Source organism: Schistocerca cancellata, chromosome 5, assembly GCF_023864275.1.
Source record: "Schistocerca cancellata isolate TAMUIC-IGC-003103 chromosome 5, iqSchCanc2.1, whole genome shotgun sequence".
Taxonomy (NCBI): Eukaryota; Metazoa; Arthropoda; class Insecta; order Orthoptera; family Acrididae; genus Schistocerca; species Schistocerca cancellata.
Genome location: NC_064630.1, coordinates 816,851,137 through 817,139,494, shown reverse-complemented (window position 1 = coordinate 817,139,494; position 288,358 = coordinate 816,851,137).

The following is a 288,358-nucleotide window of genomic DNA, read 5'->3' as shown; positions in this document are numbered from 1 at the left end:
TGAGGAAGTAGTGATGAGGCCGGAACAGGATAGAAGACCAAGACCTGTGAATTACCATGGGTAGAGGCTATACTCAACAGCCATACAAAAAAAAATAACTGGCTCCTTCTACCGTACCCCCCCCCCCTCTCACTCGCCCCCTCCCCCCCCCCCCCCCCCCAACTCAAATGATATAATAGCTGAATGATTCAAAGAAACCTTGAATCTCATTACAAATTTGTTGGCAGAAATACATCTTCAAAGCCAGTGGTAGAAAGAAAACATCTTCCAAAATTGTACTTAATGCTTTCTCTGAGAATTACTTTGAGCAATTAGTTCATGAGCCCACACAAATTGTAAATGGTTGCGAAAACACACTTGACCTTCTAGCCACAAATAATCCTGATACAAACAGAGCGCATCATGAGAGATACCGGGATTAGTGAACACAAGGTCATTGTAGTGAGGCTCAAAACCATATCAACCAATATGACTACAAATAAACACAATATATATATATATATATATATATATATATATATATATATATATATATATATATATTTATAACAGCAGATAAAAATTTGCTTAATGCCTTACACAATTGGCTTGGAAGGAATGGAGACGCTCTCTTAGTAAGTGTAGACCAGATATGTCTCAAATTCAAATGTACAGTACTGACAGCAGTAGATAGATTCATACTGCATAAGTTAATAAGAGATGGGACTGATCCACCATGGTACACAAAACACATCAGAACAGTGTTGCAGAAGCAACGGAAAAAGCATGCCACATTCAGAAGTACGCAAAATCCCCAAGACCAACAAATTTTCTGGTAAGCTCGAAATTTAGTGTGGACATCTATGCGAGATGCCTTTAATAGTTTCCACAATGAAACATTGTCTCAGAATATGGTAGAAAACCCAAAGAGATTCTGGTTGTATGTAAAGTACACCAGTGGCAAAAACCAGTCAATGCTGTCACTGCGCAATAGTGGTGGAAATGTTACCGACGATGGTGCCACTAAAGCTGAGTTACTAAATACAGTTTTCCATAATTCCTTCACGAAAGAAGACAAATTAAATATTCCAGAATTCTAAACCAGAACAGCTGTTAGCATGAGTAACATAAAAGTAGATATCTTAGGTGTTGCGGAACAACTCAAATAACTTAAGAAAGGCAAGTTTTCCAGTCCAAATACGAAATGATCTAGAGAGAATTTCTGTATGGTGCAAAAGGTGAAATTGGCACTAAACAAAGAAAAGTGCAAGGTCATCCACATGGGTACTAAATGAAATCTGATAGATTTGTGCGATTTATCGTATACCCAAAATTTAAGGGCTGTCAATTCAGCTAAATACCTAGGGATTACAATTACGAGTAACTTAAATTGGAAAGACCACATAGATAATATTGTGGGGAAGGCGAAACAAAGACTGCGCATTGTTGCCAGAACACTTTTAAGATGCGACAAACCCACTAAGGAGACAGCCTACATTACATTTGTCCTTCCTATGCTGGAATATTCCTGCACAGTGTGGAATCTTTCGACGAGTCACTGGTAGAATGGGAGTCCTACGAAACCAGACTCCGCGAACATTTCCAAGCGTTTCAGGTATGTGATGCCAAGTTAATGAAATCTCTTTTCCTGTCTTGGTCCAAACCTACAGTATACCGGCTCTTGTGCAAGTTAGCTCTGCTCACGTCTTCTTCGGAACTCTCCTTCAAGAACATGAGAATGATGTTGATAAAACTGCGTTAGCAAGTCACACATGTCATTACGTCCTGCGTTCAGTTTTACCAATGCAAGAAGCAGCCCAAACAGTCTTATAGGGAGTGGGCAGAGGAACTACAGGGCCTCAGTCCGAAATGTCATTTCGTTGCCCCCCCAGAACAAGGAGTCCTATGCCGAGGAAATGATTCGAGATATGATTATACGTGGTGCCCGTGATAAGGAATCCCGAAACAATGCTTTACAACTGGAAAACCCAACACTCGATAAGGTCCTAGAATTAGCCCAAAGCCCAAAGCCCAAACGGTTAGAAACTTGGGCTGATATTGCCGCAGTACATACTCCCGTTTGCGGCCGCGAGACCGAGGCATTGCAACGCCATTTCCACATGGAAGACACGATAGGTGTTGATGCTGTTCAGAAAGGCCGACCTCCTCCACGATCTTGTCGCACGGTACAAAAAACTTTCTATAAGTGGCCGCCCCGGAAACTGCCTTCCTGCCCTGACTGTTTCAAATGACATGACAGAGAAGACTGACCTGACAGGTGGGCCTCCTGTACAAACTGTTCACTAAATGGCCATCTCGCCACCGTCTGTTGGGCAGCAAATAAGCGGCAAAACCGATGGACGTGAACGTGGTAGCTTCCATTGAATTCCAAGACCCAGCAAACAACCTGTACATAGACGTCATCATTAGTAATCATCCGATAAAATTACAAGTGGATACGGGGACTGCTGTTAGTCTGTTGAATTCAAAAACGTATGCACACCTCGGCTCCCCACCTCTCCAGGAACCCACCAGGCGGCTCGTAGCTTATAATAAGATGAACATTCCACTTATAGGCCAAGTCGACTTGCAAACTACTTATCTTGGTGTGATGCGCACCCTAATTTTCTCATTGTACACAGCGATTCCACTGCCAACCTGTTTGATGGAGAATCCAAAAGCTCTGAATGCATCCAGTCCAAAGACTCGGTTAACTTGATTTCTGATGAAGCACCTTACACAGAATTGGATGACCTATGCACAGAATTTCAGGAATTATTCAAGCCAGAATTGGGAACAGTGAAGAACTTTGCAGCTCACATCACTTTGAAAACTAACGCAGGGCCCCGATTTTTTCACGCTCGCCCAGGGCCTTTGGCACTACGCACTGCAATGCAGGAAGAACTTGACCGTCTCACTTCCATGGGCGTTTTGGAACCAATTTCATACAGTTCCTGAGCAACGCCCATAGTCGTCGTCAAAAAGCCTTCTGGGAAAATCAGATTGTGTGGTGATTTCAAAGTGACCATAAATGCTCAGGCAGAGATCGACAAGCATCCCCTGCCTTGCCCAGAAGAATTGCTAACCAAACTCCAAGGTGATAAATATTTTTCCAAAATTGTCTTGACAGAAGCATATCTACAATTGCCTTTGGATTCAGCATCACAGGATTTTATGGTCATTAACACGGCTCATGGGCTGCATTGACTTAAACGCCTCATGTATGGTATCGCCAGCACCCCAGCTATTTACCAGCGGTTCCTTGAACAACTGGTCACTGGCATTGATGGCTGTGTCAACTATCTGGACGATATCATTGTGATGGGACGCACACCGGCAGACCACCTACGCAACCTCTGCCACCTGTTTCAAGTAGTATACGATGCTGGTCTTCGCTGCTGTAAAGAGATACGCTGTTTTTTCCAGCGAGAACTTGAATACCTCGGACACCGTATCTCCCAGGGCGACATCCAACCTTTGGACAAATACATCAAGGTTATCCTTCAGCTTCCAAGACCGTCAACGCTCACTCAACTCCGCTCATTTTTAGGGAAAATTGCGTACTACAGGAAGTTTATACCTGATGCAACAACCAAAACTGCACCTCTATCTCATCTATGCAAAAAGAACGTCCCATTTATCTGGTCACCCACTTGTGAGCAGTCTCTAAAAAGTCACCTTCTCACGGCTCCTTGTCTGGCACGGTTTGAGCCAGGCAGACAGGTAGTGTTAGCACCAATGCCAAAGTCTGATGCATCTGTTGCTGTCTCGGCTCACAAATATCCTGATTGTTCCAAGTGTCCTGTCACCTATGCTTTGAAAACTCTCACAGACGCTCAACGCGGATATTCACAAATTGAATAAGAGGCATTGGCAATTATTTTCGCCCTCAAGAAGTTTCACGCATTCTTGTACGAAATCAAGTTCCACCTAATTACCGACCACAAACCCTTAATAGCCCTTTTCAATCTGGCGTCTAGAGTTCTGGACAGGACTGCGCATCGCCTGCAACGGTGGGCACTGTTTCTAGCTCACTACAATTATTCAATCCACTACCACAAAACCTCAGAACATCCCAACGCTGAATGCCCTGTCGCGACTTTCTTGTGGCCCAGAGCAGGATTTCGACTCTGAAGAACTACTTTGCTTTCAGATTGATGAGGAGGCACAGGCTGTGGTGGATGGTTGCAACGGCCACAGGCACCGATGAGGACCTTCAACTAGTCCGCAGCTTGATCATCAGAGGTTGCCAGAGTGGCCACCTCCACACTCTTCTCCTGCTTTCCGCCAATTTTTCTCTGTGAAACATCAGCTGCTCCTAAATGATGGAGTGGTTCTGCTGGCATCGGACGATAGTAATCCTTGGGTTGTGGTTCCCAAATCCATCCACCTGCAGGTGTTGAAGTTACTTCATGTTGGCCACTGGGGCATAACAAGAACCAAACTCCTTGCTCGTCGTTTTGTCTACTGGCCGGGACTAACCACCGCCATCGAAGATTTGGTATGCACCTGCCCCGCCTGCCAGGACCAGCAGGTGGCGCCACAGCAGACGTTCACCTCTTCGCCACCCTGCTCCCAGCCTTGAGAATGCATGCACGCCATTTTTGTGGGACCTTTTTCCAATGAAATGTTTTTGGTACTCATCGATGATTACTACAAGTTTCCGTTTGTGGTCCGATGCAGCTCCACATCCACCTCTGTCACTCTCGCGGCGATGGATAAGATTTTCGCCATTGAAGGCCTGCTGGAAATACTTGTGATAGACAATGGCCCACAATTCCGCAGCCATGAGTTCTCTGACTTTTGCCTCAATCATGGTATCCACCGTGTCCCGACACCACCCTTTCCCCCTCAATCTAACGGGGAGGCGGAACGCATGGTGCGAACCTTTAAGCAACAGATGAAGAAGTATGTGACAGAGCATAATACCGCTAATGCACTAACGCTGTTTCTTAGTTCTTATAGATCCACACCCGTGGATGACAAGAGCCCAGTGGGTATGCTCCACGGCCGGCAGCCTCGGACACTGCTGAATCTCCTGCTGCCTGCCCTGAAGCCTGTGCCACCACCACAGATGCCACGCTTCCACCCCGGCACACCTGTCTGGACCTGGGGGTTCTGCAACCGACCTAACTGGGTGCCGGGCCACGTCTTACAACAACATGGAAGGAAAGTCTTCCAGGTTCAGCTCCAGGACCGGGAGGTGATGCAATACTCTAATAAACTCCATCTCCGGTCCATGCACTCACAGACCGCGGACATCAAACAGTGGGAACTCCACACAGCTGTGTCCCAGCCACCTTGCCCGCCTCCACGTATATCTGATCTCTTAGTTCCAGTGGGCAGCCTTCAGGCAACCTCGGAAAGTGCATTACTGTCGCGGACATCCATTGTGCAGCCCCCTGCCTCTCTGCCACTCCACACGTCTCCATGGCAAACATCCAACACCATTGACGGGCTCGTTTTGGCAGCGCCTGAGTGGTCTTGAACGCATCCAGCACAGCCTCACGGCGACAGGGGAAGCCGAGGCCGGCCAGCCACCACAACCCCCAGCAGTTGACCCGGCTCCTACACCGCCCCTCGCCAGACCTGCCCGCGTACAGCAGGAAGATCCTCCACATAAGTTTCATCCTCTGATGAGGAAATGCCATTACACCCACCTTGTGTTTGTTGGGAAGTAAGGAAGGAAGGAACGAGTCCCTCGACACAAAAAGGTCATTTCTGACCCTATTCCACAACCCGCCCACATAGCTCTGATGAGGAACCAATGGATGTGTCATTCATACATTCTCGCTGTTTTACAGCTTCTCAAGAGGGGAGGAGTGTTGTATGTGTCGCCACACAGCAGCCGTCAATTCGGCGCGGCGTGCTACAACACGCGTGGCACACAGCGAGTACCGCTGGTGCCGTACACTATGTCAACAACTGGCGCAAGTGAACGCGTCGGCACGGGATTAGCGGCAGCGTACACACCACTATTGATACGGATTACCCTGGTGGCGCTGCCCTTGCCACCAGAGTGAGCAACCACATAAGGGCGCCATCTACCAACACTCTGATTGGCTGGACATGCGGATTTAAGCGAGCTCCCTGAGCCCGTTTAACCAGTTCGATCTTCGCTGATGACTGTGTTACTACCCCGCTGCTGGATTCATGACGACCGAACAGTACTGTGGCCTCCCTGGCTGGAAACTAGCAACGTGTCGGTATCGACTGGTTGGCAGTGGTTTGGACTTGTATTCTCTACTAGTGACTCTGATTTCTCCTTGGCGCTACAGCCAGCGAAGTGTTGTGTAGTCGAACTTAAGTTTTGTTTTGAGTGACAGAAGGTCAAATAAAATTGGTTATAACAGAATATTTGTTGTGTTATAGTGTGGACATAAGATTTCTGTTGCTTTGACTGAGAGGAGGCACTGCTCCCAGCCTATTGAATGCAAATGTCACTGTTGATCACACATCTGTTACTTAGACTTCCTGATTGTGGAACTGAGAGCAAACAATATATCACAAACATTAGATCTTTCTCCACTTTTCACAATTCAAACAACTTTCACAAGACTCAGGCCGACATGCGAAATCCATCACACAACCTTATAACAGTCACTAAGAAGTTCAAAGAAGGAAATGACACATTTTGTAAAAACTCATAACAACCTAAGCATGTTGTTCACTCACTAGGTTGAAGTTATTTCATGTATTTTATGTTGTTTATCTATCTGTGGATCATTTCTCACAAGGATATTGGACACTCCATGTTTACATAAAGCTCACATATACATAGAGTCGGACTATAAATGCAGTCGTACACAAATTGATATATAACACTGTATTTTTTCACTAACATATATTTGCTCATTACAAAAAGATAGTAAATATACATATATTTTATAGAATTTTCACAAAAAATTTCATCAAAAGTACATTATAGAAGGCACCAATGATAATATTTTGTGTCATAACACCGCTGCTGCTTTTTTCTCTCCTTTTTGACTTTTTTTCCTTGGTAGTGCAGAGTGAAGAAAGATTTACAGACAGATGAACTATATTATTTTGTACATCAGATATACTTGAAGTGATTCTGTTTTACATTTGTTGCAGTTTCCCTTTGCAATGTATACTGACACACTATTTAATTTTTTATTTCAAGGTATTCCTTTACACTGTAAGGGCAAATATTGATTAGATGGTTTTTTCATTTTCTTTTAATAAGAGAGAAAGTTTCTGTCATCTTTATACACTGTGGTAAACTGTTGTACAGTATGCATCCAGAATTTACAGGTTCTTTATCATATAGAAGGAAGTAGGCTAAAATTAACAGAGTCATTTTTTATTCTTGTATTATGTTCCTGATATTCTCTGTTTAGCAATGCAGTGCATGTAGTTTTTATGTAAATAATTGTTTCATATACAGAGGGTTATTCTAGTTAAAGTTAAACTTTCATGCCACTGTAGAAATAACACCACTAGTCAGAATGACAGCAAATTGCAATGGAATATCATCGAAGAAGAAAATAAATACTTATAAAATGTAGCAATAGATGGCACTGTAAACATCATAATTTAATAGTGGTCAACAGCAAATCACAAATGCATCATACAACAATGCCTAAAGTGTACATCTGACATTAAACAAACGATACTGCTCAGTGTGCATGGGTGTACAGGTATGATGCTGTTAGTTGTCCATTATAATTATCCGGGCTGTTATGCTGTGGTCGGTTGATGAATTCTGTGTCAATTCCTTACATTTTGTCCCCGTCTGAGGGAGACATCTTCAAGGGGTTCTTCAGCTCAATGGATCATTCCGTTTCTCCTCTTCTACAATTGCCCTTGTGCTCTTCCAAGCGTTTTGAAACAGTTCTTTTAGTGGTACCCACATAAACATCTCCACAGCTGCATGGGATCCTATACACTCCAGCTTTTCCAATGGTATGCCAGCGTTTCAAAATGGTTGGAAGAGCACGAGGGCAATTTTAGAAGAGGAGAAATGGAATGATCAGCTGTTGTGGAGCATGCTTTCCAGCCAGGGAATCACCATATTCGTTTCGAGGAGACGCAAGTACTAGCGGCCACAAGCGGATAGTACGAGAGGCTCTACAGGGAGGCAATCGAAATCGCTAAACATCCTAATAATTTCAGTCGAAAGGAGGAGGGCGTGAAATGTAACGGTATATGGATGCTGGTGTTAAAGATGATGTGTACCACCCATCCACTACTGGGTGATGGCAACGATGACCAATGGCAACGATGACCGACGGCAACGGACAGCAGCCAATTGCACTGACGTTTTCAAAACGTGACATCACGCCGTGGCATGGGAGTGCACGGGCACGGAATTTAGCAGCAGACAGTAGCAAGCCAGTGGGTGTGTTGGACCTTCCATCGAGCTACAGACCCCCTTGAAGATGTCTCCCGCAGATGGGGACGAAATGTTGGGAATTGACACAGAATTCATCAACCGACCACGGCATAACAGCCCAGATAATTATAATGGACAAGACATATCCGGGTGTGGAAGTCTACATTTTAGATGCTGTTAGTTAGGTGATAGGGAAATAAAGCACTCCATCTGCAGGCCAAAAGTCGCCCATCGGGACCTTCCGACCGCCGTGTCATCTTCAGATGAGGATGCGGATAGGAGGGGCATGTGGTCGGCACACTGCTCTCCCGGTCATTATGATGGTTTTCTTTGACCAGAGCCGCTACTATTCGGTCGAGTAGCTCCTCAGTTGGCATCACAAGGCTGAGTGTACCCCGAAAAATTGCAACAGCACATGGCGGCCTGGATGGTCACCCATCCAAGTGCCGGCCACACCCGACAGCGCTTAATTGCAGTGATCTGACGGGAACCGGTGTATCCACTGCAGCAAGGCCATTGCCACTGATAGGGAAATGGCAGCTGATAATTCTAGTATTTCCGAAATGGTGTTTCAGCAGCTGCTTAACTGGATTTGCAATGTGCGGAGGTGCAACATCTTGCATAAAAATTATCCCATCTACACTGTTGGGGAGCTGGAATGACATGGTTGGGCAAAAGAGACTCATAGCACTTACCAGTGATGGTACAGCTAACAGGACTGGAAGCATCTGTCTCTTTAAAAAAAATACGGCCCTATGATAAATGATGCCATAAACCAGCACCACAAAGTTACCTTTTCAGGGTGAAGTAGTATTGGTTGACATGCCTGTGGATTTTCTATTGCCCATATTTGACAATTCTGTGTGTTGACATTTCCTGTCAGATGGAAGTGGGCTTTGGCCGTGAAAGATTTTGTGGACAGCCGATCTTTGTCTTAGAGACCTTTGTCCACTTCCATGCAAGCAATAAATTCTCTTACTGGCAGGTCAACAGGAAGCAACTCGAGCACATGGGTGATTTTGAATGGACAGCAAAGAAGGATGTTTCATTGGATTTTATGCACCATGCTCATGGGTATGTCCAATGTCCAGGCAATTCTGCATGCACTACATGTTTGTGCACCACCAGTCATCTCCTGCATTGCTGTGGCCACTGCTTCCTCTACCTGGTTGCACACCAAAAGAACCTGTCTTTTTGAATTTCCAAGTCATTTTCTCCACACCCATGGCAGTCATTGGTCCAATGCCTTTTTTCAAACCCTTCAGTGTCCAGAACTACTGCAGAGCAACATGTGCACAGTCATCATTCTTGTAATACAGCTTTAAAAGCAGGGCGTGATCCTGCATTGAGATAGGCATGGACAATGTCAAAGATGCAAATGGAGGAAAGGCCATCTACCCAGCATGTTTATACCAACTTCAGTGGGTCATGTGCATGACATGTTTTCATTTACGTATTCTGGCACATGCAGTACCATTTATTGATCAATTTTCACACTCTTTTTTTCTTGTGCCATATGTTTTCCCCCTTCTTATCAAATTGCAATGGAATAATATCACTCATTCTCACCAGTGATCTTATTTCTACAGCGTTTTGAAAGTTTAGCTTTAATTATGATCACCCTGTATATACTGATGCTACTGTTAAAATTTTTAGCTCCCTGAATTTATTTCTGCAGGATTCTCTAGGTGACACTTTTGCAATGCATCATACTGCACTCTTCTGTAATCTTAATACCCTTTGTGTGTGCACATTTGCATCAATTCTTGAAACCAGGATGTCATATTTGAGGTGCAAATGGAGTAGTCCATAGTACATTGCTTGAAGAGTTGGTCTATTTACCAACTTTGACATTCTTCTCATCAGAAATATGCTTGAACCTATTTTGCTGCAAATATTATTTATGTGATTCACCCACATCATATACCTATCCACTGTAACAACTAGAAATTTATTGCTGTCTGTCTCTTTTAGTTGTAGATCTCCAAACCTGACAGTGATCTTGTCCAAAGTGTGTTTTTTGTTTGCATGTATCTGCATATATGTTGTTTTGTTTCCATTTATAGAGAGACTGTTTTCCCTGAAACAATTGTTTCCACTTTTCATTATTAGTGAAGCCTTCTCTTACAGGTCATCTGTTTTAGAACTCGTAATAACAAATGAATGTCACCTGCATGCATGACTACACTATCAGGTTCCGATTTGGTCATATCATTGACATACAGAATGAAAAATAGTGGACCAAGGACAGATTCTGAAGGAATTCCATATTTCACAGTTTCAAAATTTGAAAAGACACTTGTAATTTTATTTTTTACTTTTTGCTTTATTTTTACACATTGCTTTCTATTTTCCAAAAGTGAATTAATGTTGTCTACTACTTTTTGCCTTATACCATAACAATGTAGCTTTTCTAATAGGTTGTCATTGTGTACACAGTCAGACGCTTTGCAGTATGTTCCTGGACCTATGTAGACTCTTTTCTATTCACCAAATGCTTTAGTTACAGGTGTTACGAATTCAGCTACTGCTGTTTTGATAGATTTGCCCTTTTTGAATCCATGTTGTTCATCATTAAGAATACTGCATGTTTGTATAAAATTTAATATTCTATCTTCTATTATGGTTTCTAGTATTTTAGATAGTACAGGTGTAATAGTGATAGGTCTGCAATTTCCTCGATTGTTTGTGCAGCCTCCTTTATGTATAGGGATTACCTTACTCTTTTTCAGTCACATTGGAAACATTCCTTTTTCTATGGGTACGTTTATCAGACAGGCTAATGACTTTACACCCACTGTAAACAACATTTAATTAGTTTAGTGGGTATACCATCTAGTCCCTCAATGTTTTTTTGTTTTCAAACGGTGTATTATTTATACTATTTCTGATTCGTTTGTGAGGGTCAGGAATAAGCATTTTGTCTTGTATGGAATGTTTATTGTGTTTATTTTGGAAGTATTATTTTGAGTCAACCGTAGACAATGGGATACTTCTCCAAGGTCCTTTAGTTTAAGTTGTTCCTTTAGTTGTTGCTTAAATGCAATTTTCTGTTGTATATTGTTACAAAATACATAAACAGCTGCAATTAATAGATCACTTCCTTTGTTTCTGTGATAAACACATGGATCAGCTGAAACCTAGTCAAAAGATAGCTTATGGTTTTTGACATAGCCACAAGCTTCATAATTGTAATGAATACCCAAATGTTCAAAGATACCTTTTACTTTCCAAGTATTTACCTTTTCTTCAGCAGACATTTTAACAACTACTTTAATATGACTTCAGTATGACTTTGTGTACAGCACTAAATTCAAATTTTGAATTGTAGACTTCAATGCGAAAGTTGTCCAAAGAAGGAAATATGGTGTAGATTTAGTCACTGTTAGAATGTTTTGGACTTAATATCTTAAAATAACATACGCAGTTATATCAGATCAGCATTTTCATCTTGGACATAAATCACTACTTGCAAACTACCTCAAAAGTCTTTGGACCCATCAAGTGTGATGGAAAATGCAGTGTAGTCCTGCAATTTACTTATTAATTGCTGGTAATTGATGTACAGTCTGCCAAGAAGGACTGATTATTCCAAATCAATTTGCATTCAGTGGACGCAGAACATCTGCAGCATCATTAATGCATTCTTTTATCAACTCGCCATTAGAAAATGATTTTCCAGCTCTTGCAGTGTCAAGTGCAACTTTATAACTTGCAAGCACCACTGGGCTGTCATTCATAAAAGTTGAAATCTGTGCTCCTAAAGTACTACATCACTTAGATGAGAGATGTATTAAAAGAAAACTGTAAACCTCTTATGATGCTAGCAAAACACCAGATTCATCAGGTGTCGTCAGACTGCTCTTTTGACTCAATTAATTTTGCCACCCATTTAGAGTTCAAAAGTAAGCAGTACTCATCCATGAGAAATATGTTCCAATTTCATTCTGTATCAAACTTTGTTACTGTGCACAAAGAAAAACTGGCACTCCTATTATTTTTTAAATGTTGTCACATTTCCAGTTGTGTATCACTTTGATTGATCAGAGGCTAGGCGCAATTTCAATTTCTTACTTTTGCCTGAGAGAGAGAGAGAGAGAGAGAGAGAGAGAGAGAGAGAGAGAGAGAGAGAGAGCATGAGCAAGCATGGGTGTGCTAAGGGAGGGGGGACGGGTGGGGGGTGGGGGGTGGGGTGGGAGACTGGACTGAGATGTTCTACTGATTAAGGGTCATGAGAATTGAGTAGAATGAAGTCCAGGCAGGGGCAAGCTAGGAGGTCTGTGTCTACTACTCAGAACATAAGTAGCCATTTTGTTCAGAATATCAGGAGACAGTTTTGAAAACAGCTCACGGTGCATATTTATGTGTTTGGGCATCAGTCTACTTGGAACATTTCTCAGAAGTTGTCTTCACTGGATAGCCTGAAGATATTGTCTTCTGGATGTACCATAGGCCTTCTAGCATATATGCATTCCAGTTCTTTCTTTAAATAGATAAATTTCAGAGATCAGTGTTAAAAACAATGAAGATAATGCATAACCTTAAACTAAACAAATTTCTTTATTGCTTTAAACAATGTAGCAAGCAGCCACTTTGAGTGACCTTTTATTTGTACCAACATACATTTCAGAATTTAACCCATCCTCAACTGGTGTGATACATACTTAAATCCTCAGTTGGCACAGCATTACAGAAATTGACTATCTGCTTTTGGTAACGTGTGTTATACGGTCTTTCAGGTGACCGATTATGGGCCGTTAACGGCCACTACAATACTTTAACGTCTGAAGGGACTACCGATTGCATTATGGAATTGAGAATAAACAGAGCATGAATTTCCATTTGATATCTCTTGTGTGTTACTGTGTTCATTGCCATTCTGAACTCTGAATTATTTTTAGATGGCGAATATTTTCTTGTACTACTATAAGGAAATGGATGACTGTTTAGTTTGGGGAATCTGTCACCATTCTTGTAATGGCCTCAACGCGACTTTCAGCATTTAGTAAGATTTATTCAGGAAAGTATATTTAGAATAAGCATTATAATACAGACAGCATACCATTATTCAACAGAACTGGGTGTCTTATTCTATATTAATAAAAACGTTTCCATCTAACGTCTGTAATTTGTTGTTCATTCATCTTTCATTTAGTATTTTTTGGCATTTTATTAATTCGCAGTTGTAGCCAGTGGATGGCCTGTTTGACTGTAGGATCGCAGCTAAAGGCAAGTATTTGCAGCAAGTTAGTTGCTGGACATAAAAGCAGATGTGTGCGGCTCGAACCGTACATTATAGGGCATTTCTTTTGTAAAGAGAGCCGTGCATAGCCCACTTACCTAAGATACGAGTAACCACAGGCAAAATCACAATTGATTTGCTTGTACGGGATGCTGGTTCGAGAAGCTGTTCAGCAAGAACACCAGTGAGAGGTAACGTCGCAGCCATGAGAGAAGTATGTAAGCTGCCAAATTCGCTACTTCGGTGCGCAGCTGGAATAGGCCAGAAAACTGATAAAATTTAGAGAACCGGAGTTCCAGAACCACAGTGTGATAATTCTGGTGTCATCGCCGCGAGTCTCCCATAGGGGCAATGAAGGTAGCTTGCAAGAGATGCGACCGCTTTCAGATAGATATAGGTGTACTGTTGACCACTTTATGTGGTTTTCTATTCGTGAACAGGGCGGGGGGAACACCACAGTCTGTTTCTAAGTCCACACTCCACCAATCACTGTGAAGTGCATGGCAAAGGGTACTTCCTGTTGTAGCAGCTATTAGGTCCTCTTCCCTTTCCACGCACGCAAGGAGTGCAGGAGAATGATCACCTGAGCACCTGTGTGCGCACTTTAATAAGTCACATGCTCACGATCGCTACTGGAGCGATACGTAGGATGTTGTAGTATGTTCCTTTAAGATGTTTTCTGAGACATTGTAAATAGGCTTTCCTGCACGGGTTTGTGTCTCTCTTCAAGCGCCGACCAGTTCATTTCTATTAGCAGCTCCGTGACGCTCTCCCATTCCTGCTGTCCCTCACTGTATACGTTCAATATCCCCTGTTAGTCATATCTGGCACAGCTCCCATACACTTGGCAAATATATAAGGATGGCTTGCAAGAGTGATTTGTAAGCAACCTCCTGTTGCGTTCCTTGGTATTCGATCATTAAGCCAAAGTGTGCTATCTGCTGTACATATGAATGAGCCTGTCTGATAAGTCGATTTGATAATCCTGCAAATTGTTACACCCAGTTGATCAATTACAATTATAATTAGCTGATGCTGTACTCACAGGATACTTGGTTTTTTCGTATTGTGAAGAGCACAATTTAGCATTTCTTAACATTTACAGTAAGTTGTCAATCTTTGTATCAGTTTGAAAACTTATCATGATCTGACTCAATATTTGTGTAGCTTTCTTCAGGCTGTGATTGGTTATAGACTGAAGAACCAAAGAAACCGGTACACTTGCCTAATATCGTGTAGGGTCTGCGGGAGCACGCAGAAGTGCCGCAGCATGACATGGCTGTCCATAAATCCATAAGGTACGAGGAGCTGGACAAATCTTCTGAGCAGCACGTTTCAAGGCATCCCAGATATGCTCAATAATGTTCATGTCTGGGCAGTTTGGTGGCCAGCGGAAGTGTTTAAACTCAAAACAATCTTCCTGAAGCCACTCTGTAGAAATTCTGGACATGTGGGGCATCGCATTCTCCTGCTGGGATTGCCGAAGTCCTTGGGAATGCACAATGGACATAATGGATGCAGGTGAGCAGACAGTAAGCTTACGCACGAGTCACATGTCAATCATATCTAGACATGTCAGGGGTCCCATATTACTCGAACTGCATGCGCTCCACACCATTACAGAGCCTCCACCAGCTCGAACAGTCCATCCACTTAATACAATTTGAAATGAGACTCGACTGACCAAGCAACATGTTTCCAGTCATCAACATCCAGTGTCGATGTTGACAGGCCCGGGTGAGGCATAAAGCTTTTGTGTCGTGAAGTCGTTGAGGGTACACGAGTGGACCTTCGGCTCCGAAAGCCCATATCGGTGACGTTTCGTCGAATGGTTTGCACACTGATTCTTGTTGATGGCCCAGCACTGAAATCTGCAGCAATTTGCGAAAGGGTTGCACTTCTGTCATCATCTATTCAGTCGTCGTCGGCCCCGTTCTTGTAGGATCTTCCTCCGACTGCAGCCAGATTCCCGATATTCACAGTACACTCACAAAATGGTCGTATGGGAAAATGCCCACTTCATTGCTACCTCTGAGCTGCTGTGTCCCATCGGTCATGCGGCAACTATAACACCACTTTCAAACTCCCTTAAAACTTGATAACCTGCCATTGTAGCATCAGTAACTGATCTAACAACTGCACCAGACACTTGTTGTCCTATATAAGCATTGCCGACCGCAGCACCATATTGTGCCTGTTTACATATCTCTGTATTTGAATAGGCATGCCTACACCAGTTTCTTTGGTGCTTCAGTGTAGAGAACTACATCGTCCGTGAAGTGTATGAAGTTACTATTAATATTGTCCTTAATGTTATCGATATGCAACTTGCACCAACTCGAACTGTAAGGGCACATTTTGCTAGAAAATGTGTTGTGTCCTCCTTACCAAAAAATTCTCAATCCAGTCACAAATTTCACTCGAGATCCGATACGACTGTACTTACGATAATAATCGTTGCATCAAATGCTTTTCGGAAGTAAAGTAATACTCCATCTTCGTGACTGCCTCGATACATGACTTTCAGGATGTCACGTCATAAAAGAGCAAGTTAGTAGTTTTTTTGTTCAGTGGTGGTCTATTACTATTAAAATGAGAGGCAGCTCAGCTCCAAATTCTGCGTAGAGTCTGACAGAGATGGTATTCCTCAGACGAAGAATTTTCAGCTGTTTCTCAACGCCACCGACACTAATGGCAATACGTCTACTCCACGCATGACTGCGAAGATGAAAGTTTAAATGGAGGCAGCACATTTGTATCTCGGTACATTTGGAAAAGGAGTCCAGTAGTTGAGCTTTAGGTTTGCTACCTTATTTTCATTTCTTGTGTCAATCGTGAGTGAACAGAGAGAAATATGGAGCCAGTGGCAGCCTTAACGTGTGGCCAGAATTTCTCAGCATTTTGTGAGAGATTTTTCGATAATATTCTGCAGAACGCATTACCCTCTTGACAGCCATTAGTGCATCACTTGTCTGTCTACAGCCCCTCGCTTTGCTTTGCAGTTATTGCTACGCAGGGGCTGCTGTTAGTGTAGAAGTTTGTTCACAGTGACTGTGTACCACAGAGTGTCCCTGCCGCCGTGTGTCGAGAGCACAGTGTCGGCCGTGAGCCACAGCCGTGGTCCTCTGCTTTCACGGCCCCTGCTCGCTGAGGCACTGTCATGTTTTCACTGCTCCGTGTGGTTGCAGCGAAAGTCGTCGCTCTCGCAGGCTTCCGCCTGAGCTCGGTGAATCTGCGCGTGTTTTGCAGGAAGGAAAGCACAGAACCTACCCTCTGCACCCACCCACCTATCTCGCCCAGCTGTGAGCAGTACTGTCACCTGTCTAGTTGGCGGCAGTGACACCTCGAGCACCGAGGGTTTAACATTAGTAGAGATGCAAATGCTGTGGCGCACAGTCTGAACGTCCATTGTGCCGTGTCCGAGACACAGGGTGCTCGTAATTAGTGTCACAACTTGCCGCCCGGCGCCGGTGCGTCGTATTTGTATAGCTGAGGACGAGATGGAAATTGTGAGGGAATGAATGTTACGAGTGTTCTTACTGCGTATAAACATTCCTCAGATTCCAGTAACAGGGTCTATTCCATTTTGGTGTATTTTAGCACGAAAGATTCAACTTACACTAATGGGCACTCCAGGAAACTATTTAATGTGCCTCGGCATACGGTATTAGAAGACTTCCGTACTGTCTTTTAGTGTGCCTTGGCAGACATTGGAATAGCTGATTAATCCTTCATTCTATGAGTTGATGTTGCACTAGATTTGATTAGTTGTGGTTTACAAATTTCCTTCCGTGCAGTGAAAGAACGGAATCTCGGTCCTCGAGTTATACTAGGTATGGATCTTTCGATACCTTACTGCTCTCTCCTTTGTATTTGATACAGAATGTACTGTTGTTCAATTGTGGCTTTGTGTGTGTGTGCTGACAATTTGATCTGTGTGTCACATCTCGTGCAAACGTGGTGCATATTTTTAACTACTGCCTTTAACTGAGGATGTTTTCTTTTAGAGCCTCCAAATAATATTGTCAAACTTGGTAAACGTAGATACAGAAGCAGTTGATCGAGAAGGTGTAACTACAGTTGGGAATTTGTTAATGACCTTGTAAATATATGATTGTCATTACTTTTTGAATTTAATTTATTCATACAAGACTTACTTTAACATAATTTAGACACACAGAGGAAGTAGTGGAAAGTTATATTTACTTTCTGTTAGGTAACCTTTGTATACAGGCAATTACTATGTTTTGCCTTGGTTAAATTGTCATCTGCTCACATTTATACAGCTATCACAGTGTTTTCCTACAAAATGTCTCTATCAGTTGAAACACACTAATTCCAATATCTCTCAGCTTTGCCATTATGTAGAAAAGCATAATACAACAAATAAAAAATTAAAAAATGCATTTGTAACAGAAGGTAGGAGTGGCATTCAATAAGAAATGCAGCATATTTCTTTTCTCGACCAATGTCAGTTCAGAAAAATGCGCACGAAACACTTGGGAACATGATGAAACTATAGGGGCTGAAGTAGGAATATTCCACCAAGTCCCAATAAGTGGCAGCACTATATGTGACTTCAAAATGGCGTTTGTAACAGAGGTACATTCTAGGGAGGGACCTATCGAGTTTTCGGTGCAAAACCAGACCGTTGCAGATGCTCGTAGGCACTTCTAGAATATCTACGGATGCCTAGTAGTGGAAAAAAGAAGCATGCCAGACGAACACATTTGTGACATCTGCAATGTTGGAACATGGAGGTCCGTTGATCGTGACAGATGAAACACCTGGCTGCTCAGCTGGATGTGTCTGTTGTTAGTGCTGACACACTTGTCCACCAGTTGGGGTACTCAAAGCCGTGCCCCACTGTATTCCTCGCCGCCTAAGTGAAGACCGTAAAGAGCAACGAAGGAACATCTGTGTCAAACTGTCTGCATGTTATGATGCCGACAGTGATAACTTTTTGTAGTACTTTGTCATTTTGCTTCTGGTTCGAAGTGACAAACCCACGTTTCATCTTCTTACAATCTGTGGAGTGGCATCGTAACACCACCTCCAAAGAAAGAGTTCAAAGCCAGATCCTCAACCAGTAAAGTCATATTGGTGGTCTTCTGGGACTGTGAAGGTGTTACTGTTTTTGATTACCACCATCATGGTGCAACTGTCAACTCTGAAGCGTATTGCGCTACCGTCAGGAAATTGGAGAAGAAAAGGTTCATGCAATTTTTTGTGACAATGAACACGCTGAAGTCGTTTCTTCACGACATCGCATGACCTCGTACGAGTCTGAACAATCGAGAGGAGCATACAAAACTTCAGATTGAAGCCAGAAGGTGCAAGATCCCGGCTGTCAGGTGGATGAGGAAGAACGGTCCAGTGAAGGATGCACTCTGCAGTCAGCAGTGCGTGGATGGCAGGTAGTTTATTGATGCAACAAGGAGTTAGTGCTGATGTCGACTAGTAGAATGGTATCGTGTGAGCGTAAAAGCCCTCCCGGTAAGGTGGTATAAGGCCATTACATTGAACAGAAATTATGTTGAAAAGTAGGGTTTTGTAACAAAAATCATAGGGAATGTTATGGTGCATTGGAATGCTAAATAAAACCAACCTGCTTTCAGAAAAATTGTCACATTACTTGTTGGATGCCCCTCATAAATTTCAGTCAACACTTTACTAAATTGGAACATTCAGTTGTGTAATGTGGAATATATTATTTTGTGTATTACAATCAGATCAAACAACCTGCATAGTTACTTCAAGTGTAATAGACATAATGAAATTTCTTTTGACAATTAGAGTTTAATGTTAGCTGAGGTTTAACCTGTAGGGACTACAGAGGCTTCTTAGATGTTTTGTAAAAATTAATTTTCAAATATTTGATAAATGTAACAGCACTTTATGCACTACTATATGCTGTTAGATATTCCATCCAAGTAACTGGTACCTTGCAGATATTCAATTTTGTAATGTTGCACTTTGGTATATGTACCCATTGTTGAATTGTGTCATGACCAAAGAATGTACTTCTAATGTTAGAGAACATGGTATTGTGTCAACATGTTGGCTCAGCATAAACATGCAAATCTCATGGTATTAAATTTGATATGATCTTTGTTATGCTTAGGTCAAATAGTGACACACGTATGACTGTTTTTAAATATGGCCAAACACTATCAGTGTTCTAGAAATGTCTGACATTGCTTCGACTTACTTGTGTCAGATGTATTGTGTATTCTTTCCTGTCTTTTGTGTCTTGACCAACTATTCATTTTTTCGATCTCAACGATATTAGGTTGCGAGGCCAGAGGGTGTCTTTCATTTCCTTTACTTAATCTTCTCTCTGATAGGGAGGAGGAACTCCTCAGCCATTGAATAACAAGAACAAGAGGAGGTAGTGTCTCCAGATACATTACGGAGATACAAAATAGTATCACTACTATCAGCAGTGCTTGTATCTGAACAGAGTGACAACTTTTTTGTGGTTGAGCATCATTAAATTTCCGTGAAGTTGTGCAGGAGGCTGGACATTCCTGACAGATGTAAAAGTAATTTGAAGGTTCCATGTGTTTGGAGAAGATTGAAGTGAAAATTAGGACAGGACACTCTGTGGAGGATTGTTGAAAGTATATGAGGTACTGCTGTACCTCCTTCCACATTAGTTTCTTCTTAGTAAACAGTCTCCCAGATGCTTCTGTGTTCAGAGTTTTGTCTTTCATCACAGATCACATTGATGTCTGCCTTAATTCTGTTATTTGTATTTTGGTGTCCTATCCTGCCAGAAAGATCATTGTCATTGTGGAAGAATGTTCTGCAAGTCCACTAACAGGAAGATGACATGAGGTCTAGCCAGCATTGCAAGATGGCTGAAGTACCTTTACCTGCAACTTGTCATTTGGGAAGGCACAAAACTGTCTCACATCAGAAGCCCTCCTTGTGGAGCAACACACTTCTTTCAGCCATGTACGTGCCTCACCATCCCAAAAATGTGCATCAGCATTATGGAAGCCAGGGAACAAATGTTTGAAGGGTAGTTCATGAGTGTCATCGACTAAAAATTGTGGATTTTCCATCACACATTGACATTGTTGCTACCCGCAACTCATCGTGGTATCAGATTAGTATTGGGCTGAATGCAATGTTAAGTAGTAGTGGATATCACTTTTGTCTGGTGTGCAAATAGCCGGCTTAGAGGAAATAAAGTGCAAGATGCCAGCCTTAGCCCAGCACCTCAGATGCGGAATTCCCTTCCTCATGTTTTAAGACACAGCCAGTGAGACCTGTTTGAGTTAGTTATGTGTACATGTTATGTGTACATGTGTACATGTGAAATAATTCTGGGTTTAGTTTCACTTTAGATGTACTTCACATGGTATTTAAATTTGTTCCTTTTCTGTTGTCTAATTTTTTTCTCCTCATGAGCTGTTGTATGTTTAACCAAAGAATACTACTTATGTAAGTAGTTGTGATTTGAGCATCATTTCCTGCTTCTATTTTGCATCACTATTGCTTCAGAGAAACTGTGGATTTCCAACTGATGCAGGTGGTCCAATGTATTTTAAATCAATATGAAAACAATATAGGTACCATCTGAAGTAACGTAACTTGATTGAATGTAATGTGCCAGTTGAGGTAAATGATGTGGATAAGTGATGCAGTTATTTCTTATATTATAGCTGCAAATTAACTATGAATATTTCACCAATAACAGATAGGTAGCATACCATGGCTTCAGAATGTAATGTTTTTAAAAAGAACATTAATGTCACTATTTTTACCATGTATTTATTTAGTCACAGATACCACACCATCCAAGCTCTTGCTTATTTTCAGTGGTGCTGCATACATTTAATATAAATTATGTAGTCTGTTGTAAAATTGCCACACCAAGCTGTTAAGTTTTTTATATAAATATGCTGTTAGCCTGGTGTGGTAATTTTGCAACAACATATATCCATGCAAGATGAGATGCAATTTTTAATATGGTTTTAATATAGATTAATTAAGATAGTTACTGTGGTGTTCCCTATCATCATTTTTTTGGGTTCCAAACATTGCATTACTCTATGATAAATTGCTAGTTGAATTACGTCACTTCTCTAATCAGTAATTGGCAAAAGATGATTATATGACTGCACAGATGCTATGGTAATGCTTCCTTATAATGCTGGAATCTAGGCACATAATCATGGAAACTCTGTAAAGCCTAGCTTTGTACGCGATTTTTTTAAATCGCTAAAATTTTTTTGGAATACGAACCTTACCTACTCTATTGCTCCTTTTGTTTGTAGCACTGCACTTACATTATTCACTTCAAGATGAATGACTAGCTATGCACAAATATGGGAAGATACTTGTAATAGTAGATCCATAAATCATTTCAGGGTTCATCAAAGTGTACTGAGCATCTATGAAATTTTTGAAGAAAAGCCCATTTGGCAGTTTTATCAGGTCATTAAGGATTTCTTATTTTTGTTCACTGTTTGAAACCACTTGAGATACTGTGATTGAAATTTCAGTCTGCTCAACACCACAAGCAAAATGTAAAGTGTACTGGTTTCTCTTGCTGTACACAGGGCATGTCACGATTCCCATTACAAACATGTAGGGGATGTAGAAGAAACATTGTACATTTCCAGACATGGGTTCATTAACGGAACCTAGTGGATAAAATTTGCTCTAGAACCTCTCTGTAATAAGAATTGAGAGACACTCTGGCTTCTTTAGTGACCAGGTGAATGGCATGTGTTGAGTGTAGACTATTGAACCTCAGAAAGTCTGTTGTTGTTGTTGTTGTTGTGGTCTCCAGTCCTCAGACTGGTTTGATGCAGCTCTCCATGCTACTCTATCCTGTTCAAGCTTCTTCATCTCCCAGTACCTACTGCAACCTACATCCTTCTGAATCTGCTTAGTGTATTGATTTCTTGGTCTCCCTCTACGATTTTTACCCTCCACGCTGCCCTCCAATGCTAAATTTGTGATCCCTCGATGCCTCAGAACATGCCCTACCAACCGATCCCTTCTTCTAGTCAAGTTGTGCCACAAACTTCTCTTCTCCCCAATCCTATTCAATACCTCCTCATTAGTTACGTGATCTACCCACCTTATCTTCAGCATTCTTCTGTAGCACCACATTTCGAAAGCTTCTATTCTCTTCTTGTCCAAACTAGTTATCGTCCATGTCTCACTTCCATACATGGCTACACTCCATACAAATACTTTCAGAAACGACTTCCTAACACCTAAATCTATATTCGATGTTAACAAATTTCTCTTCTTGAGAAACGCTTTCCTTGCCATTGCCAGTCTACATTTTATATCCTCTCTACTTCAACCATCATCAGTTATTTTACTCTCTAAATAGCAAAACTCCTTTACTACTTTAAGTGTCTCATTTCCTAATCTGATTCCCTCAGCATCACCCGACTTAATTTGACTACATTCCATTATCCTCATTTTGCTTTTGTTGATGTTCATCTTATATCCTCCTTTCAAGACACTGCCCATTCCGTTCAACTGCTCTTCCAAGTCCTTTGCTGTCTCTGACTGAGGTTCGCCGATGGCATTGTAATTCTAAGTTTTTACTGCTTCTCCATGCATTTTAATACCTACTCCGAATTTTTCTTTTGTTTCCTTTACTGCTTGCTCAATATACAGATTGAATAACATCGGGGAGAGGCTACAACCCTGTCTCACTCCTTTCCCAATCACTGCTTCCCTTTCATGTCCCTCAACCCTTATAACTGCTACCTGGTTTCTGTACAAATTGTAAATAGCCTTTCGCTCCCTGTATTTTACCCCTGCCACCTTCAGAATTTGAAAGAGAGTATTCCAGTCAACATTGTCAAAACTTTCTCTAAGTCTACAAATGCTAGAAATGTAGGTTTGCCTTTTCTTAATCTTTCTTCCAAGATAAGTCGTAAGGTCAGTATTGCTTCACGTGTTCCAACATTTCTACGGAATCCAAACTGATCTTCCCCGAGATCGGCTTCTACCAGTTTTTCCATTCGTCTGTAAAGAATTCGCGTTAGTATTTTGCAGCTGTGATTTATTAAACTGATAGTTCGGTAACTTTCACATATGTCAACACCTGCTTTCTTTGGGATTGGAATTATTATATTCTTCTTGAAGTCTGAGGGTATTTCGCCTGTCTCATACATCGTGCTCACCAGATGGTGGAGTTTTGTCATGACTGGCTCTCCTGAGGCCATCAGTAGTTCTAATGGAATGTTGTCTACTCCCGGGGCCTTGTTTTGACTCAGGTCTTTCAGTGCTCTGTCAAACTCTTCACGCAGTATCTTATCTCCCATTTCATCTTCATATACATCCTCTTCCATTTCCATAATATTGTCCTCAAGTACATCGCCCTTGTATAAACCCTCTATATACTCCTTCCACCTTTCTGCTTTCCCTTCTTTGCTTAGAACTGGGTTGCCATCTGAGCTCTTGATATTCATACAAGTGGTTCTCTTCTCTCCAAAGGTCTCTTTAATTTTCCTGTAGGCAGTATTTATCTTACCCCTAGTGAGACAAGCTTCTATATCCTTACATTTGTCCTCTAGCCATCCCTGCTTAGCCATTTTGCACTTCCTGTTGATTTCATTTTTGGGACGTTTATATTCCTTTTTGCCTGCTTCATTTACTGCATTTTTATATTTTCTCCTTTCATCAATTAAATTCAATATTTCTTCTGTTACCCAAGGATTTCTATTAGCCCGCGTCTTTTTACCTACTTGATCGTCTGCTGCCTTCACCACTTCATCCCTCAGAGCTACCCATTCTTCTTCTACTGTATTTCTTTCCCCCATTCCTGTCAATTGTTCCCTAATGCTCTCCCTGAAACTCTCTACAACCTCTGGTTCTTTCAGTTTATCCAGGTCCCATCTCCTTAAATTCCCACCTTTTTGCAGTTTCTTCAGTTTCAATCTGCAGTTCATAACCAATAGATTGTGGTCAGAATCTACATCTGCCCCAGGAAATGTCTTACAATTTAAAACCTGGTTCCTAAATCTCTGTCTTACCATTATATAACCTATCTGAAACCTGTCAGTATCTCCAGGCTTCTTCCATGTATACAGCCTCCTTTCATGATTCTTGAACCAAGTGTTAGCTATGATTAAGTTATGCTCTGTGCAAAATTCTACAAGGCGGCTTCCTCTTTCATTCCTTCCCCCCAATCCATACTCACCTACTATGTTTCCTTCTCTCCCTTTTCCTACTGACGAATTCCAGTCACCCATCACTATTAAATTTTTGTCTCCCTTCACTACCTGAATAATTTCTTTTATCTCGTCATACATTTCATCTATTTCTTCATCATCTGCAGAGCTAGTTGGCATATAAACTTGTACTACTGTAGTAGGCATGGGCTTTGTGTCTATCTTGGCCACAATAATGCGTTCACTATGCTGTTTGTAGTAGCTAACTGCACTCCTATTTTTTTATTCATTATTAAACCTACTCCTGCATTACCCCTATTTGATTTTGTATTTATAACCCTGTAATCACCTGACCAAAAGTCTTGTTCCTCCTGCCACCGAACTTCACTAATTCCCACTATATCTAACTTTAACCTATCCATCTGTAGAGCTGCATGTCCTCGGGAAAAATTACGGCTGTAGTTTCCCCTTGCTTTCAGCCGTTCGCAGTACCAGCACAGCAAGGCCGTTTTGGTTAATGTTACAAGGCCAGATCAGTCAATCATCCAGACTATTGCCCCTGCAACTACTGAAAAGGCTGCTGCCCCTCTTCAGGAACCACATGTTTGTCTGGCCTCTCAACAGATACCCCTCCGTTGTGGTTGCACCTACGGTACAGCCATCTGTATCGCTGAGGCACGCAAGCCTCCCCACCAACGGCAAGGTCCATGGTTCATGGGGGGTCAGAAAGTCTACGTCCTTTATATCTAGTATGCACATCATTCCACTTGTTACAAAGCAACATATGTCACCAGTATTATTACACAGAAAGAAACTGTATATTAATTTTGTGTGCGAGTTTGTTTCTTGTTATGATGCCAACTGATCACTTTTATTCTTTAGAAGCTTGTTGTTTGCAGTAAAGCTTATTTTGATGCCAATATGGGGAACTAAGTTTTTGTAAAGGCTTTGTAAATTACTGAAACTTTGTTTTGCGAGTAGTTTGTTACCTGGGGGTGAAAAGAAAACTGCTTGCTCTTAAGAAGCTTTGCCTTAGTCTTACTTCATGTATGTAAATACATAATAATATAAATAAGTTGTTATTCTGAGATGACGATACTATTGTCTGTTTAGAAATATTTGTAGAAATATTACCCCCAGTCTGGAGTTGTTGGTCATGTTTCCTTTATAAATTCGATTTTGCAGTGATGAAGAATGTGAGTGAAACACATTAGGTAATAGTACAATAGTTTGTTCATAAATATTTTCAGAGTCCTTGTGCCGTTAGTAACAAATCATATATGTTATCCTTGTTCTGTCACAAAAGACATATTTTGTTGTTCACTGTTACTATAATGGATGTATATATGATTATCATGATGGCTTTGATATTGTAAATACTAAGACAATATTGCAGTGATATTTCCATGTTCCTGTTGTTCAATACTGTATCATCAATATCTTATAGCTGTACCAGTAAATTGCTGATATTTTACAGCTTCTAACTCGGGTGCATAAAACGGCATCAAAATTCTGACTGCTTTGCAAATGAGCTAATGCGATAAATATTTCATGCAAGGCATAATTTCAAACTTCTGTTTAACCATGTAAGGAAGAAAATGTTAAAGTTCATCAAAAGTTTGATCACAGATGCAAATATCCAAACGTTATTCATTGAGTATTTCAACAAGAAACAACTTCGTTTTGGTTCTCCCCTATTTCGCAGCAGCCTTTCTTTGAACCTATTGTTGTCCTCCATCAATCCTATCTGATGCGGATCCCACACCACATAGTAATACTTCAGAAGAGGTCAGACAAGCTTGATGTAAGCTGTCTCTCTTTTCGACCTGTGGCACTCTCTAAGTGTTCTGCCAAATAATCACAGTCGTAGGTTTCATTTTGTCTATATGATTGTTCCAGTTTAATTTGTCCATAATTGTAATTCCAAGGTATTAAGCTGAACTGACAACATTTAGATTCATGTATTGTGAAACAGAAATTTAGCGGGTATCTCTTCGTATTCATGTGGATGATCTCACATCTCTTTATTGAGAGACGATCACCACACTTCGCACCATACAGATATCTTGCCTAAATGATTTTGCAGTTAGTTTTGATTTTCTGTCAACTTTACACAATGTTAAATGATGGCATCATCTGCTAACAATCTAAGAGGAATGCTGAGATTGCCTCCTAAATTGTTTGTGTAGATCAGAATCAGCAGAGGGCCTATAACACTCCCTAGGAGATCACCGGATATTGCTTCTGTTTTAGTTGATTACCTTCTGTAAATTATAATGATCTATGACCTCTCTGATAGAAAATCATGAATCCAGTGCACAACTAGGATGATAATACATGTTGTTGTTGTTGTTGTTGTGGTCTTCAGTCCTGAGACTGGTTTGATGCAGCTCTCCATGCTACTCTATCCTGTGCAAGCTTCTTCATCTCCCAGTACTTACTGCAACCTACATCCTTCTGAATCTGCTTAGTGTATTCATCTCTTGGTCTCCCTCTACGATTTTTACCCTCCACGCTGCCCTCCAATGCTAAATTTGTGATTCCTTGATGCCTCAAAACATGTCCTACCAACCGATCCCTTCTTCAAGTCAAGTTGTGCCACAAACTTCTCTTCTCCCCAATCCTATTCAATACCTCCTCATTAGTTACGTGATCTACCCACCTTATGTTCAGCATTCTTCTGTAGCACCACATTTCGAAAGCTTCTATTATCTTCTTGTCCAAACTAGTTATCGTCCATGTTTCACTTCCATACATGGCTACACTCCATACAAATACTTTCAGAAACGACTTCCTGACACTTAAATCTATACTCGATGTTAACAAATTTCTCTTCTTCAGAAATGATTTCCTTGCCATTGCCAGTCTACATTTTATATCCTCTCTACTTCGACCATCATCAGTTGTTTTACTCCCTAAATAGCAAAACTCCTTTACTACTTTAAGTGTCTCATTTCCTAATCTAATTCCCTCAGCATCACCCGATTTAATTTGACTACATTCCATTATCCTCGTTTTGCTTTTGTTGATTTTCATCTTATACCCTCCTTTCAAGGCACTGTCCATTCCGTTCAACTGCTCTTCCAAGTCCTTTGCTGTCTCTGACAGAATTACAATGTCATCGGCGAACCTCAAAGTTTTTATTTCTTCTCCGTGGATTTTAATACCTACTCTGAACTTTTCTTTTGTTTCCTTTACTGCTTGCTCAATATACAGATTGAATAACATCGGGGAGAGGCTACAACCCTGTCTCACTCCTTTCCCAACCACTGCTTCCCTTTCGTGTCCCTCGACTATTATAACTGCCATCTGGTTTCTGTACAAATTGTAAAGAGCCTTTCGCTCCCTGTATTTTACCCCTGCCACCTTCAGAATTTGAAAGAGAGTATTCTAATCATACAGCAAAGCTGCATGTCCTTGGGAAAAAATACGGCTGTAGTTTCCCCTTGCTTTCAGCCATTCGCAGTACCAGCACAGCAAGGCCGTTTTGGTTAATATTACAAGGCCAGATCAGTCAATCATCCAGACTGTTGCCCCTGCAACTACTGAAAGGCTGCTGCCCCTCTTCAGGAACCACATGTTTGTCTGGCCTCTCAACAGATACCCCTCCGTTGTGGTTGCACCTACGGTATGGCCATCTGTATCGCTGAGGCACGCAAGCCTTCCCACCAACGGCAAGGTCCATGGTTCATGGGAGCGATCCATGGTTCATAATACATAGCCATGCAAATTTATTAGAAGTGGCATCTGATGAATAGTGTTGAAAGCTTACTGCAAATCTAAAAATATCAAATCGGTTTGAGGTCCCCCTATTGATAGCACTCATTATTTCGTTAAACTAAAGCACTAGTTGTGTGGTGTTGTTTCATGAGAAAGATGTTTTCTGAATCTGTGCTGACTGGGCATTAACAGATAATTTTTCTTGAGGTAACTCATGATGTACGAACACATTTTGAGTTCCAAAATACCACTGCAACTCTGATTAGTGATATGGGTCTGTAATTGAGGAAATTACTCCTGTTCCCTTTTTCTGGGTATTGATGTGACTTGTGCAACTTTGCTCTTCGAAAGATCCACACCAAAAGACTGTAAACAGTTGTATATGATTGCTAAATATGGAGTTATTGTATCAGCAAATTCTGAAACGAACCTGACTGGTATATAGTCTTGACCGAAGGCCTTTCTTTTATTAAGTAATGTAAGCTGCTTCTAAACATGGAGGATACCTACTACTACATTAGTCATGTTGGCAGTCATTCTTGATTTGAGTACAGGAATATCTACTTAGTTACCAAACATGGTTTTTCGAAATTCTTTCAGCAAAGAAATCTAAGCTTTAGTGGTACTTTGCCACTGTTAACGTGCAGTGAAGGTATTGATTACATCTTGGCACTGTGGTATTTTACATATGACCAGAATCTCTTGGGATTCTGTCATATTTCAGAACAGTTTCACTGTGGAAAGTATTGCAAACCTCTCACACTGAAGTTGGCGCTATATTTCCAACTTTTTTTTGCAAATGTTGGGATTTTACGTTCTTTTACATTTGGCATGTGTTTCTTCATAGCTTCTGTAATAGTCTTGTGACCTGTTTTGTGTACCATAGGGAATCTATTACTAATTTATTTGGTATATATCACTCAACTGCCATCGATTTTATGTATATATGAATTCAAAAGACATCTGGTCTAGTCTTACATAGTCAGACTGGAACGAGTTGAGGCTGTCTCAAGTGCTTTTTATCTGTGCCCACCCCCCCCCCCCCCCACCCCCCTCCACACAGACACTCTCTCTCTCTCTGGGTGTGGATCTTACAATATTTAGACTTGCTACAATGAGCATGTGGACAGTCCATCATGATGCCCCCTGTTTGCTCAGGATTATTTGTTGATACGATGTCAATTATGTTTTTGCAACAATTTATGCTTAATATGGGCCCCTGAACTAGTAATTATTGTTGGAAATAATTCTCTGAGAATGCTTTCGGTATGATTTCGGATGACATCTTATGCTACAATTGACTTTGAATACATATTTTAGCCAACATGTGGAGGGTAGATTGAAGGAATCTCCATCTGTTATTGCAGGAGGGAGGTACCTACTTGAAAGACTAAGCTCATCTTTGAGCTGTTCAGCAGCTTGTTCACGTGGCTGGTAAAATGAACCAATTATTAATTTCTTCCAGTTGTCAAATATAACCTATCCATACTAACTCACAGGAACTATCTACATAAATTTCACAAGGTAATTACTACCAACAGCAATAAACGTTCCACCACCAACTGTATTTAATCTATCCTTTATGAACACTGTTTGGTCCTCAGTAAAAGTTTCAGCTGAATTTATTTATGGCTTTAGCCAACTTTCCATACCTGCAATGATTTGAGCTTCAGTGCTTCCTATTAGTGATTGGAGCTCAGGTTCTTTCCCATCACAGCTTTGACAACTTGGAGGTACAATAGCAACTGCAGCTAGAACTACCTTTGTTCTGTTTTTGCCCTTCACCCTTTTAGACTGATGCCCTTCCTGTAGCTTACTGAGACCCCGTAACCTAAGAAGACGGCCAGTCACCTCCGCGCAGTTCCCATTGCCAAAGTAGTCACCTCCTGGGTGTAGTGGACCACTAGTAAGCATAACCCAGGAAAACCCCACCCAATCTTTACCACTTCATCTAGCCACCCAAAACTGGACACACACCAATCTGATCGAAAGCAACACACAGTGTTTGTACTGACATGAGCCATCATCTGCAGTTGGCTGCAACCTCTGCACACCATAGTATCCAGAAGCACCTGTTCCACATCTGGAACAACTACTCCTGGTATGCAAACATACTTCCCCTCCTTCACAGCCAAATCCCTAAGGGACCCCATAACACACCTACTGTTGGAGCTCCCAACTGCCAGCAATCCCACCGTTGGTGATTCCCAGACCTTGGCAAGTTAAGGGACTTCCTATAAAACAGTGCAAGTGACAGCATCTGACTCAGGATCTTTGTCAGCCACAGATAATGCCCGAAACCTGTTCATCAATGAACTGGGTTCCCCTCCAATTGGTCCCTTGGAAAGTTTTTCTCAGTCTGCCACACCTCAGAATCACTGCCCAAGAAACAGGGATCTCCACTTCCAGCTCCCTGAAATAATATCTATTGACAACAGCATCAAGCTGTGTGACTGAAGCCAACACCTTCTGGATTCTGTGAGGGAAGAAACACGAACTCGGCTCACATCTGGGCACAGCAATTACAGTTCCTATCTATACTGAAGAAGGTGGACATATATTCCAGACAGTTAATACAAGGTGGACCTGTTCCTAATAAATAAACACACACACACACACACACACACACACAAACCAAATATAGGAGATTTAAGGGGAGTTCGTTTGTTAAGTCATATCATCTTTGTTGATATATATATTTAAACAAAAGTGCTGGCAGGTCGATTGACACACAAACAAACACAAATATACACACAAAATTAAAGCTTTCGCAACCAATGGTTGCTTCATCAGGAAAGAGGGAAAGAGGGAAAGATGAAAGGATATGGGTTTTAAGGGAGCGGGTAAGGAGTCATTCCAATCCCGGGAGCGGAAAGACTTACCTTAGGGGGAAAAAAGGACAGGTATACACTCACTCACACACACACACACACACACACACACACACACACACATATCCATCCGCACATACACAGACACAAGCAGACATTTGTAAAGGCAAAGCGTTTGGGCACAGATGTCAGTTGAGGTGGACGTACAGAGGCAAAGATGTTGTTGAAAGACAGGTGAGGTATGAGCGGCGGCAACTTGAAATTAGCGGAGGTTGAGGCCTGGCGGATAACGAGAAGAGAGGATATACTGAAGGGCAAGTTCCCATCTCCGGAGTTCTGACAGGTTGGTGTTAGTGGGAAGTATCCAGATAACCCGGACGGTGTAACACTGTGCCAAGACGTGCTGGCCTTGCCCCAGTCCGAAACCTCTGTCTTATCCAAAGGCCTCACCTTCAGCCCCACTCCCAGATTCAACCATACAGCTTTTGTCAAAGATTTACTGTCCTACACTCGTACAAAGAAAAATGATCCTAATCCTACTCCTAATGATCCAATTCCCCAAGACACTATCCAAATTGAACCCTGCCTGGAACAGTTTCATCCTCCGTCACAGTGGGACCCACCTCCTCTTCCTCAAAATCACCCTCTCCAAACCTTCCAGGAATTTCTGACTTCCAGCCTTGCTTCTCAATCCTTCTTAAAAAACCTTAATCCTACCCCCAACATCACCACTGCTGAAGCCCAAGCTATCTGTGATCTGAAGGCTGACCGATCCATCATCAATGATCCAACTCTCCAAGACACTATCCAAATTGAACCCTGCCTGGAACAGTTCTGTCCTCCGTCACAGTGGGACCCACCTCCTCTTCCTCAAAATCACCTTCTCCAAACCTTCCAGGAATTTCTGACTTCCAGCCTTGCTTCTCAATCCTTCTTAAAAAACCTTAATCCTACCCCCAACATCACCACTGCTGAAGCCCAAGCTATCCGTGATCTGAAGGCTGACCGATCCATCGTCATTCTTCCGGCGGACAAGGGTTCCACGACCGTGGTACTTGATCGTCGGGAGTATGTGGCTGAGGGACTGCGTCAGCTTTCAGACAACACCACATACAAAGTTTGCCAAGGTAGTTCCATTCCTGATGTCTAGGTGGAGCTTCAAGGAATCCTCAGAACCTTAGGCCCCCTACAAAACCTTTCACCTGACTCCATCAACCTCTTGACCCCAACGACACCCAGCACCCCTACCTTCTACCTTCGTCCTAAAATTCACAAACCCAATCATCCCGGCCGCCCCATTGTAGCTGGTTACCAAGCCCCCACAGAACGTATCTCTGCCTACGTATATCAACACCTTCAACCCATTACATGCAGTCTCCCATCCTTCATCAAAGACACCAACCACTTTCTCGAATGCCTGAAATACTTACCCAATCTGTTACCCCCGGAAACCATACTTGTAACCATTGATGCCACTTCCTTATACACAAATATTCCGCATGTCCAGGGCTCGCTGCGATGGAGCACTTCCTTTCACACCGATCACCTGCCACCCTACCTAAAACCTCTTTCCTCATTACCTCAGCCGGCTTCATCCTGACCCACAACTTCTTCACTTTTGAAGGCCAGACATACCAACAATTAAAGGGAACAGCCAGGATGTGGCTCTCCAGCAGGGATATAACTTCCTCAAATCCTGCCCTGAAATGAGATCCATCCTTCACGAAATCCTCTCCACTCCACCAAGAGTGTCTTTACGCCATCCACCTAACCTTCGTAACCTCTTAGCTCATCCCTATGAAATCCCCAAACCACCTTCCTTACCCTCTGGCTCCTACCCTTGTAACCGCCCCTGGTGTAAAACCTGTCCAATGCACCCTCCCACCACTACCTACTCCAGTCCTGTAACCCGGGAGGTGTATACGATCAAAGGCAGAGCCACGTGTGAAAGCACCCACGTGATTTACCAACTGACCTGCCTACACTGTGAAGCTTTCTATGTGGGAATGACCAGCAACAAATTGCCCATTCGCATGAATGGACACAGGCAGACAGTGTTTGTTGGTAATGAGGATCACCCTGTGGCTAAACATGCCTTGGTGCATGGCCAGCACATCTTGGCACAGTGTTACACCATCCGGGTTATCTGGATACTTCCCACTAACACCAACCTGTCAGAACTCCGGAGATGGGAACTTGCCCTTCAGTATATCCTCTCTTCTTGTTATCCGCCAGGCCTCAACCTCCGCTTATTTGTAGTTGCCACCGCTCATACCTCACCTGTCTTTCAACAACATCTTTGCCTCTGTACGTCCGCCTCAACTGACATCTGTGCCCAAACGCTTTGCCTTTACAAATGTCTGCTTGTGTCTGTGTATGTGCGGATGGATATGTGTGTGTGTGTGTGTGTGTGTGTGTGTGTGTGTGTGTGTGTGTGTGTGTGTGTGTGTGTGTGTGTGAGTGTATACCTGTCCTTTTTTCCCCCTAAGGTAAGTCTTTCTGTTCCCGGGATTGGAATGACTCCTTACCCTGTCCCTTAAAACCCACATCCTTTCGTCTTTCCCTCTTTCCCTCTTTCCTGACGAAGCAACCATTGGTTGCGAAAGATAGAATTTTGTGTGTTTGTATGTGTTTGTTTGTGTTTCTATCGACCTGCCAGCGCTTTCGTATGGTAACTCACATCATCTCTGTTTTTAAATATATTTTTCCCACGTGGAATTCACTTATAAACTCACATGGAAAGAATTTTATTTTATTTTTAAATGTTATCTACACTGGTTGAAATTGTTAAATTTTTCCGTGCCTTATTTCAGGGTCTAATAAAAAAAGTAATTTTTTGTATGGAAGGCTGTGGATTGCTGTGTTATAAAGGTTAAATTATGTGTTTGTGTTGGTTATGTCCAGAAGAGGATGGGCACTAGGTTGAGGAAGCTGAAACAAAGTTTGAGAGACAAGAAACTTTCTGATGGTAATACCATAAGAAGCAGGCTGACAGACTAAATGATTGATGACCTACAGCAGTATTATGGGATGACCATTAGAAATAATACTGAGGATTTGTTGAAAATGAAGCAGACAGTATGGGCTACCTTCTTCCACAGACTGCCAACTGAAAAAACAGTACACCACCTTTTTGCCCTCTTGGACCTGATTCATGGTGCAATTACCGCAATGCCCAGTACTCAAACAGTTCATACAGCCTTATCCATGACTGCTGCTGGGATGGAATGTTTATCATAAAAACAATTCACAGAGACCTGGAAGATCCTGAATTTCTGAAGAAGTGTCTGCATGGTCAGACTCAAAATCCAAATGACTCATTCTGTAATCTTATATAGACTCACACATTTCATTGGTAGGATGAAAGTGCAACAGCGTATGGGAATTAATCCTGGAGAAAACTGTTTTATCATGCAAACCTTGTCCATCTGTTCCAGTTTTCTGATGCAGAGTATGCATCACAGTTGGCCACTAAAGAGTCTGGAAAGAAGAAAAGAAGAAAAAACTTGGAAAAAGATCAAGATGATATACAGTATGGTGCAGGGTGCTTCTGAGTAACTAAAAATTTAAAAAAAAATGAAGTATATATTAAGTGAGTTACAGTCTTTTGAAACTATAGAAGCTGTTCCTGAAATTTTATATTTTCTGTTGTATTTTTCCCTAAATCTTGGAAACCACTTCGAGCAGATTATCCAAATTTTCAGGTAGTAATAACACACACATTCTGAGTCTACTGAACTAAAAGAAGAACATAATGTTATGTATAATTACAATTATTTAGGATAACATCCAAAAAAAGTACACAAAATTTTAACCATGTAATTAAAAATTTATATTTCCGAAAGAAATGGCTGAAATGCAATTATTGTAGTTCAGTAGACTCAGAACATACAGTTTAATGTCCTATAAAAGTTTTGTGTCAGTGGCTACAGTGGTTCCTGAAATACAGGGAAGCCAATTCGCTAAATTTAACACTGTTGGGATAGGTGTTCCAACTCCCCTTAACTAAAGAGCACAGAGGATATTTAGAGTGATGCTGCATCAGCTCAGAGAATGAAATGGTATACTTTAGTGCTCTGCAGCAGTAATGAAAGCTTCCTCATGATACTGAAACATAACAGTCCAATCAAAACTAATAAAAATGTGTAAATTTTAACCATAAAAAGCAGTTTCTGACATAGAGGTGTATGGAAATAAGTACTTGAGAAAGAGTTACAAAGAAAATAATTATGGAGTCTTAATTACACTAATGTGTAGAAGTCTGTTAATTGGTAGTAACATTTTATATTATGTGAATCTTCTGTAATTAGTAAATATAACAAGTGTATTGTTAACATTTGATACCTAAATGTTTATACTTGCTTCAACTTATATAGAGATAAGAATTCACTCATGTGTTTAATATATAAGACTCTAGGTATCCACTAAAATATGTCATTTGCTTTAGGATGAGAGTTTTCACTGTTAATTAATGAAATAATAATTTTAAACAATGCTGAGGATTGTTCACGATTGTTAAGAAAGTATAAATATTAACAGCCATGTTGGCAAGGGGTCTCAGACTGGTTTTGGCTTTTGAGCAGTGAGCATGTAGCTGCTCCTTTTTGTATTGTAAGTATTGTTTGCCTTTGTAATCATACTTTAATTTTGTTTTGAAAGTATAATAAAAAACTATGAAACTTAATGCAAGCTTAAACTAAATCAACTGCCCAGTAGTTGTTTTACAGTGATGGTAAATGTTTTCAGGACCATGACTGCAGTGATAAAGAGTAACTATGATCAACGCCAATATTATGAGTAGTTAGAGAAATGTTATAATTTTGTGGAGGATCTGGGATGCAGTGTAAAATCTGTAAACTAATCTTGTATTTTGTTTCAGAGTTAATCCACATGTTAAAATAATATTCCATTTTTCTGAGAACAGGACAGAGATGAAAGTGAGTAACACTACAAAGCGTACTTACGTGAAAATGCAACTTGGAGAACCAACTGTCTGCAAGTACAATATAATTATTTGAAGTTTCACTTTTTGAAAGTGTTTTTCATCTGCATTGTCATTATGGGGGATAATAGAGAGGTTAACAACAATAGGGAAGTTAATGATAATGGGGAGGTTAATGGAAACAGGGAAAACAGTGTAGATATTACTGATAGTAATGTTGTTAATCAGGACAATGAAATCGGTGAGGACAATGCCCACAGTAGTGTACTTACTCTTTCGTGGATATGAACCTGATGTATCAGCCTTGAATAGATTAGTTCAGGTGATGGAAGAACAGAAAAAGGAAATTGAAAAATCATTTGATGAACATAAAACTTTTCTTGACTAGAAGCTTGATTCTATCGATAAAAAGTTAGACAACCATGGAACCCAGATTCGCAAGACAAAAGAGGATTTAGAGAAGTGTTGGGAAAAAGTAGATGAGAATACCAAAAATGTGTTGGCTATAGAAGGGGAAATTGTTACCTTAAAACAGGAAAATCAAAAATTCGAAGAGAGAGTAGATTCCGTAAAAAATTTCGAAAAAGTTGCTACTGTTGAAGTGTTACAATTAAAAAAGCTCAACAAAAATTTTGTAAAAAAAAATCACAGAAACAGACAAAAATATACAAAATTTCACTAAAATTGCAAATGATAAATTCGCGGAGTTAAAAGAAGTTGTAGGCACTTGTTTAGGTGAAATTTCGAACTTCAAATCTAAATTTCAAGAAATCAAAGTTTCCGTTGCTGTGAAATCTTTCTGTAGTTACAGTCCATTATGGAGTAATCTAAACTTAAAAACATTTTCAGGGGAGGGAAATTTGATTTCATGTACCAGATTAAAGACAACTTGACTGATAAAATGAGTGATAATTTGAAAATTAATTTTTTTTTAAAGTTCTTAGATGGGGAGGCTTTGTCATGGGCGAACCAAGCAATCAAACCCAAAATGTCCTTTAATGAGGTAGAACGAGCTTTCAAGAACAAATTCTGGTCAGAACTAAACAAGCTAGAATTAAGTCAGAATTTTTGAATGGGCCAAATTTAAAACCGGGTAGTGGATGCATGAAAACTTTTTGTGAACAACAGTTGAGAACTTTAGTAGATCTTGATAAATCACATGATGAAATGATCCAAATAGATGCTCTAAAATGTAGGTTGTTGAATAGGGAACATTGGAGTCTTGTCTATGGACCTGATGATTCAATTGAACAATTTCTTAGACATATAGATAAATTGGATTTAACATGGGAGAGAAATGACAGATGTAATGACAGACCTGATGATACAGAAATAACAGTAACAGAGCTTTCAATGATCATTTCAATAGCAGATTTAGAAATGATGACAGAAGAAATGGGGAGAGGAATGATAGGCAGAGACCTGAGAATAGGAATTTCGAACCAAGAAATAGGCAGTGAGGGCAAAATCAGGGAAACAATAGTAAAAATTTTGAAAACAGAAGAAATGGGCCAGTAAACTAAGACCTGCCTCTTTCAGAACCTGGCAAAATGGGGCAAATAGACACGGGAATTTCAATCAGGTACATTGTAGTAATTTCAGAATGGGAAGAACAAATAGAACATACCAGAATTTTGTACCCAGAATACAACCGGACGTGAATAGAGTGAAGTTTGATAGGGAATTTTGGGAAAATTTTTTATCTGAAAACAAAGATGAACAAAAAGTAAAAAATCTGAATTTGAATTAGAAGAAAACACTTTGACAAATTTCTTTAACAGTAGTAATGCAGTAGTAGCTTTTGATAGTGATGAGAACAAATCTGGTCAGTATGGTGTAGTGAGAACGTTGAGTAACTGTGAAATGAGTGAAACTGCTGATACTCATGCTGTATGTGTGGAAGCTGATGTTCATGTGCTAGGCAATGGAAGTAAGAATGACAGAGTAATTCCAGATGAAATTATAGTAGATAATAAACAGGAAAATGAGAATGTGGTAGAACAGAGTAGTCACTGTGTTGAGGTTGTTGAAGAAGTGTGTGAAGAGAGAAATGAGTTTGGTGTTGGAAGTAATATTAAATGTGATGATAATGTTTCTAATGAGAATGATTCAGATGACAATGATGATGATGATGATGATGATGATGATGATAATGACATTGATAATGATAATGATGTTGTTGATGATGATGATGATAATGACATTGATAATGATAATGATGTTGTTGATGATGATGATGACGATGATGACGACGACGACGACGACGATGATGATGATGATGATGATGATGATGATGATATGTTACTTGCAGAAGTAGATGGATGGTATATGTAGAAGTTAAAGTTGATGATTTGATGCTGAATGATTCTGGAATTTCTGGTGAGTGTTTGAGTAATGAGTTAGAAACCAGTAGAGTAGTGCCTGATAGATTAATGTTACCAGTTGATGTTAGTGATGATGTGTCTGCATGAGTTTGTGAAATGGAAAAGAAGATCTAATTAGTGATAGAGTACTAAGTGTAGTCAATGACTATAGTAGCAAATGTCAGTATGGTGATCAAAAGTGTAAGGTCTTAAGTGAAAATTGTCAAAGTGTGCACTCAGATGATAAAATTGCCATAAAAAATGTGGAACAGTCTCCTGGTGGTAGTATGATTAGTAAATCTGTAGAACCTGTAATAAAAGGTATTGATTGTGATAAAGGGGTGAATTTTCGGAACATAGAAGAGGATTTGTTATTTGAAAATGAGATCAATGAAATGGGTAAAGAATTTGGAAGTCCATATATTGTAGTACAGATTAATGATTGGATAGGAAACTGTCTTCTTGATACAGGCAGCCCAATTACAGGAATATCGAGAAAGCTAAGAGACAGGATAAAAAATAATAATAATAATTTCACAGAATTTCCAGTAACAGGGATAAGGATAAAAGGGGCAAAAAAAAACAGTAAGTAGATTACCAGACAAGTCTTACTTGAATTTAAGATTAATAATGTAAAATTTATACAGGGATGCTTAGTAATTGATGATGTAAATGAAAACTGTTATGACTTGGCAAGACAGCCAAGCCACTAGGAGAGGAAGCCGAAAGGCACGCGTTTAAGCTCACGCAGGCTGGCGTGAGGTCTGGAACAGTTAAAGGATTTGAGTCTAGCAAATAAAGTATGTAGCTGTTGGAATACTTAACTTTAATCCATAAGTGGTGAACATAGCTCTTGACGGTACATGCATCACAAGATAAATAGCAAATGATAATGGTGCCTTGCTAGGTCGTAGCAAATGATGTAGCTGAAGGCTATGCTAACTATCGTCTCGGCAAATGAGAGCGTAATTTGTCAGTGAACCATTGCTAGCAAAGTCGGCTGTACAACTGGGGACGAGTGCTAGGAAGTCTCTCTAGACCTGCCGTGTGGCGGCGCTCGGTCTGCAATCACTGACAGTGGCGAGACGCGGGTCCGACGTATACTAACGGACCGCGGCCAATTTAAAGGCTACCACCTAGCAAGTTTGGTGTCTGGCAGTGACACCACAAAAACTTGATACTAGATATGAACTGGATTGTTAAGGCTAAAGTAAATTTCATCTGGGGTGACATGAAAATAACATTTGTTGAACCAAAAAGTGGAATTCATGGGGAAATGAGTATTGTAATGGAAGATCATGGTCTACTGATGAGGGTAGTACTAATTATTATAGTAAACTAGCTTCTAAAAAAGTATCTGAAAGTGAAAGCCTTAATGCACAGAAAACAGAAGAGAGCTTGAAAATTTTTTGTGGGATTATAATGACATATTTGATGTAAAACCAGGGAGAGTAAAAGAGTATTAATGTAGTCTAAAGTTGAAAGTTGATGATCCGTTTTTCATAAAACCGTATGCTATCCTTATCTGTAACAGAAAGGAGGTAGAAAGAGAACGTCAGAAAATGGAAAGGTGGAAAATAATAGAAAGAAGTTGTAGTTCTTACAATAACCAATTAGTGGTAGTTTCAAAACGAGATTGAGGTATTAGTTTAGTGCTCGACTCTAGACACCTGAATAAATATTTGGAGAGAGAAACTGACCACCCTGAAAGTATACATGAACTACTAAATAAGTCTGAAAATGTAAAATATATGACTAGCCTTGACTTGACTTCTGAATTTTATCAGATTGAATTAGAGAGAGATTCTAGAAAATACACTGCATTTTTGTTTAATGGGAATTGTTTTCAATATTGCGATGTACCATTTGGTTTAAATGTATCTGTAGCAGAATTTGTTAGGGGATTGGACTTTGTTTTGGGTAGAGAACTCGAAAAGTTAATTATTTATGTGTATGACATTTTGGTATCAAGTAAGACCTGGTAGGAACATATTCAAGTTTTAAAGGAAATTGGAGAGAAAATGAGACAGGGGGGTATGACTTTGAAATTAGGAAAACGTAAATTTGCCATGAAAGAATTAAAATTTCTTGGCCACTGCATGAACAAAAAAGGAACTTTGCCTGATTGAGAAAAGTTTGAGGCCATTGCAAAGTTCCCAAAAACTAGAAATAAAATGATTTAAAATCTTCTTTTCGATTAGTAAACTTCTATCAAAAATATGTGAAGACACAGTCACTTAATGCACCATGCTTGAACAACTTGTCAAGAAAAAATGCAGTGTAGGATTGGTCTGATGAATGGCAGATAGCTTTTGACAGAATTAAGAAAGGATTGGCAGAAAGTGAAATCCTCCATAGACCTGATTTATCTTTACCATTTTGTTTGATGACAGACAGTTGTGATTATGGACTGGGGGTAGCCAGCTGCAGTGGCCGAGCAGTTCAAGGCACTTCAGTCCGGAACCGTGCGACTGCTATGGTCGCAGGTTCAAATCCTGCCTTGGGCATGGTTGCGTGTGATGTCCTGTGGTTAGTTAGCTTTAAGTAGTTCTAAGTTCTAGGGGACTGATGACCTCAAATGTTAAGTCCCATAGTGCTCAGAGCCATTTAAACCATTTGACTGGGGGCACATTTATTCTGAGAGAAAGAAATTAATGGGAAAATTGAACATCATTCTATAGCATTTGCAAGCAGAACCTTACAAAAACATGAGAGAAACTACATGATAAATGAAAAGGAACTTTTGGCATTTGTATGGGGATTCAAAAAATTTAAAAATTATTTGTTTCGGCATGAAGTCAAAGTTTATACAGATCATAAAGCATTAACTTACCTACAAGAGTGTAAACTGTATCATGGGAGAATTACCAGTTGGTCAATGTTCTTACAGCAGTTTAAATACACAGTTCATTTTATAAAGGGCAAGGAAAATGTCATTGCTGATGCCCTGTCAAGAATGCCAGTGGGGAATGGAAATGATAATCAAACTAATAGTCAGGAGGGAAAGTTTAAAATAATGTATTTTAAAGACGTCAAAGAGGGAAGTGAAATTAGAAAAATCTGTAATCAATTGAGAAGATATGAAAATGGTGATGATCAATGGAAGCTTGTTAAAAGTTATTTAGAGAAGAAAGGTCATGAGGAAGTACAAATGTTATATCAGGTTTTCAAAGGTATTCTATTTTATAGACACAGCACAGATAGTGATGTCTGGAAAGTTTGCTGGCCAGATTCTCACATAAATACTTTGATAAAGTACACACATGAAAGCTTTAGACACTGTGGTGCATCGAAATGTATTCAAAAAATACAAGAGTGTATATATTTTCATAATGTATCCAGGAGAGTTAGGACCTTATTTGCCTGCTGTGATACATGTCAAAGAGCAAAAGTTAGTAACAAAACAAGGGATTTTTACAATTTGGTACCACATAAACAGTTGGATTTGGTAGGGATAGATTTGTATGGTTAACTTCCAAGAGCTAAAGGGGGATTTCAGTATACTTTCATCATTGTAGATTTGTTTTCTAAGTATGTGAAATTTTATCCTTTAAAGAAAGCAACTAGTAAGAAAATAGCTTCTACATTTATGAAGGATAACTTTATTAAAGTGGGTACACCTAAGGCCATTTTATGTGACAATGGGAGCCAATTTACTTCTAAATTTTGGAAGGAATTTGTAAAAGAACATAACATCAGACATATCTTAATATCTTCCTATTCACCTAAATGCAACCCAACTGAACAGTACATGAGGTACATTGTGTAGAACTTACTGTCAGAAAGATCACAGAAATTGGTTATGTTATGTTAAAGAATTTGAAGACATCATGAATAGCCTACAACATACTACCACATCATGTTTGACCAAAAACAACCTTACTCAAGCAAAGAACTTCTACTTTTACAAGCTGGAGACTCTATAACAGCAGCTGAAAGAGAGGAGATAGAAGAACTATGAAAGATTATTATGAAAAAAGAAAGAAATGGCATGACAAACAGATAAAAATCACAGAATTCAAAGTTGGGGGATCTAGTTTTGACAAAAAGTTACACCAAATCAAAAGCACTAAATAGAGAAGTAAAGAAATTTTTTTATATTTACATAGGTCCATTTGAAATTGTTGAAAACCCACACCCAAATACTTATAGACTTGTTTATCCTAAGTCCAAAAGATTATTTGGACTCAGGAATGTTATGCAGCTGAAATTATAAAAACAGCCTTCATCATTCATATAACATCATAAGAACTGTCTTTCCTCAGGAGGTTGCAAGCTCTTTTTGCAATTTGGGGGTGGCAAACCCAAGGCTCTGAGCTGGTGTGACTCTTTCCTTTTCAAGTCACATCCTCTTACTTATCTGTACAAACTCATCCCCTTCCACTTTCTGGTTCAGACAAATAGAGACTGGATGACAAAAGGGACTGGTGCACGTATTTTATATTGGGCAAGCTGCCTTTTTCTGGTTATCTGAATACGAGTACAAACTTCAGACAGCTTTAGTAATCTGTGGTTTAATAATACAGCCAGAGTATGAATTTTGAGGAGAGTTGGTGTAATATTTACTTATGTCTGTATAGTCATTATCACTATGCTGATAAAGTTATAATCTCATTGTGGTGATGACTTTACGAAAAGTTGAGAAAATATTTAAAGTTGATGTGAAGTTTACTTAAGATATCTGTGCTGCTATAGCAACAATTTATTACTTTGCAACTGAGATGTGATTACAATTAGGTTAGACTGTTTGTAGCCTTATATATGTGTTTTCATTTGGTTTCACCTGTTACTATATCTATTATGTGAAAGTTACTGGATAGATGTCGATTTACTATCAAGTATGAAATACTTTATTTCATGATCTTGTCCTTAACATGTGTTAGATGTACTGTGTAACTGTAAAAGGAACAATTATCAGAAAAGAAATTATTATGTTTAAATTACTAGAATAGCTCCATCTGTGGAGCATAATAAAAATGGAATTTTATGTTGGAGATAGTTATTGGGACAGAAGTATTCTGATTCCCAGGATTTAAGACTCACACAGTTTTATTTTCATGTAATTTTCTACCACTTAAATGACTAAATATGACAACCAATGGTTTGATTATTCTTTTGCCATCCTAGTACAATAAAATAGGGATGATGTTTGCTACATGTCTGGTACCTGTACAAGTCATGCTTTCTCGTTAGTATAGATACAACGTGTTCTTTGTCACAATGTCTACACAAATCTGAACTGTCCAATACTGCTGAATGCTACAACAAGTCAATGCTTTTAATATATACAAATTTTAGCTTACAATCTGATTCTTATTGGAGAAATTTAACCAGTTTTCATTATCTTATTGAAAATATTCTGATGACCACTAAGAATTCATGTGTAATGAGTAGCAAAGGAAAAACTAAAGATTGAGGATTCATAATCATGATATAGTTCTAGGTCTTGCAGACATCTTCTTTCAATTGAAGACTAGTTGAGTCATTAATATGTAACTGACGAGGGAATATATATTTATCATACTTTTAGAGTGGATGATCTAACCATTTTACTCGTAGTATTAACCCATTCATATTTAAGCACTATAACTTTGCCCTTTGCTTTAACCTATGTTGGAAGTTGCCTTATCTGTGCCCAGTTTTAATTACTGTCTGATCTGATGTTGCTACCTCATGTATAATGTGTTGATGACCAACAAGCAATCTGTCAACTAGTTGTTGAGCAGTATGTGTTCTGGAAGTAACTTGCTCGTACTTAATTTGCCAATCTAAATCTAATTCTACAGTAGTATGTGGCCATGGTTGCTCTCAGTCTCTACAAGAAGATGATGAAAAATTTGGGATTATGACTTTTAAGCTACAAGAACAATGTGCCTTTGACAGTTATTGGGGGCAAATCCCTTTATCTGTCCTTGTGGTTTCCTGACCTGAAATGTACATGTTGGCTCAGTTGTTCTAAAATCGGAGTTTGACTTGTAGGACCAAACATCCTCATCTCTTTACAAGTGGTACAGTCTACGTGCATTTCAACAGTTGAAAACTGACATAATTTTTCCATGAAAATATGTGTCAGAAAGGCTAACTGTGGTGTCACCGCCAGACACCACACTTGCTAGGTGGTAGCCTTTAAATCGGCCGCGGTCCGTTAGTATACGTCGGACCCACGTGTCGCCACTGTCAGCGATTGCAGACAGAGCGCCGCCACACGGCAGGTCTAGAGACACTTCCTAGCACTCGACCCCAGTTGTACAGCCGACTTTGCTAGCGATGGTTCACTGACAAATTACGCTCTCATTTGCTGAGACGATAGTTAGCATAGCCTTCAGCTATGTCATTTGCTACGACCTAGCAAGGCGCCATTATCATTTGCTATTTATCTTGTGGTGCATGTACCGTCAGACCGATGTTACCAATTATGGATTAAAGTTAAGTATTCCAGAAGCTACGTACTTTTTTTACTAGACTCAACTCCTTTAACTGTTCCAGACCTCACGCCAGCCTGCGTGAGCTTAAACGCGTGCCTTTCGGCTACATATACAGACACAAGCAGACATATTTAAATGTAATTTAAATATGTCTGCTTGTGTCTGTATATGTGTGGATGGATATGTGTGTGTGTGCGAGTGTATACCCGTCCTTTTTTCCCCATAAGGTAAGTCTTTCCGCTCCCGGGACTGGAATGACTCCTTACCCTCTCCCTTAAAACCCACATCCTTTCGTCTTTCCCTCTCCTTCCCTCTTTCCTGATGAGGCAACAGTTTGTTGCGAAAGCTTGAATTTTGTGTGTATGTTTGTGTTCGTTTGTGTATCTGTCGACCTGCCAGCACTTTCATTTGGTAAGTCACATCATCTTTGTTTTTATGTATATTTTTCCTTCATGGAATGTTTCCTTCTATTATAACCATATATATATATATATATATATATATATATATATATATATATATATATATATATATATATATAATAGAGGGAAACATTCCACGTGGGAAAAATATATCTAAAAAGAAAGATGATGAAACTTACCAAACAAAAGCGCTGGCAGGTCGATTGACACACAAACAAACACAAACATACACACAAAATTCTAGCTTTCGCAACCAATGGTTGCCTCGTCAGGAAAGAGGGAAGGAGAAGGAAAGACAAAAGGATATATATATATATATATATATATATATATATATATATATATATATATATATATATATATATATATATATATATATAATGCTCAACCATATAACTGTCCTGATGTATCTGTCACTTATGTACCAATTTAACAATACATTATGCTCAAACCGACTTTCCAATGTATAAAACCTATTCATATAATCTCATGACGTATCTGACACTTATAAACCAATTACCAGTATATTAAGTTCAACCACATAATTGTCATGATATACCAATTATTTATGATTCATTTATTGTGTATTCACACCTAAGTGGTGAGAATTTACCATTGTATGTTGCCTAACCATGTTTTGTCATGATGTACCAATCATTTATGAATCATTTATTATGTATTCACACTCAAGTTGTGAACACATACCTGTATATAAGGCCCAACCACATAATTATTGGTGCTGTTTCAATTACTTATAAAACAAAACCAATATGATATATTAATCACTTACATTGCCACTCAGAGTTATATGTAACTGCACTCTTGTGTATCGTTCTGTTACTTAATGTCTGAATGCTTGTAAAGGTGGGAAAGTGGCATTGGAAGTGTCTCAACAAATGAAAAAATGGAAAGATTGGACATCGGTCAGACATTTTATGCTGCATATGTAGACTGAATTATTTTAACTGCTGAGGAACTATGCTCTAAGAATTTACTTGTACTATATTATAATAATATATTTGCTATTCAATACTATCTGTAAATGTCAACATAAACTGCAGAGACCTGTGCTGTAGCACTTTAAAGTCATATTAGTACAAAAAATTTTTAGTGATATGTTATCAAAGAACAAGTTGAAACTACAATATGAGTTTTAAGGCAGGAAATGTTTAAGTATGAACAGTTGGAATTTTACTGAATTGAACTATTCTATTCAAAACAATAAATTACACAATATATATGATGGTCATAAGGAATGGAGTATGAGCCACATTTCAGGTTTTTGCAATGACGAACTTCTGACGAGCAGAGATCTACAGTGTACGTCACATTGCTCTTCATTGCACATAGAGGAGACTGAACACTTTGTATCTAACCACATCCTATCTGTGGCAAGTACACCACATATTTGACCATAATATAACAAAGTAATATGGATTTTGAGTATTGTAGTATCCGATACTAACGCTCGTTCCACAATGTATCATCAGTATTGAGAAAGAGTTATAAACACCAGTGTCTCCATTGCACTCAGGAGAACCTAGAGGACCTAATGACAGACATAAATATACAGAAACAAGACCAATTCAGCAATCTTCCAATATATAATTTTCTGATTGAGATAGATCATCATTTTCATGTTGTAATACATGCTGCAGACAAATTCTGTGGATTAACTTGTTCTTTCTTTGTGCTATTACTTAATATAGTTGAATCTGATACAAAATAATCTATGACAATGTTACATTTTTGGTTGTACTAATTTTTCACAAATCGCTTGTTCATCCAATTGATTGTAAAATGAGGACTGTTACGTAGATTTGTCAGAAAAGGTTTTGTTCAACTTTCAGTTACACAAATCCTTTTGGCAGTTGTTGAAACGTAACAGTCCAATCAAAACTAGTAAAAACACGTAAATTTTAACCATAAACAGTAGTTTCTAACATAGAAATGTATGGAAATATGTACTTGTGAAAAAGTTGCAAAGAAAATAATTACGGAATCTTAATTACGCTAATGTGTAGAAGTCTGTTAATTGGTAGTAACATTTTACATGACATGAATCTTCTGTAATTAGTAAATATAACAAGTGTATTGTTAACATTTGATACCTAAATGTTTATACTTGCTTCAACTTACATAGGGATTAGAATTCACTCATGTATTTAATATATAAAAATCTAGGTAATCATTAAAATATGTCATTTGTTTTAGGATGAGAGCTTTAATTGTTAATTAATGAAATAATAATTTTAAACAATGCTGAGGATTGTTCACGATTGTTAAGAAAGTATAAATATTAACAGCCATGTTGGCAAGGGGTCTCAGTCTGGTTTTGGTTTTTGAGCAGAGATCATGTAGCTGCTCCTTTTTGTATTGTAAGTATTGTTTACCTTTGTAATTATACTTTAATTTTGTTTTGAAAGTATAATAAAAAAACTATGAAAATTAATGCAAGCTTAAACTAAATGAACTGTCCAGTAGTTGTTTTACAGTTACAGTAAATGTTCTCAGGACCATGACTGCAGCAGATAAAGAATAACTATGATCACCCCCATTATTACAAGTAGTTAGAGAAATGTTATAATACATGTCAGTTAAGTTCCTATTCTATTTCATATTGCATTGCAATACTATGCCTAGTGCTTAAGTAAACTAATAAAGAATAGAAATGTCTGATTTGGGTTCATTTGAAGAATTTTAGGAAATGTAGTTCATCAATAAAGGAGATTGCGTGTAGAATATTCTTGACTGCTGTTAGCATTTGGGATCCTGATCAGCACAGGTTAAAGAAAGACTATGAAGCAATTTAGAAGCATACTGATGGATTTGTTACATATCAACATGCAAGACAACAGATGCTTCAGTAAGCTGACAGCGGAATCAATCTGCTACAGCCAACGTAGACCTATGTTTCACATAATCAGTGTGAAGAAATGATAAGAGAAATTAGGGCTCTTGCAGAGGCATACAGATGCTCTTCTCTTTCTCACTCCATTTGCCACTGGAACAGGAAAGGAAATGATTACTAGGGGTTTAGTGTATTCCTGGCATGAATCATGTGGTTGCTTGTGGAATACGTATGAGGTAGTACCTGAGTGAGATCACTTGTTTTGGATTGTCAAGAAGTGATCCAGTCCACGTACACTCCTGGAAATTGAAATAAGAACACCGTGAATTCATTGTCCCAGGAAGGGGAAACTTTATTGACACATTCCTGGGGTCAGATACATCACATGATCACACTGACAGAACCACAGGCACATAGACACAGGCAACAGAGCATGCACAGTGTCGGCACTAGTACAGTGTATATCCACCTTTCGCAGCAATGCAGGCTGCTATTCTCCCATGGAGACGATCGTAGAGATGCTGGATGTAGTCCTGTGGAACGGCTTGCCATGCCATTTCCACTTGGCGCCTCAGTTGGACCAGCGTTCGTGCTGGACGTGCAGACCGCGTGAGACGACGCTTCATCCAGTCCCAAACATGCTCAATGGGGGACAGATCCAGAGATCTTGCTGGCCAGGGTAGTTGACTTACACCTTCTAGAGCACGTTGGGTGGCACGGGATACATGCGGACGTGCATTGTCCTGTTGGAACAGCAAGTTCCCTTGCCGGTCTAGGAATGGTAGAACGATGGGTTCGATGACGGTTTGGATGTACCGTGCACTATTCAGTGTCCCCTCGACGATCACCAGTGGTGTACGGCCAGTGTAGGAGATCGCTCCCCACACCATGATGCCGGGTGTTGGCCCTGTGTGGCTCGGTCGTATGCAGTCCTGATTGTGGCGCTCACCTGCACGGCGCCAAACACGCATACGACCATCATTGGCACCAAGGCAGAAGCGACTCTCATCGCTGAAGACGACACGTCTCCATTCGTCCCTCCATTCACGCCTGTCGCGACACCACTGGAGGCGGGCTGCACGATGTTGGGGCGTGAGCGGAAGACGGCCTAACGGTGTGCGGGACCGTAGCCCAGCTTCATGGAGACGGTTGCGAATGGTCCTCGCCGATACCCCAGGAGCAACAGTGTCCCTAATTTGCTGGGAAGTGGCGTTGCGGTCCCCTACGGCACTGCGTAGGATCCTATGGTCTTGGCGTGCATCCGTGCGTCGCTGCGGTCCGGTCCCAGGTCGACGGGCACGTGCACCTTCCGCCGACCACTGGCGACAACATCGATGTACTGTGGAGACCTCACGCCCCACGTGTTGAGCAATTCGGCGGTACGTCCACCCGGCCTCCCGCATGCCCACTATACGCCCTCGCTCAAAGTCCGTCAACTGCACATACGGTTCACGTCCACGCTGTCGCGGCATGCTACCAGTGTTAAAGACTGCGATGGAGCTCCGTATGCCACGGCAAACTGGCTGACACTGACGGCGGCGGTGCACAAATGCTGCGCAGCTAGCGCCATTCGACGGCCAACACCGCGGTTCCTGGTGTGTCCGCTGTGCCGTGCGTGTGATCACTGCTTGTACAGCCCTCTCGCAGTGTCCGGAGCAAGTATGGTGGGTCTGATACACCGGTGTCAATGTGTTCTTTTTTCCATTTCCAGGAGTGTATTTGAACACTATGGCAGATGCATTTTGAACTGTGAGAAATGCTTGTGTAAAATATGTCTGTTGTTAATTGTTAATTACCATTCACATTTAATGAACAATTAAAGCATGATGGAGTCAGAAAGGTGAAATCAACATAGAAAGTTAAGTGTAAATGATATGGGAAATTTTCCCAACTTCAGTAAATTTGAAACCAATTTATAGAAAATTACGTGCAGGGGAAACGAGGCAATTATGGAAAATTTTAGTTTCATGGATATAACTCTGCATATATTAATAAATGAGGGTTTTAACATAATTTATTTTAAATTTGTTTGTTTCAATCACTTCACAAATTTACTTACTTGTTTTCATTCTGCTATAAATCATTTCTAGAAAACTGAAAAATGACAATTGCTTTATGAGACCAAAAAATATCAGATTTTGTGATATTTATGACAACCAGAGCTTTCCCCATGGGTTCACATTTGGCGCTGTACCCAGGAAAATTTTGCGCCACAAAACAAGCATTCTGTGTCTCCACTTTTTATTTCAGAATGCATTCTGACCACCTCATCAGTGGAATTTGCCAAACTACTGACTCCCTCCATTCAAGCTCCTTTGAGATCTTCTTTGTCTTGATCATTTCTGGTACAGATTGATGCAATTCGACACCTTCTTACTGTGTGTTATAGGTGATATGTCTAGGGACTCCAACTAACCAGGACAGCAGACCAACCTGGCAGAAAGAAAATACTTTGTGTTTATTTATGAAGTGCATGTTGTTTTGAGCCTTGTCGAAAAGCAAACCAAAGCCTTGTTGTAATAGAGAATTAACAAAATTCTACTAACCTACTTTAGTTCAACCCTCATCTAGCTGCTCCTGATTTTCCTGCTCAAAAGGACATTGGGTAGGTCTATTCCCAAGACTTTCATCATTTGCAGCAATGAAGTCAAGATTGCTGAAAATATTTCTGTTGGACAGGAAAATGACTGTAACTCTGAACACATTGACGGCAATTTCACCAGTGAGAAATTTTCATATAGGATCGACCAAAGAAATGTGCAATGTTAGTTGGTCCTAGTGTTCTGTTGTGTGCTCAAAGTTGTTGCCAGATCTCTTCACGATAGTAGGTCTTTGGCAGTCTCATAAACATTTGATCTTATCGGTGCAGTGAGAAAGGAGGCTAACTAAATATACATGATGAATCCCAGCCACTTCAGCTACCTGAGTGTTCTAGGTGTGACTGTAATGGCCATCTGAGGTGAGAAATGCAGGAGACTCCATGCTTGGATGTTGTTGTTGTTGTTGTTGTTGTTGTTGCGGTCTTCATTCCTGAGACTGGTTTGATGTAGCTCTCCATGCTACTCTATCCTGTGCAAGCTTCTTAATCTCCAAGTACCTACTGCAGTCTACATCCTTCTGAATCTGCTTAGTGAATTCATCTTTTGGTCTCCCTCTACAATTTTTACCCTCCACGCTACCCTCCAATACCAAATTGGTGATCCCTCAATGTCTCAGAACATGTCCTACCAACCGATCCCTTCTTCTAGTCAAGTTGTGCCACAAGCTCCTCTTCTCCCCAATTCTATTCAATATCTCCTCATTAGTTATGTGATCTCCCCATCTAATCTTCAGCATTCTTCTGTAGCACCACATTTTGAAAGCTTCTATTCTCTTCCTGTCTAAACTATTTATCATCCATGTTTCACTTCCATACATGGCTACACTCCAAACAAATACTTTCAGAAACCACTTCCTGACATTTAAATCTATACTCGATGTTAACAAATTTTTCTTCTTCAGAAATGCTTTCCTTGCCATTTCCATTCTACATTTTATATCCTCTTTACTTCGACCATCATCAGTTATTTTGCTCCCCAAATAGCAAAACTCCTTTACTACTATAAGTGTCTCATTTCCTAATCTAATTCCCCCAGCATCACCCGACTTCTTTCGACTACATTCCATTATCCTTGTTTTGCTTTTGTTTGTGTTCATCATATACCCACCTTTCAAGACACTGTCCATTCCGTTCAGCTGCTCTTCCAAGTCCTTTGCTGTCTCTGACAGAATTACAATGTCATCGGCGAACCTCAAAGTTTTTATTTCTTCTCCGTGGATTTTAATACCTACTCTGAACTTTTCTTTTGTTTCCTTTACTGCTTGCTCAATATACGGATTGGATAACATAGGGGAGAGGCTACAACCCTGTCTCACTCCCTTTCCAACCACTGCTTCACTTTCATACCCTTTGACTCTTATAACTGCCATCTGGTTTCTGTACAAATTGTTAATAGCCTTTCGCTCCCTGTATTTTACCCCTGCCACCTACAGAATTTGAGAGTATTCAAATCAACATTGCCAAAAGCTTTCTCTAAGTCTACAAATGCTAGAAACGTAGATTTGCCTTTCCTTAATCTTTCTTCTAAGATAAGTCATAGGGTCAGTATAGCCTCATGTGTTCCAACATTTCTACGGAATCCAAACTGACCTTCCCTGAGGTTGGCTTCTATCAGTTTTTCCATTCGTCTGTAAAGAATTTGTGGTAGTATTTTGCAGCTGTGACTTATTAAACTGATAGTTCGGTAATTTTCACATCTATCGACACCTGCTTTCTTTGGGATTGGAATTATTATATTCTTCTTGAAGTCTGATGGTATTTCACCTGTCTCAAACATCTTGCTCACCAGATGATTGCCCTTGTATAGAACCTCTATATACTCCTTCCACCTTTCTGCTTTCCCTTCTTTACTTGGAACTGGGTTTCCATCAAAGCTCTTGATATTCATGCAAGTGGTTCTCCTTTCTCCAAAGGTAGTAGGCAGTATCTATCTTGCCCCTAGTGAGATAAGCCTCTACATCCTTACATTTGCCCTCTAGCCATCCTTGCTTAGCCATTTTGCACTACCTGTCGATATCATTTTTGAGACGTTTGTATTCCTTTTTGCTTTGTTCATTTACTGCATTTTTATATTTCCTCCTTTCATCAATTAAATTCAATATTTCTTCTGTTACCCAAGGGTTTCTACTAGCCTTCGTCTTTATACCTATTTGGTCCTATGCTGCCTTCACTATTTCATCCCTCAAAGCTACCCATTCTTCTTCTACTGTATTGTATTCCCCCATTCCTGTCAATTGTTCCCTTATGCTCTCCCTGAAACTCTGTACAACCTCTGGTTCTTTCAGTTTATCCAGGTCCCATCTCCTTAAATTCCCACCTTTTTGCAGTTTCTTCAGTTTTAATCTACAGTTCATAACCAATAGATTGTGGTCAGAGTCCACATCTGCCCCTGGAAATGTCTTACAATTTAAAACCTGGTTCCTAAATCTCTGTCTTGCCATTATATAATCTATCTGATACCTTTTAGTATCTCCAGGGCTCTTCCACGTACACAACCTTCTTTCATGATTCTTAAACCAAGTGTTAGCTATGATTAAGTTATGCTCTACCAGGCGGCTTCCTCTTTCATTTCTTAGCTCCAATCCATATTCACCTACTATATTTCCTTCTCTCCCATTTTCCTACTCTCGAATTCCAGTCACCCATGACTATTAAATTTTTGTCTCCTTTCACAACCTGAATAATTTCTTTTATCTCATCATACATTTCATCAATTTCTTCATCATCTGCAGAGCTAGTTAGCATACAAACTTGTGCTACTGTAGTAGGCGTGGGCTTCGTGTCTATCTTGGCCACAATAATGCGTTCACTATGCTGTTTGTAGTAGCTTAACCGTACACCTACTTTCTTACTCATTATTAAACCTACTCCTGCATTACCCCTATTTGAGTTTGTATTTATTGCCCTTTATTCACCTGACCAGAAGTCTTGTTCCTCCTGCCACCAAACTTCACTAATTCTCACTATATCTAACTTTAACCTATCCATTTCCCTTTTTAAATTTTCTAACCTACCTGCTCAATTAAGGGATCTGACATTCCACACTCCGATCTGTAGAATGCCAGTTTTCTTCCTCCTGATAACAATGTCCTCTTGAGTCGTCCCCACCCGGAGATCCGAATGGGGGACTATTTTACCTCCGGAATATTTTACCCAAGAGGACGCCATCATCATTTAATCATACAGTAAAACTGCATGCCCTCAGGAAAAATTACAGCTGTAGTTTCCCCTTGCTTTCAGCCGTTCACAGTACCAGCACAGCAAGGCCATTTTGGTTAGTGTTACAAGGCCAGATCAGTCAATCATGCATACTGTTGCCCCTGCAACTACTGAAAAGGCTGCTGCCCCTCTTAAGGAACCACACGTTTGTCTGGCCTCTCAACAGATACCCCTCCATCATGGTTGCACCTATGGTGAGGCTTTCTGTATTGTTGAGGCACGCAAGCCTCCCCTCCAATGGCAAGATCCATGGTTCATGGGGGGGAATAGGTTTTGAAAAAGAGGTGTTCAAACCACTGCTTCAAGATTGCTCTGTACCCAACAAGAGGGATAGCATGCAGGTAAATATCCACATGTTGCTCCTTTCATTTATTGCTTTTTCATGTTGTTCTTCAGGAAGCTACATGATTGGAGGAATGAAGGAACATCCAGTGCTCAAGCACAGAATGACTGTTATGAATGAGCCTCCTTGTATCACTGTGAGAGCTCCTATTTGTCTTTCCCATGCAACTTATGAGGCAGAGATTTTGTTATGAATGACCGATAAACTGATTCCACGTACACTGAAGAATTTTCACACCATTTTTCAGTTGAATCTAGAGACTCTAGCCTGTGATGTGCCAATTGGATTCCGCTACGATAAAATTTTTTTGTGTCTCCTAAAATATAGTCTCAGTCAGACGTTTTGTGCAATCCCAGTCCTACCAAACCGATTATTGATACTGTTCCTAATAGACAGCTGATAGCTAATATCTCTTCTTGTTCACTCACAGAAAAGAGACTCCATCCTTAGGCAGTAGGTAATTAGCACCTCTTGAAAATTCTCTGGTAACACAGTTCTCCATGCCAATTTTGTTGTAACTGCATCCTTCTCATCAGAAGTTTCAGACTTCACCAGCAAAAACAGTGTCATCCAAGGGATATGACACTGTGGGGGCTTTCAAATATCTCTTTCTCTTCTGTACTAATGTAACAGCTTTTGACATTTGCTCCAAATCCAGTTTCTTATAATGTTGTTTGTCTTGTGACAAAATTTTCTTGTGACTGGGTATTACTGAGCTATCAAAAAACTTGGGACTTTATTAGCAGACTATAGTTTGCAGTAATTGTTTAAAATAAATGAAACAGTTTGAACACCAGATTTAAGATTTAAACAACCATGTAAACATTGAAGGGTTGAGGAATACTATCAAGCCAGACTGGTCCAAAACCCCCTCTCAAATATAACCTGACTTTGCCCATTCAGTGAATGAATAACTTCTAGGGCCTTCATGTGGAGTCACAGAATAGATGTACTGTGTTAAATTTTCTGACACCATCCTGCACCTGAAAGAGCTTGTACCTATACTTTGCACCTGCAGTAGCACCCTTAAGGACTGCACACAGTTTTATGTAGTCTCATGAATCTTCTAAATACCCCAACCAAGTTTACAAACGTAAATAGATTTATAGTAGAAGATGCCTATATAGAATCTATGAAGAAAGCTGTAGAAGAAGCAGTAAAAGAAAACAGTGGTAATGGAGACTTGACTGTAGAAATCTGTGGTATCTGGGATAAACAGGGACACACATCTCTTCACCCTGGAGTATCTGCCACCAGTATGTATACAAGAGAGAGCTTTACATGTTGCAGTAATATCTAAAAATTGTAGATGCCCACAAAAAATAGTTGTACACATGAAATAATTGCACAGATAAATGTAGTGACAGTTGTGGAAGAATGGAAGTGGCTGATGTTGCTAGTCTATTTCAATGTTCTGTTGTGTGTGATATGTGAATTACCTTGGTGGCAGTGATGCCAAGAGTTTCAGACATATTCAAGGAGTAGATTCCTATGTGATGATGTCGTAGTGCAGAAATTTGAGTGTATTGGACAGATACGGAAACAAATGGGATCAAGACTTTGGTGACTGAAAGCTTCATACAAAAAACAAAAACTCAGTGAAGGTAAAGGATTGGATGGGAAGGGAAGGTTAACTGACAGTGTAATTGTAAAATACAAAACTATTATGGAAGGGCTATTAGGCAAAACACACGCAGTGTTCATGAAATGAAGGACACTGTTTGGGCTCTTTCCTTTCATACTTTTGCAAAGCAATGAAAGTCCCCATCATTACTTGTATCTCAAAGGAGAAAGCAGCTAGTGCAAGTACAACAATGGATTGTTGGCAAAGAGTACACCTATAAACATAGTCTGCCTGATGTGGTATTGGAGGTATTGAAACCAATTTTCAGAGACTTAGGAGCACCTCAACTGTTGAAAAAATGTGTTCATGGAGAAACCCTAATGAAATTGTAAATAGTGTTACATGGTCAAGAATCCCCAGGACTGTGTTTGTTGGAATAGAAAAACTTCATTTTGGCTTGTATGATGCTGTTGCTACTTTCAATGATGGCAATGTTGTAAGGTACAAAGTATTTCTAGGTATGGGAATGAAGATAAATTTCAACAGGGTATGTATGATGCTTGCTTTAGAAAGGGAACATCTTTGGGCTGCTGAAAGGCTTGTTTATAGCATAGAAATACAAGTAAACAGGAAGAGGACAAAGAGAAAGCTTCTGGAGAAGTTTGCAGAAGATGAAGATAATCCAGATTGTGGACATGGAATTCACTAAAAAAGTAATCCAAACTTTGTCGCCCAATTCCAAAAAGTTTTATTTTTTCATATAAATTACATGTTTTCTCAGGATCTACAAAACAATTTCAGTTCAAATTTTCAGGAAATTCTGCATGGTCCACTATGTGTAAATTAACAAAGCCTTTTTCCAAAACTCTGTACATTGTTAAATTTATAAACAAAAAATGGCATAAAAAGAGTGAATTTTTGTTACTGTACAATAGAAAAAATTAATCTCCAACAACTGCATTGAAATTTTTAAAAGTCCCTTTCTCCTCTTAGTACCACTGGGGTATATGACCCCATAAGCACATTTCAAACACACATCTCCCTTGTTTTCAAAATGATTATTTTCAAAATTTATGACTTTTTTACTCTAAGTTGCTTGCATGCAATTACATATTGTTCAGTTTTACATTTACAACACATTAAAATTTATTCATGGGCTCTGCACAGAGTACCACTGGGGTCAGCATGACCACAGTCTAAATTTTTCTGTTGTTTCTTGAATGTAACATTATGAAAACAGAATGATGCATGTTATGTTGAATACATGCTATACAAAACACCTGCAACAATGAAACTAACATTTCCCACTTAATATTTATATTGAGACAATATGGTGCCGAGTGAGGATCACGAGTGTGTAAAGTCCAGAAAAAGGTGTAAAAATAGCGAAGAAAAGTGTTTATCATGCAATATAGTCAGTGTGTATTGTGAAAACTTATGCATGCCATGCTACATAATGAAAAAAGTCACTGAAAAAAACTGTGGAACTACAAAAAGTAAGAAGGAGAATTACACATGTGGAGCATCTACATTGTCTTTTGGGGAAACAAGTGTAACATTAGGTTTGGATCCCTGCCACTGCAAAAAATGTGCGGTTAAAGGTGTAATGTGCACAATATGTAAAACTGTTTCATTATTCATGTGTTAACATAGATCCTAAACGTAAGATATGGTTCTGTGCAAAATGTAGCAGAGATGAACCTGTGCAAAAACTTAATAAGATGGATTACACAAACAATATCATTGCAGTGTTAGTGGAAGAGATAAGCGTTTTACAACACGATTGCAACAAATCCCTGCAGCTGAACACAATGGGCATAAATAAATTGCTCAGTGAATTTCACTCAGGAATCATAAACTATAGTAGCAAAAATACAAGCCATAACGTGGGTAAAAAGTATGGGAGAGTAGGCGGTAATGGCATATGCAAAACAAAGTTCCGTTCTTGGTGTGAAAAAGTTGATCCATTGCCGAAAACACATGAAAAATCATTGGCAGAATGGAAATATGATACTAATGTTGACAGGGTCAGACTAAACCCACCTATTCAACTACAAAAAAGGTACAAAGTGATAAGCGAAATAAGTGTATTTTCAAAAATATTTTCTGAAGCACTATCATCACAGGTACATGTTTCAGCCATTGCTGCTGCCCTGAGTAGGCCTACGTGCAATCCATGTCAACATAAGCCTAGGTCACAGCAAAAAATACATAATCACATGGGAAAACTGCACATTTTAGCTGATAGCTATGGACGCAGAATAGCCTCTCTTGTTGATGAGTCATCACTTGTGAAATCCACGAGTTATGTCCAGCCTGGGGCTTCCCTTATGGAGATAATTAAGAATGTTTACACTGATGAAATTATCAAGTTGACTTCAAAAGACTTTGTGGCTTTGTTTGGTGGTTCTAACGATGTATATGAAAATGAAACCTCTACAGCCTGCTCAGAATTGAGAAATCATCTGGCTTATTTGTCACATACAGACATTCTCTTTGTCAACATTCCACATCACTATGATCTGCCATCCTGGTATTGTGTGAACAAAGATATTAGTACTGCTAATGAGAGTTTTTCCAGTATATGCAGTCAGTTCGAAAATGTTTGTGGTGTTGATATTAGTGGCATAGGTTGGAGATTCCATACTTCTCATGGCCTTCATTTGAATGGCCTACAGAAGAAAATTGTAGCTCAAAAAGTATTAGACGAAATAAAAAGGAACCAGCAAACATCTACAGCACCATCAACAACAGTAACAGTAACATCACAAAAATCAATAAAAGCAGGTTCATCATAAGTAGCAACAACAACAGAAGCAACAGCAACATCAAAATCATCACCAGTAGCAGCAGTAAAATTATCACAAATGGTCAAACCACCACTAGTAACAGCAACAAAACCATCGGCAGAAACAACAGCAAAACCAACAGATACTACTACAACAGATCCACCATCAACAGAAATAGTGCCAATAAAAGAAACAAAGGCAGCAACTGGACAAAGAATCCTGTCAGTACCTCCACCACAACCACTACCACCACCACCGGCCACAGAAACAGCAGCAGCAGCAGCAGCAGCAACAGTAGCAGCAACACAACACTGCTTAAGGAGGAGTCAAAGACAAGGTACGTCATTAAATAAGGATTTTTTGTGACTTCAAACAAAGAAAAGGAAAAGATTGTGACAAACCAGCAAGAAAATTTGCAGATAATAGACAACTACTATGGAAAAAGCAGCACAGTACCAGGTAATGACAAAAGAAAAAATACTTGCAAACCAGTCAGAATAATGTGTCAGAATATTCAGTGCCTCAAAAACAAAGTGCTAGATCCAAAAGTAGCTTTAAACAATATTAATGATGTCTCTTGTATTTGTTTACCTGGACACTGGTGAAAGGCTAGTGAATTAAGTCTCATAAATATAAGCAACTTTAATTTAGCATCACATTATTGCTGAAGTGTTTTAAAAATGGTGGGGTATACATTTACTCGAGAGTAGGACTGCAGTTCAAAGTGAAAATAGAATTGAACCATCTAAATACAGAAACACATCTTGAATCATGTGCCATAGAGTTAAAAACTGAGTAGAAGAGTGAAAAACTAGTTGTCATAACAATATATAGATCACCACTGGGTGACAAAAACATATCCTTCAAAAAAGTAGAAGCAGCATTAAACACTTTTTATAGTAATGAAGTGAAATTATTGTTATGTGGGGATTTTAATATTACCCTGTTAATTGAAAGTGATGAAAAAGACAGCTTTTTAGTATACTAAGCAGCTTTCACTTGAAACCACTCTTTACAGATGCCACCAGAATAACAGAACTGTCATCATCTCTTTTAGACAATATTTTCACAAATATGGATAATGGTATCACTGAGGCACTAAACGTAAACTTAGGTCTTTCTGATTACAATACACTATTATCATAGATGAATTCCTCTGTACCCAAGGCAGTAAAATATAAGTGGGAATACAAAAGGCACATCTATACAGAAAAAGTGAATACTTTCATCCAGTTGTTAGCTAATGAAACCTGGGAAGATGTCTTTGCACAAACAACAACCGAGGAATCTTTTAGTGCTTTTCTAGTACATTCATGTACCTATTTGAGATGTGTTTTGCAAAAAAGCTCACAAATATCCACTAGCTTGTGTTCTTAGGCATGACATTGATAACACCTGCTATTAGAGTATCTAGTCAAACACTAAAACATTTCAGTCAACTCAAAAAAGACAACAAAGATGAACACTTCACAGATTCTGTTAAGACATATAAGACAATTTACAGGAAGGTGATCAAAAAAGCCAAGACAATGCACAATGACAGTGTAATTGCTGGGTCAGCAAAAAAATCGAAAGCTATATGGAATGTAGTAAAAAAAAAATAGGCCCAAGCAAAAATGTTAGAAATCTAGATGACTTTGTTTTAAAAGATGATCAAGGTGTTCTTGTCAGAAATCTTACTTTAGCAAATTATGTTAATGACTACTTCATAAATAGTCCAATCAATCTGAGTAAAAATTGTTCTAGGATTAGTAGAACATCAATCCCAGGAGAACAAAGTGTTAATTCAATATTGCTACCTCCCACGAACAAATTGGAAGTTAATCGAATAATAAAAAGAATGAAAAATGAAATGCCCTCAGGGATTGACTAGGTACCTCGTTCAGTCATGATGAGATGTGCTAGTGTCAGATCAGAACCACTCTCACACATCATAAGCATATCATTGTCAGGAGGAGTCTTTCCACAACGATTAAAAATTGCAAAAATAAAACCATTGTATAAAAAGGGCAATATACATCAAGTGGGAAACTATAGACCAATAGCTTTATTATCAGTGTTTATGAAAGTAATAGAGACAGTCATAAAAACAGAATTACAAATTACCTTGGAGAAATTCAATCTATTGTCTGTAAACCGACACGGCTTTCACAAAGGAATGAGTACAGAGTCAGCCATCACCCAATTCATTGAAAATATTGTAATGGGGATAGATAGGAACAACAGTAGAATAGGAATAAACTTGGACTTATCAAAGGCATTTGATACTTTTCTACATGATATACTGCTAGACAAATTAGAATATGTTGGTGTAGGAGGAGTGGCAAAAAAGTGGTTTCTGTCATATTGCCAAAATAGGAAACAGGTAGTAGAAATTGCAACAACAAACAGTAAAATCCAAAGTACTGTTTACAGATCGGATATTCAGACTATGCCAATTGGGGTACCACAGGGGAGTGCTCTAGGACCTCTCCTATTTCTTCTTTACATAAATGATATCAAGATTACAATAAATGGTACTCACATATCCCTGTTTGCAGATGACACAAACATTGTAGTAACTGACATAAACCGGGTATTGCCAACATCTGCAACCAGAGTTATAGAATATTTGCAAAATTGGTTTGAAATGAACAAATTTACCATAAATATCTCTAAAACTAATTATATCCATTACAGGAAAACAGTCACACTCTGATCTGGATCTCAGAATACAAAATAAAGAAATTGTGAGAGTTGCTACCACAAAATTCTTAGGTGTACCGTATTTACTCGAATCTAAGCCGCACTTTTTTTCCGGTTTTTGTAATCCAGAAAACCGCCTGCGGCTTAGAATCGAGTGCAAAGCAAGCGGAAGTTCTGAAAAATGTTGGTAGGTGCCGCCACAACTAACTTCTGCCGTCGAATATATGTAGCGCCACACCAAGCATGCTTTGTGGGCACAAAGATAAATACTGGCGCCAAAACCTTTTTTTTTTCTCCGTCCCGAGTTTCGACCACTGCATTTTCATACATTGTCCAAAGAAGTAAATACAAATTCCGTATTGTTCATCTTCGAATGTAGCAGAATTTCAATGTACTACGAAAATCCGACTGGCAAGACTGTTAGGGATGTTTGTCAATATGGCCAACTCTACCTTCCGAGTTTTTTCCTACCCGTGAGAAGAGATGGTTGCTAATAGGAACCTGATGAAATGTGAATCACATGCAGTATTCTCTTCACCATAAGAATAATACGAAAATATACATTTTGCCATGTATTCTTACGTGTTTGCTGCTCTCATTTAAATCCTGTCTGCCTAATAAACTACGAAACTAGAGTGAAACAACAGCAAACGCGGAAGAATATACGTATCGTGTCATGTTTACATTCGTATTATTCTTATGCCTAATAGTGATATAGTCAGAAATGAAGCACGACAACTGACTAGATTTTAAATGTAAGATGACTAATTTCTGTGCAGAATTTGACGTACTAAAGAAGCGGCCGCAAAGATTTTCAAACTGAGAAAAATTTGCGCCTAACTCTCGTTCAGAACATGTTCTATCATACGCAGTCTATTATTTGGTTCTTGTTGATCAAAGAAAGCAGCAGTGTAAGTAACAACAAACTGCAGTCTCTTGCCATTGTTTCGCTAATGAGACGATTCCTCTTTTTTTCCTTTTTTTTTTTTTTTTTTAAGCGGTGGTAGCGCGCACAAAAGCAAGTCATGCCGCGAGTGGCGACAGGCCGTACACACGCACTATCAGAATGCGACAAACAATGCATGACACAGTATAGTAATGCATTTTCAGCTTAGAGTGACGTAAACACCTATAACAAAGAAAACGGCACTTATCAGATCAAAGCAAAATAAGCAATCGATTCAAACCAGGCGAAGCACGTGAAAAAGGAAGGGTACCCGTATAAATACGGACGGAGCGCCTGACGCATAGCAATGGCCACCTGGTGAAGATTAACTGCTAAGCTTACGACTCGAACCAAACTACTGTAGCTGTATCGTCTCTCATTCGACCTAAATTGTGTCTCTATTACAATGGACCAACTTTGTTTCGATTTGGAGGTGCGGCCTAAAACTTTCCTCTCCCCTTGAATTTAGAGTCTCAAATTTCAGGTGCGGCTTAGATTCGGGAAATATTTTTTTCCTTTATTTCGAGTCTCATTTTTCAGGTGCGGCTTAGATTCGAGTGCGGCTTAGATTCGAGTAAATACGGTACACGTAGACGAAAATTTAGACTGGAAATCCCACATCCTGTAGCTCTCTCATAAGTTAAGCTCTGCTTGCTTTTCATTACATGTTATTAGCTTTGTATGTAGTAGGGAATGTAGCAGAACTGTTTACTTGGCTTATATACATTCTGCTATTACCTATGGCCCCAAGTTCTGGGGTCATAGTAAGAAAAATCTCAAAACCATCTTCACTCTACAAAAACAAGCTGTTAGAATAATTACCAACAGTTCAAGGCTAACTCCTTCAAAGCAATTATTTCAACAGCTAAATATTCTACCCCTACTGTGCCTCTAATAAAAAAGCATAATTAATGTAAAATGAAATATTGACAATTTCTAATCCAATTCTGATCTACATACTTAAAACACCAGAAAGTGCAATGACATTCATATTAAAAGAGTTAACAAGGCTTTGGTACAGAAACAAACAAACATACAAGGAAGTAGATTGTATAACAAACTACTGGTAAAGATAAAAGAAATAAAAAATTGTCTTCATTTAAAGAAGCAGTATTCAAATTTTTAATGACCGACTGCTATTATAGTGTAAATGAGTACCTGGAATAACTTCATACAGAACAATTAGATTTATGTACTCTGTGCCAATAGCAATTTTTATCTTACTGCTGCTATGATGTAAATAAATAATATATACAAAAGTGTTAGAATTATTAGGTGTTATATCTAAATATCAACTGCGTATTCCAAGTAAAGAGTCTTTCTCATACATTAATGTAATTAATCAAAGTTTTACATGCTATTTCAATGTGGTCTGGTGTTGTGTAGTCTACTATGCACATCTGTGTTGTGTAGAGTATTGTTCACCCTTTTTATATATACAGGGTGAGTCACCTAACGTTACGGCTGGATATATTTCGTAAACCACATCAAATACTGATGAACCGATTCCACAGACCAAACGTGAGGAGAGGGGCTAGTGTAATTGTTTAATACAAACCATAAAAAATGCACGGAAGTACGTTTTTTAACACAAACCTAAGTTTTTTTTTTTAAATGGAACCCCATCAGCTTTGTTAGCACATCTGAACATATAAACAAATACGTAATCAGTGCCCTTTGTTGCATTGTAAAATGTTAATTATATCCGGAGATATTGTAACCTAAAGTTGACGCTTTAGTACAAATCCACCACGGTCTGTAGAATCGGTTCATCAGTATTTGATGTGGTTTATGAAATATATCCATCAGTAACGTTATATATATATAAAGAAAGATGATGATACTTACCAAACAAAACCGCTGACAGGTCGATAGACACACAAACAAACACAAACATACACACAAAATTCTAGCTTTCGCAACCAACGGTTGCCTCGTCAGGAAAGAGGGAAGGAGAAGGAAAGACAAAAGGATATGGGTTTTAAGGGAGAGGGTAAGGAGTCATTCCAATCCCGGGAGCGGAAAGACTTACCTTAGGGGGAAAAAAGGATAGGTATACACTCGCTCACACACACATATCCATCCGCATATACACAGACACAAGCCTTTTATAAGTATTTCCAGCAGAGAGTACGGGTGTAGGACAGTAAATCTTTGACAAGGGCTGTTTGGTTAAATCTGGGAGTGGGGCTGAAGGTGAGGCCTTTGGATAGGACAGAGGTTTCGGATTGGGAGAGAGGTTTGGAGGAGAGGTTAACTACTGAATTGGGGTGTTGTGGTTCCAGATTGTGTTGATTGGAATTTTGAGGTTTTGGAGGGAGTGGAGCTGGAAGTGGGAGATTGAGTAGATGGGAGAGACTGGGTTTGTGTGCAATGAGAGGAGGTTGAGGTTTGCTGGAAAGGTTGTGAAGGGTGAGTGAGTTGCCTTTCCGGAGGTGGGAAACCAGGAGATTGGATAGTTTTTTAAGGTGGAGGGTGGCATGCTGTTCTAATTTGCGGTTGGCCTGTAGGAGGATGCTCTGAACAACCGGTGTGGATGTGGGAGAGGAAAGATTGAGGACTTTTATTAGGGACAGGAGTTGATGGGTGTGTTGATTGGCTGAGTGGATGTGTAGGTGAAGGATTAGGTGGGTGAGGGCAATGGATTGTTCGGTTTGGAACTGGTATAGGGACTGATGGAAAGAAGGGTTGCAGCCAGAGATGGGAACTTTAAGTGTGAGGCCTTTGGGGGTGATGCCAAATGTCAGACAAGCCTGAGAAAATAAAATATGGGAGTGTAATCTGGCTAGGGCGAAGGCACGTTTGCGGAGGGAATGTAAATAAAACTTAATGGGGTCGTTGTGGAGGTGTTGTGAGGGTGACATGGTACTAGAAGGTGGAAAGTGGAACACAAGGCTGAAATGAAAATGAAAATAAATATAAAAATATATGAGGAGAGATAAAGGTAAAACTAGAAAGCAAATGGAGATCTGGTGTGAAAAAAGGCGAAAAAGGGTTGGTTAGAGCTGGGCTATGTTGATCCTGTGGTGAACTTGTGTAGGTAGATAATGATGTGCATAAAGGTTAGGTGGTTGTGTTGCCGCCAAAACGCGTTAAAGGGTGGAGAAATACGGGAAAATTTCGAAAAAACTACGTGAGGGTGTATTAAAAGGGTGGTTTGGTGGTGGCAGATTATGGAAATGAAGCTAACAATTGTCTGATGAAGAAATAATGACTAGGCTTGTGTCTGTGTATATGCGGATGGATATGTGTGTGTGTGCGAGTGTATACCTACCCTTTCTTCCCCCTAAGGTAAGTCTTTCCGCTCCCAGGATTGGAATGACTCCTTACCCTCTCCCTTAAAACCCATATCCTTTTGTCTTTCCTTCTCCTTCCCTCTTTCCTGATGAGGCAACCGTTGGTTGCGAAAGCTAGAATTTTGTGTGTATGTTTGTGTTTGTTTGTGTGTTTATCGATCTGCCAGCGGTTTTGTTTGGTAAGTCTCATCATCTTTCTTTTTAAATATATTTTTCCCACGTGGAATGTTTCCCTCTATTATATATATATATATAATAGAGGGAAACATTCCACGTGGGAAAAATATATTTAAAAAGAAAGATGATGAGACTTACCAAACAAAAGCACTGGCAGGTCGATAGACACACAAACAAACACAAACATACACACAAAATTCTAGCTTTCGCAACCAACGGTTGCCTCGTCAGGAAAGAGGGAAGGAGAAGGAAAGACAAAAGGATATGGGTTTTAAGGGAGAGGGTAAGGAGTCATTCCAATCCCGGGAGCGGAAAGACTTACCTTAGGGGGAAAAAAGGACAGGTATACACTTGCACACACACACATATCCAGCCACACATACACAGACACAAGCAGACATTTGTAAAGGCAAAGAGTTTGGGCAGATATGTCAGTCGGGACGGAAGTAGAGAGGCAAAGATGATGTTGAAAGACAGGTGAGGTATGAGCGGCGGCAGATTGAAATTAGAAATTAGCGGAGATTGAGGCCTGGCGGATAGCGAGAAGAGAGGATATGCTGAAGGGCAAGTTCCCATCTCCGGAGTTCTGACAGGTTGGTGTTAGTGGGAAGTATCCAGATAACCCGGACGGTGTAACACTGTGCCAAGATGTGCTGGCCGTGCACCAAGGCATGTTTAGCCACAGGGTGATCCTCATTACCAACAAACACTGTCTGCCTGTGTCCATTCATGCGAATGGACAGTTTGTTGCTGGTCATTCCCACATAGAACGCTTCACAGTGTAGGCAGGTCAGTTGGTAAATCACGTGGGTGCTTTCACACGTGGCTCTGCCTTTGATCGTGTACACCTTCCGGGTTACCTATTCATGGGTCGCTTAGAGGAAGCCTTCTTGGTTACCCAGGCCTGCCAACCCAAAGTTTGGTACAGATTTATTGATGACATTTTCATGATCTGGACTCACAGTGAAGAAGAACTCCAGAATTTCCTCTCAAACCTCAACTCCTTTGGTTCCATCAGATTCACCTGGTCCTACTCTAAATCCCATGCCACTTTCCTTGACGTTGACCTCCACCTGTCCAATGGCCAGCTTCACACGTCCGTCCACATCAAACCCACCAACAAGCAACAGTACCTCCATTATGACAGCTGCCACCCATTCCACATCAAACGGTCCCTTCCCTACAGCCTAGGTCTTCGTGGCAAACGAATCTGCTCCAGTCCGGAATCCTTGAACCATTACACCAACAACCTGAAAACAGCTTTTGCATCCCGTAACTACCCTCCCGACCTGGTACAGAAGCAAATAACCAGAGCCACTTCCTCATCTCCTCAAACCCGGAACCTTCCACAGAAGAACCCCAAAAGTGCCCCACTTGTGACAGGATACTTTCCGGGACTGGATCAGATTCTGAATGTGGCTCTCCAGCAGGGATATGACTTCCTCAAATCCTGCCCTGAAATGAGATCCATCCTTCATGAAATCCTCCCCACTCCACCAAGAGTGTCTTTCCGCCGTCCACCTAACCTACGTAACCTCTTAGTTCATCCCTATGAAATCCCCAAACCACCTTCCCTACCCTCTGGCTCCTACCCCTGTAACCGCCCCCGGTGTAAAACCTGTCCCATGCACCCTCCCACCACCACCTATTCCAGTCCTGTAACCCGGAAGGTGTACACGATCAAAGGCAGAGCCACGTGTGAAAGCACCCACGTGATTTACCAACTGACCTGCCTACACTGTGAAGCGTTCTATGTGGGAATGACCAGCAACAAACTGTCCATTCGCATGAATGGACACAGGCAGACAGTGTTTGTTGGTAATGAGGATCACCCTGTGGCTAAACATGCCTTGGTGCACGGCCAGCACATCTTGGCACTGTGTTACACCGTCCGGGTTATCTGGATACTTCCCACTAACACCAACCTGTCAGAACTCCGGAGATGGGAACTTGCCCTTCAGCATATCCTCTCTTCTCGCTATCCGCCAGGCCTCAATCTCCGCTAATTTCTAATTTCAATCTGCCGCCGCTCATACCTCACCTGTCTTTCAACATCATCTTTGCCTCTGTACTTCCGTCCCGACTGACATATCTGCCCAAACTCTTTGCCTTTACAAATGTCTGCTTGTGTCTGTGTATGTGTGGATGGATATGTGTGTGTGTGCAAGTGTATACCTGTCCTTTTTTCCCCCTAAGGTAAGTCTTTCCGCTCCCGGGATTGGAATGACTCCTTACCCTCTCCCTTAAAACCCATATCCTTTTGTCTTTCCTTCTCCTTCCCTCTTTCCTGACGAGGCAACCGTTGGTTGCGAAAGCTAGAATTTTGTGTGTATGTTTGTGTTTGTTTGTGTGTCTATCGACCTGCCAGCGCTTTTGTTTGGTAAGTCTCATCATCTTTCTTTTTATATATATATATATATATATATATATATATATATATATATATATATATATATATATATAAAAACAAAGATGATGTGACTTACCAAATGAAAGTGCTGGCAGGTCGACAGACACACAAACGAACACAAACATACACACAAAATTCAAGCTTTCGCAACAAACTGTTGCCTCATCAGGAAAAAGGGAAGGAGAGGGAAAGACGAAAGGATGTGGGTTTTAAGGGAGAGGGTAAGGAGTCATTCCAGTCCCGGGAGCGGAAAGACTTACCTTATGGGGAAAAAAGGACGGGTATACACTCGCACACACACACATATCCATCTACACATATACAGACACAAGCAGACATATTTAAAGACCATATATATATATATATATATATATGGTTATAATAGAAGGAAACATTCCACGAAGGAAAAATATATCTAAAAACAAAGTAGATGTGACTTACCAAATGAAAGTGCTGGCAGGTCGACAGACACACAAACGAACACAAACATACACACAAAATTCAAGCTTTCGCAACAAACTGTTGCCTCATCAGGAAAGAGGGAAGGAGAGGGAAAGACGAAAGGATGTGAGTTTTAAGGGAGAGGGTAAGGAGTCATTCCAGTCCCGGGAGCGGAAAGACTTACCTTTGGGGGAAAAAAGGACGGATATACACTCGCGCACACACACACACATATCCATACACACATATACAGACACAAGCAGACATATTTAAAGACAAAGAGGTTGGGCAGAGATGTCAGTCGAGGCGGAAGTGCAGAGGCAAAGATGATGTTGAATGACAGGTGAGGTGTGAGTGGCGACAACTTGAAATTAGCGGAGATTGAGGCCTGGTGAGTAACAGGAAGAGAGGATAGGTTGGTGTTGGTGGGAAGTATCCAGATAACCCGGACGGTGTAACACTGTGCCAAGATGTGCTGGCCGTGCACCAAGGCATGTTTAGCCACAGGGTGACTTACCGAACGAAAGTGCTGGCAGGTCGATAGACACACAAACAAACACAAACACACATAAAAAATTCAAGCTTTCGCAACAAACTGTTGCCTCATCATCTTTGTTTTTATATATATATATATAAAACAAAGATGATGTGACTTACCGAATATATATATATATATATATATATATATATATATATATATATATATATATATATATAAAACAAAGATGATGTGACTTACCAAATGAAAGTGCTAGCAGGTCGACAGACACACAAACATACATGTTTGTGTTCGTTTGTGTGTCTGTCGACCTGCCAGCACTTTCATTTGGTAAGTCACATCATCTTTGTTTTTAGATATATTTTTCCTTCGTGGAATGTTTCCTTCTATTATAACTATATATATATATATATATATATATATATAAACAAAGATGATGTGACTTACCAAATGAAAGTGCTGGCAGGTCGACCTGCACACACACATATATAAATATAGTGTGTGTGTGTGTGTGGTGTGTGTGTGTGTGTGTGTGTGTGTGTCTGCTATGTGCGGATGGATGTGTGTGTGTGTGTGTGTGTGTGTGTGTGTGTGTGTGTGTGTGTGTGTGTGTGAGAGAGAGAGAGAGTGTATATCTGTCCCTTTTTCATTGGAATGACTCCTTATCCTCTCTCTTAAAACCCACATCCTTTTGTCTTTCCCTCTTCTTTCCTATTTGCTGATGAAGCAACTGTGGGTTGCGAAAGCTTGAAATTTGTGTGTGTGTTTGTTATTTTTATTGTTATTGTTTCTATCTACTTACCAATGCTTTCATTTGGTAGGTTACAGAATCCTTGTTTTTTTATATATGTATTTTTTGACGAAATCCATGCAATGTACATTGTCTGTGGATGAATAAACTACTACTACTACCACTACCACCACCACCACCACCACCACCACCACACTTTGTTTCCATTTCTTGCCTCAGATGTTGATGTATATTGCCTCAGCGTGTGTAGGAACTACATTATGACTAGGAAAACATTTGAATAGTGCTGAAATACAAGAAATTTTGAATGAAGAAGAGGAAATAGGAGATACACCATCTGATGATGATGAGATTGATGCTATTATTTCTGGAGGTAATGAATCAACTGAAGATTGTGATGAAGATGGAGATTTGGAAACTCTGCTTACCGAAGCTGTGACATCTAAAATCAGATTGTTTGCAAGTAAGTATAGATAATCTACCATATGTTTTCAAAAACTTCAGTGATATTGCTAATAATAATAATAATAATAATAATATGTAAATACATATGTAAAATAATAACCCATTGTTTTTCAGGTTGAGAAATGGAAACGAAACATGGGGAAAAAATCCTGTTAGATTACATGGGAGACAGCCAGTACAAAATGTATGAAGACAGTTCCAGGTCCCACGAGGCACACTGTAAGGAATGTAAATACTTTGCAGTCAGCATTCGAATTATTTATGAAGCCCAGCATTTTCCAGATTATTTTGAAGTGGACCAACAAAGAAGGTAACATTACTTTCGGTACCAAATGGACAGATATTGATAGAGAAGACTTCGTACATTCCTGCAAGAATAGGCAGGCCAAGAAAGCATTTAAAGGTCACAATGAGTGCATAGTGAATTCATGGAATGAAGAGCAAGGCCAACCTATTTTCAATAGTTATATGGCTAGGAACCACGTTACAGAAATATCACACTGTATTCAGTTTGATGATTCTCAGCACTGGCAACAGAATCGTAGCCCTGATAAATTGGCTTCTATTAGGGATTTATTGAACACCGGCTAAGCCGATTACAAGGTGCATACAAGAGAATATTACAGCTGATGAACAACTGGTAACTTTTAGGAGTAGGTGTCCATTCCACCAGTACATCCCCTCAAAAAATGGAAAGTATGGTATAAAGATATGGGCTGCATGTGACAGCACTAATAATTCTTTCACACACCTGCAGATGTTCACAGGAAAGGGCAAAGGCTAGCTTAGAGAAATAAATTGGGGAAAAAGAGTAGTGTCAGAACTGACAGATCATTTAGCCAGGAGTGGTAAAAATATCACAATAGATAATTTCTTTACAAGTTTGGAGTTGGCAAAGGAATTAGAACAAAAACAAATGACTCTGCTAGGAATGCTAAGAAAAAGTTGTCATGAGCTATCTGCAGAATTTATTGAAGCAAGGGGAAGAACTGCAGCTTCATGTCTCTTTGGATACCAGGAATCATCTACAATAGTCTCCTATTGCCCAAGAAATGGTAAGATAATGGCATTTCAGAGAGGAAATAGGTGACAGTGAATCAGCAAAACCTATTTTAATCCTAGACTATAATGCAACTAAATCAGGCGTAGACACAATGGACAAGTTAGTCAGGACCTACACCACTAAACTTATGACAAGAAATTGGCCTATGGTTATTTTTTGTAATATTTTGGATATTAGTGCCCTAAATACTTTCATAATTTGGCTGGAATAAAAACAAAAACTGCAAAAGAAGAGAACTTATTCTGGAACTGGGAACACATCTAGTACAGAAAAACAGAAGTCAGCACAGCAAAGCTCTCTTCCTCATCCTCGTCCTTCAGCAGAAGTAAATATGGGTGCAAAACATGGGTGGTGCTCTCTATGTGAACATTCAGTGGATAGACAACAGTCAGAAACATGTAGAAGATGCTTTTCATTCATCTGTAACCAACATTCAAAGATTATGTTAAATGGAGAGTGTTTGTTTGTTTTAAATGTAAGGATCTATAAGACCAAGGATTAAGACAAGATCTGTAAGTGCTTATATACATTATTTACCTGGTTTCAGTCAGTAATGCATGCTTTTATGTCAATTCATTGAAATAGGTAAAATACTGCCAATACATGCTGTGTTAATTACTTTGGGTCATATTGACCCCAGCGGTACTCAGTGTAACAAAAAAATTCTGGCAGTAGGAGGGTTGAGTTGTAGCCAATACTTCAATAAATAACCTGTAAAAATTTCAAGTTCCAAGCTCAAATACTTCCTGAAAAAACATTTAATTTATAAGCACCATTCTAACATTGGAAAGATAGGGCTTTTCAGAGCCCCTTAACCTGGTTGTGACATTGGTAACTCGGTTGATTCCTGATATCATTACTGGTAGCTGCGCCAAAGCCTGCAAATATTTAAATGAAAATGTACAGTGATGTATGAAATAAAAAAGTACATAGATCAAGCCTTTAACACTTAGGAAAAATCGTAATTTGGTGCAAAATATGAACTTAAATTCAGCCCGGTGTAACACCATAAATATCAGATTGCTGCAGATGGCAGCAATCGAAGTCACGAAAATTATAGACTTTTACCAATAACTATTAAGGTGAACTATTGGGTTGAGCAATAAGTCACAAAAGAGACCACTAACACCTATGTTGGAGGCAACTGTGGGTGGAGAATGCTGCCTTTATTATAATTTATCCCTTATGTGAGCAAATATACACTTGACAGATGATCAGCGATAGTCAGAAAGCTTGCTTTCTGCCCATCTCTCTTCTTCTTCTTCTTCTTCTTCCTCTTCTTCTTCTTTTTCAGGTGGCGAGTGGGTTTGGTGGGTTGGGAGGGAGGGGAGGGGGGAAATGTCTATGGAAGAGGTGCCTACATCATGGCAGACACCTGCCCCCCTCCCCCAGGTATGCCACTGACTGAATCATCTGCTAATTAAAACTCTGCTTATTGTAAACAGGGAAATTATTTACCAAATGGGTGCCCAACATTATAGGGATAACATTAAGACCATGCTCCATAGGATTTCTATTGTTGGTAGTGTATCATGACGTGCTGTTAGGCATGGTACTGCTGCAATGATATACGGATGGAACACGAGCATCAGTGTTCATCACAGGTGCAGACAGTAAACATAAGTCTGGACAAGGTGAAGAGGGCTTTGCTTGATGTTTCATCAAAACATTTCTGAATTGCTCGTGGAAGAGGCCAAGTTTAAAGGTCACATTGTGGTTTCAACATATTCGAGAAAATGTATAGTTTCTACCAAACACAATTCCCAGTACACAATTAATATACATTGAATACCCCACAATAATGTACTCCCTTGGAACTACTACTTTTTAAATTTAAGGCGTTGGAAAAATTGCAAATAATTGAAAATAACATTTCAGAAGTATAAAATTGGTAACTATTAAATGATGTGGTTTAGGAACAAATATTAAATATGCATACCAGTGCAGTGAAGTCATATTCAGGGAAAAACTGTGTTGTGTGGGTGTAACAGGGTGAAGTGACAGTGTTAGAATGTAGTAGTGAGAGGGGAAGTATGTTGCCATATTGGGGGTGTGCAGTTCCCTCTTCCACATGTGGACAAAATCTATACAAATCTCTGCACTGCCAGAGGAAAATCTATTATCGGTCATCCTGTATGGCACCTGTAATGTTCTTCCAGGAAATGCAACTTCCCCCATTAAAAGTGTTGCTCTTTTATGTCTATAGACAGACCATACCTCCCAAGAATTTGCTCTCGATTTCTCATTTGCAGTTGCTAAGTGAGCTTTCATGTAAAAAAGCTCAACAGCTGATGCTGTCAACTGTCTACCACAATGAAGAACCTCCACCCAGTGTAACATGCCATCTCTACCTGTTACACAGTGTCACTTTTGCGCCTCCTACCACTGCCTGGAGTATTTTTTGCTGTGTGAGGGGGTTAAATGCATCACACCAGCTTTAACTCTCCCAACAAATGAGGAGATCCAGAAGCTCAGATTCTCCCCCTCTACATTAGGTTGCCTAGATGGTATAAAACTTCATGTATTTTGACATAATTCTAACAACACATTACAGCAGATTCCTGTTCTCAACTCATTCTGTGAGTGCCAGCAATTCCTGAATGGAAGAAATTTGTGCATAAGAGAACTGTAGAGGAAGTGCTGGGAAGGTATATCTGCCTGTAAACTGAAAAGAGCAGCTCTTGCCATACAGGATGATGAAGAATCAATTTCCCTCATGGCAGTGCAGAACAGTGTGCAGAGATGTATGTAGATGCTGCCCATAGTGTTTATTGTTTTGCTATTAACAAAATCAGTCCCAAATGCCATGTAGTGTCAATGTACTATGTGGGAAACAGATAACTCCAGACACCTCTGCATACAGTGTCACTGGTGATTTGTAAGTTGGGCTGTGGAGTGTAGATACAGCTTTCTGAAATGACCTGTAGTTGCTTCTTGTGATGTAGTGAGGCACCTAGATTGGGGAATCATCTGCTTGGCCTTAAATATGAAGGCTTGCGAATGAGCAAACTGCACACCCACAATCTGGTAGTGTACCTCTTCTGACACTACCACCTTCACACTTTTCCATGTCCACCCTGATACACGCTGGAACACAATACATTTCCCTTAACCCTTTCACTGCTGTGGGCACGTATACACATCCTGCTATGCCATTTCCTAGTTTCTGTGGAATCATGTACTTGCACACTCAGGTTCTCCTACTGTGCTGTGGATCACTGAACATGCCCTAAGCTGCTGTCATCTCACTGCTGTGGATGAGTTACTTCTGTACCTTGCTACAATATATCGAATCATTTAGGATAAGATAACTGTTAGGACCACACAGTTTGTGATGTACAAGGATATGAATGGGCATGTCGCATGTGAAGATCTTCCAGATATAAAACTTAATAACTAGAGAACAAAATGAGATACAATTCTCCCCTGAATTTTAAATAAAATCTCAGTATCTTAGCCCATCCACTGTAGTAAATGAAATGTTGATAAGATCAACCATACACTTGATTATGCGGTGCAATTCTACTTCTGTTAACTCTTTAAAATTTCATGCAATGTTTTACTTACTTAATTTGTTGCAGCACAGAATGATGAATAATGAAAAGGAACACAGTTCTTTTTGGAGGGAAGATATCAGACTGTAAGATGTACAAAAGTCAATTTTTTCACCTAATATTTTTCAAAAGGTTGGAAAGTATTTCATATCAGCCAGAATGCTGTCTCTCAGTACAGACACCAGCATTTGGTGAGCAGTGCAGCCAAAACAAAAGCTGTCTCATCACAGAATACAAAGAGTACATCTCTAGCAGTGAAAGGATTAATAATGCTCCACTGCACTTAGATGGCATATGGCATATACGCATTAAATATTTGTTCCTAAATGCACTTCATTTAATGTTAAACATTAATGTTTCACCCTTAGAACACTATACTAAGTTTACAAGTAAATTAAGTGAAAATAAATGCACATGTTTCAGGTCTTCATTTAAGCTTTTCTGTCCTCCTTTGTAGCATTTTTTATGATTGTATCATAAAGTGATGGATTATTAATTTTAGTAAGGTATTTTTTTATTTTTGACACAATGTGGAAGCTGCTAATCCTAGAGAAAAATGAATAGGACCTTTTTGTAGAAAATTTAATGTAGTTTTTTTGTACTGGACAGCATGTGCACTAGAAGTAGAGTTATTGATGGAAAATATAGCAAAGTAATCATGGTATCCCCACAAAAACCCTGCCATCAGACGCTCACCACCACTGGTGGGGATTTTAAGTCTATGCGCTGTTTATAACACTCCAGTACAGTACAAAATTTTGTGAGTATACTAATTTTTCCCTTAATTTTTCTTTGTCGACTGCACTATACACTCAAATACCATTTCTGTGCAATCCTTTAATGTATGTGTGCTAACTTCATTGCCACTATTGTCATTGGCGTATGAGCAGAATTTGTGTCTTCATAAGAAATCATTAAGTATATTCTGCTACAGTGGTCACTGAAGGCCCCACACGTCATGAACCATGGTCCTTGTCTAGGTGATGTGGCATAGGTACCTCAGCAACAGAAAGAGGTCAGATTAATCCATGGTTGCTGAAGAAGGAGAGTGCCCTTTCAAGTAGTTGCAGGGGCAACACTCTACATGGCCAGATCATTCAATCATACGAAGTCAGCCTGCATGCCCTTGATGTTATGATACTGCAAGTGTGTGAAAGTGAAGGAAAATTAGAGCCAATACTTCTCCTGTAAGAATGCAGGTCTATTGCATGACTTAATCACAGGGCAACTTATTGATAAAATATTCTGCAGGTAAAATAGCCCCCCCCCCCCCTTTCCCTCAAAAAAATTGCATTTTTAGGTAGGGACTGCTAATGAGAATGTCATGTTGAGGAAAAAGGGAGCTGTCACTCTAATAGTTAGTGTATGGATTGTTTGGGCCTTAATTCAGGCTGTGACATTACAGAATTTAAAAATGTAAATAAGGGGTATATTAAAGCTAGAAGTAATGGGACTTCATGAAGTGCTATGGCAAGGAGGACATGACTAACTTTTGGTCAGGTTGGTTCAGAGTTTATGAACACACAATTAAATAAGGATAGTCCAAAAGCAGGCTTAAAGCCTTCTCCACTAGCAGAAAAATAACTTTATTCATCTTCAGTAATATATTTGTTATTTTGAATCAGTTGACCAACAATGTTAATGAAATGTTATTTTAAAAAATTAATGGCTAGATTTGTGAAAAGAATGTTGTAAGTGGTACAGCGCCATCTGAGGCACCACATGATAAAAATGGAAGTTTATGATGCACAGGTTTTATATTTTGTAAACTAGTAATGAAAAGGAAACTGGTACAGTATTTAACTACAGCATGGTACAAGGAAAAGTTGTTATACTTTCATATAGTGGATGATGTGTTCTCTTTAGGATAATGAAGACATCTTAATAGGTATTCTAAAAAATACATGTAATTTTTCAGCTGTGGTGTTTAATGAGTTCGCTGTATGTATGAATGGCATCTTCTTCATACAGATAGAGATGAGTTCAGACATCTGTGTGCTGATGTATTTTAAGAATTACTGGTGTGGCTAATTGAGTCCTCACCACCTGCTCTATCTGTTAAAGAAGCACATGGGAAAGAAGGAACAAACACATCTGTATAAGAGGAAGGAGTAAGTAATTGAAGTAATTGTGGATCCATCACATCTGAGTCATCATCAGTTGAGAAAACTACAGATCGTGGTTAGGTAGATGGGACAAAAGCCTCATCATCCTTTGGCGTTTCATCATGTTGATGGTTCTATGAGGTTGATTCAAATGAAAACCTTAAAAGCCTTATAATATTTTTAATTGGAACAGTGAACAAAACATTTATGTCTATTTTTTTATGTAGGCTCCCTGCTGTTGAAAGCATGTATTCCACAAATGTGGAAGTGTATAAATATTATGATGAAATAATTATTTTGGCCATATGTGTAGCCAGTTGTGCACTATGGTTTTGATCTCTTCGTCATTTCTGAAATACTTTCCTGCCATTGCATGTGAGAGTGCATCAAACAGATGAGTCTCTAGGAGTGATGTCTGGTGAATGAGGAGCATGTATCGGACATTCAAATTCTGTTTCCCTAATAGTCTCAACTTTACTATGGGCTGTATGCAAATGGGCATTGTCATGCTGTAGCAGTATTCCTGAAGACAAAAATCAAAAATCCTCATCATTTACTATTAATTTCAGAGTGAAGTTCATTTTTCAGCATGTCTGAATAAGTAGTTCTGGTTAACGTCACTCCACTATCCACATAATGCTCTAAAATTACTCCATTTTCATTCCAGAAGAGAATGAGCATGATTTTTCCAGCAGACAGCTGAGTATGGATTTCTTTGAGTTTTGGCAATGAGCTGTGACACCGTTCTTTGTTTGAATTTTTTTGTTTCTGATTTGCAAAAGTGGACCCAAGTGTCATTGCCTGTCACATTTTTTTCCCAGAAATGAGTCACCTACAATGTATAAATGATGCAAAAGTTCTTCATAGGCACTGATGTGATACTCTTTTGATTCAGCAGTCAGATGCCATGGCATCCATCTTGAAAACATCTTATCAAAGCGCAGTACATTGCGAACAACATTCTGTGCTGAACCAATATTAATCTTCAAACTTGCAGCTATTTTTTTCAGAGTTAGGAGTCCATTATACTTAGCAAGCTCCTCCTCTAATGAAATGTTCCTGCCCATTACTACGTGGTAAGTGAGCACTGATCTGGGGCATCTTCAACAGAAATTAGACCACTGTAAAACATCCTACATCATTCGTACATGTACACAAACACAAACACAAACCACTGTAATTCAGTGTCATTGTGCATGAATTTCAATTGATTTAATACCTTCCCTACAGAAAATGTGCATTACGGATTGCTGCTCATTTGCAGTGCATGTTGACAGAGTGGTGGCCATCTTGTTGTGGATGGTGCTGCCTTCTGTCAGTCTTTCTGAACCCCAAGGAACACTACTGCCCCCTACCAACCCCGTCACACACCTTCCCAAAATTTTGTTGAACTTCTAAGGTTTCCCTTTCAATCAACCTCATATTTTGTATCCCTAAAGATTGTTACGACCGTTTATCTGTACATATTCCAACTGTCACTCATTGATACTGTAGTCAGAGGATGCTACATATTTTAATTTTGTGAAGTGCATAATTTTTACATTGCAAAAATTTAAAACAAGTTGCCAAGCTATATACTGCTTTTAGATATTTTAAAGGTCCAACTGAATATTTGAGCAGCTTCTTGTAGACAATACTTCATTACAGATAACTGCATCATCCACAAGAAGCCTGAGGTTACTAATGTCAATGAGGCCATTAATGTACATTATGAACAACGAGGGTCCCAAAACATTTTCCTAGCTCACACCTGAATTCACTTCTACGTATTTCAATAACTCTGCATCAGAGTAACTTGCTGTGTGCTTCCTATCAAAGAATCCTCAATCCAGTCATAAATTTTGCCTTATTCTCCAATGGTCGTACTTTTGATACTAAGTGTCGATGTGGTACCGAGACTTACAGGTTTCTGAAATGGAGAAGTACTGCATCTACATGTATTGATTGACTTGTGGCTTTCAGTATGTTAAGTAAGAAACATGTGAGTTGGATATCATTTAATCAATGCTACTGATTTTGATGGAGGAAGTAATTATGTTACTGATACTTCCTTACATTTGAGATCAGAATATGTTCTAAGATTCTACAACAAAAAGATAAAAGTCGAGCAAGCTGCGATGGAGACTGAGGAGAAAATTGGAAAGGGGATTGAAGTTCAGGGTGAATACATACAAACTTTAAGTTTTCCAGGTGACATTACAGTCATCAGATGGCAATGCACTTGGGGGGTGCAATTGAGTGCAGTGAACAGTATCTTGAGAAGATGAACATCAACAAAAGCAAAACAAGGTAGTGGAATACAGGCAAATAAAATCAGGGGATTATGTTAGGAGATGACACTAAAAGTATTGTGAGTTTTGCTATTTGGGCAGTGAAATGGTTTTCAAAGTAGCGAGGTGATCAAATGCAGACTGGTAATAGCAGGAATAATGTTTATGAAAGAGGGGGACAGGTTAACATCCAGTATAAGTTTAAATGCCAGGCACTTTCCTTAATGTATTTTTCTGTAGTATGTGAAATGTGGATGATTAGCAGTTTACAAAGAGAAGATAATAAAACATTTTGAAATGTGGTACTATATAAGAAAGGGGTAGATCAAATTACAAGTTATCAGATACTGAATTGAACTGGGTAAAAAGAAAATATATGGCATAACTTGATTAAAAGAAGTGTTCAGTTGATAGGACACAATGAGAGACATCAAGGAGCAGTCAGTTTGGTAATGGAGGGCAATGCGAGGGACAACTGGTGGAGATGAAGTCTTCAGTAAAGAAAGAGGTTCAGATACATGTATGTGGTAGTTTTGCAGAGATGAAGAGGCTTGCACTGGTTGGATTCACAAGGAGAGCTGCATGAGACTAGTCTTGAAGACAAGAACAACTACAATGGTAACAGTCACCCAAGGTTTCATGTTTTGACCTCTTGAGAATCAAACATAATTCCTTCAGTATTTCTCTAAGTACTATGCAGCAGTACATGTTTCCATCAAAGTTGCTGTACAGTGGCTGTGTATGCTGGAGGATCCATCCCATCACAAACTCTTCTTCTAGGATTTGAAGAACAAATATCTTGAGCTGGAAAGAGAATTTGCAAAGAAAAAGTGAAATATCAGGCAATGAAAACTCATAACTACATTTTGTTAAATTTTGCAGTTTAAGCAAAAATGGATTCTTAAAAATACTATAAAGTGATACAGAAAGTTGCTATATGTGTAACTATATAGTAGAAGTCTAGTTATTGATGGAGGAGAGAAATCCGTGCAGATTTAAATCTCTCTTTGATTATGGAGTTACTGGTTACTGGAATTAAGAGTTTTCACAGACAGATGGAGTTAAGAGGTTTTCATTGCCTAACATTGATACATGAAATGTTACTTGGACTTTGATTACATGAAAAAGTGCCAAATATAGGCTCTGTTGCCCTGGGAACACTAAAAACGGCAGGTGAAAGAGTTTGATTGCAAGGAAGCTGTTTGCACTATGCTGAATCAATTGAATCCTTCACTTTTGGATGTTCATAAAAGTGCAGTTGCAATAAAAAACAGAAGGCAAAGAAAACAGCTAACAGTGATGTAACGATAACTCCTGTGAAGTTTGGGAGGTAGGAGATGAGGTACTACTGGAAATAAAGCTGTGAGGGCAAGTCATAAGATTAGTTTGGATCCCTCAATCAGTGGCACTTGTCTGTGAAAAGTGAAGCTCCCATCTTTGAGTCCTGATCTGGCACACAGTTCTGAACTGCCGGGAAGTTTTGAATTTATAATTTGTACAAATACAGTGATGAGTTTGAAAATCATTGCATAATTTGTACTGTGATAGTGATTAAGTGTCTCTCATTAGACATTGCTTTGTGTGATGTTCATATTGAAACTGAGGTCACTGACAGTGAGGCACTTATGCCAATAATCATTACCAAAAGTCTAAGGGCAACAGAAACTACACACATGCTCATAAATTAAGAATAATGCTGTGAAACAATGCTCTGATGTGTGGTTTGCCAGTTTAAATTACCTCAGGGTATGACCGTGTGGTGCATTTGACCTGCGGTCGTCAAACGGTGGTACTGGCAGCAGTCCACATATGCAGAGGTGTGCTGGTGCATGTCAGAGTATGGTGCAGTGAGTAAGTGTGCAGACATTTTCAAACGTGCTAATGGTGACTGTGTGGAAAATGGCTCAAAGAACACATATTGAGGACATTATGAGGGGTAGAATACTAGGGCGACTGGAGGCTGGTCAAACACAACATGTCATAGCATGGGCCCTCCGTGTGCCACAAAGGCTGATCTCAAGATTATGGCAAAGATTCCAGTATACAGGAAATGCGTCCAGGCATTACAGTGCAGTGTTCAACACCACAAGAAGACCGATATGTCACCATCAGTTCCCACAGACAGCCACGAAGTACTTCAGGCATCCTTGCTTGCGTCTCCAGACACACAGTCTACAGACGACTAAATAGACACGGTTTATTCGCCTGCAGATCTGCAAGGCGCATTCCACTGACCCCTGGTCACAGCAGAGCCCATAAAGCCTGGTGTCAAGAACACAGTACATAGTCATTGGAACAGTGGTCCCAGATTATGTTCACGGATGAGTCCAGGTATAGTCTGAACAGTGATTCTTGCCGGGTTTTCATCTAGCGCAAACCAGGAACCAGATAAAAAAAAATGGTTCAAATGGCTCTGAGCACTATGGGACTTAACATCTATGGTTGTCAGTCCACTAGAACTTAGAACTACTTAAATCTAACTAACGTAAGGACATCACACAATACCCAGTCATCACGAGGCAGAGAAAATCCTTGACCCCACCGGGAATCGAACCCGGGAACCCGGGCGTGGAAAGCGAGAGCGCTACCGCACGACCACAAGCTGCGGACAGGAACCAGATACCAAACTCTTAATGTCCCTGAAAGCGACGTGTATGGAGGTCGTGGTTTGATGGTGTAGGGTGGGATTATGATTGGTGCATGTACACCTCTGCATGTCTTTGACAGACGAACTGTAACACGCAGGTGTATTGGTATGTCATTTTGCACCAGTATGTCTGCCTTTTCAGGGGTGCAGTGAGTCCCACCTTCCTCCTGATGGATGATAACACACGGCCCCACTGAGCTGCCATCGTGGAGGAGTACCTCGAAACAGAAAATATCACGCGAATGGAGTGGCCTGCCTGTTCTCCATACCTAAACCCCATCGAGCACGTTTGGGATGCTCTCGGTCGACGTATCACTGGACGTCTTCACACTCCTAGGACACCTCTGGAGCTCCGACAGGCACAGAGGCAGATGTTTCCCATTTCTGGAATAGGACAACCAGAGGAATGGGAATAATGAAGGACCATAGCTCGTCACGCTATCAACAGCGTTGTTGCGGTGGTAACACCAGTCACCGTCAACTCACGGAAGTGTAGCACTGTCAGCCTTGGCTAGCACTTGGGTGGGAGACCATTCGTGTCTATTGAGCGATGTTGGCAAATGAGATGCATTCAGCCCTTGTGAGACCAGTTGAGGAGCTACTTCACTCAAAAGTTCTGGCGTGGGTCAAGAAAACTGACGACAGCTGAGAGGGTGGTGTGCTGATCACATGCCCATCAAAATATGCTTCCAATGACTCCTGTCGGCCCAGGATGACACGGCGGTCGGTCGGTACGACTGGACCTTCCGAGACTTGTTTTTATGGAGTAGCTTACAATAGATTTATACCAGTAGATTTAATGTCACTGACACGAAATGATTGGAATTGATGCAAACCGATAGAATGAAATGCAGTGACATGAAAGGCTAACAGAGAAATATGTGCAGCAAATGATGAAATTGAATGTGATGAATATTTAGTGATTATTTAAAAATTAGTGCCAAGCTGATATACGAACCCAGATTCCCTCCTCACTTTTTGCACTTCCTTGAGTTCACCAAAATGTGCCTTCATAGACTTGGCTTCGTACCCATTGTCTATTTTGATGCTTGCTCTTTGCATTGATAGGAGAAAAATACAATAAAGGAACCTTTCCTTGGTTTTCTCTATTTTTTAACTCTCGCAAAATAAGAACGCGAGAATCAATATTATGTTTCGAAATTTATTTTCGTTGTCTTTCAAGATAACCACCGCCTTTCCTTGAGAACGGAAGAGATTCTTTGCAAGGCAGTTGTGCGGTTTAAGCAGGAAAATGGTTGAAATTTCTAGATCAGTGTCTAGCTTCACTGATGGTGAACATCAAAGGTTCACAAGGAAAAACATTTCAAATACATCAGATACTAGTTTAATTGACGATACAGAGTAAAAATCGGCACTAAGTGACATGACAGGCAACAGGTAAATTATATGAACCGATTCAAACAGTAAGTATTGTTGTAGGGGTGGACTGGTGGCCCGATGGCAGGACATACCGTGAGTCTGTACAGCTAGAACCTGGTGTCTGGAGCATAGCTGCAGGCAGCGCTGGTTGCCTCCGATGGCGATGACGGCGCCCCGTGGTGGTCGCGAGCTGGAGGGACGCTCCCCGGCCACATGCTGGCGCAGCGGGTTCGACTTCTGCCACAGACATCAGCACCTATCACAACTGTGCCCCAGGTGTTCCAGTGCAGCCCTACTCACTCTAGATGCCAGATGAGAGAGGGGGACAGAGTGGCTTCCAAATGATGCACTTATCGATGTGCCACTGATTCTGATTGTATTTCACAAATAGTTTCATCTGAGGGCTGGGATGTTAACTGAACAAGGACTCTGCTGAATGCATTTGTTTTCAATTTTTGTTGACTCAAAAGAAGGAAATGTACAACGAGAAAACGTAGACACTATGAATCAAAAAAACGAAGACCAGAACTTGGAAAGTGCACTGACCATAGCATGACCCAGTCCTCTCCATGTTGCATGAGACTGGGCATAGTATGCACCACTAGAAGGAGCTAGAGTTGAGCCCCACATTCACAGAACATAGACACCACAGTGACAAACCATCTCTGGTCTTAATTGTTGGCTCTTGTCATACAAGAATGGACACAGCTCAGTGACTTCCAGGTAGTCCATTCTCCTTCTGTTTGGTCACAAGGTCATCTTGTGGTGTAGGATTTGGGCAAAAATATGGAAACACCACGAGGAATGCATGCCTGAACATATATGCAGATGCCAGCCAAACCTGTACCGAGCGAGGTGGCGCAGTGGTCAGCACACTGGACTCGCAGTCGGCGGGAGGACGACGGTTAAAACCCATGTTCAGCCATACTGATTTAGGTTTTCTGTGATTTCCCTAAATTGCTTCAGGCAAATGCTGGGATGGGTCTTTTGAAAGGGCATGGCCGACTTCCTTTTCCACCCCTTCCCTAATCCAATGGGACCAACGACCTCAATGTTTAGTCCCCCACGCCTCCCCCCCCCCCCCCAAATTAACTCACTAACAAGCTAAACCTGTAGATTGTGCTTTTGGGTTGGAGACAAATGGCACATATGTAATGTCCTTAATACTTCGCAAGTGGCCAGAACTGTGTACCGTGTAGTTGTGAACGCATTTTATCAGAGCTATGTGAATTAGAAGAAATTGTTCGTGCTCGTACGGTGAGTGCTTCTGTAATTAAGATGGATGAAGTGTTTGGTGTTCCAAGAGGCACCATCTCGAAGATTTATACCACTTACAGGGAAAAGCGGTAAACCACCATCTACTAAAGTATAATGGAGGCGAAAGTGTGTGTTGAGTGATGTTGACAAATGGTCATTGGAGAGAATTGTGACGAAGAATAGAAGATGAGAACTGCATAAGTCACTGCAGGACAGAATTCGCACTCATGAACACTGCGAGCACCAAAAAGACCCAAAGGAAGCTCCTTATGCATGGAATTACCGGCGAACTGGAATACCAAAACGAATCACCAGTGATGCAAGTATCCACAACAGGACAAAGTGTTGCTGAAACCGTAAAAGCTTGGCTTTGGAACAATGGAAGAAAGCCATTTGGTCGGATACTTTTTGTTTCACGCTGCTTCCAACTTTCCAAGGCGTTTATGTTCCAAGGCTGAAGCAAGGTAGGGGTTCTGTGATGATTCAGCCAGCCATACCATACTGTTTCTGGAGGGGGGAGGGGCATGTTACTCTGTGAGGCCCCATTAGTGCCAAGAACTATATGACGATTTAGGCTGATCAGGTCTATTTCATGGTACAATGTTTATTCCCCAATGGTGACACTGTGTTCCAAGATGACACGGCTCCTTTTTACACAGCTCTCATCGTCAAAGATTGGTTTTGTGAGCACGAGGATAGAATGTCGCATCTCTGCTGACCACCACAGTAACCAAATCACAGCATCATCGAGCGTTTCGAGAGAAGGTTGCGTGAACGCCACTCACCTCCATCATCTAAACCTGAGCTTGAAGTGTTCTGCAGGAAGAATGTTATGAGATCCACCAGAGGAGCACACAGGACCGTACTTATCCATTTTGAGACGACTGGAAGCTGTTCCGAATGCTAACGATTTGCCTACACCGTTTTGTGCAAGGTAATGTGTTGTGTTTTTTGGAGTTTCTTAATTTTTGTCCATTCCCTCTGTCACCAGTAAACCGAGATACTTTGTCATAGAAAGCCACGTCTTTGATCTCTTCTGCTGTGGCGTAGCTGTGAATGCCTCGATTGCCTTAAAGAAACTCGTTCTCAGTTTCAGTCGTAAACTTGTTTGCTGTTAACTAAACTGAGTCTCTCTTTCCTAAGCATTAATCCCGACTTGTGGGGTCTGCTGGTTAATCGGATGTGGCATGTTAATTTGAAGGGGTGGCCGGATGGCCTTCCTGCCGCCACCCCCTACCCTCTGGAAGGAATTAGTGTACCCCAACTGTCTGCATCTAGTGTATTCCGTGGAATAGTGCGAATGTGTTCGTGTGTCTGCGAGCCGTGTAACTGATGCGGAAACGTGGGGACCAGCCCAGTATTCACCTAGCAGGATGTGGAAAACAGCCTAAAAAACACATCCTGGCTGGCCGGCACACTGGCCCTCGTCGTTAGTCCGCCGGGCGGATTCGATCCGGGGCTGGCGCGCCTACCCGAGTCCAGGAAGCAGCGTGTTAGCGCTCTCTGCTACCCTGGCGGGTAGTTAACTAAACTGAGAGTCAATTTCAGAATTTACTTCTCTTCGAATGACAGGAATTTTAGCAAGACAGCATAGCTTTTCTGGATGAATGAGCCTTACACACATTCTCTAATGACACAGCCGTCTCAATGATAACTTCTTACAAGTTTGGAAGGTAGGAGACGAGATACTGGCAGAAGTAAAGCTGTGAGGACCGGCCGTGAGTCGTGCTTCGGTAGCTCAGATGGTAGAGCACTTGCCCGCGAAAGGCAAAGGTCCCGAGTTCGAGTCTCGGTCGGGCACACAGTTTTAATCTGCCAGGAACTTTCAACTTCTTACAATGTTTTTTTGAGGTGGGTTCTGTACGATACAGCACGTGCCTGTTCAGCTGTATAATAAAGCGTGTTCTAAAGTTCTCCCTTTTATGATTGTGCTCAAGGATCGTAACTTTCAATTTATGTGCAACATTATTTTTGCAACAACTTTTTAGCTTGATTATACTAATTAGAAGACAAGGCGTGGATGTCGGAGTTCGACAGAATTCCATTTAATGCACCATCGAAAAACGAATTACATCTTTTGTCCTACGGTAACATAAGGTAATAATGTTTATTATTATGATGGTGGTAGGATTAAGAGAGTATGATAGCAGAGTTTTCGCAACCTTAAGCCCGTTTTACACGAGCGACTTTCTGGTCAAAATCGACTGCTCGAAGTGCGTGCGCTTTTCTTGCCTGCATTTAAATAAGCAAAAAACAAAAAAAAAAGAAAGAAAAAAAGAAACGACGTCTTGAGTGTTTCTATGGTATCACTGATCTGTAGGTCGGGCTGAGTCTGTTTTAAATTGACGTGTATGCCGTGCCGCACACTACGCATGTGCAGATACAGAGGAATATGGCGGCGTCTGGTAACATCGGAAGTTAACCTATTCTGGCAGAGTTCACGCCGGTTACATATTTTTTTTATTCTTTCGTGTCTTATTAATATTTCTTATGTTGTTAGCTTTGTCTTCGTGACATATTGTTAAGTTACACAACGTCGTGGTACTTTTTTCCTATTAGTGTTCCTCTTGAAGAACCATGAAATATTTGAGAGCAAAAAGACATCTGCGTGTTACAGCGAAAATACCTAGACTATGCGTAAATTAGAGCGTAAATCCATAAACGTGTATGACCAAAAATTATTTTGACAGTGAAAACGTCAGAATTATTTGACGAGAAGAAAATGTTCGACGTTATTTGGCATTAGCAAGAAAATAATACACACAAGATACAAAAATTTTCCAAAGAATTACCAGTTTGTGTATATGTTCTGAAATGTTTGGATTATGCTTCTCCTATTTTACAGTTCTCATGGTGTAACGAAATTACCGCACGACATATGAGAGGAACTGCATGACATGTATTTGGGGTTGTGAATATGGACAACCAATAGCATCATAATGTAATGATGACACTGAAAATTTGTTCCGAACCGGACTCGAACCCGAATTTCCCGCTTATCGCTAGCTGTCGCATTAACCTTTAGCTATCCGGCTCATGGCCAGATCGAAACTTCCATATCTCGTCATTCATGCGTCTACGACTTGTTCTTGTGCACCCATTATGTATACTCCAGTATATGGGAGACACATTACTTTCTCTGCCTCGTGATGACTGGGTGTTGTTTGCTGTCCTTAGGTTAGTTAGGTTTAAGTAGTTCTAAGTTCTATGGGACTGATGACCTTAGATGTTAAGTCCCATAGTGCTCAGAGCCATTTGAACCATTTGAACACATTACTTAGAAGTCGCACGCCCGGTGTCGACGGATAAATACGATATTGCAATGCCAGTGTTATTTCGAATTACGACGCAAAGATCGTTCGGACATGCATGCATTGCGTCTGGCAGGGAGTCATCCTCGGATATCCATATGGCAAGGCGGCCGCTCGCTATGAGCTGCAAATCATGGCGTCGTAACTGACGTCTGCGTCACTTCTGCTGTGCAGCGAGCTACGTTAATTTAACTATTAACTGTATTTTTATTACTTGTCACTTCTTCTTCCGTGTGTTTTTGCTTTTAGGAAGCTTTACTTTTCGAGTGCTAGTAATAGTGTTCCATAGATTTCGTGTTTGTTTTGAATACAGTCAGAGAGAGTCCCTTTAGTCAGCTGTAGTGCCAGTAGTGCTAGTGTTTGTTTTGAATACAGTCCAGAGACAGGTAGTGCTATTTTCATTGTTTCCAACAAGAAGTGTCTAGTAACCACAGTTTAGTCAGCTATCAGCCGCCTTTAATGAATTAGCTGGCTAGTTAAAAGTTAACTGTCTCTCTACAGTAAATTGATTTCTTAGGATGGATAGGATGTGTGACCGCTGTGTACGGACGCAGGAGGAGCTGGCCACTGTTCGCGAACAGCTGAGCGTGTTGATGGCCGCGGTCAGCCGTCTTCAGGCTGCTGCCTCGGAGTGTAGCGGCAGTGGGGAGTCTGGTGTGTCGCATGGTACAACCCAGGTGTTACATGCTTCACCCACTGTCCCTGCTGTCGAGACATCTTCGCGGGTACCGGGCCCGGTTGGGCCACCCTCTCCCCAAGGGGACTGGCGGGTTCAGCGGCGTTCGCGGCGCACGAGGCGGAGGGTCAATGTGGAGGCTGGCCGTGTGGCATCGCCCGCTCTGCCTGTGGGTGGACATGTGGCCGCTCCTTCAGCAGAGTCCGAGCAGGCACACTGGGGGAGGGGTTTATTAGTGATTGGGAGCTCCAACGTTAGGCGGGTGATGGAGCCCCTTAGGGAAATAGCGGAAAGGTTGGAGAAGAAGGCCAGTGTTCACTCTGTCTGCTTGCCGGGGGGTCTCATCCGAGATGTGGAGGAGGCCCTGCCGCTGGCGATTGAGAGCACTGGGTGCACCCGACTGCAAATTGCTGCTCATGTCGGCACCAATGACTCCTGCCGTCTGGGTTCAGAGGTCATCCTAAGTTCATACAGGCGGTTGGCAGTTGGTGAAGGCGGAAAGCTTCGCTCGCGGGGTGGAATCTGAGCTAACTATTTGTAGTATCGTTCGCAGAACCGATCGCGGTCCTCTGGTTTGGAGCCGAGTGGAAGGCTTAAACCAGATGCTCAGACGATTCTGCGGAGATCTGGGGTGCAAATTTCTCGACCTCCGCTATCGGGTGGAGAAATGTAGGGTCCCCCTGAATAGGTCAGGCGTGCACTACATGCAGGAAGCAGCTACAAGGGTAGCGGAGTACGTGTGGAGTGCACATGTGGGTTTTTTAGGTTAGAGAATTCCCTCCATAGGCCCGACAAGACGCCTCCTGAGACGCGGCAAGGTAGTAGTAGGCAAAATGCAACAGGGAATAACAATATTAATGTGGTAATAGTAAACTGCAGGAGCGTCTATAGAAAGGTCTTAGAACTGCTCTCATTAATAAAACGTCACAATGCCCACATAGTACTCGGGACCACATAGTACTGGGGACAGAAAGTTGCCTGAAACCAGATGTAAACAGTAACGAAATTCTAAACTCAGATTGGAATGTATACCGCAGAGAGAGGCTGGATAGTGAAGGGGAAGGCGTGCTTATAGCGATAAAAAGTGCAATAGTTTCGAAGGAAATTGACGGAGATCTGAAATGTGAAATAATTTGGGTGAAGGTCACGGTTAAAGCAGGCTTAAAAATGCTAATTGGATGCATATGTAGGCCCCCTGGCTCAGCAGCTGTTGTGGTAGAGCACCTGAAGGAAAATTTGGAAAATATTTCCAGTAGCTTTCCCCACCATGTTATAGTTCTGGCTGGAGATTTTAATTTGCCGGATATAGACTGGGAGACTCAAACGTTTATAACGGGTGGCAGGGACAAAGAATCCAGTGAAATTTTTTTAAGGGCATTATTTGAAAACTACCTTGAACAGTTAAACAGAGAACCGACTCGTGGCGATAACATATTAGACCTTCTGGTGACAAACAGACCCGAACTATTTGAAACAGTTAACGCAGAACAGGGAATCAGCGATCACAAAGCGTTTACTGCATCGACGATTTCAGCCGTAAATAGAAATATTAAAAAAGGTAGGAAGATTTTTCTGTTTAGCAAACGTGACAAAAAGCAAATAAAAGTTTTGTCTCAACTACAGATAGTGTTGAGGATCAGTGGACAAAGTTCAAAACCATCGTACAATATGCATTAGATAAGTATGTGCCAAGCAAGATCATAAGAGATGGAAAAGAGCTACAGTGGTACAACAACCGAGTTAGTAAACTGCTGCGGAAGCAAAGGGAACTTCATAGCAAACATAAATATAGATAAAGCCTTGCAGACCAACAAAAATTACGCTAAGCCACATGTAGTGTGAGGAGGGCTATGCGAGAAGCGTTCGATGAATTCGAAAGTAAAGTTCTATGTACTGACTTGGCAGAAAATCCTAAGAAATTTTGGTCTTAGCTGCTTCACAGAGGAAGACTGCACTGTAGTTCCTTCTCTAGATTGTCGCACAGATGACAAAATGGTAGATATCGAAATAGATGACAGAGGGATAGAGAAAGAATTAAAATCACTCGAAAGAGGAAAGGCCGCTGGACCTGATGGGATACCAGTTCGATTCTATACAGAGTACGCGAATGAACTTGCCCCCCTTCTTGCTGCGGTGTACCGTAGGTCTCTAGAAGAGCGTAGCGTTCCAAAGGATTGGAAAAGGGCACAGGTTATCCCCGTTTCCAAGAAGGGACGTCGAACAGATGTGCAGAACTATAGACCTATATATCTAACGTCGATCAGTTGTAGGATTTTGGAACACGTATTATGTTCGAGTATAATGACTTTTCTGGAGACTAGAAATCTACTCTGTAGGAATCAGCATGGGTTTCGAAAAAGACGATCGTGTGAAACCCAGCTCGCGCTATTCATCCACGAGACTCAGAGGGCCATAGACACGGGTTCCCATGTAGATGCCGTGTTTCTTGACTTGCGCAAGGCGTTCGATACAGTTCCCCACAGTCGTTTAAAGAACAAAGTAAGAGCAAATGGACTATCAGACCAATTGTGTGATTGGATTGAAGAGTTCCTAGGTAACAGAACGCAGCATTTCATTCTCAATGGAGAGAAGTCTTCCGAAGTAAGAGTGATTTCAGGTGTGCCGTAGGACCGTTGCTATTCACAATATACATAAATGACCTTCTGGATAACATCGGAAGTTCGCTGAGGCTTTTGCGGATGATGCTGTGGTATATCGAGAGGTTGTAACAATGGAAAATTGTACTGAAATGCAGGATGATCTGCAGCGAATTGACGCATGGTGCAGGGAACGGCAATTGAATCTCAATGTAGACAAGTATAATGTGCTGCAAATACATAGAAAGAAAGATCCCTTATCCTTTAGCTACAATATAGCAGGTCAGCAACTGGAAGCAGTTAATTCCATAAATTATCTGGAAGTACACATTAAGAGTGATTTAAAATTGAATGATCAAGTTGATTGTCGGTAAAGCAGATGCCAGACTGAGATTAATTGGAAGAATCCCAAGGAAATGCAATCCGAAAACAAAGGAAGTAGGTTAGAGTACACTTGTTTGCTCACTGCTTGAATACTGCTCAGCAGTGTGGGATCCGTACCAGATAGGGTTGATGGAAGAGATAGACAAGATCCAACGGAGAGCAGCGCGCTTCGTTACAGGATCATTTAGTAATCGCGAAAGCGTTACGGAGATGGTAGATAGACTGCAGTGGAAGACTCTGCAGGAGAGACGCTCAGTAGCTCGGTACGGGCTTTTGTTGAAGTTTCGATAACACACCTTCACCGAGGAGTCAAGCAGCATATTGCTCCCTCCTACGTATATCTCGCGAAGAGACCATGAGGATAAAATCAAAGAGATTTGATCCCACACAGAGGCATACCGACAATCTTTCTTTCCACGAACAATACGAGACAGGAATAGATGGGAGAACCGATAGAGGTACTCAAGGTACCCTCCGCCACACACCGTCAGGTGGCTTGCGGAGTATGGAAGTAGATGTAGATATAGATGTAGAAATCCGGGTTCGAGTCCCGATCCGGTACAAATTTTCGTTGTCGTTCTCCATTAAACAGCCGATGGCTATAGTCGCCGCAGTGCCTGTTCCTTATCAGAGGAACACTGCTGGTGTTTTCCTTAATACGTTTTAGGGAAACGGTAAAGAATGTTTAATGACCAGGCGCGGGTCCGAACTGCTGTCCTACGTAATGTGAGTCCAGTGTCTTAGTGGCGGCGGCTATCACTTTGTTCGAAGTTAGGAGTGATATTACATTTAATTCTTAGCCAGTGCTGTCATTCCAAATTTAACCAAACGTATACAATTCTAGCTAAAAATCATATTTTTGCTTCTATTAGTACTGTTGCTATCACTGTTTATAACAGTTTAATAATGTACACAGGTATGAGGCATTCCGAAACTTGCCTCACAGGCCCTCACATCAAAAGACAGCCAGCGGGATTTGCTCGTTGAATTCACAGGTTCGCATAAGATCACCAAAGTTAAGCAACTCTGGGTGTGGCCAACACGTGGATGGATAACCGCCCAGTCATTGTTGACAAGTGGAGGAGGGGCGGTGGCGTGGTAGCATAACGCTCCTGGACACCACACTGCGCCACTGACCTCTGTTAAACTGCAAACCTCTTCGCAGTGCCTTACGGAACGAGAGAATGGTATACTGCTGGCAGTGGTTCTTCCATCCTATGTGGACGTTAACCACGTGGCCCCGTGCTGATATTCGAGAGGAGTATGTCATGTGTCAGCCTGGCCTTCACCACGCTATGCGCACACCCACTCTCTCACTCACTCTCTCTCTCTCTCTCTCTCTCTCTCTCTCTCTCTCTCTCTCACACACACACACACACACACACACACACACACACACACACACACTCAAATCTCGCGGTTCATAAGGGCAATGTGCGCGTGTTCGCAAAGGCCAGAAAATGTTTCTAATTAGACGACTGAACCTGCCCTTCGGGCTCACCCGGCCACTCATGTCATATGACTTTATTTTTTACTTTATGAGACGCTGCAGGGGGACATGGAATTTGATACAGCACAGTGGCACAGCGCCTGGTGTCCAGTAACTTTACGCCATCATCCTTTCTCCCCTCCACCGTAAAACAAAGAGAAAACAGCCAACGGTTTGTGGGCTATCTGGGCAATTACCCATCCAAGTGCGCCCCACACCTAGCGTTGCTTGACGTTGGTGGTCTGACGGGAGCCGCAGTATAAGTGCGGGGAGGTAACTGGCATATATGAACTGGTCAATGAGAATCTTGCAAAATTAATACAAACCAACTGTATTAAGACCAAATCAGTTGTTTGTTTGCGTATTGTTTTATGCATTATATGAGTTGCCTTTAAGAGAAAAAAAAGTCAAATTCTGCTTTTGATGATTTATTGCAGCCAGGTGACGTAATATTCTGGAAACGACTCCAAAGCGCCCCTAAAACCGCCACGTATATTTCTCGTAGAACCCAAAACTTTTAAGACTGTAAAACAAACTTTACAGCTTTACACTCAGCTGACAAAAGTACCGGGATACTTCCTAATAACTTGTTGGACCTCCTTTTGCCCGAAACAGTGCATCAAATGCAGAACTATTGAGCCACGATATCCCTACAGCCGTCCATAATTGCGAAAGCGTTGCCGGTCGAGGATTTTGTGGACGAACTGGCCTCTCTGTTACGTCCCATAAAGGTTCGATGGGACTCATGTCGGGCCCTCTGGGTGGCCTAATCATTCGCTCGAATTGTTCAGAATATTCTCCAAACGAATCGTGCAAGAGTTGTGCCCGGTGACGTGGCGCATTGTCGTCCATAAAAGTTCTATCGTTGTTTAGGAACATTAAATCCACGAATGCCTGCAAATGTTCTCCGAGTACTGAATGATGGGTGCAGTTGGACCGGAGGACCCAGCCCATCCCGCGTTAACGCAGCCCACGTGACCGTGGAGCCACAGTCAGCCTGCACAGTGCCTTCTGACAACTTTGGCCCACGGCTGCGTGGGGTCAGCGCCACACCCGAACACTACTATCGGCTCTCACCAACTGCAGTCGGGACTCACGTGACCTGGTCGCTGGTCGCAGGTTCCCAGTAGTCTAGGACCCAAGAGACACGGTCACGAGGGCAGGAGAGGCACTGCAGACGATATCGTGGTGTTACCGTGAGGGAGAGATTTAACAGTGGCAGCAGAGGAGAACACTTCCCAGTTTGCCTTGCTGAATGCCCATCTGGGCAAGCGTTCGGGGGAGCGACGCTGGGGTAGTGAAAGGAAGATGGGAAAATGGTCACTACCACACAAGTCGTCATGGACTCTCCAGTGGACCGGTGGTACAAGCCCTGGGCTGCACAACGACAGATCTATGGCCGAGAACGTGCCACGCGCCACACTGAAATGTGTGACAGCGCCAGTGTTCAAGAGGCAGAGGTCGAGTTGGGAGATGAGATTCTCGACATCTCTGCCTCGGCCAGTAATCATCGTTCCACCCCACATGGGATTGTGGGCGTTAAAATCCCCCAGGAGAAGAAAAGGCGTGGGGAGTTGGATGACAAGTGCAGCTAGTTCGGTCAGGGGGACTGTACCATCTAGAGGGAGATAGACACTGCAGACGGTTATGTCCTGGGTGGTCCTTACTCTGACAGCCACAGCTTCCAATGATGTTTGAAGGGGCACAGGAGCACTTCTTGTAAGCGCTACGCTTACAGTAATAGCCCCCTGTATCCACGAAGGACAAGGGTCCGCATTGCTGGGAACCATGTTTCCTGGAGGGCAATGCAGAAAGCAGCTTAGAAGCTGACGTAGCTCAGGTAGATGGCTAAAATAACCGCCGCAGTTCCACTGGAGGATTGTACAAAGTATGTCCTGTAGGGGCATGAAGGCGCTGAAAAGGCAAATTACTTCGGACGGTCACATGCTGCCACCGACTGAGTGTCTGACGTTTCAACATCCATCGTTTCTGAGGAGACGGCGAGATCCAGGTCATCAGGGGAGCTCGACCTCATCCTCAGAGGCTGAGCCGATCGGAAGCGGTGGTGTGGAAACCACCGGGTCCTTATTCTTCTTAGAGAGCTTCCTCTTCTCTCTCTTGTCTTTGGGAGGAGGGTTCGCATGCTGGGAGGGCTTTCCTGGCGTATTGTCAGGAACAGAGGAAGAGCGTGAAGCCCTTCGACCAGCAGCTGGTGGCTTCTTCAGCCACTGGCTAGTGTCTTGTGAGACATCTGTAAAGTCCTTGGAAGGGACTCCCACAAGGGACCCCTTCAAAACGAGCGAGGCCAGAGGAGGCTGTTGCTTCTCCGGCTGAGTAGCCGGAGAAGGCTGTGGCTTATTTGCCATGTCGATTTACAAGAAATGTTGGCCATAAATGTGTACGAAGTTGTGAATTTGGTAAATTTACTCCATATCCGTAGTATCGATATAACCATGTTCTTTGTAAGTCTGTTCTTGAGACAGTAGATGTTGGTCACAGAGGATACTTCTTTTGAAGAGAGTAGGAGGCACAGTGTGTTAGACCGACTCGTGATGGACTTGATTTGAAAAGGATGGTAGCTGGCCTGCCGGATAGTGGAAGCAACATTAGCTAAAGAGGATTTTGTAATAATATACTCTGATGAAAAAATTTTGTGGAATTGAGATGATGTGAATGCAAGAATGTCAGAAGGGATATTTTCAAAGGTAGTCTAGATTCTTTTATATATTCGTAATTGTCTAGTTTCTTATTGTTAGAACGTTGTGTATGATTAAAGTTCACTATAGAAATTTTATAGTGGAGCACATGGATTTGTCTTATAATTGAAACAAGTGTCAAGGAAAGTAATAACACACAAGAAAGTTATTAAGAAATTTTTTCCTAACATGTCTAGTTGTGAGAATTTTATGAAAGGGTGTATTGTTGTTACGATTTAATGAAGCATAGTTATACTTGGAGTCTTTGGTCTCATTTTTCAGCCGTTATGTTTAGTTCCTCATCTTTCATTCTTTACCTTTATGAATGTGTTTTTATAAGTGTGGGAGTGAGTGAAGGGGGCAGGGTTCGTAAAAGTTGTAGAGGGAGGCCAAGGCATAAATACAGCAAGCTGGTCCAGATCGATTAGATTGAGCTGGTATGAAGAGAGGAAGAGAATTACACAATATAGAGTAGCATGCAAAGGTGCGTGAAATCAGTTTTCGAAGAGAAGATTACAACAATAACAACTACAACAACGACAACAAGAACAACAGAGATTGCTTTATATTCCCTGCCACTAATGGTTAATTCGTTACTGTATTCTACGTTATCAGTAAGAAATAGAATTATTTATGCTCCCACCCAAGGCAACATAGTAAAATTTAATTGCATACACAACGTTATAATACTTTCAGACTTATGAAAATGTGTTTGCATGCGAATTCTGAACTTCTTTTAACTCAACATTCGTGACTATACTCTTACTATACGAATATAAATTAACACTGAAATCAAAAGAAAACTCCTTTAGCTTCCATAGCTGCATTGGCTTCTTTCCTTGGAAACATGGTGTATGTTAGACACAGTTTCCGCCTGTTTATTCCTTTATTGATGTCAACATGAGTTTACAACGAAGTAAAAGTTATCCATTTCATTATCTTGTATACGTTTAGGTTCAAAATATGAAACAACACATAGCTCGAAATGAGGACGTGCGCGGACTTTCATTGCAGATGGGGCAAAATATTTCCCCATAAATGTTACTTAGTAAATTTGAGGACGTTGATATTCTCTCCTGTTGGTTAGTACCTGGTCAGTTTTATAAACATAAACAAGCTAACAGTATAATAATAGTAAAAACTGTTTTTACATTTCTTGATATTACGTTTTCCCACCATCTACGTTAATTTCATTTAGTCTTGTCTTAAGTGCTTTTGAAACACTCCCTCTAAGTTGAACATCAACTTTCAAATTGATTCACATGAAAATTACCTCGTGTCCCCTCTCACACTGAAGCTGAAGGTTAACCGATAACATATAATGAGGTAAAAGTCATGGGTTAGCGATACGTGGTATATACAGATGGCGGTAGTATTCAATATTCCGAGACCCATAGTGCCGAGAGTGTGCCGAGGATACTTAATTTCAGGCATTACCTCTCACCACGGGCAACACAGTGGCTGGCGGCCTTCACTCAGAGAGCAGCGGCGTTTGTGAAGAGTTGTCAGTGCCAACAGAAGATGTAGGACGTTCGACCAACGTTTCCGTTACGAGAGAGCGCCGAAATCTGGCGTCACTGGGCTATGGCAGCAGACCGCCGAGGCACATCGATGTGGCGGTTGAGACACTGACTACAGCGATTGCTTCCGCTGCAGAACGTAACATTCCTCGTTCGTTAGGGTGCAGCCGGCGAAAGTCAGTGCCTTGGTGGTCGCCAGAGTTCGCTGAAGCCATTAAAGAGCGTCGGCGGGCTCTTCAGCGACATAAGCGGCACCCGTCTTTAGAGAACCTTATTTTATTGAAACGTATCCGTGCTCAGGTCCGGAGGCTCATCAAAAGGCGGAAACAGGAGTGCTGGATGAGGTACGTTTCCACCATTGGTTCCCGTAATTCGCCCCCCCCCCCCCCCCCCGGTGTCGATGAAGATTCGGCGCGTCTTCGGATTGCAGCACTCTACAGGTGTCCCAGGGCTTTCCATCAACGAGGACTGATGCAATCGCCGAGCATTTCGCTCAGCACTATGTTCAGGCCAAGGCGACGCGGAATTACCCGCCCGCATTTCGTGCGCTAAAACGCCGGGAGGAGGGCAAACGACTTTCTTTTGCTGGCGAGAAAGTACCATCGTTCTGGTGCTGAAGCCTGGTAAGGACCCGCTTAATGTGGATAGCTATCGGCCCATCAGCTTAACAAACGCTCTGTGCACGCTACTGGAACGTATGATGAGTCGACGGCTGTGTTGGCTGCTCGAGTCTCGGTGTCTCCTGGCTCCGTGCCAGAGCAGCTTCCGTCCAGGCCGTTCCACCGCCGATACTTTGGTCTTCCTTGAGTCTGCGATCCGCACTGCTTTTTCCAGGAGCCAACACCTCGTCTCCGTCTTCTTCGACCTCGCTAGAGCATATGACACGACGTGGCGGCACCATATTCTCGCCACGTTGCACGGGAGGGGTCTCCGGGGCTCTCTCCCCATTTTTATTCAGAATTTTTTAATCTGTTCGGACATTCCGTGTTTTACTTGGCTCATCCCATAGTTCCCTTCATGTCCAGGAAAATGGCGTTCCACATGGCTCTGTATTGAGTGTGCCACTTTCCCTTGTGGCCATTAATGGCCTTGCAGCGGCAGTAGGGTCGTCTGTCTCACCCACGTTATATGCTGACGATTTCTGGATCTTTTTCAGCTCCTCCACCATTAGTGTTGCAGAACGTAGGTTGCAGGGAGCCATACACAAGGCGCAGGCGTGGGGTCTCGCCCATGGGTTTCACTTTTCTCCTGCAAAGACTTGTGTTATGCACTTTTGTCCATCCCCATCCTGAGCTCTATCTTCAGAATGCCATGCTCAGGGTTGTTGACACTTACCGTTTTCTGGAATTGCTGTTCGATGCCTGGCTTACATGGCTTCCACATATTTGTCAGCTCAAGCGTCAGTGATGGTAGCATCTGAATGCCCTTGGGGTGCAGATCGCAATACGCTGCTGCGGCTCTACAAATCCCTCTTGCTGTCCCGACTCGATTATGGGAGTGTGGCGTATGGCTCAGCGTTGCCCTCAGCGTTGCAACTGCTGGACCCCGTTCACCACTGTGGGGTTCGACAGGCGACAGGAGCATTCCCCACCAGCCCTGTTAATAGCCTACTTGCTGAGGCTGGGGTTCCTCCACTTCGCGTCCGGCGTCAACAACTCTTAGCTAACTATGCTGCACACATCCATTGTTCGCCCCATCACCCTAACTACCGTCTCCTTTTCGCTAATGCGGCAGTCCATATCCCACACCGGCGGCCGCGATCAGGACACTCAATTGGGATCCGTGCTTGGTCACTCCTTAGTGACCTCGAGTCCTTGCCTCTTCCATCTGCTTTCCAGGTCCACCCACATACACCACCTTGGTGTATTCGTCGGCCGCAGCTTCAGCTGGACCTCTCACTATGACAAAAATATTCAGTTCCTCCTGCAGTCTTGCGCTGCCAATTTCTTGGTCTCCTACACGCATCCCGTGACTCGGAGGTTATCTATACCGATGGCTCGATCGTTGATGGCCATGTGGGGTACGTTTATGCTCATGTGGACTATGTAGACCAGCGCTCCTTGCCGGAAGGCTGCAGTGTTTACACCGCAGAGCTAACAGCCATTTTTCGTGCCCTTGAGCGTATTCTTACCAGTACTGGAGAGTCCTTAGTATTTTCAGTGAACGTCTTAGTAGTCTGCAGGCTCTTGACCAGTGCTACCCACGTCATCCCATTGTTGTTGCCATCCAGGAGTCCGTTCACGCTCTTGAACAGCGTGGACGTTCGGTGGTGTTCATATGGACCAAGGGACACGTTGGGATAGCACGAAAGGAACTCACCAACAAGTTCGCAAAAGAGGCTACCCGCAAACTGACACTGGAGATCAGCCTACTGGCAACTGATCTCCGAAAGGTGTTGCGCCGTCGGGTCTTTGGGATGTGGGGCGACGAATGGCGCACTCTGCACCCAACAAGCTGCGGCGAGTAAAGGAGACCACGACTGTGTGGGGGTCCTCCATGCGAGCGCCTCAAAGGGATTCTGTTGTTCTCTGTAGGCTCCGCATTGGTCACTCTTGGCTGACGCATGGTCATCTGCTGCGTCGAGAGGACCCCCCTCATTGTCGCTTGTCGCTGTGGTGCAAACATGACGGTGGCCCATATGTTGTTGGAATGTCCTCTTTTAACCGCCCTCAGGAGAACTTTTAATCTCCTAGGTGATTTATCTTCTCTTTTAGGTGACAATGTCTCTATGGCAGATCGGGTTTTAAGTTTTATTCGCGAAAGCGGCTTTTATATGTCCATCTAATTTTATTGCGTCGCCCTCTTTTGTGCTGTATATCTTACTTAGTTTTGTGTTGTAATTCGACTCCACCCTAATCTTTTAGGCTGGAGGTTTTAACGTGTTGCAGAGTGGCTGGCTCATCCTTTTATTTTCGTGATCAACCAGCCACGGTTCTCTACCTTCTTCTACATGTTGTTTTTGTTGCTGTGCTCCATTTTCCATGTCCCCTTACCATTGCCCTTGGGGCTTTTTCCCCCCGGAATTTTCATTTTAGTGCCCAGCCTGACTGGTGGATGGTTTAAATCTGATCTGTGTGTTTATGAAACAAGGGACCGATGACCTTTGCATTTCAGTCCCTTTAATCTTTAAACCAACCAACCAACCAACCAGAACAGAACCGCAAACGAAATTCAGACTTGTTCATTACCTCAAAAGCGTGAAAGGTGGCAGCCACGAAAACTGCTACCTTAAGCATGGTACTTGCAAAACGTTCAAAAAGCCATCATTCATATCAAATTTACCATCTATGGGCCATGATGACATCAGAATATAAACGGTGAAGCTTGTAATTGGTCCATCACTGCCCACTATAAAAATGTCTTCAGCATCTCCTTATCCACATGAGATTCCCCTGAGGCCTGGAAACTGGAAGCCATCAAGCCGCTATCTACAATTGACATTGCCACAGCACCCTGACCTCTTTGCATTCTTTCCGCACTGCAGAAGGGTAAGAATATATTGCATTGTTTAAGTGTTCCGTCAGTTGTTGATACAAGATTTTATACGTTATGAATGAAAGCACACACAACACCAATGTAGTATTCTCCAATATTTGTTATTTATTTCAAAACCTGTTTTCGGCTGTTACGCAATCCTCAGGTATAAAGGTAAGTTTATGGTGCAGTGATATTTTGTTAGATCAAAGATTTCAAACAAGTGCATCTACAGAGTATCTGCATTTCCAGAAATGAAAAATGACAATGTTAGATTTAGGAATAAAACAAGAGGGATTACTTCAGTGCATACGCGATGTAAGATTATTGAAGCAGGAAAAAATACATGACATATTTGCTAATGAACTACACTCCTGGAAATGGAAAAAAGAACACATTGACACCGGTGTGTCAGACCCACCATACTTGCTCCGGACACTGCGAGAGGGCTGTACAAGCAATGATCACACGCACGGCACAGCGGACACACCAGGAACTGCGGTGTTGGCCGTCGAATGGCGCTAGCTGCGCAGCATTTGTGCACCGCCGCCGTCAGTGTCAGCCAGTTTGCCGTGGCATACGGAGCACCATCGCAGTCTTTAACACTGGTAGCATGCCGCGACAGCGTGGACGTGAACCGTATGTGCAGTTGACGGACTTTGAGCGAGGGCGTATAGTGGGCATGCGGGAGGCCGGGGGACATACCGCCGAATTGCTCAACACGTGGGGCGTGAGGTCTCCACAGTACATCGATGTTGTCACCAGTGGTCGGCGGAAGGTGCACGTGCCCGTCGACCTGGGACCGGACCGCAGCGACGCACGGATGCACGCCAAGACCGTAGGATCCTACGCAGTGCCGTAGGGGACCGCACCGCCACTTCCCAGCAAATTATGGACACTGTTGCTCCTGGGGTATCGGCGAGGACCATTCGCAACCGTCTCCATGAAGCTGGGCTACGGTCCCGCACACCGTTAGGCCGTCTTCCGCTCACGCCCCAACATCGTGCAGCCCGCCTCCAGTGGTGTCGCGACAGGCGTGAATGGAGGGACGAATGGAGACGTGTCGTCTTCAGCGATGAGAGTCGCTTCTGCCTTGGTGCCAATGATGGTCGTATGCGTGTTTGGCGCCGTGCAGGTGAGCGCCACAATCAGGACTGCATACGACCGAGGCACACAGGGCCAACACCCGGCATCATGGTGTGGGGAGCGATCTCCTACACAGGCCGTACACTACTGGTGATCGTCGAGGGGACACTGAATAGTGCACGGTACATCCAAACCGTCATCGAACCCATCGTTCTACCATTCCTAGACCGGCAAGGGAACTTGCTGTTCCAACAGGACAATGCACGTCCGCATGTATCCCGTGCCACCCAACGTGCTCTAGAAGGTGTAAGTCAACTACCCTGGTCAGCAAGATCTCCGGATCTGTCCCCCATTGAGCATCTTTGGGACTGGATGAAGCGTCATCTCACGCGGTCTGCACGTCCAGCACGAACGCTGGTCCAACTGAGGCGCCAGGTGGAAATGGCATGGCAAGCCGTTCCACAGGACTGCATCCAGCATCTCTACGATCGTCTCCATGGGAGAATAGCAGCCTGCATTGCTGCGAAAGGTGGATATACACTGTACTAGTGCCGACATTGTGCATGCTCTGTTGCCTGTGTCTATGTGCCTGTGGTTCTGTCAGTGTGATCATGTGATGTATCTGACCCAGGAATGTGTCAATAAAGTTTCCCCTTCCTGGGACAATGAATTCACGGTGTTCTTATTTCAATTTCCAGGAGTGTTTGTACAAACTACAACAGTCGTTCATAGAAGAAAATGAACTGAACAACAAACTTTGGTGAGATCTTCCAGATGTGTGGCTGAACAAATTAACATTGTCTTTAATAGGTCTTCATCAGGTGTTCCCTGAGACTGGTTGACGAGCTGACCTTGCCCCATATTTATGCGTGGGCGGTGTGTGGCGCTCCCTATGCCGTCCGCGCCCACTGCGGCCATTCCTGGCGGCGTTATCAGTCTCTAGGCGCTCCATCTTCGGTCCGCGCCCGTTGCGGCTCTCTTCTGAGGTAGCGGACATCCCGAGGCGTTCCGTATTGGGTCCGCGCCCGACAGGCGCGATCCTAGCACTGTCGTGGCTCTGTTGAAGTTCCTTATGCTGTCCGCGACGACGGCGAGTTTCTCTCGTGGCCGAGCCATTCTCCTGGCCCTCTGAACCCGGTAAGCGCCTGTGAGGTGCGCTTCCTGCTCCATACGGCTGCTGTTGGAGCTGCATATTATGATGGCCGTCCTCCAAGGAGCTTGCTGCCGTCTGGTATCGCGTATACCTTCCTGTTCCGTTGCTTACGCCCTCGGACGTCTGTAGGAGGGAACTTTCTTCAGTTGTTTCTGTAGTAGTTCCAAAGCAGGATTCCACTAAGCGGATATTCTGCTTCCCAGTTGATCAAGTTCTCCGCCATCTTGATTTCAATCGATTCATTAATGACATTAGCCCAGAATCGGGGAGTCTGAGCCAGGATCCTGGTTTTGTCATAACCCGTGGTGTGCTCAAAGTCCAGGCAATGTTCTACTGTTCCAGATTTAGTTACCTGTCGTAGTCTGGTATGTCTCTGGTGCACTAGTAGTTTGACTGATGTACGACATCCCACATTCACATGGTACATGGTAGACACCAGGTTTCCTTAACCCCATATCATCCTTGATAGTCCCAAGGAGGGTCCTTATCTTGTTAGGAGTCTAGAACACACTCTTTGTGGTGTCACCGCCAGACACCACACTTGCTAGGTGGTAGCCTCTAAATCGGCCGCGGTCCGTTAGTATACGTCGGACACGCGTGTCGCCACTATCAGTGATTGCAGACCGAGCGCCGCCACACGGCAGGTCTGGAGAGACTTCCTAGCACTCGCCCCAGTTGTTCAACCGACTTTGCTAGCGATGGTTCACTGACAAAATACGCTCTCATTTGCCGAGACGGTAGTTAGCATAGCCTTCAGCTATGTCATTTGCTACGACCTAGCAAGGCGCCATTACCAGTTACTATTGATACTGAATCATGTACCGTCAAGAGCGACGTTCACCATTAATGGATTAAAGTTAAGTATTCCTCCAGCTACGTCCGTTTTTTCTAAAGTCTAATTTCCTTGTCCTGTTCCAGACCTCACGCCAGCTTGCGTGAGCTAAAACGCGTGCCTTTCAGCTTCCTCTAGTAACCCGGTGTTGGCTCTCCTGCCAACCCACAACACTCTTGATATTGTGTTTCTTTAAGACTCTGCCGATCTTGGCATATATAGGCCCAGCATACGCAAGAAAGGCTAGTCTCCTGGTCTCTTCTTCCTGCTCCTCTCCGGTTGCCTCAGGTCGTCTGGTGGGATAGAGCGCTTTGCGGATATCCCTGGTGGAGTATCCGTTGTCTGTGAACACTATATGGAGATGTTCTAATTCCGCTGTCAGGTTGTCTGGGTCAGAGAGTGTTTTGGCTCGGTGTACGAGTGTTCTCAGCACTTCATGCTTCTGTGCTGGGTGATGGCAACTGTAAGCCTGTAGATATGAGGCAGTGTGTGTTGGTTTCCTGTACACACTGTCGCATAAGGTGCTGTCTGCCTTCCTCTTTACCAGGACATCGAGCATTGGGAGCTGACCATCACTCTCTAGTTCCATGGTTAACTTGATGTTGGGGTATCTTGTGTTCAGATGGTCCAGGAACTCATCCAGTCTTCTCTTGCCTCGTGGGCAGATGACGAACGTGTCATCAACGTATCTGAAGAAACACGTCGGCTGGTAGGCAGCAGTTGTAAGTGCCTCATCCTCAAATTTCTTCATAAACAGATTCGCCACTACTGGAGATAAGGGGCTACCCATGGCCACTCCTTCAGTCTGCTCGTAGAATTGGTCTCCACAAAGGAAGTACGCCGATGTCAAAATATGCTTGAAAAGATCTAGCAAGGCTCCGTCAAATTTCTCATTAAGTGTATCGAGTATGTCCTGAAGTGGTACCCTGGTGAATAGAGACACCACATCAAAACTGACCGTGATGTCTGTGTCTGAGATCCGTAGGTTGTTGAGAAGTTCCACAAAGTCTGAGGAGTGGTGGATGTGGTGGACACTCTTTCCCACATTTGGTGCCAACATCTTCTTAAGGTAGGAGGCTGTAGGGTAGGTGGCTGCGCCGATATTACTGTCGATCGGGCGAAGTGGTACACCCTGTTTATGGGTCTTGTGTAAGCCATACAGCCTGGATGATACTGGTGCCTTAGCTTTTAGTTGTTTGACAACATTCTCAGGCTATCCTGTTCCCGTAAGAAGAAAGCGGGTTTTCCTGTCCACTCTTCTACCTGAACAGCTGCTTCCTTTGTGTAGTGTAGCCCTGACCTATCAAGGGACGTCCTACGAATCCCATCCCATAACGCAGGTCCAGAAATCTGCCGTCAACAATGTTGCAGAGTCGACGAAGCTCTTGCTAGAGACCGTCAAGTCGGTTCCAAACCAAAGGACTGAGTGTATCACGTACAAAGCCAACAGCTTTCCTCACCTCCGCCAACCGATTGTATGAATTGAGGATGGCCTCCAATCCCATGGAACAGGTGTCATTGGTGGCGACGTGAGTGACAACTTTCAGACAACTGTACCCTGCACGCTCGGCAGCCGCAGACAGGGCTGCCTCCACACCTTGAATGAGGTCCCCAGCAGACATTTCAGAGTGTCCATAACGCTGGAGCGCCTGATAACTAATTAACCAGAGGTCACAGAACGAATAGGTGAGGCAAGACGCCACGCTCCTCACTGGCCCTTCGCCTCGGGTGACGGGAACGCGTTAGTACCCGCCACTCACCCTGCTGTGAGGGCAGATCCTTCACACTAGGAGGTGGCTCGGCAGCAGAGCCCATGACCAAACAAGTGACACCTGGCTTGTCAGCTATTCGCGAGCTGCAGCACAAAGCACGCACATATCTACCCATGCTAAGCAAGACTAACTGAAGAAGTGAACTATGAAAGCGGCAGAAACCTAGATACGCAACTACCCTTCTGATGAGTCATCAATGTTCGCTGACGCCTTAGCGTTAGGCAGACCGGCATTAGCAAACCACGTAGAAGGAACGTAACAGGTCATTTTGACCAGTGAAGATTTTCTTTTTTGTTATCAGATTTACTTCTTAAGTTGCTTCAGTGCGGTGTCTTTTTAGGTCATTAGTGCATCATGCCTATCGTAAAATGCGTTATGCTTAAAAATTTCTAAAGAAAATATATTTAATTAAATAAAAAAGATCGAAGTAAGGAATATATTGTAAATACAAAATCAAGATAAACTAAACTTACAACTGCAAATAAACATATAATTATACAACAACATTTTTATCAGTATGACTCGTACTCAGCCAGAGCCCCAAACAGGTCTCAAACATATATTTCGTTCGAAAAATAAGGAAAATGGACACAATATACTGTAGAAATAACTAGAATATAACATTTTTCCTCTGAATGACATCTTTCCAGTCCTAGCCACCGTCTTTGTCAAAACGCTTTGCCCACACTTGCTGAACACTTCCAGCACATGGACCACATACGAATTTCTTGCACTGCACATACAGATTTTTAGTTTTATTCGAACTTTTGCATTATTCTATCTGTCAGGTCTTCAGTACCGGTGCCTTACGTGTTTCAGTGGTTGCAATGAATGAAGAGGTCCTTTCCTTGATTGTAAATATGATTGTACATATGTTCTTTTGCAAATTTGAAAAGAAACATTCGCCGGCTAACTTTTTCGCCCGTTGTCTCTCTGTGAAAGACCCAGGCGTTGTTTTCAACAAGGTATAGGACGTCGAAAAAGACGTGCGTAGACCATCTGCGGCAGTCACACTTGACAGTATGCAGGCGAGACATCTGGTCCAGAATATCAGCTCCGAATTTAGTGGAACTGTAGCAGCTCACGGTTTCAGGGAGTTTCTTCTCTGTTTGATCGTCCACTGCAACTGCCTGGCGCATTGTTCTCAATGCAGGAACGCGTTTCTTGGTCTTCCCCTCGATAGGGAGTAATTGCTGTGTCGCCAGATTTGTATAAAATAGTATCATACAAAGATCCGGCAGTAGACTTAGCTGGTGGAGGAACTTCTCTTCGGACTTTCTTCAGTATACCTACCATGGTTGTGTTCTCCGTCTTCAGCTGTTCTGCAAGATGTTTGGCTTGAAGAAATTGTCACATGTTACACTTCTTCCTTTCGAAGTGTAAGGTTGAATGAGACACGCAGCAACACGCTCAGCAACAGGTATGTTATTGGGATTTTCGCTTTTTTTACCCAACTAAGGATCGATTCATTGTATATTCACTACTGACATCTGCTGAAAACCGGAGGTTCAAATTTGTCTGTTTTATGACTCATGCATTGCATACACAGGCACTCTGCATTGAATCGATAGAACTAGGGCTATAAACGCACCTGGTTTATAGCTGTGGATACAGTTACCTACAAATGAAGTCGAGACTTGGGTAACTGCTGCGGAGCCATCGGTCTTGAGTCTTTAGGCACAAATCTGCTTTTTATCACATCCTAAAACTCACATGGCTTCTGTTAACTTAATTCTTTCCATAGCGCGAGAAAAAAATGTTGGCCCCCACACTTGAGACCACAGAAGTTTCAGGGCAAATTCTTTGTTCCATATGCTCCACATGCACACAATATAGCTATGGCAGATTCTAAATGGGCAATATATGTACCCCAGTGTCATCCTGGAGAAGTTCTCGGGCTCTAATTTCTGTACAGTTTTTTTTATGTTATGTAGAATATTATTGTCTGTTACCACTCGCTATGCACTCAAATAACTGCTTGCGGCTATAAGTTTCCTAGCATTACCGTTGGCCCAGGAGTTTCTACCAAAACGTTGGTACGCCCAAACCTTCCAGGTGCTTGCTCTAGTGCAATTCGAGCGCACACTGTTCTACTCTGGATTATTCGTATGTTGTACAGAGTTGTCATCTTCCGACTCTAACGATCCTCCTTGTACTGTTTCGTGAGGCTGATATTCCATATCAGCTTTATAACCTTTGTCATCGTTAACATCCAACACATTCCTGAATTTTCTTCTGGTAAACTGTTTATGTAAGTCAGTAATTCTTCATCTGAACGAAAACAGTGGCGCAGCATAATAATGAAGAGAAACGCTTAACTTCTGCAGAGCATAACAGTGTATTGACAGAGAACGGCAGCTAAAGTATGTCCATTCTTCCACTAAATAAAATTAAACGTAGAGAGAGAGGGGGCGGGAAAGAGATCACGATAACGAAATAAAATAAGCCAAGGCGATTAAAATATCCACTGGTGCGCCCTTACAGATATGAAACGTAGAAATATCTCACCGGTAAGAATGACGAGGTGCAGTCTTTTAAGGTAAATATGTGTATAATTCGTTTGGTTTTTGTAATAGACGTTTGTCATTTATAGAAGTTATAAACCACCAAGGTACATTAAAAGTGATGAAAAATATGGCCCACGAATTAAAATGCACGCTATTTATTAAATGCGAAATGACGCCCAGCGGTCAGATTGACTGTTACAGTTTTCCTACTGTAAATCAGCTAGATAGCTGGCTGTTCAGAAGAAATGAAAACTGCGCTACAGACTAATTTACACTTACAATTACGAACGGGAGATGTATCCTCTTAAATAGAAAAACATCCACGAACTTTAAGAAATATACATCGAGAAAAGCCCAGGAAAAGCTAAATACGTAAATTGCCCCTCTAGAGATGTGTATCAGGGGACAGCTGGGGCTTCAAAAGAAAACAAATGAGCAACTATTGCGCTACAGGCTGAATTAATTGAATGACTGACTGAAATAGAATGAAAATCTCTGAGAAATAATCGTACATAAACCAGAATGGCTCTGCAAGGTAGAACAAAAGGATAGGGTCTTAGCTGTCTCGACATGTAATAGTGTACCTAGGTCACACTCAGCAGAATTTCCCTCAGTGACAACACAAGACTGTAGGTTACCACATGGAAAAGTTACAGAAAGCACTTCAGCCATGTTGTTTTGCGAACTGCACGAAAGGATTACACCCTGAGGTCACAACAGCCGTGGGACATCTCCTAATGTCGTGTCAGACCTCGTCTTGCGCGGCCTAGTGCAGCGACTCGACCTTGCTCGGATTTAACAGGTCGCTGAAAGTCCCCTGCACAAACATTGAGCCAGGCTGCCTCTATAGCCGTCCACAATTGAGAAAGCGTTGCCGTTGCAAAATTCGTGCACGATCTGACCACTCGGTAAGTCCCACAAATGTTCTGTGTGATTCGTGTCGGACGATGAAATTGTCCAATCGCAAACAATTGTGGCCCGGTGACGTGGCACCTTGTCATTCATCAAAATTCCATCGTTGTTTGGGAACATGAATTCCACAGATGGATTCAAATGGTGTCCAAGTAGTCGAACATAACCATTTCAGTGATCGGTTCAGTTGTACCAGAGAACCCAGTCCATTCCATGTAAACACAGCCCACACCATTACGGAGTCCACGGCTTCGTGGGATCTGCGCCACACTTGAACCTTACCGTCGTCTGCTGCCAACTGACATCGGGACTCATCTGACCAGAACACGGTTTTCCAGTCGTTCAGGGCCCAACCGACATGGTTAGGAGCCCACGAGAGGCGCTTTAGGCGATGTCGTGATGTTAGCAAAGGCACTCACGTCAGTCGTTTGCTGCCATAGGCCACTGAGGCCAAATTTGGACGCACTGTCGTAACGGATACGTCCGTGGTTCACTGACTTTTGCTGCTATTTCAAGGAGAGTTGCTTTTCTGATGACTCTAAAACGCCGCAGTTCTCCGTCGTTAAGAGCTGGCTGTCTCGTGACGCTGTGGACCTCGGAATATAGAATTCCCTAACGGTTTCTGAAGTGGAATACCCTATTCGTCTAGCTCCAACTACTATCCGGGTTCAAAATCTGTTAATTCCAGAATTCCATTCGAATGGAAACAATGAAAAACGAACAGAAGTATAAGTCAACCAGTTATGATGTTATCAGGTTTGAGCAACCAAGTGACTGCTCTGGAAAAGAGAAAGAAATAATACAGAAAAGTTAGTAGATGAGTTGGTAGGGAGTAATGAAAGAAATTGGGAGGGTCAAGGAAAACTGGGATAGTGTCGACTATTAGACGGAAATATCAGTTTCCTGTTGGACAGAAGACCGTGGGGACATAGCTAGAAGGAAGCTGTGATGACGGTAACACGTTAACCTTTAATGGTTAACGTGGTTTTGGATAAGATGCTGTTTAGTGGGTGGTTTTCTCCAGAGCCGTACAGTAGAAATTGACGAAAAGATAGGAGACGTTACGCAGAGGTAACCTGGTCGTAACCTATGTTACATTTCAGTTATGGAACTGGGATACGTAGTTGATGTCAGGGGAGAGGTGCTGAGGACATCGGTGACTGAGTAAATGACAACAGCGTGCGTGGAAATCACCGACTCCCTCTGGTCGGAACTATCCTGACGGAGTGGAGGGACTGACGTCATCAAACACACCAATATTACACAAAAACCTTATTCAGATATTCGTGCAAAGCTCGACATGTGCAGAGGGTTCGCTGTTGAACTGCATTATAACACTAAAGACTCGTCAGGACTATGACTAGGGAAGTTTTTTGTTTAGTTGATTAATTGAAGATGATCAGATTAGAGCATTAATGATCTTTCTGAAACCGGATCAGGGTTTCACACGTTCGATACTTTAAAAAAAAATTGGTTAAGAAAGACGATAACTTTAATATGAGGAATAGTAATAAAATCAATATAATTAAAAATGATTTGAGCGTATGTAGAGACAATGTGAATAAATAGTATAGTATTAGCTTAGAGGTAATAACTTTAATACTAGCAGTCCTACTACTATTACTACTACCACTGCTCCTGCTGCTGCTGCCCCTTTAATAGTAGTAGTAGTAATAATAATAATAGTAATAGACCATTCTTGCATAGACTGCCAAATAACCCACAAGTCGAAACAACAATAAAAACTATCAACACAATCATACACAACAAAATAAACGAAAACACAACTATGGAAGAGTTACAACTACTGGTTTATATAGGAGCACTCACTACACTAAATATACACACTAGGCAGAGATCAGAACAAACCAACACACAGAAGAAACCCACAAAACCAGCATGGCAACACAGGCTACAGATCAGAATAGAAAAACTGAGAAAAGACATCGGACAGCTAACACAATTTATAAGAACTGAAATGTTAGAAAAAAAAACGAAAAAGGTTAGGTAAAATCTCACAACAAGAAGTGATAGAGCAATTAGATGAAAATAAGCAGAAATTACAACCATTGGCCAAAAAAGATACAAGAAAAGTGATAATAGAAGGAAACAAAACCAAACATTCAACACAAACCAAAAGAAATTTTACCAGACAATAGATAACACACACATTAAAATAGACAATCCACCAAACATAACAGACATGGAACACTTCTGGAGCAACATATGGTCAAACCCGGTACAACATAACAGGCATGCACGGTGGATACAAGCAGAAACAGATACATACAAGATGATACCACAAATGCCTGAAGTGATAATTTTGCAACATGAAGTCACCCAAGCAATTAATTCTACTCACAATTGGAAAACCCCTAGAAAAGATAAAATAGCAAATTTCTGGCTAAAGAAATTCACCTCAACACATTCACATCCAACTAAATTATTTAATAGTTACATTGCAGACCCATGCACATTCCCTGATACACTTACACATGGAATAACTTATCTGAAACCTAAAGATCAAGCAGACACAGCAAACCCAGCTAAATATCGCCCCATAACATGCCTACCAACAATATACAAAATATTAACTTCAGTCATTGCACAGAAATTGATGACACATACAACACAGAACAAAATTATAAATGAAGAACAAAAAGGTGGTTGCAAAGGAGCATGAGGATGTAAAGAGCAACTGATAATAGATGCAGAGGTGACATATCAAGCTAAAACTAAACAAAGGTCGCTACACTATGCATACATCGATTACTAAAAAGCTTTTGATAGTGTACCCCACTCATGGTTACTACTAATATTGGAAATGTACAAAGTAGATCCTAAATTGATACAGTTCCTAAACATAGTAATGAAAAATTGGAAAACCACACTTAATATCCAAACAAATTCAAATAATATCACATCACAGCCAATACAGATTAAGCGTGGAATATACCAAGGAGACTCATTAAGTCCTTTCTGGTTCTGCCTTGCTCTGAACCCACTATCCAACATGCTAAATAATACAAATTATGGATACAATATTACTGGAACATACCCACACAAAATCACACATCTGCTATACATGGATGATCTAAAACTACTGGCAGCAACAAATCAACAACTCAACCAATTACTAAAGATAACAGAAGTATTCAGCAATGATATAAATATGGCTTTTGGAACAGACAAATGCAAGAAAAATAGCATAGCCAAGGGAAAACACACTAAACAAGAAGATTACATATTGGATAACGACAGCGACTGCATAGAAGCGATGGAAAAAACAGAGGCCTATAAATATCTAGGATACAGACAAAAATAGGAATAGATAATACAAATATTAAAGGAGAAGTAAAAGAAAAATATAGACAAAGACTAACAAAAATACTGAAAACAGAATTGACAGCAAGAAACAAGACAAAAGCTATAAATACTTATGCTATACCAATATTGACCTACTCATTTGGAGTAGTGAAATGGAGTAACACAGACCTAGAAGCACTCAATACACTACACGATCACAGTGCCACAAATACAGAATACATCACACACATTCAGCAACTGAAAGATTCACATTAAGCAGAAAGAAAGGAGGAAGGGGATTTATCGACATAAAAAACCTACATTATGGACAGGTAGACAATTTAAGAAAATTCTTTCTAGAACGAGCAGAAACTAGCAAAATACACAAAGCAATCACTCATATAAATACATCGGCTACACCACTGCAATTTCATAACCACTTCTACAACCCTTTAGATCACATAACATCAACAGATACGAAGAAAGTAAATTGGAAAAAGAAAGCACTACATGGCAAGCACCCGTATCATCTAACACAGCCACAAATCGATCAAGACGCATCCAACACATGGCTAAGAAAATCCAATATATACAGTGACACGGAAGGATTCATGATTGCAATACAGTATCAAACAATAAACACCAGATATTACAGCAAGCATCTTATTAAAGATCCCAATACCACAACAGATAAATGCAGACTTTGCAAACAACAAATAGAAACAGTAGATCACATCCCAAGCGGATGTACAATACTAGCAAATACAGAATACCCCAGAAGACATGACAATGTAGCAAAAATAATACATCAACAGCTTGCCTTATAACATAAACTTATAAAACAACATGTTCCCACATACAAGTATGCACCACAAAATGTACTGGAGAACGATGAATTTAAATTATACTGGAACAGAACAATTATAACAGATAAAACAACACCACATAACAAACCTGACATCATACTCACCAATAAAAAGAAGAAATTAACACAACTAATCGAAATATGCATACCCAATACAACAAATATACAAAAGAGAAAAATACATCCAACTCGCTGAGAAAGTAAAAGACATGTGGCATCAGGATGAAGTTGACATCATACCAATTATACTATCAACTACAGGAGTCATACCACACAATATCTACCAGTGCATCAATGCAATACAGCTACATCCAAACTTATATATACAACTACAGAAATCTGTAATTATTGACACTTGTTCAATTACCCGAGAGTTCCTAAATGCAGTGTAACATATACCATACAGTTAAAAGGAAACCACGCTAGATCAAGGTCCGCGTCACCTTCCATTTTTAACCAGACATAACGTCTGAGACAAGAAAGAAATAATAATAGTAATAATAATAACAATAACAGTGAAAGCTGCAGACACAATGTGTATTTATACATGTACACTCCTGGAAATTGAAATAAGAACACCGTGAATTCATTGTCCCAGGAAGGGGAAACTTTATTGACACATTCCTGGGGTCAGATACATCACATGATCACACTGACAGAACCACAGGCACATAGACACAGGCAACAGAGCATGCACAATGTCGGCACTAGTACAGTGTATATCCACCTTTCGCAGCAATGCAGGCTGATATTCTCCCATGGAGACGATCGTAGAGATGCTGGATGTAGTTCTGTGGAACGGCTTGCCATGCCATTTCCACCTGGCGCCTCAGTTGGACCAGCGTTCGTGCTGGACGTGTAGACCGCGTGAGACGACGCTTCATCCAGTCCCAAACATGCTCAATGGGGGACAGATCCGGAGATATTGCTGGCCAGGGTACTTGACTTACACCTTCTAGAGCACGTTGGGTGGCACGGGATACATGCGGACGTGCATTGTCCTGTTGGAACAGCAAGTTCCCTTGCCGGTCTAGGAATGGTAGAACGATGGGTTCGATGACGGTTTGGATGTACCGTGCACTATTCAGTGTCCCCTCGACGATCACCAGTGGTGTACGGCCAGTGTAGGAGATCGCTCCCCACACCATGATGCCGGGTGTTGGCCCTGTGTGCCTCGGTCGTATGCAGTCCTGATTGTGGCGCTCACCTGTACGGCGCCAAACACGCATACGACCATCATTGGCACCAAGGCAGAAGCGACTCTCATCGCTGAAGACGACACGTCTCCATTCGTCCCTCCATTCACGCCTGTCGCGACACCACTGGAGGCGGGCTGCACGATGTTGGGGCGTGAGCGGAAGACGGCCTAACGGTGTGCGGGACCGTAGCCCAGCTTCATGGAGACGGTTGCGAATGGTCCTCGCCGATACCCCAGGAGCAACAGTGTCCCTAATTTGCTGGGAAGTGGCGGTGCGGTCCCCTACGGCACTGCGTAGGATCCTACGGTCTTGGCGTGCATCCGTGCGTCGCTGCGGTCCGGTCCCAGGTCGACGGCCACGTGCACCTTCCGCCGACCACTGGCGACAACATCGATGTACTGTGGAGACCTCACGCCCCACGTGTTGAGCAATTCGGCGGTACGTCCACCCGGCCTCCCGTATGCCCACTATACGCCCTCGCTCAAAGTCCGTCAACTGCACATACGGTTCACGTCCACGCTGTCGCGGCATGCTACCAGTGTTAAAGACTGCGATGGAGCTCCGTATGCCACGGCAAACTGGCTGACACTGACGGCGGCGGTGCACAAATGCTGCGCAGCTTGCGCCATTCGACGGCCAACACCGCGGTTCCTGGTGTGTCCGCTGTGCCGTGCGTGTGATCATTGCTTGTACAGCCCTCTCGCAGTGTCCGGAGCAAGTATGGTGGTTTTGACACACCGGTGTCAATGTGTTCTTTTTTCCATTTCCAGGAGTGTATAAAACTGACATTCGCTAACACTAAGAGCTCTGAGGGAGAGAAATTTGGGTAGTCCGCACCAACTAAGAGCATTGCCAAAGGAGACAGATCTGGCAGGAAAGTAGGACGAAATGGGATAACGAATGTGTATAGGGACAAAGGCATACACTATTGTTGATTCAGCAGGTGGGTTATTCAGTTACCTGTTATAATGAGGGATGACATTCCAGTGTACGATTCCTGCCACTGAACGGGATTTCGAGCGAGTGGATGAATGATGGAGTTGGACAGAAAGGAATTTGCCCTAATGGGAACGAGCTTTTAAGCTATGGTTTTCAAACAGCAACGTTGAGGTTGAGGACATTATATGTAGATAAGGTGGTTGAGGGGGCAGAGTATATGGAAATCTGTATTCTTGTCTGCACGTAACAAGCTTATCTGTACATAACGCGGTGAAATATGTTCAAAGAGTCGGACGCAGCCATTCATCACCGTGAGCTTTCCCGAGTAAGACTTTGCAGGATAAAATCGCTGTATTGAACGATTCGATGTATTAGCATTTGTGCAACTTTTTTAGTTCCTTACAGGCCAAAAGCGAAGAGTATTTTATATTTTTGTAAGGCGTGGAGAGATGATGATGCATTCTTGCACTTGCAGCTTTGTGATTATCCAAAGTTAGTTTTTCATCTGTTGTTACTCCTAGACTCTTTTTGTGACGGAGAGGCGATGTTATTTGTCCCAATTAAGATTATACATCGTAAGTCTATCTGGTATTTCGGGCTAATGAGCCTGTAATGACCAAACAGGCTTGTTTGTTTTTTTGTTGGTTGAGCGTCAATCTCATATTTCCTGCCCATTTTCATATTTCACAGAGGCCACATCTGAAATCTCTGTCTTCAAGTTTATTGGTTTTTCATGAGGTACAAGTGGAGGTCATCAGTATACACCTGGTATTTGCAGTAAGACAGAACTGACTACACACTGAAGTAAAATGAAAAGGGTATAGTCCTAATACTGAACTTTGCAAAAACAGACACAATGTCTGGAGGGATACCGCAATCACTAACCAGTGATAATCCGTCTTGATTGCAAAAATGTGTATTCATATGACCGCTTTCGGTTCCCCTAGAACCACCTTCGGATCTGAAATGATAAAGATACTAATTTACTATTTCACAACTGCAAACCTATTTCATCCTATCCGATCAACATCAAATGTACCAGAACTTATCTGCAATTTCAGTTACCGGGGATACCCGTCTACACACGGCAACCTTCACATGCTCCGTCACATTAAATTTGTTGCAGATTGCACGTCATTTATATCAATTATAAAACTCTTACCGACAGGTGGCGTCTGGTACATTTGTTTCATTACATATGCACATACTGTATTAAGTAGATTTTTCTAATTTGCTTTAATCGCTAAAAATACTTAGTTAAGATCTGCAGTTGTCAAGGTTAAAATCTGTACTTGTCAAAATTATAATACACAATAAAATTATCGGTTTTGTACGATCGAAAACAAAGGGCGATTTCTATATCCATGGCGCTGGTGTAGACTTGTTTTCCTCCATGGTCTGCTTACGTGGTTCCCGCTATTTGGGTGTTGTGCCGCGAGCCGTTCAGTCGTCTGATGTCCACCGCCGTGGGTAAGAGGGCCGTGCAGGAGGGCCCCGTCAACGACACCAGGCGCTGCACGCATCTTCCAGCTGTTTCACCGTGCACCATCTCTCTCGTCCTTCGGCTTGGACATCTGTACGCAACACTGATCATTTCAGTAAGTCGTCATAAATACTAACATAGGCATTATGATTAAACTCGCTTTGCTCGTTGAGGACTAAATCCGGGTCTTTCTTTTTGTGGGTGTATATTTCAACGTCTTCTAAAAATATGTAATAGTAGGAATAAATTTCAATATACAAGTGTATATAAGATTAAATGTGATGACTGCTGTAAACAATACGTAGGGCAGACTGATAGGGACTTTGAAACTAGATTTAGGGAGCACACCTACTCTCAAACCAAAACAGCGTTCGGGGGTGCATATGGCTGCCTTAAAGCACTCAGTCACGAACATTGAGCAAGACTTAGACATCCTATATAGAGATCATAAGGGACGGTTTCTTAACATTTTAGAAGAAGTTGAAATATACACCCACAAAAAGAAAGACCCGGATTTAATCCTCAACGAGGAAAGCGAGTAATGCCTATTTTAGTATTTATGACGACTTACTGAAATGATCACTGTTGCGTATAGAAGCCCAAGCCGAAGGATGAGATTTCGATCGATTCATTAATGACACTAGCCCAGAATCGGGGGGTCTCAGCCAGGATCCTTGTTTTGTCGTAATCCATGGTGTGCTCAAGGTCCAGGCAAGTGCGCAGAAACGCAGAAGTGCACACGAGGATTTTCCGGGCTAGGCGGTAGTTCGAGGTACTCTGATGAACACTTCTCAGTCGATACGCAGAAAGGAAACTCAGTCCGCATTCAGAGTAAAGATACTTTGGCTGCCAAAAATTTTATCAGTAAATTTTCGAAGTATTCTTCGTATGACAGTAATGTATGACAGTACATTCAGGAACTTTGTTAAATATTCTTAAGAAAGTTCCCGAATGTACTGCCCTCCAGGAAATTTCTCGCACTGAAATTATTCTTGGGAAGAAGATCTGACTAAACCCGAAGTGGAAAGCTCTGAGATACTTGGCGACTCGTTGAAAGTTTATCGGAAAGGCAGATAAGATGCCATAGATGGGAAGGTGTTCATTGCAGTCGACAAAATTACCATCCCTATCTGAGGTCGAAGCTGAGTGTGACAGTGAAATTATCTGGTCCGGTTTAGCATGTCTGTGTGAAACCAAGTTAATTGCTGAATGTTTCTAGCAGCCACCCGTTTCTGCTGTGACAGTTCTAGAGTCATTCAAAGAAAGTCTATGGTCAGCAGCGTGTAAATACCCAGATCTTGCAATACTAATTGGTGACGACTTTAACCTCCAGAGTATAGACCGGAACTTCTATGGATTCAATGCGGAGAGTACGAACAGACACTCACGTGAAGTAGTTTTGAACAAGTTTTCTGAAAACTGTATCGACTACACAGTTCGGCACCCACACGCAACGGAAATATCTTAGACCTTGCAGCTACAAACAGGCCGGACCTTATCTTCAGCGTCAGTGTAGAGAAGAGGATTAATGATCATGATGTTATCATAGCAACTATGGTTACGGAAGTTATTAAATCAGTCAAGAAGGCAAGGAGATATTTCTGCTTCGAAGAGAAGATAAGCAGTTGTTAGCATCTCAGTTAATGAACTGACATCACTTGTTTCCAGAAAGACGGACTAAAAGGTTTTATGGCCAAAGTTTAGGCACGCTGTAAATCGTACTCTGGAGAACTATGAACCTAGTAATGGATGAAGGACGGAAAAGACCAACCATTGTTCAACAACGAAATTCTAAAAATACTGATGAAGCTAGTCCCAGCGGAGGTTCGAGTCCTCCCTAGGGCATGGGTGTGTGTGTTTGTCCTTAGGATAATTTAGGTTAAGTAGTGTGTAAGCTTAGGAACTAATGACCTTAGCAGTTAAGTCCCATAAGATTTCATACAAATTTGAACAACACTGATGAAGCAGAGGCTATAGCATTCTGGGTTCAAAAGACAGGTACAGCTTAGTAGAGATTCGTGCGTCTGTCAGAAAACCTATGCTCGAGGCATACAGCAGCAACCACCGTCATACCTTAGCAAAGAACCCAAGAATATTCTGGTCCTATGCAAAATCGCTAAGCGGGTCTGAAGCTTCCACCCAGTCACTCATTGACCAGTCTAGTGAGGCAGATGAAAGATTAAAGGGAGGCATCGGAGACATCGAAGCAATTCAGAGGCAGGCTCCTAGATTTGTTACCGGTGGGTTCAATCAACAAGTTAATGTTACGAGGTGCTTCGGGAAATCAAATGGGAATTCATGGAGGGAAGACGACTTTCTTTTCAAGCAACACTACTGAGGAAATTTAGAGAACCGGCATTTGAAGCCGTCTGCAGACCCATCCTACTTCCGCTTAGATACATTTCATGTAGGGACCACGAAGGTAAGATACGGGAAATTAGGGTTCATACGGAGGCATAGTTTGGACAAGAAGAGAATAGAAGCTTTCGAAATGTGGTGCTACAGAAGAATGCTGAAGATTAGATGGGTACATCACATAACTAATGAGCAGGTATTGAATAGAATTGGGGAGAAGAGGAGTTTGTGGCAAAACCTAACTAGAACAAGGGATCGGTTGCTAGGACATGTTCTGAGGCATCAAGGGATCACCAATTTAGTATTGGAGGGCAGCGTGGAGGATAAAAATCGTAGAGGGAGACCAAGAGATGAATACACCAAGCAGATTCAGAAGGATGTAGACTGCAGTACGTACTGGGAGATGAAGCAGCTTGCACGGGATAGAGTAGCATGGAGAGCTGTATCAAACCAGTCTCAGGACTGAATACCACAACAACAACAACGGAGGCATATAGATAGCCGTTTTTGTATTTTTCTATTTGCGACTGGGACAGGAAAGATCATGACTAGTGGTGGTAAAGGGTACCCTCCGCCACGCACCGTACTGTGCTTTACGGCGTATGTATGTAGATGCAGGTGTACGTCTCTTTGTCATACTCGTTGTCTGCTAATGTGTGTCATACAGACAAATAAGCTTTCCAGACGTAATCTTTGAGTAGTCGTAAGTTGCGCTCCACTCTCATTTTTCTTCCTGACTCCCATACCACCGAAATATAAGCTAGAAACGACACAGTTGTATTTGGTGTGGGATCACAGAGCCGCAGAATTTTTTCAGTGGCTTCATGTTCGCCAGCACTGCATTATTCATTACAAGTTCAAACTTCGGTCGTTTTCTTGTGGTTACATTTACTCAAAACAAAGCAGTTGTCAACGTTAATGAAATGAACATAGGCTCACTTCCTTTTTATTTATTTTATTAGTATTGACAGTTGCTATGGTTTTAGCACATTTAACCACTTTAAAATGACAGGAGGTCGAAATTACTATCGTGGAAATTGTAATAAGTGGTACAGTCTATGGCGAGTATGATATTAAAAAAAAGCGAGAGAGAAGTTATTTTGTAACTATTAAGATAACAATTTCTTTAATGTTTCCTAGAGCAACCTGCACGAGTAGCGAGGAGCTGTCAAAATTGTACCACTTTTCAGAATTTTTACTAAATTGTTCCACTTTTGAGATTTTTCTGTAGTGTAAACAGTAAGTTACAAAATTGTTTAAGCAGTGGCTTTCTCATCTACAGGAAGTTGTTCTCGGTGTCTGATTTAAAGAACTGAAAATCTTATAATACTAAACCCATCACACTTAGTTTTCTAAGCATCTGCAAGTGGTACAAATTAGGAACCTGGTTTTCTAATTGGGACAAGCAAGTGCATAAATTGTAAAACCCTTGTAACCTACGCCGGGTGCATTAATTGTAACACCCTTCTAAAATATGTGCCTAACCTTAAAGATACGTGTTAGTCTAAGATTAAGGAAATGTCCCATGTTTTAGTTCTTACAACAGTATCTGCAGGGATCGCGATACAACTTTTTTCCTTCTATCGCCATCCCTGCACACTATCGTTGAGCCCATATTCTCTTATTTCACGTGTCTGGTCACTTTTTCCATTCGCTCTTCCTCAGACGACTCACTACACCATTCTTGTGTTTTAGAAATGAGTTTCTGTGGTGTCTTTCCGACAGTGTCTCCAAAACACTTCCTTTCCACATGTCGAGCTATAGTTTTAGATTTCTTCTCTTTTGCTTTTTCCGTTGTATTCGTCATTATTTTGTGGATCTTCAGCCCACTTTTTGTCTGCCATTACTTCTTTTGCATTGAAACTGTTGGGCAAGCCGTATCGTTTACCAAAGTCTAACGCAAATTTTCTTACGTTGAAAAAGCTTAAACCGAACATTATGTCTTAAAATGTAAGAATATGTCCTTCCAAATCATTTACAGCTCAGTTGGAAAACTTTGTACTGTCGCCGTTAGCATTTTTCTTTTCATTTTCAGTCTGCCTCTTAATAGTTAGCTTAGGAAAATTTTTTATCGGTCGATGACCGCCATTTAGATATAGTGTTACATGTACGTCCAAGTCATAACAATTTTCCGTTACTTATTCTATTAATAACTTAGCATAAAGAACGCATGATAAAATTCACCTCATCACTTCTATACATTATGTGCACCAATAATGCTAAACACATTTTTTGGAGTTCAGAATACGGGCAAGTTACGAACACGGTGTCGTGAAAAGTTTCATGTATATTAACCAAAAACAAAACATTATGTTGCCATTTATCTCGTAACGTTGATTACTACAATAAGAAGAGCGCTGTCTTCAGACAATCTGTTCCTCGAGACACAGCCGACAATATGGCTCTAAGAAGCACGTATTTTATGTTGACGTCACAAAATGTCAGACTGTGAAAGGGGTACGTAGTCTGTAGTAGTGGTACGAATTAGGAGCCCGTACAATAAAGGCAGTTTTCCCATATATTTGTCTGCTGTAGACTAGAAATTATAATTGTCAACTAATTTAATTTTTAACGTGAAATCTGTGGAGAGAATTTAGCAAAATATGTTCAAAAAGTTTCAGACATTCCTCGGTAATACATACGAGTCAGAAACGGGCTTAGTAATGATATTTTTATCGAGAGACTGTACTATGTATCTAAACAGGAACAAAAATCGCGAGCAGACGTGCCCTATTCCAAATACCAACTGTATTCCACTAGAGGGTCGCACGTAGCAACAGACAATACCGCAGCAAAATATTCTTAGAAGATCAGCGAGATGAATCAGTACACACCAGCGAGGAAAGAAAAAGATACACTAAAGCTTCAGTTGACCTTACACAATAATTGGTATAAGAAACAAAACACTTAGATATGCAAAAAATGAGAGAATGGTAGCTTGTTGGACCACAGCTCAGCTCGACTGAAACATAAAATGAAATGAACTGCAATGTCACATCAAAGCTTCGTAAAATAATATAGTACTAAAGATATATCAAGCAATTAGATATTAATCGATACGAGATAAACGGCTTTCAATGCTCACTGAAAAACTGTAAGGTAATAGACAACAATGTTAAATCAAAATAAAGTCCAAAATCCGATTAGGCTACAAGTTTATTTAATAGCTTATAGTTGCACCACCTTCCACGCCAATGGTAAACTTCTTGAAAGAAACTGCTTTCTTGCATTGGTTGGTTTTTGTATCAGTTTTATTTTTGCATTGTATACCACTATGTTTCCTCTTCGTAGCCATTCCCAAATTAATTTTAAACTCGTAAAACGCATATGCTTTGGGATAAAATCTTAATTTCGTGAGTAGTCTGACTGGTTGGGCTTGAGAGCTGTAGCCATGACGACAGATTCGGTACGAACAACACCACACACACACACACACAAGTAATTTACTACCGTGAGCTGGCTCTGAACTGCGTGCAGCTTTACAAACGACTTTTTCGTCACGAGATGTCGCTGTACACACTTCACTGCACCCTGGTGTTAGTAAATGCCATGGCTGTGCGCTGCTGTTTGTACATCACCAGATACGCTTACACCTCTCAAGCCCAGCCAACTACGTGCTGTTCAAGAAGTTATCTGACTGCAACTAAAAATTTCTATCGGCTAGTTTGTCCATATTTCAAATGTCGTCACATACCCAAATCGCTCGCGCTTTTACTACTGAGCACTGAATGATATTAACGTGAAGGCCACTGACTGAAAATATGAGAATAATAACAATAATTTTGCACTCGCAGATAGTAACAAAGAAAAAGGGTGCTAGACGTACGAGTACATGTTTAAATGTTACCTTTAGGTCTACAACTTTCCTATGTTTTTTCTCGAAGTTCGAGACTTTACTATAGAAAGCTTACAAAAATTGACGATTCGAGGTACTGGCCATCCGGGCATTTTTTGAGGAGATCCAGGAATCGATCTGATTTTGCACTCGCTGATCTGACCGGAAGTCCTGGTCAGTCAGGCCGTGAGCAAATGATCGAGAAAGGTGGTAGAGGGAGCAATGTCCGGCAAATACAGTGAGTGGTATAGGACTCCCCATTTCAACGTTTCCAAGTCTGTTTTGACGGGTTTCGCGACAGTGGGTCGAGAACAGACATGCTGCAAAATCACGTTTTCATGTCTATCGCTGTACTGTGGCCGTTTGCTTTCCAGTGTTCGGCTCAAGCGTACCAAGCTTTCGACAAGTATCTTTTGTGATTGTTTCCGTCGGTGTCAGTCGCTTCGAAAAGCTTCCCACTTCCACCGCCATGCCGGTCTTCGACGTTAAAATCACCGTTCTTGAATCGTTGTAATCATTCTCTACAAGTTCTTCCATTAATAGGTACATCACCATAGATCTTACTTACTTACTCCTTGGCGTTACAGCCCCTGTAGGGCCTTGGCCTCTTGGACAACATCCATCCACTCTTCTCTGCTGGCTGCCTCGGCCCTCCATCTTCTGACTACCATTCTTCTCAAGTTCTCCTCCACGTTGTAAAGCGATCTGGTCCTTGGTCTGCCCCTTACACGGCGTACACCTGGTTTTCCTTTGAAAACTTTGTTGACTGTGCTGTTCTCCACCATTCTTTTTACACGTCCCAACCAACATAGCCTATTACTCTTTATTTCCGTCGCTATATCTGGTTTGTTACACAACTCTCTGATCTCTTTGTTATTTCTGATTCGCCAAAGCCCCCTATCATTCTGTGGCCCGTAGATGTTCGTAAGTATCTCCCTTTCTCGTCACTGGAACAATTCTTCCTCATTTTGCGTCATTGTCATCGCCAGAGGTCTCACTACTGCACGACACGCTGTCAGCTTAAGATTCATACTAAGGATTATTGCTTTAAATAATCAGTGCAAAGTAACTCGGCCCACCAGCTGCAATCCTTGTATGTATATCTTCTTTCATATCATTATTCTTGGTTATCAGTAACCCAAGATATTTAAAGCTCTCACTGTGTTCATATTGATTCCCGTTCAAAGTCATGCTTCTTTCTCCTTCTCCATACCTTTTCCTAGATGTTATAAAGGCTCCTTTGAAAAAAAAGAAAAATTTTTTTGTTTACCACTTCTACTACTAGGCTAATTACTGTTTAGCTCTACAGGATCTTTATACTGAAATGTTTCCCACACCACCTTGTATTGTCTTTCTATGTGTGTGAGTAACTGTATGTTCACTGTTGTGGGTAAATACATACAGCGTACACAGGGCGATGTGTGAAACTGATAGCGATTACACGCTTCTGCTGTTGTAGAAATCTGCTCCAGATGCTGCAGATACCGTGTTGAGCTGAAAGTGGTAACCAAAGTGCGGAGAAATATTCTTCGGGGCTCTGTTGCTTAGCAATCAGATTGCTTTCAGTTCTGAGAAATGTCCAGGTACTATTGTGGATTTGAATGATCCATGAAGTGACTTCTTTTCGGAAGAAAACATCGAACTATTTCACTAGAACTGAACGCTCCCGTCGGAACTGTTCTCAAGCTGGTATTTATTATTAAATCACAATAGAAGTATACGCTGGGTGTATAATAACACGTACCTTCTTGAAATGAACAATTTTTATTGTTCTATTAACTGATTTCCTTCCATATACACATATATTTTACAATGTGAATCAAAAACTCGCAATGGCGTCGATTTTTACATCACAAGACTGGCTCTCTTCTAGTCACATTTTCTCTTAAGAAGAACAAAAGCTCAATGTCCTAAGAATAATTATGTGAGCGCTGACTGCCACAGAGTAATAAACAATATCTTTTGTCTCTCTCTCTCTCTCTCTCTCCCTCTCTCTTTCTCTCTCGCACTGTCACAGCAAGTTACGCTGCATGATACATCATAATGTTAACATACACTTGGTCTTTGACTGATTGTCAGCCCCACCTCCGCCCCATACTCTTCTAATTTTTCAAGCTTTTCTCCCATGTCCTGTTTCCTCCTGCATAACAACTCAATAAATCTGCATATGCAAGATCGTGCGTTACTCTAGTAAACAGTGTTCCCACAGGGTTGCCGCTTTGTGTCTTTCGGATTTTCCTCTCCAAGGTGACATTAAACAGAATATTGGACAGCACATCACCATGCTTCAATCCTCGGTTAACTTCAAATGCCTTTAGCAATGTGCCCTCACCCTTCGCTTTGGATACTTTCTTCTCAAGTCATATGAACCAGCCTTATTAGTTTGTTGCGTACTACTGCCTCTAGCATTGCCTTCTGGAGTTGATTCCTTTCGATATTATCATAAGCTGGTTTGAAATCAATGAGCAGCTGGTGGATATCGACGCTTTTACATAAGTTCTAAGTCGGCCAGCAATGATTTTTCCTAATACTTCATGTACTGTGCAGAGCAGTGCAATTCCTCTACAATTCGCGCAGTCAGCTTTTTCATGTTTCTTATGCGTAGGGCAGAGTGTTAGTGTATTCCATCATTCCGCCATATTTTCATTCCACCGTATTCCCACTATAATCTCATGTAAAACCCTTATTAGTTTTTCTACGCCACATTTTATCATTTCTGCTGTAATATTGTCTTCTCCCGGAGCTTTACTGTTTTTAAGAGTCTTGATACTAACTTTAACTTCTTCCATTGTAGGTTCTCGACTGATTTCTGATGCTTCTCTTCTCTGTTTAACTCTTGCTCCACCTCTTCCACGATACCAGCACCAACATCACCCTCGTTTTCCGTTTCTGTATTCAGTAGTTCACTGAAATACTTCACCCATATGATTAAAATCTGATCTTTTCCTCTAATCAGGTTTCCCTCTTTATCGTTACGGGAAACTGCTCTGAGTTGGAATCCTTTCTTTATATCTTTCACCCTCATACACATTTCCTTGTTTCGTGAGCAGTCTTTCCCTCTTCTAACACATCATTCCACCGTTTTTCAAATTCTCTCTTTTTCCTTCTGCATTACTTACATGCTTCCCTTCTTTTGTCCTGGTGTTCTTTTACAGTAATTCTTGTTCTTCTCTCCAGCATCCTTTTTATTGCCTCATCCCTTCCTTCTGTCTTCCTCCTCCAATCTTCATGAAATCACACCTGGATCTCCACTGTTTCTTTCTACCCTGTACAGTTCCAGTTGTCTCATGTATTATACTTTTGACCATTTCCCACCTTTCTACAATACCCTCCCTTGCCTGATCTTATACTTCCTTAAATCTATTTGTCAAAATAGTTTTATACTATTGTTCTCTATTTTCATCATTTCTGAACTTGTCATCATAAAACCTTGGCACAGTGAAGATGCAAAATACCTTTCGATGACTGTCGCTGTATTGTGACCATTCCAGGGTTGGGCTCAAACGCATCAATTGCTTTCTGTAACTATCTCCTGTGAGTGTTCCGTCGATTCCAGTAGCTACGGAAAGCTTCTCTCTTCCATCGCCGCCCCGGTATTCGAAGTCAAAATCACCGTTTCTGAATCGCTGAAACCATTCTCTGCAAGTTTTTTCACTAATAGGTAACTCACCAAAGGTCTTACCCAGCATTTGATGAGTCTCAGCCGCAAGTTTCTTCATATTAACGCTGAAAATAAAACTTGTAACAGATAACGAGAACTGGGCTCGTAAGATGTCGTATTCAATCGAGATTAACTTCATGACGCAATCACAAACCGAAACATGTTTTAATGGCACTATGTTCACAAAAGCATAAGCTTATTTTATGACACTTACGACCTGCTCTTGCACAGCCACTTGCCGCTACTGTCATCTATTACAAATGGCAAAGACAAAGTTGAAGACCTAATAGATTAGATTATGAACAACGAAGAGGAGCATGAGCTATAAAGTTAGACTAGACTAATCCTAAGCATGGAGCTTAACCGGCGTGTTTCACATATGTCATTATTCGAGGGAACGTTGAGTATTTCACTTTATGCATAACTGATACGTTAACCATCAAACGATAAAAATTTCAAAGTGAGGGCAGGAGGAGGTAATCCAACAGACTTTTAGTTCGTTTGATAACTAAACACAATATTGACGAAAAAGTAATCGATGCTAAACGTTTAGCCGGCAGAGGTGGCCGAGCGGTTCTAGGCGCTACAGTCTGGATCTGCGCGACCGCTACGGTCGCAGGTTCGACTCCTGCCTCGGGCATGGATGTGTGTGATGTCCTTAGGTCAGTTAGGTTTAAGTAGTTCTAAGTTCTAGGGGACTGATGGCCTCAGAAGTTAAGTCTGATAGTGCTCAGAGCCATTCGAGCCTAAACGTTTATCACACGATGGAAAGCGCGTCAAGTGACCACGAACATTGGCCATGTGTCACAGAAACAAATCTTCATTCTTTATTGTCCCTTTTTGCTTTCTGTACAGGTTTATACACCGAATTGAGCTTTTATTTTCACGTCTAAGAAAGTACGTATTATCCTTCCATAATCCGTACGTTTTAACGTAAGAAGGACTATGCACAGTTTATATACCTTATTCTTATAACATAGAAGTACGTCCTTTACCATCATTAGCAGGCACCCGGTGTCCACCAGTTGACAAAAATACTACGATGTATTGCAGCGACGCTTCTTCTAAATGCGGCGAGAACAGCTCGGTTGACCAGTTCAGAAGAACGTTGCCCAGCAACGGACGAGAGCTGCGTAACAATGACAGCAGCTGGCTTGGAACACTGCAGCGTGGTGGGACGAAGTCAGAAAGAATAGTTGTAGGTAGGTGAGTACGAACGAGACACCAATTCAAGAATAACTGCTGTAAAAGAACATTATGAATCACCTTGAAGAAAATGACTTATTGATACATAACCAACACGGATTCAGAAAATATCGTTCTTGAGCAACGCTTCATTCCCATGAAGCAATTAGTGCTGTCAACAGGGGATCTCAGATCGATTCTGTGTTCCTGGATTTCGGGAGGGCTTTTGATACCGTTCCTCACAACCGACTATTAATCAAATTGGATGCATATGGAGTATCGTCTCAGTTGTGTGACTAGATTCGTGATTTCCTCTCAGAGAGGTCACAGTTCGTAGTGATAGACGGTAAATCATTGAGTAGAACAGAAGTGATATCTGGCATTCTGCACGGTAGTATCGTGGGCCCTCTGCTGTTGCTGATTTACATAAATGATCTAGGTGATAATCTGAGCCGCCTCCTTAGATTGTTTGCAGAGGACGCTGTAATTTACCGTCTAGTAAAATCATCAGACGATCAATTCCAATTACAATATGATCTAGAGAGAATTTCTGTACGGTGCGAAAAGTGGCTAATTGGCATTAAACTAAGTAAAATGCGAGGTCATCCACATGGATACTAAAAGAAATCTGATAAATTTTGGATATACGATAAATCACACAAATCTAAGGGCTGTCAATTCCTACTTTGTAGGAATTACAATTACGAGCAACTTAAATTGGAAAGACCACATAGATAATATTGTGGGGAAGGCGAAACAAAGACTGCGCTTTGGGGTCAGAACACTTAGAAGATGCGACAAACCCACTAAAGAGACAGCCTACATTACACTTGTCCGTCCTCTGCTACAATATGGCTGTGCGGTACGGGATCCTTATCAAGTAGGATTGACGGAGGACATCGAAAAAGTGCAAAGAAGGCAGCTCGTTTCGTGTTATCGTGGAATAGGGGTGAGAGTGTCACTGATATGATACATGAGTTGGGGTGGCAGTCACTGAAACAAAGGCGGTTTTCTTAGCGGCGAGATCTATTTACGAAATTTCAATCACCAACTTTTTCTTCCTAATGCGAAAATATTTTGTTGGCACCCACCTGCGTAGGGAGAAATGATCATCATAATAAAATAAGGGAAATGAGAGCTCGAATGGAAAGATTTAGGTTTTCCTTTTCCCACGTGCCATTCGAGAGTGTAATGGTAGTGAAGTAGTATGAAAATGGTTCGATGAACCCTCTGCCAGGCACTTAAGTGTGAATTGCGGAGTAACCATGTAGATGTAGATGTAGTTGTAGGTTCCATGGAAAGATTTATTTATTAATTGATGACTAGTTTCCGACCCTTGTCCATCATCAAATCATCCATGTACCTAAGCCACGGATTACAACCAGACGAGCTTCTGAGTTGCTGGGTACAAAACATATAAACATGACAATATGCGTCCACACGTGAGCACCGCTGCACACTTCCTCCAAACAGGGGAGGGCAAGAGGTATCGCTGTGCAGCGGAGAACCAGTGTGGCTGGAGGTGGCAGAAGCAAACGCAAGAACGTGTAAGTGGGTTTATTTTACAAGCATAGTCGTGCAAAACATACGATTGGTCGAACACAGTAGCTTCACTGTTGAGAACACGTTAACAGATCTTTAGATTAATAGCAGACACAGTAGCACACCACTAATAATGAGTTCGACATTTGACAAACTACATGCTATTTCACTGCCACTATTTCCATGCATAATGAACATTTAGAAAATACTCCACTATACGTTTCACGTCCACTGGCAGTGTCAGCTGATTCACTTTCATCTTAAATTGCGGAGTCAGTATTGCTTACATCATTATAACTATCACTGTTCTAATCTGTACCACTTCCCATATTTCTGATCATCTCTAGCGCTTGGTCCAGCAAGAATTCACTTCAAATACACTCCTGGAAATGGAAAAAAGAACACATTGACACCGGTGTGTCAGACCCGCCATACTTGCTCCGGACACTGCGAGAGGGCTGTACAAGCAATGATCACACGCACGGCACAGCGGACACACCAGGAACCGCGGTGTTGGCCGTCGAATGGCGCTAGCTGCGCAGCATTTGTGCACCGCCGCCGTCAGTGTCAGCCAGTTTGCCGTGGCATATGGAGCTCCATCGCAGTCTTTAACACTGGTAGCATGCCGCGACAGCGTGGACGTGAACCGTATGTGCAGTTGACGGACTTTGAGCGAGGGCGTATAGTGGGCATGCGGGAGGCCGGGTGGACGTACCGCCGAATTGCTCAACACGTGGGGCGTGAGGTCTCCACAGTACATCGATGTTGTCGCCAGTGGTCGGCGGAAGGTGCACGTGGCCGTCGACCTGGGACCGGACCGCAGCGACGCACGGATGCACGCCAAGACCGTAGGATCCTACGCAGTGCCGTAGGGGACCACAGCGCCACTTCCCAGCAAATTAGGGACACTGTTGCTCCTGGGGTATCGGCGAGGACCATTCGCAACCGTCTCCATGAAGCTGGGCTACGGTCCCGCACACCGTTAGGCCGTCTTCCGCTCACGCCCCAACATCGTGCAGCCCGCCTCCAGTGGTGTCGCGACAGGCGTGAATGGAGGGACGAATGGAGACGTGTCGTCTTCAGCGATGAGAGTCGCTTCTGCCTTGGTGCCAATGATGGTCGTATGCGTGTTTGGCGCCGTGCAGGTGAGCGCCACAATCAGGACTGCATACGACCGAGGCACACAGGGCCAACACCCGGCATCATGGTGTGGGGAGCGATCTCCGTACACCACTGGTGATCGTCGAGGGGACACTGAATAGTGCACGGTACATCCAAACCGTCATCGAACCCATCGTTCTACCATTCCTAGACCGGCAAGGGAACTTGCTGTTCCAACAGGACAATGCACGTCCGCATGTATCCCGTGCCACCCAACGTGCTCTAGAAGGTGTAAGTCAACTACCCTGGCCGGCAAGATCTCCGGATCTGTCCCCCATTGAGCATGTTTGGGACTGGATGAAGCGTCGTCTCACGCGGTCTGCACGTCCAGCACGAACGCTGGTCCAACTGAGGCGCCAGGTGGAAATGGCATGGCAAGCCGTTCCACAGGACTACATCCAGCATCTCTACGATCGTCTCCATGGGAGAATAGCAGCCTGCATTGCTGCGAAAGGTGGATATACACTGTACTAGTGCCGACATTGTGCATGCTCTGTTGCCTGTGTCTATGTGCCTGTGGTTCTGTCAGTGTGATCATGTGATGTATCTGACCCCAGGAATGTGTCAATAAAGTTTCCCCTTCCTGGGACAATGAATTCACGGTGTTCTTATTTCAATTTCCAGGAGTGTATATTGCTCTCCAATTTTGTTTTCATGCTGACAGAGTTTCTTCCAGTCTTCCTCTGTTACGGAAGCAATTATTTCGTTGATCTGTAAGAATAACGTGTCCATTCTGAATGCAATATTACGCTATTAAACGCCGTTCTTGACTCTTCTCCACATATGCGCTATAAGATTCAATTATGGATCGTATGAATGAAGTCGTACATCAATAAGACTATGTTCGGCTAAAATACTGCCTGTTGTATAATTGATGTGGCCTGGTTTCTTCGTTTCACCTGTGGATAAAACTGCGGTCTAAATCTGACTTTTTTGAAAGGAATTCGCTTCAAGACATAATTTATCTCCTGGTGGAGTATGACGTTGTAGCACGAGTCAGGCGCTTATTCTAATACGGGGCGTTGTCTATAACAAGGACACTGTGAGGAAGCAGATTAAGAAGTAATCCCTTTGACCCACTTTTTTCCCGCGCCCGGGTTCCCGGGTTCGATTCCCGGCGGGGTCAGGGATTTTCTCTGCCTCGTGATGACTGGGTATTGTGTGATGTACATAGGTTAGTTAGGTTTAAGTAGTTCTAAGTTCTAGGGGACTGATGACCATAGATGTTAAGTCCCATAGTGCTCAGAGCCATTTTGAACCCACTTTTCGTGATTTGAGACGTCCGTCTCGTTCTGGTAAGCCCTGTTTTCTGGCCAAATGTTTACCTTACTAGGGCATTCGATACAGAATCGTTCTCTCCGCCAACACGGATGATTGTAATTCTGCTTCCTTCCGAAACATTTTTCAACACATCATGTAGTGAATTGTCCGTCTATCCGTACGATGCTCTGTGACAAGTTTAAACATGTGTCTCGTCCATTTAGACAGTCAGGTTGCTATCCAACCATTGTTGGGGGTGTCTCCAGACGCGTCCCCGCTGGTCCTCGGGTCTCAGTTCGAAGCGGGACTCATCACTGGAGACAGGTCTGCTCCAGCCAAAGAGGTTCCAGGCCTAAGAAGCGTCTGGAGATGACCCGCACGCCAGTGGGATACCAGCCCGCCTCTCGCCCTCCGTGTGGCCCGACAAGCTGGACTGATGGTCTGGGCAGGTCGACGACATTCTACGTCCCAGTTTGTTGCCCTTAATGGGAAGACATGCTGGGTTTACATTTCAACAAGATGACGCCCGCCGACACGTGGCGAGAATTTCTAAAGCTTGCCTTCTTGCTTGCCAAACACTACCTCGGCCTGCCAGGTCGCAATATCTCTCCCCATCTGATAACGTCTGGAGCGTTATGGGCAGGTCCTCCAGCCATCTCGGGCTCTTTTTGAACGTATAGTGCACCAACTGGACAGAATTTTGGACTATTTCCCTCAGGAGGGCACCAAATAACTCTCTCAATCAGTGCCGAGCCGAATAACTGCTTGCATAATGGCCAGAGGTGAACCGACGGGTTATTGGCATGCTCAATCTGTGACGCTCTTTCTCCTGAATAAGTCATCCAGTTTTTCTGAAATTGTAATTGTGTGTTTGCCTATACATGTATATCACATCTACGAATTTTTGTCTCATTCGGATAATTCCTTCGTCGTGCCCCCTTTTTTTGTATTAGTGTTTATACAGGACGACTCATTCAAAACTTGCATCCCATCACCACAAACATTACGGAATTGGACAGTTCTATTGATGTGCGGTTTTCACATAATGAGTGGTAACCCATATTATCAGCCAATAAATAGATCGTAAAAATACTTAGGAAGTGTATTTTTTGTGTAAAAATACACTGTTTCAAATGCAACAGTGCCTATTGACACTAACAGACTGAAAGTAGGGTAAATTAGAATGCCAGTGGTTTTTGTTGCAGTATTCTTGTGCGAGATGTTTTGGAGATATTGTATTTTAAACATTTCCCTCATCGACACTTACAGAATATCTGATAGCACACACTAAAGAACAACACAGGTGCATGCAATAGTTATATGGATTCTGACCAGGAATGAGACAATGACCATATCACAGGTTGTGTTCGAAGTTACCGCCAGAAGTGGAAATACACGCTTCCAGTTTGATATGGCAGCACTGCTGCACACGTGCTAGCATTTCAGTGGAGGTGTCCGAGTAGGCTGCAATAATACGTCGCCGCATATCATTGTGTGTAGTTGTTATGTCCCTGTAGAGAGTATCTTTCAGTTTCTCCCACAGAAAAATGTCCACGGGCGTCAATTCCTGGGAACGAGCCGCCAAAGGTACAGGTCCTTTACGTCCAGCGACCTAGAAACAATTCACGGTGACGTGCTGCAGCAGTTGTTGCACTACTGTCTGGACAGCTGTCTGTCACTCTCCTATCACGGGTTGCTCCTGGCCTGCAGAGAAACGTCCTCTCGCATCCGCGGAAGATCATCTGTTAGGAGGCTCCGATACTTGTGTGCGTTCAGTGTTCCGTCTACGAAAAACGAACCTGAGGGCTGATGGTCCACTGTCCCGCACCACACGTTTATTCTTGACGGATGCTATCGTTCTACCTCAAGAAGCCGATGGGCATTGCCAACAGACCAATAGTGCATGTCTCGGAGCTTTACCTGAGTGTGATCGGTAAATGCGGCTTCATCACTAAACAAGGTACATGATACACCTAGAGTATCCTGTCTTAATGCACATGTACTGAAGTTAACACTGTTCTCGTTTCCATGCAGCTCTTGACGGAGAGAGATGTGACAGGGATGGAGCCTATGACGACTGAGAATGTGTGGGACACGTGACTCATTCGCGCCACATCCGTGTGCGACTGACCGGGATCGACTGCAAGAGCAGCAGGAACATTAATTTCTACCTCTTCTGTCGTCACTTGGTTCCTTCTGTTACGTTGCTTAGGTGTCGCACTACCACATTCGTATAACTGGTTGAAGAGGTCGATACGTAACTGCCGAGATGGCTGACATCTATCTGCGTTCTTCCTAGGCTCTCCATTCACCAACAGCATGTCGGTTTTTTCTACACTGATAAATCTCATCGTCCACTCACGACCCACTGCTTGGACTGTCAGATACTGACAGACTATCACGTCGCGGTGCACTCGAGGAACACACGAGCATACTCGAAGCAAATATAACAACATAGTGCCTAGCAACTACGCAAGTTAAGTGGCAAAGACAAGTATCGTTGTGGAAACTTTTCAAGATACATCTCGTAAGGGATTCGCCCTAGACTCCTACAAGAAACACCACTGACATTCTTATGTTATTCTGTTAAAGCCAATAGGCATTGTTCCATTTTCTAAGCTGTGTTTGCACAAAAATACACTTTCTCAATGTTATCATCAGTTTATTGACTAATAGTACGAGCCCCTGGCTACCAATCCGTTCTGCGAAACCGCACATCAATAGCACTTATATTTCCGCAATATTTACGCTGCAAGTTTTAGGTGATTCACCCTGCATTTAAAATCAAAAATTAACTTCTTGGTACACGCCCCTTTATACTGCCAAACGCCTTCCCAGTGGCTAGCTCCCATCTTTGAAGAGTGATTCTGAGTATGCACAGTATCTCGCTATAGTTGCCGTCACGTCTTTATTGAATTCTAAAAAGAATTCATCCACGACATTTATTAATACGTGGGAACGGGTAAAGGGCAGAATGTGTTAAAGCGGCGTTATGGATGTTCCAACGACTCACAGTTCAAACGGCTTTTACCACAGCCAGAGCACCTCTTTGTCCAGGTGCGCCGGCCGTTGTGGCCGAGCGGTTCTAGGTGCTACAGTCTGGAACCGCGCGACCGCGATGGTCGTAGGTTCGAATCCTGCATCTTGCATGGATGTGTGTGGTATCCTTAGGATAGTTAGGTTTAAGTAGTTCTAAGTTCTAGGGAGCTGATGACTTCAGCTGTTAAGTCCCATAGTGTTCAGAGCCATTTGAACCATTTTTAGTTATTTTCTGTCTTGCTTCGCCTAAGATTACTCTTCCATAGATCTTTTATTGATCTTCATTTATAGTCTGGCTTGCGTGTCTTGAAATATTCTCATTTTCTCCGTTTCGTTTTTTAAGTCATCTACTGTAATTTGGCGTTCTCTTATATCTTCCTTAATTTCTGTGATCATTCAACGTTGTTCTTATTGTCCCACAACTTTTTTTATAATTCCCTTACTAATTCTGTTTGCTCTTGTTCTCATCAGATTTCCAAAGAACGAGACACGCTTCTTCCTGATTATGCTCGATACTGGTTCTGTTTTCTTGTACCCTCTTTCATTTGCAAAAAATGGTTCAAATGGTTCTGAGCACTATGGGACTCAACTGCTGAGGTCATTAGTCCCCTAGAACTTAGAACTAGTTAAACCTAACTAACCTAAGGACATCACAAACATCCATGCCCGAGGCAGGATTCGAACCTGCGACCGTAGCGGTCTTGCGGTGCCAGGCTGCAGCGCCTTTAACCGCACGGCCACTTCGGCCGGCTCTTTCATTTGAAGCTATTCTCCAATTCCCATGTAGTTGATAGTGTTTATGTATGAATGGCCTGATTATTCTTCTTCCTGTCTATATTATTTTATCATTTACACTGTATTAATTGTTTTGAAGGTGGTTTCAGCTGCGTAAGTTATTTCTGGTTGAGTAAATATTTTATAATGTTTTAATTTAGCGTCAATGGACTGGCTTCTTTTGTCGTGCATATTTTTGGTTATGTAATTTTCTCGTTTCAAGGTTTTTTATTCTGTTTTGCGGCGATGGGTTCTGATTTAGACTGTAAATTAGAATTTCATCAAAATATATAAATTTAATCAACAATTTAGATTTATTGTTCTCCTATTGTAATTCTGTTTGCAGGTGGGATGTCGGTTAGCATGAACTCTGTTTTTCCAATGATGTCCTGGGGCGATTTCTGTGTATTATTTCTAGTAGTGATTTAACTTGTTGCCTGGTTTCTTGAACTTTGTTGGCTAGGAGAGCAAGATCATCAGCAAATCCCAAGCACTTCAAACTTATATTATTTTTAACACTTCCAGTTCTTATATTCTTTGGGTTGTCCTTGTACCACTCTCTCATTATACATTAAAGCGTACAGCTGAACAGCAATGGTGACAGACAGTCACCTTGACTTCAGTATATTTCTATAAGAAATGGTTCAGATATTTCCCCTCTGACTTAACTTTCGATTTGGCGCTGGTTAGAGTAAGTCCTATTAATTTAAATAGTTTCGGAGGGAGTCCCATTTTGCGTAAAATTTTTGATGCTGAAGATCTATAGAGACTGTCATATACCTTCTTAAAATATACAAATGTTACTGTGAGAGGTCTGTTCCGTTTCATATAGTATGCCATAATTAATTATAAACTAATGATCTTCTTTGCTCAGCTTCTATGTGGCCTAAAACCTCCCTAGTATTCCCCTATCTCCTGCTCTAGATGTTCCTTGATTCTTCCGTATAGAATCGTGCATATAATCTTGTATGTGGTATCTAGGGTAGAGTTGTCTGTAGTTGTCCGGATTGTTCTTAACCTCCTTCTAAAATAGTGGGTGTAGGATGGCCGTGGTCTAATGTTCAGGGAATTTTATGTTATTCAAATTTTTGTTAGAGCCTTGGGTAAGGAGGTCTTCACTGTGTTATTTGAATATTTCCATATTTCACCTAAAACCTGATCTTCTCCACATGCCTTATATTTTTTTTGTCCTTTTGGAATTTTTCTACTTCTTGGATAGCTGGGGAGGGGGGGGGGCTGTCTAATTTGTTAGGTTCGGCTTTAATTGGGATGGTTACGTCGATTTGTAACAGTTCTTTCGGTTCTTCACAATTCGAAAGTTTATTAAATGCTTTTGCCATGATTTCAGCATTTTCTTTGCAACTGTGTTCCATTTTTCCATCTTCATCTTTCAGTAATAGCGTTGGGGCCTCATACAGTTTTTGTTGTTTCCCAAAGATTTTGTAGTTGTGATAAATACTTTGTTTTGTTCCGTTGGAGTCCGCAGCTCGTGGTCGTGAGGTAGCGTTCTCGCTTCCCGCGCCAGGGTTCCCCGGTTCGATTCCCGGCGGGGTCAGGGATTTTCTCTGCCTCGTGATGACTGGGTGTTGTGTGATGTCCTTAGACTAGTTAGGTTTAAGTAGTTCTAAGGTCTAGGGGACTGATGACCATGGATGTTAAGTCCCATAGTGCTCAGAGCCATTTGAACCATTTTGTTCCGTTGGACTTTCGGGTAAACAGGTTTCGTTCCCGAAGGTCGTATTTCCCGTCAAAGTTGTCCGTCCGGTTGAACCAGATGCTACGCAGTACGACAACCTGCAGTACGTGTAAAAAGTAGGACGAACGGCTGCTGCACACGGACTCTACTGGCTGCCAAACCCGCCCCCCAGGCATCCCTGCGAGCGCATAGGAAACCTTTGCGCAGATTAAAGCGGCCGTGGCTGCCCTGGTCACCCGCTTGTGGGTGTCGGCGCCCCAGAGAGAAGCAGGAGGGACAGAGCCAGAGGCAGAGGGGGAGAACACCTGTCCCCACCCCTCAACGTCCTGGCTACGTCCACCCCAACAGCCACCCCCCACATCGACTCTAACGTTGGTGTCTGTCCTCAAGCCGCCTGCGTTCTTCGCCTCCTTCTTTGCCGCTTCGCAAAACTAAAAGCACATTGCGTCCTATAAGGGCCTTCTGCAGAACTTGTAATATTAGTAATTTTCGCCTCACAAACATTAATATACGCTCAATAGTAAACGCCTGATGGCCTAAAGTTATCGAACAATTGTAAAATAAAAGAAATGAACCATCGCATAGCAGCGACAGGATCTATTATTCTTTATCTTTGCCGTTCTTGCGCGGTGCCAGTAAATCTCTATGTACATGTATCGATTAATGGTATAAAAAAGAATTCTGTTGTTTCAAGACAAATGAGGCTTTTGGCGCCTCACCTTTTACTGTTTGTATTCCATGAGAGGCGGACGCGGACTTGCTGCGTTCCGCAACTGTATTTTATATTCTATGTGAAAATATTGAGTGAAAATGCTAAATGTTATTTTTTTTCAATCAGAAAGCATGTAGTTTCTGGTAACTGATATCGAACAGACAGCGTCAAGAGCACATTTTGACTGTTATGCAAAAAGTATTTAACCACAATGGTCATCTATTGTAATTTAATATGAAAAGGTACGTAGCATTAAAAAAAAAAGGTGTGTTAAAGATAAGTGTGCTTATTTTCGTAAATTAACCTTGATGATTCCATCTCCTTATTTATCTGAATGATAATTATTTTTGTGTTACTTCATCATCAGAAATTACGACCACGCTGATGGGCCGAACGCAGCATGAGGCAGAAGGAACATTATCGTTTTCCTATTATTTCTGAACCAACTTTTTTGTGTAGTGTTGCATTTCTTTTAAAGTCTATAAATCTTCTGGTCCCTTAGTGTTGATCCGGGTATGACTACATCGCGACTATAAAAATGCACAGAAATGATAATGTTTCTTCCGAACGATCTCAAATATATATATCAATATGCTGCTTTTATTCAGGTATTTAATGCTCAACGTATGTTATTGTAATAGTGTAATCAATCCCTGATTCTGTTGCCAAGTGGCCCACCAAAAATATTCACTTTTTCGACATTAAAAAAAAGTAACAATTCTTTTTATTTTCGTCCCCCAAGAGCAACGGTACACTTGGCGCCCGAACAGGGACTTGATCAAAAAATCATTTCATGTATGTGTTTAACAATTTTTCAGTGCTTGTTCTAATAATTGTTTCATTTTTTCATGTGGATGCAATTCAACCGAGAAAGAGAAGTGGGAAAACCTTTTAATTAATTCAGAAGAACGATTGATGAAATTACCAAAAATTGCCACTAACTACCTCTGTGGTAGTACAAGAAAATTGAATCATGCATCCCACAAATGTAATTGGTCCTTGTAGGAACTCTTGTTGTCCAGTTTCATTTGGAGTTATTGAAAACGTATCAACAGTCTTGTAGACAGGCATTCTGCTCCTTCTTCTGTAGGTTCTCCTCCTGTACGGCATGGCTGTGTGTATCGTGCGGCTGCCTCGAGTCGAATGAGCCTGCAGCTGCCTCTGTAGCGGATGCTGTTACTGATAAGAACTGGGCGCGGCAGGAAATACACACATACGCAGTAGCCAAGCTTTCGTAGTGACGTTGCATCTTTCCAGTTGATCAGAACGTAAACCTGTCTTTCCTTGCCTTGAAACAGCTTTATTTCAATTTGTCCATAGTCCATTCTTATGTAGTTAAATTCAGTGAAAGTGTAACATTGTTGTCAGTGCATAAAAAAATTACGATATGGCGGATAACTACGCTCAAAACTGGTAAAACGTGTGATATTTCATTTGTTTGTAATTAGTAGGAACCATCTTGTCTTCTTGGCGTACATGAACGTCAGTTGTTACCCAGAGTTAAAATTTCATCTTAGATCCCAGTAAGCCATAGCACTACGTCACAGACAAACGACTGACGGCAGTGAAAAACAATATCTGTAGCATTTTGACGTTTGACAAATAATTCATGAACATGGCTGACGGTAAACAGCGGACACAAACAAAACCAGACGACAGCGGTGATGCGAATGGACCTCACTATCCATTACGATCACACGCGATAGGTATACGAGCGGAGGCAGAAGCAGCCTCGACCGAAGTTTTAGAAGCTGGTCCTAGTGTGCAAACTATTCCCGTTTATGAAAAAAATGACTTGGCTGCAATGATCGAAGCAATAATGGAACGCAAGTTCGAAAGCCAAAAACAGGAAAGATTAGATGAAAAAGCCCGCGAAGAAAAAGAGAAGGCCGAAAGACGGCATAATAAAAATCAGGTCCTTACAAATCGGTGCAACTCAGTAAAAGCAGACATAAATTCAGTAAAAACAGAAATAAATTCGCTAAAAACAGACATAAATTCAGTAAAAGCAGACATAAATTCAGTAAAAACAGATCTGCAAACGGAGATAAATGACCTAAATACACGGTTAAATTCGGTAAAGGCCGAACTAAAGGCAGGCATAACAGCTGATTTAAATACCCTGTTGGGTAATGTCCAAAGCCAAATCAGTAGTCAGATCACGACCATGAGGCTAGAAATTGACACACAAGTAGAGTCAAAAATAGAGGATATTTCAAAACGGTTAGATAAAAAAATCGAAGCAGCCAAGGGAGAGATAAATCCAAAAGTGATGGAATATCAAAAACAAGCTGCGACCTTAAAAGAAGATTATACTGCAATCTCTGATGAGGTCAAAGGAGTTAAAACCGCAGTAGACACGATCGAGAATGTTATTGATGATCTTTCCAAACAGATTGAGACTCTTAATGTAGAGGATCAAATAAAGAATACTGTTAAGGCACATGCTGAAGCATTGTCCGACCACTACCAAGAGTGGATTAAAAACAATGACGGATTCATAGAAAACAAGGTCAAGAACGAACTCAGGGAAACTGTCAAAAACGTGACCTTTGAAATATCGGCAGCCCCTGGAAAAACAGGAGACACGGTCATGTCAGAATTAGGCCAGATAAGACGAACGTTAGCTCAAGATTTACCTGAATGGCGTCAACAGATAGTTGATGAAGTTCGTACACTAAAATGTCAAGTTGAAAAATCCCCACCTCCCGTGTCAAGAGAGTGGAATGATTCACCACGATGTAATGAACAACAGCAGGTACATTACCGTTCACCATTTGATAACGCTCAAACTCATAGTTCTATAGAAGCACAATTTAACCAGAGTACCAGCCCACCCACTTTTGTCAGTTTGATACAGGAGGAAAGCGTGATCAAACATCGTATTTTTCCGACCTTTCACCCACAGAAAAGAGAAATTCATCCTATAGTGTTCCTCCGAAATTTTTCGGGAATTTTCCCGAATAGCTGGAGTGACCGCCAGCGAATTCAATTGGATTTATCGTAGGCGATGCTGCCTTACGGGGAACCGAAATGGTCGACTCTTGTAAAAGTTACAAAGAGTTTGAACAGATGTTTTTAGCTAAATTCTGGAGTTCTGGTGTGCAGCAGCGCCTGAGAAAAGAGGTTTACAACGCCGAAGTGTTTAACAGTAAGCGCGGTAGTTTGAGAAGATATTTTGAAAAGTATTTAGCGAAAATCAAGTTCTGTGATTCGCCGATCACCGCCAAAGACGTTATTATGATTCTAAAAACTAAGCTACCGATTGCGATCAAAGAAAAGTTAGTAAACGTGTCTGAGGACGATACAGACACCTTCCTATCTGTGTTAGACTCGTTAGATCTGATTTACGAGGACGCTAGAGTTGATGTTGGCAACGCTCACTTCAGTGCAGGCGGCCAGCACAATACAGAATACGCAGGCAACAATGGTGGCCGAGTGAAAGCGCGTCACAGCGACAGCCAGTACCAGGCCCACAACGGTTTCAAAAATAAAGACACTAAGTACTCCAACAGCAAATACAAAAATAAGTACAATAACGGCCAGAGATACAATCCAATATATAATTCGTCACCACCTCAGTACGAAAATGCACATTATAACACACAGCCCCAGCAATATGGAAACACGCAACCGATCAACGGTAATTATCAAAACGATCAGTCTTACGATTCAAATCGTCAGTGGAAAGGAAATAAATGGCATAATCAAGGTGGAGACCAACGTACACCTTTCAGTAACGGTTACAATCAACACAAGCCACAGCAAAATACCTTTCACCCACAAAATATACACTTCACGCAACAAGCGAACGGACCTTTGGGAAGTCTGAAGCCTAAACGCCCGCATAATACGCAATTTTATTATGCGCAAGCGAATACGCCAGGACAACAAGATCCATTGCCAATCTAGTTCGTACCACAAAACCAACACCAGTTCCAGACGGAAGAAACTTTAAGAAATATAAATCAGCAGGAAAGTAAGCGTCGAGCGGAAAATTAAAAGCAGCACCTTTGAGCCTCCTAGAGGATGCTGCAGGTTTGAATGGGGGCACCCTGTCCCTTAGTCCACACGAAATTAAAGCAATTAGGTATGACAAAGAGACAAACTTACGGGATGATCTAGTAGCAGACACTGAGACGAAAGACAATGATGACGTATGGGACGAACAAGTTCAAGCTTCCATAAGAATATCAACTGCCAACATACTAGTAACAGCCATTGCAGATACAGGAGCTAATATAAATGTCTTATCTTTATGTTTATTTAAGCAAATATCCTCTGTATGCAAAGTTTTATCACTTCCAATTCAAGGTTGCACCGTAATCGGGAGCAACTGGTCCACTAACACAACGTGTAAATCTTCAAACTCAGCTTCAAATCCAGATAGAGTCTATTTCAGTAACGTGCGTTGTTCTTATTGTTAAAAACCTATCAGTGCCATGTATCCTGAGTATGGAATTCTTGAGGCAGATGAAATCTAAAATTGACATCGAGTATGGAATCTGTACTCTAGTAGCGAGCCAGCAACAAGTAACTGTAAATTTGTTAAGAAGTAACGTGAAGACAAAATTTGGGGTGCTTCAAATAGCAGTACGGCCATGGACTAAAAAACAACAGTACAGTCAGACAGAAGACATGACAGATCCTGAAGTGTTAATGACGATGAGTATAAAGACCTAATTCCCGGTCAGAATGAATTATACGGTAAAGCTAGTGAGTCCACTGAATTATCCAAACAACAGAAGAATGAGCTTTACAATTTGTTAACAGATTACGTTCAAGTATTTTCTAAGAAACCTGGACTAATAAAATGCTTTGAAAATCGAATGGATGTCCTGCCCCATTCAACCTACTGTAGAACAAGCTATTCCATTCCATATGCGAGACGCGAAGCTGTCAAGTACGAGATCAGGAAAATGTTACGCTGGAATGTGATAGAAGGATCTCATTCACCTTATTCGAGTCCTTTATTGTCTGTACTAAAATGAGATGGTAGCGTAAGGCTAGTCTTAGATGCCGCAAGATTATCTCATATCATTGACAACGTATACTAACCTCTGAAAAAAGGCATTTGATAAGAAGGTAAACAGAGTTATCGATTTCAAAGAAGGAGAAAAGGTATTAGTCTGGACTCACTTTAAACCATCCCTGTTGTTAAAGAAGAATCGTAAGTGGCAACACATTTATGAAGGTCCCTTTGTGATAATGAGGAAACCACACATTGGTAGCTATTTGTTCTCTGACCCTGCCACGAATAAAATCCAAGGATTGTTCCACCATCATGATTTAAGAAAATTTTATAACGCCAGGAATTAAGTTAATTTAAGCTGTGAGAAAATTCTAAGGTATTGGAGATCAGGATAAACCAATGAGTAACAAGAACGGAACTGAACTGACTACGGACGTTAACCGGTGCTAAAAGGAAACCTTATGTATTAAAACAACGCGTCTGGAAAATAAAATACAGAATAAGTTGTAGACAAGTATTTACATGAATAATTTTTATGTAAACAGGAGGACATGTCCTAGAGGCGATTTTCAATTTTAGTTATAAGTTAGTATGTAAGAAAAATGATGTACTCGAGAGGTATTAATTAGCCCCGAGATACTAAAATGAGGAAAGAGGAAGGAGCGAATAATGCACTTCTCTCGCTAAGTAGTAATTTGAGAATGAGCAGGAAGGAGCGAATAATGCACTTCTCTCGCTAAATAGTAATATGAAAATGATGATTATATGTGCTTAGTATTAGTAAGTGAAATTTAATCGAGGACAAATTAATGACAAGTTTTAAAAGGAAATACTTAAACGTCCAGACAAAAGAGGAAAGTTGTGTGAAAAGATTCGATTCCATGAGGTTATTCCCTATTTTCAAATGTGACGTAAGTAAGGCACCACCTGTTAGCGCAAAACAGTCGGTAGATTTAACTCGTAAATTCCCGCACAGTGCTGTGCCAGTGATAAAATAACATCTCTTTGAAGGAACAGATACCTAGGATTAAGCATGAACAGATTGATAACGCAGTGCAATTGTTCTAAAAAGACCTGACGTTAACCTTAAGTAAAAGCGTGACGGAACAAAAAGGAAGTTATTATACACTCCTGGAAATTGAAATAAGAACACCGTGAATTCATTGTCCCAGGAAGGGGAAACTTTATTGACACATTCCTGGGGTCAGATACATCACATGATCACACTGACAGAACCACAGGCACATAGACACAGGCAACAGAGCATGCACAATGTCGGCACTAGTACAGTGTATATCCACCTTTCGCAGCAATGCAGGCTGCTATTCTCCCATGGAGACGATCGTAGAGATGCTGGATGTAGTCCTGTGGAACGGCTTGCCATGCCATTTCCACCTGGCGCCTCAGTTGGATCAGCGTTCGTGCTGGACGTGCAGACCGCGTGAGACGACGCTTCATCCAGTCCCAAACATGCTCAATGGGGGACAGATCCGGAGATCTTGCTGGCCAGGGTAGTTGACTTACACCTTCTAGAGCACGTTGGGTGGCACGGGATACATGCGGACGTGCATTGTCCTGTTGGAACAGCAAGTTCCCTTGCCGGTCTAGGAATGGTAGAACGATGGGTTCGATGACGGTTTGGATGTACCGTGCACTATTCAGTGTCCCCTCGACGATCACCAGTGGTGTACGGAGATCGCTCCCCACACTATGATGCCGGGTGTTGGCCCTGTGTGCCTCGGTCGTATGCAGTCCTGATTGTGGCGCTCACCTGCACGGCGCCAAACACGCATACGACCATCATTGGCACCAAGGCAGAAGCGACTCTCATCGCTGAAGACGACACGTCTCCATTCGTCCCTCCATTTACGCCTGTCGCGACACCACTGGAGGCGGGCTGCACGATGTTGGGGCGTGAGCGGAAGACGGCCTAACGGTGTGCGGGACCGTAGCCCAGCTTCATGGAGACGGTTGCGAATGGTCCTCGCCGATACCCCAGGAGCAACAGTGTCCCTAATTTGCTGGGAAGTGGCGGTGCGGTCCCCTACGGCACTGCGTAGGATCCTACGGTCTTGGCGTGCATCCGTGCGTCGCTGCGGTCCGGTCCCAGGTCGACGGGCACGTGCACCTTCCGCCGACCACTGGCGACAACATCGATGTACTGTGGAGACCTCACGCCCCACGTGTTGAGCAATTCGGCGGTACGTCCACCCGGCCTCCCGTATGCCCACTATACGCCCTCGCTCAAAGTCCGTCAGCTGCACATACGGTTCACGTCCACGCTGTCGCGGCATGCTACCAGTGTTACGGACTGCGATGGAGCTCCGTATGCCACGGCAAACTGGCTGACACTGACGGCGGCGGTGCACAAATGCTGCGCAGCTAGCGCCATTCGACGGCCAACACCACGGTTCCTGGTGTGTCCGCTGTGCCGTGCGTGTGATCATTGCTTGTACAGCCCTCTCGCAGTGTCCGGAGCAAGTATGGTGGGTCTGACACACCGGTGTCAATGTGTTCTTTTTTCCCATTTCCAGGAGTGTATAACGCAAGGTGAGACGAGTCCTGACTGTAAACAAGCTGAGTAAAGGAACATATGAGTAACATGGTTTATTATGGCAACTTCACGGTACTATTGAGCATTAGCGATACTGCAAATTCACAAGCTAGCAGCAAATAGAATAAGAATCTCGTCCAAGCTTCACAGGTCGCGACAGCAGCAAACAACAACACTCCAGTGAGAGGCTTATATATACAAATGATAATTAATACCCAAATGCGTAATGCATAAACTTGACTTAGTCTAAGAAATGAACAAAGAGCAGTAAGCAAGCTGCAGCAAGATACATATTAGATATACATGCTTGAAGTGATAGATTTTATTTTAAGTGCGTACTGCAATATTTATTGTTTTCTCTGTGATTATGTGATTATTGAGCCCCTTTAAGATCCTTGATCCTATCCACTCCTCAGGATCAACTTGTAAAGATGCACGTGTGCTTAGGAAGTGAGGCACTACATGTAAAAATGAGTAGGTTCGCGACGCGCAAATTGCTTTTGTAATGCGTAATGTAAATCAAATTTTCGACCTGGTTGAGGAGTAAGTTAAATTCTGTCGACGATCTGCGAGTAGGCCCGCTTTGCCCACTTTTCTTTTTCGACTGTTTGTATCTCTACACGAAATCCCGAGGCGGAATTGCTATTTTCAACTCTGTCCTCGAACTTTCTTTAAAGACAAGCACATACGAGAGAAACTTTGACATAAATAAAGCTCCCCTCAGAAGTCACTAAATAAGACGAGCACTAAAAAAAAAATGTATTGGGCCTACAAAATGAATAAGCAAGCGTGATAAAGATTACTATGAATGAAATTAATTTGTAAAGGAGATTGGAATGAATTTGGTCAGAGAAAAAGGACTTATAATAGCTTACCTGTGACCGTAGGCATAAATAAAAAATACTAATTAAGAAACAATTGTTCTGATTCAAAGTGGTCAATTAGATTATTTCTCGATTTAAATGAACTCTTGTAAATATTAGTATGTAAATCAACTTGTAAACACCGTGTGATGTTATGAAGCGAGAATTTCTTTTAATACACCGTTCACGCAGACGCTCACCACAGTGCAAGTGAAGTTGTAAAGATCGACGATTTTCAGTGGCAGTATTCTACTGCACCATATGTGTGAAAAATTCATTGATGAGTGCAGTGTGTAATAATCAGTGTCATTCCACACATGCAGTTGCAGCAGTAGCTACCACTTACCTGCGAATCCGTAATTGGATAGTGGACAGGAAGTGATGTGAGGCAGTTTCGGTGGCAGAAGCTCCCTCCAGCAATCTAAAAAGCACAAAGCCACGATCCGCCGAACAAAAGCGACGCGCGGCATCTCAAACGCGAAATCAACGCTCTGCAAGAAAGCTCCGGTCACGTGCACGCGCAGACTGAATTTCAAGATTGCTCGCAACAGTGGAGGCGGACAGCCACCACGTGACGAAATAATGTAAACGTTCAACCGCCAACACAGTTGCTGTGCGCTACATTCTGTAGCAAAAACATTGACACCCAGTACTGAAAACATTTTTGTATGTATCATAAACCTTCTGAGAGACCCTAAGATAGAGAAGTTAGCGTAATTATTATAATGACTGATTGTACACAGAGACAAGTCACAAGGTCACCTCTGAACACTGTTGAAATGTAAACTTTAACGAGAGGTCACGATACGAATGAAAATAAGCACACGAAAATACATCAAAGGATCCCATCCTCCTATATCCCATCCCACATGTATATAAAATTAGTTTTGTAAGCTATTCTAATATAAGATATTTTATCTGTTTCATATGTGAAATAATTCGGAGAGCCACACTCGAGCCCTGAAAGTGAAAGATATGGACTTCCTTGTCGAAGCCATCACCAGTGGCCGCTCTACAATCCAAGTCTATCATAAATAGTGTATGTGCGACGAAAATAAATGTATAATTAAGTGCGACAACGGACAAGGCAATCAATCGACAAGACGATGACAATATAATGAATACAGTCAAAACAGAAAGTTGTGTACCAGTTGTGATAGTCAAATTACTTTTGCAACGATGAAAAATGAAGTGTGACTATTTCCCTATAAATTTTGTAAATATATGTACTTATAGCCTTAATTTTAAGAATCATCAAGAAAGACTGAATATATACAAACACTGATAGAAACACAGAACAAATTCACAATGATCCACCGTCAATAATTACAAATTGAAACGTTAATTCTTTTATTATGGAATGAATATGAAATGAAACTTTTAATAATCTGTATGTTACACCCGAAAATTACAAATATTCCTTCCCTCCTCATGGGAGGCAATGTAATATTAGTAATTTTCGCCTCACAAACATTAATATACGCTCAATAGTAAACGCCTGATGACCTAAAGTTATCGAACAATTGTAAAGTAAAAGAAATTAACCATCGCATAGCAGCGACAGAATCTATTATTCTTTATCTTTGCCGTTCTTGCGCGGTGCCAGTAAATCTCTGTGTACATGTATCGATTAATGGTATAAAAAAGAATTCTGTTGTTTCAAGACAAATGAGGCTTTTGGCGCCTCACCTTTTACTGTTTGTATTCCATGAGAGGCGGACGCGGGCTTGCTACGTTCCGCAACTGTATTTTATATTCTATGTGAAAATATTGAGTGAAAATGCTAAATGTTATTTCTTTTCAATCAGAAAGCATGTAGTTTCTGGTAACTGATATCGAACAGACAGCGTCAAGAGCACATTTTGACTGTTATGTATAAAGTATTTAACCACAATGGTCATCTATTGTAATTTAATATGAAAAGGTACGTAGCATTAAAAAAAACGTGTGTTAAAGATAAGTGTGCTTATTTTCGTAAATTAACCTTGATGATTCCATCTCCTTATTTATCTGAATGATAATTATTTTTGTGTTACTTCATCATCAGAAATTACGACCACGCTGATGGGCCGAACACAGCATGAGGCAGAAGGAACATTATCGTTTTCCTATTATTTCTGAACCAACTTTTTTGTGTAGTGTTGCATTTCTTTTAAAGTCTATAAATCTTCTGGTCCCTTAGTGTTGATCCGGGTATGACTACATCGCGACTATAAAAATGCACAGAAATGATAATGTTTCTTCCGAACGATCTCAAATATATATATATATATCAATATGCTGCTCTTATTCAGGTATTTAATGCTCAACGTATGTTATTATAATAGTGTAATCAATCCCTGATTCTGTTGCCAAGTGGCCCACCAAAAATATTCACTTTTTCGACATTAAAAAAAGTAACAATTCTTTTTATTTTCGTCCCCCAAGAGCAACGCTACAAACTCTAAAAACGATCAGCTTAAAAAATGTGAAAGATCTTGCATTTTTCCTCTCTTGTCTGCTAATCAATTTTTACAGTTTTGTGTCAGCACTCTTGCCGAGAACGTGTAACTACGAAATTACTACTACATACTAAATTCCGTAAAATTTTTTTCCGTATGACCACTGATTACCTACGATCACAGATGTTGCACTTATCGAGTTACCTTTCGTTCTTTATTACATGCTTTAAGCTTCATTAACGAGGCTGGACTGACAGTGGTCAACTTTACATTCCTCAGGTAACTAAATTGAGAATACAATGATTGATACAAAAAACTCCAAACAGATAAGTTACTTCTATTTATGTTAAGCTTGACAAAGTGAAACGAGGAATGCTGTGGGATATATTTCAAATTATGGGGTTTCTAGAACACTTGATGCAAGTTTTTGGATTGAGGTGATAAAATATATGGATCATCTCCTCATACAGTGCCGGCCGCGGTGGTCTCGCGGTTCTAGGCGCGCAGTCCGGAACCGTGCGACTGTTACGGTCGTAGGTTCGAATCTTGCCTCGGGCATGGATGTTTGTGATGTCCTTAGGTTAGTTATGCTTAAGTAGTTCTAAGATCTAGGGGACTGATGACCACAGCAGTTGAGTCCCATAGTGCTGAGAGCCATTTTTGAACCTCATACAGTGGCAGACCTCCTTTCGCTCGGCGAAAAACAGCAGCTCGACATGGCATGAGCTCAACAGGTCGCTGGAACCCCCGTGTAGCAATATTGAACCACGATGCCGCTATAACTGTCCGTGACTGCGAAATTGTTGCTGGTGCAGGATTTTGTGCACGAACTGGCCTCTCAGTTATGTCGCACAAATGTTCGACGGGTGTATGTCGGGCGATATTCGCTCGAATTGTCCACAATGTTCTTCAAAGCAGTCGTGAACATTTGTGGCCTGGTGGAAAGGCGCATTGTCATCCATAAGAATTCCGCCCTTGTTTGGGAACGTGAACACCATAATGGCTGCAAATGGTCTTCGGGTAGCTGAACATAACCATTTGCAGTCAATTATAGGTTCAGTTGAACCAGAGAATCCAGTCTATTCCATGTAAATGTGGCCCACACCATTACAGAACCACCACCAGCTTGCACACCGCCTTGTTGACAACCGGAGTCTATGGTCTTGTGCATTTGCGCCACAATCGAATCCTACCATCAGCTCTTACCAACTGAAATCGGGACTCACATGAAAAGGCCACGGTTTTTCAGTCGTCTAGAGTAGAACCAATACGGTCACGAGACCAGGGGAGGCATTGCAGCCGATGTCTCGCTGTTAGCGAACGGATTCGCATCAATCGCCTGCTGCCACAGCAGATTAACGATACATCTGGGCCGGCCGAAGTGGCCGCGCGGTTCTGGCGCTGCAGTCTGGAACCGCGAGACCGCTACGGTCGCAGGTTCGAATCCTGCCTCGGGCATGGATGTGTGTGATGTCCTTAGGTTAGTTAGGTTTAACTAGTTCTAAGTTCTAGGGGACTAATGACCTCAGCAGTTGAGTCCCATAGTGCTCAGAGCCATTTGAACCATTTTGATTCATCTGGTCCCACTATTACAACATGTGCTTAGACTAATCGTCCGCTCTTGTGCATCCCTTTATTCCTCTCGAATATCTCATTTGTGTTGCCTGTATGTGAGTTTCTTGACATTTATGTACAATCTAAGCTTCATTTCTGTAAACTAGCATTGGAATCACCATTGCCTTATAAAATTTCAGTTCTGTTTCCTTCCTCGTTTTATTTTTTTGGACATCTGTTTATTGTTTCACATATATTGCCAGTCTTTGCTTATTTCTTATACCCATATGTGTCGTCAAAACCTAAATAGTTGGAGAGGTTTGAAGATAACTTGCAGAAAGTAGAGAATGGAAGATATTTTGTATCTAAAAGCGAGGAACGGAAAGAACGTGGTGAGGAGCTGACGCGCGACGTTGCACCATAAAGAAAATAAAGAGAAAAGAAGAAGTCGAGAGTGGGAACGCTTAGACTTAAAGAATATTGGAGAAAATCTGTTGCAGGAAAAAGGTAGTAAGAGTGATATGTTATGATGAGGTGCATGGCTACCAAGGAAGATAGCATTGCTACCTAGATGAAGCGCACACTGTCTGATCCAGCCGTTATACAAAGTGGTCTCGGTACCGGACACCACCTGTGGTGTAGGAGGACTTCATACTCAGTGGCGAGGAGAGGTGGGCTGCAGAGTGGTGTGGCAACTGTCACTGCACGAAAGCTGCGCCGGAGCAGAAATATTCAGTGAAGAAGACAACACAACAAATAGAAGATTTACTTAAGGGGCTCCGGAAAGGCTCAAAATCATGAAAAGTTCAATTTTTACTTTTTTGCGTTTTCTGATCCTGCAGACCTTTTAATAGATATATAATTTATTCAATTCCGAAGATTACAACTATTTTTAAATTTTTTTTGAAATGTGTTCTACATGGGCGTGACCCACTGTGGCGCTGTTAAACTGCTGTCAAATGGTGTTATTAACGTCCGTGTTCATCAGGTACACTTTAGGGATGTGAGATAAAGTATGTGTTGAGGCTAACCTGTGATGGTTCAATATATATCGCTGGTGTGATTGTCGATTGTTTCATGTTTATTTACTCTGTCGTTATCTCGAAAATATTCGTAATTAATTCTGTTTCTTGAGTCTCTGTTTTGTTGAAGTATAATAATGAGTAAAAGTAAAGTTATTAGAAATCCTCTGAAGGCTTTTAAGAAAAGGAGAAATGTTGGAAAGCCAAAGGTATGTCTTATTACTGTAAATAATAACATTCTAACATGGTACGAGCGATGCTTGCTTTAGACAAGGAACGCCTTCGGGCTGCAGACAGGGCTGTAAAGAGTCTAGAAAAACAAGCAAGAGTAAACAGGAGGAGGAACAAGAGGAAGCTGGAGGAGGAGTTTGCAGAGGATGAAGATAATCCATCCTATGGACCTTGAATGCACTAAAAAGTTAATCCAATCTTTGTCGCTCGATTCCTAAAACTTTTATTTTCTCATACTAATTACATGTTTTCTAAGGATCTTCCAAACATATTTGTTTCAAACTTTCAGTAAATGTTACACAGTACCTTCTGCATAATTTAACACAGCCTTTTTCCAAAAAACTGTATATTTTTGAATATATAAATAAAAAATCGCAAAAAAAGTTGTGAATTTTCATTACAAATGAAAAAAATCATCTTTAATAACTGAACTAAAATTTTGTAAAATCCCTGTGTTAAGTTGTAGCCCATATTCCAATAAATAATCTGTAAAAAGTTCAACTTCCTACCTCAAATACTTTGTGAGGAAAGATGTAATTTATAAGCGTTATTTTAACATTGCAAGTATAGGGCGTTCCGGAGCCCCTTAACTTGTTTGTTTACAAACGTGTGAAGACTCGTTACAAATAATGCGACAATAAACAGAGTCCAGCTATCACAGTGTCCACAAGGCAAAGTTTCTCTGTACTAAAGCGCGAACGGTGGAGTTAGAACCCATGGCAGGCGGCGTCTGTACAGCACAATGGCTGCTGCTGGCGGCAGAGGGCACCACAAATACAGGTGTGCGCTACTGGGTCCTCCAGATCCTGCACGACCGGTTTTAGCGTCGGGAGGCAGTTTCATCGTGTGACGCCCGTGTGGTAGTATCAGTAGTAAGACTACGTCATATTACACCAACTTCAACGACCAGAGGTCTAGGTAAATGACGAGTACACATGAGCCACACCAGACAAATGCAATTCCAGACCTTCCTCGATTGCACAAATAGATGTGAACGTCATGCGTTAGCATGTGACGGGGAAGAATAAAATCCATACCACTGAGTTCACATTAAATTGCAGTATTCTCAACTTATCATAGTGAGGGAGTGTTATTAGAGACAGAGCAGAAGGGTGTATTTGGCCAGGTTAGGTAGTGAAATCCACCTAGTTAGGGGAACCGTTCTGGAGTTCACGACAAGTAATTTAAGGAAACCTGACTTATTATGGCTGTGTGGGTAACTGTTTCCCGTAGGTTTCGAATACACAAGTTTTGGGAATAGTAGCGAGTCTATGTTTACACCTGCACCTCTCCTGACACACACTGCCTCAAAATATCGTGCAGATCTTGCTCCTTGTGGGTTTCCATCAGTGTCTTCTACTCTACTCTCTACATCAGAGAGGCTGAATAATGCATGTGTTATCATCACCCCAGTAGATGTCCGGTTGAGATTAGATTAGATTAAAGTTAGATGATGTAGAAAGCTGAAAATTGAGCTGAATGTATCGAACAAACGAGGCAAATAGCATCATATACTCATACACAGACGAAGAAACAACCATTGCAAATCAGAACTCACTTTTCAACATAATATGACAGAACTACTTCCTCATCCTGACAACTGTGGAATCCTACAGGTGTAATAGAAACTTTTGAAGAATATAAATATCCACAACGTGTCAGATCGTGCCTGCACAAATCTTCCATAAAGACTGGTTTCTGTCAAAGAAGAATGTCACGCATTCAAGGAAATATCAAGTAAAATACCAAGTAAAGCCATAAATCCTCCTACATATCATTCACAGCATGTACTGAACCTCACAACATAAAAGCCGGCCGAAGTGGTTGAGCGGTTCTAGGTGCTACAGCCTGGAACCGCGCGACCGCTACGGTCGCAGGTTCGAATCCCTGCCTCGAGCATGGATGTGTGTGATGTCCTTAGGTTAGTTAGGTTTAAGTAGTTCTAAGTTCTAGGGGCTGATGACCTCAGAAGTTGAGTCCCATAGTGCTCAGAGCCATTTGAACCATTTTGAACAACATAGAAAATATCCACTCATAATCACATTTCACTGTTTCAGACTCACAACAAACCCAAGTTCTTACCTTGTATCTTCTCTCTAGACCATAGGTTATTCAGATAAATCCAGTATCACTACATCAAAACACTCACGAAAATCATATGATGAAGTTAGACAATCATCAAATATCATCAAATTAGACCTAACACAAAGGAGCTACACAATGCATGTAGAAAACTAATACAACAGACATTTTTTCCTGAAAACTAACATTTATCTAATTTCGTTACTAAATGACCACCTCTAATGACCTCAATATCAATGACGAGTTATTTTGGTCTTAGACCAGATAGAATTTAGTCAGGGTTCATGCAGACGTCAGTGTATGATACTTTGGAGGTTCCTTATTTCCTGATGTTCGGGTGTCTAGTGCAACATATCTAGTGTTTGTGCTTATGTTCTAGTTAAGTTTCTTTGTGTAACCAGGCTGTTCTCTTTTGAGTATATTTTAACGTTTTAAAGTTTTCTTTGCATGAGTGAGGTATTAGTCAAGTGAATAGATGGTTTCTTCCATATGAGTGTCAATATATCCAACCGTCTTGCCACATTGGATCTCACACAACCAACAAAGTTCAGCAATGTCAGGTCTGGTTAGTACTTGGGTGGGTTATCTTCTGGATATTCCACGTGCTATTGGATTTGAAAGACTGGTACTTGGTTGTTGCACAATATGACTATTATTACTGTACTTGCAATATGTGATGAAGAATTTGGTACTCTTCAGTAATACTATTGATGAGTGTACAGTGATTTTCTTAATTATGAGGATGAGTCAGACAGTTTGCTGTGTTCTTACACATGATTTGATCGTAGATGTTGTTATCATATACACGGTGGTCCATTGATCGTGACCGGGCCAAATATCTCACGAAATAAGCGTCAAACGAAAAAACTATAAAGAACGAAACTCGTCTAGCTTGAAGGGGGAAACCAGATGGCGCTATGGTTGGCCCGCTAGATGGCGCTGCCATAGGGCAAACGGATATCAGCTGCGTTTTCTAAAGTAGGAACCCCCATTTTTACTACATATTCGTGTAGTACGTAAAGATATATGAATGTTTTAGTTGGACCACTTTTTTCGCTTTGTGATAGATGGCGCTGTAATAGTCACAAACGTATAAGTACTTGGTATCACGTAACATTCCGCCGGTGCGAACGATATTTGCTTCATGATACATTACCCGTGTTAAAATGGACCGTTTACCAATTGCGGTAAAGATCGATATCGTGTTGATGTATGGCTATTTTGATCAAAATGCCCAACGGGCGTGTGCTACGTATGCTGCTCGGTATCCTGGACGTCATCATCCAAGTGTCCGTACGGTTCGTCGGATAGTTACGTTATTTAAGGAAACAGGAAGTGTTCAACCACATGTGTAACGTCAACCAGAACCTGCAATAAATGATGATGCCCAAGTAGGTGATTTAGCTGCTGTCGCGGCTAATCCGCACATCAGCAGCAGACAAACTGCACGAGAATCGGGAATCTCAAAAACGTCTGTGTTGAGAATGCTACATCAACATCGATTGCACCCATATCATATTTCTATGAAGCAGGAATTGCATGGCGACGACTTTGAACGTCGTGTGCAGTTCTGCCACTGGGCACAAGAGAAATTACGGGACGATGAAGATTTTTTGCACGCGTTCTATTTAGCGACGAAGCGTCATTCACCAACAGCGGTAACGTAAACCGGCATAATACGCACTACTGGGCAACGGAAAATCCACGATTGCTGCGACAAGTGGAACATTAGCGACCTTGGCGGGTTAATGTATGGTGCAGCATTATGGGAGGAAGGATAATTGGCTCCCATTTTATCGATGGCAGTCTAAATGGTGCAATGTATGCTGATTTCCTACACAATGTTCTACCGATGTTACTACAAGATGTTTCACTGCATGACAGAACGGCGATGTACTTCCAACATGATGGATGTCCGGCATATAGCTCGCGTGCGGTTGAAGCAGTATTGAATAGCATATTTCATGACAGGTGGATTGGTCGTCGAAGCACCATACCATGGCCCGCACTTTCACCGGATCTGACGTCCCCGGATTTCTTTCTGTGGGGAAAGTTGAAGGATATTTGCTATCGTGATCCACCGACAACTCCTGACAACATGCGTCAGCGCTGTGTCAATGCATGTGAGAACATTACGGAAAGCGAACTGCTCGCTGTTGAGAGGAATGTCGTTACACGTATTGCCAAATGCATTGAGGTTGACGGACATAATTTTGAGCATTTATTGCATTAATGTGGTATTTACAGGTAATCACACTGTAACAGCATGCGTTCTCACAAAAAGATAAGTTCACAAAGATACATGTATCACATTGGAACAACCGAAATATAATGCTGAAACGTACCTACGTTCTGTATTTTAATTTAAAAAACCTAGCTGTTACCAACTGTTCGTCTAAAATTGTGAGCCACGTGTTTGTGACTATTACAGCGCCATCTATGACAAAGCAAAAATGTGGTCCAACTAAAACATTCATATTTCTTTACGTACTACACGAATATGTAATAAAAATGGGGGTTCCTATTTAAAAAAATAAAAAAGTTTGATATCCGATTGACCTATGGCAGCGCCATCTAGCGCGCCAACCATAGCGCCATCTGGTTTCCCCCTTCAAGCTAGACGAGTTTCGTTCTTTGTAGTTTTTTTGTTTGATGCTTATTTCGTGAGATATTTGGCCCGTTCACTATCAATGGACCACGCTGTATATCTGAGCTCCGCTTACAACTAGCAGCCAGTTTGGCTGCAGCAGTAGAAAGTTCATCAAAATTCTCTGTTTCTTGAAATTCTGTTTTCTGTATTGACCTTCAATACATCAACTTCATGTTCAAGCTATTACAAAGCTGTTACATGACTACTTGTTTGTTGACCTCACTCGCTATAGTCTGACTTGGAGCAGCTCCTAGCCTATCATGTAACTCAGATTGTTCCCTTCTTCCACAAACATTGTCCTCCTGCTCTTGCAATTCTTTTCGACTAGTTATTGACAGTTATAATTGTCTAAGATTTCCCTCCTCAAGTGCTATGAATCTTTTTAGTTTTATCATTTCTTTGTAGTCCAGTGCAGTCTGTTGTTGTAACATGGAACTTTCATACCATAAAAATTTCCAAACGAACTTCTGAAGAGGGATAACTCAGGGAGTGGAGTAACATAAACTATACTAAGCTGAATCCAGTCCACCTACCCAAAACAAAATAATATTAGTTTCTCCGCAGGTGCGCGGTAAAAGGAAGAGTAATAAAATAGCATGACGGTAATATCAGACACAGGTAGGATGCAATAAGTATTAGTAGTCTGAGACGCTTTGGATTTCTAACATTAACCTGCTCATTTGACAACACTTACAAAGTTCAGAATACAATTCCTCTGGAGAACTAAATTTAGTGATGTCATTAAATCCATGTATCACAATGTGCGCATTTAGCATTTTTAAAAATTTGAAAATTATGAACTCAACTCTTCAATATCACAGTTAATATCATCGTGAGGGTGGGGAGGCGGAAGGGCCAAAGGATTGAAGGGTGGGGACTGGTCGAAATCTCCACTCTGCTATGCTGAAACTTCCACCACTGCAAAGTAAAACGATGAAATTGGCAGTCATACTTACTCCTACTGCTCAATTCTAATTAAACTGGTGTGTTACAACGGCCAACAGAAAGCTAGTAAAAAGTTTCGTTACGTGTACTACAACCACCAACAGGCAACAGATGAACTGCAGGTCGGTAAGAATGCTCAGTGGCACAGACACAGTTCCAATAAATTAGTGTGGAGACTTTTTAGGATAGGATCCCATACAGTTGGGTACATTTCAAAGACAGCAATACTTCATACAATTTCCAGAAACAATCTTTGTACTCAGGACATCAATATACACTCCTGGAAATGGAAAAAAAAACACATTGACACCGGTGTGTCAGACCCACCATACTTGCTCCGGACACTGCGAGAGGGCTGTACAAGCAATGATCACACGCACGGCACAGCGGACACACCAGGAACCGCGGTGTTGGCCGTCGAATGCGCTAGCTGCGCAGCATTTGTGCACCGCCGCCGTCAGTGTCAGCCAGTTTGCCGTGGCATACGGAGCTCCATCGCAGTCTTTAACACTGGTAGCATGCCGCGACAGCGTGGACGTGAACCGTATGTGCAGTTGACGGACTTTGAGCGAGGGCGTATAGTGGGCATGCGGGAGGCCGGGTGGACGTACCGCCGAATTGCTCAACACGTGGGGCGTGAGGTCTCCACAGTACATCGATGTTGTCGCCAGTGGTCGGCGGAAGGTGCACGTGCCCGTCGACCTGGGACCGGACCGCAGCGACGCACGGATGCACGCCAAGACCGTAGGATCCTACGCAGTGCCGTAGGGGACCGCACCGCCACTTCCCAGCAAATTAGGGACACTGTTGCTCCTGGGGTATCGGCGAGGACCGTTCGCAACCGTCTCCATGAAGCTGGGCTACGGTCCCGCACACCGTTAGGCCGTCTTCCGCTCACGCCCCAACATCGTGCAGCCCGCCTCCAGTGGTGTCGCGACAGGCGTGAATGGAGGGACGAATGGAGACGTGTCGTCTTCAGCGATGAGAGTCGCTTCTGCCTTGGTGCCAATGATGGTCGTATGCGTGTTTGGCGCCGTGCAGGTGAGCGCCACAATCAGGACTGCATACGACCGAGGCACACAGGGCCAACACCCGGCATCATGGTGTGGGGAGCGATCTCCTACACTGGCCGTACACCACTGGTGATCGTCGAGGGGACACTGAATAGTGCACGGTACATCCAAACCGTCATCGAACCCATCGTTCTACCATTCCTAGACCGGCAAGGGAACTTGCTGTTCCAACAGGACAATGCACGTCCGCATGTATCCCGTGCCACCCAACGTGCTCTAGAAGGTGTAAGTCAACTACCCTGGCCAGCAAGATCTCCGGATCTGTCCCCCATTGAGCATGTTTGGGACTGGATGAAGCGTCGTCTCACGCGGTCTGCACGTCCAGCACGAACGCTGGTCCAACTGAGGCGCCAGGTGGAAATGGCATGGCAAGCCGTTCCACAGGACTACATCCAGCATCTCTACGATCGTCTCCATGGGAGAATAGCAGCCTGCATTGCTGCGAAAGGTGGATATACACTGTACTAGTGCCGACATTGTGCATGCTCTGTTGCCTGTGTCTATGTGCCTGTGGTTCTGTCAGTGTGATCATGTGATGTATCTGACCCCAGGAATGTGTCAATAAAGTTTCCCCTTCCTGGGACAATGAATTCACGGTGTTCTTATTTCAATTTCCAGGAGTGTATATAACATTTTGACTATCACATACTATACTGCTTTGGAACATCGGCTGCCTTAAGTGCTGGCTTATTACGTCTCAAAAAATTGTAGAATTCTTGTCCGTATGCTCCACTAGAACTTCAAAGCAGCGCAGTACGTTGTCCTTTACGTGTAAATAAGTGCTTATCAGACGAAACGTCTCTCCAGATTCAGGAACTGGAATTGGCCACACAGGATACCGAGAAGTCCTGGATGGAAATTAGCGGCTGAAGGTTGTCGCTCCTCCCAGCAGTGGCATCGGCGTCCAGACGCCACACGCGCCAACACGGAGGCAGCAGCCCCACAGACCAGGGCACATGCCGCCTCCTCGGCCACTCGCAGCGTCGGCTCCCAAGTCCCTCGCTGCCTCTGCTCTTCACGGTGTGGCGCCCTCTCTGTACCCCGTGGCCTCACTCGTTGCCGACGTACCACTCACACCCTCTCTCGCACTTCTCTCGTACAATCAGTCAGCCGGTTTTGCATGCAAGGATAGCGAACCGGCCCTCTAGCGATATATCGATATATCGAATCGAGAGCCGCGGCTCATCCTTCCCCACCACAACCTCATCACAGCCCATCCGCCAATTTATCTCGAACAGAAAATTTAGCTTCCTCCCTTGATCGTGGAGACATGTACTCCAGAAAACTTCCCAGTAGCAATGTTACGTACCAATAGGGTGACTGGGTTAAGAACTTGGATAACGTCACGAGGTCCTACAAAGTAAGCTGTCAATTTATCAGAAATTTGGGCCTTACCTTGAGCCCTGGGAGCAAGGTTTTAGGCGAAACCTTATCACTAACAATCACTTTAAACTCGCTTTCCCCAAGGTTGTAATGGGAAGCCTGCATCTTGTGTGTGACTCTAGTATTTCGTCGCCTTAATCAGGCTAGCTGTCATTTCCTCAAGGAGCAGGTCATTAACAGATCACAGGTTGGGCAAGGGGAACATGAGACGACGATCAAACATCAAGGAAGTGGAGGTAGCTTCAAGGGCTACATGTTTGGCGGAATTAAATGCCAAATATGCCACGTACTGAATAATCGCACTTGTGGCGTGAATGAGAATGGAAAATAATTGAGGCTGCCTTCAGATTGCAATTCAGTCTCTCCATAAATGAAGCTTGCAGACAGTTCAGCATAGTCGTGGAGTGAGTTATCACATTGTCGTAGCAAAAGCTTTTAAACTGTTGTGAGAGGAAGGGAGGACCGTAGTCAGTGACAGCTTTACGGGAAGGACCAAATATGAAAAATATCCCAAACAAATGACGAATAATGAACCCAGCGATCACCCTGCCACTGGATACGAACCAGACAAATCTGGAAGAGGCATCAACCACGACCAGGATATAATGACTTTCGTCACGAGTGCATGGCTGGGGCTCGAAATAATTTACAGAAGATAGTAAAAATCCCCTACGAGTCTTGAAATTGGATTTAGGAATTTTACAGTTACAGCACTTCCCCCTCCAAACGCCATTTATCCTGTAAAAGATGGACCAATTAAGAAATTCCCTAACCTTGCTAAGGATTCTACCGATTCCAAAATGGCCTCCAACCACAGTCTTAAGAAAGTAATGGAAAATGACGGGAACCATGCTTCCCAGAAGACAAATCTTGGCCAGATTATCCTGCTTGCCCTGATAACACAATACATCCTGTTGTGGGTTATATCCCGGCACTGATTTGCCGTTTAACAATGCTTCCTTATTCTTACACAGAGCAAGGTCTTGGTCTTGAACAAACGAATGGACTCTGGTGGCCATTGTACCTGTCAAAGAGAACTGCAACTGTAATCATTCACTTATCTGTCAATAGTGTATATATCTGCAAAGTGGCATTGACATCCGACCATGTCTTCTCGCTGCTACACTTCATTTTTTCTCAAGGGATATATTTTCAGTAAGATACAATTTCTCATTTGAAATTGATCTCCAGAGATTTGATATGATCAATTGCAGGCCTGTTCAACTATCAACTGAATTTTGTCTCACATCGTTGCATTTTAGCCTTTATCAAATTGCTTGTCATTACTGAAAATCCTCATTTAAAAATGATGATTTGAAGTATTTTGGAAGTTATTCACTTTTAATTGAAGAACAGGAATGGATCCAATACCAAGGCTTGTGGTATTCCGTATTTCACACTCCCCCAATTTAAATGTAATAATACTCCTGTGATGCAGGTTGTCGCAAAAAATAACAATAGTATAATCTGTGTTGTTTGCTCTTCCAGGATTTAATTTCTGAGGTCATATAATGCTTTGTCAGCACAAACTGCGCTACAAAAGAAAACTAAGAGGACATTAGCAAGACGTTCTCAGTAAAGTGGGGCAGTACTTCATTATAGAACACATTCTCAATAATAGGACAAGTTAGGACTGTAAAAGATGTAATTAGAGGTCATTAGCTTATCACAATTTTTATCAATGGCTACTGCTTCAACATATTTATCTTTCTCAGGATACAGAATTAACGACCCAAGTTAACAGATCAGCATAACCAAAAAGTGCCTCTTCTAGCAAGCTAATGGTTTTTGTAGCCTTGTGATTACATTTCTGAAACTAATATCTGCTCAAAAGGTTCAAGTGGCTCTGAGCTCTTTGGGACTTAACATCTGAGGTCATCAGTCCCCTAGAACTTAGAACTACTCAAACCTAACTAACCTAAGGACATCACACACATCCATGCCCGAGGCAGGATTCAAACCTGCGACCGTAGCGGTCGCGCGGTTGCAGACTGAAGCGCCTAGAACTGCTCGGCCACACGGGTCGGCTAGTATCTGTCTGTGACATATTTGCTTGTTGCTGCAACTGAATTGGTGAATTGGAAAAAGGGTCATGTCCCGGGAGGATAAATTTTCCAGGAGACACAAAAAATTGTTTACTCCACAGATTGTTTAAGTATGATGTCATTGAGTTGCTGTGTAGCAGTTAGCCCCACGGTGAAGCAAAATATGCCATTACAACATACTTTAGCCGCCAAGTGTGGTCAGTCATCCAGTATGAATGTACTGGAGGTGAGCTTTTTCCAGACGATGGTGATGAGGCAGCCAGCATTCTGCTTACAGTGGAAGGATTGCATTATGAAAGCTGATATTATTCATACCCATTGCAGCAATAAAAGAGAGTGTTATGAACATTATGAATAATGTACCCAAAATACAGCCACAATCAAAACAGAGCAAAGCAAACTATGGTGGATATGCTTCATCTTTAGCTTGTCCATTCTTTGCTGGCTACTATCAGCTACCGTTGCAGGATGCTTTCTACTTATCAGTTATGTGTTGTAGAATGTTCTATACATTGTCTAGTTTCTTCTTTTTTATTGGAACAGGTCCACTATTTGAACAGGTGTGCCATACACTTGTTTACCTGGACATAACCCCTTCTCTAACTCAGTACCCATCTAACAAGCACTTCTGTTGCTGAGATATGACCCCTTATTGTCCCAAAGAATCCATACAGATATGAAGATCAGTTACTGTCGGCAAATGTACATGGACATGATCCCTTTTCCAACCCACTGACTCAGTTGTAATTTATCTGTATTCACTCGTTTATTGACAGTTCTACATATTTTTACACTGTTGGAAAATTATTTTGGTGACCAACAGTTTTGATGTTTACATCTTCAATTGTTGAATATGCCACCAAATTACTCTTGTTTCATTCTGTGTGGATTTTTTCACCAAAATGTGTCTGCTCTACTGTTATTGAAATTCAGCACTTTGCAATATGTTTGTAAATGCAGTTTACACTCTTTTTTCCAATCTGCCCTCTACCAATTTTCTCTAGCACAATATACTTTAATCCCGGTGACAGAACACCACGTTAGGAGGGTGGGAAGGATCTTGGATAGGATGTCCCTCATTTCAGGGCATGATAATACATAATCGAAGATCTTAGAAGAATGTAGTTCAGTTGTTCCAGTTCATAGCAGTATTAGGTAATAAAGTGATAAAGTGGGTACTCCTTTGTAGCTGGTTTTTGGGGGTGTTAGGAGGTATTGGGGGGGGGGGGGGGGTATGGAGATATGGCACAGAAAATCTGGGGGATAGTGCGTGTCTGTGAAGGCCTTTGTGAGATCTTCAACATACTGGACAAGAGAGTTCTTGTCATTGCAGATACACCATTCCCAGGTGACCAGGCTGTATGGGAGGTATTTTTTAGTGTGTAAGGGATGGCAGCTATGGAAATGCAGGTACTGTTGGTCGTCAGTGGTTTGATGTGGAGAGAGGTGTGAATGGAGCCGTCAGAGAGGAAGAAGTCAACACCTAGGATGTTCACCCAACCTCCACAACATCCTAGTCCATCAATACGCCACTCCTAAACTCTGCGCCTCGCCATGGAGATCATATCCCTGTGGAAGACCCGGGTGAAAGACCTACCCAATCCACCCACCCAGCATGTCCTATTCCAGTCCTGTCACAGGTTTGTCCTACACCATCAGAAGCAGCCATGTTATTTACCAGCTCTGCTGCTATCATTGCATAGCTTTTTATATTGGTATGTTACCAACCAGCTGACTACCAGGAATAATGGCCACTGCCAAACTGTGGTCAAGAATAAAATGTGCCACCCTGTGGCATATGCAGTTGAATGTAATATTCATGATTTCTATGGCTGCCTCACAACCTGGACCACCTGGATCTCCACCCCCCCCTTTCCCTCTGCCTCCCTCACTTTCAGCTTCTATGAACTTCTCAGATGGGGGTTATCCATGCAAGACATTCTCTGCTCCTGAAATAATCACAGCCTCAGCAGAAGGTAACCTACTGTCCTCACAAATTCCTCCCAACAGTTTTCACCCTCTCTGTCCTGTCACCTCCTCCCGATTCATGTCTCCCACGCTCACTGTGCTCCACTGTATGTCATTGCCACCAGTCTTTTCCCTCTCTGCTGATCTCCTTTTCCTCTTCCCATCCTCCCCTGCCCTCCCCCACAATCTCCCAATAACACACCAGGTAACCTTGCCTGGACACCATCTAGTCCCTGCATGCTCCGTCAGGTAGCACTCGCTGGGTCCTCACACCCACCAGGATCCTGCTAACCCTCCCCCTTCCCTTCCCCATTCCATATTGCTTATTCTGCCTGACATTACGCCTTTGCATTCCAGCTGCAGCGTTCAGAGAGAGTGGTCACGTATGCATGAGGTGCAGTTACTTGTGTGAATGTGTGTGTGTTTTAGTTTCCTTTCTGAAGAAGCCTTTGGCTGAAACCTAAGTGTCTAACAATCTTTTTGTTGCATCTGTCTGCATCTCAACATGTAATCTTTATGATGAGTAGCAATCTTTTCATAATATTGTTGATATTCTAACCAAGACTTTCCATTGTTTCGTATTAGAAGTTTGTTACTTTTCTTTATAGGGTGTTTTATAATTTGGTAGAATGTATTAACTGAAAGTTTTTTCATAACCTGCAAAAAGCAAGATTGTGTACCAGAATTGGTGCCTTTGAAGCCCTTGACACTGAACTCCTGTCAGAAATTGCTTCTGCTTCTTGGCTGGTACTCCTGTTGGCTACTGTGATGTCCCTACAACACATGGGGTGCAGGTATGTGGGGTTGGCCTTGACATTCCATTGGGCAGCTGGCTGGGCACCACCCTCCAGTTTGAAAAATTCCTGGCATTCCAGAAGCTTTGCGCAGCCATGAACATCGGTGGGCTGGGAGAGGTACAGCAGAAAGTGATGTTTTGGATAGTCATCCCATATGAGAATGCCACCTCCTCAAGAGACAAACTACCCATTTATTATATAAATTGATTTTGTAACTACTTTGTCTATGTACGTGTCTATACGTGTATTATTATACTGAGAAATAAAATGGTTTAACAGAATTAAGGTAGGTCACAGAAATTAGCACCATACCCCCAAAACTCAGTTACCATCATTTTAACAATTTTGATAATGATGAAAATAATGCGAGATTTGTGTGCAGTGGCATGTCACACACTGTATGCAATCATCATTAATGTTACAAGTAGGAACTGCTGATGTCATTTGAATTTTATGTAGTTATACAATAAACACTTGTCATTGTGAATTCACCATATTGTGATGCTGAACTACTGACATTAATAAGACGTGCAATTAATAAGAAGCTGTTTCTACGTTCATGAGAGATTTGTGTGCAGTGGCAGGTCACACACTGTATGTAATCATCAATAATGTTACAAGTAGGAAGTGCTAATGTCATTTGACTTTTATGTAGTTATACAATAACCTCTTGTCATTGTGACTTCACTATATTGTGACACTGAACTGCTGACGTTAATAAGAAATGATATTAATAAGAAGCTGCTACTACATTCATAATCAAAAATTAGCTAGAGAGCAGTAATAACAATGTGATATGCTTGAGAGAATTGTGGGAAAAATTCTTCAACTGAGACATTGATTTTTACCATGAGTCAGCTGTTATTCTTCCAAAGAATGTAGTTGGTTTTAGGAATAATGATAGCATGCATAATGAAACAAAATTTATTGCCTTGTTAACTTTAGTATAGAAGATACTAAAGGAGTCAAATTGGCAGTTTCATGTTTTCAGTTCAGTGGTGATTGTTTAATGCATAAAGAATTGTTAATCTTATTTACAAATATTATCACAGTCTATCTTGATTAAAACTAAATCATGACTGTAATATAGGCCATGTAACTTCTCACATGGAGCACTTTATTTTAGAATTATTTTTTAATTTATTTATCTAGCAACCTTTTTTCTACAGTTTTTTTTTTCCATTTTTGTGGGTCCATACAGTTCAGTGACATTATTAGTACGTGAATAGTAAAATCCAAATATTAAGATTCCATAATAACAACCATTCAGAGTCTGGACCAGGTTACGTTCTTCCAGCATGTTACAGTTCACATCAATATTACTTTATTGTTTATTTTTCTTCTATGTACAACACACAATTGAGCTGATGCACTTTTCTTACCTTTCCTCACGTTATACACACAGTGAATATGTCGAGTTAACTGTTTCGAATTTGGGTAGGAACATAATTTAAATAGTATTAACCAGCCGATGTCCCCTGGCCGTGATGGGCCAACAGAGGTTGAATATACATTTTTGTTGTCCATTTATCACATCAAATAACTGCCAGAAAACAACAACATAATTGTACATCAAAGTATAGAATGAGAGAGTTCGCATAGTGGTACAATAGTGAACATTTATCATTTTTGAAGTATCTTCTTTTTAATTGTATTTCTAATTATTATTGTAGTCCTTCATATCCTTTGGAATAATATGTTGTCAAAATGGATGAATGCTGAACACTAACATCCCAATGAACAGAGTAAAAGTAGTGCTCTTCGAAAATAAGTTGTAGTCAGTCATCCAGTGAGTGAATAAACTGCAGAAAAAACTGGAATTAATGTTCCCATTGTTTAGCAAATGACTTTTTAAAAAAGAACATTTTGAAAATTGAGGTAAAGGAATTATAATGTACAGAGAAGTGGAATGATACTTATGAGCTACTGAAAGAGAGATATTACAACACAATAATTCATAGTTGATAAGTAGAAAGAAAAAAGGTGTTCTGTTTACATTACAAACTGAAGGGAATTCTTTTCACAGTGATGGTTACTTTTTTGCTGCAAAATGTGTTTTTTTTCGTATTCACGTGGCGGTCAATCCATGATCACTCTTCAAGCATCTTTACACAGTTCAGTTCTGTCTCATGGTAAATTGCAAAGTCTTTCTTACCTGAAGCTGCACAGGGAAGTATTGTCATGATAGCAATTTTCAAATGCAAGCTAACCTGTCATAAATGAGACACTTTTACGAAATCTTTAAATACACCATTTCCCTTGTATCTGAACCTTGTCTAGGTTAACTGCAGTTTGAGTGTGATACTGCTTCAAACCTTAACGTATTCATTTTTCTGCCACAAATTGCTGGCTTTCAAAATAAACTAGATATGAAGGTAAGTTTCAAATAGTTATGGTACATGTATTTATAATTTCTTTGATTAGTGAATTCAAATCATAAAATTCTGAATATACCATTATACAATTGGCACTATTGATATGTTTATTGCAATTGTAATCAGGACTATGGGTTATTTGTATCACACCCTCTCTATTGTCAAACCATTTACCCTTCTGGAAACTACAATTAATATGATTCTACATTTGTATAATTTCTCTCCAAAGTAAGCAGCAAGCTGAGCCCTGCTTAGGGGAAGTTTCCTGAAGAGACTTTGGAGTCATCAGTAAGTGGTACAGCCTGCAGATTGCAAAATAACTTCTGTTTGGGGAACTAAGCAGCCTTGTGTGGGCATTCCTAGATTACTAAATATGCCAGTGAAGGCAAACATACCATCATGTAACTAAATTCTGTTTAAAATTATTTCTACTTCACGTTTGTCACTTAGTGCTACTGCATTAACATTTTGACACTCCCGTTATGCCTGAACTAAAGCTCTGACAACAGGAAATACGTTGCCATCATTAGCAGAATGCATGCTTACACTCTGCACTGACAGTTAAATGAGTGGTCAGCAGTGCCCAATAACAGATTTTGTGTGCACTCAGCATTACTCAAAAACTGCAAGTGTAGTGACAATCCGCTGTGGCAATTTAGCAATGGCAGACTGTTTGTGTATGATTTTGAGAACTATGACTTCAGAAACTAAGTTCCAAGGCTTGACGTATCAACTAGCAAGTAGTTTTAATCATACTATAGACGCTTTTGTTTCTATGTACAGACAGCATAGAAAATACTGATGACTATGCATGTCAAACCTTTGAATCGATGATTGCAGAAATCACTTAAGTCTAGAATTGTTCTTAACTTATTTTATGGCAGTAATTGACTTGTCCAGGGTCAGCATACAATGAGTGTAGATCGTACACTAGTCTGGTGTCTCATCTAGAAGATGTAGGACCATAGGAAACTGGAATGGCTGTAGAAACAAGCTAGCAGCTCATGTGGTTTCTGCTCCAGTTGGTAGACGGAATCACAAATCTGAGTTCTTTTCGCTTCACTAATGAAGGGGGACACCAAGAAAGCAGCCAATGAAGTTGCAGATTGTTGTTCAAATATATGAATGAGTTTGTACATTCTGCAGTAACAAATCTTTTCCCTTATTTTTCAAACCTTATACACAATGATTCTATTCTGGTTTTATATGACTGTGGGTGTTCAACAAGATAATTCATTAGTTTGTCACTGAAGGCCATTTATTTATTAATGAGATTCTGGTACGAAATGGAAAAAAACCTAAGGAAATTATGATATGGAAGAGAAGCCATAATGAATCAACAATTCAATGGGTTTCAAAATATGTAATCTGACTCCCCAAGGTTTTTCAGTTAGGATACATTAGACTACAACAAAAGAAGTCTGTTAGCTATGGTATTAATGGGCAAGACAACAGCTGCCTGATAGAAAGCTGAATTTTTGCTTCTAAATGCATAAAATTTTCCACATGATTCACACAAGCCACAGCAACCGCAAAACGTTACACTTCCTAGTTATCTGTGTTACCCTTCTGCTCCAGTGGGTAACAAACACTGAAGGTTTTGGAGAAGATGGTTGAATACATATGTGACAAATCTAATGCTGATTTTATGAATATATGAAAATCTGCTCCACTAGCCCAGGACTGAGAAGAACAATGATACTGCAGATGATATTATTTAATTGATCACTCTCAAATAGTACTGGTAGTTCTGTATCAAGCAAAAACCACCACAAAATATCGGGCTTCCTAACCATCTTTGTTGGCCTTTGGGGCTAAGGATACTGTACCTGATATTGCTGAACCTTTTAATGCTGCCAATAACCAATGCTTTCAGGTTGATACTAATACAGACTTCTTAAAATTGAGAAAGCCAGTGTTAGTGTATAAAAAGATGATCCTAACAGTCCATCCAGCTATAGACCAATTTCTGTAATACCTATACTAGCAAAAGCGATTGGAACTATAATGAAGAAATTATTTTGAAGGGAGAAACTTCTTCGCAGATAACCAAGATGGATTTAGAAGTGGGAAATCTATATTTATTGCAACGATCGGCATAATAACCAAAATAATGGATGCATTTGGAGGCAGAACTGCGTGGCTTTAATTCTTTGTGATCTAAGTGTAATATAATGCTGGAAAAATTAAAACCTTATGGTATAAAGAGTATCATTTTTGAGAACTTGTCATCTTAGCTAAGAGACAGATGGCAGAGCGTTTGAATCCAGGGAGTGATGTCTAATGAAATGCCACTTGAAGATGGTGTAACCCAGGGCTCTGTATATGGGCCTCTGCTCTTTTAATGTTTGTCACTGAGTTAAGTTGTGATGGTCATAGCCTGTTCTTTGTAGGTGATACATTAATGACTAAGAGTAGAAACTGCGCTGAGGCACTAAAGGTTGCTCAACTTTGTTTGAAGCACATAAAAAGTGGTTCAAAGAAAACGAAATGAAATTAAATGAAGATAAAACCCAAAAGATATTATGCGTCCTTGGTGACTGTGGACCCACAGCAAATGTCAATAGTGTCAAACTCACAATTAACAATAAGCAGATGTGGACGAACACAGGAAGATCAAATTGTGATAACAGACCAGTACTTAATTATAATGTATTATGCACTGTTTCATATGAATGGCTCCTGGAGGGGACACTACTGGAAATAAAAACATATTGCCGCAACAAAAGAAGTCACTAATAAAATATCTTCAAGCAAGATATTTTTCCACTGTAGATCCATTCTGAAGCAGTTGGGAATAATGACAATATTTAGTCAGTATGTTTTCAACTCTTTTGTCTATGTAAAAGAAAATCGAGCATTCTTTTGCAAGCGACAAAAGATTCTCAACTATGACACTAAATAAGGCCAACATTGATATTCCAAGCTGTCACCTAAGTAAGACACTGGACAGTTTTCTCACGGCAGCCCTGAAGATATTCAACCACCTACCACCGGATGTTCAAATATTGCCGCCTAGTCGTGTGCTCAAGCAACAGCCACTACACTCTATAAATGGATTTTTCTATTCAAGTGGAACTGTAGATGGGTCAACATAATACCATCACATGTGAAGCTACAAACTGGAAACATGTAAGAGCAGTAAAGTGGAGTTTATAACCACAGTGTACAACATCAGTATGTATTGCTTCTTCTCTGTATCTTAGTTTTAGTAGTTGTGCTCAAGCAACAGCCACTACACTCTATAAATGGATTTTTCTATTCAAGTGGAACTGTAGATGGGTCAACATAATACCATCACATGTGAAGCTACAAACTGGAAACATGTAAGAGCAGTAAAGTGGAGTTTATAACCACAGTGTACAACATCAGTATGTATTGCTTCTTCTCTGTATCTTAGTTTTAGTAGTTGTTTTGATATATAAGATGTGACATAATCTGTCCATCCAGGGCCAGTGAAAGATGTGGACTTATTAAGAGTAATGAGTAAAAAACATTGAGGGATTTGAAGAAAATTGTTGAAGATATTGTACGGTACAGAATTTCCTCTGATATTACAGATATCTCTGCCAGTGACTCAGTACGGAGATGCTTTGGATGAGATGTTATTTTTGTCAAGTGTTTTCATAGAAGTGTCGAAAATGTCCCATATTTTGTAATGTTTCCGTGTTTATTTTTCATCCAGAAAATACAGATTGGGTGATGCTTTGAGCCATCTAATGGCTCAAATGGCTCTGAGCACTATGGGACTTAACTGCTACGGTCATCAGTCCCCTAGAACTTAGAACTACTTAAACCTAACTAACCTAAGGACAGCACACAACACCCAGCCATCACGAGGCAGAGAAAATCCCTGACCCGCCGGGAATCGAACCCGGGAACCCGGGCGTGGGAAGCGAGAACGCTACCGCACGACCACGAGATGCGGGCGAGAGCCATCTAATTTCTGCAAACATAATGTTTAGTGCAGAAACAACACAAGTTTTTCCAGAGTTTTAATTTTAGAAACTGCAATTAAAATGCATACCGGGAACAGCGCATTTTTCTATCCCCCTACAAAATTTACAGTAATCATCATTTCAATGTTGTCGGCTTGTTCAGAGGTGTGCTCTGCTAGAAAGAATGATCTTCACAAGCCAAAGCCGAATCCTGTTCCGAAAGTCAGATATTTCAATTTTCATTCTAAAGAAAGTAGGAACATGTGATAGATACAGTGACTAGCAGCGCATCATTCTTAACACAGAATTTGTATATATAGCACAACCAGCTCAGATCCTGGACAGGCTTTAGAGTATAGAGTTTGTTACTAAGAGTTCAGCTTCAGAGTCGTCTGCGGCCTGTGGAGGTCGTTTTCCGCGTCCTGCGCGTTAGTTCACGGGGAGGCCGGCCGGCGCGTGGCGGCGCCACGTGTCTGCCACGTGCCTCGCTGGCGGAACATGTAGGCGGCGTTGGCCAGCGAGCGCACGACGCGCGCCGCCGCCGCTACAGACTCTCGGCGTGCCGGTGCCGGCCGCCCCCACCGCCCCCTTCGCCGCCCCCACTGCCGCCGCAGCCTCCCCCTTGGCCGCCCCCGCTGGCCGGCCGCCGCCGGGCGTCTTGGGCAGCTGGTGGTGGTTGAGGAGCGGATGCAACACGCGTCAAGGCCGCTTCCCACTAGAGCGCGGCAGCGCGGCGTGCGGCAACGGCAGCGGTAAGTGTTTTCCGAGTTGATGCGGCGGCTCGCGGAATTGGCGTTCCCATCTGGAAGCGGCAGACGTTAGCGGTAGCCAATGACGGACAGCCACTGAGGTACGGGGCAGGACCCACTGAAACGCGCGGTGCGTTTGATTAACTATATCTTACACCTACATGAAGGAAAGACGAAGTTGGGTGAAGACATACCAATTTTTCATTTTCTGTACAATGTACTCTTTCACATATTTCATTATTCATGTTTTATCATTTCACCATGAACAGATTTCATGACTACCGTTCACGATTGTTCACTATCTCCTAACACATTGAAACAATGTACGACAAAAGAAATTATTCAGATAGTTAAGCGAGACAAAAATTTAAAATGTGATACGGTAGCAGGTACACGAAACAGTAAGAACACAAAGGCTAGGTGGAAGGGATGAAAGTGGAAGCCACCTGATAGAATTTCCAACAGAGCATAATGTAATCGTCGCCAGCACCTTGCTTAAGAATCACGAAAGAATAATATATATTTCGAACAGTTTTCGAAGCCAGATTTTAAATTGTAAGGCATTTCCTGGTGCAGACGCAAACCTGACTGAAGACTGTCAATAGCAAGAAAAGCGTTCTGAAAAAGAAAATTTGTTCACGCCGAATATAAATTCTAATGGTTTGATACTAATTTACAAAGATATTTGTGTGGAGTGCAGCCTTGTACGTAAGTGAAACATGGACGATGAACAGTTCTGTCAAGAAGACAATGGACGCTTTCAAAACGTGGTGATTCATAAGAATGCTGAACATTAGATACGAGGATCGTGTGACTAAAGAAGAGGTACGGAATTAAATAGAGGAGGAAGAGGAAATTACGGCACAACTTTGACAACAATAAGGGTCAGTTGACAGGACGTATTATGGGGTGTCAAAGAGTGAGGACAAAGGGGTTGGGTGATACTATTCTGATAATAATCATCTGTTGAAATACTATTCTACTATTTTATCTATTAATGTAAGCAGTGAATTTACTCTTCCATGCACTCCTCCACAAAACATTTAAACCAAAACTGAAATCAGCTGAACACGAAATCTTTCAACCACTGTCTGACAACTACTGGATTCACTTTCAACTTTCTATAACTATCACCGGCTAGCCACACAAACATACAGATATAAGGAGAACGAAAATAAACAAACATTAGTTTTCAGCATATAATTCTGCCGTTTGGAAACATGTACATAAACAAACCAGACAGGAAGGGACATGAGGTGAACACACTGTAGTTACGACGTCAAATCAGAGTTTTCAGTAAAACGTCTACTGCTAGTGACAGAAGAAAAAAGAGCGAACATGAAAATGTGCTTATGTTCCATAATCTAAGTTTTAGTTCAACCTCCAGCATGTGACCAGGTGAGGGGAAACGTATATGTCCGCCAAAAACTCGATTCACTGTAAGTAATCAGTCATTCACGTAAAAAAAGATGTTAACTGTTTTATAATCTGCAAGTATCACATATCAAAACAAAACTGAATCATTCTAGATTCCACCGAAGATGCCTTAAAGTAAAAGGCGAAACGCGTCTTGAATCAGTAAAGTACACTGGATAAAGAAAAAAGAAAGGAAATAATAGCTCTACATATTTAGTAAATTACATCTTATGACATACCAGAAAATTAGTTTCGGTTTAACTTCTCATTCGACATGCTATTAATGCCGTCTAAAAAAATTCATCTATCCCTTCTGAAAAACTGTAGTTACTTTCATATCTCGTTAGATAAACAGATTTAGGATATTTATCATGCGACGAAATACATGACTTTTCACAAGTTATCGTTTGCAAAAAAACACGTTTCGATTTCTTGAAACGTTTACGAAATTTGCGGTTGATACAACCACGTGGTTTACGACGAGCAGGACGAAGTATCGGTCGCGTCGCAAGCGAGCCTAGCGCGGTCACCGCACAGCCCGTCCGCCGACATATCATCCAATATCTCGAGAACGGTGATAGCTATCGATCTGCTCTCAGCTTTAAAAACAATTTCGATATGTTTACTAAATTTCATATGCAATAATGTATAACATAAAATGAACTGTACGCAAAGTCCACGCAATGCGTTTTCACCTCTGCACACTCTTTAAAATTTCGTGTAAAGGTTTACGTAAATGCGATACAGCAAGTAACTACGACGAATAACGAAAAGAAATTCGGTCCTTTATCGAGAGAAGATATCAGGCTATAACATGCCCAAGAATCAAATTTTTCTACCGAATAGTTTCCTTGGAATCGGATGATATGTTTTTCATAGCTGCCGCCGCGTCCGCGCCAGCGCTTCGGCGGAAGTTCATGTGGCCCGGGGTGGCGTACCTGACGTCACGCTCAGCGCGTTCTGTGATTGGCGGCGCGCACCTGGAGCGCGTCACGCGGCAGCGGAAGCGGTTCGACATGGGCAAACCGCGACGCAGAGCCCGCCGCGCCATGCCGCTGACGCCGTTTCCATGGCAACCACGCCGCTGACGCGCCGTTTTGACGCGCGGCAGCCCTAGTGGGAACCGGCCTTCACTCCAGTCGCCGCACGCCGCAGCTCCAGCTCGCATCAGCGCTGCAGTACAGTATCCAGCCAAACAGGTGTGGCTCGTGACTGCGGATCGTAAATATGGTGCCAGGGCTCTATAAAAAGTGTGTAAACAGTGTCTCCTTTGTTTTTCATAATGATCTACTAAATAACATCAAAACTGACTCTATAGTTGGCATATTTAGCCGCCGACGTTATCTTTCTTTGACACAACCACAACAAACCGTACTAGAAACGACGCGTCTTGGAGAGAATTTTAATACGGTGTGTGTTGGCTTCATGTTTACGACTAAACGCGACGAAACACTTTAGGCACCATCCCGTGACGTCACGCCCGAGTGATTGGCTGGCGGAAGCAAAGAGGTAGCCCCCACGTTGGTTTAAGTACTTGTGATGCTGTATTTGTTGGTATTCATATTTACATTTGCATATTATGAAAGTATCCAATTTAAGTGATTTACCAAATTAAAGAACTCTCCAAAACACATCATTTTCAGTACATTTCGTTGTGCTAAAGTGTCGGGAAAGTAGAAGGCGGTGGTTAAACATGTTAATGTATCTTCCGCCGTTGAAATTATCTATGTATTTGTGCCTGTATTTGCAATGTTTTAGTTTTTGATTCAGAGGTGGCCAGTTATCAGGTAATAATGTGCTACAGAACAATTTAGATGTTGCACTAAAATTACGAAATTATGCCATTTCTCTTCGATCCTGAAACTGGACTAAAATTACGCCATTTCTCTTCGAATGCATGATGATATTCATTATTATTATTCATTTATTTATTGCCATATTATAGACCTGATGTTTCAAAACAGATCGTACATCTTACAGTTTTCGGTTTTCATTTTTTTTGCAGTTTTCTTTTCTCTCGTTTTTATCTACAATATTTTACAAAGAATAATACTCTTTAAAGAAACAGTAATTTAAGGCAGAAATATGAATAAGACGTTGTTGTTTTTTCACAAGAATATAGAAACAGGATAGTGGAGAGATTTGTTAGCACGATCTCCGATTGTTAGTGACACTGAATACCTCGCAAGGGTTTCGTCCAGCTGTTGTTGACCACCAGTCGTAAAAAAATCTTGGTTAGTAGTATAGGAATGTATTACTAATCCTATTTATTCCTAATCCTATGTATTGCTTACCCTATGTATTAACTTTAGGTGCTCGTCTGTGTACAGAATTTGGTGATTTCTTTGCTAGATCGCAAAGACGAGGCAAAGATCATAAACCTGGAACAAATGTACCAAATCAAGAAACTGGAAGTTAAAAGAACGGTCGCAGAAGAAAAGACCAACTCTTGGAAGATATTCACTCATAAATTGGGGGAGGACAGTAGAGAAAATAAGAAACTGTTTTATAAGATTATCAAAAGTAAAAGGAAACCAATGAATACCATAAAAGCACCTGAACATAAAAATGGAAATCTGGTTAGGACACAAAGTTACATGAGAGAAGTCCTGAAAAACCATTTTGACCACCTATTTAATAGATCAGTTGAAGGACCAAATACAGAACTGGAAGTCCACAATTACAATGGGAAACCTCCCATCACCTGGACAGAAACAGAAGCAGCCTTAAAATCTACGCCTACAGGAAAATCTTCAGTTGCATATGAAGTGAACACAGACATGATGAAGGCAGCAGGTATTCAAGGCATACAATGGCTGCAGCGAGTACTCAATGCCATATGGGCCAGATAACACAATACCTGTGGATTGGAGAAAGGGTGTAATAATTCCCCTGATTAAGAAAGGCAGCAGGCAGATACCCACCAACTATAGAGGAATAACCCTATTGTCTCATGGGCTGAAAATACCTGAGAACATCATAGAAAAGAGACTGAGAACTACCATAGAACCACAGCTGGAGGAGGAAAAATATGGCTTCAGAAGTAATAGATCAACAAAAGATCTAATTTTTAGCATCCGCATGTTGATAGAAAAGTACTGGGAGAAAGGCAAGAACCTTTCTGGATTTAGAAAAAGTCTATGATAGTGTTATAAGAGATACGATCTTGGAATGCTTGAGGAAAAACAATGTCCCTGAAGGACTAATAAAAAAATTCAGATGTTGTACAAATATTGTACTAGCTGTGTACAAATTGGGGAAGGACGATCGTCACGGTTTAAGACCAAGAGTCGAGTTCAGCAAGGAAGTGCACTGTCCCCACTACTATTCATCACTGTTATGGGTACCATAATGAAGAACTTCAAGGAGAATTCAGGTGAACTGAATGCATTTGCCTTTGGTGATGACATAATGATTTGGGGTGAAACTAAAGAGGAAGCACAGATCAGACTTGTTGAATGGAAATCTCAGTTCCAGAAATACACTCCTGGAAATGGAAAAAAGAACACATTGACACTGGTGTGTCAGACCCACCATACTTGCTCCAGACACTGCGAGAGGGCTGTACAAGCAATGATCACACGCACGGCACAGCGGACACACCAGGAACCGCGGTGTTGGTCGTCGAATGGCGCTAGCTGCGCAGCATTTGTACACCGCCGCCGTCAGTGTCAGCCAGTTTGCCATGGCATACGGAGCTCCATCGCAGTCTTTAACACTGGTAGCATGCCGCGACAGCGTGGACGTGAACCGTATGTGCAGTTGACGGACTCTGAGCGAGGGCGTATAGTGGGCATGCGGGAGGCCGGGTGGACGTACCACCGAATTGCTCAACACGTGGGGCGTGAGGTCTCCACAGTACATCGATGTTGTCGCCAGTGGTCAGCGGAAGGTGCACGTGCCCGTCGACCTGGGACTGGACCGCAGCGACGCACGGATGCACGCCAAGACCGTAGGATCCTACGCAGTGCCGTAGGGGACCGCACCGCCACTTCCCAGCAAATTAGGGACACTGTTGCTCCTGGGGTATCGGCGAGGACCATTCGCAACCGTCTCCAAGAAGCTGGGCTACGGTCCCGCACACCGTTAGGCCGTCTTCCGCTCACGCCCCAACATCGTGCAGCCCGCCTCCAGTGGTGTCGCGACAGGCGTGAATGGAGGGACGAATGGAGACGTGTCGTCTTCAGCGATGAGAGTCGCTTCTGCCTTGGTGCTAATGATGGTCGTATGCGTGTTTGGCGCCGTGCAGGTGAGCGCCACAATCAGGACTGCATACGACCGAGGCACACAGGGCCAACACCTGGCATCATGGTGTGGGGAGCGATCTCCGTACACCACTGGTGATCGTCGAGGGGACACTGAATAGTGCACGGTACATCCAAACCGTCATCGAACCCATCGTTCTACCATTCCTAGACCGGCAAGGGAACTTGCTGTTCCAACAGGACAATGCACGTCCGCATGTATCCCGTGCCACCCAACGTGCTCTAGAAGGTGTAAGTCAACTACCCTGGCCAGTAAGATCTCCGGATCTGTCCCCCATTGAGCATGTTTGGGACTGGATGAAGCGTCGTCTCACGCGGTCTGCACGTCCAGCACGAACGCTGGTCCAACTGAGGCGCCAGGTGGAAATGGCATGGCAAGCCATTCCACAGGACTACATCCAGCATCTCTACGATCGTCTCCATGGGAGAATAGCAGCCTGCATTGCTGCGAAAGGTGGATATACACTGTACTAGTGCCGACATTGTGCATGCTCTGTTGCCTGTGTCTATGTGCCTGTGGTTCTGTCAGTGTGATCATGTGATGTATCTGACCCCAGGAATGTGTCAATAAAGTTTCCACTTCCTGGGACAATGAATTCACGATGTTCTTATTTCAATTTCCAGGAGTGTATAACCTCAACATCATCAAGGCCGATGGAGTGGTGATGGCAGTCACCGGAGATGGGCAACCAGCAAGTATAAAACTAGGAGACCACCAACTAGAGCGTGTCAACAGTTTTACTTACCTCGGAAGTGTAATTTTCGGTGATAACTTGGTCAGAAATGAAATCACCAACATAGTGAAAAAAGGATTTGAATTCTACCAACAAGTAAGATCACCTTTAACGGATGACTGGAATCCAAGACTAGCCAAACTGATGATGTCTAATAGCTATTTCATACCAATATTGACCTATGGTATTGAAACATGCACCCTCACAAAAAGAGAATCATCAAGGCTGCAAGCGGCGGAGACGAAGTTTCTTACATCCACAAACCAGAAGACCAGGATGGACAAGTTAAGGAATGAGGAGGCGAGGAAAGAAGCCGGAGTAAAGACATCCCTATTAGATCGAATTGGCGCATCTAGACTTCGTTGGTACGGGCATGTGATGAAAATGGCGTCAACTAGAACAGCCAAAATAAATTTGGAAAGACAGGAGGACGGGAAAAGACCCGAGGAGGACCTCAAACTCGATGTATGGACTTGATCAAGGCTGACCTACTGACCAGAGGATGGACAGTGGATGATGTTCTCCGTGGACAGGCGTATCTGGACAGGACGAAGTGGAAGAGGCTCATTACCAGTACCTGGAAACTGGAACTCTTGAATGATGATGATTGGCTGGATCACCAGCACCTTAAGCTTATTTACTGTCACATCTCGTCTTCCTCCTCCTGTTACTCTGCAGTGTCACTGTTTTCGCTGTCACTGAGGGTATCTCCGTCCATCCTCTGGATATTGTTGTTACGTTGCGTATAGGCGTGTCTGTTACGTCGTGCCCGCAAGTACCTGCATGCTGGCGTGCACATGAAACGTACAAAAACATATTTTGTAGAACTCTGTCCGCACTAACTAGAAACCAGTGTCGAGTGTTGGAATCATGGGCAGTCACGGTACGATAACCCAAACAAGGAACGCAGCTGCTTTTGACTGAGCATGCCCTCGAGGCCTACGAGAAAGACGTACGAGAAAGACTGGCCGCGGCGCATACGTCACGAAGGTGGGCTACGCTCGCTCAGCTCAGCAGACAAACTACGTTTCTGCACGTGTTAACTCGTAACTAGGCGTGCACGTACAAACTAGAATTGCATCTTCTACTGGTTGGTATCCACTATTATAGAATCTTACTGTTATTAGTCCTGCAATCGGGTTCCCGGGTTCGATTCCCGGCGGGGTCAGGGATTTTCTCTGCCTCGTGACGACTGGGTGTTGTGTGATGTCCTTAGGTTGGTTAGGTTTAAGTAGTTCTAAGTTCTAGGGGACTGATGACCATAGATGTTAAGTCCCATAGTGCTCAGAGCCATTTGAACCATTTAGTCCTGCAATGGTAGGAAGCCCATAAGCCTACTAGTAATTTGTTACGGCTGTACTGGAGTACAACACAGTTAAAATCATGCCAAATTGGTTATCAGTTGCATAAGGCACCACATCTTCTATGAAATGAGGTCTGTTAGGCAGAAAGAGACTAAAAAAAACGTTATAGTATTTATGTCGAGAATTGATTTTAAATTTTGTTGTATGACTAGTAATCAGTAAGACTTCGTAATAGCAGATTCCATCAGAAGACGCAATTCTCGTTAGTACGTACACACCCAGTTGCGAGTTAACAGGTTTAGAAACGCATTTTTCCCGCTTGAGTTAAGCGAGCGTGTGAGCTCAGGCCTATCTTCGTGACGTACGCGCCACGGCCTGTCTTTATCGTGGACCCGGACATGCTCTGAAGTGACGTCACCCCTTCCGCCACAAGGAGTACTACGTTGCTCACAGTACCAGTTCAGTAAAAAATTGCGTGTAGTGTATTGTGGAAGCGTAGAGTACGATGGATTTATTAGCAGCTGTTTTGTAATAGCGCTTTGTCTGAGTGGTCTAGTGCTCTGATTGGCATTTAGGTAACTCGGGTTCGGTCCCTGCTGTTACCTACATTTCCTTTTTATTTTATTCCCCACAAAGTTAAACTATTAATTATAAGCTCTAAATATATTCAAACAATACAATTTATATACAGAAAATTAATATACTGAGTTAAGTTACGTTTACTACCATTGTAAGTCAAAAGTTACATTGCAGCACACTGACAAACTTTTGCACCAGCCGCCACTGTCTTGGTTTATGTTTTGATCAGGTTTAGGCGCAACAGGTTCCTCCACTTCCATCCTAAGCTCATGTGTCAAATTTTGTACTAATTAAGTACACACTGAACTACTGTTGTACTGTTTTCAGACTCATGATATACAGTAGTTATTTGCAAGAAAATAAAACTAACGATAACCCAGGCACATCACACTTACAAAAAGAAATTTCATCTCACGACCGTCGTCAACAGGCTAGGAGATTCTTAGTAATGAGAAATGCTTTTGCGTGCTATTTTTCTCTACGCATTCGTGAAACTCTCGCTGTGTGGTGGTACTTCGTTACCATGTCCTACTGGACTCTGGTGGGATGTTTACAAACTTAACATGCCTTTTCGACAGCATATACAACTGTCAATGCCAGAAACAAAAAAAAAAAAAAAAATTCAGCACTTCAAAGCATTAATTTTATCCGTCAATTAATGGGGAGTCTTAGCATAATATAAATATACAGAGACAGTGATTTGATACTGGGGGTCAGCTTTTCTATTGTTTCCTTTTTTTTAAAAAAAAAAAACAGCGAATCGTGAAAATAATGTGGATGTTAGTGGGACATCTTTAGCCTGAACGAGCTGAGCCTTTGGGAGGTCCATAAGAAGTGTACTACGTAGAAGTACGGCTCCAAACATCTACTACATAGAGTTGAACGACACTACACAAGTTGCAATCTCAAGACTATCTACTATCTTTTTAAAAACTTCAGTGATTATCAACAGTTCCAAAAAAATTCACTGTCATTGTTTAAATCCGCGTGGGAAATATTCGAAATATGTTCTGATAATTTAAATTCTATAATCCATTATTGACAAATACATTTCAATGCGGTTTTGGGACAGCACCCCTCGGAGCCCTTAACTACGAGCCGTGCTTGGTTATAGATTGTATAAGGGCTGACACAACAGCTCTCGTAAGTCATAGTACATTCAAGGCAGTGAAACAAAGTACCTGACAAGTGACAATAAGCTATGGGAGAAACATTTTGGCACATGTTAAATACTCGACTAGGTCAATAAAATAAAGTCAGTCGGTCAACCGAAGAGCGAGTACAGCATATGTTAGAGAAAGTGCACTGAACTATAACTGCCAAAAAAGGATGACTATATAGTAATCAGTTCCTATCTAGCAGTGCAATTCAGCGTGCTGTATTTACGAAGATTCTGTTCATGTGTGTTAGTTACATTAGTGGAGAACAAACACTCCCTGAGCGTTTCTGCCTACTGCGGTGCCACCGATTTAAAAGACCTTCTGCGGAATGACAGGTGTAACCCTGTGGAACTGCCTGGATTCAGGTGGTCCTTCTGACGTAACTGGGTAGACGGAGTGTGTACACCCCCCTCCCCCCGCACTGGCCAAAAACTGGTAAAATGCTACTTAAATTTCTTACGTGTCAGAATATAATTCGCCTTGAAGCTAAGGTACACCATATTTTTTATGTATAGAACTGTATAGTTTTTATATCTTGGCACGCCCATTTTTGTCACCATGACAACGGCTACATAACATTTTTACATCCAAGTGAATTTTACTTTTCTTTCCCTTAAAGTTGCTTCTGTACAACACAATTTAAGTTGTATATTCTTTCTGTACTGTCCTGTTATGCACTTTCTGTACTTTCCTGTCATGTAAAATGTTTATTATCCATCGCGCTATGCATAAACAATGGCAGATTACGATCCACTTGAAAATGGCTGTAATATGAAGGTCGAAACAGTTCGTGGACTTCATGAAGTTCTAATCAGCATCTGGAGTGGCTTTTCATTAAGATATCCGCAGGAGCGGGTGGGAGAATCAGGTCTTCGCAGATGTGCAGAATGATATACGGGTACAGGCGCCCGTGTTCGGCCAACTAGTTAGTTACAGTGTATTGCATACGGTTTTTTGGACAGATAGGTGGGGTTACAGTGTTACTTTACAGTAGGGGATTAGTTTGAGGTATTTTAGTTTTTTATTTAATAGGACAAAATGGTCATACGTGGTTGGATTGAAGCTGCCGGTAGCTCATCCAATAATTATTGACAGACATTAGAAATGATTTATCTCGATAACGCGTTGGTTACACCAGCAGGTAAAGTGATTGTGGTCAAGACGAAAGAATATTCTAGAGGGTAGGGTACAGCGCGAGAAAGGCAGTGTCGTTAGCGTAGCCCAGAGAACATACAAGAGAAGAGAGAGAACAGAACCGTGGGGCACATCTGCAGTGGGACGGAAGATACGGGAATTGTTACTGTTAATAGTAACAAACGATGGGAAGGATACAATAAGGCGAACAGAGTTAACTTGAAATCCATTTTTCGGGGCTTGAAGAGAAGACGTGAATTCTAGACACAATTCCTTACGACAAGAGACAAGGGTTCTTAAAACGATTCATTTTCCTGAATACATTAATGTATTCCATTGTTTCCAGAATGAGATTTTCACTCTGCAGCGGAGTGTGCGCCGAAATGAAACTTCCTAGAAGATTAAAACTGTGTGCCCGACCGAGACTCGAACTAAGGACCTTTGCTTTTCGCGGGCAAGTGCTCTACCATCTGAGCCACCGAAGCACGACTCACGCCCGGTACTCACAGCCTTACTTCTGCCAGTATCTCATCTCCTACCTCCCAAACTTTACAGAAGCTCTCCTGCGAACCTTGCAGAACTAGCACTCCTGAAAGAAAGGATATAGCGGAGACATGGCTTAGCCACAGCCTGGGGTTGTTTCCAGAATGAGATTTTCACTCTGCAGCGGAGTGTGCGCTGATATGAAACTGATATGAAACTCCTTTCTTTCAAGAGTGCTAGTTCTGTAAGGTTCGCAGGAGAGCTTCTGTTAAGTTTGGAAGGTGGGAGACGAGATACTGGCAGAAGTAAGGCTGTGAGTACCGGCCCTGAGTCGTGCTTCGGTAGCTCAGATGGTAGAGCACTTGCCTGCGAAAGACAAAGGTCCCGAGTTCGAGTCTCGGTCGGGCACACAGTTTTAATCTGCCAGGAAGTTTCTTATTCCATTGTTCTTTACAAGTTGTTTGAGATGCTCTCTGTAGAAGAAGGAATAGTCATCGTTCCTTCGAAATTTGGTAGTAGAACATCTGAGAAGGTGCGTGAGCTGCAGCATCTAAGATATGGGAAGGAGCCACCAACAAGAAATACTATCAAGTTTCTCTCAATAAATTCAGCCGAAGAGGAAGTGTGCTTAAGGGGCTCCGGAACGCCCTATACTTGCAATGTTAAAATAACGCTTATAAATTACATCTTTCCTCACAAAGTATTTGAGGTAGGAAGTTGAACTTTTTACAGATTATTTATTGGAATATGGGCTACAACTTAACACAGGGATTTTACAAAATTTTAGTTCAGTTATTAAAGATGATTTTTTTCAATTGTAATTAAAATTCACAACATTTTTTTGCAATTTTTTATTTATATATTCAAAAATATACAGTTTTTTGGAAAAAGGCCGTGTTAAATTATGCAGAAGGTACTGTGTAACATTTACTGAAAGTTTGAAACAAATATGTTTGGAAGATCCTTAGAAAACATGTAATTAGTATGAGAAAATAAAAGTTTTGGGAATCGAGCGACAAAGATTGGATTAACTTTTTAGTGAATTCCAGGTCCATAGGTTGGATTATCTTCATCCTCTGCAAACTCCTCCTCCAGCTTCCTCTTGTTCCTCCTCCTGTTTACTTTTGCTTGTATTTGTAGACTCTTTACAGCCCTGTCTGCAGCCCGAAGGCGTTCCTTGTCTAAAGCAAGCATCGCTCGTTGTTGTGTTCGTAGATTTTGCTACCATTTTCTTCAGTTGCAGTTACTGCAACACTGTTCCAAAAGGTGGTCATGTATGAACACTTATCACATTTCAGTTGTATTTCACTAGCAAGTCCTACGTGCTTTATTATGGAGAGTTCCATACCAACTTCACTACAATGAATACATCTTACACAGTTTGAAAAAATTCCTTTGAGAACCGACATATCAAATATTTCATTCACATCCGATTCGCCCATAAAACATTCATAGTTTTCACTCATTGAACCAAGCTTCTTCTGTGAAGTATTTTCTTTCCCACTTTGGCTGCTATGGGCAGGTGTACTTGAGAGGTTAGGTTCACTCACTTGGTTATCGTCTTTATTGTTTACAGTAATAACACATACCTTTGGCTTTCCAACATTTCTCCTTTTCTTAAAAGCCTTCACTCATTGAACCAAGCTTCTTCTGTGAAGTATTTTCTTTCCCACTTTGGCTGCTATGGGCAGGTGTACTTGAGAGGTTAGGTTCACTCACTTGGTTATCGTCTTTATTGTTTACAGTAATAACACATACCTTTGGCTTTCCAACATTTCTCCTTTTCTTAAAAGCCTTCAGAGGATTTCTAATAACTTTACTTTTACTCATTATTATACTTCAACAAAACAGAGACTCAAGAAACAGAATTAATTACGAATATTTTCGAGATAACGACAGAGTAAATAAACATGAAACAATCGACAATCACACCAGCGATATATATTGAACCATCACAGGTTAGCCACAACACATACTTTATCTCACATTACTAAAATGTACCTGATGAACACGGACGTTAATAATAACACCATTTGACAGCAGTTTAACAGCGCCACAGTGGGTCACGCCCATGTAGAACACATTTCAAAAAAAAATTTAAAAATAGTTGTAGTCTTCGGAATTGAATAAATTATATATCTATTAAAAGGTAATAGTCTGCAGATTCAGAAAACGCAAAAAAGTAAAAATTGAACTTTTCATGATTTTGAGCCTTTCCGGAGCCCCTTAATGACGAACGTCCTGGACGGCAGTCAACAGCTGACTGTGCAGTCTGGACGTTGGGGAGGCCACAGAAAGGAGCAGGCGCGCCTCCATTCGTCGGCTGAGCCGCGACCAACATTGCACGATCCACTGTCTGCTGCACTTTTCGTTTTCTGCTGAAGAACACGACCTATCGGATCCTGGCAATGTAACACCTGCGGGAGAAGTATTATGCTGCCCGCATGGAAATGTGTGCTGACCTTTTGGAGCCATGAAAAATGAAAACCTGTTAGATAACCATTTCTCACCATGCGAGGCCACATTTCACACATGTGTTTTGTGAATGCTGGATACGAACCGACAGCGATCCTCATGAGGTGCAATAACGGAAAGAAACACCCAGGAAATGAACGTATGGCTAGGGGAGAAACGTGTATGGACCATTCTCTCTTACAGCGAAAATAGTAACAGGTACCAGTTATCTTGAAATGCTTAAGCTTCTCCTGGAACTGCAGTCGGAATTTGATGGCGTTCTGAAATCGGTTGGGTGTCAGCAGGATAGGCCTCCAGGCTCCTCCACATTTTGCTCCCACTGTTCGAGATTACCTCAACCACATGTTCTCTTGACGGTGAGCTTAGAAGTCGCCTGACTAGCTCCTTAAACTTCTTCGCTTGGGGCTACATCAAGCCTTGCGTGTACAGGGTGAAAATCAGTATCCTGCATTAGCTGTGAAGAAGGTTAACAGAATCACACCTATAACAGGATCAGAATAACCAAGTGATATACAGCGAACCACTGGTGAGCGTGGAAGGGGGCGATGTTGTCTGTTCCCCGATGCGTGCGCGCGCATCATGGATGTAGCAGCGACAGCAGGTCAGTTTCTTACTGGACTACGTCCTCTCGCCGCCTTTACTGTTCGGTACTGAGTTGACTTTACAGGAGTGTTACATTCTCGTGGCTTAATAAACGCACTCCCGTGTATAAAATGATACCGTGTTCGTATTATTTGTCTGTCTCAACAAAAGCGGCAGGAAGAGCGCTGTTTTTACAGTAATCAGAATCAATCACGTTCAGTAGTTGTAGTCGATGCGTAAGGTGTGTTAAAATGGATCTGAATCATTCATGTAAATATCAAAATAATATAAACTCCTCGAGTTCTTACACTGTGGTGTGTATGCAGAATGTCATATTTGTGCGGAGGAGTATTCCTTAATAATGAGATGAGATTTATTGTGCAACTGCAGTACACTTCATTCAGTCAATAATACAAATACAAATACAAAAATATAGGCGAATTAAGGCAAAGGGTAAATCCCACTCAGTTCAGAATCATCTTTTTCCTCGACACCGTCGTTTTCTGAGCTCTGGTCCGCGTACGAGCCACAGCAATTGCCCAAGGATATAACTAAGTTTTGTATATTACTATCTACACACTCTTCACTTTTGCATGCTTCTTTAACAACCGTTTCTATGTGGCGGGCATCATTTCTCCACTTCTCTGGCGCTATTTGTGCCTCAGCTTCCTCTAACAAATTTCTGCCACAGTCACGATTTTGTTATTTGTTGCTACGTAATTTTTAATTTTCGTTCAAACAATTGCAATGGCGTTGAAGTGGCAGTGGTATGGTGGAAGCCTAAGAACCATGTGGCCATGTTCTTTACCTGCCTCGCCCACAACACACTGCTGAAACTGTGGCTTATTGTGTCTTCAGCATTTCCACGAGCTCCGCCTTAAATAAATCGTCCTGAATTTTCACAATATTGCGTGTCAACCATTCAACAATGTCGGCGCCAGTACCTCGTCTCCTACTTTCCAAACTTCACAGAAGCTCTTCTGCGAACCTTGGAGGAGTCTCCGTCCGCACACAGTTTTAACTTGCCAGGAAGTTTCATATCAGCGCACACTCCGCTGGAGAGTGAAAATCTCATTCTGGAATGTCGGCTTTTTACGTTGCCGTCGCTGAAGCTTTATCTTTAATAACTGAATGATATGGGGGATTATCCATTAGAGTGACAGGCGGCTCATTTAAGTTTTCGAGTTGTTGCCCCTTGAACTATTACAGAAAACTATCGTGCTTCATTTCCTCGTGGTAGTGTTTGGTTTTCCCGATTTGTAAACCAGGAGCCAGGTACGAAACCATATGAAGTTCCAGCATGCAAGACAATAATTCTCGCACCCTTTCGCACAGGACCAGCAGAACTTCCACATATGCTGCCATATGGCCTGTCTTTTCTGACAGAATGACCGGCGTTTATCCAGGCTTCTTGCCTTCAAACGGCACTTTAACTATAGTTCTTTTAAAAATTGGTAACGCCACTCTACGATGTCGCCACAGTCCATTACAATATTCCGGCCTTAATTTTTATAGCGAGAACCGAGGACTCTTCACAACTGTTAACAAAGGCGTTTTGTTGCCACTGAATAACTCTGCCTCGCGAAGAGTAACGCACAGTTTCTTGGTAGCTGGATGTTCTTTTCTCTCGTAATATCCATATATGTGGCGTCGAACAGCATCTTGTTGAAAAGAGTCAAAGTTTGTTACACGTGGGTCTGTCCTCTTCTTTCCGGGTGCCCACAGTTTAGACGAACCAAGCTCTTCCCCTTCTGCACTGTATTTCTCCTTAGAAATGTTGTCTACAGTATTTTTGTGCATCTTCAAGGCGTCTGCCGTTCTCTCGACTACCTTCGTTAAGGGCAACAGAGTTGCACCAGTTGCGCAAAATAAATTCGCCGCGCAGAGAAACAGAGCACACAACTAAACGGACCACAATTGTTTACATATTACTCGAGATGGGCAAACTCGTTCATCCTCGGGAACTAGTTCACTGGTGATCGCGCTTTTTTGGGAACCGTTCATATTTACTCGTTCACCGTTCATTTGTGCATGGTATACGGTTCTTAAGAAAAACTGAAAATTAGTAGCATAGGTGACTGAAGATGGGAGGCGCCAAGAGGGGGCACTTGCCTCCGCCCTGGAGTTCAGAGTTTTTATTCATAACAGAACTCTCACAAAGTTGTAATTTTCGTGATTTTGCAAAACCTCTCGTTTAGCCAACTGTAGCGTTATGTGGTTGATCGCAGTGAAATAATATGAGCTGGTGCGCGAAAAATCGGCCCCGGGTTCTATGCCAAATTTCTACATTGTATTTTCCGTATTTTGACAGGCATGTTGGATCTAAGGCAGACGACTTTATTAAAGTAGATCTCTCGACTGCATTTGATGCAGCTCAGTGTGTCGTTTGTCCAGACTAAAATTACTTGTTAAATAACAACTACAATAGGCATGCGTATAAACTCTTCAAGCTACTCCTAATTTATACTGCTTAATTCCCCTGAAAAATTACTAGCCAACACAAAGGTGTGTAACCTATATAAGCCGTGAACAAGTGGTGACATACATAATATATCTATACGTGCTCTTCTTATCTTCGATGTTCTGGTAATTGCTCTTTTTGGAGAAATAAAAATCCCATCTCAATATGAGACGACACATGATAGTGCCGTCTTTGATTAGAACTGCCGAAAGCTACACAAGAACGAAAAACTCTTAGCCCACATATCAGGAATTCTCCCAAACGCAACGCTAATGAAGCCTTCGAATCACGTATTATGTATACTGTTGTTTGCTCTCGTTAAAAATACCAACAATCTATAAAAATGTATCTTTGATAAATATGTAAGACAGAACTTCTCTAGCATGAAATACGCAAAATGTCATTCAAGTGAAACGTGTAATAACTGTAAGTAAAATTATAACGAAAGTCGCCAATAGCCACACAAATGCGCGTGCTTACATTAAAGTCACCAGAATGACGTATCAGCTCGCGCACTGCAAACATCACGCTCGATAAGCCATAATAGAGGAAAAACGCACTTCGTATTGGAAATTATTTCCTGAAACACGTTGTGCGGGCAAGAAATAAAGAAAAATCGCCACTAGCAGCAGCAAATGCTGTTGTACGGGGCGTCCCACATAAAGCAGGTACACCTCACGCCGGAAATTCAAGTAACATTGAACGAACTAAAAACGAATAAATAATAGAGATACTAAAAAAAAATATGTAGTTGCCTGTTTATAAGAGATTCTGGAAGTTGTAGCCATGGGCATCCAGGCATCGCTGATTTTCTGTGACAATGTTACCAACAAAATGCTGTAATTCGGCGGGCGAGATATTGTAAATTTCTGTAGTAATGCTCAGTTGAAGATTTCTGTTGTGCGAGGATTGTCAAAGTACACTTTGCTTTTTAGTGTGCCCCATAAATAAAAATCACACGATGTTAAGTCCGGGGACCGAGGGGGCCAGAGGTCTCTACTGACAAGTCTGTTATCAGGGAACACGTTGGTGATGTGGGCCGCACTTTGGTCGATGTATGAACGGTCGCTCCATCTTGTCGGAATACTACATACAGCTTTTCTGCATCTGTTAACTATGCACAGAAAGAGTCAAAGATCTCTAGATACCTGGTACTCCTTAAGGAGTAATAGAAAAATATGGAACTACATTTGAACATTTTTGAGCACCACACTCACACGATAGGTGTTTCAGTACACGATGTGCAAGGTACACCAACCTACTGCAATAAACTCCTTACTGACTTGCAGGGACTTCTCGTAACGCCCACGGGACTTCTGCATGTAGTTTCAACGGCCGTCATTGTCGTTCACCTTTTCCTCTGCACATTCCAAACGGATCCTGCAGCCATCCATTTCCTGTACAGATCTTGAATTGTGCTGGTCGTGAGGAGTTTTCTACCGGAATACTTCGCTTCGAATATTTCTTAACATTCCTCGATGGAGCCTGTCTTTATGTAACATTCTAGTATATCAGTTCACTGTTCTAATGCAAACTGCCCCATTCCTGTAACATCTCAACAGTACTAGCTTCTCAGAATAATTGACACACGAACATACAACTCCACTCAACTTTCCGATAAAATGCAGTGTAGCCAACTTCCGAGACACTGTACCCGCTTCACAAGCAATTCGACCAGAGACGATTAACAAGGACGTGTGGCGTACCGCCTTTATGTGGGACCCTTTGTATAACAAACAAAGCTATACAATTCTGTACTAGTAGACGATTAGTACCACTCAGCATGACCTTGCAAAACGTGGCGGCAAAGTATGCAATTGGCTTCTAATAAGGCGGCGCCTGTGTTGTTTATACAGGGTGATTTTTTTTGAACCGTCTACTAAGCTGTGATCGATGTAAGGAAAAAGGTGTAATGAACTTATGTCCGGAAATGAGTGGTTTCCATGCTAGAGACCATTTATCCAATCATACTTTGTTACAAAGACAGCGGTGTAACACGCGCTGTACCATGCAGCAGTATGCACGGTTTTCTCCTAGAGGGCGGTACTGTTCCTCATACGTCATGTCCTAGGGCCCTCTCTTGCCATGGTAATTGGTAATGTTGTGTCCGATTCACCTCTCTTGCTGACTCACCGTGCACACAGTACACAGTGGTTCCGTATTCGAATGGAGAGTCTGCCGACACGGAAAGGCAAACGGCAACGGGCGGCGGGCAACACGGTTGGATCACGAGACCTATCCCCGCCGACAACCACCACAGCATTCAATTTTTGCAACAGGTTTTCGCCGTTTGTCTGAGACAGGGTCGTTTCAGGAAGCAGGAAATCGTGAAGGACGTACCCGAAACGTTCGGACACCAGACTTGGAGGAAAATGTGGAAGGCGACCGCTGTGTCAGTACCAGGCAGTTGGGCTGCCAGTACGGGGTAAGCCAGACATCCGTGTGGAATATTTTCCATGACAAATGTTACTACTCTTTTCACTTACAGCGTGTGCAGGGCTTACTATCGACAGACTTTCCTCATCGGGAGCAGTTTTGTCACTAGTTTCTACACCAGGCAACAACGTTTCCGGGCTCTGTCTCATCTACATCTACATCATATTCAACAAGCCGTTTAATGGTGTGTGGTGGAGGGTACTTTCGGTACCACTATCTGATCTCTCCAACCGCGCATAGTGCGGGGGAAAAATGATTGTCGCTAAGCCTCTGTATTGGCTCTAATTTCTCGAATTTTCTCCTCGTAGTCAATAGGCGAGATATATGTGTGGGAAAGTAATATGTTGTTCGACTCATGCTGAAAAATGCTGACCCGAAATTTCAATAGTAACTCCATCTGTGATTCACAACGTCTCTCTTGTAACGTCTGCCAGTGCAGTTTGTTTAGTATCTCCGTAACGCTCTCGTGCCAGCTAAACGATCCCGTGACGAAACGTGCTACTTTTCATCGAATCTTCTCTATTTCCTCTATCAGTCCTAGCTGATAGGGATCCCAGTTAGATGTACAATACTCAACAATCGGGCGAACAAGCGCCTTATAAGCCACTTCTTTCATGGATGAGTTACATTTCCTTAAGATTGTTGCCGGCCAGGGTGACCGAGCGGTTCTAGGCGCTACAGTCTGGAACCCCGCGACCGCTACGGTCGCAGGTTCGAATCCTGCCTCGGGCATGGATGTGTGTGATGTCCTTATGTTAGGTAGGTTTAAGTAGTTCTAAGTTCTAGGGGACTGATGACCTTAGAAGTTAAGTCCCATAGTGCTCAGAGCCATTTGAACCATTTGAACCTTAAGATTGTTCCGATGAATCTGAGTCTGGTGTCTGCGTTTCCCACTGTCTGTTTTATATGGTCATTCCACTCAAGGCCGCTCTGGATAGCTACGCCTAGACATTCTACGGCAGACGCTGTCTCCAGCTGTTTGTCATCAATAGTGTAGATACACAGTAGTGGATTTCCTTTCCTATGTATGCGCAATATGTTACATTTATTTACGTTCAGGGTCAGCTGCCAGAGCCCGCACCAGTCATCAGTTCTTACCATCTTCTGGCGTTGCTAATTTGGAATAGACAACTGCATCACCTGTGAACAGCCTTAGAAGGCATCCGACGCTTTCTACTAGGTCATTTATATATCCGGAGGCCACTTTTACACGGAGTGGTATTTTGAACATTCACAACAGTCATCGTGGGATAGTATGCAGAACCCCCACGGTATGATGACAGCTTGCGAATCACCAGCATAAGTGAAACCGGAATATGTAGGCCGGGATAACTGGCGACTGTATTTTGCGACTAGTCTTTCTTCCACGTCGCCTAACAGGCAGGAACTATCAGCGTTTCTTGCGGATAACTTCACCTTGATGAATCGGACAAGGGGGCCTAGTTGCAAGGCCGTTCGGTGGATCTCAACCCGTGTGATTCTTCGTTATGGGGCCATCTCAAAAGTATCGTGTATGCAGAGCACATTCCAGATGTGGCGACTCTGGAGCAACGTATTCACACTGCCTCTGACACTGTCCGGATGCACCCTGGCTGATGTGAACGTATTAGACGGCAGTCTCTGTAGCAAAGTTGTTGTTGTTGTTGTGGTCATCAGTCCAGAGACTGGTTTGATGCACCTCTCCGTGATACTCTATCCCGTGCAAGCTTCTTCGTCTCCGAGTAACTACTGCAACCTACATCATTCTGAATCTGCTTAGTGCATTCAGCTCTTGATCTCCTTCTACGATTTTTACCTTCCACGCTTCCCTCCAATACTAAATTGGTGATCCCTTGATCCATCAGAGCGTGTCCTACCAACCGATTCCTTCTTCTAGTCAAGTTGTGCCACAAATTCCTCTTCTCCCTAATTCTATTCAGTTACGTGATCTACGCATCCAGTCTTCAGCATTCTTCTGTAGCATCAAATCTAGAAAGCTTCTAGTCTCTTCTTGTCTAAACTATTTATCGTCCAAGTTTGACTTCCATTAATGGCTACACTCCATACAAATACTTTCAGAAAAGTCTTCCAGACTCTTAGATATATATTCGACGTTAACAAATTTCTTCTTCAGAAACGCTTTCCTTGCCATTGCCAGTCTACATTTTAAATCCTCTCTACTTCGACCATTATCAGTTATTTTGTTCCCCAAATAGCAAAACTTATCTCTCATTTTCTAATCTAATTCCCAAAGCATCACCTGATTTAATTCGACTTCATTCCATTATCCTCGTTTTGCTTTTGTTGATGTTCATCTTATATCCTCCTTTCAAGACACTTTCCATTCCGTTCAACTGCCCTTCCAGGTCCTTTTATGTCTCTGACACAATTACAATGTAATGGGCAAACCTGAAAGTTTGTATATCTTCGCCCTGGATTTTAATTCCTACTCAATTTTTCTTCTGTCCCATTTACTGCTTGCTCAATATACAGATTGAATAACGTCGGGGATAGGCTACAACCCTGTCTCACTCCCTTCTCAACCACTGCTTCCCTTTCATACCCCTCTATTCTTATAACTACCATCTGGTTTCTGTACAAATTGTAAATAGCCCTTCGGTCCCTGTATTTTACCCCTGCCATCTTCAGTATTTGCAAGAGAGTATTCCAGTCAACATTATCAAAAGCTTTCTCTAAATCTAGAAATGCTAGAAACGTAGGTTTGCCTTCGCTTAACCTATCTTCTAAGATAAGTCGTAGGGTCAGTATTGCCTCGCGGGTTCCAACATTTCTACGCAATCCAAACTGATGTTTCCCGAGGTCGGCTGCTACCAGTTTTTCCATTCGTCTGTAAAGAATTCGACACCTGATTTCTTTGGAATTCGAATTATATTCTTCTCGAAGTCTGAGAGTGTTTCTGCTGTCTCAAGTATCTTGCTCACCAGATGGCAGAGTTTTGTCAGGGCTGGCTCTCCCAAGGCTGTCAGTAGTTCTAATGGGATGTTGTCTGCCCCTGGAGCCTTGTTTCGACTTAGGTACACTCCTGGAAATTGAAATAAGAACACCGTGAATTCATTGTCCCAGGAAGGGGAAACTTTATTGACACATTCCTGGGGTCAGATATAGCACATGATCACACTGACAGAACCACAGGCCCACAGACACAGGCAACAGAGCATGCACAATGTCGGCACTAGTACAGTGTATATCCACCTTTCGCAGCAATGCAGGCTGCTATTCTCCCATGGAGACGATCGTAGAGATGCTGGATGTAGTCCTGTGGAATGGCTTGCCATGCCATTTCCACCTGGCGCCTCAGTTGGACCAGCGCTCGTGCTGGACGTGCAGACCGCGTGAGACGACGCTTCATCCAGTCCCAAACATGCTCAATGGGGGACAGATCCGGAGATCTTGCTGGCCAGGGTAGTTGACTTACACCTTCTAGAGCACGTTGGGTGGCACGGGATACATGCGGACGTGCATTGTCCTGTTGGAACAGCAAGTTCCCTTGCCGGTCTAGGAATGGTAGAACGATGGGTTCGATGACGGTTTGGATGTACCGTGCACTATTCAGTGTCCCCTCGACGATCACCAGTGGTGTACGGAGATCGCTCCCCACACCATGATGCCGGGTGTTGGCCCTGTGTGCCTCGGTCGTATGCAGTCCTGATTGTGGCGCTCACCTGCACGGCGCCAAACACGCATACGACCATCATTGGCACCAAGACAGAAGCGACTCTAATCGCTGAAGACGACACGTCTCCATTCGTCCCTCCATTCACGCCTGTCGCGACACCACTGGAGGCGGGCTGCACGATGTTGGGGCGTGAGCGGAAGACGGCCTAACGGTGTGCGGGACCGTAGCCCAGCTTCATGGAGACGGTTGCGAATGGTCCTCGCCGATACCCCAGGAGCAACAGTGTCCCTAATTTGTTGGGAAGTGGCGGTGCGGTCCCCTACGGCACTGCGTAGGATCCTACGGTCTTGGCGTGCATCCGTGCGTCGCTGCGGTCCGGTCCCAGGTCGACGGGCACGTGCACCTTCCGCCGACCACTGGCGACAACATCGATGTACTGTGGAGACCTCGCGCCCCACGTGTTGAGCAATTCGGCGGTACGTCCACCCGGCCTCCCGCATGCCCACTATACGCCCTCGCTCAAAGTCCGTCAACTGCACATACGGTTCACGTCCACGCTGTCGCGGCATGCTACCAGTGTTAAAGACTGCGATGGAGCTCCGTATGCCACGGCAAACTGGCTGACACTGACGGCGGCGGTGCACAAATGCTGCGCAGCTAGCGCCATTCGACGGCCAACACCGCGGTTCCTGGTGTGTCTGCTGTGCCGTGCCTGTGATCATTGCTTGTACAGCCCTCTCGCAGTGTCCGGAGCAAGTATGGTGGGTCTGACACACCGGTGTCAATGTGTTCTTTTTTCCATTTCCAGGAGTGTATTTCAGTGCTCTGTCAAATTCTTCATTCAGTATCTAATCTCCTATTTCATCTTCATCTAGGTCCTCTTCCATTTCCATAATATTGTCCTCAAGTACATCGCCCTTGTATAGACCCTCTATATACTTCTTCCACCTTTCTGCTTTCCGTTCTTTGCTTAGGACTGGTTTTCCATCTTAGCTCTTTATATTCCTTCAGGTGGTTCCCTTTTTCTCTAAAAGTCTCTTTGATTTTCCTGTAGGCAGTATGTATCGTAGACCTATTGATATATGCTTCTATATACTTATATTTGTCCTATAGCCATCGCTGCTTAGCCATTTTCCACTTCCTGTCGATCTCAATTGTGACGTTTGTTTTCCTTTTTGCCTGCTTCATTTACCGCATTTTTATATTTTCTCTTTTCATCAGTTAAATTCAGTATCTCTTCCGTTACCCAAGAATTTCTACTAGCCTTCGTTTTTTTACCTACCTGATTCTCTGGTGCCTTCCCTATTTCATCTCTCAAAACTACCCATTCTTCTTCTACTGTATTTCTTTCCCCTGTATTTGTCAATCACCGTAATGCTCTCTCTGAAACTCTCTACAGCCTCTGGTTCTTTCTGTTTATCCATGTCCTATCTCCTATTCCTACTTTTTTACAGTTTCTTCAGTTTTAGTCTACAGGTCATAACCAATAAATTGTGGTCAGAGTGCACATCTGCTCCTGGAAATAAAATCTGGTTCCTAAATCTCTGTCATACCATTACATAATCTATTTAAACCTTCCGTTGTCTCCATGCCTCTTCCGCGCATACAGCACTCTTTCCTGATTCCTAAACCAAGTGTTAACTACACTCCTGGAAATGGAAAAATGAACACATTGACACCGGTGTGTCAGACCCACCATACTTGCTCCGGACACTGCGAGAGGGCTGTACAAGCAATGATCACACGCACGGCACAGCGGATACACCAGGAACCGCGGTGTTGGCCGTCGAATGGCGCTAGCTGCGCAGCATTTGTGCACCGCCGCCGTCAGTGTCAGCCAGTTTGCCGTGGCATACGGTGCTCCATCGCAGTCTTTAACACTGGTAGCATGCCGCGACAGCGTGGACGTGAACCGTATGTGCAGTTGACGGACTTTGAGCGAGGGCGTATAGTGGGCATGCGGGAGGCCGGGTGGACGTACCGCCGAATTGCTCAACACGTGGGGCGTGATGTCTCCACAGTACATCGATGTTGTCGCCAGTGGTCGGCGGAAGGTGCACGTGCCCGTCGACCTGGGACCGGACCGCAGCGACGCACGGATGCACGCCAAGACCGTAGGATCCTACGCAGTGCCGTAGGGGACCGCACCGCCACTTCCCAGCAAATTAGGGACACTGTTGCTCCTGGGGTATCGGCGAGGACCATTCGCAACCGTCTCCATGAAGCTGGGCTACGGTCCCGCACACCGTTAGGCCGTCTTCCGCTCACGCTCCAACATCGTGCAGCCCGCCTCCAGTGGTGTCGCGACAGGCGTGAATGGAGGGACGAATGGAGACGTGTCGTCTTCAGCGATGAGAGTCGCTTCTGCCTTGGTGCCAATGATGGTCGTATGCGTGTTTGGCGCCGTGCAGGTGAGCGCCACAATCAGGACTGCATACGACCGAGGCACACAGGGCCAACACCCGGCATCATGGTGTGGGGAGCGATCTCCTACACTGGCCGTACACCACTGGTGATCGTCGAGGGGACACTGAATAGTGCACGGTACATCCAAACCGTCATCGAACCCATCGTTCTACCATTCCTAGAACGGCAAGGGAACTTGCTGTTCCAACAGGACAATGCACGTCCGCATGTATCCCGTGCCACCCAACGTGCTCTAGAAGGTGTAAGTCAACTACCCTGGCCAGTAAGATCTCCGGATCTGTCCCCCATTGAGCATGTTTGGGACTGGATGAAGCGTCGTCTCACGCGGTCTGCACGTCCAGCACGAACGCTGGTCCAACTGAGGCGCCAGGTGGAAATGGCACGGCAAGCCGTTCCACAGGACTACATCCAGCATCTCTACGATCGTCTCCATGGGAGAATAGCAACCTGCATTGCTGCGAAAGGTGGATATACACTGTACTAGTGCCGACATTGTGCATGCTCTGTTGCCTGTGTCTATGTGCCTGTGGTTCTGTCAGTGTGATCATGTGATGTATCTGACCCCAGGAATGTGTCAATAAAGTTTCCCCTTCCTGGGACAATGAATTCACGGTGTTCTTATTTCAATTTCCAGGAGTGTATAATTAAGTCACGGTCTGTGCAAAATTCTACCAGGCGGCTTCGTCTTTCATTCCTTACCCCCAGTTCATATTCACCTACTACTTTTCCTTCTCTTCCTTTACCTACTATCGAATTCCAGTTACCCATGACTATTAAATTTTCATGTACCTTCAGTATCTGAATGCTTTCTCTTGTCGCGTCGTACATTTCTTCAATCCCTTCATCATCTACGGACCCAGTTGGCGTATAAACTTGTGCTACTGTGGTATGTGCTACTGTGGCATGCAGCAGAGTAGGATTGAATAAATGGTCTCCAGCATGGACACGACGCATTTCCGGACTTAAGTTCATCGGACCTTCTTTGTTCCGTATCCTCTCATCGACCAGCCCCCAGAGTTCGCACACGGTGGATAAGATCACCCTCTACTGGTCGCCGGCTGTGACGGAGAGAGGACGGACTCACTGTGGGCGGCGCAGGGCACGCCGGTGTAGGCGTGGGCGGCGTGGCGGCAGCGGTGGGCGCCGTGCGTGCAGAGCGCCGGCAGCAGGTTGTGGAGCTCGGCGCTCAGCTTCTCCAGCCGCCGCTCCGCCGAATCCAGCGCGCAGCTCGTCTGCCGGCACACACGACTACCAGTCGACCAGCACGGCGACACTAATAGGGCAAATGACAGCGGCAAACGACACACACACTCTTTCGCATTTCCCGACCGACTGCCGGTCTGCTTGAGGCTCCATCCTATCCCCTACACACAGCTGACGTTCACAAACCCTCCCCACCCGCGTACCACAAAATTCAGAATACTGACAATACCGCCTTTCTTGCCACCTAGTCCCGTCCTTAATTCTTCCAAATGGTACCTCCATCTCAACTGTTTCATATCCTAATATAACTGATGGTACATTTCAGTGATTACTGCAAAAACCCAGGCGATACTTCCATCTCGGATACCTTTGCCAAACAAAAAAAGCCTATCAATATACCGAAATAAAAAGATAAATACTTAGGAAAACCACTCGATCAAAAACTAACTAGAAATCTTCCAAAAGAAAGCCTACAATATTCTGAAACTAAAAACTGGCTGAAGATGCTTTGTAGACCCAAACACCATTCGTCTACCCGTGCAAGGTCACTACAACCACAACTTTATCTATCCGCATACGGACCTCTGCTCCTCCCAAACTCCCTAGTGGTGCTGCCTCTGTATCACGGAGTCCCGGGTTCGATTCCCGTCCGGGTTTAAGGACTTTTCTCTGCCTAGAGACTGGCTATTTGTGTTGTCTTTGTCATTTCATCATCATCATCATTTGTGACAGTGGCTACATTGGATTGTGAAAAAATTGGACCGTGTAAAAATTGGGACTGATTACCACACAGTTGAGCGCCCCACAAACCAAACGTCATCATCATCATCATCATCATCATCATCCTAAACTCCACACCAGGCGCTTCAGTCCATAACCGCGCGACTGCTATGGTCTCAGGTTCGAATCCTGCCTCGGGCATGGATGTGTGTGATGTCCTTAGGTTAGTTATATTTATGTAGTTCTGAGTTCTAGGGACTGATGACCTCAGATGTTAAGTCTCATAGTGCTCAGAGCCATTTGAATCAAAGTCCACACTCCTTCTCATACCTAACTACTTTCTCCTTCCCATACGCAGTACTAGCTAATAAGAGTTCGACATCATGTCGCATACCTAGAACAACTTCGCCTATGCTTCTCGAAATCTTGAATCCCAACGCCACACTGTGGCCCTATCCACGAAAACCTGGGTTGCTGTACTAGTATAGCAGCACAGTTCACTCGAAGCACCTCACATCCTTTCCCCAGGAGAAGTCTAACCACCTCTCTCCCAGGTCGTGACATGAGTGATGTGGCACACAGGACTCACATTTTGGACGAAGACGGGTCAAACCCGCACTTGGTGATTTCCTTAATCGTTTCAGGCAAATGCCAGGAGGGCTTCGTTGAAAGAGCACAGCTCACTTCCTTCACCATACTTCACCAATCCGATCAGACTGATGACCTTGCTGTTTGGTGTCCTCCCCAAATCAACCAACAAACCAACATGATCCATAACGTCTATCGCCGGCCGCGGTGGTCTAGCGGTTCTGGCGCTGCAGTCCGGAACCGCGGGATTGCTACGGTCGCAGGTTCGAATCCTGCCTCGGGCATGGGTGTGTGTGATGTCCTTAGGTTAGTTAGGTTTAAGTAGTTCTAAGTTCTAGGGGACTTATGACCTAAGATGTTGAGTCCCATAGTGCTCAGAGCCATTTGAACCTAACGTCTATCCTTCCTACCAATTGTAATCCACCCTACCTGTCCCACCCTCATTGGAGGCCCTAACTCATCCTCTTCCTGCCTAAGTGAACCCCTACACAACTAATTTTTACATCGCATATCAGTTTCATATAATATTCACTCTAGGTACCTTCCTTCTCCAAATACATTGTGATACAATTGCAACATTTCAAAACAACACGCTGCAATAAGCTTCACATCTATGATGTTACAACATTTTACAATTTCCATTTGAAGCCAATGTACCAAGAAAGATCTCACACAATATACGAGTAACATTAGATATATTCGGCATCATACAAGATTTAACTGCCAAGAACATGACTGACAGGAACATCGAAATAATGTTTGATGAATGACAATGTGACTGAGAAGCTAGAAACATAGCACAGCGAGTACACACTTCTTTTCCAAATGTCAATTAGGTACTGCAATTAAATTATAGAAATCATTCCTAACGAAAAATACATATTTTTGACGATAAATTCTGATCAAAAGTATCCGGAAGGTTTACATAATATGGAAACTGAGCACCAGATGTCACGAGAGACCAATATGAAAAGAGGCAGGCAGTATTATGTTGTCAGTACAGAAGCTGTGGCAACAGGACGTTGTGGTGAGGGGAGCTTAGTGACTGTGATCGTGGACTAGTCACTGGATGTCACCCGAGTGACAAATCCATTCTAACCCTTATAAAGCTGCCTGGCTGTCGCTGGTGTCATTGTTAAGTGGAAAGGCGTTGGAACAACGTCAGCTAAACGAAGACCAGACACACCTAATGTACTTACAGACAGGGGACGATAGAATTGCAAAGGGCGATTGTAAAAATCGCATAAAATCGGTGAAAGAAATATTATCAGCAGTCCGACTAGCACAATGACTATGCGGAGAGAGTTAAAACGAATGGGGTACAACGGGCGAGAGGTTCCTCATAAGCCACAGTTAACTATGGTCAGTGTTAGACGATGTTTGAGGTGGTACAGCACTGGACAGTGGATGATTGGAAACGAGTCATTTGGAGTTATGAAATACGCTATACAATGTGGCAATCCGATGGAAGGGCTTGTGTAGTGCCAACACTGAAGCGCAGAGGAGGTAATGTTGCAATGATGTGGTGTTCTTCATGGTTAGGGTGTGGTCCCACTACTCCCTTTAAGAAATAGCTAAATGCTGAAGAATATGGACACATTTACAGCATAGTGTCAGGCATACAGTAGAGGAACAGCTCATATACGATGAGTGTTTATATCAGCATTATAATACACCCTGTCATAAAGAAGCATCCAGGGCAATTTTTTGTGGACAATAACATCCCTCAAATGGACTGACCTCCCCAGAGCCGTGACTCGAACTAAATGGAACACCTTTGGAATGAGTTATAACATCTATTTCGTTCCACATCCTATCGTCCAACATCAATACCTTCACTGGTTTTGGGTCATGGACTGACCTGCCCAGAGTCCTGACCCGAACTCGATGGAACGCCTTTGGAATGAGCTGGAATATTGACTTAGCTTCACACCCGATCGTTACCTTCTCTGGTTTCGGCCCTCTACAGACATTCAAACGCCTCAATCCGAGTGTCCCCAGCAGAGTTCAGGCTGTCATAAAGACAAAGTGTGCACACACTCCATATTAAAGTCCACTAATTGGTGACTGGATGCTTTCGATTAGGTAGTGTATGCGGTCAACATTACGTGTGTTTATGTGTAATACATAATATTGTCACAATCTAATGCAACTGTGGATTGGTAGGCACGCATGAACGTACACTGTTTAAATGCGTTAAATATGGTGAATTAATACGCGAAGCGGACACAATATGGCAGGGTGTATGTCACATTCAGAATGAGGAACTCCAAAGCTAAATTAAACGAGTGTCAAAATACTTAATTAATGTCCAGCAGGCGAGTGAAGGCAGTAACTGTCAAAACAGTTCATTAGAGATGGAAAATCAGCAAGGTGGAGAAACATTAATAGGAGTTATGCCAAGATGAAGACATGGCCTCTCAGACATTACTAACTGTGAAGTACCAACGGAAGAGCAGAGACAAACAATTTGTAAGCTACCACATCTGTTTTGCTCTTCTCTGCTGATGGGTAAGCCTGCGAGCCGAACGTATAAGTGAAAAATTCTGCTCAACCGATTTTATAACGCTAATTTGTCGCCCTCACACTTATACGCTTTCCTGAAGGGTAAGCTTATCCTTTGTTCTATATGTGACGACAACTAGTCGCATGCAAATCTAGTTGGTTTCTAACCATATCCTCAGTATATGCTAGAATGTTCAGATGTGATGACCTACAACATTGCCTCCACCAGGTGGTTGCAGACATGAAATACACAAATAAGGAGATAATAAAATGGCCAAGGAAAGTACTAGCTATGAAATGATACACTCATTAGTGTTAACCCTAAGACGCCTAAGGCGGTGGGGGGCGGGGGGGGGGGGGGGGTGGGGGTGGGGTGGCGCGGTTCCTTGAATCCACAATTTTTTATGTCCCCTGCTTTTGCCCATGTAAAGCGATGTGGATGTTAGAAAAGATGAAGATAGCGCAGCTTCAGGCAGTGACCATCAGGATGTTATTGTGGCCAAGTCTGGAAGAAGGTACGTAACCACACAGCCTAGAATTCCTTGGAGGTCTGTTGCAATATAGAAAGAGAGCAGGCAGGAGTAACTCCAGCTGGTGTTTGCCATTCACCTGGAGAAGCCTTGAAGTTACTTCTTACGCCTGACATCATGGATATTATAGTAAAACATTCAAATGAAGAGGCAGTTAGGCGAAATGTTAATTTGACTAATGAGAAAGAATTCTATGCCTTTATAGGAATCCTGATGCTTATGGGGGCAAATAAGGACAATTCTGTCAGTGTACACCATCTTTGGTCAGACCTAATGGGTCGGCCAGTTTACAAGGGTGTTATGGCCAGAGAACGTTTCAAGGAACTTATTGCAATCATAAGGTCTGACGACAAAAGTACCCGCCAGCTAAGAAGGGAAGCAAAGTTCACAGCAATCCGTGATGTTTTCAACCATATGAATGATAGGTTTCCGTTATTGTATAAACCAGGGGTGCACCTCACCATTGATGAGATGCTCAGCTTGTTTAGAGGGCGCCTGCCCCTTCAAAGTATTTATGAAGGATAAACCGGGCAAGTATGGCATCCTTATACGCATGACGTCCGATGCAGTTGACAGATACGTCTTGAATATGAACCCTATGCAGGTAATGTTCAGAATTTGCCGAAAGAAGAACGGGGTTCAGCAGCTGTCGTCAAACGTCTGGTAGCACCTGTGAAAAATACTGGTCGAAATATTACTACAGACCGATACTGCACATCGGTGGATTTGGCGGAAGAGTTATACCATGACTGCATAGTTACTACAGTAGGAACTCTCCAGTCAAACAGGAAACATATTCCAGACATAATGAAGAACACGTCAAATCGAGAGCTATATTCATCAATGTTCTTGTTCACAGACCCATCAACAAGTAGGCCTCCAGTAACTTTGGTGTCCTTCATAGCAAAACGAAACCAAGTAAAAAACTTACTGATGTTGTCAACAATGCACCAAGATAAAGGCACTGTTGGAGGAGAGAAGAATAAAACCGAGATAAATGCATATTATAATTCCACTAAAGGTGGAATTGATACCATTGATCAAATGGCACGTATGTACACCTGCAAGAGGGGAACAAAGAGAAGGCCTCTATCTGTATTTTACTCTCTCATCGACATTTGTGCTATCAATGCAACCACCATATTCATCCAGCAACATCCAAGATGGAATGAAAAGAAACACAACAAACGGAAACATAATCTTCTGCAAACTGGGATGGAACTAGTGAAATTGCAGGTAGAAGAAAGAAGTGCCAATGTAAGAGGGTTATCTTACCAAATTGTTCAATCAATGAAGACTGTTCTACAAAAGAAACTCAAAGAAGTGACAACAGAAGCACGTGAGCCTCCTGCAGAGAAAGGTCGGTGCGATATTTGTGTAAGAGAAGCTAAAACAAAGAAGCAGGAGTACAACAATCTAAGTAAAACAAAACGGTATTGTGGACAGTGTCATAAACATGTGTGTAACACACATTCAGAAAAAATTGTGAAGTGTGTCTCTTGCCTTGAAGTTGAGGACTCAGAGTAGTCTATTGTATATGAACACATATTTAATTTGTCTTGTAATATGTTAATTTTTTATTTACTCAATACAATATTTATAACAATTAACAACATTTATAAAACCGATGCCGTAGTTAAAATACATAAACCATTTTGAAAGTTGTAATTTTTCGTCAGTAAACTTATTTAACACCTGTGGGCTCGGCCGAACCCCCCCCCCCCCCCCCCCCCTTAGGCATCCAAGTAGAAAAAAAGGCTTTGGGGTCCTAGGGTTAAATTCTTTACTCTTCTGCAATTTACTCTATACAAGATCACACAGTACGAGTAACATTTTAGTTCTGCCTATTCACATTAGTAATCTCTCGTCTGGCACTGTCCTGTGACGTAATCGCGGTCGTTAATTCAAGCGCGGAATATTGACATCAGCTATGGCAATTGCAATTATATTTAGAACTACACTCGCGACTAGCAACGTGAATCTCAGCGTGGAACCAAAAAGACACGTGATCAGCAATTTACTTTACTTCCCTAACCGCCGTTGCGAATGTACGACCACTACAGTGATCTAACGTTATCACTCCAAAGTTCTCGCCTCAGCGAATAACATAAATCTACCTCACCAAAAGTTTCCATAGGCACCCTCCACGGCTGCCGTGGAACACCAGACGATCCTCAGGCTCTCGCTACGAGTCCTCTGTCCCAGTAACGAGGTCGCATACCTCGCCAGACCAACCTCTCTCCTCGACGCCCCAGGAACAAGTGTTTCTCAATTGCTACCCTTTTTCGTAGCTCCTGTTCTTTTTTCTTCCCCTCTTTTAATGTGCGAGCCAATGATGTTGCTGGAAGGCGTTCGTTTCCGAGCGCCGTCCAATCTCAGTTTTGCAACCGACCGAAGCTTCTAGAAGTTTCCAGAAGCTTCCGCTCCGACCGTTGCGAAAACCACCTACACGCCGCCACGCGTTTTGTCCTGCGCCACGTGGCTCCGCTAAGCCGCGGTCCTCCCGTCTGGGGTTTCCAGAAGCTTACGTTCGCTGTTGTCTTCAGCTCTCAGGCCTGCCTGCCTCGCTTGTGTCTTTCCCGTTCTCCTGCCAGCCTTCCGTCTCCGTCGGCTTCACTATCGCCCAACGTGCAGATATTCTGCAACAAATTAAGATCCCTAGCCGATGTCAGTATCGGTAATGGTTTCCTGCCTCGATGTTTATACTACTAAAGGGTCTTCTTTCCGGAGTGGTAGTTGCGATGTCGCTCAAAATGATGCCACCTTACAAATTATAGGAAACGGATGTTTTGGACTTACTGAGAGGGCGGGAGTTCTGCGTCTGACACTGTGTTCTCCCTGGCGTTTCAGGAGAAATGAGATGACTCCTGGCCAGTCCGGTGATGACGAGGCGTTCGATTCTCACACCACACCTCCGATAGACTCGAGAGGCAATCTGATGGTGTCGTGCCGCCGATGTGACGGGAGGATAATTTTGCTCTTGAGATGGTGCTCATCCCACACGGGAAAGACAACTGTTCTGTGGCTACAAGATTTCCAGTGGATTTGTTGATATAAAATGGATGACAGAAATTCTACATAGTCTCTTTGTAGTAGTAGTAGTTTAGTCTGTAACTATGGTTAGTAGGCCTACTTGGTCACGTTTGAAACAGTTGTATAGAACCTGAGCGCTCGAGCTGCAACAGTTGCACAAATACCACGTCATAATTCCTGTGTAACAAGGGATATCTACATAAACTACTCAAAACTGATATTTAGTTTTGTAGGTTAGATGACTGGGTCTCTGGATATATATTTTTTACTGTAAACAACAAATTCAGCACTTACATATAATTCTATGAACTCGTTGTTGCAGCTGGTACAATTTACATTAACAAGCCTCATTAGAGGCCAAAACTATTTATCTAGTTTGTAAAAGCAATAAATAAAGAAAAGCGTGATGACCGGAAACTTTACGCCTCCACTTTCCCTGCCTTGCTGGCCACATATTGGTAACGAAAGTTTTACTAACCATCTGAGTTCGAACTGGCTTCTTCTGGATCGAGTGTCACTGGGAACCTCGGCCATGGGAGTCTATTTTCTTTGTATATATTTATGTTTTATGTAATGGCTTTTATTCTGCAGTTCCACATGCACAGACAGGGTTTGGAAACTGATGCACAAATGGAACGTAACCGTAACTGATAATCGTATTTTAATACGAAAGCAGAAAATTAAGAGTAACACTGCACGGAATCGCTTCTTCAGAATTAAAACCTTAAAATACGCAACTCTGAAATAACATCACCTTAAAGGTATGTAGCAGTGAAGAATGGTCAATTTAACTGTTCAGCCATAGTCTCCCGGTCAATCCATAGGTAGAGCGTCTTCGCTCCGTATGCTTTGTTTATAGTTTCGTCCACTTCAATATTGTCATACTAGCAACTTTGTCGAGGCTGTGTAGTGAGGTGTGGTCTTTCCACGAAAGTCATTCCTTTGCTATTCTCCATCACGTGGCAAAAAACATGAGATTCATTTAACATCTGTAGCTTCTGAACTAAATTTCTTGTTTCCTATGCTGTAGTCTTGGATGGGTATTATTGTTCTGTTTCCGTTTCCTCAGTCGTCAGGCTGGCCTCACGTGGGCCACTATGACTGTCCTGGCGTCTGCATTTGACCACAGTTTTCCTCTGGTACCGTGGATGTTATCCCCTGGTGGTTCTATCACACCGTCTCATCTTCTAGTTTCTGTTTTCCACAACTTTTTTTTCACTCTCTGGTGGACCGCCTTATTTCTTACTTTATCAGTCTACTTAATTTTCAGCAACGCGACATGTTAAATGCTTCGATTTTTTTCATTTTCGGTTTTCCCGCATCCACAATTCACTTCCATACAATACTGTCTCAAGCAGGGCACTCTCAGAAACTTCTTCCTCATATTAAGTCCAATATGTGATCTATCAAGCTTTTTTAGAAAGGATTAACAGATTCAGAAGGATGTAGATTGCAGTAAGTACTGGGAGATGAAGAAGCTTGTAGAGGATAGAGTAGCATGGAGAGCTGCATCAAACCAGCCTCTGGACTGAAGACCACAACAGCAGCAACAACAACCGCCCTTGTCTGTGCTATGTTAGTCTGATTTTTATGCCCTTCTTGCGTCCGTCTTGTACTATTTCGTTTCCGAGGTATCAGAATTCATTTACTTTGTCCACTTCGTGGTTCCTAATTTTGATGTTAAGTTTGCCGCTGATCTCTTTTTCTCACTTACTCATTACTTTCGACTTTCTTAGATTTACTCACATTGTCAGCCCATGTACTCTACTCATTACATCGTTTGTTTCATTCAAAAGCTGTTGTAATTTTCCCTCATTTTAACCAAGTATACCAATATTATCAGCGAATCTTACGTCGATATCCTTTTCTCTCAAATTTATTGCTTTCACTCCTTATTTCCGTAATTGCATTCTCGATGTATAGGTTCAAAGACTGTAGTCTTTCCTTATGCTCTTTTCTATCCAAGCACTCTTATCTTGGTCTTCATTCTTATTGTTCCTTCTTTATTTTTGTACATATAGTTTATTACCCGTCTTTCCCTACTGCTTAGGCTTATGCCTAGTTTCCTGCGAATTTCCAACATCTTGCATCGTTTTATGCTTGGTCGACAAATCCACAAATGTGTCTTGGTTTTTCTTAAGTCTTAGTTATTTTATGAAGCACAACGTCAGAATTGGTTTTATGTTTCTTAAGGCCAAAGCGATCCACATGTGGCAGATCCTCATTTTTGTTTTCCATTCTTCTGTATTTTATGTTTGTCATGAACCTGAATGTATTAGTTGTTAAGCAGATTATGCATATAAGGTCGCATGTCGAGATTTGCTATCTTCGGGATTGTCTGAATGATAGTCTTTCAAAAGTTGGATGGTACATCTCCAGTCTGGTGGATTGTATCCCGTTGTCTGAAAGTCTGTTGGCTGCTGCTTACCTCAAAGATTTAAGAATTTCCGTAGGTATGTTATGTATTCGGTCTGCCTCGTTTGTGCGCAGTTCTTTCAAAGCTTTGCTAAATTCTGCCTCCAATACTATATCCACTGATTCTTCCAAATCGACATCAATTCCTGGTTGAGAGCGATATTTGAGCAGATTCACTGACACCATCATCTTTCCTCCAACTGGCTTTCTTCTGGATCCATATATCACCACATACAGGTATGGGCAGTAAGTATAAGTCAGTCTATGATTACGCATGTAATGTCCATCCTTCCCAAAAGTTTTTCTGGACATCGTAAAGAAAATCACGTTCACATGCTGTGCAGAGTGACCTAGCATTTCTGCGAACTGCATTTAACAAGTTAACTTTCCTAATTATATTAACCACTGTAGCATGAAAATTTGTTCCATCTTTTATCTATTCGTCGTAAACATGTCTAAACCATGCCAGCGTCAACAGCTTCGTAACTCACAGCTGTATCATGCCTCACATTTTTAAGAGAAAGAAACTGTCTCGCATTTCAGTGGTCCGAAGATATTTTTCACTAAATAAAACACAGAGGGCTGATAGTAGCTTGTCCTACATCTTATACCCTGGCGAAAGTCTTTGTTTAAAGATGACTTTACTGTTTTGTGGTCACTTATTGATTGAACGAAGCTCTCACATTCGTAGAACTGGCAGGAGACGCTTTGAAGGAGAAGCAACCTTGATCACTGGCTCCCCCTTAGGACGACGTAGCTTAAGTGAATGCAGCATTCTTAATATATGCTGTTTTCGTCTACTTTTTACCAGAACATGCCAAAGAAGATAACTTAACACACGAGGAGTATAAATATGTAGGATTCCACGCTCTACTTGGGATAAGCGTGCGCAAAGGAAAGTACAAACGTACGGAATAGATTCAAAAAATATGTGAGTGCCTCGAAGATTCCTTAACTAATAGAAACCGGTACGTTGTTCTGTATGGTTATAGGCATGACGTGTGACAGGCCTGCTCTCATCCTCAGTGTACTACACAAACGATCTAACGAACAGGGCGAGCAGCAACCTGCGGCAGTTTGCTGGCGACGCTGCGGGGTGCGCGAAGGAGCCGCCGTTGTAGGACTGTAGGAGGATCCAAAATTACTCAGAGGAAACTTCTACTATGTGTGATGAGTGGGAGCTTCCTCTGAATGTAGAAAAAACGTAAGCTAATGCAGGCGAGTAGGAGAGACAATCCTACGACGTCCATGTACAGTGTCACTCGTGTGCTGCTTGACAGTCACGTCGGGTCAGTGTCCGGACGTAGCGCCGCAGAGCGATATGGAATGGAAAGAGCACGTAAGGACGATAGTAGAGGAGGCGAATGGTCGACTTCGGTGGTTTATTGGGGGAACTTCAGGAAAAAGTAGTTCATCTGTAGAGGAGAACGCATATAGAACACTGGTATGGCTCATTCTACGAGGGTTGACTGAAAAGTAATGCCTCCTCCGCCTTCGTAACTCTTCAACAGTTGGCAGCATTGGTGTGCGGCAGGTACTGGTTTGTTTGTGGCCTCTTCTCTACAGCTCCAGTTGGCGGGAAGCCTTAGCATTGAACGGTTGTGTTGTTACAGCGGAAAGTATGGGTCCCTGCGCAGACGGTCGGTTAATGCAGTTTAAGCAACGTGCAGTCATTCAGTTCTTGACAGCACAAGGTGTGACCCCAGAACAGATTCATAAGAGGATGAAAGTAGATTATGGTGATTGTGTTGATGTGAGTACTGTGCGTCTTGGGCAAGTAAGTTTAAAGATGTCGAGGCGAGAACATCTGACCTGCGTGACAAACAACGAGTTGGACGTCCTGTGACAGCGACCACTGAGTTTCACAACCAAAATGTTGACAGATTGATTCAGGACGATCGTCGTATCACTCAGAGAGAAACTGCAAGCACAATCGGCATTTCACATCATTACTTTGCTTGGCTATCGGAAGATCTATGCACGATGGGTACCCCGGATGCTGGCTCCTGAAATGAAAGCGCACAGGTTTGAAATTTGCCAGGAACTCCTCTCGATTACGATTTCTCCATTCAATCATGGGACATCATTATGCTTCTGATGAAGACGTTGGGAGAACTGTGAGGCTGTGGTTGCGGAAACACAGTGTCAACTTCTTCCGTGATGGCTTCAGAAAACTTGTCCATCGTTGGCAGAAATGTATCCAATTAGCTGGGGATCATATTGGTAATTATAGATCACATTCTAAGTATTATTTCTGCGTTTGATTTATTAAAATTAAATTTATTAAAATATTCGCATCCAAACCCAATTAACGTAGGTGGAGGCATTACTTTTCATTCAACCCTCGTAGAGTAATTCTGTAGTGTTTGTGATCCCGACCACGTCGGTTTAAAGGAAGACATCAAAGAAATTGGAAGATGTACTGCTAGGTTTCTTACTGGTTAGATGTTCTCGGTAGCTTCGATCAACATACGAGTATTAGGGACATGATTCCTGAAGACAAATGAGAATCCCTGGAAGGAATACGTTATTTTCACGTAACACTACTGAAAATATTTAGAGAAGAGGCATTTGCTGCTGACTGCAGAATGATTCTGTTGCTGCCAACATACATTTCGCGCAAGGGTCGCAAAGACAGGATAAGAAAATTGGGGCCCGTACGGAGGAATGTAGACAGTCGTTTCTCCCTCCTATTTGCGAGCGGAACAGGAAAGGAAATTACTAGAAGTGGTTTGAGTTAGCCACTGCCGTGCACCATATGGTGGCTTTTGGAGTATGTAGGTAGATCTAGATGAAAACCTGAAGATTAGGCCATACAACAGAGGTCTTACTGGTTGGGAAGAGCATGCTTCAATGTATCGATTTTTAACAGTGTCACTAAACAATTACTCAGAGGAAACTTCTACTATGTGTGATGAGTGGGAGCTTCCTCTGAATGTAGAAAAAACGTAAGCTAATGCAGGCGAGTAGGAGAGACAATCCTACGACGTCCATGTACAGTGTCACTCGTGTGCTGCTTGACAGTCACGTCGGGTCAGTGTCCGGACGTAGCGCCGCAGAGCGATATGGAATGGAAAGAGCACGTAAGGACGATAGTAGAGGAGGCGAATGGTCGACTTCGGTGGTTTATTGGGGGAACTTCAGGAAAAAGTAGTTCATCTGTAGAGGAGAACGCATATAGAACACTGGTATGGCTCATTCTACGAGGGTTGACTGAAAAGTAATGCCTCCTCCGCCTTCGTAACTCTTCAACAGTTGGCAGCATTGGTGTGCGGCAGGTACTGGTTTGTTTGTGGCCTCTTCTCTACAGCTCCAGTTGGCGGGAAGCCTTAGCATTGAACGGTTGTGTTGTTACAGCGGAAAGTATGGGTCCCTGCGCAGACGGTCGGTTAATGCAGTTTAAGCAACGTGCAGTCATTCAGTTCTTGACAGCACAAGGTGTGACCCCAGAACAGATTCATAAGAGGATGAAAGTAGATTATGGTGATTGTGTTGATGTGAGTACTGTGCGTCTTGGGCAAGTAAGTTTAAAGATGTCGAGGCGAGAACATCTGACCTGCGTGACAAACAACGAGTTGGACGTCCTGTGACAGCGACCACTGAGTTTCACAACCAAAATGTTGACAGATTGATTCAGGACGATCGTCGTATCACTCAGAGAGAAACTGCAAGCACAATCGGCATTTCACATCATTACTTTGCTTGGCTATCGGAAGATCTATGCACGATGGGTACCCCGGATGCTGGCTCCTGAAATGAAAGCGCACAGGTTTGAAATTTGCCAGGAACTCCTCTCGATTACGATTTCTCCATTCAATCATGGGACATCATTATGCTTCTGATGAAGACGTTGGGAGAACTGTGAGGCTGTGGTTGCGGAAACACAGTGTCAACTTCTTCCGTGATGGCTTCAGAAAACTTGTCCATCGTTGGCAGAAATGTATCCAATTAGCTGGGGATCATATTGGTAATTATAGATCACATTCTAAGTATTATTTCTGCGTTTGATTTATTAAAATTAAATTTATTAAAATATTCGCATCCAAACCCAATTAACGTAGGTGGAGGCATTACTTTTCATTCAACCCTCGTAGAGTAATTCTGTAGTGTTTGTGATCCCGACCACGTCGGTTTAAAGGAAGACATCAAAGAAATTGGAAGATGTACTGCTAGGTTTCTTACTGGTTAGATGTTCTCGGTAGCTTCGATCAACATACGAGTATTAGGGACATGATTCCTGAAGACAAATGAGAATCCCTGGAAGGAATACGTTATTTTCACGTAACACTACTGAAAATATTTAGAGAAGAGGCATTTGCTGCTGACTGCAGAATGATTCTGTTGCTGCCAACATACATTTCGCGCAAGGGTCGCAAAGACAGGATAAGAAAATTGGGGCCCGTACGGAGGAATGTAGACAGTCGTTTCTCCCTCCTATTTGCGAGCGGAACAGGAAAGGAAATTACTAGAAGTGGTTTGAGTTAGCCACTGCCGTGCACCATATGGTGGCTTTTGGAGTATGTAGGTAGATCTAGATGAAAACCTGAAGATTAGGCCATACAACAGAGGTCTTACTGGTTGGGAAGAGCATGCTTCAATGTATCGATTTTTAACAGTGTCACTAAACAATTGGAGTCAGCTTTTATTGGCTGTAGTGGGTGTTAGGAGAGAAGTATGGGGTATGTGGAACACTATTTGTGGTTTGCATAGCTTGATGACAACAAGTAGTCCACTAGGAATCAGCGACAACCTTCTGGGAGCAGTCCGATGTGAAGAAATAGCGCACCAGTTTAGTTAAAAAACAATTTTTAGCGCAACTAGTCTGTTACTTCTTCAGACCGGCATTCTTCCAAACTAACTGCTGAAACTGATGAAGAAAAATTTAAATGACAAGTGGGCGGAGACGTATCTGGGGAAATAACGTAATCGGCGCTACCAACAGAAACAGCAACGCTTAACTTCACCAAACAGTTCCGACACTACAACTGCCAGATCGCTGGCGTTAGCAGAAATGAAAAAACGGGGATGTCGACATGAAGTGTTCCGGACAAATGCGACATGTGACCTATCGGACACCTTTTATTGTGCCACTTACAATTATTTACCATTGTTAGCAAAGTGGTTATCACCAAGAGTGAACGATCATCGTTTTCCATTCAGTTGTTGCTCTAAGGGGGATAAAGAGGCTGCCAGAATTCTGTTGCACAGAATATCTAATAATGAATCGATACTTAAATATAAATTTCTAAAATGAGCGGTTCTTTTATAATGTGCAGCCGATAATTTTTGGACAGCACGTCGATATTTTTTCCGTAAAAATACCGATATATCAACAATTATTTCGATATATCGAGCGCCGGTAACGGACTACTTTTAAATATCGATATATCGGACGCGACAATTTTAAAAATATCAACAGTCCTAGGCGCTACTAACAGCAGGGAAAACGACCTCACGGCGATTGTCGCTCATTCGTAGCGGATTACTAACTACCAGCAAGTTGTGCAGCCCACAACTTCCTTCCCACCGACCAGTGGGGTTTTAAGGCCAACAAAATCCAATTAACGAGACGTCGGTGGCCTAGTGACACCGTAAGAAATGTAACATACACTGAGGTGATAGAAGTCGCGGGATAGTGATATCCGTGTATATACACTCCTGGAAATTGAAATAAGAACACCGTGAATTCATTATCCCAGGAAGGGGAAACTTTATTAACACATTCCTGGGGTCAGATACATCACATGATCACACTGACAGAACCACAGGCACATAGACACAGGCAACAGAGCATGCACAATGTCGGCACTAGTACAGTGTATATCCACCTTTCGCAGCAATGCAGGCTGCTATTCTCCCATGGAGACGATCGTAGAGATGCTGGATGTAGTCCTGTGGAACGGCTTGCCATGCCATTTCCACCTGGCGCCTCAGTTGGACCAGCGTTCGTGCTGGACGTGCAGACCGCGTGAGACGACGCTTCATCCAGTCCCAAACATGCTCAATGGGGGACAGATCCGGAGATCTTGCTGGCCAGGGTAGTTGACTTACACCTTCTAGAGCACGTTGGGTGGCACGGGATACATGCGGACGTGCATTGTCTTGTTGGAACAGCAAGTTCCCTTGCCGGTCTAGGAGTGGTAGAACGATGGGTTCGATGACGGTTTGGATGTACCGTGCACTATTCAGTGTCCCCTCGACGATCACCAGTGGTGTACGGCCAGTGTAGGAGATCGCTCCCCACACCATGATACCGGGTGTTGGCCCTGTGTGCCTCGGTCGTATGCAGTCCTGATTGTGGCGCTCACCTGCACGGCGCCAAACACGCATACGACCATCATTGGCACCAAGGCAGAAGCGACTCTCATCGCTGAAGACGACACGTCTCCATTCGTCCCTCCATTCACGCCTGTCGCGACACCACTGGAGGCGGGCTGCACGATGTTGGGGCGTGAGCGGAAGACGGCCTAACGGTGTGCGGGACCGTAGCCCAGCTTCATGGAGACGGTTGCGAATGGTCCTCGGCGATACCCCAGGCGCAACAGTTTCCCTAATTTGCTGGGAAGTGGCGGTGCAGTCCCCTACGGCACTGCGTAGGATCCTACGGTCTTGGCGTGCATCCGTGCGTCGCTGCGGTCCGGTCCCAGGTCGACGGGCACGTGCACCTTCCGCCGACCACTGGCGACAACATCAATGTGCTGTGGAGACCTCACGCTCCACGTGTTGAGCAATTCGGCGGTACGTCCACCCGGCCTCCCGCATGCCCACTATACGCCCTCGCTCAAAGTCCGTCAACTGCACATACGGTTCACGTCCACGCTGTCGCGGCATGCTACCAGTGTTAAAGACTGCGATGGAGCTCCGTATGCCACGGCAAACTGGCTGACACTGACGGCGACGAAGCACAAATGCTGCGCAGCTAGCGCCATTCGACGGCCAACACCGCTGTTCCTGGTGTGTCCGCTGTGCCGTGCGTGTGATCATTGCTTGTACAGCCCTCTCGCAGTGTCCGGAGCAAGTATGGTGGGTCTGATACACCGGTGTCAATGTGTTCTTTTTTCCATTTCCAGGAGTGTATTAATAATTCTTCGATACTCTAGGCAACATGTAATGGTGCGTCGTTTTATCGAATGTAAAATTGTACACCTAACAAAACTTGCATAAGCAGTAACCTGCGACTACAACATAAATGAGTCACAATTGGAATCAGTCCACTGAGACACATACCTGAAAACAGGGACATGAAATGGAACTACCGCACAAGCTCCGTCCTAGGGAGGGCAGTGGCAGACTTTGGTTCATTGACGGGGTACCGGGGGAAAAGCACTCAGTCCACACAGTACACCGCGTACAACCACTAGTGCGTCCAACCTTTACAGTGCTGTTCACGTGTGTGCCGATATAGAATGGAACTGAGAATAGTGAACGTTTGCAAAGAAGGGCTACGTGAGTGGTCACAGTATTATTTTAACACACTAGACCGTCACGGAAAGTTGAAAAACCAGAACTCGTAGACGCTGTAAGATAGACGCCAAATGTTCTGCGAAAGCCTGCTTACTGAGTTTCAGGAGGCAGTGTTAAGTGAAGAGTCAGGAGATACTTTCATACCTTCAAGTAGCACTCCCACAGAGACTGTGAATGCCAAATTAAACTAATTACAACACGCACAGAGACGTTAAGCATTCATTCTTCCAGGAATGGTGAGAAACCATAACATGAGGTATCCTCTGTCATGCACTTCGAAGTGGTTTGCAGGGTATATTCGTGGTGATCCAAAAGTCATGTCCCACAGGACAAAGTCTACATTGGTGATTCAGTAGTATTGAACCACAGGACAAAGTCTTATTCGAGGATGTGACCGGAACGAACATTACAAGCAAAAAAGTGTAGTAAACATGAGCTCTAAAATGCATACATTAAGAACTATGACAACTTATTCATCTTCGATACTGAGAAACTAATTTCTTCTGCTACGAGCTCTTTGCTTTCCATGTTTTCGGAGCAGGTAGTACGGACCAAAACAAGAAAAAATTGTCCAGTAAACATGGGCACTAAAATGCACACATTAAGAGCTATGAGTACTCCTTCATCTTCTACTGAACAAATGGTCATGGCTTCTAGGGTATGCATTTTAGAGCCCATGTTTACTGGATAATTTTTTATTAATCTGATTCATACTACATCCACCCAACATATGGAAAGCAAAGAGCTTGTAGCAGAAGAGATTCGTTTCCCAGTATCGAAGATGAATAAGTGCTCATAGCTCTTAAGGTATTCATTTCAGAGCTCATGCTTTCTAAAATCTTTTGCTTCGGAAGATTGTTCCTCTCATAGCCCTGTATACCACTTGGGCCCACCTTACTGAATAACATGCAGATCTTGTCCTATGAGACACGCCTTTTGAATCACCCTGGACATGTAGAAATAAATGTAGGTAAATATAGGTCTAGGACTCTGCTGAAGGAAGGGTATGACTTCACCTTATACAGCTACCCTGATATTCACTGTTGGATACATCAGCCATACGTAAGACTGCGTATGATCAATGTTAATATCCGACGGTCACCGCGACATTGCATCTGCATTTGATCCAGTGTTTTGCAGAAAGAGAAGTCACATAACCAGGATGTGATCGTCATTGCGATGTGTCCCAAGCCAGCCGAAGCCTTTCGGACACGTCTCCGTGACGTCAGTACTTTCCTTTTCTAGTCTGAGGCGTCGACGATCAAAACATGACACGGATGCATCTGACAGTGCTGAAATGAGTCCTAAAGGGCAGTAGACTTAAATCCAAACAACTTGCAGGCAGAGCGATACAAGAGAAAATGCCTCACTGATTCGTTTCGTGGTATTCAAATCTCCTAGAACATCACACAAATATTGATTTTATGGTAATGATCCGATCGTATTGGTTTCACCATATTATCCAATTTTAGTTTGCTGTTGCTGTTCATAAGAATTACCGATAGCTGAATGGCCAGCGTGACGGACTGCCGTCCTAAGGGGCCCGGGTTCCATTCCCGGCTGGGTCGGGGATTTTCTGCCCTCAGGGACTGGGTGTTGTGTTGTCTTCATCATCGTTTCATCCCCATCCGGCGCGCAGGGCGCCCAATGTGGCGTCGAGTGTAACGGTGGAAAGAGCTATACACCGTTTGGTAACTTATGTCCTCTCACTGCAAGAGAAACACTTCCGTCTTCACTTTATCGCCATCTCACACAGTGTGTTTTAGTCCGACGCATCAAATCATGTGTTACGTGGTGGAACAGTTCCGTAAGAAGTGGGTAATCACATTGACCTACTTAATGCTCGTAAGGCTAATTAGCAACTTTACCAATGAGTAAGAGATTAAACTTGAAGCGTGGTTATCAAATTTCGTGCTAATGTAGAGTTCTGTATACTAAGATATGCTGTATATAATACCAAATAGATACGACCTAGTCGTAAGGCAGAAAAACAAATTACACTCATATAGAATTTTGGTTCAACTATAGAACCAATTCAAATTAAATTCGATACTAGATAATAGTTTTTATCAATAGTATCTGCAATGCATTAACCGAAGTAATAAGCTGAATTACCAGTCATACGCCATTAGCACGTGAACAGAAGACTATTAAGTTTCCAATGCCTTTAATTGCATTACAAAAACCATATAGATTATCTAAAACCTTTTTTTTTCTAGTGCGGTGTTTATTTGGATCGTTGTGGAGCAGGAAAAGTTGACAACAATAAATCTACTCACTTACGAATCGTTAACTTAAGATTCTACTGGATAAAGATTAGGATATATTTAGTCGATATTCTGATCCTGTCGTTTATTTGAATCAGTTTAGATTTACGTAACTATGCTAAGATTCTTCAGCAGTTCAGCAGTCCCCGCGGGTGGCGAATAACTCAAAACTAAAGATACGTAATAATGTTTCTACTGACACACTGTATTACACAACGAAAAATAAGGATAACGAAAAATTACAGGAAGATGAATAAACGAGTAAGACGAAAGAGGAGGAATTTAGATCGTTTGGAAGTTGAAAGTGTGGCAGGAGGGGCATGCAGGCAAACGAACTAACAGAGAATGAGCTAAAGAACTTTTTTTTTAAAGGAACTAGAACTAGAAAAGAAACGTGCGAAATATTTTGTGAAATGATTTGCCTAGAGGAACCAAATGAAACAGATTAGAGAATCGTTCTGATGGGCCTTTGAATGGTGCTCTAAATCATGTACAAGTAGCTGAGACTCTCGTACATTAGTGACGCAAGGCGCCCACTGTATGAAATTTCGCGATAAATATCCTAAAGGGCTCTTTGATCTTGTTAGACTTTAAGTTAAACATTGAGCTTTAAATATCACTTGGTGTTCATGGTTTCGAGCATCGTTCAAAGGCGTGCCAAATGTTTCTCTTATCTATTTTATTTCTTACTTTTAGACAAGTGATTTCACAAAACATTTGAGCGTTCTTTTCTTCAATATTTTTTTATTTTCAAGTTTTGTTCAGAAAGCGTGAAACATATTTGAATATCGATCAATAGCCTACTATTATTAGAGTATATGTATCAAGAGAAATTAGAGAAGTTTTAATTTATGCTGTTATTTGATATTTTTTGATACTGCAGGAGGTGTTCGTCATAGTTTCAATTTTCCCTCAAATTACTAATTAAGATTTTCTTAATTACTTTGATTACTTTCGAAAAATTGAATAAGTTTTTGCAAAACTAGACCTGACGCTGGTCTAAAAAAAAAATGGCTCTCAGCACTATGGGACTTAACATCTTAGGTCATCAGTCGCCTAGAACTTAGAACTACTTAAACCTAACTAACCTAAGGACATCACACACATCCATGCCCGAGGCAGGATTCGAACCTGTGACTGTAGCAGTCCCGCGGTTCCGGACTGCAGCGCCTAGAACCGCACGGCCACCGCGGCCGGCTGACGCTGGTCTGTTTCATACCCCACTTGTCCGTTTGCCACTCTTCGTTTGGCTATGAAAATGTTGGGAAAAATCCGTTGTTTAATTTCTGCGGTGTCATGTGTTTGCTCTGCTGAAAAATTTGACCGAGAACGGTGGATTTATCCAGACCAGAAAATATGTAAATTCCAAACGAGGACTTAATGGAAGGTGGGTAGGAGCAGCAAAGACGGACATCGTTATGATGGACGCAAAAAGTTAAAAACGGTAATACGTCGTCGTGCTACACCTCTCCTAGCTGCGACGTAAATTAGTTTAGTGGTTTACAATGACGTTAATAGTTCTTCGTCTTGCTATATGTTGCCGTCGATTAGATTCTCGCTTGAGCATTTACATCTCTGCTCCCGCCTCAGTTTCATGTGTCACAAGAAAAGGAATGTAAATACGCGTCACAGCGATGAGAAGATTGCACTTCTAATGGCAAAGCGTCCGATGCCATTGTGAGCAGTCAAAATAAACTGTTTAACACTAATGGATTAACTACGAAGAAACGAATAGAGAGGTAAGGACACCTTTTGGAGTTTCTTTGCATTACAGTATTTAATGTTCCCACTCCATTTCGACTAGATTCACATTCATAGTGCAGCAACACAGATTTGCTACGTCTGCCTACAGTAAACGAAGAAGTTATAACAGGTAAGAAACATTGATAGGGAAGGGGTAAACAATTTTGACGAAAAGGACATAATAACGCGAAGGCTGGAAGTGGCCTTTCAGCAGAAACAGATGAAAAATGGTTGACGATAACATCGATGTACAAATAGCGTAAATAGGACGAAGGTCCTGAATGCAAAGACCAAGTTGAAGGTTGAAGTTCAGGTGGTGGAGAATGTGAAAAGGTTCCGTCAGCTGGAGGGAAATCGAACAGACGGGTTACAGACGAATAAGAGCGTGACAGACGGGTCCCAAACGCCGCAGATACTACGCTATGCTGCAAAAAAAAAAAAAAAAAAAAAAAAAAAAACACCTTGGACGATTAGACACAGGACCTCATATTCACAGGACATTAAATTTTAGACTAGTACGTTCTACATTTAAACCGTGTCGGCTCCGGTTTCAAGGCCCCCCCCCCCCCCCCCCCTGCCGAGAAGATCGACACCTCATCTTAATGGCAGTCCAGGACAGAGAGGAACAGACCTAGGTCTCCTCCTCGGCTGTGGCCCAACAGCAGAACAGTGCAACACATCCTACACTATCAGGGGTGACTGTCAGTCACGGCATGGGTTACGTGCGTCGCCTGCTTCTCCGCCTATCTTTGAGGAATGTGCAGAAACATGCTAGACGGCAATTGTGTTTGGAATGACGTTACAGGGGACAGGAATGGCATCAGATAGTGTTTTCAGACCAGTCCGAGGTCTGTTTGTTTGAAGATGATGGCCGCATTTTGGTTCGCCACCTTCGACCATAAATGTAATAGACTGGCCCTGACGTCATTTTCGTGGCTCCAACATCTCTGGGCTAAAGTCACGTGACTGTTGGCAAAACGTGGTTGTTTCGTGTTGCACTTATGGCTGTACTCAGCGTTTTGTCGGGGGAAATGGCATTACATTTCACGTATAAGTGTTTCTATGATAGTACAGATGCGTTTATTGAAATCTGCTGAAGTGACTTTTATGTTTTTTACACTTGAAATAGAGTATGACGTAAATTAAAGTGTTTAAAGTGATGCCTGTAAAGTCAGACTCATATTACATTTTGGAAAGTATCTGTGATAATGCGGTTACAGAAGTAAGTATAACTGTTTTTCGTTCCTACTCATAGGTTCCCTAAGGATGAAAACCGAAGGCACATTTGGATACAGGCCCTGAAACGGAAAAACTTTAAGCCATCTGCACATACGCGCCTTTTTGCATATACAGGTGAGATTATAATAAGGTAGAGCACCTATAGTCGACACATGAAGAGAATTTTTTTCTACCTTCTAATACTGTTAAATAAATGTAGGCTCCAAAATTATTTTCTGAAACATCAAACTCTCACCTTCCATCTAAAATATCTTTTTTTTTTTTAAACTGATAGTTTAAACTTTTGTAAAAATAGTAGGAACTGTACCTTTGAAGTGCACCTAAAATTGATACTCTAAAAGGACCTGCTCCTAAAGTCGACAATTTTGTCACCTATAGTTGACATAATTCCCATATTCCGTTTTCTTTTATAAGTGACTAGAGCTCAAAACGCGGCGAATCCAATTTTTAAAGTTTTGACACGATCCCACTCTTACTGTCTGAAAGAATTTCAACGACATTTTACTTTAATTGAAAGTTTATAGGAATTTCGTCCCGCTGCCCACCAGAGGGGCGTTCGATGTATTTGTTAGATTTTATAAATGGTACTGTGAACAAATCCAGGTCAAATATACACTCCCGCAAATTGAAATAAGAACACCGTGAATTCATTGTCCCAGGAAGGGGAAACTTTATTGACACATTCCTGGGGTCAGATACATCACATGATCACACTGACAGAACCACAGGCACATAGACACAGGCAACAGAGCATGCACAATGTCGGCACTAGTACAGTGTATATCCACCTTTCGCAGCAATGCAGGCTGCTATTCTCCCATGGAGACGATCGTAGAGATGCTGCATGTAGTCCTGTGGAACGGCTTGCCATGCCATTTCCACCTGGCGCCTCAGTTGGACCAGCGTTCGTGCTGGACGTGCAGACCGCGTGAGACGACGCTTCATCCAGTCCCAAACATGCTCAATGGGGGACAGATCCGGAGATCTTGCTGGCCAGGGTAGTTGACTTACACCTTCTAGAGCACGTTGGGTGGCACGGGATACATGCGGACGTGCATTGTCCTGTTGGAACAGCAAGTTCCCTTGCCGGTCTAGGAATGGTAGAACGATGGGTTCGATGACGGTTTGGATGTACCGTGCACTATTCAGTGTCCCCTCGACGATCACCAGTGGTGTACGGCCAGTGTAGGAGATCGCTCCCCACACCATGATGCCGGGTGTTGGCCCTGTGTGCCTCGGTCGTATGCAGTCCTGATTGTGGCGCTCACCTGCACGGCGCCAAACACGCATACGACCATCATTGGCACCAAGACAGAAGCGACTCTAATCGCTGAAGACGACACGTCTCCATTCGTCCCTCCATTCACGCCTGTCGCGACACCACTGGAGGCGGGCTGCACGATGTTGGGGCGTGAGCGGAAGACGGCCTAACGGTGTGCGGGACCGTAGCCCAGCTTCATGGAGACGGTTGCGAATGGTCCTCGCCGATACCCCAGGAGCAACAGTGTCCCTAATTTGTTGGGAAGTGGCGGTGCGGTCCCCTACGGCACTGCGTAGGATCCTACGGTCTTGGCGTGCATCCGTGCGTCGCTGCGGTCCGGTCCCAGGTCGACGGACACGTGCACCTTCCGCCGACCACTGGCGACAACATCGATGTACTGTGGAGACCTCACGCCCCACGTGTTGAGCAATTCGGCGGTACGTCCACCCGGCCTCCCGCATGCCCACTATACGCCCTCGCTCAAAGTCCGTCAACTGCACATACGGTTCACGTCCACGCTGTCGCGGCATGCTACCAGTGTTAAAGACTGCGATGGAGCTCCGTATGCCACGGCAAACTGGCTGACACTGACGGCGGCGGTGCACAAATGCTGCGTAGCTAGCGCCATTCGACGGCCAACACCGCGGTTCCTGGTGTGTCCGCTGTGCCGTGCGTGTGATCATTGCTTGTACAGCCCTCTCGCAGTGTCCGGAGCAAGTATGGTGGGTATGACCACCACCACCTAAAGAGAAGGCCGCGGCGCGCTCTTGTGACGTCACGCAAAGCGGGCCGGGGTTGGATTGGCGCTGCGCTTAAAGAATCGAGACGCACGGCCTGCAAATCTTTGTCAAACGGTTTTACAGAACCTATTCCGTAAAAAATAATTAATTTATGAAATACTTTTAGCCTTATATGGCAGCTTCATGATGAAGTGCCAATCATTTCGATAACGGTCATAACTATTGTGGTATTTCACAGATGAGTATCAAATTTGAGAACGTTGCCATCAAAAATAGAGGTCGCTATGAATTTGTGTTTGATGCATATTACACATTCTATTGCTGAGTATGAAATACAGATGAGGTTTTGAAATTTTCGTAAAACTTTGGATCAATATCTGCTTCCAATCTCGAAAAATTTGAGCATCTGCAGCAACTTCACTTCCGATCGCAACGCGCGGGAATAAAATATTCATAACGCCTGTCATATCTCGTAAACCGCTGGAGATAACGCAACGAGATCTTGGCAAATGATACCACGCAAAGAGGAGAGTACTTTGCCGAATGGTTAAAATAAGTAACTTTATCAATCGCGATATAGCAGAAACTATAGTTTATAATTCTTTTTTACCGGTAATGTAATTGCATAAGACTTATCATTAGCCAGTGAAAACGTACGAGTGCGGGATGTAAATAATATTGCGATATACATGATAAAACAAGGTACATTTGTGAAAAATGCACTGTGGTAAAGTACATTCTTTCTGGACCAGACAACTATTATTTACACTCACTTGAAAAATTCTGCACTAATACAGTGTATAATATTAAATTCCTCTGCCTTCAGTATCCTAAATAAATATTGTGTAGCTGTTTATAGAGCTCCCTCAGGAAAGCTGAGTACATTCCCCAAGCAAACAATCACTTTTAACTCACCTCACAAAAACAATTATGCGTTGTTATTGTAATGTGAATTTTCTTTCCTGTAAAAATATGGCAGATTTTGAGCATAAGTCAACAGTGAAAATCTACAAACCTTCAGCAGACATTTGCAGCTGTTGGAATGAGACAATGTGTCAAGCTAAAAACGTCAATAATAAATTTAACCTATTTCTAGATTAATTTGTTCCATTGTTTGACACATCGAAAAATAACACAGATATGCTTCATACAGAGAGATCGCTTTTTAAACATGAAAACAGCAGTTTCAACATTCGTTAGCACTCATGCTAACTAATGCGAGAGTGAAAAACAACACCCACTCACAAATAGAGAATAAAACGTATCGGTAATGCGTAACAAAATACGAACTGCAGAGAAATTTAAACATGAATAAAAAGTAACACGAGCCACAAATTTATATTTCGTTTTCAAAATCAAAATAAAGCCACTTGATAACGAATACTAGGCCTACTTACTGCGAACTTTTGCACACAATTTTAGTCAAATGTATCCAAAATGCAAGATATTCCACCAGAAAAAATAATAATTGTACTAGGTATATAGTTTTTACATACCTTCGTGTGCTCAGTGGGTTGGAAATTGTCCCGATGAATCGCTAAAAGACATTTCCAACGCAGATTCGCATCTTTCGGAAAGGAAAACAACATTACTTTCGGTCGAGTTCCGTAATTCACACGACACCTTGGCACACAGCACTTTTAAACCATGTTCACAGTAGCTTCACTACACGCAAACACTGTAATCGCTAGTTTTAAGCACGAATATAGCACTCGATCCAACAAACGTGTAAATAAACAAACGCTTCGAAACACAACATGGTGGCCCGCTTGGAGTGACGTCACGACCTGCTATGAATTTCGCGCCGCGGCCTTGTCTCTAGGTGGTGGTGGTATGACACACCGGTGTCAATGTGTTCTTTTTTCCATTTCCAGGAGTGTTGTTCTGACATAATTTTTCGCAAATGAAAAAGCAATTTTTGTTGGAAGCGTTTGGCAGTCAATTGAGAAATGTGGGTAAAATACGATACAAACATAGGATGGCAGACCGCTGGTTTGAAATCCCACCACTTTTTGCCAACAGTCACGCGGTTTATGTTGGAGCCACACCAGCCCTATAGCTTCTGCACAGCGAGGCCAGTCTACCAGTATCTATGGTCGAAGTTCGCCACAGACAGGGGGGGCGGCATTCACGCAACACGCACAGCGCCACCTCGAGGCCTTACGGTGTCGGGTGGTACTGGGCACAGCCACGGATCACAGCTGGCCCGTGTCCAGACCATTGTGACCAGTGTGAACTACGTGGATGACATCCTGTGACCCGTAGCCACACCCTTGCTACACAGCACTTAAGACGCCATTTTCCAAAAGTGGCATCTATGCCGGAGGCAGGGTTCGAACCTGCGACCGTAGCGGTCGCTCGGTTCCAGACTGTAGCGCCTAGAACCGCATTTTGCAGCGGCAATGAAGACGCTCCTGCAGCGTTTTCGACGGGAAGTGCTCGACCACCCACAGCACAGACCTTAACTGGCTCTCTCTGATGTTCATCTGTGCTCACACCGACCGCTGGCTACGAAGACAACATTTTGGCACAAACAACGATAGGAAGATCAGCGTAGAGAATTGGCGGAAAACACAGGTGGCTCCTTTCTGTGACGAGGACAGTGGAAAGTTTGTACAACGCCATGAAAATGTCTAAGTCGGAGCGCCGACTATTTAGAGAGGTAGGTGGAAGGTGTGGCTAACGGTTCCGAATAAAAAAGTTTTCAGTTTCACTGTGGTTTCCATTTCGCGAGCCATCGGACCTTACTTTCCGATCAGCCCTCGTAACTAAATGCATACAAAGATCCGGTGGAAAAGATACCTTGCAGTAGTGTGGATTATATGAGCCGTGCGGCTACTCTTTTTATTCTCTCGGCTGTGGCGTGAGACCGCTGCGCTTCGCACGGACGAGGCTCGGCGGCTGCTCCTCCTTACCGTAGAGGTACTTCTCGAAGGCGCGAAGGTGAGGGGTCCGTGGAAGCCCTGGAGACAGACGACGAGACCGGCGCGGCGGTAGTCGTCGACGAGCCTCTTGACGAGCACCTGCTCGATGGCGCGGCCCGCGCAGATCTGGAGCCTCTGGAGCTCCAGCAGCTGCTGGAAGACGCGCCGCTCCGTGTGGTACCTGCGGCAGCGTCAGTCGGCGACCAGGCTCCACGGGCAGCGTCTCAGCAGCACCGCAGACTCTGTCTCAAAATAGCTGCACTCTCAAGTTCTCCCTGTGCAAGGTGGTGAACCACATGGTCGGTCGCGAGCACAGGCTCCGCAGAAATCTATCCGAAAGGGAGTAAGATTTTAAAATTGCCTATTTAGGTATAATCCGTTCGGTGAGTTTAAGAATGTGTCACGCCTCCAGAATAGTATGTGACAGAATGTACGTAAATTTCACTGTATAGTCGAGGACTGATTGTTATCGACACGTCACATTTGTCAAAGGTAGATTGATTTGACACCTAAAAGATAAGCACATTACATTAGCATATGCAAACTAGATGTTTTTACATTTTTAATGCGAAAATGGATGCTACCATTTTCATTTTAGGATCCAAAAGGGTAAGAAAATGTTTCGTTAAAGAGGTATGAAATGAATTCCCTGTTGCCTCCCTCAGTTGTGTAATTTACCTCAAACGTGCGTTTCTGCAGACATTATTGTTTACAGTAGGTCGTGGATTTTTTTTGTCTGATTTTCATTTGTTCTGTTTCAGTGTAACTACCACCCCAACATACCATAACTGTGTATTCTGTGTCTGAAATGACGCACATGCACTACATCTACGCCCTAGCAGATGGGAATGCGGATTCAGCACGTCAACTTTATGGCTGAACGTAACTCCGGTAGCAGTTACCTGTGAAGGAACGTTTGTACGACACCATCAATGCTTGTGAGAGACAGGCTCATTTGAGAAAGAAATTTCAGATGAAGACCACGCGATGTAACAATGCGTGAGGTTGAAGAATATGTTCTTCATCCTGTGGATGGAGCTCGAGGAGCTAGTAAAAGGAGAATACCGGAAGGGAAGGCCTCAGTGACATGTCGATGTGGAACAGTTAGTGTGGAAACTTATGCACTCGTATCGACTTCAACAGGTGCACGGATTAAGTGACGCGACGCATGTTAAGGCAGTGTGCTGAGTTTCTGCATTTCTTAGCACGTACCTGATTCACTGATGAGGCTGGCTTTTAAGATCATGGCTAGGGGTCTCCAATTACCATAGCAATCGCGACTGGGCTTATGAAAACCTTCGCGAATTGCGATAAGACAGATATCAACAGAGGTTCAGCCTCAATGTGTGCTGTGGAATCGTTAATGATCATGTAACTGCCTCTATGTCTTTCCTCAACTTCTTACTGGATATACGAATCTGCTGTTTCTCAGAGATGATTTGTTTCATTTAGCTGATTATGTGTCTCTAGAAGTCAGCCAACGAATGTGGTTTACGCACAATGGTGCTCCACCTGCCAATACATGGATAGTTTTCCAGTATGTAGATAATCAATTTCGAAAGAGACTACTGCAACCAAATTTGGCGCAGAAACAGCAGGCTTCGTGAGTATCAGCACTGTGGGGCTTATAACCTCCTAGCTCCGATAGGAGTGGAGATATGGGAAAAGCGTTTTTTCCTCACCTCTGGTGTATAGGCTGCCCTATGCAACAGGTATGTTGTGTGGGAACAGTGTCATCCTGTCCAACCAACTTGCTTTGCAAGACCCTGATTTACAGGCTGCCCTGCATAACATCCATGTTTTGTTGGAGTAGTGTCATCCTGATTTATCGACCGGCTTTACACCTGTATCTCGGGGGCAAATAAATGATTCTGAAGCACCTGATATGTTGGCTGCCCTGCATGGTAGGCAAATTGTGGGAGTAGTACCTGCCTCCTTTATTGAACTGTATTGCAGTGGCTACATGTGACAATGAGCTTGGCAGGGGATAGTTTGAGATGGGTAGAGGAGCAGATGAACTGACTGTGGAGGGAGCAAATGGGCAGGGGAGGAGGGGGAGATGGATGAGACAGGTGGAATGTCTAGAGGAATAGTGGGCAAGTACCGAAGGGGGATGAAGATATGGTCAGAGAGAGGGGTAGAGGGAATGGACAAGGAGACGTGGAGGAGGGGATAGATAGATAGAGGTGAACAGACGTACAGAAGGAGGAAGCGGTGTGTTCAGTATGTGTCGACAGCATGCGTGGTCGAAGCCGCAGGAAGAAGGCTAGTAGTAATGTAACACTATTAGTATCGTTAGCGAACTGGGTTCCATAAAGCGTGGCGTGCACTCACTTGCGCACGCTGTTCTGCACGGCCTGCGTGACGGAGACGGTGCTGAGTGGCGGCCGGCCGTCCTGCCTGCAGGGCCGCGGCACCCTGCCGCCCCCGCCGTCCCTGCCGCCACTGTCGCTGCCACGGCCTCGCCCCGCTGCTCGTGCTCCCGCCGAGGCAACGGCTCGAACCCAGAGTCGGGCTGCGCGCTGGAGCGGCTGCGCGTGGTCGTCGTGGACGCCTCCTCCTCCTCCTCCTCCTCCTCCTCCTCCTCGACCTCTTACTCCCCCTCCTCCCGCTTCTGCACGCCGTCCTCGACCTCCAGTTCCTCTTGTCCTCGGCCCTCGTCTCCTTCCGACTCCATGCCGCCTTCCTCCTGGCTCTCCTGTGTGAGAAAGACGCTGAGGAAATACACTCCTGGAAAATGAAATGAGAACACCGTGAATTCATTGTCCCAGGAAAGGGAAACTTTATTGACACATTCCTGGGGTCAGATACATCACATGATCACACTGACAGAACCACAGGCACATAGACACAGGCAACAGAGCATGCACAATGTCGGCACTAGTACAGTGTATATCCACCTTTCGCAGCAATGCAGGCTGCTATTCTCCCATGGAGACGATCGTAGAGATGCTGGATGTAGTCCTGTGGAACGGCTTGCCATGCCATTTCCACCTGGCGCCTCAGTTGGACCAGCGTTCGTGCTGGACGTGCAGACCGCGTGAGACGACGCTTCATCCAGCCCCAAACATGCTCAATGGGGGACAGATCCGGAGATCTTGCTGGCCAGGGTAGTTGACTTACACCTTCTAGAGCACGTTGGGTGGCACGGGATACATGCGGACGTGCATTGTCCTGTTGGTACAGCAAGTTCCCTTGCCGGTCTAGGAATGGTAGAACGATGGGTTCGATGACGGTTTGGATGTACCGTGCACTATTCAGTGTCCCCTCGACGATCACCAGTGGTGTACGGCCAGTGTAGGAGATCGCTCCCCACACCATGATGCCGGGTGTTGGCCCTGTGTGCCTCGGTCGTATGCAGTCCTGATTGTGGCGCTCACCTGCACGGCGCCAAACACGCATACGACCATCATTGGCACCAAGGCAGAAGCGACTCTCATCGCTGAAGACGACACGTCTCCATTCGTCCCTCCATTCACGCCTGTCGCGACACCACTGGAGGCGGGCTGCACGATGTTGGGGCGTGAGCGGAAGACGGCCTAACGGTGTGCGGGACCGTAGCCCAGCTTCATGGAGACGGTTGCGAATGGTCCTCGCCGATACCCCAGGAGCAACAGTGTCCCTAATTTGCTGGGAAGTGGCGGTGCGGTCCCCTACGGCACTGCGTAGGATCCTACGGTCTTGGCGTGCATCCGTGCGTCGCTGCGGTCCGGTCCCAGGTCGACGGGCACGTGCACCTTCCGCCGACCACTGGCGACAACATCGATGTACTGTGGAGACCTCACGCCCCACGTGTTGAGCAATTCGGCGGTACGTCCACCCGGCCTCCCGCATGCCCACTATACGCCCTCGCTCAAAGTCCGTCAACTGCACATACGGTTCACATCCACGCTGTCGCGGCATGCTACCAGTGTTAAAGACTGCGATGGAGCTCCGTATGCCACGGCAAACTGGCTGACACTGACGGCGGCGAAGCACAAATGCTGCGCAGCTAGCGCCATTCGACGGCCAACACCGCGGTTCCTGGTGTGTCCGCTGTGCCGTGCGTGTGATCATTGCTTGTACAGCCCTCTCGCAGTGTCCAGAGCAAGTATGGTGGGTCTGACACACCGGTGTCAATGTGTTCTTTTTTCCATTTCCAGGAGTGTAGTTTACGGCCTGATTCGGTCGCGTCCTTTAAAAATCCGGGTGTAACGTTGCAGAGCGATATGACATGGAACGAGCACGTGATAACTGTGGTAGGGAAGGCAAATTGTCGATTTCGGCTTACTGGGAGAATTTTAGGAAAGAGTGGCTGACCTGTAAAGGGAAAGGCATATAGGACGCTGGTGCGACGTATTCTAGACAACTGCTCGTGTGCCTCGAATCCGTACCAAGTCGCAATGAAGGAAGGCATCGAAGCAGTTCAGAGGCGGGCTGCTAGATTCGCTACCGGTAGCTTTGAACAACATGTAAGTTTTACAGATGTGCTTCGGGAAGTCAAATGGGAATCCCCGGAGGGAAGGCGACGTTATTTTCGAGAAACACTGCTGGGAAACTTTAGAGAATCGGTGTCTGAAGCTGACTGCCGAACGCTACTCTTGCCGCCAACAAACGTTGCGCGTAACGACCACGAAGATAAGACACGGGAAATTAGGGCTCACACGGAGGCACATACACTGAAGCGCCAAAGGAAGTGGTATAGGCATGCGTATTCAAATACAGAGATATGAAAACAGGCAGAATACGGCGCTGCGGTCGGCAATGTGTCTGACATAGTTGTGAGATCGATTACTGCTGCTACAATGGCAAGATTTAAGAGGCTCCGGAAAGGCTCAAAAATCATGAAAAGTTCAATTTTTACTTTTTTGCGTTTTCTGAATCTGCAGACTATTACCTTTTAATAGATATATAATTTATTCAATTCCGAAGACTACAACTATTTTTAAATTTTTTTTGAAATGTGTTCTACATGGGCGTGACCCAGTGTGGCGCTGTTAAACTGCTGTCAAATGGTGTTATTATTAACGTCCGTGTTCATCAGGTACATTTTAGTGATGTGAGATAAAGTATGTGTTGTGGCTAACCTGTGATGGTACAATATATATCGCCGGTGTGATTGTCATTTGTTTCATGTTTATTTACTCTGTCGTTATCTCAAAAATATTCGTAATTAATTCTGTTTCTTGAGTCTCTGTTTTGTTGAAGTATAATAATGAGTAAAAGTAAAGTTATTAGAAATCCTCTGAAGGCTTTTAAGAAAAGGAGAAATGTTGGAAAGCCAAAGGTATGTGTTATTACTGTAAATAATAACATTCTAACATGGTACGAGCGATACTTGCTTTAGACAAGGAACGCCTTCGGGCTGCAGACAGGGCTGTAAAGAGTCTAGAAATACAAGCAAGAGTAAACAGGAGGAGGAACAAGAGGAAGCTGGAGGAGGAGTTTGCAGAGGATGAAGATAATCCATCCTATGGACCTGGAATGCACTAAAAAGTTAATCCAATCTTTGTCGCTCGATTCTCAAAACTTTTATTTTCTCATACTAATTACATGTTTTCTAAGGATCTTCCAAACATATTTGTTTCAAACTTTCAGTAAATGTTACACAGTACCTTCTGCATAATTTAACACAGCCTTTTTCCAAAAAACTGTATATTTTTAAATATATAAATAAAAAATTGCAAAAAAATGTTGTGAATTTTCATTACAATTTGAAAAAAAACATCTTTAATAACTGAACTAAAATTTTGTAAAATCCCTGTGTTAAGTTGTAGCCCATATTCCAATAAATAATCTGTAAAAAGTTCAACTTCGTACCTCAAATACTTTGTGAGAAAAGATGTAATTTATAAGCGTTATTTTAACATTGCAAGTATAGGGCGTTCCGGAGCCCCTTAAGTGAGCTTGAACGTGGTGTTATAGTCTGCGCGATAGCGATTGGACACAGCATCTCCGAGGTAGCGGTGAAGTGGGGATTTCACCGTACGACCATTTCACGAATGTACCGTGAATATCAGGAATTCGGTAAAACATCAAATCTCCGACATCGCTGCGGCCGGAGCAAGATGCTGCAAATACGGAGCCAACGACTACTGAAGAGAATCGTTCAACGTGACAGAAGTGCAACCCTTCCGCAAACTGCTGCGGATTTCAATGCTGGGCCATCAACAAGTATCAGCGTGCCAACCATTCAACGAAAAATCACCGATATGGGCTTTCAGAGCCGAAGGCCCACTCGTGCGTGTACCCTTGACGACTGCACCACACAAAGCTGTACGCCTCGTCTGGAACAGTCGACACCGATATTCGACTGTTGATGACTGGAAACATGTTGCCTGGTCGGACGAGTCTCGTTTCAAATTGTATCGAGCGTGTACGGGTATGGAGACAACCTCATGAATCCAAGGACGCTGCATATCAGCATGGGACAGTTCAAGCTTGTGGAGGCTCTGTAATGGTGTGGGCCCTCTGCAGTTAGAGTTATATGGGCCCCTGAGACATCTAGATACGACTCTGACAGGAGACACGTATGTAAGCATCCTGTCTCATCACCTGCATTCATTCATGTCCTTTGTGCATTCCGACGAACTTGAAAATTCCAGAAAGACAATGCGACACCCTACACGTCCAGAATTGCTACAGAGTGGCTCCAGGAGCATTCTTTTGACTTTAAACACTTCCACTGGCCACCAGACTCCCCAGACATGAACATTATTGAGCATATCTGGGATGCCTAGCAACGTGCTGTTCGGAAGAGATCTCCACCCCCTCGAACTCTTTCGGATTTATGGACAGCTCTGCAGCAGTCATGGTGATGTAGACTGTAAGCAGTTATGAACTTCTAGAAGTACAGCTTTTAAACCTGCGCGCACACAATTTTTTTGTCATTCGTTGCCGCCCCACTGCTGTTGCTTTGGCTGTGTCAGAGAGCTCGATTTGTAACCTCTAGCTGGTGCCACAGATGTCTTTGCTTCGAACATTTTTATGTTGCGATTCACACAAATGCAGTGCAATTTAATGAGACGACTGAGTGTATCATGAAGGAAATAGTGTAGCGCTGTTCGATTATTGACATCGCTGTGGTACGTTATTATCTTTGGATTTTGAAGCTAGCACTGTAAAAGTGAATTATATTTGTAGCAGATGCTCTATTCTTCAACGGTGATTAAATTGTAAATCGAAAATCACCAACTTCAATTTACAATAAATCTTCAGTCGCTCCAGTTCATTCATTTTGATTTTGGGGCGTGTATGTAACTGCAGAAATTCAGTACCTACTAGAATACTGTTAATATTGAATGTGCATGAGGGTGACATATTATGAACTCGTATTATTTGCTATGTTTCGGGCAGAGTGATATACGGTGTAAGGCGATGCAGTCATGGACTGTGCGGCTGGTCCCGGCGGAGGTTCGAGTCCTCCCTCGGGCATGGGTGTGTGTTTTTGTCCTTAGGATAATTTAGGTTAAATAGTGTGTAAGCTTAGGCACTGATGACCTTAGCACTTAAGTCCCGTAAGATTTCACACACATTTGAACATTTGAACAAGAGTGATATGTGTTGTGGAACAAGATTTTACAACACGCTGGGCAGATGAGTCCAGCTCCCTCCTCCACTCTCCTCGTCTTCAACATCATGCGAATACGAATACTCTGGTTGACACCACGACGTACCGCACATCGCGGCTGGGCCTTAGGCGGCTGCTGTGGGGCGGAACGAGTGACAAACTACCTGTGCGCGCGAAAGTTTCAAACCCGTCCTTTCGGAAGGTGGTAACTGCGCACTCTAACAATTACGCCCTAAATATTCACGCGGTGTCGATTGCTGGGGTCGATATCATACAAGTGTCCCTTTTTGTCATTAAAATATGACATCAAGTTGGTGACATTTCCTCATTAGACGACTTAGAAGATGTGTTGAACGGAAAGGATGACAGCATCGTGAAAAAAGTTATAAGACGAATATCAAGAACTGTAAAACAAAGTTAATGGAGTGTGGTTCGCATGAAGCTTGTGATATTGAGCGAATTAGCTTAGCAAATGAGACACTGAGAGCAGTAGGCGAGTTTTGCTATCTAGGTACCATAGCAACTAAGGAGAGCAGAAGAGGAGATATAAAATGCGGACTTGCAATAGAAAGAGACGTTCTTCTTAAAATTAAACTTAAACGTTGGGAAGTATCTTCTGAAAGTATTTGTCGGCACTGTAGCCATGTTTGCGAGTAAACATGAACGACAATCAGTGCAGGCGTGAAGTGAATAGAAGCTTTTGAAATGTAATGTTTGAAAAGAATGAGGGATATGTCAGATAACCAATCTAATGGGCGAGAAGAGAGCTTTAAAGCAGTACTTGATTAAAAGAACGGATAGGTGGACATGCAGCATGTAAAGGGTTCGACACTGGGTCGAGGCATATTTGATTTTATTTGCCAGTTTCATTCATCCATATAATACTGTAGTGTAGACCGTTTCTTAAACCACATGCATCCGACATTTACACAGCAGACGTTTGGAAATTATTTGCAAAGCATGTGATGTAAGGCCTTAACGAAATGTAATGCATCTGAACGTGGTAAGAATAATAGTTGGTACTAATCGATGGGATCATAGTGGTAGGGTACACAGAAAACAGGCTCGGAATCTAGTAGATGCAGTGGTGTGAAACAATTCGCGAGCAGGACGTGCAAGAGGTTCACCAATGAAAACGGTTGTACATCCTATTTCTGTGTTCGTATTATGTAAGTCCAAATGTTTTGTAGAAGACCCACTGTAATAGCTGTATGACGATCAACACGCCAGACACTGTATCACGGAGACTACATTTAGCAAATAAAAACAAATACGCCTCGACCCAGAATCGAACTCTTGATCTCCTGCATGTTAACTCAAAACGCTATCCACTGCACCACCTGCACAGCACTGCTAATGTACGCTGAGAGGATAGTTACCACACTTATGATTACCGCGTTGTCAAGTCCTGTTACTGCCCAGAATATGTGCAGGACGAAAACAGACACTGCCCATCGAGGTGAACCAGTTGTACGAATGTGCAATGAATCCACCACCTTCAGAGACAGATTTACAATTACGTTGGGACTCTTGAGTGAATCACAAAGTAGTGAGCACTGGGACATGGACATGCTGGTCTCCGGGAGGCGGAAATAGTTCATGCAGCCGCTATAAACACTATGTTCAGGTGGCGCAGTGGTGTGAGTAACTGTCTAATAAGCAGTGGTTCGTGGGTTCGCATCCCAGTATGGCCCACATTTTCATGCGTCACCACTGAGTCGCATAAAGTCCCGATTCAGCTGACATCAACAGTTCCTTTCCTTTCCTATCACTCCCCACCAACTTTAGTTTACATTATGTCTCATTGTGTTTCCCTAGAGAAAAGAATGCTGGTTAATTTTGTATATTTTCACTCCCTGTTGTCTTATGGAATTATATTCCAGAGAAGTGTACCTGAAGTGAATATACTACCAGTAAAATTATATAGTCTGAAATACGCAACTGTACATGTTGAGAAACCTTTTAATGAGCTTGGAATCCTTACAGTTATTTCCCAATACGTTTAGTCATTAATTGTTTTCGCACCTGAGGTATATCGGTTTCAGCTCTACTGTGATCTACACCATCACAATAAAAGACAAAAGAATAATTTTCATGTAGACTTTGCCTCCTTGTCTACACTTCGGATTGGAGTTAGGTTCTCTGGTGCAAAAATATCCAACAATCTCACAGGTAACATAAGGAAGGAAACTGGAAATCCCACTTAGTTTATAAGAAAAGTAAAAACATACCTCGTGAGCTACTGTTTCTACAAATCACCAATTATGTTAGATTCATAGATTCAACCTTTCTCTAATTATATGGGAAGTAGCAGCGTTTGTTGTAAAGCAGTGTGACAAGTATTGGCGTCTGTAAATAAGACTCACTGTACAGATGTAGATGACTTTTCATACCAATGTAATGAACATATTTAGGAATCCATAGTAGGTAAAGTGAAACTGCTCAGTAAAATTGAGGAGGCAAAGTAGCACTTTTTTTTCCTAATTTACTTGATTAAATGTAACTAGTACAACCATGGATAGCATTAAGCACTGCAGTTATAGTTTATTATCGCTAATACAGTATACAGTATACAGATTATGTTACTACGATTTGTCAGTTTTTTGTCAATGAATACCTTGACTCATTTCAGAGTATTTAGCCCTTTGATACCCCTGCGTTAAACTTGGAACGGATATATCGAATGAGTGTTTCTTTACAGCAATAATATTCATAGAATGGTATATTAATGGTAAGAAATTTTTATTTCATTTTCACAAAAATTTAAGATCCACACGATTGTGTCAGTCTTACAGCGATACTCGTGAAAGTAAATATTTTTTTGTTACAAACAGGATAGATATTTAAGTTTCACACATCTTGTTCTTGTCCTCTTCTAGCAATTAAATTGCTTACGGCAATGAGCGGAGTGCGTATCATCAACAGTAGGCCAGTGCTCGTACTGTGTAGCTTCTTATGATCACATGGTGTATTTATTGGTTTGAATAGATTGTTCCGTGGGTCTTCATCAGATACACTTAATCACTAGAAGATGAAGAAATGAGGGGTGTTCCAATCAATCAGCTGTCGGAAAACCGCTGAAATCGTCAACTTTGGATTCATCTGATACTAAAATTTCCTCATTAGTAGCGCTAAAAATAAAAAAGGAACTAACGCACTTTGACAGTAAACAAAAATAAATATGCCGACCGACAGACAACCAACAACTAAACCAACCAACCAAAATTCCTTAAATCCGCTGCGAATCAGAGTAGTTTTGGTGGCGCATGCATCTGCCAGAGCCAGGGCAACAGCCGGCACGAGGAGGTGGCGTGGTAGCCGGCACGAGCGCAGCATAGCACTGCAGGCCACCGCGCCACCTCCTCGCCCCGGCTGCTACCCTGGCCCGCTCAGCACCGTGACGCTGACGTGGAGCGTGCGGGAGCAGGCGCATCATCAATCAATCACTCACTCGCTCTTTTTGCAGTAAAACAGTATGGAAACAGTCACAAAAGTTGGAGAATATACCTTTCTGCTTGTTCACATAGCCCTAAGAGAACTTTCTAAGTTGCTTGCTCAATTTATTAGCTACACATTGCACCTGGAACTAACTAAAAGCACAGCAGCAAGATATCTGTTTAAATTTCATTAAATAATTAAATGAATGTGTATATTTCTTATGTTAACTCCGGCGTACCCACTGAAATATCTCTGCGTGCGCCTGAGAGTCGGGCTATGTTTTGTATCGCACACCTTTACTTCACTTAGTGAAAAAGTACTAAAGACTGTTTTCCATCAGAAGAATAACTGGATAGCTCACTCAGGTAAACACAGAGAACTTATATACATTGGCTACAATTGGGCATTGATCTAAAATCAACAGGAAAAGTTAAAAATTTGTGCCACACTGAGATTGGAACCCAGGCCTACTGCTTAGAAAATCGATGCTCTGATCACTAAGCCAGCAACCGGTGGTTTGCGGTGCATTGCCGCTAGTACAACTATTTTATAAGCTTCTCCAACACGTTTGCTTCGTTTCCTTTTGCCAGTCCATAAGTCGCCATCAGACATAAAAGCGTTCACAACCTTGTTAAAAGAACGAACGACAGTGAGCTTTCTCTGGAAAACGCTCACCATGCAAAGCAACAGCACCTTCAACATTTCTCCTACATTCTCTGCAAATCAGTTTTTTCTTCTGTGGTTGGCTACATTCATCGTCCACTTGCACTTCGGTTCTCCAAACGATACCAGCACAGGAGTCAACGACATGGGGCAATAATATGACGCTACAACACAAATAAACCACACCCACACATTTGTGTGTACCAGATTCGAAAGGGTAGGGATCTACAGACCATGACGAGTGAATGAAAATAAATCAATGAACAACGATGTGGGAAAACTGAGCACAAATCAGTCCCTGCTCCAACGGCTTCCTGAGTAGTGCTTGAAGGTAAAATGCCTGACTGTAATGATCCTGCAGAGTTATGGAATGGGGATTCAAGGTTGATTGATACTCTTCTGAAAAAAGTCATCCAGAGGGTCTAGAGTGTGTGCTTAATTCTCCCAGTCGGTGCAGCAGTTGCCTTTGTCTGAGTGGTTGACACAATTTGTTACTTTTCTTTGTGAATTCATTTTTATATCCATCGTAATTGGTATTTTGATGTTGTGCTGCAAGACTGTATTCATGCTTTGAGAGTGTCGCCGCCAACATATTTGGAAAACGCAGCACAGCATCTCGCAACGGTGGATGAAACACATTAGATGCGTACGCATGTGGCATAAAGACAAATCAGCACTTGTTAAACGCAGCCTCAACAAAGGGCATACGTTGGAATATGAGAAAGCAAATAAGTCGTGCCGAGTTAGTGAATTTTGGGAGAGCATCATCAAAGAAGTTATTGAGATTAGGCTTCATAACAGTTTCGATATTAGGGGAGGGCCATCAACTAAGTTCATGGTGGAATTCTTTACTAGCAGCCTTACGCCAAAAACGCACCCAGCGGGTGCGGGCAAGACTGAATGCGCCGAGGGTCGAACGGCGGTCGGCGTCTCCCCCTCCCCCTCCCTCCCCCCCCCCCCCCACATGCCAAACCTGGGGAGAGTCGGCCACATCTCGGGTGTATACAGGGTGTAACGGCTATAACTGCAGATATTTCTATTACTGCCTGAAGACGGTGTACTGAACGACATTATGTCAGCATTCAGGTAATTTGCCAGTTATAATTATAGCTAACACAAGTGATATGTTTGTAGTTTGGTTAGCCTCTCCAAGTGTGTGTGGCAAGAGGAAGCCATTAATGCTTATTTTCCCTTGGGAAGAAACACAGATGTTGAAGTGTGGGCACAAGGACGCAAAATCGTTAGTCTATCCCGAAAGGTGTAACCGACTTAGTGGTGTTGTTAGAACTGTGCAGAAAACATCAAGTCATAAGGTTTCTGACGGCTTTGTGAGAAGACTGTACGACAGAGAGAAAACTACCAACACATACATGAGTGTACTTTTTGAGGTACCACTGCACTTATACACATTAGACCCTGTATGTGGGACACCCACGCAGTCTCGACATTTCTTCAGGAGATAGGATTGGCATTCATCAACATGTCGCGAAATTTCGACGAAGCCTCATCAGTGCCAGTAACGTTCATGCACTAGTACGAAATATTTAGAAGGTCAAGAGAGAAAAATGACGAGTAAGTATTATTATTCCCAGCCAGATCTTTGAAACTCATAATGTTAATCTATAATGTAAAGAGCTTTGATAAATACAGAAAAAAATAAAAATTGTTTTGAACCTGCCACGAAACAATAAAAAATTGGACTATAAAATAGGTCTACTTCAACGAGATATTAAGTTATTCACTACCACAGTGACACTTAGTGTTGCAAAATTCTAAATTTGGAATCTGTGGTATAGCAATGAGGGAGAGTACTGTAGTATACTAGCAAGTAGGATGCTTTCTGGGTCCTACATATGAATAATTGTCACAGGAACAGTCCATAGTTAGTAAACTAATTTCTTTCCGTAATAAGTAGTTTGCCTTATCTATATTGTTTCTCTTAGAGTCTAAATAATTTTCTTCACAGATTTAACGTCCCACTGTCCCTTCCCCCACCCCAACCCCTGATTAGTTAAAGAATGAGTCTCCCATGTATAAAACATCTTCATCATTACTTAACAAATGAGTTAATATTTTCCATATTGTGCTAACAATTTAATGTAAGAATAGTCGTACATGCCTTAATGACTATTTATGGCAGAATTTTAAGTTACTTAAATATCTCAATAATTATACTAAATATTCGTAATCAGTTTTTTGTTTATATTATGAGAATTTTCACGTGCAATGTACGTTGTGTGTTAGAGCTAAAATAACTGACTAAAAATAATCAACAATAAATAATGATAAAAACTGCCATAACAATCGTTGCTCCTGCTATGTGACCCAATAACAGGTTCTCACTGCCGGCATTCAAAGAGCTAACTCCCTGTTAGTTCTCTGCCCGAGTGTGTTTCTCTCATGACATGAATATGAGCCTATTTGGTGATACATAATCTTTGGATAATTAACTCCAATAGTACGAAGCATAGTAAAGTGTAATATTGACACCAAAGGGTTCGAGAAAATATGAAATATTGAAGTAGGCAAACAAAGAAACTATGTAGCAGAAAAAAATTGTGTGGGTTTTAGTCTTCTGTATTGATTCGACAGTTCCTGCAGTGGCTGTTAAACTGACAGCCACCTTAAAAATATTACTTCCTTAGAATGTTACTTCCATCCTACGCTACATCAATATCAGACCATTTCATTGTTTTAATGTTTTAATCAATGTTTTTCTCATTCATTACGAACCTACAATTGAGAGACAGCCCTAACATTCTGCATCGTTTCTCACAATCGCAATGTAAATATCTGTCACCTCCGAGATGTTATTCCAGTGACCACGAATGCCGAGGGAGGCGCGGTAAGAACTTTCGGCCGTAACTGCTGAGGCAAATGGACTATGTGTTATTGTGAAATAGATTAGTGCTTCCATGGCTAACAATATTCAATAACCTGTAATGTGGCTTCTCCTCATTTTTGTAGTCTTTTGCGGGTGCTAAATTTGAATTTATTAAGTTGGTGGGCGACGATGTTTCGTTCAACTACGGCTTATCTCCGTCTGCTGAAGAGATTGGCTGAACCACCGATCCTGAACCACCGATCCTGTCGCAGCAACTCAGCAACGATGTCTGCAACAGGGGAAAGAAAGGCAATCTGCAAACCAACAGGCTTCACAACAGCCTAATCGTGTACCCAATATCGACGGTCCGCCGCAGATCAAATTATAAGTTCTTTTCCCAGTTACTTGAAAAATCCGTAAAGAAAAACATTCAGCTGTAGCAGATTTCATCCTAGAAGATAAGGATAGATGCAGCAAAATTCATCAGTCCCTGTTGTAGGCAAGTTTTATAGTAAAAAAAAATTTTTGCCTGTTGAACAAAGTCACAGAGTTTCTATATATTCGTTGTGCGGTCTGACATTCCTTGATATCTTTGCCAGAATAAATTGAAATTCTCCTGATTTTTCCTTAAATAATTAATTAATGTCACTAAAGAATCAATCCTGTTCTGATTCAACGAAATATTCCACTTTAAAACCGATCCTCCGACCACAATCGCCGATAAAGTTTCAAAACAGAATCCTAACACACTTCACAGTATCGATTATTTTCAAAATATTAATATTAATACGTGTCGACCTCTCACCAATAAAACTTCGAACCAGTCAACCATTGAAAATCGTCCACACTCTCGACAAAACCCTGCCAGAACCTCTTCAAGAAGTCTGAATTTTAATAAAAAATTGCAAATCTCACACGTAAGTAATATTTACCATCATGTCGTAACAACAGAGTCAACTGACTGTTCCGACTTCCAACTCGAAGTTTATTTAACAGTTGATAACCAATTGACATCCAATTACAAACTATATCCTTCTACATTCAAAATTGAACTCCCTTTCCTTTTATATAAAAAAAACATCATAAAACATATTCTAATAATGGTCAGCATGATGTTTCAACGGTTCTTCCAGCCGCCGGCCGTCGACCACGATGCAATAGTGGTTAGCTCTCGTCGTCCGCCGCGTCTGGAGTCCCCACTGGATCATCTTGCTGCCACGCTCGACATGAAAGAAAAGAAACAAAATCTTTTTAAATTAAAAGTCTCCACTTAACATACTACAAATGAATAAATATATACATATTAACATTTCTTACCTGGCGTCGCTGAAGCGGTAAAGAAACGCGATGTTTCCTGATTAGACTTTTGACACACCACAAGATACAACGTAGTAGACAAACAATTTTTTTTTATTTAGTAAATCTCGAACACCAATCAACTGAAAGGACACAAGTCAACACAAAGAATTCTTATAAGAATCAAAGAGTAAAGCAGATTCTCAGTGCACTCGTCGCCACAGAATAATGCTACGTTTCATTGTGCATTCAGAGATGTTCTTCTGGCGACTCCCGCAATGTCTCCGATCTACAGGGTCATTACCAGTTTATTTTTATTTAAAACTGGGCGTACATGTCAGAAACGTCATTGTAACAGCCTCAGGTGTAAAATCGTAGCACTTCAATAAGAGCACATATTAAAATCCATAAACAACGAAGCTGAACCAGAGATTTATTTTCATTCTGTTTTATTTGTAACTCATACGTAACGAAACTTTCACAAATAACACTTTTCAACAACAAACATAAATGTAGCCGAGAGTCTAACTGGGAGAGAGCTAACAGAACAGAAGATATCGCTACAGTCTAAAACATACATTTATACTACTAAAAACAAAACACTGAACAATGTAACACCTATTTGTTATTCTGAAGACGTTAGTTTCTTTGAAAAATCTAAATTATTTTATTTTATTAATAAAGTTATAAATTTCAAACAAAAATTGACATAATAACTCATATAAGTAACTAAAATTAAATAAAAATCAGTATTTCAATTACTATACTACGAAAGAGTGCCTTCAATGGCCCCCTTGAAGTAAGTGTTGTGAATTTCATTAGCACACTTAGTTCAAGAGAGGCACAAAGAAATGAATATCGCTAGGCGCTCTAAACTATATGACCCTAAAAATTCTGCTCTTTGAAAATATATGAAATTATAACCACAGATAAACTTTTAAGTAATTATTACCTATAATTATGTTTTGAAAGAAAATTAGTTGAATATTTTAGTGAAGAGCTGAACAGGAGGGCTCATTTATATAATTCAAAAAATTATTCACGTAGTATTTTAAAGAAGTTTGTGCAAGTAATTGCTCTGAGTCTAACATAATTGCTCAGTTAATAAAATAACAAAATTTACATAATGTATTTTGACAAATTTTATTTTGTTGTCTTCCTGATCGACTGCTGTAGCTGTCATGTTGAAGATGTTTTGATGGCCACATGGCATGACCTACTAGGTTTGTAGCTGGTGGGTTGAAAACCCGATACCTAGCAGAGCCATGTCTCGAGATTTGCCATGAAACAATATAAAGAACATATATAAGACACTTATTATTGACACATTGTTCCTGGAAACACAAAGTAGATGTTTGTTAATTCCTCTGTGTTCCAGGTGTGCACTTCTCACTATTATGATTCTTCAAATTCATGTTTATTTGACAATTGGTTTGTATCGTGAATTTATTTAATTTTTGTATATCACTATACTCACTATTCGCAGACATTGTATCATGTAATTACAGTTCGTATATATCTGTCAATAGAATAGTTCAATATTGTCTTTTGTGCAGTTATTTGGATATTTTATCATCAGAGTCCCATGCTTCATGCATTAATTACAGTTCACTATATATCACAGTTTCCTTGACATGTAATCCAATATACATCAGTGGATACTTTTCACATAATCATATGGTGAGTACCCATTAGTAATAACGGTATTATAAGTATTTAATGAGAGCTTAGCTGTTACTGATAATTGAGATTTTAAAAAGGAAATTTATCGCTGATGAAATCGCGAGAGGCTGAAATATACCGCCTTTTTTTTTTAGATAAGACGATTTCAACTTGATGTAATTGGGTCAGTTTACAGGATTTTCTGTCTTTTTTTTTTAAAAAAAAGAATTAACTACATATGCGAATTTGGTGTTAATGCACAAATGGCTTTATGTGTGCACATTTGGTTAACACTAAACCTAATAACACTATAATTACTAGCTAATTGAAAGAACAACATAAAAGTGAAAAATTCCAGGACTCTAACTGCAGCTATTTAATAATTCTCGTTTCATTCTGCACATTGCAGCATTTTCTTTACGAATTTGTAAGAAAGATCTTTCATTGCGAGAATAATGTCTCAATAATTGAAATCCTTAAACTGTCACAAAATAAATCACTATAAGGAAGAATTCAAAATTTAGTCAGAAAAATAAAAAAATTAACTTCAAGCAGTGAACAGAAGCCCTTTAGTTAAATATTACGAATCCAGTTTTTCAACTGCGAGAATAACAATTTGCCAGACCATAACTTTAACTCATAGTGGAACCTGACAAAATTGAGACATTACCTTACATCTAACAGAACAAAACTTACAACTAAGAAAACACATTAAAAGAAGACAAACTTAGATATTTACTATATACAAAAAATTAAGCGCTCCGAACAAAGATATTCACAGAAAACTCTACTATACTATTATTGAACATAAAGCATCACTCGTAGAATTTTTTCAGGTCCTTATGATGATATAAACACTTCACCTTTCTAGTTTCAGGGTGTTGTAATAAATAGCTACCTTCATGTGATATATTACTTATTATGTAAGGTCCAGAATAAACTTCCTTCCACTTCTTATTCTGTATCTTCATTAAAGGTGACTTCAGGTCGTTTTTTAACGTTATCTTATTCCAATACTATATACTAAAAGGTTACCCATTTCAGTATTATATTTTGCCTTTCTTTTTAGAGCAGCAGATTTTAACTTCTCTAAGACTAGTTGGATAGTGTCTTCTTTGCGTCTTGCCACTTCAGGAACTACAGATGTGGGATTAATCCACTCGTTCTTTTCAGGTTCATTAAGTATCAGTTCAACTGGTGAATGATTGGTAGATAAATGCGGTAGGTTATTCAGTACATTTTCGAATACAGATACATGGTCTATCCACTTATATTGTTGTCTGGGAGCATATGGTCTAATAAATCGATTGAACCCTCTAAGAACTCTCTCAACTCTGCTGGATTCTGGATGGAATCAACATATTAACATGTGTTTGATCTTATTCCCTGTCATACAGTGTTTCCATTTATTTCTAATGAAATATGAAGCATTATCAGATAATATTATGTGCAATAAGTAATTTTCAGGAATACATGCCTTCCATATCCTAAAGTTGTTGCTACTCTTATAAAATAAAATATCGTTATACAAATTATGTTTAACAGAACAGTTTTCTCTTCATTTATCATTTGATCTCTTATTGGTTTGTCGTATATGTCTCCCTTTTGTAACGGACCTAAATTTTTACATATAGACACATATTGACTTTCGAATGGAGATTTATTAACTATCAGTGTTCTAAAAGCAGATGATTGTTCAACAATTTCATTTAAACCATTTAGGCCTTGTGGCAGTCACTATAGAGGATCAGCCACTACATCATCTTTTCCACTAATGTGTATCAATTCTGTATGATAACTCTGAAGCACTAACGCCCATCTTGCAAGTCTAGCATGTAGTTATTTGCAGGTCAATAGAAAGCATACTGACTGGTGGTGTGTATAAAGTTTAAAGTGTTTTCTATAAATGAAATAATTGCTCTTTTCCAATGCCCATTTTACAGCCAACACCTTCAGCTCTGTTATGGCATAATTATGTTCGCTGGACGATAGATCTTGACTCACAAATTCAATTACTCTAATTTCTTTTTCATCCCCTATTACCTGGAATAAAGACGCGCGTAGCCCCGCTAAAGCTGCATCTGTGAATAAGCGAAAGTCTTCAGTTATATTAGGGTGGTACAAAATACAAGGGTTAGCCAAAACGTTTTTGATCTGTTTATACACTTCTGCACAATTTGTTGACCAGTACCAAGGAGTATTTTTCCGAAACAAATTTAATAAATTATCGGTATCCAGTAGATGGTTGGGTACAAATTTTCTAAGAAACGAGGCCAAACCTAGAAATGATTTCAACTGCCATTTATTTGTTGCATGTGGTATGTTTCTTAATGCATCTTGTTTTTTGGATTGGGTTTGATTCCCATAATATAATGTGACTTAAAACATTTAACTTGATTCTTACCAAACTTAGACTCTTTTAAATTTAGTGTTACACCATAATCATTGAATTTCTTAAATACCGTTTCAAAGGCTTCGATTTGTTCTTTCCAAGATTCTGTAGCGAGTAGAATATCATCTACATATGATGTAATTGAATTTAGTAATTTAGGTCCTAGCATATATCCAAGAGTGCTATGAGCACTCCACCATTTACGTTTAGCACAAAAGGCATTACCTGAAACTGGTAGCTTCTTCCAGAAAAAATAAAAGCTGTACATTTTCTGAATTCTTCAAAAAGCTTTCTTTGCCAGAATGAGGTCTTATGTCTATGGAACTAATTATTTTATACTATAAAATGTTTGTAACAACTCTTCTAAGTTCTCTAGTCTTGTTCTAACAGGCACAATAACGTTATTTATATCTCAAACATCCATCATGAGTCTAATGCTACTGTCTGGTTTGATACAGCTAACAAAGGACGGCTGTAGGGGGAATTTGAAGGTTCTACAACATTCCATTCAACTGTCTTACGAATTTCTTTGGTTGCGACTTCTTTCCTACACCAAGGTATGGAATATGATGACCCACAAAATGTTTTATGATATATTTCTAGATGACAATCATAACCTTTTATTATACATAATGTACTATATAAAAATCTTGATATTCCTCATTAATAAATGACTTAATTAGATCTGTCGGTGTTCTGTAAAATAAGTAGACTCAGCTACTTTTTCATTAATATTATCACTGAGCTCTGTGTTCATTGCATTAATGGTCTGAGTATGCATTTTATCACACCAGTCTACACTATTAGGCATGATATATCTTATATTTATACCAATGCCATACTTTAAAAGATGATCCACATTGCTTACCAGATTTAATGTAATCGTATTACCACTATTGCCTAATATAATAGTACTTAACTATAGGTCTGTCACCGCTTTCATTATATATAAGAATTCTGATCCCCAGATACACTGTACTGGTAATTTCTTCATGACCAAGAAGTTTCATTGTAGTACATACATCTAGACTTTAATATCCACCATGATCTGGAACTTAATTACTTGAATTTGCCACCCAAATACGCTGGATTTGTCGTTATAACATTTCCGATTTGTTAGTACCATTAGATGGTTCATCGGTAACGTCTGTTATACTAATAGAATGATTTTGTCCTGACCACACCTTTGATGTGATTGCCTTCAAATTTTGTACACCTGCGTTTTTTCTTCTAGTTACTCCAGTCATTTATGTAGTGGATGAGGTTGATGATACTGGGGACTGCTTGTAGCTATAAATAAGGAAACATGATCAGGACAGCATTGAGAATAAAGTTAGAAGAAAAAAGATTTCCCGTACTTATGAGGGAAGAAACTAATTTTTAGTATGTAAGAACTGGGAGGTATTTATGTAATATTTCAGTTCTGCAGGAAGAGAATCATTTTGAGGCTTCACATGTGATGTGATGAATGTGTTACATTAAAGTTTAAAATATGGATAAGTTTCTGGGGATATTTTATGCATTGGGACATGGTGATTATTAACACTCAACCAGGAAATTGAGGTTTTGTTTTGAGTTATGAAAAGTACGTGGCATCAAGGTTGTTGGTAATGGGGTTGACTGACATAAACTGAACAACAGAGAATTTCTTTGTTTACACATTGCTGGGAGTAGATTAAAACTGAAGAAACTGCAAAAAGGTGGGAATTTAAGGGGATGGGACCTGGATAAACTGACTAAACCAGAGGTAGTACAGAGTTTCAGGGAGATCATAAGGGAACAAATGGCAGGAATGGGGGAAAGAAATACAGTAGAAGAAGAATGGGTAGCTTTGAGGGATGAAGTAGTGAAGGCAGCAGAGGATCAAGTAGGTAAAAAGACGAGGGCTGGTAGAAATCCTTCGGTAACAGAAGAAATATTGAATTTAATTGATGAAAGGAGAAAATATAAAAATGCAGTAAATGAAGCAGGCAAAAAGGAATACAAACGTCTGAAAAATGATATCGACAGGAACTGCGAAACGGCTAAGCAGGGATGGCTAGAGGGTAAATGTAAGAATGTAGAGGCTTATCTCACTATGGGTAAGATAGATACTGCCTACAGGAAAATTAAAGAGCTGAGATGGTATCCCAGTTCTAAGCAAAGAAGGGAAAGCAGAAAGATGGAAGGAGTATATAGAGGGTCTATTCAAGGGCGATGTACTTGAGGATATTATTATGGAAATGGAAGGGGATGTAGATGAAGATGAAATGGGATATATGATACTGCGTGAAGAGTCTGACAGAGCGCTGAAAGACCTGAGTCGAAAGAAGGCTCCGGGAGTAGTAGACATTTCATTAGAACTACTGCCGGCCTTGGGAGAGCCAGTCCTTACAAAACTCTACCTTCTGGTGAGCAAGATGTATGAGACAGGCGAAATACCCTCAGACTTCAAGAAGAATATAATAATTCCAATACCAAAGAAAGCAGGTGCTGGCAGGTGTGAAAATTACCGAACTATCAGTTTAATGGTAGCTTTTTGGCGTCTCTGGAAAACAAAGCACAGATCGGGGTTGTAGTCTCTTTTCCATCTAGCCAAGTGGAAAGTCCCTTTATCCTTTAGATCATGGATCAAGAAGACATCTTCTATGTCCGCCTATTTCATTACTCCCTCCCCATCCTCATTGGTGTTGTTATATCCCCACTGGGTACTGTGGCTGTTGAAATCGCCCATTATCTTGGACAACTTTAAATCGTATCCGAACAGGCTATGGTAAATGTAATTACTGGAAGCACAAATGGGGACAGACTGACTCACCCAACTGCGACTGTGGGAATCCACAAACTCTACATCATATCGCAATGGACTGCCGTACGAGGAGATTTCCTGGCACAATGCAGGAGCTGCACCTCCTGGAGGGAGATGCTTCTGGCTGGCTGAGGGACTTGGACATACAACCATGAGTCTGGTCTACTCTTCTCCTTCTGAAAAAACTATTACTAGATACTATTACTATAATTTATATGTATTTTTGTGTATTTTGTGTTTTACTTCCTTTTTTAGATCTAATCATTGTTTGTTGCCTGTAACTTTGACCATTCATTGTTTTTATACGTTGTTTGTGTTACTACTTACTTACTGCTGTATTCTATTAGCCATACGAAATATAAAATATATATATATATCAGTTTAATAAGTCACAGCTGCAAAATACTAACGCGAATTCTTTACAGACGAATGGAAAAACTAGTCGAAGCCGACCTCGGGGAAGATCAGTTTGGATTCCATAGAAATATCGGAACACGTGAGGCAATATTGACCCTACGACTTATCTAAGAAGCTAGATTAAGGAAAGGCAAACCTACGTTTCTAGCATTTGTAGACTTAGAGAAAGTTTTTGACAATGTTGACTGGAATACTCTCTTTCAAATTCTGAAGGTGACAGGGATAAAATACAGGGAGCGAAAGGCTATTTACAATTTGTACAGAAACCAAATGGCAGTTATAAGAGTAGAGGGGCACAAAAGGGAAGCAGTGGTTGGGAAGGGAGTGAGACAGGGTTGTAGCCTCTCCCCAATGTTATTCAATCAGTATATTGGGCAAGCAGTGAAGGAAATAAAAGAATAAATCGGAGTAGGTATTAAAATCCATGGAGAAGAAATAAAAACTTTGAGGTTCGCCGATGACATTGTAATTCTGTCAGTGACAGCAAAGGACCTGGAACAGCAGTTGAACGGAATGGATAGTGTCTTGAAAGGAGGATATAAGATGAACATCAACAAAAGCAAAACGAGGATAATGGAAAGTAGTCGAATTAATTTGTTTACATCGAGTATAGATTTAAGTGTCAGGAAGTCGTTTCTGAAAGTATTTGTATGGAGAGTGGCCATGTATGGAAGTAAAACATGGACGTTAAACAGTTTGGAAAAGAAGAGAATAGAAACTTTCGAAATGTGGCACTACAGAAGAATGCTGACGATTAGATGGGTAGATCACATAATTAATGAGGATGTGTTGAATAGGATTGGGGAGAAGAGAAGATTGTGGCACAACTTGACCAGAAGAAGGGATCGCTTGGTAGGGCATGTTCTGAGGCATCAAGGGATCACCAATTTAGTGTTGGAGGGCAGCGTAGAGGGTAAAAATCGTAGAGGGAGACCAAGAGATGAATACACTAAGCTGATTCTGAAGGATGTAGGCTGCAGTAGGTATTGGGAGATGAAGAAGCTTGCACAGGATATAGTAGCATGGAGAGTTGCATCAAACCAGTCTAGGGACTGAAGACCACAACAAACAACACATTTCTGGGAAAGTGGCAAGCGCAAATGACCACCATTAGCCCTTCTGGCATTAGAGAAGACAAATTATGTTTCCAGACAGATTTATGTCAAGTGACTAGCGTTTCTTATTAGTTAACATGACAACTGTTTTTCACACAACTTACATACACTGACTTCTTAGCACATGTCAGAGACATTGGCCAGTAACATACAACAACCTTGAGGCAATTAGGACATAGATTTGATTATTGTGTAATTTTCAATGGCAGTGTGTTTTACATACAAAGATAATGATTAACTTTGCTATATCACAGACTATATAATTTCAATCCCAAATAATTCTATCTATGTTAACACATTATCTATTTGAAGGAAAGTATTTCAACATGAAGTATGTAGAATAACATAGGTGAAATTTAGAATGAGTATTTCTGGTTTGACCGGTTCGTCCAAAATAAAGTCTGGGTGTTTCTTCATATGTATGAAACTTCCTATATCATGTAAAATATTTAGCACATATCTTTTTTTACAAGCATTGTGTAATTTTACTAAATTTGTTGTTTTAACTGTGAGGCAATGAAGATAATTTTATGCCAGTGAGATTCAGGTGTGGTAGAAACATTGTTTTGAAAATTCCTTATTTCTATTCTAATGTATATTTGCTTTTAACCCCCTTATGTTAACTTATAAACATTCAGTCGAGTTAATTTACAGGACTGACCTAGAGAATAGCAAATTTGTGATAACATTATGTTGGGTATAATGATGTTTTTTCTCAGACTTGTTTCTTTGAGCTGTAAGTTTAATCTGAGCTGCTATTTTTCCTCACTATAGGAAATATTTTCACTGGTTGACAAAAAATAGGAACTTTAAATGACATATTAGTAGAAGTAACAAGCGGAATGTGGCAGGGAGATGTCCAAAAAAGACTGTTTGAAAAGAACGCTAAGGTAATTTGGCAAAAAACATCATTCACGTAAAAAGATACCCGGAAAGTCGATTACATTTCATTTGGAAAAGGAACTTAAAGGAACATGTTGAATCCATCTTCACTTAAACTGTGGACCCAACCAAAAATAGATGTGAAAGCAGCCCTATCAAACTATAAGTAGAAAACTCATTAAACTTGCATTACTACCAAGTTTTCTGTATGTTACTTTTGGTGTTTTCTTTCGGTGTCAGAGTTGACTGTGTGAGCTAGGGTACACCATGTTTAGAGTTCCTTTTGTGAAACCACAGAAACCCATTTACTTATCTTTGTTTAGGGGTAATGGTGGGCATTATAATTTAGTGCCATTAAGGTGTCCATTTTGTAATTTCTCTGGGCACAAATAGCCATATACCACAGGTGTAGAAGCTACTTGTTCTGAGTGTAGGCGAATTTGTCATCTCGATAGTAACTGTAGGAAATGCAAAACGTAGCTGATTCGTTGGAAGAATTTATTTGTGGTTAGATTCTTGTGTCTGGGATGGTTAAACGAGAATGTGTGTGTTTTTTCTAAACACTTGAATAAGGGTACAAATACAGTACAAAAAAATGGTGGAAACACAACTACCACTAACACGAAACCAGTTGCTTCCTTAACTCAGCGAGTGCACACGTTAAGAGAGGAAATGGAGCACGAGAGGCAGAGAAATTTCGAACTTTATCTTGAGTTAGAAGCTTTGAACGCGATTCAGGTTCAATCGCAACTAGAGAGAAACAGCTCCCAATTCTAAATTTAACGTATTTAAATAACACACTCACTCCACAACTCATGCACTCGTCAGAGAAATTAATAGAGTCCCAGCATGGGAGAATATCGTTGGAACAAATGTGGCAGCGTATTACACCATTTCCCAGGACAACAGAATCACGGAGTGTTAGTAGTAAGCGTTTCGACTGACATTTGTGGCGTGTTTGTAGCCGGCCTTTGCGTACTGCATTCCTGGATAATACGCACGAAGGCATACTCTGAAGACACGCCAACACACCAATTACCTGAAGAATTGTTGACCAGCGTTGGCTGGGGAAGGAATTAGTTTTAAGCACTTAATTAGTATGTAAGGGCATAATAGGGCTACGTGGCAGTTAGTTAAGGATGGAATAAATGGGTGGGGAGGTGTTGAGTGTGGGGGACACTACACTGTGAATTGGGGGGGGGGGGAATGTTCTCAGCATGTAACTAATTACTTTTAGTTTAGTGGAGCCATTTACTAAAGATTCGGGACTAATCTTCTCGGAAAGGACGAGGAATGTTGCACCACGAATAAGTTTATTCATGTTGAGCTAACGGGAGCGACGGACACGTCAGGTAGGAGGCATTGGCAATGTTTTTATTAAGCAACCGGTTCTGCGAGGCCGGTTTACGACACCACTCACAGGCGTGGAAGCATTGCAGGCACTATAATCAAATGTGCAGACAGGTGTGGAGTAATCAGGTCCAACAAAATAAGAAACACACACGCATTCACACAAGCACAACCAATACAGACATGGCCACTGTCTCTGGGCACTGGAGTACAACTTAGCATGACTCAGGTCCCAGTCCTCATGATTAGTGTTCTGCCAAAAGGCAGGTTTTCACTTGGTAGTTCTCCAGGCTGTCTGGTCTTCTGTCACACTCTTCAGGTCCGTATAATTTCATCTTCCCTTTATGTCGTCTATAATCTTGTATCTCCTTCTTCCTCTCACTCCTTCCAAAGCATCGGCTAGCAAGCAGTCCCTGCTCAGTGAATGTCCCAACCAGTTATTTTTCCTTTCTCTTTTTCTCTTATGACTTCCAGCAGTCATCTTCTCTCACGAACCCTTTCCAATACTCTTTCGTTACTCTTTCCATCCAGCTTATCCTCTCCATTTCCTCCACATCCACATCTCATATGCTTGTAACCTTTTCTCATCCTCTCGTCTTAGCGTGCATGTTTCTGCCCCATATAGTGCTATACTCCAGTCAAAACATTCGCCAAGCCTTTTCCATAGACCTGTATCTAATTTGCCACATAACAGTCTCCTCTTTCTGTTGAATGCCTCTTTCGCTATGGCAATTCGAGTTTTCACCTCCTCAAGTTTTCAGTTGTGCTTCGAAGATATTTAAATGCACTTTTTTGGCTAATGATAACTTGTCCTATTTTAATACGGGACACTCTGCGTCTTCTACTGATGACCATACTCTTTGTTTTTGCTGTGTTTATTTGCATCCCATATTCCACACAAGCTTCAGTCAGATCTTTCAGCATGTTATTCAGTGTCCGCTCACTTTCTGCACTAGTACCATGTTATCAGCAAATCGTATACATTCTATTCTCTTTCCACCAATACATATTCCTCTTTTCCCATCTAAGCTTTTCGCAATAATGTCTTCAAGGTATTCATTAAACAACAGTGGCAACTAACACCTCATCCAATGCTGGTTCCTTCTGACAGTTGATTTCCAATCCTTATCCTAAATTTCTCGTGTATGTATAGATTCTGTATCAGTCGTCTCTCTTTCTAATCTACTCCTTTCCTCTTCAATATACCCAGAAACTCGTTCCACTGAAATCTGTCAGAAGCCTTTTCTAAATCTGTGGAAACAGCTAAGATTTCTCTACCCTTTTTCATATATCTTTCCCCTATAGTTCTTAACAGGCTAATAGCATCTCTTGTTCCTTTTCCTCTTCTAAATCAGAACTGCTCCTCTTGAATCCCTCTATCCAGCTTGCCACATAGCCTTCTATTCAACACTCTCAGCAAAACTTCAGCTGCATGAGAAATTAGACTGATGGTCCTATGCTCTTCACATTTTTTAGTGTTCCTCTTTTTCTCTGTTGGTATCGTAACTGTTGCCAGGAAGTCCTCAGACCATTTCCCTCTCTCATATATATCTCATTACAGAGGTAGACTATTTCTTTTCTTGCATTGTTTCCCAGACGCTTCACCAGTTCTGCTGGCATATCGTTAATTCCAGATGCCTTCCTATTCTTCATCTCCTTCAGCGCCTTTTCTACTGTTGCTTCCAACATGGTGAATCCATTACCATCTTCCGGCACATATTGCTCCTCTTCAACATCAATGTCACTTCTTTTTTCATCCCACTTATGCACACATTCAATATATTCCTGCTGTCTGTTCAAAAGCTCCTGTGGTTGTACCATCCGCTGTTTCTATTTACATGTTATTCCTCTTTCTTTTACGTTCAAAAACTATCTCACTAGCCAGTCTATACATCAGTTCATACTTTCCTTCTTTCTCCATTTTCTCTATTTCTGTTTCATAGATTTTTTCCTTGTTTCTTCAGTTTCTCTTCTTAATTCATTATTAGTTTCCTGTACCTCTTTTTGCCTTCTTCAGTTTCTACGTTTTTGCACTTTCTCCGCTCTTCCATCTTTTTCAACATGTTTTGTGTTATCCATTATTTCCTGGTACTTTTTGAAACTCTAATTCCTATTAATTCTTTGGCAGAGTCCACGAGTCCTTCCCTCATTGTTTTCCATTTGTCATTAACACTTTCATCAACACTACCTCTTTCCCATTTTTCCGTGGGTCTGTTTTCCAAATCTGATGCCTTTCCTACCTCTTTGAGTCTTTCTATGTTTAGTCTTTCTTTTGCTTTACCTCTCCAGACTTTTTTCAACTTCTCCCACTACTAGGTTGTGGTCTGAATTTGTATCCGCTCCTGGATAAGTTTTGGCATTCTTCAAACAGTTCTTAAACCTCAGTCCAACTAATGTCCTTCCCTATTCAAATGTGATATCCATGTGTAACGTCTCCTTTTGTGGTGTTCAAATAATCTGTTATCCACTGCTAATGAATTTTATTTACAGGAACTAATTAGTCGTTCCCCTGTCTCATTTCCCCAGTGCCCAAAGACAATGACAATGTCTGCGGGAGTTGTGCTTGTCGAAATACGTGCGTGATTTCTATTTTGGAAGGAGGACTTTGTCTTAAAGCTCAGTATTTAGGCTGGATTTTCATTGTGCATGTATGAAGCTCAGTGAGTCCCCTATATGGTGAATAGCAAACTGTTCTTCCCATATTGTTATTCCATTGTTCTAATTCGCACAAAAATGTATTTACAATCGAGCATAAACACCATAATAAAACAAATTTTGACGTCTATCTTACATAGCAAAAAATAGCACAAAACGATTGGTACTATCCCACATTACACGACAAAACTTATATTAAAAATTTATGCCCAAATGGAAGTAAAATAAAATAAAAGACAGTATTACCTTGAGAAGGAAACATGATAACGGAAAAGCTCAGTTTACTGTCATCCCATATTGGAAAAAAAATTTCCGATTAAATCTGAGTTACTAAACTCGTGTATGGGTGAAACGGAATATGAATTTCCATTCTGTCACATGATTGAGATTTGCTTGGCTTAACTACATGATTGTCAACATTACTTCTTCAAGTGGCAACCATCACGTCCCTCTCCAGGTGATTTAGTGCGCCGTCTGTAATGGTCCCGATTACGATCCAACATTTCCTCTTAACTTCTCTTGTTAACTGCGTTATTTATTTTCATTTATTTTGTTACTTTACCCAGAATGTTTAAATATTTCTGGCTCTGTCTGAGATGTAAGCAAGACTTCTTACAGATATTCGTAACAGTAAATTTTGCAATGAGGTTGATAGATTGATAGATGGCTTTTGTGTAACAATAATAATACTTGTAGTAATTAATAAATGTACTACCACAAGGTCAGTTAGCTCCGTTTCTTAAATGAGCATAAGAACTTATACGATCAAACAACCAAAATTTACCTACACATCATACTCAAGACATTACGAGCGATTCGAGTTCTTAATTTTCACTATTTTCGGTTTGTAGAGGTGCGGCAACTGTACTGGATGGTCAAGTTCTGTTTGTTATAATTGTTGCATCTTTGTATCGAGAAATAGAGGCTATGAAGGCGCTGTTTGGTAATGCCTATGTTTACTCCACGAGTCAAGGAAAACTCATTTGTCTTGGAAGTGCCGTCTTCAGCCTGGGTGTACTCTGTTAATCAGTCACATGTCGATGTTTTCAGGTTAATTCTCTTTCTAACGCAACCGTCTTGCTTACTATAAGTGGGGAAATTTTTTCTTTTATCACAGGTAACGAAGGTATCCTGTTGATCTAGCCGACGTAGAAATGGCGAATAGAAGAGACCTCTTAAGATGAGTAGCACCATACGACGCCACCTGCAGGATTTTCGGGCTGACGCCGTTCACAGTGGACACTGAGAAGTGTGAGCTACGGAGGACACGTGCTGGTACACTGTACGCAGCTGTTGTTCTCGTCATTAACGTGGCAATAACAGCACACGTGGTAAGGTGGTTGCAAGCTATAAACGCGAGAAAAAAAAGGATTCCATCACCTTTGTGTGGTTGGTTGCCTATATGATGACATGACCACGCTGACGGCGGTCACCGCAGACTTGTTTCGAAACATCCACGAGTATCACAGGATCCTCAGTCTTTTGTCTTATCTGGACAGTGGTATCCTGGAGTCACGCCATTTCTCCAGTGCGGCAGTGAGGATCTGCTGCAAAGTGGTGTATGCAGGCTGTCTCGCGCTACGTGTAGCTGCTGTAACGTTGAAATTTCTGAGTATCGAAATGAAATGGACATACATGTTAACACTGCTCTCAAGTTGTATTGCACTTACCGCTGTTTCCAGGTATGTGGACTTAGTTCTTCTGGTGAGGAGTCACTTACGTCAACTCAACCAGTGTCTGAGAACTACAGACCAAGTGATGGTTGGTTGGTTGTTTGGGGAAGGAGACCAGACAGCGTGGTCATTGGTCTCATCGGATTAGGGAAGGATGGGGAAGGAAGTCGGCCGTGCCCTTGCAGAGGAACCATCCCGGCATTTGCCTGGAGTGATTTAGGGAAATCACGGAAAACCTAAATCAGGATGGCCGGACGAGGGATTGAACCGTCGTCCTCCCGAATAGACCAAGTGAGATGCCAGCGGCGACGACTTGTGGACCGCTACCGGAAGTAGAGGAGAGGCTACTCCGCACTGTGCAAGCTGTCCCAGGAGGTCCTTTCGGCCCACCAGATATTCTTAGTTTTATTCATGGTGACGGCGCTGTGCAGTATACCTTGGAATGCAGTTGCCGCTGTTTTATTACAGCACCAGAAACACCTAGTGGTGAGACATATTTTGCTTATATCGTGGCAGTCGTCACAGGTGTTAATGGCGTCAGCGGCTTCGCACGCGCTGACCTGTGAGTCTGCGCAGACAGCTACTTACTGCCCTGTGCCGGCTACTCCTGGGTTCGTCTCTTCGCAGCTAAGAAACGGCAGAGCTGCGCCACTTCTGCCGTCTCCCCCGCAGCCAGACTCCAACTCATCAACTTTACGGCGTCGTTCCTTTGGATACGCGGATGCTGGTGGCCTCCTTGTCATTCGTTACAACTTGCACCGTGACTTTGTTAACTTTCTGGACAGTGTTCTAAAGAAGAAAATGAAAATAACAGTGAGCTGAATATTATTACAACAGTATTAGAACATGGGTTGTTCTGAAGTAAAATTCTATAACAGTTTTGCTATGATTACGAGCTTGTAGAATAGATGCCTGTTACGTGAATTTTTATCAGAATCTCAGGTAGTTATTAAAAGTGTGTAGTGTTAAAATAGTGAGACCTTATTTCTTCAAAATTTTCCCCTGATTAGTAAAGAACAACACAGCCGAGATGTACAAAAATGGATGTTATCAAGTCTGTTGTGCAGTATATTCAGGTACAGTGTCGCTGCCTTCACTCAAAACCAACGTGTAGCATCCTATCGGTGGAAACCACAGGAGAAAAATCAAAACTGCTGCACTTTTTTCATTACATTAAACTTCCACGCAATTGGTACTTATTAATAGCAAGATTGAAATGATCTACTTAGACAGAGATATAAATTGCACCAATTTATAATTATTGAAGCACATAATATGTTATTAAATTTAAGTGTAAAAGCAACGTTCAGGAACTATAACTGGATTGTTTTTAGAGGGTACAGAGTGTTGCAAGAGACGACAGAGAAGCTGTGTTCCTCCGAAGAATACAGAAGATTAACAAAGAGTATCAGATGCTTATTGGAGGTACAAGATGGGTCAACAGCAAATGGCCACGATTAGTAGTTGACGTAGGCGAGTGTATACCATGTATCGTCACTGTCTTCAGATGGACGTCAAATATGGGTTGTTGCAGCTCGAAAAACCTACCGCTACAATAATCATACTAGTGTTAATCTCGGACTACTACTTGCTTTGTTCCATAGAGAACTGGGACCAACACAGTCTTAAACACCACTTCAGTTGTAGAAACTGTAATTTACATAATCAATCATTAGTGAAACGGACTCCATATCGAGGCCTTAATCACAGTTATTAGTTCCCTTGACCCAACCCGCCATGTCTCACGCAACCCGAATCAATCATTTCACTTTTGTGTCATGTGGAGGTACACATTTTCTCGCACATGGCCAGCCTTTTTAAACAGCTCTCACACCTTATCCAGTGATTGTAATAAATCTACATTCACATAGACATAGGACAGAACAAGAGTAGGAAGTAACACAGAAAATGGAAGACAAAAGATGTACTGCCTCGGCAGGAGTGACCTTGACCTTGTTACACTCGTCATATGCTCAGTCAGTATAAGCCACTCAGCGTTAAGGTGGTAACCTCACAGCACATCAGATTCACTTTCATTCTCACAGCGTACTGACTCTGGCTCAAATATCGAACAAACGAGACATCTTTCGCATCATATACTCATCTGACACAGACAAAGACACAACCATTGCAAATCAAAACTCACTTTTCAACATACTATGACAGAACCATTTCTTCGTCATAACAACTGTGGAATCCTACAGGAGTAATAGAAACTTTTGAAGAACATAAATTTCCACAACATGTCAGATCGTTCCTGTACGTATCTTCCATAAAGACTGGTTTCCGTCAAAGAAGAATGTCACGCATTCAAGGAAACATCAAGTAAAATATCAAGTAAAGTCTAAACATAACTGTCATAAATCCTTCTACATATCATTCACAGCATGTACTGAACCTCACAACATAGAAAATATCCACTCATAATCACATGTCACAGTTTCAGACTCACAACAAACGCAAGTTTTTACCTTGTATCTTTTTCTTTTTCTTGCGTTACGGCCTCTGTAGGACCACGGGTAGCCCCTTCGTGGACTGCAGTTTCCTCTTCTTCTCCCAGAACCTCTTCATTCTTTCTTTTCTTCTCTCCCACTCTTCTTCCGAGATCTTCAGTTTCCCTTTTTGCTGGCGGCTCCACTGGTGACATTCTAATCTTTTCCTGTATTCTTCTCTGTCATTGATCTCCGGTATATTTGTCGGTCTGTTTTTGTTCCCCCAATTTTCCTTTCCTTCGACCTCGATCCCCAATTCCAACCAGTCTTTCTGAAGTTCAACAACCCACTTTGTTCCTGTCTTTCCCCTTGTCCTCCCTGTTGTTTCTCATACTCTCTTCGGCATTCTGTCTATATTCATCCTAACTACATTCCCAGCAAACCTTGCCCCTTTGAGTCTGATTTCCGCGGATATTGTTCACATGATCGGGAACAATTCTTCCCTTGGTCTTCCCATCCACCTCTCTCCACCTCTTTTGGGACCTAGTATTTTTCTCTCTTCTTCCTCTAGTTGTTCCGCCCCATTTCTTCCTAGTGTCATCGTCTCAGCAGCATAGAATACTGCATTTCTCACTGTTGCCTTGTAGTGGCTTATCTTTGCCTCTGTGGATATATTCTTTTTATTGTATATCTCTCTCGTCATGCAGAAGGCTAACCTCATCTTCCTTATCCTCTCTGTTATTCCCTCCTTGCTCCTGTTCCTTCCAATTATAAATTCTCCCAGGTATTTAAATTTGTCCACCATTTGCACAGTGCCTTCCGGTGTTTCCCAGTCTGCAGTGGTGTTTAAAGGCTTTGTCTTGTGATAGGCGATCCACAGTCCCACCTTTATGGCTACCTTACTTTAGTTGTCGAGCTGTGTCTTTGCGTCTTCTTCCGTCTCACTTACTATTGCTATGTCATCTGCTGCAAAGGGTAGGCATTCCACGTGAGCCCTGTTGTCCTTTTTGCCCCCCCCCCCCCCACATTGGTCTTTGGTATTCCTATTTCTTTGTTTATTGCTCTCCACTGATCACTTCGTCGAGTGCTGTATTGAACAACAATGGTGACAATCCATCTCCCTGTTTAACACCAGTCTTGATCTCAAATTCTTCTGACAGTGCTCCTCTGAATCTCACCCTTGCTTTTGTGTCTGTCAGAATTTCTTTTATGAGTTCTTGTGTAGTTCCATCAAGTCCTCTGTTCTGCAGGATCCTAATAAGAGTCTGTCTGTCGATGGAGTCATATGCCTTTGTGAAGTCCACGAAGGTTGTTACTGTCTTTTCGTTTTTTAAGGCTCTATGTTCTATCACTTGCTTCAGGATAAATATCTGTTCTACACAACCACTTCCCGTCCTGAATTCCGCTTGGTAGTCGCCAACTGTACTTTCTACCTGTTCTTCTACTCTCTTGAGCAGTAGTTTTGACAGCACCTTGTATCCGACCCCTAGTAGCGATATTCCTCTGTAGTTGTTTGCATCTCTCTTGCCCCCTTCTTATGTTTTGGTACTGCAATTGCATTCTTCCATCCTTCTGGCAACTTCTTTGTTCTCCAGATCTGGTGAATTATGTTAGTCATGTTGTCTATTGCTTTGTTGCCTCCCAACTTTATCATCTCGGCTGCTATACCATCTTCTCCAGTTGCCTCATTATTCTTCAGATCGCTTATGGCATGTGCGACTTCATCCCTGGTTGGAGGGCGTGGCTCCCTCTCTTCTGTGTCAGTCCCCAGTTCCAGTTCTTCTTCAGGTGATTCACAGTTCAGCAGGTCGTGAAAGTACTCTGCAAAAATCCGACAGTTCTCCTTCGCACTGACAGTTAGCTCGCCTTTCTTATCTCTTATAAACAGTTCTCTACCCTTGTATCCAATCACACACTTTTTGAATTTCCCGAGAAAGTGTCTGCTGTTGTTTTTCCTGAAGTTGGTCTCAATCTCGTCCAGTCCCTGTTTCATCTTCTGTCTTCTGGTCCATCTTATTGTTCGGGCCGCTTCCTTTCTTGCTCCTAAGAAAATTTCCCATTTTTCTTGGTCCTTCTTGCTGCTCCAGTCTCTCCAGGCTTTCCTGCGAGTCTCTACCGCTTCCTCACATTCCTTGTTCCACCACCAGTGTTACCACTTCTTTTCTTCCTTTCCCCATAGTTCAAACTGTTTCGCCATATTTCGCTTCATGTCGTCCCATTCATTGAATGATTCAATTCCGTCTTCATATCTAGATCGATTGTGTCTTAATTTGTCTCTGTCTAGCTTTATGTTTCCTGTTCTTCTATTCGCCTGTGGCAGTCTGTCCCTGTTTGGAATCCAAAGGCACTTAACTTCTGTAAGATAGTGATCTGATTCCATTCTTGTGCTCTTCCTGACCTTTGTGTTCATGATCTCTTTAGTATCTGTCCAGCTGATTGCTATGTGGTCAATTTGGAATTCCCCCAGGCGGGTGCATGTGTTTGTCCATGTCTTTTGTCGTGCGGTAGCGTTCTTGCTTCCCGCGCCCGGGTTCCCGGGTTCGATTCCCGGCGGGGTCAGGGATTTTCTCTGCCTCGTGATGGCTGGGTGTTGTGTGATGTCCTTAGGTTAGTTAGGTTTAAGTAGTTCTAAGTTCTAGGGGATTGATGACCATAGATGTTAAGTCCCATAGTGCTCAGAGCCATTTGAACCATTTTGAACCCATGTCTTTTCTTACACGGTTTGGCCCTGAAGTGTGTTGTCATCAATCTCATTTTGTGTTCTCGACACAGTTCAATTATCCTTTCTCCATTTTTGTTTGTCCGCTGGTGTGCAGGGTACTCGCCCACTCCTCCTTTATGTTGCTTCTCTCTTCCAATCTGTGCATTATAATCACCTACGAGTATCTTTACATGTCTATATGGTATGTTTTTCATTGTATCATCAAGCTCTTCCCAGAAACTATCTGCAACTTGCTTGTCTTTCCTGTTCTTGTCATTTGTAGGCGCATTTCCATTTACTATTGAATACTTTTTGTTCCCTGCTTGAAAAGTCAGTATTCATATCCTTTCTGACCTACTCTTCATTTCAGTTATGGCATCCTCGTATCTCTTGTCTACTATGAACACTGTACCAAAGCATCTAGGTACATGTCTTCCCTTTCCCACTTTAACTACTGGTTTCCCCTTCGGTATTATGAGGCCTTCTGAATCCACTGTGTCTTCGTCAGTGTATCTTGTTTCTTGCATCGCTAGTATTCCAGTGCTTCTCTCTTTCATTTCATCTATTACCTGTTTAAGTTTACCAGTCTTAATCATTGTATGTACATTTCTGGTTCCAATTCTGAAAATCTTTTTAGTTTTTACTATTAAAAACAGACTTGATCACGATTTATTTATCAAGGTGACCGGTTTCGACCACTACTGTGGTCATCTTCAGACCATTGAGTAGAAATCTCTTTCTGTTAGAGAATCACTTGACATTGATCACTGCCCCTCCCGTAATGTATTCAAAAGTAATTCTTTTTAGTTTTAATCTTCTTTGAGGTTCTTGGGAGCTCCGGCTCTTCATTGGACAAATATATTATACTAGAATTGACATGTGATTACATTTTCGCGCAATTAGGGTGCATACATCCTGAGAAATCAGTATCCAGAACAACCACCTCTGGCCGTAATAACGGCCTTGATACGCCTGGGCATTGATTCAAACAGAGTTTGGATGGCGTGCAAAGGTACAGATGCCCATGCAGCTTCAACACGATACCACAGTTCATTAAGAGTAGTGACTGGCGTATTGTGACGAGCCAGTTGCTCGGCCACCATTGACCAGATGTTTTCAATTGGTGAGAGATCTGGAGGACGTGCCGGCCAGGGCAGCACTCGAACATTTTCTGTATCCAGAAAGGCCCGTACAGGACCTGCAACATGCGGTCGTGCATTATCCTCCTGAAATGTAGGATTTCGCAGTGATCGCATATAGGGTAGAGCCACGGGTCATAACACATCTGAAATATAGCGTCCACTGTTCAAAGTGCCGTCAATACGAACAAGAGTTGACCGAGAAGTGTAACTAATGGCATCCCATACCATCACGCCAGTATGGCGATGACGAATACACGCTTCCAATATGCGTTCACCGCGATGTCGCCAAACACAGATGCGATCATCATGATGCTGTAAGCAGAACCTGGATTCATCCGAAAAATGACGTTTTGCCATTCGTGCACCCAGGTTCATCATTGAGAACACCATCGCAGGCGCTCCTGTCTGTGATACAGCGTCAAGGGTAACCGCAGCCATGGACTCCGAGCTGATAGTTCATGCTGCTGCAAACGTCGTCGAACTGTTCGTGCAGATGGTTGTTGTCTTGCAAATGTCCCCATCTGTTCACTCAGGGATCGAGACGTCGCTGCAGGATCCGTTACAGCCATGCAGATAAGATACCTGTCATCTCGACTGCTAGTGATACGAGGCGATTGGGATCCAGCACGGCGTTCCGTATTACACTCCTGAAACCACCGATTCCACATTCTGCTAACAGTCATTGGATCTCGACCAACGCGAGCAGCAATGTCGCGATACGATAAACCGCAATCGCGATAGGCCACAATCCGACCTTTATCAAAGTCGGAAACGTGATGGTACGCATTTCTCCTCCTTACACGAGGCATCACAACAACGTTTCACCAGGCAACGCCGGTCAACTGCTGTTTGTGTATGAGAAATCGGTTGGAAACTTTCCTTATGTCAGCACGTTGTAGGTGTCGCCACCGGCGTCAGCCTTGTGTGAATGCTCTGAAAAGCTAATCATTTGCATATCACAGCATCTTCTTCCTGTCGGTTCCATTTCGCGTCTGTAGCACGTCATCTTCGTGGTGTAGCAATTTTAATGGCCAGTAGTGTAAATTCCTCAATGTCTACACACTAGAAATCTGCAAGTATATACCCAGTGCCCGCATCCCTCAGCTTATGTCATACAGAGGCTCTGTCCTTATTCAATCCCCTTCTCTTTCTCTTTCCACACCGAACCTGTTCCAGAAACTTCCCCATATCATCTTTAGCCCACATGTCTCTCACACATTTACTTACCTCCTCCTCTTCCTGTCAGTCCTAACTCCCTCATCGTTCACAAACCCCCACTGCTGTGATTGCAAAGCTCAGCTCTGTGATAATGAAGGTGAAGTTATTGGCAGAACTGAATGCCCACCCTTCCCTGGCAATCTGCTCAGCCCGATGTATGTATAATAGCTCCAGCCCTACCTTTCTGGCACATGTGTTCACGGCGTCCGCCTCCTCCATACATCACCTTCTCGCTCAGGGAGCTTTGATTTTTAACTGTCGCCACCCCATTGATCCCTTCCATTCTCCTCCTCAATGCTATCACCGCCAATGCTGTCTCCTCTACAATGCCCACCTCAAGCAAAGCTACAACCCCCCCACCCCCACCTGGCCCTACTGTAAAGCTTCCCACTTCCTGAAAAAATGTCCTAACCGCGCCTCCCCTCCTTTCTGCAACACCTTCAACGAATCGCACACTATCTACTCCTCCAAATGCAAGGCCAAACCCCTTGCCACGAACCTCAAACTAACTGATCCCATTCACGCCATCGATCAGCCCATCCAATCCATCAATTCCCTCTGCCCATTCCAGATGGCTGACAACATCATCTGTTTCCTGTCCATCATACTCCAGAATATCCACACCTTCCAACGCGCCCACACCCTCCAGCAGATCTCCTTTGCCATCTTGTTCCATCTTTCATTTCAATACCTACACCACATACTCCAACAACCAGGCCCACTTCATCTTCACCCACCTAGACATGCTCATTTAAGTTCCTCTCTTCCCTCTGCCTACTCTCCCCCTTACCCCCCGGGCGCGCCAACAGTATCATCTCCTATACATCAACATTTGCTCCCTCCCTGCCAAGAAATACCTCTTCATGTGTATCCTGTCCCAGCACCATGTCAACTCCTTCATCCTTTACTGAAACCTTCCTCCATGTTGTCCACACCTCTCTTTACCTCCTTCATCGCACTGACAATCCCCATTTGATGGAGGGAGGTGGGGTCACTACTGGCCACCTGAAGCATATCTCTATGTCTCTGTCCTGCCACAACCACAGCTCAATGACAACTGAACACCTCATCCTCAGCAGCATCTTTCTTCCCCACCCTTCCCCCATCATCACCTGTGCCACTATGTACGTCTGATCCACAGCTCCTCTTCCCTATGAATTTATCTCCCATGTTGGCCACACCTTCTCCAACTATTATTACCACATAACTCAACATCGTCAGCTGCAACCGTGCTACCTTTGGTGGTGGCATCAGTTCCTTGCAACTCTCCATGGTGATATTGTTCCCATCTCACAGATCACCCATCCCAAAAGTAGCTCCATCCCAGGTGTCGTCATCACTTGCCCCAACCTCCTTGGTCGTATCGCCATGGATGTCCTTGACCCCTCTGGTACCAATCACCTCCCAGTAGTTCTCAACATCTCCTCAGCACATTGCCCAAATCCAGCCTCCTGCTAGCTGCCCTGCCAAGTCCATGACTACCAACAAGCCGACTGGGGTGCATACCAGAAATACATTGCCTCACAGGTCAAAAACGACCCTGTTACCTACTACCATCCTGCTGACATCCCCAATGCCTCTCTGTTTCTTCAGTAGATCATCACTAATGCTGTGGAGATCGATGTTCCTAACAAATTTATCCACCCTCACCACCCCACTCTTCTTCCACAGGCTGTCTTTCCTCTCCATGAATCCCACAGACTCTACTGCTCCTTCCACTGCATCTGTGACCAAGATACCCTCCTATGCCACTGGCAAGTACACATCTGCAACCTCTTAACAACAAAGAAACGGCATGACTGGCGCCAGACATGTACATGACTCAACTATGCCATTTCTATCAACGCCTCCTCTGCCTTCCACCACCTTACTGGTAGCCATCCTGCCTCACATAACACCCTTCTCCACGAAGACCACCCTTTCTATGCCAACCTCAGTAAGGCTAACCATTTTGCTTCCCACCTCTCCAAGTTTTTCTCGTTTCCTGACGATCCTCACTTTGATTACTCCCTCTTCCCCACCATCCATGAACACTGTAATGCCCCTGTTCTGCCACTCACCCACAGTTTCCAGTATTTGATCAGCTACCCTCATCATACATAAACATTCCCATTACAGCAAATGACATCAAACACATACTCCACTCCAAATGCAATGTCATCCCTCAAATGGCTCTGAACACTATGAGACTTAACTTCTGAAGTCATCAGTCCCCTAGAACCTAGAACTACTTCAACCTAAATAACCTAAGGACATCACACACATCCATGCATGAGGGAGGATTCGAACCTGCGACTGCAGCGGTCGCGCGGCTCCAGACTGTAGCGCCTAGAACCGCTAGGCCACTTCCGCCGGCATGCCATCCCTCGCCACAACAGTGTCACCTACCGCCACCTCAAGAAATCCCGCCCCTCCATCCTGGCTATCGTTGCTACCTTGACAATGTCATTCTCTCCACTGGCTTGTACCATGACACGTGTAAAACTTCCCACATCCCACTGTTCCCTAAACCGGACAAACCACCCTCTTACACCTCTTCCTATCATCTCGCCTCCCTCACCTCTATGTTCAGTAAGGCCTTTGAGACCATCCTCTCCCAATACATTCACCATCACCTTAACCAGCCCCACCTCCTTCCCCTTACCCAGTGTGGCTTCTGATCCTCCTTCTTAGCCGATGACCAGCTCTTTAATCTTGTCAGTCTTCTTTCCCTCCATCATAACTCTCATTGTTCCTCTTTGTAATTGTCCTTCGACCTCCAGAATGTCTATGACCACGTCTGGCATCCCAGGCTTCTCCTTAAACTCCAGAGCTATGCTCTTTGTAACAATTTTCTCTGTCTTGTTGCTTACTCCTGTCGGCCCTCTTATGTCACTATCCACAATACCAACACCCATGCATTCTATCCCTCCATGAGCGTGCTCCAAGGCTCCTACATTTTTCCTCGCTTCTATCTCCTTTATACTGCAGATATACCCAAACCTACCCCACTTCCTCACATCTTCTACCAATTTGCTGATGACACCGTCTTCCTGACCCTGTATCCTCCCCTTCGACAGTGCCAAAGTATACCTTTTTCCTGGCCCTGTATCCTGCCCTTCAACAGTGCCAAAGTATACTTTCAAACCCACCTCGATTAGTTCACTGCCTAGTGCAACCAGTGGATCTTCACATCAACCCTTCTAAGACCAAGGTCATACCACCCGCACTTTCCGGCTCCACGATTTTTACCAATCGTTTATGGTTGTCCTATCCGCCTCACTCCTACTGTAATACACCTAGGCCTCACCCTCGACCAGCGCCTCACCTGGACTCCCCATCTTTTTATGATCCAACGCAAAGCCCACAAGAGACTCCACATTCTGAAGCTCTTGTCTTGCATTATATAGAGCCTACATCCTTCCACCGTCCTTCACACCTACAAATCCTTGATCCACCCCATACATTGTTATACCAGCATTTTGGATGTCCTCGCGAGTCTGCTAAAACACAGTGTTGTTATACATGTTTGATATTGTACCTTTGTTTTTTAACATACTTATGAAATATAAGAAAATTGTAAAATTTCATTTCAAATTGTTAACACCATCCAAGGCTTACCTAAATGGTTACATTGAACGTCATTCATTGTTTTATCGACTAATGTAGTGATTACAGTTGGTCATACTCATGTAATATTTCTCAATAAGAGTTGAAAACTGCTAATAGCTACATAGCTGGACGATCTTACACCAAGTTAACAAAAAATACCCATTTATTGTGTAATACTTCTTTCATTTCAAGTTGTAACCACCAATTTTGGCTCGCCTAAATGATTATGTTATTACATTTGACTACATTTTGTGATAATTATGTACATTTATTTTGTGATGTTGTGAACTTATTCCTTCACACTCACATTTTACTTATTGCTCATATTTATTTTCCATTTATATTGTAGCACACCAGTTAGTGCCTAAAATTGTCTTCTGTTTTGATTAATGACTAAAGATTGCCTCTGCAACGTTTTTTATGATGTTAGCTAACGACGCACTTTTCATTGTGTTAGTATGAGTATCTCTTCTATAAGAGTAACCATTTTTTTGACAAATTTGATCACGCGGTGTTGACATGTATTTAATCGCAGTGTACAATAGTCAGTAAATTTACTGTCTGATTCGCATTCTTCAGTCAATGCTAGCACCACCTACTGGCCGTCGATTACCTCTTGTAAGTTACCGCTTAGCACTGGTTCTATTCGATAGACGACGGGACTGAAAAATGTGCCTACATGACATGAAGAGATTTGTATTGTATTCAGTTCATGTGCTCACTTTCGTGATCTTGTACTAAAATGTGTTTTTATGTAAGTACGATACTATTTGGAATATCTGTGTACTGGAATACGTACATAGATACGCACTTAAGTATGCTTTCTGTCATTAATTGCTTGTACAGTTCATTCCACAGCTTCAGTCTGACCATAAAATATTTAAACGCATGACGCTTAATAAAGAAGTGCGCGATCAGGACTTGTCTACATTTCAAATTTGTGCCAAAACTGAGTGGCCGCCTGCCTCTACAGTGGAAATATTCCTACACAGAGTAATCGATAATGAACTGGCCACACCTGTCTTTGTCTGTTTCTTTGTGTAAGGCCTCGGTCCTCTCTCTGAACACTCAGGTCCCGCCAGTAGAAGCCAAATACCAAGAAGAGAAATCTTCTGCCTAGCTAAATTAATTTTGGAATGCTTAACAGCAAGACCAGTGGCAAGAATTCGGCTCAAAAACTCCTCCAGGTGTTGCAAATCTTGTTGCAAGGTAATACTAAAAACTGAATACTAAAACCTCTAAATACTAAAAACTACAACGTCATCTATGATTTAAATTTTACAACTCTGGAAACATTATCCAAAAGTCTAGAGAGAACAGCAGCCCAAGTTGATAAGCCAATTAGTACACGGATAAATTCGAATAAATTCCAATCCATACAAAACGCTGTCACCTGTCTACAGTTTTGACTAATGGGGTCTGGTGGTAAGCCTGATTAAGATCGAGAATAGAAGAAAAACGAGCATCAGAAAACCAGGTGAAACAGTGGTGCAAGTTGGATAGTGGCATAGATTCACGAACAAACTTCTTATTTAATAGTCTACTGAACCACCAGTCGATAACCGCATTCTTCAACGACTGTAACTAGAAAGATAAGAGACGGATAAGGTGATGTAGGAGACCTAGTAACCCCGTCACAGAGCATCCGCTCCACCAGCTGACGCAATATTTTCATTTCCGGTGGTGTCAATCTATATGGGGGTTGACGCACTGAAAATCGTCAGCAAGGCATATCCTGTACTGTATCGTGTTGGTAACACCTGATTTGTCGGTTAAGGCATCCGGGAATTCGCCCAGAAGGAGCAGCATCGCATCAGCCTCACAATCACCAAAATGACCTGCCTTAAATTTACAATCCTGCACAGTAACGGCGTTGGTTCCTTTGACAGGAAAACACTGGTGCAACTTGAAGTTTTAGTTGGGGTAAAATTTAAAAGAAAATTCCTTTCTACATAATAGAAGATAGAACCAATACACTGAATTCAGTCGCCCCCCAAAAGATCACAAGGTGTGGTCTCTCAATGACGTGAAAATTTTCGAACTCTCTCTGTAAGTTCAGCTGTGATGGAATGCTTCTATACTGTCCCCAACCCTCCATAAATTGCCAACTTTACAATGTTTTACAGTCGGTTGCGTTACTGCGTTCTTTGTTTGTTGTTACACATGTTACTGACAGGTGTCAGGTTCTCCTATATCTCGCCTCGTGAACTAAGTGCCTGCTTTCTTCAGTACAGTGTATTACAAAATTTGGTCGCAGGAACGTGACACTTTTAATTTCCTCGAGTCTGATGAAATTGTTAGTCGGTGGATAGAGAAATGTGTCATTGATACAGGTCAAGATATAGACGAAAAAGATGATTTACAATAGCCAGTGATCACAGTTCTGCTGTGGAACACGTGATGTTACAAAATAAAAGTGATGATGTTATTCAATGGAAAGTTGGAAATTGAGATTTAACTAACTTTTTTATCAATCACAATTGGCGTAAGAATCATGGATTGACCATTGTCATAAAATATTGCATTATGAGATGTGAATAGTTTTTACTTGCAGTTTCGCGTGGCTTGAGGCAGTCACAACTAGCGTGCTATTGATTAAGAAGTTGCGTTATCGTCTTTCTAATTACTTCATGATCGTAGATACGATCATACCCGGTTGTGAAGTTATTGTTATGACAAAACAATTTCCTAAGGGACCAGAAAGTTCTTAAGGGCGCAAAAACAACTGTAACATCACACAAAAAGGGAAATTCAATATTAAAGCTGATCCAAGAAGACGATAAAACAGTATTCTCTTTATCAATGTAACACGCACATTGGACTGCTGATCTTGGAGTCTGTAATATTAGCAAAATGCATAATTAAAATGTAAATAATACTGAGGAGATAATAGAAATGAGCACTGCTAAATAATTCAGTATTCCCAGAACAAATATTTATTATAACTAAAACATATATCGTACCTTAAGCTTAATACTACAATGACGGTAGATTTTTATGTCCGTATCATGTCCATTGAGCGCTCTTTTATATAGCCATTGTCTTCTTTGAGTCGCTCGTGCGTCGTCACGGTAAGTTATAACAGTTCTTTTTTTTACACTTCACCCAAACTTAGACATAACACGTTTATATACACTCCTGGAAAAGAACACATTGACACCGGTGTGTCAGACCCACCATACTTGCTCCGGACACTGCGAGAGGGCTGTACAAGCAATGATCACACGCACGGCACAGCGGACACACCAGGAACCGCGGTGTTGGCCGTCGAATGGCGCTAGCTGCGCAGCATTTGTGCACCGCCGCCGTCAGTGTCGGCCAGTTTGCCGTGGCATACGGAGCTCCATCGCAGTCTTTAACACTGGTAGCATGCCGCGACAGCGTGGACGTGAACCGTATGTGCAGTTGACGGACTTTGAGCGAGGGCGTATAGTGGGCATGCGGGAGGCCGGGTGGACGTACCGCCGAATTGCTCAACACGTGGGGCGTGAGGTCTCCACAGTACATCGATGTTGTCGCCAGTGGTCGGCGGAAGGTGCACGTGCCCGTCGACCTGGGACCGGACCGCAGCGACGCACGGATGCACGCCAAGACCGTAGGATCCTACGCAGTGCCGTAGGGGACCGCACCGCCACTTCCCAGCAAATTAGGGACACTGTTGCTCCTGGGGTATCGGCGAGGACCATTCGCAACCGTCTCCACGAAGCTGGGCTACGGTCCCGCACACCGTTTGGCCGTCTTCCGCTCACGCCCCAACATCGTGCAGCCCGCCTCCAGTAGTGTCGCGACAGGCGTGAATGGAGGGACGAATGGAGACGTGTCGTCTTCAGCGATGAGAGTCGCTTCTGCCTTGGTGCCAATGATGGTCGTATGCGTGTTTGGCGCCGTGCAGGTGAGCGCCACAATCAGGACTGCATACGACCGAGGCACACAGGGCCAACACCCGGCATCATGGTGTGGGGAGCGATCTCCTACACTGGCCGTACACCACTGGTGATCGTCGAGGGGACACTGAATAGTGCACGGTACATCCAAACCGTCATCGAACCCATCGTTCTACCATTCCTAGACCGGCAAGGGAACTTGCTGTTCCAACAGGACAATGCACATCCGCAAGTATCCCGTGCCACCCAACGTGCTCTAGAAGGTGTAAGTCAACTACCCTGGCCAGCAAGATCTCCGGATCTGTCCTCCATTGAGCATGTTTGGGACTGGATGAAGCGTCGTCTCACGCGGTCTGCACGTCCAGCACGAACGCTGGTCCAACTGAGGCGCCAGGTGGAAATGGCATGGCAAGCCGTTCCACAGGACTACATCCAGCATCTCTACGATCGTCTCCATGGGAGAATAGCAGCCTGCATTGCTGCGAAAGGTGGATATACACTGTACTAGCGCCGACATTGTGCATGCTCTGTTGCCTGTGTCTATGTGCCTGTGGTTCTGTCAGTGTGATCATGTGATGTATCTGACCCCAGGAATGTGTCAATAAAGTTTCCCCTTCCTGGGACACTGAATTCACGGTGTTCTTATTTCAATTTCCAGGAGTGTACATTTAGTAAAAGTTAGATCAGACTACCACAAATCTGCGTCCGTCTTACTCGAGAAAAACAGTACAAGTCTTTTTTTCGCTCAAGGCTTCATTTGTTCTCCAGCGAACAAAATAGTGAAGGATCGCATATCTATCCGTATTTTTCTGTTTATATTGCCGCCCAAAGACGACGAATTACATTATTTAGAAAATTCCACCGTCGCCATGCGACGCCTCATTATACATTAATCATTATTTATAAACAAGTATTTGCCTTCTGGCTGAAAGTATTAACTACTCGTATTTGCTGTTTTAATGAAGTCAAAATTAGCGAATATTGCCTCCCATGAGGAGAGAGGGAATGCCGAAGGATTACCTCGATCCTCATGTCCTCATGAGATATTCGTGATTTTTGGGGTGACATTTACATAATGTTACTGGCGTACAAAGTACATAAATTGAAATTACATTTATAAACATATATCAGATATTTGTCATTTTTCAAAATAAAGTTTTTCATTCTTTGTTCGTCAGTCACTTCATTCCATAATACCAAGATTAACATTTATGTGCATATTTAAGTTTGGTCCATATTTGCTTATAACAATAAGTGAACGTGCATTTCGCACTTCAGGGGATAGAATTCAGAAATTACTTTCTCTTGAGCTTAACAACTAATACATGAGTACAGTGAGTGCTTATTTTCACTAAACTAGAGTGGACAATGTTCGAGCATCTGTTGACTCATTGTGGTTCAATTACAGTTTAATAACGTAGCACTACACTTCGTGATGCTTTCACTTTCTGTGTTAGCTGTCTACGGCGTTCATCATGCAGTACATCTGTCCTTTCCACTGTGGTGCCAGGAATTCAAGTGGCTTCCCGGGTTTTTTTACAATATGAAACAGAATAAGTGGAAAATTATTAGTATAACTTACAACCTATTGGATACAGGTTAAGGATCGGGACTGGTCTGGAGTTTAGGGTCTTCCTATAGTGCACATTCATTTTCTTTGTCCATCAAGAGACAGGATTATAATTCATTTTAGCAGTGTTCAGGAGTGCAGGTATTAATGGCTTTAAGGCCTGAGTAATTTAACAATCTACTTCTCACTCATCTAAACTTCAACTCAAGAGAATTGCTTAATTTACGTATGAAAATGTAGTCACACAAGTGTACAAATGTCTTTCCTCCAATATGTACGATTGAAGTCATGGCGGTTAGCAGTTTAAAGTTTGGATTGTTTCGTCACCCACACGTCAGCCACTCACAGCGGCTGCACAGTGTTGCGTGAGCTCCAATACTTAGTATCCGTTCGCGCTCAGGCTGTAACAGAGCTGCTGGTCGTCGATTGCTCCCTTTTTTTTTTTGTGAACTTCGTATCACACGAGTGCATCGATACAAACACCTCGCGCGCGTTTTCCATCGGAGGAGCCGGACACTGAAGCCGCCTCCATACTCCTCTGTCAACTGCCTCCCATGAGGCTCACAGGTAAGTGACGACGAATGTTTTAGCTGTCGCTGCACTTAGAACAACACTGAACTTTGCGTTGCACCTGTTGTCGTAGCCTTGACTTCTTTTTACACTTGCAGTACAACACTACCACTAGTATACAGTGAACAGTTATTTTTATTGTGCACGTTGCACTTTGGTGTGCATCTTCACACAGCATTCGTGCTTAGTTCCTTCGCCGATAGAGTTCATTTACAAAACAATCAATTTTGCAAGTTTCCTCCATTGGTACAGAAAGACTTATATTCTACTATTTACAAAAGATCACTTACGAGCTAATATTTACAATTAATGGTCACTCCTTTTGTTAAGTCCAGTGAACAACTGCTTTATGAATGGACTCTTTATATCTCAAGGTTTACTTTCGCTAGTGAACCTAAAAAAATTCTTTCAAACTTTCTTTTAAGGGCTCATCTCCTCATTATGAAAACTACAGGTTTCGCAACACTCGTTGCATTTATTCTTTAGTGCACCCAAGACCATTTTCTACTGCCACGCAGCATATCTACTACTTATCGAGTACGCATTTAACGCTGAATACTTTTTTTTGTGCTTGCCTTTTTTTTTTTTTTTTTTTTTTTTTTTTTTTTTTTTTTTTTTTTTTTTTTTTTTTGAGGGCAGACTGGATAACAACAGGTCTCCCTCTTCGCTTCATGTACTCAGCAATCGTTCTCTGTTAAAAAAAATAGGGTAACGCGTGTCTACTATTTTTCGCATGAATGGAATTATCGACAGTTCACTGGGTTTACGCAACCGGTCCATAACAAACATTACCAAAGCTAGCGAAGTTCATCACGCTACGTGTCTCATTTCTCATAAGCACTGCTTTGCTTCGAAGCACACGTGCCTTTTACAAGTCGACCCTTGGTCTGGGTTAATGAACCAGGATCAAAAGGAACGGGCACAAGGAAAATGGCTTTCATAAGAGGAGTGTCTTAGGAGACATTTTTGCAATAAAATCTGCATGTAAATAAAATTATCATAATAAACATAGGCACATATATAAATTTCAACTTCTTTCATTACAGCATGCTTTGCTACTTCTACATCTTACTCTGGTTATAGTCAATATTAAGTTTAAATATCACTGCATTGCTTGTTCTTTAGATTAGCCTTCAATTAGGGTATTGAATGGTCGCTAGATTACACTACAAATCTTCTGAAGATCTTTACTTGGACTTATTTATGATACAGGGGGCTTGCTGTGTGGTTATTTAGTACCTCGATTCTACTGAAATCAGTTCGTCAGCTAACATTCCTCATATACTCTTTACATTGGGCTCAGATCACAGGGAAATAGTTTACTTTCATAGCAATTAGTGGCCTCGTGGAGTACTTACGCTACATTATTGATGCTTCATGGTTTGCCTCTATTTGTACTGTATTTCACCTAACTTAGTTTACTACAGCTTATTGTCTCCTTGCGTGAACACATGTGGGTTACCACTTGTTTTTCCATTTAACAGCACGCTTTAACTGAACTTTAAGCTATTTCTTCTACTCCTGTCCACTGTCTGGACTGTTTGAACATGTACCCTTTTTTTTAAGCAGGTAATTTGGGCTTTTACAACAGAATTTCAAGTACTTACATTACTAAATATAAATCTATAAATCCTCTTGTACCTTGAGAGAAGTGCTTATTTACGCATCCTCCTCCATTTCTCACCTTTACATATTTATATAGCTCCGGGCAATCACCTCGCAAGCACTTTTTTTTTCTTAATACTAACTTAAGATTAAATTGAAATTCTTGGTGCAACCTCAATTTCCTGCTTCACCTTGTTGAAGAAATATCAGTTCATGTCCATCACTATAAACAATTTTTCCATACATAGCATTTAATACTTAAGTTTACATGTAGTAGCCGTTACCATGTAGTCAGTGCGCTGTTCAACACAATACTTATCATTAACAGTTCACACAAGGAAATTTCCAGTAACAAGAGGTAAGAAACCAAAACAGATTCTATCTGCAGTTGAAGCTGCGTCTGTTAACTAACTCTCTGTTTCAATAGACCAATCGCTCCCGATATGGAGCAACCCTGAATCGGCAATGATAAAACTTTTGAAACAGAAGACACCTGTCTGAAAAGACACGATGACATCACATTAACGTCCGCTCCTGCATCAACAATGGCTGTGACAGGAATGTTGGCAATAGATATCTTAATCGAAGCCTGGACCTGTTCATCATAAATGTCATTAATGTCTTGAGCTTCTAGGTCAGGTGCAAGGTCATCTCGTAAGTCGGTCTCATGGTCGTACCGTATCGCATTAACATACTCAGAATCAGAGTATTCGTTAGTACCCCCACTGGAACCGGCAGCGACCTCTAGGAGGCTGAAAGGCGCTGCCTCTAATTTTCCGCAGGATGTTTAACCCGTTTGTCATTCATGGCCTTAAGTGTTTGTTCCGTTTCATATTGGTGCTGGTTATGTGGTACAAATGCCGGTGTAAAGGGGTAAAATCCACTGGTTGCATTCACTTGTGAATAGAATACTTGAGACGGCTGCTGTCGCCCGATGTTTTGGTTGCCGGCAAAACCATTTGCTTGTGAAGGAAAGTTGGCATTTGGTGCCGTTTGAAAATTGTTCCGCGGTCCTCTGTCCTGTGAAAAGTTGTTCTGATGTTGTGCTGAGTGGCCTCCGCCTTGCCCATGCCACTTGCTATTATTCGACCTATAACTTTGATTGTACACTGGCCCATTTGAAAAATTACCAATCGTTTGTGGAGAATTTCCATACTGCTCAGGCGCAGAATTGAAGGGTGGGTTTCCGTACTGATGTTGTACCTGGTGGTTGTAAATTGGGTGGTATCTCTGCTGATTACTGTAATTGGTTTTCTGCTTCCGTTTAAAGTTATTGCCGTTTGCGTTTTGATAACCGCTGGCAGGTTGGTAACAGCGGTCGCAGTAGCTCGCTCTCTCCTTCGGCGCATTGTTGTCCGCGTGCGATGCATTCTGCTGGCTGCCAGGGAAGAATTTGCCGCTGCCAACCTTGGAGCGCACATCCTCGCTAATTAAATCTAAGGAATCCAGCACAGAAAGGAATACATCCGTGTCTTCTTCGGACACATTTACTAGTTTCTCTCTAATAGACACAGGGAGTTTGCTTTTGAGAATCATAATTACGTCCTTGGAAGAAATCGGAGAATCCCAGAATTTAATTTTTGCTAGATACTTCTCAAAGTATCGCCGGAGACTTCCATGCTTCTCATTGAAAATTTCCGCACCATACACCTCCTTCCTTAATCTTTGCTGTACCCCATTACTCCAAAATTTTGCCAAGAACATTTTCTCAAACTCTTCATAATTCCTACACGTGTCTACCATTTCCGTTCCCCATAATGCTGCATCACCAGAAATAAAGCCAGTGACGAACTGAATACGCTGTCTGTCTGTCCAGCTCCTGGGAAATATGCCGGAAAAATTCTTTAGGAACACGATGGGGTGTATTTCTCGCTTCTGCGGATTAAAAACAGGAAAAGTGCGATGCTTAATCACACTTTCCTCTTGCATTAAACTCACAATTGTGGGCGGATCACTTAGTTTCCCTACTCGGGACTCAACAGGACTGTTGTTTTGCATGTAATCAGGCGGTGAACGATAAGGAGTTGACTGACATTCGTCACCGTCTAAAGAGTTGTTCCCTATAGTTTGCGTATGTGTGTGCGGATTTTCTACCCAGTTTCTCAGCATTCTGACTTCGTCCACTACTTGCTGCTTCCACTCGGGAAGATCCCGTGTAAGTGTCCTCCGAATCTGTCCCAATTCAGAAACCACTGTGTCTCCCGACTTACCAGGAGCAGCTAAGATTTCATAAGTTACATCCTTGACAGTCTCCCTAAGCTCCTCCCTGACCTTCTTTTCGATAAAAATATCTTTACCCTTTATCCATTCACCGTAGTGTTCCGACAATGCCTCTGCGTGTGCTTTCACGGTGCTCTTAACCTGTTCTTCAATATTGATTGAGTCTATCTGCCTCGACAGATCCTCCACTACACCTTCAATGTCAGATACTACATTTCTAACTGCGTTTATTTCTTTGGTAGCTGCCTGAATTTTTGTGTTTTATGTTCCAGATACTTCAGCTATTTCACTTTTCACCTGTTTCTGCATTTTCTGAATTTGATCACTGATCTTAGTTTGCACCTCACCCAAATGGGTATTTAATTCAGCCGTAATTTCTTTATGCAGATCTGTTTTGATTGTGCCTAGCTCTGTTTTTAATGATTCGCTTACAGCATCTAATCGGGCGTTAACAGTCTCATTTTGTGTTTTTATAGTCTCATTTACTGCATCAAACTGTTGTTTCAGCATTTCCATTAACGCACCGAGGTCATTTGTAGCTGCAGCGGGAAGAGTTTGGACTTTAGGGTCACTTTCCCCTGTTACAGACATGGTTAGTTCAGTTTCCACACGGGAACCTACCGTTCGCGATCGTAAAGGGTATGGAATACTATTAACGTCTTCACTCCCGTCTCCTGTTGTCACCTGTCTCTGTTTACTATCTGCCATTTTCGTCAGTAAATCACGTGCTACGCAAGGCTTTCGTCGTTTGTCAGTGACGTGGTGAGTCCGCTAAGAGCACCGCTCTCGCGTGAGCGACAAATGAAATTCTGTCTGGCGAGAAGACAAGATGGAACCTAACCGTTTCAGACATATGAATGAAGATGCTCTTCACTGCAAATTGCGCACACTATCCACCATGTTGAAAATGCAATACAGCTATACTAACAATGGGGAGAAATAATTTCTATTATCAGACTACGAAGAATTTTACTTTGAAAGATAAAATGGTTCAAATGGCTCTGAGCACTATGCGACTTAACTTCTGAGGTCATCAGTCGCCTAGAACTTAGAACTAATTAAACCTAACTAACCTAAGAACATCACACACATCCATGCCCGAGGCAGGATTCGAACCTGCGACCGTAGCGGTCACGCGGTTCCAGACTGAAGCGCCTTTAACCGCTCGGCCGCATCGGCCGGCACTTTGAAAGATAAAATAAAGCAGATTTTCTATAGCGGGAAGGAGATAGAAAGGATGTGGATCGACTTGGAAAAGCAACGTTGCTACTGAAGCACTACACTGCGTATGCAAAATTCTGACTTACTTTTTGATGGCTTGGTTAGCACTATGTTGTCTCAGCAAATTCGCGTCTCTTTTCTTTTCCTTTCTATCGATAATTAAACTGCGTTATTGACCACCATATTTTCCGTCATTCTCACAGAGAGATGATGTGTACATGAAACGACAGAACATTTATTAACACAAGCACATAGAAAATTTTCCAAGAATTTGAACTAATTTTTGGTCATGCCCCACGTCGGGCGCCAAGTGTGATGTTACAAAATAAAAGTGATGATGTTATTCAATGGAAAGTTGGAAATTGAGATTTAACTAACTTTTTTATCAATCACAATTGGCGTAAGAATCATGGATTGACCATTGTCATAAAATATTGCATTATGAGATGTGAATAGTTTTTACTTGCAGTTTCGCGTGGCTTGAGGCAGTCACAACTAGCGTGCTATTGATTAAGAAGTTGCGTTATCGTCTTTCTAATTACTTCATGATCGTAGATACGATCATACCCGGTTGTGAAGTTATTGTTATGACAAAACAATTTCCTAAGGGACCAGAAAGTTCTTAAGGGCGCAAAAACAACTGTAACATCACACAAAAAGGGAAATTCAATATTAAAGCTGATCCAAGAAGACGATAAAACAGTTTTCTTTTTATCAACGTAACACACACATTGGACTGCTGATCTTGGAGTCTGTAATATTAGCAAAATGCATAATTAAAATGAAAATAATACTGAGGAGATAATAGAAATGAGCACTGCTAAATGATTCAGTATTCCCAGAACAAATATTTATTATAACTAAAACATATATCGTACCTTAAGCTTAATACTACAATGACGGTAGATTTTTATGTCCGTATCATGTCCATTGAGCGCTCTTTTATATAGCCATTGTCTTCTTTGAGTCGCTCGTGCGTCATCACGGTAAGTTATAACAGTTCTTCTTTTTACACTTCACCCAAACTTAGACATAACACGTTTATATACATTTAGTAAAAGTTAGATCAGACTACCACAAATCTGCGTCCGTCTTACTCGAGAAAAACAGTACAAGTCTTTTTTTCGCTCAAGGCTTCATTTGTTCTCCAGCGAACAAAATAGTGAAGGATCGCATATCTATCCGTATTTTTCTGTTTATATTGCCGCCCAAAGACGACGAATTACATTATTTAGAAAATTCCACCGTCGCCATGCGACGCATCATTATACATTAATCATTATTTATAAACCAGTATTTGCCTTCTTGCTGAAAGTATTAACTACTCGTATTTGCTGTTTTAATGAAGTCAAAAATAGCGAATATCACAAACAAGAGCATTATTCAGAGGAAGAACCTCAGGAAAACTGTGGTGGGGATTTGTTTCTCCAATAAAATACTTAGTGTGTCAGTCAAAAAATGTGTAATAAGTCAAATGCAGTTCTGTAGAACCCAGCATTTAATATCCATCGTTGGGACTGCAAGGAGGAGGCGTAGGTTATCTTCGATCAGAAAGATTCTCAACATATGGTAATAAAATGGTATTTATTATATATGAAGAAATACTCGACTTAAATGATACTTCTTCTTGTGAAATGTCCAGCACCATTATACGTTTGAAATTATTGCAAGTCCTGTAAAATATTAAAGTTCTGTCTCTGTGCCTCTGAGTGATGCCCATGTAGAGTCTAGAAGTGGCCTATGATGCCTTTGGAGATGACGGACGAACACTGCAGCTAGTAAACTCGCCGGTAACAGGAAGCTGCACACGACTCGGTGCACTGAAGAGAACTGCCTGTTATGCCTGCTATAGCTTTCTTCCCCCTCTTTCTGGCCTCCAGTCCCTCGGTAGGTCCCTATCAGCGGTTTTTATTCTACATGAGTGTTCCATCGTTTCCAGTGTTTCCTTTTTCTTTTCTTTTCTTTTCTTTTTTTAAGTGTCTTGCTCTGTCTGATTTTTATACTTTTAACTTGTACAGGGGGACAAAAGAGAATAGGGGTATCGAGTCGGTGGACAATGTACAGGGTGTGGATGTGTTCAAGGAAAAGAAGAAGATGGGGTAAGGGGATAAGGTCATAGACGAAGCGCGTGGGTGACGGAAGGCGGATACGGAAGGCGTTGCGAAGTGCATGGTGTTCCAGGATTTGGAAGGCTTTATGGAATCTGGGGGGGGGGGGAGGAGGAAATGCAAGCGACACTGGCATAACAAAGGATGGGGAGGATCGAGGACTTGTAGGCGTGAAGGATGATGGAAGGGTGCAGCCCCCACATCCGGCCAGACAGGTATCTATTGTGGGCTTTGTGTTGGATCATAAGGAGATAGGAAGTCCAGGTTAGGTGACGGTCAAGACTGAGGTAGAAATCATGGAGATGGAAGGAAGGGGTGGTGCAGCCAATGATGATAGCCCGTGCCTTGGAGGGGTTGATAGGAAGGAACTACTGGTTGCACCAAGTAATGAACTGGTCAAGGTGAGTTTCGAGTGTACACTGAGACCTTTACCTCTGAAGGTTAAGATAAATGGCCAGAAGGTGGTGTCATCAGCAAATTGGAGGAGATGGAGAGGTAGGGAAGGTTTGGGCATATTGGCAGTATACAGGAAATAGGGGAGAGCGGAAAGGATGGAGCCTTGGGGCACGCCAGTGGGCTAGAAAGTACAGGAGTGGGAATTGTGGATATTGACATAGGTGGGACGAAGGGAGAGGAAGGTAGCAACGAGACAGACGAAATTTATAGGGATAGCAGAGGTATGGAGTCTGAAGATGAGCTTGGGATCCCAGGCATGGTCGTAGGTATTCTGGAGGTCGAGCGAAATGAAGATAGTGGAGCGATTAGAGTTAAGTTTGAGGGAAAGAAGATTGGTAAGGTTAAGGAGTTGGTTGTTCGCTTAGAAGGAGGGCCAGAAGCCACACTGGGTAAGGGGAAGTAGGTGGTGCTAGTTTAGGTGGCGATGAATCTGGCAGGACAGGATGTACTCGAAGACCTTATTGCACACAGCAGTGAGGCATATAGAACGATAGGAAGAGGTGTCAGAGGGGGGTTTGTTGGGTTTAGGGAACAACAGGAGATGGGAACTCTTCCACAGGTCGTGGTAAAAGCCAGTGGAGAGGAGAACGTTGTACACGGTAGCAAGGGCAGCCAGGAAAATGGGGGGATTCCTTGAGGTGGCAAGAGGTGACGTTATCGTGACCAGGGGTGGTGTTGCGTTTGGAGCAGAGGCCGAGTGTAACATCATGTGCGGTGATGGGAGTGTTTATGTCTGAGAGGGTAACTGATCCAAGAACTGGAAACTAGGAGTGAGCTGTGGAACAGAGATATCAGTGCATTCAAGGACGGTGGGCAAGAGGGAGTAATCAAAAGGGGGATCATCAGGAATGGAGAAGACCTCAGATAGGTGGGAAGCAAAATGGTTAGCCTTACTGAGGTGCAGCGATTGTCGTGGAGAATAGGGTAATGTGGGGTGGAATGGCTACCAGTAAGGTAGTGGAAGTCTGAGCGGCACTTGGAGGAGTTGAGAGGGAGGGTGGAGTTGAGGCGTGTACGTGTGTGGCGCCAGTCCCGACGTTTCTTTGCTGTAAGAAGGTTCCAGATGTGTCGCTGTAATTGCCACTGGCGGAGGAGTGTATCCTTGTCACAGGTGTGGAGGAAGGAGCGGTAAAGCCTGCAGTATTCACAAAGAAGAAGGGCGGCCTGTGGAGGACGCATAGGGCGGTGAGCTTGAATGAGTTTGATAGGAACTTGGGCCTCCACAGCGTCAGTGGTGGCCTTCTGGAGGAAGGAAGAGGCATGGGTAGTGTCAGTGGGGCGGTGAAAGGTAAGGGTGTAACTTTCGACCTGTGAGGCAATGGAGTCCCGGCTGCCATAGCTCAGTGCTCTGGTGTTTAACGAGGCATCGACCAATCTCTGTCCACACATGGCAGCTGCGGCCAGTGGTAGTCCTCGGTGTAGTACCAGCCCATACAGCTGGTGCACTAAGAGTGTTCCGAGAGCGAATTATCGATTGTGGCGCGCTACTCTCTGGAGTCGTATCATCACCTCAACCATTTTGTAGACTTTGTTTTTGTACCTATCGAGAAGAATTTTTACGTCCAAATTGAAGCATTGGAATTTAGTTTTGTATGGAAATTTACTTGCTACAGACACGTATAAGGTTTCAGAAAATTTAAGTCAATTCTCTAACAGTCCATTTATACGTATTATTTTAAAAATCGCAAAGAAGTATGTGATTTTGTGTGATAAATAGTGATATTCTACAGGCTTTATTTAGAGGAATAAAATAAACAAGGAGAAGTCAAACACCACTTTAATAATGCTTGACAATAACCTACTAAACGGGCCGAGAAAACCCTTGCACAGAAATACTCACCTTACAGCGACCTTTCATAAGGAAACCCATTGGCAGTACGACATCCCTGCAAGACCGGTTGTAGGCTAGGAAACTTACAAATGCTGCGATTACAAATATCATACTCAAGCAGTGAGAGGCTACTGCCGGAATCAATTATATCACACACGGGTTCCTGATTTACTACAGTGTGAACAAGGGGTAAAAATGAACTGACGGAAGGTGTAATCCCGCTGTAGAATCCAATAGGAGATTTGAATCTCAAAGCGCCCGCACGCTTCCGGCGTCAGCTGCCTGCTCGGTCTTAACCAACCCAGCATGCCGGCCACACTCTGCTCCCTGCCCACCGGTCGGTTTTTCTGACAACCGATCCCCGCCCTCCTTCCCCCTTCATATCGACATAACGAAAAAAAAAAAAAAAAAATGTTAACCACTAATCCGTCTAATTGCGCGAAAGTCAGCGGCTTATTTCAGAGCTTTCAAGCGCAACCGATCTTCTGGCTTAACCCCATCCAAATGCAGTAACTCCAATCGCCTCCTCCTCCTCACTCACATCAAGCTCTAAAGCCATAATGGCGTTACAAACCGCTTTTACACTGACGAGACAAAGAAACTGGCACACTTGCCTAATACCGTGTAGGGCCTCCTCGAGCACGCAGAAGTGCCGCAACACGACGTTGCGTGGACTCGACCAGTGTCTGAAGCAGTGCTGGGGGGAACTGACACCATGAATCTTAAAATTAAAGTTTACGACAGTCTAGATTGCAATCTTGTTAAAATATTTTTTTTATTGGAGTGAGTGAACGGTTACGACTCTGTGAAGGAGTCATCTTCAGACTCTGTAAAGATATATTGCCAAAGTAGTATAGACTTCATAATAAGCATATAAAGTATATACATAAATAAGATAAAGAGTAATAAATTATACCCAGAGCGGTGGATGGACACTGGTTCGATGAGTTCCGTCGACCCTCGACGCTCGTGTAACTGCTGACTGTGTATAAATCACCACTCACCACAGAGGAACTACAGAAAGAGTGACTAATATTGAAGCAGATCGGTAGTGTAAATGATTTCGATCCCAATGACATTGACTTCATGTTTAATAAGATACAGGATACACATAGTGCACCTGAATCCGGTCATCGAAAATTCTCCAAAATTACATACATGCGGTATATTTCCGATAAAATAAATGAATTATTTAAAAATATCGAGCTCACAATAATCAGCTTCAGAATAGACTCAGGCACAATATTAATAAAAAAATAAAAAAAACAACTCTAAATATCAAAACTCAGGAGTATATGAAATACAATGTGATGACTGCGAAAAACAATATATCGTACAACTGTCCGTAACTTTGCTATTCGTTTTAAAGAACATGTGGCTGGTACCAGTCGTAGTAAACCCTTGTTTGGCCAACATTTGAATTACTGCAACCATTCCGAAGGATTAATTCATACGAATTTAAAAGTCCTTCACTCTGCCCCAAAAGGACCTTTACTTAATGCTTTAGAGAAAATTGAAATCTTTGCACATCGTAAAAGTGAACCCCTAGCTCTACTCAATGAACAGCTAGACTTTAGGGAAAAACATTTTTATGATTTTTTGAAGACCTGTTATAAAGAACTGCTCTTTCGTTTTTGTATATATATTTTTATATTATGCTGACGCTTGTTTTATCATTAGTATTTTACAACTACGTTTTTAACTATGTGTATCTCATTTTTACAATGGTTCTTATTTTAAAAACCACAACACAACAACATGTGAACTGTCACTTCACACTTTTCTTATTTTTTGTTTTGTTATCCATATTTTTCCATCAAAGGAGGCTAGTCGTCGCTTATTTTTTATTTCCGCTTTGTACTTTGCCATAATGGTATCAGGCATCTGGTTCCTACCAATCACCATACAGTTTCCAGAATGAGATTTTCACTCTGCAGCGGAGAGTGCGCTGATATGAAACTTCCTGGCAGATTAAAACTGTATGCCCGACCGAGACTCGAACTCGGGACCTTTGCCTTTCGCGGGCAAGCGCTCTACCATCTGAGCTACCGAAGCACGACTCACGGACGGTCCTCACAGCCTTACTTCTGCCAGTATCCCGTCTCCTACCTTCCGAACTTTACAGAAGCTCTCCTGCGAACCTTACAGAACTAGCACTCCTGAAAGAAAGGATATTGCGGAGACATGGCTTAGCCACAGCCTGGGGGATGTTTCCAGAGTTCGAGTCTCGGTCGGGCACACAGTTTTAATCTGCCAGGAAGTTTCACCATACAGTTTCATTAGCAGCCTGTTGCCAATATTAGAACCTATACTACGTCCAACCTGACACAGACAATTTCTTGTGAACAGATTTTAGATGAAAACTTAATTTTAAGCTGATTATAAAACTATAATTTTATGCTTTTATCACGTATAATTTTGTCATAATGACGTATACTACGCTAATACTGATAAAAGGCGTCAAATTCCTGCAATTACAACCTTGTTACAGCACCATAGATTGTCGCAGTGAGAATAAGACGCTATTTCCATGGCAACCGCCGACATATCTATGCAAACACTGCTTTCTTGGTCGAATTGTCAACCCTTGAGATATCTTTCGCAGTACCCAATAATCTCTGATAATCTGATGCCCGCCTCACCGGGCCAGGACGCCGTTTCCACGGCAACTATCGATGCACTTTAGTAACATCGTTCCGCTATTATTACAGAAGTGTTGGTGTGGTTCCACCATAGTACAGTTATTTTCCATGGCGCTGGCATCAGAAAAGAGCAAAAATCCACGTAAACGCTGGGGCAACGACAATCTTTGACGTGGATTTTGTAGTTCTGAGTTTAGAGGGCAGCATACACTAAGCCTTGTTTCATACCAATGAACCATTTTAGTAGCATAATTTATATTAACTGACGATTAATGGTCAATAATTGACATTATGATGTACTCCAACTGTAATTGTTCCTTTGTAGTTACGTATTAAGTTACGTAATCACGAACGTGTTTTCTGATTGACTACTTATGATGTCATACTCAGAACTATGGGTGTGACCAGCCCTATTAATACCCGTTCCCTCCATGCACAGTCAGCAGTTACACGAGGGTCGAGGGTCGACAGAACATATCGGGCAGTGTCCATCCAGCGCTCTGGGTATAATTTATTATTATTTATGTTGTTTTTATATACATTTTTATATGCTTATTATAACGTCTGTACTGATTTGGCAATATAGCTTTACAGAGTAAAGATGACCCTTTCATAGAGTCGAAACTGGCCACTCACTCCAATAAAATTTTTTTTTTTAACAAGATTGCGATCAAGACTTGTAAATTTTAATTGTAACTACTTTTAAGATCGCTGACTATGTTTTCAAAAATCTTGCCATGAATCCTGCAGGGCTGTCCATAAATCCGTAAGAGTAAGAGGGGATGGAGATCTCCTCTGAACAGCACGTTGCAAGTATCCCAGACATGCTCAATAATGTTCTTGTCTGCGGAGTCTGGGGGCCAGTAGAAGTGTTTAAACTCAGAAGACTGTTCCTGGAGCCACTCTGTAGCAATTCTGGAGATGTGGAATGTCGCATGGTCCTGTTGGAATTGAAGAAGTCCTTCGGGATGCAAAATGGACACGAATTGATGCAGGTGATCGGACAGAATGTTTACGTACGTTCCACCAATCAGAGAGGTATCTTGACCTATCAGGTGTCCAATATCACTCAAACTGCAGACGCCCCACACCATTACAGACCCTCCAATAGCCTGAACACTCCCTTGCTGTCATGCAGGGTCCACGGATTCATGAGGTTGTGTCCATACCTGTACACGTCCATTTGCTCGATGAAATTTGTAACGAGACTAGTCCGATTAGGCAACATGTTTCCAGTCATCAACACGCAATGTTATTGTTGATTGGCCCAGGAGAGACGTCATCATGGTAGACGAGTGGGCCTTCGGCGCCGAAAGCCCATATCGATGATGTTTCGTTGAGTGGTTCGCACTTTGACACTTCGTGATGGCCTAGCACTGACATCTGCAGCAACATGCGGAAGGGTTGAACTTCTGTCACGTTGAACGATTCTCTTCAGTCGTCGTTCGTCCCATTCTTGCAAGATCTTTTTCCAGCCACAGCGATAACGGAGATTTGATATTTCACTGCATTCATGATATTCACGGTACCCTCGTGAAATGGTCGTACGGGAAAATCCTCACTTTGTAGTTACCTCGGAGATGCTGAGTCCCATCGCTCGTGCGCCAACTATAACACCACGTTCAAACTCACTTAAATCTTGCTGACCTGCCATCGTAGCAGCAGTAACAGATCTAACAAGTGCGCCAGACACTTGTTGCCATATATATAGCGTTGCCGACCACAGCGCAGTATTGTGCCTGTTTACATATCTCTGTAATTGAGTACACATGCCTATACGAGTTTCTTTGTCGCTTCAGTGTGTGACATTCCCTGAGAGTGTTGCCACCAATAAGTCGCTTTAATGCAGCACAGCATATCGCAATGGTGGATGGAACACATTATATGCAGTAGCCTGGGGCATAAAGAAAAAATCAGCAGGAGCTAAACACAGCCTCGACGAGGGGCGTAGGCTCGAGTTTGAGAGATCAGATATGTTGTGTCGAGTTAGTGGATTTTGCGAGAGCATCATTAAAGAATTTAGTGAAATATGGCTTCAGAACCGTCTCGTCAATAGGCGAGCGCTATCACCTAACTTCGGCATGGAATCCTGTACTGGCACCATCACGTCAAGAATGCATCCAGCAGTTGACGCTCGTCGAGTGTGGGCGTGACTGAACGCACAGAGAGTCGAATGGCGGGCCGCGCACCCCACCACGCGCCACACCTGGGGAGAGCCGGCCACCTCTCGGGTATACACAGCATATAAGGGCTGTAAGTGCAGATGTCCCTACTGTTGACTGACAACGGTGTATTGAAGGTAATTAAGTGAGTATTCACGTCATTTGCATTCTCATAATTGTAGCTGTCACAAGTCGTATGGTTGTAGTTTGGTTAATATCTCCTACTAAGTGTAGGAAGAGCAAGCAATTAATGCTTATTTATGACTGGACAGCAGCAGGTCAGATGATAAAATGTGTACTCGAGGGCGCAAAACGGTTAGTATATACCGAAATGTGTAGTCCACTCAGTGGTGTGGTTTAGACCGTGCAGAAAATATCAAGTCGCTAATCTTGTTACGCCTTTGTGAGAAGACTGTAGGACAGAGAGAAAAAACTACCAACAAATTCATGTGTACTTATCGAGGTACCACTGCACTTACATCCACTACTTTGCAAATGAGTTAATATTTGACGTATTGTGCTAAACATTTAAAGTACGAATAGTTGTATACTTCTTAATGGCTCTAATTTGGCGGTACTGCTTAAGTATGTCAATGATTATGCTAAATATCAAATTTTTGTCGCCCCTGGAAGTCCTTGGATAGGCGGACTGCACTTGTGGTCAGGTCACCTTCTGCTGTTTTGTGATAAAGATTAGGATCTTAATATATTACGAATCTTAATATATCATCCAAATATATTACGTATTATATGAGAATTTTCACATGCAACGTGTGTGGTATCT